Source organism: Adiantum capillus-veneris, chromosome 7 (genome assembly GCF_014529385.1).
Source record: "Adiantum capillus-veneris isolate H3 chromosome 7, ASM1452938v2, whole genome shotgun sequence".
Lineage (NCBI taxonomy): Eukaryota > Viridiplantae > Streptophyta > Polypodiopsida > Polypodiales > Pteridaceae > Adiantum > Adiantum capillus-veneris.
The window spans coordinates 76764298-77052655 of NC_140937.1; the positions used below are offsets into that span (position 1 = coordinate 76764298).

At 43.8% G+C, this 288358-nt stretch overlaps 2 protein-coding genes and 3 pseudogenes across 9 annotated transcripts; all 5 read right to left on the reverse strand.

Annotated features, from left to right (window-relative positions):
* Positions 1-14937: 14937 nt before the first annotated feature.
* Positions 14938-15836, reverse strand: LOC147454088 (uncharacterized; annotated as a pseudogene).
* Positions 15837-24268: 8432 nt separating this feature from the next.
* Positions 24269-171479, reverse strand: LOC147454089 (uncharacterized). The gene is made up of 9 exons (XM_086517264.1): positions 171272-171479; positions 166092-166164; positions 91113-91210; positions 56707-56799; positions 56448-56546; positions 25731-25790; positions 25520-25601; positions 25120-25222; positions 24269-24682 (listed from the first exon to the last, which is right to left on the reverse strand). The coding sequence occupies exons 1-9, from the start codon at positions 171338-171340 to the stop codon at positions 24439-24441; spliced, it is 921 nt and encodes a 306-aa protein (XP_086373390.1). The 5' UTR covers positions 171341-171479; the 3' UTR covers positions 24269-24438.
* On the reverse strand, positions 50872-51979 carry LOC147454090 (uncharacterized; annotated as a pseudogene).
* Positions 81132-84956, reverse strand: LOC147454091 (uncharacterized; annotated as a pseudogene).
* Positions 171480-248942: 77463 nt separating the features above from the next.
* Positions 248943-251121, reverse strand: LOC147454092 (enoyl-CoA delta isomerase 1, peroxisomal-like). 8 transcript variants are annotated; one of them, XM_086516095.1, is made up of 2 exons: positions 251005-251121; positions 248943-249870 (listed from the first exon to the last, which is right to left on the reverse strand). In XM_086516095.1, exon 2 carries the CDS (start codon positions 249866-249868, stop codon positions 249173-249175), a length of 696 nt encoding a protein of 231 aa, XP_086372221.1. In that variant the 5' UTR covers positions 249869-249870; positions 251005-251121; the 3' UTR covers positions 248943-249172. The 8 variants fall into 8 exon arrangements, with proteins under 8 accessions (XP_086372221.1, XP_086372223.1, XP_086372224.1 ...); XM_086516097.1 differs by having other exon boundaries at positions 250999-251076; XM_086516098.1 differs by having other exon boundaries at positions 248943-249873; positions 251005-251021.
* Between the last annotated feature and the right edge of the window lie 37237 nt (positions 251122-288358).

The window sequence follows — 288358 nt, forward strand, 5'->3', positions numbered from 1 at the left end:
TTTTTTGAGTTATTTAAATACCAAGAGGTTATTTTTAGAAGTACTTCTTTAGAGAAATTATCTTTATTATAGACATTTCATAGCATTTTCTCCATAGAAGGAGCTCCATAATGCTTTGTAAAGGTAATGTTGCTGGAAAAATTACCGAGGACTACAGCTCCAAAGTATCATAACTTTCATGTTTGATGTCAAAAATTAGTCATGCAGCCACTCAAATCGAAGAGAAAATGGAATTGGAACATTATTATAGGGTTAAAATTTACATAAAACATGCTATATTATATCAAATCTTCAAATCAGAAGCTTTTGGTTTTATTTAATTTATATCTGAAAGCTAATTTTCTTGAGTGAGAAGGGGAAGAAAATACTTATACATATTATTTATTATAGATCTAGTACTTCTAAAATATACGTTTTTTAAAAATATTTTACCAAATTAGAAATATTGTTTTGACATCTTAGATCAGTAGGTTGTGGGTTGCAGATTGGACAATGGAAACACTTAGACAAAGTATTAGTTTTATTCCTATTCATAATGAAAAAGAATTATTTTGCAAAGCAAAAACCGCCTATTCAAACATGCCTAATACAGATTTCCCAAGCATAAGTTAGAGAAACAAGCAGTACCATAGCAAAAAATATATAAGAAACCAAAAAATCAATCCAAAATATAGCAAGTTCAAAGTCCCATTCTCATAGCACAACATAGCCACTAAGTCCAATTCTCTTAGTGCAACATAGCACATCATAACCACTAAGTAACAAAATCTATGATGCCACAATGCTTATTCTTGCCCGTAGGAGGCAATAAGGATACTGCAGGGAGACATGTACCTGTAGCCAAGAGAACCTAGAATTTTTAGGGAGAATGACTTTTTAAGAGTGAGAGAGATAGATTTGGTTAGGGAGAGAGATGAAATTACAGATACATGTTGGAATAGAGATGAAAAAGAAAACAATAAGAAACCACCAAAATATCAAGGTAAAACGCATCTTACTTGACAAATTCTTTGGGAGTTATTGACCATTATGATGGAGAGAGAAGAGTAACAAAGACTTCAGCTTTGATTGATGCACCAAGTTCAAGATCTTATTTGATTAGAGTCGATCTTCCAAGGATTGCTTACAAGAGTGACTAGTCTTCCTCTAGGAGCAAGTGTAGGCTTAGGCTTATGTTAATGGCTACGTACAATTAGGAATCAATCCTCTCACTCCCTCATGAATTCATCTCATGAATGGTTTACAAGGAAGAAGAGGTCTCCTTTTATAGATGAAAGGAACCCCCAAGGGTTACACAAGAAAGAGAAGAGCCAGTGTGAACAGGAATTGGAAAAGTTTGAAATGAGATGTCCTTGCATGATGTGGTAGAATGGGGTCCACCATTTTGATCATAGCTCCTCAACCGTGACTCCAAATAAAAAAGTAAAACTAGGGACAAAAAATTCAGCTCTTAAGCTATGACTCCCATTTTATATACTTTTTCCAATTTAGATTGGAACCTTGTGTAAAAAAATCATCAAAATAGGATACATTTCTGGTAGCAAAAGTCTTCTTGTGGTCCCCTTAGCCTACATATTCACTTGATTCCAATGGACACCTCATGCAATATGAAAGCATGACATTGCTACTTGACAAAGTTTTGTAGTCATACTCAAAATGATGCATTAAAATAGGTGTATCTTTGACAATCATGCAAGTTAGTGTCCCACTAGGATTTGATTCCTTCCTAGTAGCTATTAAATAATAAATATAAGAAAAATACATAGAATATATAGATATTGAAAGTTACCCTAGATATAGGATCTAGCTAGGGTGTGAAATGATAATAAGATAGTAAAAATAAATAACCAATGCTTTTTGTCCCAAGTTAAAGAGGCGGAGCTATAGCCACTTTTTCCATAGTATTTTCTGACGATAAAGTAAGAATATATACCCTTGAGATAAATAATAGGATGAGATAAAAAGCTTATTATTATACTTAGATATGTATATGTACATTATAAGAAATATACTTAAGTATCTAAAAAGTTTCAAGATAGATCTTGTAGCATTCGTTCCCATTATGTACGTGTCACAACATGATATCCACCCCCTCTAAACCTACACATCCTCTGGTATGTGCCACATATAATTTTCTGCAATTTCAATTGTCTTGTAGATCTTCCATGATTTCATCTTCATTGATAGCTTCTAACGCTTCATCTTCACTTTGATCTTCACTTGTGTTTTGCTCTTCCTCCTCCTCAATATCTTCTGGACCTCTTCTCTTAAACACTTGGATCCTTTTTCCCGCAATGGGAATCTTTACTTCTGTACCATCTAGTTCAGACAAGCTATAAGTAGCATTTTCATGCACATGTTTTACAACATATAGTCCAAACCATCTTTTTGAGAACTTATGCATGGCTGTGTGCTGGTTATCGAGGCTACTATCATACACTAAAGCCCAGCCACCTTTTTTAATTGCTTTACTCATGAGCCGATGTCGCTTATCAACGTAGTCCTTGTTTTTCAACCTTGCATTTTTGAGTTGTTCTTTTGCAGCCTCAATGTCTCTAGGTCTTCTCTCTAATTGCCTTATGTGCAATGCAAAGAGATCTTCCCTGCTAAGCCCCTCTTGCCAAGGTAGTACATTCCATGTGGGAATTGTATCTTCAATCGGCATCACTGGTTTTTGACCATACATCAACTCCGTAAGTATGTAGCAAGTTACTGAGCTATGTGTCGTACAATCATCCCACAAAGTATATGGCAACAATTTTGGTCACTCACCAACTCTTCCTTTGCAAGCCTTGGCCAAAGTTTTGATGATAGAAGGATGCCCTCTTTCACTCTTTCCATTGCCTCAGGGTTGTAAGTTGTAGTAAGAGAAAGTTTGATTCCTAATCTAGAAAAGAACCCCCTTGCTTCCTCGGCATCCAACTCACCTCTATCTGCAGTGATCTTTCCCACACAACCATAACGGCAAATCACCTCATCAAGAAAGAATTTGCATACAGCTTCTGTGGTTTTAGCTCACTACAACATAACATGAATATATCGACGCATCATATATCGACGGCCATGCCTTTCCATGCGTATATCGACGTAATTAGAGCATGTCAATATAGGCGTCGATATACGCGTCGCAATGCGCGTCGATATACACGTGGAAAGGCATTCTTTGCCACGCGTATATCGATGCAAATTCCCACGAGTATATCGACGCTGTTTGCGACGCAAAAAAAATTGGGAGAAAAAAGAGAAACCCGTGCGCGCAGGGGCCATTTTCGCCTGGTCAAATCTTGGCCGAAACCTGCTGCGGAGGTATTATGTCACTCTCCCCCCCCCCCCCCCCCCAACCCCTGTGTGTGTGTAGGAAAGAGAGAGAGAGAGAGAGAGAGAGAGAGAGAGAGAGAGAGAGAGAGAGAGAGAGAGAGAGCAATGTGTGTGTGTGTGTAGGAAAGAGAGAGAGAGAGAGAGCGGTGTGTGTGTAGGAGAGAGAGAGAGAGAGAGAGAGAGAGAGAAGTGTGTGTGTGTGTAGGAAAGAGAGAGAGAGAGAGAAATGTGTGTGTAGGTAATCAAAGAGAGAGAGAGAGAGAGAGAGAGAGAGAGAGAGAGAGAGAGAGAGAATTAATGTATGCGTAGGAAATTAAAATTAAAGAGAGAAATGAAATGAAATGTTATATTAACGTCTTCGAAAGGCCAAAGTGACCTATGAGACAAGAAAGTTAAATGTGGTGGATTTGATACAAAGTCAGAGTAAAAAGATGACAAAATGACAAAATAAAATATTATGGAATCCTAAACTGCTGGGTGTGGACTAAACGGCTAAAACAGATAGTTGGGATAGGTAGATCATAGGAGATCTAGTATCTATCGTTGGCGGATCTCATCAATCTCCTCCATGTGTGGTAGTCTGACCGGGCGTTGTGCATGTCGAGCCAAAGTGACGTGGATCGTCTGATGCAGCCTATGACTTCATTTGACCAGCTCAAAATACATTCGAAGCTCAACTCTCACCTTTACACATGAAAGTCCTCTAGGGAGCAACAACAGCGCCATCGTTGCTCTTAGAGACAAGCTTCCTCCTCAAAAAAGGTTGGGCGGGGGCATATAACAAGCCGTAGGTGAAACACATAGAAGAAACGCCCAAAATACAAGCCGTTTTTGAAGTCCGATTGGGTTTTTCTACGGAAAAACGCAAACGGACTTCATAAACGTCTTCTACGCCGTAGGTCAAATCCGGTTACGTTTTTCTATGGAAAAACGCAAACGGACTTCGGAAATGGCTTCTATGCCTACCGAAACCATCCGTAGTTCATTAAGTACTCTTAAAGCAATGTCAAGAGCGTATATGGCAAGCCGTAGGTCAATGGGTTTGAATTAACGTCACATACATAAGCCGTAGGTCAAATTCGGTTGCGGTTTTTTACGGAAAAACGCAAACGAATTTCGGAAATGACTTCTATGCCTACTAAAACCATCTGTAGTCCATTAGGTAGTCTTAAAGCAATGTCAAGAGCACGTATGGCAAGCCGTAGGTCAAACGGATAGAAGAAATGCCAAATACACAAGCCATAGGTCAAATCCGGTTGCGTTTTTTTATGGAAAAACGCAAACGGACTTCGAAAATGGCTTCTATGCCTACCGAAACCATCCGTAATCCATTAGGTAGTCTTAAGGCAATGTCAAAAGCGTGTATGGCAAGCCGTAGGTCAAACGGACAGAAGAAACGTCAAATACACAAGCCGTAGGTCAAATCCGGTTGCGTTTTTTTACGGAAAAACACAGAGGGTCTTTGGAAACTGATTCTATGCATACCGAAACTATCCGTAGTCCATTAGGTAGTCTTTAGGTAATGTCAAGAGCGCGCATGGCAAGCTGTAGATCAAACGGATAGAAGAAACGCCAAATACACAAGCCGTAGGTCAAATCCGATTGCGTTTTTCTACGGAAAAACGCAGACGGACTTCGGAAATTGATTTCATGCCTATCGAAACCATTCGTAGTCCATTAAGTAGTCTTAAGGCAATGTCAAGACCGTGTATGGCAAGCCGTAGGTTAAACGGACAGAAGAAACGTCAAATACACAAGCCGTAGGTCAAATCCGGTTGCGTTTTTCTAAGAAAAAACGCAAACGGACTTCGGAAATGGCTTCTATGCCTACTGAAACCATCCGTAAACGATTAGGTAGTCTTTAGGCAATGTCAAGAGCGCGTATGGCAAGCCGTAGATCAAACGGATAGAAGAAACGCCAAATACACAAGCCGTAGGTCAAATCCGGTTACGTTTTTCTACGGAAAAACGCAAACGAATTTCGGAAATGGCTTCTATGCCTACCGAAACCATCCGTAGTTCATTAAGTAATCTTAAAGCAATGTCAAGAGCGTGTATGGCAAGCCGTAGGTCAATGGGTTTGAATTAACGCCAAATACACAAGCTGTAGGTCAAATCCGGTTGCGTTTTTCTACGAAAAAACGCAAACGGATTTCGGAAATGACTTCTATGCCTACTGAAACCATCCGTAGTCCATTAGGTAGTCTTAAAGCAATGTCAAGAGCGCGTATGGCAAGCCGTAGGTCAATGGGTTTGAATTAACGCTAAATACACAAGCCGTAGGTCAAATCGGGTTGCGTTTTTCTACGGAAAAACGCAAATGGATTTTGAAAATGACTTCTATGCCTACTGAAACCATCCGTAGTCCATTAGGTAGTCTTAAAGCAATGTCAAGAGCGCGTATGGCAAGCCATAGGTCAAACGGATAGAAGAAACGTCAAATACACAAGCCGTAGGTCAAATAGGGAAATAAAAAGAGAGAGAGATAGATAAGTGGAGAGCGAGACAGAGAGAGAGATAGGGAAATAGGAAAATAGAGAGAGAAAGAGAGATAGCGAGAGCGAGATCGAGAGGGAGAGAGAAAGAGAGATAGCAGTTGGATGTTGAAGAAACTATGGAACTAAAAGAGGCAAAGGGTTTTGTCCGCTACATGCATTGCCATGTACACCTGGGAGTGCACATATGTGTCTACCCATATAGGATTTGACCAATAAAGCCGAGATTTTGACCCGGTGGTCCTGATCTCCGTACACCTCTGGACCGAGGTGTACGAAGATTGGGCAAGACTAGAGAATGCAAGGTAGTTTACATTGTGAGGAGTATATATATTAAAACAACATTCATAATCATTGTAGATGGCAACGTCATCAACTAACATGAAGGAAAAGATTGCATGCTCGTGCATGCTCTGCAAGTATTAAATCCTGCGCAAGCGTAGGATATGTAATGAGCATGTTCACAAGTACGGAGAGTTTGCTAAAGAAACTGTACAGAATCTACGATACGACTCCTACGGAACGGGCATTGATTTTCGCGACATAGCACCTACATCTGAGGGAGAGAGAAAAAGGATTATGCGTGAAGGTCCGACCAATATAGAGCCAAGAATGGAAGTAGAAAAGGACTTACAGACAGAAGACGACGGCATGGAAGAGATGCTTGATGCCTTCTTCCAAACAAGCGAGGAGAACGCTAACGAAGCAGCACTAGAAGCCATGCGCCTATCTCCTGAAGACATGTTGAGGAAGTTGGCACGTCAACCAATTTATGAAGGCTCCAAAATATCGACGCTTCGTACTTGTCTGGCGTTTTTGAATCTTCAGTCAGTGTACGGGTGGCCAGACACAAGCGTCACTGCTTTGTTTAGGTACGTAATTTACAAAAGAGATTTTCCGATTGCAACGGTGACGTGCTTGGAGAGCTTTTTAATTTAATGTGGCTTAAACAGGTTGTTGCGGGAGCAACTTCTCCCGGCTGGCAATGAAATGTCCCCCTCGAGGCCAGACGCAAGGCAACTATTGACCTCAGTTGGCTTGGACTACAACAAGATTCATGCATGTCCAAATGATTGCATTCTTTTTCGCAATGAATTAGTAGATTGTCTGTCGTGTCCTAAGTGCGGAGCAATGCGCTTCAAACAAGATAGGTTCTGGTAATGGTTCTTGATTTACAAAATTCTTGCTATTCGCAAGCACTTTGCCTTGGCCTGATTCATGCTTTAATATATGCAGGGCTAACAACTTCGGGATACAATGCATGTCCAATTGTACAGTCCACAGCCGTTGGATGTTCTTTTTAGAGCGGTTCATGAAAACACTTAAGGGTTTTGTTCGCCAAAAAGCGCGTCTAGAGGGGAGCATGGCAGAAGGATGGCTGGTACAAGAGTCTCTTGTATTGACGACCGAATTTCTATCCGTTTCTGACCCAGAAATGCCTCGACTGTGAAGCGATGAGGAGGATGCAAGACTGGTGGGAGAGGAGCCGCAAGGGCAAGGGGTGCCGAAGAAAATGAACGACGCCATGCGAGAAAAGATCATGAAGTTTTGTATACTAAATTCAGCGCCGATGCAAAAATGGCTTGAAAAGTACGAAGAAGAGAAAGCGAGACGCAATAGGGAGCGACAGGATTTCAGGCGAAGCCGAACGACTAGAGGTTTACCCTTGCCAGACTATCTCGCTCCTCTACCTAAATTCCCTACAATGGCATGGTTGGACAAGACAGTGAGAGCAGCTTGACAGATCGAAGAACCCATATCTCTAGAAGAGGAAGAGCTGGCTATTGGATGTGACTGGAAGTATCATACATACATGGCACTGTGGTCGCATGGAAAGAATTTCAGAACACAACAAATTGACAGCAGAAGAAACACGTTTGATAGTGGGGTAATGGTTAGTTTCATGCAAAAGAGCAGGGCTAGTGCCAGAGACACAAATGAGAGCACTAGCAACCTAGATTACTGTGGTCTGGTGTCAGATATCTTGAAAGTAAGCTTCAGGCGGTTTGAGATGTTTTTGTTGGATGTGAAGTGGTTCAAGGTGATTACTTCTGGTCGCAATGCAACGGTACGCAGAGATGGAAACAAACTTGTGCAAATAGATTCTACAAAGGTTTGGACAGATGCGAGAGACACATTTGCTCTCCTTGAACATTGCGAGCAAGTGGTCTTTGTACCGGACCCTCGAGAGCGACAGTGGTGGTTTGTGGTTCAGGTTGCTCCAAGAAATAAACAAGTATTTGAAGGGCAAGATCTCCTGGAGGAAAGTCAATCAGACGACGTCCATACTACTGTGACATTAGATGAGATGGACGAAGGTATGGCAGAGAAAGCTGACAGATATACGAGGGATGACGCAGACGAGCCAGAATTGACACTTGTAGATGAAGATGCAATGGATGAAGACAATCTGCCAGAACGAGTTGGGGCAGAGTTATGTTTGCAATTAGAGATAAACGATGAAACGGTGCAAAATCTTATCGATGATGCCTCACTCGTCGAGGCCTAGGCCTGTAAGTGTTTGTGTGAAGACGTTGATTTAAAATTAAGCTTAAAGTTAATTTAAACAACTGTGTTCTGACGCTTTATTTTACTTTCTTTGTGCAGGACTTCAGTATGGCAGACTAGTTTCCAGATCCCGCTTCTATGAGTGCAGATGCATCTATGGGCTTCGTTACACGGATGATGCCTGCTCAGATGGCAGAGGCTTCTCAATACTGGGTAGCCAGAGGCACGAGTACTATGTCTCCGGGCTTCACACCCGAGGGTCCGACGCCTAGGAGGGGGGACACCTATGGGTACAACGCCTGCTTCTCCTATCACGGCCGCTTCGACACCTAGGGGTGAGGCACAGACGGGTACGTCCTCGTCTCCGCAGCACAGGCGCACTCGCCGATCTCGGCCATCGTCAGGTGGAGGTGGTGGTTGCTATGGCGGAGGGTCCACAGATGCTTCGACCCCTCCTCGCTCACGATCCCCGTCCTACCCAGGCACACCTCTCGACACACCTCTTGGCACACCTCGGACACCTTGGGGGGCACACGATCTTATTGCCTCCAAGCTTTATACTGTACGGCCAGATGGTTCTGTTGACATGGATAGAGTCGGGACTGAGATGAGACAACAGATTCACCAGCTCGCGGAGTTACAGTTTTCGACCAGCATTCTGACGTCTTGGGATCAACAGGAAAAGGACAAAGTCACTTACATAGTGGAGACCATCCTGAGAGAGTACTAGCCTGCTCCGGGTTTTGATGTTGTTCCGAAGAGGTTGATCAAGGGTGTTACACGGGACACCGTGAAACATCGACGAGATGCAGCTCGGAAGGCTTTCAGGACCGGCACGCCGAAGCCTTCGGGCATCCCATACGAGACGTGACTGCACATCAGGGAGGATGAGCGGACAGCGGCCACGCGGTTCAGACAGCAGCGTGAGGCCGCGCAGATACGACAGATGACCAGGGGGACATCTCATCTTGGCAGCGGAGGCTTCGACACCGTTTGCTATGAGTTTGTGAGTTTCTAATCCAATCTTAACTATGGCGTTTTTTAAAACGCGATGAATCATGTATTCTTATTAATCTGATTTTTGTATAAACGCAGAATCTTGCGATGCATCGAGCCCCGACACGTTAGGAGGAGTCAGATGGATATCGCAAAGGTATCTATGAAGTATTGAATGATCTTGATGCTTCAGGAGAGTCTGTAGACTGGGCGGCTTTACAGTCTCGCTGATCGCTTGAGGTGAGACGTTAATATGTGTGAGTTTATTTAATTAAGTAAGTATATGTAAAGTAATATCAATACTAATTTTGTGAGTTGTCCTATATGCAGGTTGTGACGCTTAGTCATCAGTGGACCAGATTTCATATATATGCTTTGTGAGACACAGACACGCTTCTATGTCTCCTTTTGTATAGACATATATATATGGTTATGATTATTGTTCAAACAGTTATTGTTTTCCTTATGGTTATGGTTATTGTCATTGTATAGACATGGTTATTTTTCCTATTCTTGTATAGACATAGACATAGTTATGGTTTAGGTTTTGTTTATGGTTATGTTTAACTTTCTGGTTATGATTATGGTTATTGTTAATTTTGTTTCTGATTATGATCAAAGTGGTTATATTGGTCGGTTATGGTTATGCTTTTAAGTTATGGTTATGGTTCGTTATGGTCATTGGCCTTTAATCTCATGTGAGATCCTACATGGATAGCATGTAGGAGGCGTATACATGATTTTTTTTTTTGAAAAGTTTATGTAAAAACGATGGGAACTCTGCCGAAATTTCTACGGGAGCACGGTTGATTTTGGTGCTGCTCGCTTTCTTGGGCAGAGGGCAGGAAGTCTGGCTGTGGTGGTTGTGTCCATCTTTTCACTGGGCACAGGCCAGGCTACCTGCCCTCTGCCTAAGAATTTTTTTTTCTGTTATGGTCGTCGATATATGCATCTATATATCCGTCCATATCTGCGTCGCTATCTGCGTCTATAACTGCGTCCATATCTGCGTCGCAAATAAAGCCTTTCCACACAGATATCGACGCAAATAGCGACAGTTTCACAGGGACATAGATATCGACGCAGATATCGACGCGGGGCGTCGATGACACCTTTTTTTGTTGTAGTGGCTCTTAATGCTCGCCCTTCAACCTGGTTAGTTAGGTCCTCTCATGCAAGAACTAAGTATCTCATCTGCCAGAGTCCTAAAGGTATTGTGACTAGATTCACAACCCATTTATAGTGCATGGCCAGTGGATATGTAGGGTACAATCCATCACAATGTTGGACATTTGAATACATTTGACAAGTTACACATGACTTTACAAATTAAGATATATCTTTATACATACCCTTCCACCAGTATTTTTCTTTCAACTTGGAGAAGGTTGCCCACACACCCCTGTGTCCAACCCATAGACTCTCATGAAACTCTTGCATGAGCTTTACTTGAGTCTCTTTTTTACATATAACCCATTGAGGTGTAACACCCTTTTGTTTAGGATGCTTCCACAAGTAACCATCCCTCAAAAAGTAGCCATATGCTTTCCTACGTATCCTCATGTATTCTTGTTCAGACCAATCATCATGTTTTGCTAGAGTACTCAAGTAGCTTCCAATAAGAAGCCAATCACCTTCATAAAGCTCTTTCAAGAACAATTCAAGTGAATTAGTCATGCAGACATTGTTACCTTTGACATGAGAGATAGAATAGAACTTTGTGCCCACACCATCTCCCTCGTCAATCATCTATGACTCATCTTCATACCTTGCCCTTGATAGCATATCTGCCAGTGTATTGTCTTTACCTGCAATGCGCTTAAACTCAGGATTTAAGGACTTAATGTAGGCAATCTACCGCAACGCAGCAATGTATGGTGTTGAGCAACTTGTAATCATCCCAAGAAGTGATAGACAATCTGTTTCTACAACCACACATGCACCAATTAGGTACTCTTTGCTATTTTTCAAGGTTGTAACCATATCCCATAACTCTCTCTTTATCTGTGGACAGTTTCTTTGTAGAAGAGTGCGAATAGGTGCACCTCCTAAAGCGGAGTGCTACATCGGCATCGTAAGAGAGAAGAGAGGAGAGGAGAGAACAAAGACACAAACACTAGGTGCAATCTCCCCCCGTGCAAGAGTGGCCATTTCCCTCTTGCACGTATTTACTTTATAAATTTTTTGAATGGTCAAAGTGATTATAAACTTGCCGGCCTGTCATAAATGGCCAAAGCTCATAAAGAGCACTTGAATAATAAAATGTATATCTTTTCACATAGGCTTTTGATCGGTTAAGCCTTTTCCACATGTCAGCTGCACTAGATAATAAAATATCAATTCCATTACATCACCACCAATAAGCTTTACTTGATAACACATTTCTAGCACTTTACCACCACTTAGCACCACTTGACATCAGTTATCAATACTAAAAATAGACACATTCTAGCACTTATCGGCATGTTATGTTTGATAATCGCTTGAAAGAATTAACCATGCACTTTGTACTGCTTGAAACATTACTTGACTAGCACTTTACATCACACTCAAGATAGGAATAAAGTAGAAACCAATACAAAAGCATTCCTGTATAAGTCTAGATTCATTATATTTGTATAAGTCTAGATTCATTATATTTGTATAAACCGATGTTAACATATAAAGACTATGTTAGCATTCCTGTATAAGTCTAGATTCATTATATTTGTATAAACCGATGTTAACATATAAAGACTATGGAAATTTTCTAATCTTTGGGCTTTTGTACGGGGCTTTTGGAGTATGGTCGAGGGGCAACTTTGGGCGGTTTAGAGCGGTAACCTGGGGATTCATTATGAAAAACTTACCACACTACGTAAGTGCAAGGGAAGTTTTTTTTTACAAGTTACATAAGTGTATAAGTTAGGAGCAGACCCCTAATAAATTATCTCCCAAGCTTAAATATAAGGGAGGGGGATATCATATTTATTGGGGGGAGGGGGGACGGGGGAGACTTGACCCAGGTTAATTACTTATAACGGTTGGTCATCGATGTGCACTAGAAATCGGATGAATTTAAGGGAATTTTTTTATCAGGTCATGCTACATCAAATTTTGCATCAAGTCGGTCATAGATAAGGGCTGATTTGGAGCACGATGACAAAAAAAAGGTAGAGCAAGATATTGCCTCTCAATAGCTCATCCACATCGTCAAGCATACAAATAGATAGTAGAGCTCAAGCCTTTCTATCATTCTAAGGCCCTTGTTGGCATCACCCGGCTGTAGGTGAGGGCACTTGAGTCTGGAGATAGTATGAGAATGCGTGACCCCACGAGTATATATATATATATATAACGAGAGCTCAAGGAAGACAAGGAGAAGTGCACTGCATACACTAGCTATGTGTCAACAATGATAGCGCGTGGAGGATGAGAGGGGAACATGGGCAAGTAGGTAAACTTTGCAATGTACAAACTGCCATGGTAGTTTACTCTTGGGAGCAGCTCCTACCCTTTGTTGGGTGATCCATCCACGCACAGCTAACAGCCTTGTGACCCTCACCCTTCGATATGGTGATCATGAACTTACTTCGGTATAAGGCCTTGACAGTCCTGCTTTAAACCACGTTCTTAAATGTGTCCTCCGTGCTCTTGAATGGCCTCCAAGTCCCTCCTGGACGTATGCAGCCCAGTCGGCATATCCTACAGGCCGCCCTTGACCTGCAGCACCTCCTCTTTTCTTTATGTGAAGGTGACGGCCCTCCACATAGCTGGTAGCCTTTCAAGCTCCTGCAGCCTCTTTTTTTGGATGACGTGGCCCCCCAAATTTTCTTCTCGGCTCTGCAACTCTCGCCTCTTGTGAGCTCAGGCTCAGTCGGGACTGATGATTGATCCCTCTCTTGCAGCGCTCTCTCCTGCATTTTTCTTCACACTCCCCAAGGCTAGCGCCCAGCCTTATCTGCAGCCTTGAAGGCCTCTCCAACTCTTGCTCTCAGCTTTGTCTCCCTGCAGGTTTTTGACCTCGAGCACCCTCGTCACTAAATGACACCTCCCCATGGAGGTGGGATCAATGGCCCACAGTAGGCCGTTCGATCGACATTAAACTAGGTGTGAACTAAGCGTGAACTCGGAGATATGTGCACCACACCAAAATTGGTGTGAACTCGACGTGAACACGATGTGAACTGGGGAGGGTCTACACACCACACCAAATTTGGTGTGAACTCAGTGCGAACTCGGTGTGAACTAGGTGTAAACTTGTCCGCGACGCCGTGATCTATAAACTTATCCCATACACGCCTTTCAACGAGCGTCCGTTAGCCTAGTGGTTAGAGTCAATCCCGTGGGGGAGAGGGTAGTGGGTTCAAGTCCCGGATCTGAGAAAGAGGGAATCTTTTGCATTCCGTAGGCAATCCAACGGTCACGATCAACCGGTGATCGTGAGCCATTGATCCCACCTCCAAATGGAGGTGTCAATTAGTAACGAGGCTCGAGCACCCTCTTGATAGCGCAGCCAACCATCCTTTCTATTCGGGCAACTCGTATATGGCAACCCCAACCTGTAGATCATGTCTTTCTGTAGCTCTCTCAGAGCTTGATAAGCCCGAGCAAGGCCCCAACATGGCCGCTCCCTGTACTGTCCTCTTGCTCCTCTTGCTGCTACTCGATGATGCTCACAATTGGCCACTCTTTAAAACTCCCTCCACCCCTCGTGAGCTCAGACTCAACCTCTTCTCTGCAGCCCTCTCTCTGGCGCACCTCCCTTGTTTAGCTCTATCCAAGCACCCTCCAGATGGCGGTACCCTCTTGCAATGCTATATCAAAAGCATCAAGCAGCTACTGTCCCCGCTCGATGACCTCCTTCCTTAGGCTCTCGGCCTTGATTCTCCCTAGCCTTGACAGCTCCCCTTTCAGCTTCTGCAGCCTGTCCACACCCTTCAATCCATTGCTCTCCCTTCACATACAAGCTTGATGGCCTCTCTGCTGTAGCCTGTGAGCTCGATTTGGAGCTCTCCCTTCAAGCTTTTGGTTTTCTCTTGCAGGTCGTCGCCCCTTTTCCGAACTCTTTGGCGGCTCATTGCAGACGGCCCTTTTCTTTTTGATCTAGATTCCATAATCACCTTAAAAATTCCAGTCAAGGGTTGGTTCTCACTACCCTCCCCCTTTTGAGGTCTCGAGCTTCAAGACCTTTCCCTCCTCACCACTATAGAGCATCTGACCTTAGCCATAGAAACTGCAATCTCATGGCATCACAATAGCAGTTTGCAAGCTCACCATCATGGGTGGAACTCGCCAATGCGACATGCCGAAACCAAAGATGTCCAAAATCATACGGTGTACTAGAAGAGACGCCATTATAATTGGCTATCCTTGCAAGTTGTGCACACAGGAAGAAACTTACATGAAGCCAACTCGTTTGATCACAAATACTCACAAGATGCTAGGATTGAACCATTAGACAAGAGCACATATTAAAAATTGGCATTGCCCAGCACTGTACAAACAATTGTAACACACTCAAAAGTGGAAAAAGCGAGCATACCATATATACATGAGCCGGCAAACTTCAAACAAAAAAAATCCTATCATAGTTTGTGAGCCCCCTAGCCTGCTGGAGCATTCATGCTCAGTAGCAACACTAGTAGATGCTCAGTCCACCTGGATCCCACACATAAAAACTTGGCCTTCCATGCATTACATTAGTAACCAAACCTCCACCTGGCTCTCAAGAAAATTTCAAAAGCTTGCCATGCATTAATATCACACCAAAAAACATATCATAAACTTTGTCATCCTCATGGATATGAATCATAAGACTTCCCTCCTCGTAATCTCTTGCACAGAAACCTGTAGTTGGGCCAACATAAGCCACATTGCATTCCAAGGCCTGGGAAGCACTTATAACAATATCATGAGAAAATGTTGTGGCCTTCAAGAGGCATTGAAAAGCATACATGCCTGCAAAGAGGCATACAAATCCCTCAAATACATTCACAACATATGCACAAGTATTACCATTCTTCAGAGCATCTATGACCGTCTCAAGAGGCACTTTCTCATCAAGCAAACGATCAAAAAACTTATAAGTAACATCTTCCAGCATACCAGTACCAAATGTAAAAGAGAAGGATACATCAACACTTGCTTCTGATAAGAGGCTGTCAAAAAAACCAATATCATCACTTACATCATTACACAAACTCTCCACTTGCACCATTTCTTCACACATACTCTCATCATCACAAAAGCTCATAACGGCCTCTTCAACTGGAGCATCCTCACTCTTCTCTGCTAAACTGGTTGCACACACACCTCACAAGAGACAAGTCCCTGCTCTCCCTTTCCTATGCTTTTATCTTCACTCCCCCTAAGGGATTCCAAAGTTTGCTTCTCTCTCTCTCTCTCTCTCTCTCTCTCTCTCTCTCTCTCTCTCTCTCTCTCTCTCTCTCTCTCTCTCTCTCTCTCTCTCTCTCTCTCTCTCTCGGCATTTTCAAATCCCACCAACCATCTTTCTTTCAGAGATCTAATGTCCCTCATGAATGGAGCCAAGTCAAATACCATCGATTCATTGCAGGAAGACTCTTCATCAACAAATGCATCATCAAGTGAGTCACTATCACATAAATCATCTTCACTCAAAAAACTAGATGCATCAGACTCAAAATCGCTACAATATCCATCTTCTAAAACCTCCTCATCGTAATGCATAGGCTCTGTAACAAATGAATCTTCCACCATGTCAACCATCGACCTCTCCATAAGGGACAAGATATACAGATCCGACTCCCAAGTGTCTCCCTCAAACAAACTCCACAACATATGCCAAAAATCACCTTGTAGTAATTCAAAAGTAGTGACAAGGGAGTCCTGTATTGAATTTTTGAGGCTTTGCCAAGCTCCAATAGTGAATTAGAAATGAGACCTTCAAGGCTGACCAGCTGTAACGCCACTCGTCCAGGAGCACATGCAAGAACACAAAAGCATCATGAGACAAGCCCTGTGAAGCGAATACAACTTTTGCTACATCACTGTCAATTGCAAGTCGCATCATCTCATGCTCAACTTGTGTAATTCAAGACTGTATGCATTCACTTGAAGTGCCACAAAAGTATACATGACATCTTGCTGGCATCTTTGAACATGCATAATATTTTAACAAAGCATAATTCACGAGTTTCCAACTATATTGCACCTGCTCACGAAGACATTCATAAAAATGCCAAGCATCCTCGTACAACCTCTCATACATGAAATCAGCCCTCTCTACATCATCAAAGATATAAAGCTCTAAAAGCAACATATTTGCTTCAACAACCCATGCGTGTACATCCTCATCCCTCCTTCCAGAGAACCATACATTCATTGCTGGCATTTTTTCAGAAGTTTGTAATGCCTGTGTCGGATGCTCAAAACCAAGCCATCTGCTCTTCTTACTGAAGGTACTCAACAACATGCTCCTCCGTGGGGGCACCAAAACGATGACAGGAAAAAAGGTAGAGCAGGATACTATCTCTCAATAGCTCGCCCACATTGTCAAGCATACAAATAGATAGTAGAGATCAAGCCTTTCTATCACTCTGAGGCCCTTGTTGGCATCACCTAGCCGTAGGTGAGGGCACTTGAGTTTGGAGATAGTATGAGAATGAGTGACCCGACGAGTATATATATATATAATTAGAGCTCAAGGAAGACAAGGAGAAGGGTATGGTTAGGCCTAGCTCATCTCCATTTTGTTCTCTTGTGCTACTAGTGCAAAAGAAAGACGGCACATATCGTATGTGTAATGACTATAGAGCACTAAATAGGGTCACTATCAAAAATAGGTTTCCCGTTCCACGGGTAGAAGACCTATTTGATAAGCTACAAGGGTCCACTTACTTCCATAGGATTGACCTAAAAAGTGGCTATCATCAAATAAGGATAGTTGATCAAGACATTGTAAAGACCGCGTTTCACACTATGTTTGGTCTTTACGAATACATTGTCATGCCTTTTGGCTTGACCAATGCACTAGCCACATTCAACCGCTTGATGGAGAAGCTATTCAGGCCTCACCGAACCTTTACTGGAGTGTTCTTTGATGATATTATCATCTACTCTAATTCATTAGACGAACACAAGCAACACCTCTAGGTAATATTTCAAGTTTTAAGAGAGAATAAACTTTATATTAATCAAAAGAAAAGTGAATTTTTCTTACAAGAGATTCAGTATTTAGGTCACATTATCTCTCAAGATGGCATCCAAATGGATCCATCAAAGTTAGAGGTAATAAAAGCATGGCCTAAACCAAGGAATCTTCATGAACTAAGAAGCTTTATAGGTATGTGTGCATACTATAGATGCTTCATAGAAAAGTTCTCACTAATAGCAGGACCATTACATGACCTAACAAAGAAAAATGTTAGGTACACATGGTCTGCCAAGGAGAACAATGCTTTCGAAAAGCTTATCTCTCAACGTGTGCTTACACTACCGGATCTCTCAAAGCCATTTGAGGTCCAATGCAATGCTTGTGGTGATTGCCTTGGAGCTGTTTTGCTCCAAGAAGGGCAGACCATAGGCTATGAAAGTCGAAGGCTCGACCTTGCTGAGCAAGCTCTAGGCATATATGAAAAGGAACTCCTTGCAGTTCTACATGCCTTAGACTCATGGAAGCACTATTTCTTGGGGACTCCTTTCATTCTGTAAACGGATCACCAAAGTATTAAGTACTTCATGACGCAGACCAAGCTCTTCGGCAAACAAATGAGGTGGGCAAATTTTCTTTCGCAATTTCATTTTCATATTGCTAACATTGTTGGCAAGCATAATCAAGTAGCCGATGCACTCTCAAGACGGCCATGAGTGAATGCGGTTTCCATAGCAACTCACAATGATCTATCTTCTATGATAGATGAGTATGCTATTGGTCCCGATTTTAGAGATGTGATTTCAGCCCTTGCATTAGGGAAGAAAGAGGAACCATTTACCTTACAAGATGGTTATCTTCTCTATGGCAATAGACTATGCCTTACTAACTCACTACGTGAGAAAGTAATGTATGAATCTCATGCTCCTCCTTATGCGGGGCATATAGGGATTCAGTCTACCCTAAAGGGGATTGAAACATATTTCTATTGGCCTACCATGAAAGCAAACATACAAGAGTATGTTTCTAAATCTGTGGTATGCCAAAAGACGAAGTTTGATAGAGAGAAGCAGCCTCGATTGCTTCAACCTTTGCCAATCCCTAATTAACCATGGGAGAGCATATCCATGGATTTTATCTTTGAATTGCCTAAGTCTATCCATGGGAATACAGGAATATGGACGATAGTAGACAGGTTCAATAAACAAGCTCATTTTATATCTGTCAAAAAGACTATCAAAGCCCATCAAATGGCAACCCTCTTCATTTCACAAATCTTCAAGTACCATGGCTTGCCAATGTCCATAGTGTCGGATAGAGATCCTAGAATGACAAGTAACTTTTGGAAGGGTCTCTTTGAGAATTTAGGGACAAGGCTAAACTTCTCTTTGGCCTATCATCCACAAACGGATGGCCAAAGTGAGATAGCTAACCTACAATTCTTGATCTACTAAAAGCCTATGTAACGGAAGTAGATCAAAGATCCTAATGGGAGAAGTACTTACCCTTAGTAAGATCCCAATGGGAGAAGTACTTACCCTTAGTGGAGTATGCTTACAATAACACTGTACATACTTCCACGGGAAAAGCACCTTTCAAGGTAATTGAGGGAAGATAAAAAAGTCCCTTGCTACTTAAGGTACATGGAAAGATCTTTGCTGCAGATGAGTATAGCCGAGATCCACAAGAATCTTTCCAAAAGATTAAGGATGGTATCTCTATCTCACATCAAAGGCAAAAGGCTGTTGCTGACAAGCATAGAAGAGCCAAGCCTTTAAAGAAAATTATTGGGTCTTATTAAAATTTTCCAAGGCTCGATTAAGGCACACGACGGGCAAGAATTCTACGGGATACCAAAAGTACTATGCTAAGTTAGCAAAAAGGTACTATGGTCCCTTTTAGATTCTTAGGCCAATCAATGAAATGTCCTATCAATTCACGTTACCCAGCCATTGGCTCATACACAATGCTTTCCATGTGAGCCTACTAAAGCCTTACAAAGGAGAGCCACCTCAAGAACCAACTATTGAAGACCCACTGGAGATCGAGGACCAAGAAGAGATGCTGCAGCCCGAGTCCATTCTTCGACATGAAGACAAGGTACTAAGAGGTGGTAAGACTATCCGATGATATCTTATTAAGTTTAAGAATTATCGTTTTGAAGATGCTAGATGGATGCAAGGCATACAATTAAAGGATAACCTAAACCTTGTCAATGCTTATAATGCTTCCCAAGAGTACGCAAATGTACAAATGTTAAAAATGAACAAAGTTTTTGTCTTATAAGACTCTCTTTTATTTATTGTGCACAAAAATAAAATCGTATGCATGCTTAGATCAAGTTTGCGGAGACGACATCTCTTGAACACCAAGTAGAGCTTGTCACTCTACTATGGAAGATTGATAGGACTCATGTGCAGACATGCTTGCGGCAGTTTAGGCTCTCAAGCGCCAAATGGACTAGTGTTCCATTTTGAACGATGTCGTAGGGTAACATAGGGATCCTCTACCCGCTAAGAAAAGGACTAATGAATATGCTTTATCTTCTCTACCCCATAGTTGAGGACGACTATGATTTCAAGAGAGAGGTAATGTCATAATAACTAATATCTAATTCTTCTAAATGATTTTCTCATGTTAAACCGATCATTTAATACGGGGAAGTGCCAGGGGAGAAAAAGCTAGAGTATTGGTTAAGTAGGCAGACCGGCCACAGTAGGGATCCAAAGGAGGAAAAATAGGGATCCAAAGGGGGGGCCATCTGCAAAAGAGCAATGTGCAACAATGGGCTTAAAAGACCCTAAGGTTCAGCCCATTAAGAATTCCAAAATGCTAAGGTTCCAACATTCAAAGGTTGTGTCCAATCGTACACACACAAAGTCTTCACAAGTCCCTACATAGGATGGGGCGAGCCCAAGAAGTAGGGGATGAGAGAGAAAATCACACACACAACACACAAGCTCCCTTTACACAAAGGGAATGAGGGACATATGTCAGCTCCCTAGGCCAGATGCCCACAAGGTGTACTCAAATCCTATTGGATGGCCATGGAGGTGGACCAATGAGAATTAGGCTAGAGTAAATCTGGTTTAATTGATTTAAAAACACTTAATAAAAGAACCAATAGGAATTAAGCTCTCTAGAAGACTATTGGACAGTCTCCCAAGGGATCCAATGAGCATTTAGCAACCCAATGGCTTGCCTGATTTCTATTGGCCAGGAGGCAAAGGGTTCCAATGAGAGATTAGTTGCATTAATAAATTACCTAAAGCTCTCCCAAAAGGGGAAAGGGGGACACATGTCAGAAGACTATCACTTATGTTGCTTAAATTTCATTGGCTAAGCCTGGGGAGGTCCAATAGGGTGTGAGCATGAGCAAATAGCAAGAAGGGTCGACCAAGAGAGAGAGAGGGGGCTGATTTCTCAAAGGCATTATTGCATTACACATCACAGAAGCTCATGTGTAGAGTAAGAAGACTCTCTCTCTCTTCTCAAGCTTTAATAAAAAGCTTATCACCTACTCCAAGCTTGTGAGAAGGGAGGCCTACACCAACAACTCTTGGCTTTGTGATGCAAATCCAACCAAGAGCCAAGCTTCAATGCATGCTCATCTCCTCTACCATGCTAATTACTAAGCTAAGCTATGCTAATATGAGTGATTATGTGAGGAGATGTACATCTTTCTCGTAAGACTACTCCTTCTTCCTCTCAATCTACTCTCGTACACTGCTAGCTCTCACCATCTTGGAAGGTGTGTGAGGTCTTGGGTCTGAGGCCGTGAGGGAATTGATGTTGTGTTTGATAAGTGTTTTGCTTAGTGCTTGAAGTCTCCATCTTCATTGCACTAGCTAGTATTGAAGGAACACAAAGGATTGTATTGTAAAATGTCTCTCTTGATGGGAGAAACCATAATACAAAGCCTTTTGGAGGGGGGACGTGCTCCATGCAAATCTGGTCCTCAACTGTTGTCAATTGTTTAATTTCTCTCTCTTTTGCAGTATTGTTCATGCTATCTAACTAGGTGTTATACTTTTTGTTGCTCTCTCCACCCAAGCACTCTTGTTATTCTCATTAGGAATCTATTCTAATGAAATGCTCACTATGTTCATGCTATTTTCCGGTACACACAAGTTACTAGACCATTAAAGGTTACATTTATCATTCATAACTTTTGCTCAACCATTTCAATATACATTAGTGACCATTTATAATCCATACAAAGAAATAATTTCTCTCCACTTTGACTAAGATTATTATGCTTAGTTGTTTCTCCACATACAAAGTCAATACATAAGGTCCGATAGTCTACTTCCACGGTCCATTGGCCAAGCATAAAACTCTTTACGTGATACATGATGGATTTGAGAGAGAGAGAGAGAGAGAGAGAGAGAGAGAGAGAGGGAGAGAGGTAGGCATATATGAAGAGGGAGAGGATAGAGGAAGAGAGAAAGATAAAGGTAGAGAGTGAGAGAGGTTGAGAGAGAGAGAGAGAGAGAGAGAGAGAGAGAGAGAGATTGAAGGAGTGGGAGATATAGAGAGGTAGAGGGACACAGAAGGGGAGAGAGACAGAGAGAGAGAGGGAGGGAGAGAAAAAAAAACTGGCTTCAAATACTCTGGAGCGAGCTTTTTTAATAGATTTGTTTAGTAGAGAAATATCCAAAATAAGCTCATTCCAAAGCTCGCTCCAAATTTTAACTCAATTCAATGCACCTATGTTTAGCCATGCTCGTTCAGGTTCTCATCATGCATCATATGCGTCAGATTGTTATACTTTGTCTATTTCTAGTTTATGTGATGAAGAGGAACATCTTTCTTTTAATGAAGCACATACTCCAAAAAATTGAATGGCTGCAATGCAATTAGAATATGATATACTTATAGAGAATGAAACATGGACTTTATGTAATTTGTCTCCTGAGAAAGGTCATTGGTACAAAATGGGGTTACAAGTTGAAACATAAGCCGGATGGTGAGATTGATCGCTACAAGGCTAAACTTGTTGCAAAATGTGAGGCACAATAGAAAGACACTGTGAAGAGACTTTTTCTGCTACTTGTGGTATGACTATTTTTTGTTTTCTATGTGCATTGGCGGCTCATTTTGGATAGAATGTACATCATTTAGACATTGTTATTGCTTTCTTGAATGACGATATATTTGAGGAAGTATATGTAACGTAGCCTCGCGGTTTTGTTAAGAAAGGACAAGAAAGAAAAATGTGCAAATGTAAGAAAGCTTTATCTGGGTTGAAGCAATCTCCTCGTGCTTGGTATGAGAAAGGTGACACTCGTTTGGTTAAACAAGGATTTCGTAAAACAATCCAAATTGAAAGCACTCTGTATGTTAAACGTGAGGGTGATGTATTTCTCATCGTCATTTTGTTAATAGATGAATTGCTAATTACTAGCCCGAATGAGACACACATTGCTAAATTCAAGGCTGAATTGATGCCACTTTCAAGATTAAAGATTTGAGGCTTTTGCATCATTACTTTGGCATACAGTTTAAGTAGTGTGATGGAGATATTCCTTTGTGTCAAGCAAAATACATAGAGACATTACTATGTAAGTTTGGACTTGAGGATTACAAACTCATTGCTACTCCAATAAAAACACGTTTGAAATTGAGTCTTCATCATGCTAAAGATCTTGTTGATGTCACTCTCTGTTGGATGCCTTATTTATGTATGCAATACGAGGCCGGATATTCAGATTGCGATCTCACACATCAGTAGATATATGCATAGCCCAAGGTCTAAGCATTGACGGCTATCAAAAAGATCTTTTGCTACTTAGTGGCACTTTACATCTTGGGTTGTTTTATCCCAAGGGGAGATCATTGCTTCTATGTTTGCATGTTTTTTCGTACTCAAATTGGGATGGTTGTTATGATACACAAGTGTCCACAAGTGGTTTTTGTTTCATGCTCGAAAATTCATACATATTGTGGTTGAGCAAAAAGAAACCTAGTATAGCCACTTCTAGTTGTGAAGCCGAGTACAAGGCAATCTTCACAGCTATGGTTGAGTGTGTATGGCTCAGACGCCTTATGGATGATTTTGGTGTTAAACAAGACACTACCAGCATTATATACACAGACAATCACTAACACTCAAAGCATTCATAGTTGATAGGAACCTAGTTTTCCAATATCACACATTTTTTCCTCACCAAGAGCTTTTTTTCCATGCATTGTATATACACCTATAACTCTAGGACGCACTAAGAAACATACTCTATGTTGTGTGTCTTAAGCTTCTTCATCATCTCCAAGTTGTGTGTGCCTCCTTGCAGCCCTAATTCCAACAAGATTACAAGCTATAACAAAATTCTTGATGTGAAGTTATTACTCAAGAGCCAAATGAGATAAGTCTCTAAGGTTTGGTGTAGAGGACAAGTCTCTTATCCCTAGTTAGGCATTATAATGATTTAACAAGGATGTAGTGATTATTAGTCATTGGCATTCTATTTTTTGAAGTTTCCATGAGTGATTAATGATCTATGGCTTTGTGACGTAAATTTTTGTTCACCCACCCACCCACCCATTTGGAACTCCCTATCTAAACATCAACATTGAGGCAATTATATGCGAGACCTCTGAGAAAAAAAACCCACACAACCATATCTAATCAAATCCTATTCAACAAGGAACACATACCAAAGACGAGATTAATACTTGGTTTGGTCATTATGAGTTAACCATTATGCCTTTTGGACTCACAAATACTCTAGCAACTTCAAATATGCTTATGACTAATGTTTGTAGAGCATCTCAATGGCTTTGTTCTTGTCTTTGATGATATTTTAAGATGAAGAAGAGCATGAACACATGTGTAAAGTACTTGAACTTCTACTACATTTGTCTTGCTCCACACTAACAAAAACAATCAAAATGTTTCTACCAATCTTCAATCTCAACACAACTGAGACCTTGAGATCACACACATCTACACCCGTTTGACAATACAGTCTGTTGATAAGATTGAAAAGGAGAGCAAGGACACCAGAATCACAATAGTAGTATGTGGAGTTGCAATTGAAAAGTGTCTTTCAATGGGTTTTCTTCCACATTATATAGTGTATGGCTGACACAAGCTCCATCATTCAGCACAATTACATGCTCCTCTGTAGCTACAGCTGACTTCTTTGTAGGCTCCATATAATGTTTATTCTTGCTGTATGCAGCTTGGACAATAAGAGAAGATGCACCATCTTTCAATTCCATTTGAATGGTTCTTTGGGCATTGGCCACACTAGATGTACGCAAGATGTCAAGGAATCAAAGTGGCTAATAACACCATAAACAAAACACAAGATTGTGCTGAATGTAACCATGTTGTATGCATGTGTGTGTTTGTGTGTGATATACAAGAAATGCCCAAGTTCATAGTGAACAAAAGCCTAGTCAAAACACATTTGAGAAAAGAGCATACAATGATGGGTCAATCTCCTTTCGAGATAGACACTAGAGACAGACAATCATAAAGGGACTAATGCAAAGATTGTCTGAAAAAGGAAAAGATCTGAATCAGCGACTCACCAAAAACAGACCGGTGTGTGTGTGCGTGTGCGTACAAATACGAGTGAATGTCTTCACACACATGTGCGTGTGCATGTGTGTGCACACAATGATATCCTTGTGTATGAGTGAATGTCTTCACACACATGTGCATGTGCATGTACGTTCAACCATCCGTACAAAAGGATATCATTGTCAAATATAATGTCTTTAGGAGGAAGATCATATATGTCCAGAAATTCGTCGAGCTTGGGAGTTTCATCTGCCAAGATGACTGCACAAATAAACAGTTAAAGACAGTCAAACATGTTCACCTAGAGTGTCAGCATAAGACTAAATACATGAACTCAAAAGAGAAAGGTATGGGGTCCAAACTTTTTAAGGGCTAGCCTACAAATGCCTGGCACATTAATATTTGCCATAAATGGGAAACAATAATCATTTCTTCGGCGGAGATCAACCTTATGTCGAAGAGTTTGTATTTGAAAAGCAAATGGACTATTGATATGGACCATGGATGGCGTATACTTCAGTATGAAACAAGCTGACATGAAGGTAATTGGAAACTCACATGCAAAAATAGCTGCTGGATCATCAGGCAAAAACTCTTCAGTAGAGGAGCGTACAGAGTCCAAAGCTTGAGCTTGTTGAACCTGGATAAGGTAGTATGCACACAATCAGCATTGTTCATTGCAAAAACTCCATACAATCAAAAGGCATTAGCATCTATAAAATATGATTAGAAAAAGCGAGACATGAAGGACAAAATAAGCTCAATCTACCTTGTCCATTTCAGATAACTTCTTGCCCCATTTAAGCACATTTATATTCAAACTTGAGATCTACAAAACACCAAAAACACACCATTTCCTTCTCTCTCTCTCTCTCTCTCTCTCTCTCTCTCTCGTCGGCCGCCCACAAAGCCTCTTCATGCGGACAGGGAAGAGGATGTCGGCAGTAGAGAAGGAAATGAGAGAATGGAGAAACGAAGTGGAAGAGTGGAGGAAGGAGAGGAGCACTATTCTTCAAAGATGGACGGAAGAAAGAGATGGAATGTGTAGGAGGATCGCTTCACTTGAGAAGAAAATGGTCATCCAAGATTCCATCATCCGAAATCTACAAGCAAAAAGTGAGCGGCTCGAAGAAGGCGAAATTCAGCCATCCATGATGGAAGAATTGAATACCATGAGAGAAGAAATACGGGTTATCGAGGAAGGTTAGGAGAAGACGTCATCGGCCGCGGTCATCTCTGCAAGACAAAAGAAACTAGAGGAGGCCGAAAAATGGATTGAGGTTGCCAAGAAAGGGAAAGGTAAGGAAGCTCCTTGTACACCACTCTTATTAACATGACCCTCAAAGAGGAACAAAGAAGGAAGATGCGGGCTCTACATGTGAGGGTAACCGGCCTCAAGGACATAAACAATGTTGAAAAAGAGGTCACAAGCCTCACATCCATGATGGGGGTGGACAAGCCTTCACACACAAAGACAAGGAGAGTGGGCAAGAAGAGTGATGGCCCGAGAGAATCTTCAAAAGGGAGAGCTCTCATACTATCCTTCCTCTCCTTGGAAGAGAAGGAATTCTTGAGAAAGGCCTACTCTCAAGGAGACAGGTATTTTCCTTGGTGATGATCTCACAATGCGGACCAGCAAGGCAATGATCATGATGGTCTAGTAGCAAAGCACTTTACACATGCTAGAGATATGCTGGTAGAGGTTCTTGCAGTGTTGTTCAATCGTGCCATGTGTGAGGGGTTACCTGAGACTTGGAGGTTGTCTACTATTGTGCTTATCTTCAAAGCACGTGATCCTACAGAGCCTGGGAATTACTGCACTATTATGGTTGGGCACACATTGGCACAGTTGTATGCATCCATTCTTGAGCAGTAGTTGAGTAATTGGGCAGAGGGTGAGGGTGTACAAGCAAAGGGCCAGGCCGGCTTCAGGAGGGGTTTCTCCACTCTTGATCATATTCTGACACTCAGAGCCATCATTGAGGAGGGCAGGTCACATGGGAGACGGATTTATTGTAGCTTTGTGGATTTCTGCAAAGCATTTGACATGGTACCGAGAGCTCGATTGATGCGCAGACTGTTGGAAAGGGGGGTGTCCATAGTGTTAATTTAGGGGATTATGGCTCTATACGGATCAGTGATGGGAGATGTACGCACTCCGGAGGGGATATCTGATTTAGTTCACTCCACCATTGGGGTGAAACAAGGTTGCCCATTATCTCCTACTCTATTTGGTATGTATGTTGATGAGGTGTCTGATTACATTGACAGAGAGGTTGATAGAGGTGCCCAGCTGGCAGGGACGTGGATCCCATTGTTGTTATATGCCTATGATATTGTGTTGATCTCTGACTGACTGAGATGGTAAAGAGATCCATTGACAGTATGAGGACCAGCAAGGCATATGATCATGATGGTCTAGTAGCAGAGCACTTTACACATGCTAGAGATATGCTGGTAGATGTTCTTGCAGAGTTGTTCAATCGTGCCATGTGTGATATTTTAATCCTTTATATCACTTGGGGCCCCATCGGACGGGGTCCCCATAAGGGGTTTGGATATTTATCGGCTTGCTTGCCATCGTGGCGAAGGCAGCCGAGCCGGTTGCCAGTCAGTGCCAACCGGCTTCCAGTCGTTGACCAAAAATGTCAACGCGGGTGCACACGCAGGCTCGAACTTAGGACATCGCCACTCTGGGAGCAATGCTTTACCGCTACGATGCATGCAGGCGCACGAGCAGACCATGCAGCTGGTGCATCATAGAGCACTGAATTCTGCTGCCCCATCAAAAAGTGCCGTGACCGGCTGCACCGGTTTCGCCCACCTACATGTAGGCTACCAGGCCGATATTTATCTAGAGCCCCCCATAAGTTGGTAGGACTTCTTCTTCTGTTACTTGTTCTTCTTAGGGTTTAGGCCCCTCGGCCCGGATCTGTAAGTTGGCTCCATTCTTTAGGCTTTGACATGTAAAATCACCAATCATTGAAACCAATATCAAACCAGAGTCAAACAATTCAAATCGGCACCAAAACAGGTTCAAAACAGATACCGTCCATTTCAAACAAATTCCAAACAGGATTACCAAACAAAATCAAACAGAACTCAAACTTAAAAAGCAATCTCGACATCACTCGAGCTCGAAAAGTCGACTGACTTTCCATCTTGAAACCTGCTCCAAAAATTAGGGTTAGGTTCCTTCCATGAGGTCGTAGCCGAGCACAGCATGGTCCATCAGCTCTTGGACACACAGTGTTTCTTTGGCGGCGATGGTAATCCCAAGAAATAGCAATCATACCGAACCTCCAAGGTCATCTGCTCGTGAAGAGACAATCTACTGAGAGATGTCGATAAATTTCAAGTTATAATTTGCTAGGGTTTCCATGGCAAGCATTTCAGGATACCCCACTCTGGAGTGTGCGGCTTGGTAGCTATAGACATCAACATCTGCATGGCACTACTTTTGAGAAAAACAGTGACTCGAAACAAATATCGGATCCTTCTTTGCAAGTGATCTTAATGGCTTATGCCGTGTAAGACATGAGCAGTGAAGACGGGAGCATGCCCGATGCGCGATGAAGTAAAGGTAGGAGTGGCTACTAAGTCCGGGTTAGAGGGCGAAGATATCTCAAATAAAATTCCAATAGCTCTGTCTGCTCTTTTGTAGGACCGGTATGCTTATAGAAAAGCACACGCCTGATGCTCTGATACCACGGTCACAAGACGGGCACCACGTGCCAATAGAAAAGAACAGACTGAACAGACTTTTAGCACTTCAATAACAATTGAACTGAAAGAGAGAGACGACACGCGACACGGAGTGCCGGAATTCCACCCCAGAGAGTATTGGCCCCAAACATTGGCGCCCCTTTCGGTATTTCTTTATATTGCATCAACACAGGGTACTCCAGACTCTGCACCTTCTCCAGGAAGCATCCCAAAGAATGAGCCCTAGCCTCATATTATAAGGCCCTTGGCATCTTGCCACGTCATCAGCCAGCGCAAAACGCGGAAATTTGTATAGCCTGCCACGTCATCATGCCAGCGCAATTTTCGAAAATCTACCACGTCATCAATTTTTGCGTGTGTCCGGATCCGACTATATTTTAATCCTTTATATCACCTGGGGCCCCATCGGAGGCATTACACAGTTTTGCAGAGGATAGTGGACTGTCTGTAAACCTATGTAAAACCAAGGTTATGGTGTTTAACACCACACCACAGATGCAACGACTTTCACATATCGTCAGGACATTGTAGAGTATACAGATGCATACACTTACCTTGGGGTTGTCTTCACTAGGCCGAGGTTTTCTTTGGGGAGAGCAGCAGAGACTAGATTGACTAGAGATTTTGCGGCCTTGGGAAGCTTGGAGAGGAAGTGTTCACAGGTTCAGTTCCAGGAACCTCGGAAAAAGTTATGGCTCTTTGATACTTTAGTAGCCTCAGCTATGTTGTATGGGGTGCAGATAGGGGGACCTTCTATAGGCCAGGATGGTTGGAGACGTATGGAGAGGCCCTTGGTATCTATTATCTCTTGATTGATCAGAGCCAAGGCCTCCGTACCCCGCGCTATCATTCGAGCAGAGCTAGCTGACCCTCCTATTGAGATTGAGGCGCTTACCAGATCAGTCTCCTTTGTGCACAGCTTGTGGGATACTACTAGAGACAGACATGCTAGACTGGCCCTTGAGTCTTTCAAACAATTAGCTCTTCAAGGGGACACTTCATGCTGGTATGCACATATGACATCATGGTTTTAGACGCATGGCTTCACCATGGACAGGCTGCCCCCTTTCCAATACTCTCTTCAATCACCCTCGATGTCTCTTACACAGGTGGAGATTACTAGATTCATTCGTCAGGACCTAATCCAGCTGGATATCAGGAGGACATGGATAGAGCCTCCACAATAGTTGGGCACGAAGATGGCTTTCTATAGAGAGCATTTTCTCCACCTCACAGGAGTTGCGTGGTTTGTGATTCGACCCAGCTACATGGACACACATATGTCTCATGGTTTGTGGTGTGCCATTGATCAGATACGCACATCCTCACATCACCTGGAGATTGAGATTGGTAGATTCAAAGGGATACCAATAGACAGCAGGATATGCCGCTATGCCAGCTAGAGCCGGAGACAGAGCTACATTACATATGTCATTGCACAATGTACTATGAGATACGGGGCCGTTTCCACTGCTTATTCAAAGAGGGTTTTGGTGCTTTCTCTAGGGTCATGAGTTATGAGGATCAGAGATGTCTTGGGCTATATCTACTTGAGTTACACAGATATAGAGACCCTTTACTGGGGAGAGATAGAGAGACAGATTACAGATTTCTTTTCACTAGATAGGGGAAGCCAAAGGAGCAGCCATCTTTGTAGAGCTCGGCCCACACTCATTCGACCACTACCGGCATTCTCATTGACCGAGCACTGGAGCTATAGAGATCCAGATGGCCGCGATTGAGGACAGGGGCTACACAACATCGACGGAGACTACAGCAGAGGATTCGAGTTATACTCTCTCGACATCCAAAGTGCAGATGAGGATGGATTCTAGTAGTAGTATCTTTGTTCTAGTTCTTTTGTACCCAGACATGGTATTAGATTCACCATTTTGTGATAGATTGGTCTCTTAGGTCGTTTTGGCCTTTTGAAGACTTTAATATAACATTTCATTTCATTTCTCTCTCTCTCTCTCTCTCTCTCTCTCTCTCTCAACGCGTGGATTCTCTCAGTCTCTCTCTCGCGTGGCTTAACACTGCACCCCCCCCCGTGCGTGGCTGAGCATTGCACCCCCCTGCGCGTGGCTGAGCTGCTGCTGCGCGCGCTACTCCTGCCTGGGGATTGCTGCCCGCCCCACCTCCCTCCCCCACCCCCCAGTAGGTGCAGGTCCCCCTCCCCCCCCAATCCCCCGCAAGTGCAGAAAAGCAAAACAAATTAGTTTCTCTGATTTTCTGAATTCCTGCAGGGAAGCAAATTATTTTTCAGAATTTTAGAATTGCTTCAGAATTTCAGATTTTTTGAGTTTCTGCAGAAAACAAAAAAAGACTCAGAGTTACATCAGAAAACTTTTCAGAAATTGCAGGATTCAAATCAGTTTTTCAGAGTTTCGGAAATTATTTAAAAATCGCATACTGCATAATGTAGCAAGATGTATGGACATGTATGCCTGATGCGGGAGGAAATGTATGCATAGCGCGGAAAAACTTGTGTGCAGACTGGATTTGATTTGATGGAGGTCATGAACACTTCGCCAGTGTGCAAGCCCCATACGAAGGCAACCTTTGTGCTTACAAACAAGCGGATAACACAAATGGAAAGGGAGATGAAAGAATGGAAAGCAGAAACGGAAGGATGATGGAAAGAGAAGGCCAACCTTTTTCAAATGTTTCTCAACGAAGGCGCACAATGGAAGAAGGAGAAAGAGGACTTGCACGCAGAGCTACAAGGACTTAAGGCGGATTCACAAGCACTCAAAGAAGAGGTCTCAGCCCTCAAGCGAGAGCTTGCTGATAGAGCAAGCAGTGGAATAGAGGAAGGGGAATTCCAACCCTCAGTGATAGAGGAAATCAAGGTCATCAGGGAGCATGTGCGGATGATCAAAGAGGAGGAGAAACAGAATGTGGTAACAACGTCTTCGTGGTTGGATGTGATCACGAAGACACAGAAGAAGACGGATGAGGCCGAGAAATGGATAGAAGTTGCTAAGAAAGGGAAAGAGAAAGAAACCACATCTGTCCCCACTCCTACAATCATCAACATGACTCTAGAAGAAGAGCAGTGAAGAAAAACCAGAGCTTTGCATATACGAGTAACCGGTCTAAAAGACCGAGATGATGTGGCGAGAGAAGTCGAAGAACTTCTCCGCATGATGGGGAGTGAGGCTACTCATACAAGGCATGGAGGGTAGGGAAGAAGACGCAAGGAAATGGGGAGACTTCCAAGGAGAGAGCTTTAATCATGTGTTTCCCATCCATGGAGGCAAAGAAGGACTTCTTGAAGAGGCATCCTACACTTAAGAAAACGGGCATATTCCTTGGAGATGACCTCACTCTCACACAACTTGCGCATATGAGAGAGGTAATGCCAGAGATTCAAGCGGCGAGAGAGAAGGGAAAGACGGCCTTCTACAGAGATGGTCGGGTGGTGATTGTAGAGCGGCGCTCCACATGATGGTGCGAGACCTATGGGACCACACTCAAAGTTGCCACTTGGAATTGTAATGGATCTATGCGCCTTGATGTGGGTGCTTTTGAAGATAATTTTATGGGAAGAGACATTGTCTTCTACTCAAAGACACATCAGGCCCTTGGGCAGTCTATGCCTCACATTAATGGATATAGATGGGAGATAGCCTGTAGACAGGAGACACGATCAGAGCACAGAGGGCGGGGCTCAGGAGGAGTGGTAGTGTTATTCAAGGAGGAGTTGCAACCATTGATACATATAGCTCGCAAGGATGAGCAAGCTAGGTACATGTGGGTGAGATTGAGAGCAAAGACAAGCAGATATCTTTACATTGCTATTTGCTACTTTCCCCAGAGCACGTCAGTTTATGCAACACCCAGAGGACAGTGCCCCTTCTCTATTTTGGATGATGACATTTGGGAGTTCTCTAGAGATGGTGACATCATCATTCTCGGGGACTTCAATGCTAGGACTGCCGATCATCAGACAATATTTTATGATACTTCAGAGAAGATGCTGAGAGAGCTGGATGTGGCAGAGACAGGACTATCCAGACTATCACAGGTTGGGGAACACATTGAGTATGGACGACACTTGATAGACATGGGGACTGCACACGGATTGGCCATCTTGAATGGCCTACAGAGATTTCCCGCTGCAGGGGGTTTTACATGTTTTCCACACAGACATGGAGCCAGAACAGTGGATTATATCATGGCACAGCCGAGCCTCATCTCTCATATCCAGGATCTCACGGTTGGACCCAGACCTGTGGGTGTGGCAGTAGATCACGCTCTTGTGTTGTTTACCATCTCTTTTCAGTTTAGTGTAGCACACAGGCCACGGGCAGTAGCCCCTACTCGCTACACCTTCACGCGGGAGACGGACTCTGTATACATAGATGGGATCTACAGACGCCTGTGCACAGAGGAGCCAGGGCGACCTCTGGAGGATCTTACTACTATACTGACACAGACACTACATGGTGCAGCAGTAGAGGCATACCCACATACCCAGCCTAAGCAGAGCCGTCGTTCGGGGAGCATGCCCCAGAACAGCTGGTATGATGAGGAATGCCGGGACACTAGAGTTAACTTCAGAGGGAGGTACTTTTGGGGGACATCACTCACAAACTGTCATAATAATCAATATCTAATTCTCCTAAATGATTTTCTTATATTAAACTGATCATTTAATGTGGGGAAGTGCCAGGGGAGAAAAAGCTAGAATATTGGTTAAGCTAGCAGACCGGCCACAGTAGGGATCCAAAGGGGGGGGCCATCTGCAAAAGAGCCATGTGCAACAATGGGATAAAAAGACCCTAAGGTTCAGCCCATTAAGACTTCCAAAATGCTAAGGTTCCAAAATTCAAAGGTTGTGTCCAAAGGTCAACCCTAGGGGAAATTGGATGCTTTGTGTGTGACTAAAAAGTCTTTGCATATCCCTACATGGGAGGGGGCGAGCCCTTCTTCTAGGGGATGAGAGAGAAAGTCACACACACACACACACACACATACAGACTCCCTTTACACAAAGGGAATTAGGGACACATGTCAGCTCCTTAGCCCAGATGCCCACAAGGTGTGCCCAATTCCTATTGGATGGCCTTGGAGGTGGACCAATGAGAATTAGGCTAGAGTAAATCTAGTTTAATTAATTTAAAAACACTTAATAAAAGAACCAATGAGAATTAAGTCTCCTAGAAGACTATTGGACAGTCTCCCAAGGGGTCCGATGAGCATTCAAGAGCCCAATGGTTTGCCTGATTCCTATTGGCCAGGAGGCAAAGGGGTCCAATGAGAGTTTAGTTTAATTATTAAATTACCTAAAGCTCTCACAAAAGGGGAAAGGGGGACACATGTTAGAAGGCTATCACTTATGCTGCTTAATTGTGATAGGCTTGACTTGGGGAGGTCCAATGAGGGCTGAGCAAGAGCAAATAGCAAGAGGGCTCGCCCAAGAGAGAGAGGGGGCTGATTTTTGCAAGGCATTATCACACACACACTCACACAATCTCATGTGTGAAGAAAGAGAAGGCTATCTCTTCCCAAGCTTTAATGGAGAGCTCATCACCTACTCCAAGCTTGTGAGATAGAAGCCTACATCGACATACTCTTGGCATGTGGATGCAAATCCAACAAAGAGCCAAGCTTCAATGCATGCTCATCTCCTCTACCATGCTAATTACTAAGCTAAGCTATGCTAATATGAGTGATTATGTGAGGAGATGTACATCTTTCTCCTAAGATACTCCTTCTTCCTCTCAATCTACTCTCATACCTTGCTAGCTCTTTCGAAGGTGTGTGAGGTCTTGGGTCTGAGAACCGGGATAATTAAAGTTGTGTTTACTAAGTATTTTGCTTAGTGCATGAAGCTTTCATCTTCATTGCACTAGCTAGTCTTGAAGGAACACAAAGAATTGTATTGTACAATGTCTCTCTTGATGGGAGAAGCCATAATACAAAGCCTTTTGGAGGGGGGACCGGCTCCATGCAAATCCAGTCCTCAACTGTTGTCAATAGCTTAATTTCTCTCTCTTTTGAAAGTATTGTTGATGCTATCTAACTAGGTGTTATGCTTTTTGCTGCTCTCTCCACCCAAGCACTCTTGTAATTCTCATTAGGAATCTATTCTAATGAAATGCCCACTATGTTCATGCTAATTTCCGCTACACATAAGTTTTTAGACCATTAAATGTTACATTGGTATCAGAGCACAAGGTTTCTCTTTTCTTGCTCAAGAAGGGAGGTCCTCAAGCTAGCTTTAAATGGTTGGTATTATTAATTGCCTGTGAGTAAGTAGAATAGGGATTTTTCAGCCTTGCAGTGCGCCTGCCTTCGTGCAGTTAACGGGGCATCACCGTCGAGAGCTATGGTCTTAATAGTGGAGTCCTACGGGGCTTGCCTACGGCTTAACCACTATTGAGCTATTAGAAGCTTGACAGGAGCCGATGCTGTTTTGGTGTCGAAAGACCCTTTCTTCTATTCCTTGCCATTAATGGTATTCGAGCCGCGGGTACAGTAGCTTGAGTGCTTTTTCTAAAGGGGTAAAGAGGAGTAGCAACTAGGGCTTGAAGTGCCAAAGTACACCTAAAAAGTTTACACCTAAAAGTTGTTAGAATGGCTGACAATAGTAAAGAGAGTGAAATTAATGTTGATAACTTTGATTTTGCTCATGAGCAAGCTACTAATGATGCTTCAATGCTTGTTAACTATCTTGTTTCTAGGCTTCAACAAGCCATGGGCAATCCATCTCTCCAAAGCGAAGTGCAACGGCAGCTCCGTGCTCACGGGATTCTCCAAGCTCATCACCATGACGAGAGAACACCTAGGAAGCCTCCTTGTGAGACTACCAAAAGAGGTCTCTCTCCGATTCGGGAAGAAGAAGAGAATCCCTACGAAGGGCTCAAGAATTTACTTCTTGATGATGCATCTCCTTCCCAAAGGAGAACTCAAGAGCCTCCATCGAAGGAACGAGAAAGAAGTGAGTCTCCTACCACCTCGGCGGAGATGGCTCTACGAAGACGGCGGGCTAAACGCTCTCCATCACCACCAAAGCGGAGAAGACCATCACACTCTTCTTCACGCCATAATTCAAAGAGGGATGATAAAAAGCAAGAGAAGAAAAAGGCGAGAAAGAGGACACCCTCTTCTCCATCTTCTTCATCCTCTTCCTCTTATGAAAGCCATGGTGAAGACGACGAAGATCAAGATAAGAAAAAGGCGAGAAAGAGGTCACCCTCTTCTCCACCTTCTTCAAATTCTTCACCTTTTGAAGAAAGTGATGGTGCAACCTTTGAACCATCAAAAAGAAGAGGTCATAGGAAATCCTATGCCGCATGGAAGAGGTCGTCCAAATTGAAGAAATTCAAAGAGGGAGGGAAGAGCATCTCTTTCCTTACCTATGATGGTACCTTTGGTGCTACGAACAAAGTCTTGGCCTTTATCTAGCAATTCAATGCGGCGTTTGGAGATGAGGGCTTCACGGAGTCCTCTAAGCTACGCCATGTAGCTATGCACTTTCAAAAGTCCGCCAGACAATGGTGGTCTAGCCTACGAGCCAACGGTGAAGCTCCACGAACATGGAAAGCTTTAAGAGCTTCCATTATAAAGCAGTTTTTGGCCACCGATGCCAAAGACAAAGTACTCACCGAATGGCGAAGCTTAAAGCTCTCTCCCAATGAATCCATCCACAAATATGTAGACAAGTTTTGGGACCTACAACTCAAAGCCACTGTCTTCAAAAAGTTGGATTTTGGAGAGCAAAAGCAACAATTTTGTGCGGGCTTAACCGAAGAAATGGCGGAGTATGTCAACTCCCAAAGGCCACGTACCATATCGGCGGTAATACACCATACTATGGTGGCCTCTCGAATCAATTTCCAAACAGAGGCTAAAAGAAATAATAAGCCTCCGAAAAACAAGGGTTCCAATGAGCCTAAGGGGAAGGACAATGCCCAAAAGTCTCCTAAGGGCAACTCCAACAAAGCTAAAGAGAAGGGAGTTTAAAAAGGTAAGAACAAACTCTCTCCTGAAGAGCTTGAGCGTTATTGCAAAGATAACCGGTGTTTCAAGTGCGGCGAACAAGGGCATGCGTACCGCGCTTGTCCCCAAAAGAACAACTGCCAAGATCCTCCTAGAGCTTCCTTGGTTGAAATCCAAGAGGAGGAGACTCACCAAACTCACCACAAAGGATCTCCTCTATGCCATGCTGGGAAAAGACATGTATATAGATGCTAAGGAAATGGGTAACACTATCCCCATTGTACATACACCAGCTTTCAACAAGTCAATAAAGAGCTCTATTTCCGTATACATGATTTTTGTTAAAGATTCTCAAAATGAACCTAATGCTTTAGCAAAAGAAAATAAAAGCAACCAAAAGGAATTCGAGTTATCCAATTTTCTCAAGGGGTTTCAAGATGTTTTTATTGACGACATCCCTTGTGAGCTACCTCCTAAACGAGGTAATGATGACCATGCAATTGAACTTCTTCCAGGAAGTTCACCGCCTAACAAACCTCCTTATAGAGTTTCTCAAGCTCAACAAGAGGAGATTATGCGGCAAGTGCATGAGTTAGTTGAGAAGGGCATGGTTAGGCCTAGCTCATCTCCATTTTGCTCACCTATGCTATTAGTGCAAAAGAAAGACGGCACATATCGTATGTGTGTCGACAATAGAGCACTAAATAGAATCACTATCAAGAATAAGTTTCCCGTTCCACGGGTAGAAGACGTATTTGATAAGCTACAAGGATCGACCTACTTCAGTAGGATTGACCTAAAAAGTGGCTATCATCAAATAAGGATAGTTGATCAAGACATTGTAAAGACCGCATTTCGCACCACATTTGGTCTTTACGAATACATTGTTATGCCTTTTGGCTTGACCAATGCACCAGCCACATTCAACCGCTCGATGGAGAAGTTATTCAGGCCTCATCGAACCTTCACTGGAGTGTTCTTTGATGATATTATCATCTACTCTAATTCATTAGACGAACACAAGCAACACCTCCAGGTAATATTTCAAGTTTTGAGAGAGAATAAACTTTATGTTAATCGAAAGAAAAGTGAATTTTTCTTGCAAGAGATTCAGTATTTAGGTCACATTATCTCTCAAGATGACATCCAAATGGATCCATCAAAGTTAGAGGTAATAAAAGGATGGCCTAAACCAAGGAATCTTCATGAACTAAGAAGCTTTATAGGTATGTGTGCATACTATAGACGCTTCATAGAAAAGTTCTCACAAATTGCGGGACCATTACATGACCTAACAAAGAAAAGCGTTAGATACACATGGTCTGCTAAGGAGAACAATGCTTTCAAAAAGCTTATCTCCCAACCTGTGCTTACACTACCGGATCTCTCAAAACCATTTGAGGTCCAATGTGATGCTTGTGGTGATTGCCTTGGAGCTGTTTTGCTCCAAGAAGGGTACGCCATAGGCTACGAGAGTCGAAGGCTCGACCCTGTTGAGCAAGCTTTAGGCATATATGAAAAGAAACTCCTTGCAGTTCTACATGCCTTAGACTCATGGAAGCACTATTTATTGGGGACTCCTTTCATTCTGCGAACGGATAACCAAAGCCTTAAGTACTTCATGACGCAGACCAAGCTCTCCGACAAACAAATGAGCTGGGCAAATTTTCTTTCGCAATTTCATTTTCATATTGCTCACATTGCTGGCAAGCATAATCAAGTAGCTGATGCACTCTCAAGACGGCCGAGAGTGAATGCGGTTTCCATAGTAACTCACAATGATCTATCTTCAATGATAGATGAGTACGCTATTGATCCCGATTTTAGAGATGTGATTTAAGCCCTTGCATTAGGGAAGAAAGAAGAACCATTTATTTTACAAGATGGTTATCTTCTCTATGGCAATAGACTATGCGTTACTAACTCACTACGTGAGAAAGTAATGTATGAATCCCATGCTCCACCTTATGCGGGGCATAGAGGGATTCAGTCTACCTTAAAAATTGAAACATATTTCTATTGCCCTACCATGAAGTGAACATACAAGAGTATGTTTCTAAATGTATGGTATGCCAAAAGACGAAGTTTGATAGAGAGAAGCAGCCTCGATTGCTTCAACCTTTGCCAATCCCTAATTAACCATGGGAGAGCATATCCATGGATTTTATCTTTGAATTGCCTAAGTCTATCCATGGGAATACGGGAATATGGACGATAGTAGACAGGTTCAGTAAACAAGCTCATTTTATACCTGTCAAAAAGACTATCAAAGCCCATCAAATGGCAACCCTCTTCATTTCACAAATTTTCAAGTACCATGGCTTGCCAATGTCCATAGTGTCGGATAGAGATCCTAGAATGACCAGTAATTTCTGAAAGGGTCTCTTTGAGAATTTAGGGACAAGACTAAACTTCTCTTCGGCCTATCATCCACAAACGGATGGCCAAAGTGAAATAGCTAACCTAACCATTCTCGATCTACTAAAAGCCTATGTAACGGAAGTAGATCAAAGATCCCAATGGGAGAAGTACTTACCCTTAGTGGAGTATGCTTACAACAACACTGTACATACTTCCACGGGAAAAGCACCTTTCAAGGTAATTGAGGGAAGATAAAAAAGTCTCTTGCTACTTAAAGTACATGGAAAGATCTTCGCTGCAGATGAGTATAGTCGAGACCTACAAGAATCTTTTCAAACGATTAAGGATGCTATCTCTATCTCACAGCAAAGGCAAAAGGCTGCTGTTGACAAGCACAGAAGAGCCCAAGCCTTTAAAGAAAATGATTGGGTCTTACTCAAATTTCCCAAGGCTCGATTAAGGCACACGACGGGCAAGAATCCTACGGGACACCAAAAGTACTATGCTAAGCTAGCAAAAAGGTACTATGGTCTCTTCCAAATTCTTAGGCCAATCAATGAGATGGCCTATCAACTCAAGTTGCCCAATCATTGGCTCATACACAATGCTTTCCATGTGAGCCTATTAAAGCCTTACAAAGGAGAGTCACCTCAAGAACCAACTATTGAAGATCCACCGGAGATCGAGGACCAAGAGGAGGTGCTGCAGCCCGAGTCCATTCTCCGACATGAAGACAAGGTATTAAGAGGCGGTAAGACTATCTGACGATATCTTATTAAGTTTAAGAATTATCCTTTTGAAGATGCTAGATGGATGCAAGGCATACAATTAAAGGATAACCTAAACCTTGTCAATGCTTACAATGCTTCCCAAGAGTAAGCAAATGTACAAAATGTTAAAAATGAACAAAGTTTTTTTTGTCTTATAAGACTCTTTTTCTTTATTGTGCACAAAAATGAAGTAGTATGCATGCTTAGATCAAGTTTGCGGCGACGACGTCTCCCAAACACCAAGTAGAGCTTGTCACTCTACTATGGAAGACTGATAGGACTAATGTGCAGACATGCTTGCGGCAGCCTGAGGCTCTCAAGCGCCAAATGGACTAGTCATCCATTGTAGAATGATGTCGTAGGGTAACATAGGGATCCTCTACCCGCTAAGAAAAAGACTCATGAATATGCTTTATCTTCTCTACACCATAGTCGAGGACGACTATGATTTCAAGAGAGAGGTAATGTCATAATAATCAATATCTAATTCTCCTAAATGATTTTCTCATATTAAACTGATTATTTAATGTGGGGAAGTGCCGGGGGAGAAAAAGCTAGAATATTGGTTAAGCTAGCAGACCGGCCACAGTAGGGATCCAAAGGAGGGAAAATAGGGATCCAGAGGGGGGGCCATCTGCAAAAGAGCCATGTGCAACAATGGGATAAAAAGACCCTAAGGTTCAGCCCATTAAGACTTCCAAAATGCTAAGGTTCCAAAATTCAAAGGTTGTGTCCAAAGGTCAACCCTAGGGGAAATTGGATGCTTTGTGTGTGACTAAAAAGTCTTTGCATATCCCTACATGGGAGGGGGCGAGCCCTTCTTCTAGGGGATGAGAGAGAAAGTCACACACACACACACACACACACACACAGGCTCCCTTTACACAAAGGGAATTAGGGACACATGTCAGCTCCCTAGCCCAGATGCCCACAAGGTGTGCCCAATTCCTATTGGATGGCCTTGGAGGTGGACCAATGAGAATTAGGCTAGAGTAAATCTAGTTTAATTAATTTAAAAACACTTAATAAAAGAACCAATGAGAATTAAGTCTCCTAGAAGACTATTGGACAGTCTCCCAAGGGGTCCGATGAGCATTCAGGAGCCCAATGGTTTGCTTGATTCCTATTGGCCAGGAGGCAAAGGGGTCCAATGAGAGTTTAGTTTAATTATTAAATTACCTAAAGCTCTCACAAAAGGGGAAAGGGGGACACATGTTAGAAGGCTATCACTTATGCTGCTTAATTGTGATAGGCTTGACTTGGGGAGGTCCAATGAGGGCTGAGCAAGAGCAAATAGCAAGAGGGCTCGCCCAAGAGAGAGAGGGGGCTGATTTTTGCAAGGCATTATCACACACACTCACACAATCTCATGTGTGAAGAAAGAGAAGACTATCTCTTCCCAAGCTTTAATGGAGAGCTCATCACCTACTCCAAGCTTGTGAGATAGAAGCCTACATCGACATACTCTTGGCATGTGGATGCAAATCCAACAAAGAGCCAAGCTTCAATGCATGCTCATCTCCTCTACCATGCTAATTACTAAGCTAAGCTATGCTAATATGAGTGATTATGTGAGGAGATGTACATCTTTCTCCTAAGATACTCCTTCTTCCTCTCAATCTACTCTCATACCTTGCTAGCTCTTTCGAGGTGTGTGAGGTCTTGGGTCTGAGAACGGGGATAATTAAAGTTGTGTTTACTAAGTATTTTGCATAGTGCATGAAGCTTTCATCTTCATTGCACTAGCTAGTCTTGAAGGAACACAAAGAATTGTATTGTACAATGTCTCTCTTGATGGGAGAAGCCATAATACAAAGCCCTTTGGAGGGGGGACCGGCTCCATGCAAATCCAATCCTCAACTGTTGTCAATAGCTTAATTTCTCTCTCTTTTGAAAGTATTGTTGATGCTCTCTAACTAGGTGTTATGCTTTTTGCTGCTCTCTCCACCCAAGCACTCTTGTAATTCTCATTAGGAATCTATTCTAATGAAATTCCCACTATGTTCATGCTAATTTCCGCTACACATAAGTTTTTAGACCATTAAATGTTACACAGACAGTTACAGATTGACTTCCGACGCCTAGTGCGGCGGAAGAAGAGGGCATTTCTGGCTCGCCTAGAGCAAGATCTATACCAGCTATTCTTGAGTCAAGACTCGCGTGAGGCATGGCGGCCTTTTCATGAGCACTCCCCCCCCCCCCCCCCCCCCCCGCCATTACTTCCACAGAGGCTTGGGGCCAATACGCATCATCTCTATACACAGTTCCTGAGCAGTCCTCCCTTCCCGATCCCCCCAATCCATGCCCACACACATGTGCTTTTTTCACCGCGCTGAGATGGTGAGGAAGGCCATTGACAGGATGAGGACTGGGAGAGCTTATGATCATGATGGCTTAGTGGCTGAGCATTTCACGCATGCTAGAGATCTACTAGCACAGCTTGTAGCAGTTATGTTTAACCGTGCCATGTGTGAGGGCTTGCCTGATACTTGGAGCCTATCTACTATTGTACCTATCTTCAAGTCGGGAGACCCTATGGAGCCTGGGAATTATCGCACTATCATGATTGGACACACATTGACACAGTTGTACGCATCTATTCTTGAGCAGCAGTTGAGTAGATGGGCAGAGAGGGAGGGGATACGCGCAGCTGGGCAGGCAGGGTTCAAGAGGGGTTTTTCTACTCTTGACCATATCTTGACACTCAGAGCCATCATTGAGGAGGGCAGATCACATGGGAGACGGATCTATTGTAGCTTTGTGGATTTCCGCAAAGCATTTGACACAGTACCCAGAGCTAGATTGATGCGCAGATTACAGCATATGGAAGTACCCACAGAGCTCATTTGGGGGGTCATGGCATTATACAGGTCAGTAGTGGGGCATGTACGCACCTCAGAGGGTCTATCCACACCGGTTCACTCCACTATTGGGGTGAAGCAGGGTTGCCCGCTCTCTCCTACTCTATTTGGTATGTATGTGGATGAGGTTTCTGACTACATTGAGAGAGATGGTGATAGAGGTGCACAACTGGGAGGGACATTGTAGCGCAGATAGTGTGTCGTGCTCTCTACAGTGTGTGCTCCTCAGTGCAATGTGCGTGACAATCTCACTCCAAACAGACTGGAAACAGGAAACGATAGACAACAACGCTCACAGACACAACAGCAACAGCAACAGTAGACCACACAAATGACTCGACTATCTCAAAGCACTGATAGAGACTCTGGCGTGGCAGCACACTCAGCTCCAGCCCAGGACTCTCAGGTACAATGGGGGTGTCGAGGCTCAGATGTGCAGGGAGAGTGAAGAAGTGCTGTGTGTCTATACTCACTCTAAGCGACTACATAAAGATAAACCCAAAATGACCCAAACGACTACTCATATGCACAACCGTAGAGAGCCACCAACGGCTCATAAATTTCAGCCATCTAGGTCTATCCCGAAAATGAGTGGTGGTGACCTAGCCACGATGTCCACTAGGCCACCGTCCGTATCCTGCCACGTGTCGTTTGTCCAGCCGAGAGAGTTTGTCCAGTGTGAACCAGACCCGACCAACTGTACCAACTGTATGTCCTGTGAAAGTGAAAGTGACATTGTAGCCCTGCTACAGGTTGCCCGCCACAAAACCACTCACCGTCCCGGTGAGAGAACCGCTGAAACTGCTAAAAGACTGAACTGTAATAATAACTGACTATTGTACTGACATGGTGAAAAGACCGTCACTCATCATCCCAGAGAAAGAGTAGTCGCTATAGCTGCACTCGAAGGATTGGTCTCCGGAGGTGGAGCCATCAAATCAATGATGGAACTTCGTTGTAGGGACTGCAGAGCTGGTAGAGGCTGCTGGGCTCTATCAATAACCTGGCCCCCTGTGAAAGGAGCCGCCAGCTGCTGCACGGCAGAGGGTAACACCTGTCCGGAAGTGAACTGAGGACGGCGAGTGACACAGCCATGGCGGTGAGCCCCAGCAACACCGTCGCAGCAAGGAGCGCTATGCATGTGGGACGATGAGGACTGAAATCCGTGAGGGTACTGTGGACTGTAGTACGGAACTGGAGGCTGAGGCTGTGTGTATAGTCCCGGGAAGTGTTGAGAAGGACCTGCTGTCTACAATGGTGGTCCGGATCCAGTCCATCCAAACCCTCCCTGAGCCTGAGCCTGAAGGTCTCCAAGCGTTTCCCTAAACATTTGTACTTGTGCCCGAAGGTCTTCAATGATGTCCGACTTTATCTTCAAAGCTTGCTGTAGCGCGAATATCGTAGCATCCCGATCCGAGATGGCACTTTCGGCCACCTTCAGAGATCCTGCCATAGCTGCATATATGGCAGAGTGGCGCTGGTGCGTAGCGGCTAATTGTTCCGCTCCAAGCTCTATGGTAGCGATAGCATTCCTGGAGTCTTGTAATACTTTTTCCGAAAGATGTACAAGAGAAGTAGAGTCAGCCGGAGGTGATGATGTCCCAAGTGGCACCAATGGGTCACTATGAGGAGGCACTACTGGTCGAGTAGGAGCTGAGACAGGATCTGAGATGGTAGTTGCGGGTGGAGTCAGATGCGTATGGATGAAGACAGGGGAAGAAGGTAGAGGAATCTCCGAGGGAGAAGCCGCCGATTTGTTGTGAAATTCGGGAGTCGACACTGGTGGCATGAGAGGGGTGGTAGACAGACACCGCCGCGGAAGATGTGTGACTTTATTCTGTTGGCTCTCTGATATATTAGAGATTCTGCTGCATCTTTGGCCACCTTTGCTTTTATCTTCTTTTTCTTGTGAATTACAGGATCTGCATGAATGTTTAGTGATTTCCTTTTCCCTTTCACACATTGCGTATCATCATCTACTTCGTCTGGTGTAACAGGAATACTGACAACCCATGCCAAGAGAGGGGTTGCAAAGCATTTGAAGCTGAGCTGTACAGATCTCACCTGGTCCGAAATCTTTTTGCCCGAGACTGTAAAGATGAGAACACGATCTGGTGAAATCCACACGGTTGAGCATGTAGCAAACAGTAAAGACTGTCCTAGTGAGATACTGTAGTGGGCAATTCACATTTCCCTTTATTTTCTTTGGCATCTCTAGCAAGAAAGTAGTACCTAAAGATTGCCAAGATCTGTTTATTTCTTTCATAGTTCGGATGATTTGTACTGAACAGTTCCTCGCATGACTGAATTGTGGCCTCCTTAGAAATCTGAGAGAAGGTTCTAGTGGCAGGCTTCACAGCTAGGAAGGTTTTCATACCCATAGCATGGCCCAGCCTTGTAGCGGTGAGTTTATGACCTCTGACCTTGGGAAAGTTCTTCAAAAGATCATGAATCATCTCTATAGGAACAGTGGTTGGGAGATCTTCTGCCAGTGCTGTGAGACCCATAGTTTGTAGTTGGTCCTTGGAGAGTATTTGGCTGAGAGACGGTCGAGGTGGCTGTAGATAAACGGCCCAGGAGAATGGTGTGCGACTTTTCGATGCAGCTGGCCAAGCAATTTCCTGGTGGATGACTTCCTGATTGCGTGTCTTTTTACCTACTGTTTTTAAGTTTGTTTCTTTTGATGCATCCGACTCAGAGACAGCTTCTGACTCTGACTCCGAAGTTGGGGATGCCTTATAACTTTCATCGCTTGCATCACTTGAGGTGAAGCCATCCACATCATCCACATCTTGGCTGTTAGTTCCCGAATCCTGCTCCTCTTTAGCAGAACTCTCCTGCGGAGGTGGTGGCTTCTTAATTGCTTTTCTTGAGTGTTTGCTAGTACCTGCCATGATAACTGTAGTTTCTTCTTGAACTACTCATATGCACACCTCGTGCAGAAAGACCCAATAGAGAGCAGAAGAACTTCAAACACTGTCAGTCGAGTTGGTGAATACCAGAAAACTGGACTAGAGATGGCCCGGCGACCTGGTTTGAATTTCGAGCAGTTGGACGAATTTGGAAGTTTTCGAATTGGGAACGGTGGGTGATAGGGAGAGAAATTGTAAAGCAGGCCGAATTGGGGGAATATGAGAGGATTGTCAAAGGGTGAAATATGAGACGAGTTTGAAAAAACTAGGGTACGAATTGCGTGAAAGTTTGACTGATTGGAAAAGGGTGTAATTTGGGCAGGGCTAAAGTCCGACTGCATTGGCGAATTTGGCAGGGGGCGAAAAAGGCAGTAGGGACGAATTTGGCCAAAGGAAAGGGGACGAATTTTGATAAGGCAGAGAAGGAAGAATTGGAGAAAGGGGAGGGGAGGGCCGAATATGGAAGGGGGGACGAATATGGAGGAGGGACGAATAAGGAGGGGAGGGGGGATTAATTGAGACGAAAGGGATGGAGACGAACTAGAAGGCAGAGGGCGAATTTGGGAAGGGAGGGGGTCGAATTGGGCAGGAGAAGCAGGAGAGGGGCGAATTCTGGAAGGGAGGGGGTCGAATTGGGCAGTGAGCGAATTTGGGAAGGGAGGGGGTCGACTTGGGTAGGAGAAGGGGTGAATTGGGTTGGGCAAGAGGGACGAATTGGCAGGGCATAGGGGGCGAAATGGTGAAGGGGCGAATTGGGATGGGAGAGAGGGTCGGATTGGGAACTAGGGGAGGGGTTCGAATTGGTAGGAGAAGGCAGGTAGGGGCGAATTTCTGGAAGGGACTAATTCAGCATGGGCGAATTTGGGAGGGAAGGGTGGCGAATTTGGAGAGAGCAGATTTGGGAGGGAAGGGTGGCGAATTTGGAGAGAGCAGAGGAGGGGGAATTTAAGAGATAGGGGTGGGAGACTAATTTGACAAATGGGACGATTGGCCGCCAATGCTGAAGACGACATTTTGAGGCTGTGCCCCTCCGGTGAGGATACCATACATCACTTGCACACTTTGCAGAGAGGCATACAGCAATGATTTTACCGCTGCTTGATTGCCCAAGCATGTCCTTGAATTTTGCCCCTTGTGACCACAGTGGGAACAATGCCCAGCCATGTTCGAGGAAGGCAAAGCAAGGCTAAGAACTTACTTACCAAATCTTTACTGACAAGCTACTTATATGTGGAGACCTTGAGAGAAGCTAGTAACCTTAAAGAAAAGATCACAAAAGAGACTGTAGCCTGCTACAGTGTCACTTTCACTTTCATATGACAGTAGTTTATAGTTGGGCTTTGGTCAGTTGGCCTTTGGTCTGGTCGGTTCACACTTGGGTAGACACGTGGCAGGGTGGTCTAGTGGACATCGTGGCCAGGTCACCACCGCCACCCAATGGGGATAGACTTAGATGATGTTCTTTATGGGCCGTTGGTGGCTCTTATGGTTGTACATATGAGTAGTCATTTTTGGGGGCAGTTCTATCTTATCTTGCACGTAGTCGTCTAGAGTGGGTCTTTACACAGAGCACGTCTGCACCATCCAGGCACATCTGAGCCTCGACAACCCCATTGTACCTGAGAGTCCTGGGCTGGAGCTGAGTGTGCTGCCATGCCAGAGTCTGTATCAGTCTTTGAGATAGTCGAGTCATATGTTCTGGTCTGCTGTTGTGTCTTTGAGAGCTTTGTTGACGTCTATTGTTTCCTTTCTGTTCATCTGTTTGAGGGAGATTCAGTCTGTTTGAGTGAGATTGTCACGCACATTGCACTGAGGACCACCCACTGTAGAGAGCACGACAAGTTATCCGCGCTACAGAGACTAGGAGCTTAACTGGAAATACCTTAGTGCTAATGTCAAATAACACTGATGATATAACAATTAGAGAAAGAGTGATTCGATTGTAAGAAGTTGAAGACAATACCCAATTATCGAGACTGAGTGGGAAATGATACTTCAGACTGAAAGATGGAAACTTCTACAACCCTAGCAGAGATTGAGACATAACAGAACTCCCGTTTTGGTGGAAAGGTAGTTGGGAGGAGATAGATGGGCTATTTGAACCTACATATGGCGAAATCGTTGCAGATTGCTTACTCAGAGTAATAGCACTTGATCCTGGAGCCGTTTACCAGAGGCAATGGAACACCATCCAAAGTTATTAACTGGATTGCTCCTTGTGGCAAAATTTCCTGCACCCTGAATGGCCCTTGCCAGGCTGGAACCAGTTTTTTAGCCTTTTTCAGATACTTAGCTTGATAAAAGTAGCACCAGTGCTCCTTGCGTTATTTGCGGCTTTCGGAGATGGCGATCATGCCATGCTTTGCGACGAAGCTGCTCTGCTTCCAGAGCCCGGGAAGCCAAACTTCAGCTTTCCTCCAGAAGGTAAAGACGAGAGACAGATGCCGACCCCAAATCTCCATTGGCACGCAGACTACCCACTCGCGGAGATCCTGAATTGAACTCAAAGGGTGCTATTGCTTCCAAACCGAAGGCTAATTGAAATGGGGTGTGATTGGTTGTGGCTTTGAAAGAAGTGCGGTATGCCCAAAGGGTGCCGTGGATAGCTTGACCCCAAGTCGCAGGATGCAGATGACATGCTTTCCGCGCAGAAGTGCTATCAGAACCTTATTAGTGCTCTCCGCCTGCCCATTTGCTCTAGGGTAATAGGAACAAGATTTTCGGTGAAGAATCTTGTAGTTGGCCAGCAAGGTTGAAATTGTTTCATTCACAAAGTGACTACCCCTATCACTGGTGATTTCCAAGGGACACCCAAACCTGCACAAAATATTTTCGTAGAGAAACTTGGCTACAGTAGTGCCAGTGCAATCCGTTGTTGCCAGTACCTTTGCCTACTTTGTTGCATAATCTGTAGCCACTAGTAGATACTTCCGATGTCCTAGTTGGGCGGAGGGAGTAATTGGACCCACAAAATCAATGCCCCATCTCTCAAAGGGCTGCCATGCCATAGAGACCTTCATGGGACGGTTTGATTGCTTGCTTGGTTTGGGGCCAGAGCGCTGAAATACATCACATACTTTGACATAGGCAATTGCATCTCGAAAAATATAGGGCCACCATAAGCCACACTGGAGAATCTTCTGAGCAATAATATGACCAGGGTAATGGCCATCAGTGGGACCACTGTGGGCATCCTCCAAAATAAACTCCACTTCATGAGGAGAGACACAACGCCTCAGAACACCATCCTGTCCTGACTTGTATAGCTGGCATCCAATTAGTGTGAATGGCCTTGCCTTCAACAATAGTCGTCGTTTCTGGAGTGGAGAAGCATTCTCTGGGTACATGCCAGTAGAAAGTAGATGCAAAACATCGCCGTACCATTCCGGAGTGGTATCCACCTTAAAGAGGTTGCTATCTAGAAAGTCGTCTGCAATCCCTGTTGCTTCTTCACCCGTGTGAATGCGAGAGAGGTGGTCAGCAAGGACATGATGTTTGCCGGGCCTGAGTACCACTTCAAAATCAAATTCTTGAAATAGGAGTAGCCATCACCATACTTGACCTGCAACTTGCGGCTTGTTGAGCAAATAGCGCACGGCATGGTGCTCAGTAATAACTGTGAAGTGGACCCCTAATAAATAATGCCGAAATTTTTGCAGAGCATACACGATAGCTTAGCCTTTCCTTTCTGTGGTGCTATAGTTATGTTTTGCCTTGGTGAGTAGGCGACTTGCATAGTGAACAGGGCGATCCAGGTTGTACTCCTTACTAGGCTGAGTCAGAGCACAGCACCCACCGCCAATTGACTGGCATCAGTATGTACATGAAAAGGGAGAGACCAATCGGGAGTACTAGGATAGGTGCTTCAGTGAGGCGTTTTTTGAGATATGCAAAAGCTTTAGTCTCTACATTCGACCATTGGAAGGGAACAACACTAGTTAGGCGTGTTAGTGGCTGAGCCACCTGCGCATACATGCGTATAAACCTGCGATGATAGCTTGTGTGACCAACAAAGCTCTGTACCCCTTTTGGATTGATGGGGGGTGGTAACTTCAAGATTGCCACAATCTTCTCTGGGTCAGGTGCTAAACCTTTAGCAGACACCACATGGCCTAGCAGTGTGCCCTTAGTGACCAAAATGACATTTGTTAGGATTCAGCTTTAAGCGCACCTCTCTGCATCGGAGGAAGACAGCAGAGAGTTGAGCGAGGTGTTCCTCTAGATTTTCCACTGGGGTTGAACATTGAGCACCCGAGAAGGTCGAAAAATCGTCCATGAAGATGCGAAGATGATCTGTAAGCAGAGGACAAAAGATGAGATATACCGCCCTATTGAAAGAAGGTGGAGCGTTTTTCAACCCAAAAGACATTCTAGTGTAGATAAAAATACCCCAGGGAGTCACAAAGGCCATTTTCAACTGATCACCTGGATGGATGCCCAACTGATTGTATCAACTAAACCCATCCATGAAACTATACAAAACATGCCCTGCTACGTCCTCGAGCACACGCTCGGTGAAAGGTGTGGGGAAACCATCTGGAATAGTTACCTTATTTAGCGCACGGTAATCTACGCACATGAGAATTTTATTTGACTGCTTCTTAGGCGCTATCACCATGGGTGATAACCACTCAGAGTGCTCCACAGGTACAATGATCCCTGCCTCTTGCATTTTTTCGAGCTCCAACTTGACAGCCTCTGCATACTTTGGGTTGAGCTTATAAGCTCGGCCTCTGAGACAGGCTTCGCCCCTTCAACCAGAGGGATAGTGTGGAGACCTAATTCTGGTGGGATCCCTTCCAAATCCTTGTAGGACCAAGCAAAAACATCCTTAAACGAGTGAATAAAAGAAACTACCTAATCAAGTAATGCGGGATGCTCCCATAACCAAGCTGCTAAGAGGACGTACTGAGGGTCATCAAGGTCGCCCAGGTTGACTTTTTTGACAGGGTCAGGGGGTGTAACAGTGGAGGGTACTTGAGAAGTTGAGAACTGAGCTGCCTCTTTGAGCCTCGAACTTCATGTGCTGGTGTTTGATCGATTGGAAACTCCGCATACTCTTCTTGTAACCATCCTGGTGGAAGCTCCTCGAAGGGTAAATCTTCAGACACAGGCATAACCGAGTGCTTTTGAGGGGGCGTGGCGTCCGACCTGGAAGATGTTAGAGGGAGGGGGAAATCATTGGCGAGTTCATGCAGAGGAGATTTTTTCCTCCTTCGGTGATGTGTTATAGGTTCCCCGAGGCCAAGGGCTTCAGTAGGCGGATCATCTGAATCATGAGAATTTGGGGCTGACGCACTTGTTGGACTGAACCACTGTCTGCTGTAGGACTACTGTTTGCTGTAGGGCTTGGGACATTTATGTCCGCCAGAGGAGTTGGGAGAGAGTGTTACCGGCACAGGTGAGTTTTGAATAGAAACAACATAGCATGGCATCGAGGCGGTAGCTTCCAACCACTGCAGTAGGTCTTCGTTAGACCCGTCAAGTGGGGTGGGCTGCTCAGGGTCGGGGTTGGACTGTACTGACAATGAGCTGTGATGAACCACTGGATCCATACCTCCTTCGAGCCGAATTGGTTGCATGGGGAAACCAGGAGAATGTATCCACATGGCGTCGTTTCCCCAATCATGCAGTGCTTTAGTATGCCGCAACCATGGTCTACCAATCAGCAACGGAAATCCTCCCTCCACCTGAGGAAGACTGACCACCACAAAATCTAAGCTAAATGTGAAGCCTTGTACCATCAATGGCACATTCTCTAGTATGCCCACCGGGTAGACTGTCCTCTGGTCTGCCAATGTAACAGTGAATGGAGCAGGGCGGTTAGGTTGCAAGCCTAAGGCCAACATAGTAAATTCTGGCATCAGATTGATCCCAGATCCACCATCCACTATGACGCCTGAGAATTGATGCCCAAGAATAGACACACTGAGATGAGGACTTTTGTAGTCGGTGAGGGGAGCAGCTGGATATGAAATTATATAGGACTCCTAAGGGTTGCACAGGTAGGTGCCCGCCATTAGGCCCTGCACCCGGGTACAGAGACTGGATGATGGAAAGGGTGTCACTTCTAAAATTTGCATCAAGTTGAAGCATGTCGTACAGTGACACTTGCTGAAAAGTGTTTTTTAAGATAGACTCTGCTGCGGGCTTGTTTCCTTTGACGAGATCTTGCTCTGGTATCTTGACCTTCTGCAAGTCCTCTATCGCTTCCATGAAAGCACCATCAATATCTGATAGAAGCGAGGTAGGTTGGCTCTTGACACTACCTGCTGGTTTGGCAGCTACTACTGGAGTTTGACTCATTTGTGTGACAGAAGATGGAAAGATTGGACCGCCAGGGAGGCTGAGACCAAGAGCATCTCTCTGTGCCCGTGTGAGCACACCAGCTGGCTCTTCCACTTGCTTCAACCCATCTCGAGAGGCAACTACAAGCATGGAAGGCGGGGCCTGTGGAATTGAGTTCACTGTGATGAGGTTAAGCTTTGGGAATGTAAACTCCTGTTGGTTTTGGCTTGTGCTTGCAGATGTGGACGCTCTTTGTTTTGGGCAATCCTTACTATAGTGATCCTTAGCTTCAGGGCAATGTCGGCAAGGAGGGGACCCTTCTGGTAAGGGAAATTTGCTCTGATAGTGTCCATACTCCCCGCACCTGTAGCACAAAATTGCCTATTTGAGGGACGAGGTGGTCTCGGCCCTTGCTGCATGGGACCGGATGCTGACGTGTAGAAGCTTTGGGCAATTGAAGGAGTACTAGCATGATAAAAGCTGGGGGATGTAAAGTTGTTGTGCATACCTTGCATAGGAGGTGTTGTCAGCAGAGGTGGCATCGGGTTTTGATGGCTATATGGTGACACCATGTTTGATGCAGGTGCTAGCCCTTGTTGGAGAGACGGACCTAGACTTTGTTGTATCTGCCGTAATCCCTTGACATAAAAGCAATCCTTGTCTTCATGCCCAGACTTCTCGCAGAAGTGGCAATAAGCTCGAAGGGGACAGTCTTGTGGAGGATGTCCTGAAGAGTGACACGAGCTGCACCATACCATAGCTTTAGTCTCCTGTTGAGACCGAAGCTCTTCTAGCTATCTCTTGATTTGATCCAAAGCCTCTAGATGTGGGGGTTTCTCCTGGCGAAGAGAGATATTTTTCTCCTCTTGAAGAGCGCGTTGTAGTTTTAGGGCTTCAAGTTCTCTACGCAAAGAAGTCAATGGATCAGTAGTACTTTCTGAAAACACAGAGGGGGTCTCTATGTGAGAGGAGTTGTTGAACAACTTCCTAGCCCCCTCTATCCTAGTAGCAGCTGCGATAAACTCCTCCATAGTGGCGTCGGGTCGGAGACTCTCTCGAAGTTTTTGCTGCGATGTTTTGGGAAGCGCCTTCTCCACCCACTTCTTAACCATGAATTCACCGGGTTGCTGGGGAAGCTTGGAAACCACAGACTTGGTCTTGGTCATAAGCTCTGCAAAAGTCTCCTCTGGCTAGAGCACCATGTTGTCCAACTCATCCAACACCTTCTCCTGGTAGTCACCTGGCCTGAAAGCTGCACAAAACTGTTTTCTTAAGGCTGCCCAAGTTGCAAAATGATTTTCTCCAAACTGGCTGTACCATTTGTCTGCTAAGCCATCCAAGGTGGATGGAAAGAGTACCAAATAAGCATCTTCCCTGTTAAGACCACGACCCGTACAGAGAGATACAAACCTCCTTGCATGGTCATCAGCATCTTCTGAAGAGAGTCCTTTGAATGTAGGGAATTTGATGTTTACCTTGGCCAAAACGCTAGCCAACGGCTCCATGGCCCCTTGCTGAGCTTGTTGCTCAATAGCCTGCTGTAGCAGAATAGGAGAGATCTTTGCTGGAGAAGGTGATCTGGAAGATGTGGAACCGGATGGAGGAATGGGTGATGTCGTATGTGGAGGTATGGGTGAAGAGGTTGATGGACTTCTACTAGGCAATAAGGGTCGTCTTCTATTGTAGTACTTCAAAGGGATCAGTAGTGCGCTTTGACGCTCGACTGACCGCCTTGTATGTGTCATGCAGTGACCACCAATCCAACCGAACCTTGGACAAGAAAACCTGTACTGGTTGAAGACAGGTCTAGACTCAGGTTGAACCAAGGACGAGGAGAGACTAGACCAGGGACGAGGACAGATTGGACCAGGCTAGAGAGACCAGAGAAGGACGAGAACAGATTGGACCAAGCTAGAGAGACCAGACCAATTGGACCAGGGGGAGATAGGACCAGACCAATTGGACTAGGGCAAGAGAGGACCAGCCCAACAGGCTACACAGTGCCGGGCAAAGTAGGCAAAGCTAGATAAACCCAACTAACTTCACAGAGAGTGAGACTTTAGTTGAGGTCCCACCGTGATCGCCAAAATGAGAGCACCTGTAGCGCAGATAGTGTGTCATGCTCTCTACACTCGGTGCTCCTCAGTGCAATGTGCGTGACAATCTCACTCAAAACAGACTGGAAACAGGAAACAATAGACAACAACGCTCATAGACACAACAACAACAACAACAGTAGACCACACAAATGACTCGACTATCTCAAAGCATTGATAGAGACTCTCGCATGGCAGCACACTCAGCTCCAGCCCAGGACTCTCAGGTACAATGGGGGTGTCGAGGCTCAAATGTGCAGGGAGAGTGAAGAAGTGCTGTGTGTCTACACTCACTCTAAGCGACTACATAAAGATAAACCCAAAATGACCCAAACGACTACTCATATGCACAACCGTAGGGAGCCACCAACGGCTCATAAATTTCAGCCATCTAAGTCTATCCCGAAACTGAGTGGTGGTGACCTGGCCACGATGTCCACTAGGCCACCGTCCGTATCCTGCCACGTGTCATTTGTCCAGCCGAGAGAGTCAGTCCAGTGTGAACCAGACCCGACCAACTGTACCAACTGTATGTCCTGGGAAAGTGAAAGTGACATTGTAGCCCTGCTACAGACATGGATTCCCACTATTGTTATATGCTGATGATATTGTGTTGATCTCCGACTCTCCGGAGGGGATGCAACGTCACTTGGATGCTTTGCATAGGTTTGCCCACGAAAGTGGTTTGTCCGTCAACCTTGGTAAAACCAAGGTCATGGTATTTAATACCACCCCATAGTGGATCAGGAGGTCAGCGCCTGCATTCACATATGGCCAGGAGAAAGTGGAGTCTACAGATGCTTATACTAACCTTGGAGTGGTGTTTAGTGGGCCAGCATTTTCACTGAGGAGGGCAGAAGAGACTAGATTGACCAGAGCCCAGGCAGCATCGGGTAGATTGGAAAGGATGTGTTCACAGGTTCAGTTTCAGGAGCCTCGCTCTTTGACACTTTGGTGGCTTCTGCATTGCTTTATGGAGCGGAGATTTGGGGACCTTCATTGGATCATCACGGGAGGACAACCCGCACTGATGGATGGGGGGACATGGAGAAGCCTCTGGTCTCTATGATCTCGCGGCTCATTAGAGCCAAGGCTTTAGTACCACGTGCCATTGTCCGAGCAGAGCTAGCTGCCCCCCCACTAGTGGTTGAGGCGCTCACCAGATCTGTCTCCTTCATACACCGCATGTGGGAACTTCCCAGAGAAAGATATGCCCGCCTTGCACTTGAGTCCTCTCGACAGTTAGCCATGCAAGGAGATACAGCATGCTGGTATAGGGAGATGATGTCATGGTTTCAGGCACATGGGTTTAGCATAGACAGATTGCCTCCTTTCCAGTACTCACTACATGCACCCTCTTTGACTCTTACACAGTCCGAGATCAGCAGGCTCATCCGCCAGGACCTAACTCAGCTAGACACCAGGAGGACATGGATACAGCCAGCACAAGAGCTGGGCACGAAGATGGCTTTCTACAGAGAGCATCTTCTCTAGTTTACGGAGGACGGTTTTGTGACGAGGCCCAGGTACATGGACACCCACTTGTCTCATGGGGTACGATGTGCTATTGGCCAGATACAAACATCTTCACACCAGCTGCGGATCGAGACTGGGAGATACAGTGGAGTACCATCAGAGGCCAGGACATGCCCCCTATGTGACATAGAGCCTGAGACAGAGTTGCACTACACATGCCACTGCCCCGTCTACTACGAGATACAAGGCCGCTTCCACTGCTTGTTCAGAGAGGGCTTTGGACCACTCTCTAGAGTCATGCGGTACGAGGATCACAGATGCTTGGGTTTGTTTTTGCTCGAGCTGCGTAGACACAGAGAGAGCCTGATGAGAGGAGAGGCTAGCTAGTCTCAGAGGTAGATCATAGACTTCTTTAGAGCAGACACTGGACACCCGGAGGAGTTACTACCACAGCAGAGCTCGTCGCCTCACGCCAGAGGCACACTGATCGACCGGGTGACCGAGCTGGGGAGATCCAGACGCCCGCGACTACGGAGGACTACACAGCACTGACGGAGGCTGCATCAGAGGATTTGGGTCACTTTGGCCCGACATACACAACGCCCGGTCAGACTACTGACCATGGAGGAGATTGATGAGACCTGCCAGCGACCGATGCTGGATCTCTTGTGATTTTAGCTATCCCAGCTTAGTTCACACCTTGGAGTTTAGGATTCCATAGTAGTCATTTAGTCATTTTGTCATATTGTCATTTTCATTTCATTTTGTTACTTTTGTTACTCGGACTTTGTATCAGATCCACCACATTGTAACTTTTAGGTCTCATAGGTCACTTTGGCCTTTTGAAGACGTTAATATAACATTTCATTTCATTTCATTTCTCTCTCTCTCTCTCTACTCTCGTCGGATAGATCTTTGAGGTCTCTTGGGATAGATTCCTATGACGTTAAAATTCTCTTCTCCTTCTTCTTCTTCTTCTCTCTCTCTCTCTCTCTCTCTCTCTCTCTCTCTCACACACACACACACACACACACACACACACACACCTCGGACAACAAATTTTTGGAATTTTTAGGTTCATATGGACCGAGGTTTGACGCATTGATGAAGCCAGCCATCCAACTCGGGAAGAACCTATATGTCACCTGACCATAAAAAATAACGTAGTTAAGTAGGGAAAATTACTGAAGAGAAGGGTTGAATATGTTTTCTTGTGAGAAAAATAAGCACTTGACACGCAGTTATGATCTTTTCTTTAGACAAAAAGAAAAGCAATTTGAAAAACGAGAGAGGCAAATGACTTACATCTTCAGTAAATGAAAGGACACATATTGACTCTAACAGGGATGCATCAGCTTGAAGACTTCTCAATATAGCCATCAAAGATGTTGTGTCCCCCTGCAATCAGTTATTAAGCATAATAAGATTCTAAAGAAACTGCAAGAGATTGAAAGCAATTCAAGATAGTATACCTCAACAAAGAGAACATTAGGTACAAGTGTATGTCTTCATATTTGAGACTATGCCAAGCTAACATTTTGTATGTGAGTACGTATGAAAGGGGTGTGAGCTGGTTGCCACTCAGGATCAAAGAGTGTGCTAGGCCCCTCTTTTGGGAGCTTGAAATACAGGTATTGTGGCCTGAATGAAAACAGGCGTTTCTACCAAAGCTGAGAAACTTCTGGAGAAAGTTTTTGAGAGGCAGATAAAGGTCAACCTCCTTATGCAAGAGCCATAAAACTGGCAGGAAAAATACAAGCCAATACAAAGGTGGCCTCTACCCACCATGAGCACAATTATGGATGATCTTCATAGAGCTCTGGTCTTGGAAGGATACATTTTATGTCAAATAATGTCATGAGCAAACCCTCTGGATAATGAGTTCCAGAGGTGCTCTTATGAGGTCCCCAGCAGCAAGGTCAAATTGGTTGAGTGCCATTTGCAACAACCGGATTTTTCCAAGTGCTGGTAGGGTCATTATCTCAGAGGAGTCTTCTGCTGGTCTCATCAAAGGGAACATTTTACATGCTATTCCCTGTTTTCCAGCTTTAAGCCTGAGGTCTTGCAGTGTGGATGTCCTGTGTGGGTTGACTTCCCTGAAATCCCATATTTCTAGTGGGGGCGAATTCAATAAGTGGTTGGAGCACTGAATAAGGTTTTGTATGCAGCCTTGGGGGGCAGCAATGGGCAGTCTCCCAACTATTAGATATTTTTGCATTATATTGAACAGGTGCAACCCACTCCTGAGTTTTAAGGTAATGGCTGAGCTGGGCATGACATATCCTTGGAAGTAAAATGTCATGTGTTTACTGACGTCTGCTTTAAATGAAGGAAACTGGCATTTTGATAAGGACTACCCACAGTAGCGCTAACCACACTAACCAAAGATTCCAAATAACCTCGTCATTGCACATTTTGTGGAAAGAATGGCCATCTTGAAGAAAAATGTTTTGCTAATAAGTTATCTGTTGAAAATAAAGCATTAGATAAGTCCACAGAAGAAGAACTTACATTGCTTGTGCCTCTCCCTCTTCTATCTCACTCTCTCCTAGTGTATCCTCTCTTGGTGATTGCACCACCCACTCTGCAAAAACTTAAGGCCGTGGCCAAGAGTGAGTGGATTGGCGATAATGGGGCTTCCCCTCATACGTCTCACTCCTCACAACAACATGGAGAGCTATTGGACTACTCTCTTGAAATGCTATTTTGCATGATGTGCTCTACCTGCCTAAGCTCTCAATTAACCTCTTCTCCATGTCTAAAGCAACTTCTAAAGGTCTTGGAGTCTACTTTGATGATGAAGTAATTAAAGTGATCGATAGAAGGAATCTTTGTTGTGGCTCATGGTTATCAAGCAAGTGGCTTATATCGTACACAGTCTTTCTCTTCTAGTTTGCAACCCTCCCTCGCCATTGCTACCATAACCACCTCTACATTCCCATTTGTTGCTCACTATGACACACACTGACTGTGGTATTGCTGCTCATGCGCTACTGTGTAACCTGCATGTAAGGCAGGGCACCCCCCAAATAGACCTCCTGAGGAGAGGTTAGGATCGAGAGGAGGTCCCAGAGCAGTTGGACAAAGCAATAGAGGATGAGGACCAGCAATTGGTGGCAATTTAGGATCAGATCGAGTTGCTCTAGGATAGGCCAATTTAGCAAGCTTTGGATCCCTTGAAGATTTGGTCATAGTCACCTCTTACAATAGGCATTATCGGGCGTCAACAAGAGAGTTAATCTCTTCAGTTTGACTGTTCAACAAGTTTTCCATCTGAGATCTTGCCTGCATAGTTTTTTGCGTGTCAACATGTTTTTTGTGCAATTGTTAGGAGCACGTCGGATCTTCCTTGGTGTAGAGACAGCTCCCATGATCACATTCAAAGTGCAAGTTTTACATGAGGGTTCCTTTTGGGCGAGGGAGGCTATTTATGATACCATACAAGAGCAGACAATAGTTGAGGCCAACAACTCTATGGATATCAGACAGTTTGCAGAGTTGTTTGAGAGTCAGTTTAGTGAGATCTTGGGGAAGTTGGTTTGGTCAAAGAGATGTGCATCTTTGTACCTTCCCTTGGCTTTTGTGGTGGACGATGATTGGGTCCCTCCTTCCTTTCTTACAGTATGGTTGTGTCGTAGATTTGCATCCTTTTTTGGGTACAGCATCAAGAAATGTTAAGAGTGGATGCAAATGATTTTGGAGGCACAGCCTAGGGATTGCACAATCCCCTTGGCTTTTGTGAGCTAACATAGGAGGTTTTAGAGAGGACGGTTTAAATCAATCTGATACATAGCATTGGACATTGTGGTTTTCGTTACATTGCTTGAGGTGGATAGAGCTTTCGGCAAATATATGTTGGCTTATCACAAGCAAGATAGGTATATTTCACTATCATTATCTCTAAATGTATGCTGTGGGCTTTTTTATGATTTTTCCCCATGATGTCATTGTATATCTTTCAAGTTTTTTCCCATATCTCTTGTTTATGGACCTATGGTCGATTTTATGTGATTACAAGCCCCATTTTTTGCTCAAAACCATGAGTATTCTTTGGCGATGTCCTCATTGCTACCTTGTAGCATCTTGTTTCCATAGATACGGTGATTTCCAAAGAAGGCCACTTTTCGAGCCTCTCCCATTTTGAGAGTTAGTTCATGCTAATCTTGCAGGTTCTATGGAGGTTGATTCACTTGGTGGGTCAAAGTATTATTTGATACTTGTAGGTGATTTCTCCAAACAGACATGGATATTGCTATGAAGACTGTTGCTCTCTTTAACTTCGAAATTTTATTGTTTCCTTCTTCTAAGGGCATTTAAAGGAAAACCTCTCTCCCTTACACCCCTTAGTAGAATGGTGTTGTAAAGAGAAAGAACAGGACAATGAAGGAGATGGCATGCCCTCTCTTGCATCATGCCTCTCTCCCTCCCTCATTTTGGGGTGAAGCTATGGTTACATCCATTTATCTTCTCAAGCGCTCTCTCTAAAAACGGTGGATGGCATCACTCTAGAGGAGGTATTTACAAGTCGTAAAACTTCTATCTTACATATTCATGTCTTTGGTTTTGTTGCTCATGTTCATGTTCCATCAAAGAAAGAGGACTTTGAATGCTAAATCCAAAGAGGCGATTTTTTGTGAGTAACGTCTCTCGCTCCAAAAAAAACTGGTTTTGGGATCCTTCTCTGGAGGATATTGTTCTCTCCCATGATGCTTGGTTTGATGACATTAGATTTGGTTGTTACTTTATTAGAGCTTCTTCATCCCATGTTGGTATTGACCCGTTTCCAGTTGGATGCTTCAACCTCTTCTAGCACCTCCATCCCTATCACCACCATGACCCCTCCTACACCTATTGTTGGTTCCTCTTCACTCTCTCCATCATCGACATTATCTCCCTCTATATCAACTATTCCTACACCCTTTGTGTAAGTTGATCTTGGTGTACTTCTACTCCAGAGTCTTCTAACACACATGTGAAGCCCGAGGTTCTTCCTCGATGGACTTGCTCTCTCCTTTAAGATTCTGGTCTCTCAAATTCTACCATTCATAAGCAGGTTTCTACTCATAGCGTGACTCGTAGTTCACAACAAGTGAATTATGTTTTGATGTCATAGGTGGATGGACCAAATTTTGTAGAGGAGGCCATGTCTCAATCTTATTCGAGAGAGGCTATGATACCTGAAATGTCTTCTATTGAGGACAATAATACTTGGAGGCTTGCTCCTCGTCCGTCCCACAAGAAGGTAAGTGATTCAAAGTGAAGTTGCATTCCGATAGCTCTTTAGACAAGTACAAGGCTCGTCTTGTTGCTAAAGGTATGCTGAAAAGGAAGGTATCGACTTTGACAAGACTTTTGCTTTCACTGAACGATTCACTAATATACATACTGTGATTGCACTTGTTGCACATTATGAATTGCATGTTTATCAAATGGATGCCAAGTCTACTTTCTTGAATGGTGGTTCAGAGGAGGAAGTATATGTGGAACAACCCCTAATTTGGTCATTGATGATCGTGAGGATCATTTCTACTTGTCAACGAAGGCATTATATGTCTCAAATAGGTACCCAAGACTTGGTATCAAAAGATGGACAGCTTTTCTTTTATTTGAATTTTAAGCAATCTCATGCCAATGCTAACCTTTATGTGCTTCTCAAGTATCATGTGGATGAGATCATTGTGCCAGGTTCAGGGGAGAATCTAGTTGTTAGGATGAATGCTAAACTCATGTCCACCTTTGCTATGACAAACTTTGGTTTGTTGCATCATATTCTTGGTTTGGAAGTAGTGCAATTGATGGCATTTTGTCTAACTTTTTTAACAATGAAAGAAGTATGGTATGGAAAGTTGTTCTCCCAAGTCTTGTCCTATGGATCTAAATTCTTAGTTATCCAAGACCCGATGATATTCCTTTGGTGGATGCTACCGAGTACAGAAGTTTCTTGGTTCTTTCTTGTCCTTGGTTAACACTCAGCCTGATATTTGCTATGACATGAGTAGTCAGTTTGCACTTTATCTCCTAGCACTAGTTTTTAAAATTCCGATGGCCCTATTGCTTTAGCACATAACCCAGTTGTCCCTTGGTGGACTAAACACAGTGATGTTCATTACTACTTTGTTTGGGATTACATTGAGGATGGTCATATCAGTTTGGAGTATTGCCCCACCATTGACAATCTTGCAAAGATTAAACACATTGATGTTCATTACTACTTTGTTTGAGATTACATTGAGGATGGTCATATCAGTTTGGAGTATTGCCCCACTATTGAAAATCTTGCAAATCTGCTCACCAAGCCTCTACCTTGATCTCAACAGGATTATCTTCTTCATCAATGATGTGGAGTTGGACCTACCCATCTAGCGCTAAACATGAGGTGTTGGAGATATGTCATGAGCAAATGGTGGCATCCTAGTTTGTAAGGCGTAGTGTATGGCCAGATTGGCCCTGAATAGGCATTTTAGTCCACTTGGTCCAGTTTAAATGTTCGGGACCTTTTATTATTCAACAATTGTCCCATTTTTGGTCCAGTTGTCTTAGTTTTGGTCTAGTTCTTCTGGATCTTTTATTAGTCAGCAATCTTTTGGTCCAATTGTCTCATTTTCAATGTGGTGGCTCAAGAAACAATTATTAGCAGGGCGTCCTCTTTTTACTCCGAGATTTGGCCCTGAATTTGGGGGGGACATTTTGCACCTTACTAGGCCACCTTCGTCATTATAAACGCATCCCCTCTTCATTCTCATTATCTTGTTGTATAAGCCTTCTCTAGAGTTATTGAGTTATTGCTCTTGGGTCATTCTTTCTCTATACTAGAAATTTGGATCATATGATGATGATGATGATGTGGGCTCATGTCGTTTCATTTCATCATGATGATGAAGTTTACTCTTAAGAAAGCAGCGGATGCTAGATTGTCCAGAGCCTCTGCGGCCTTGGGAGGGTTGGAGAGGATGTGTTCACAAGTGCAGTTTCAAGAACCACGGACAAAACTTTGGCTCTTTGATACTGTCGGGGCTTCGGCTATGCTTTATGAGGTCCAGATTTGGGGACCATCTATGGATCAGGATAATTGGAAGTCAATGGAGAGACCTTTGGTATCTATGATTTCCCGAATGATTAGAGCCAAGGCCTCCGTACCACACGCGATTACCCGAGCGGAACTAGCTGCCCCTCCGATAGAAATTGAAGCTCTTACCAGATCAGTGTCCTTTATACATGGTTTCTGGGATACAAATAATTGCCGATATACTAGACTGGCCCTCGAATCCTCTCGACAATTAGCAATGAAAGGGGATACATCATGCTGGTATGCGCAACTGTCCTCGTGGTTTCAGAGACACAGGTTCAGTATGGAAAGATTACCCCCCTTCTAATACTCTCTTGAGGCTCCATCACTGGCAATTACACGAACGGAGATTAATAAAATCATCCATCAGGATCTTATACAGTTGGATACTAAGAGGACATGGGTAGATCCTACACAAGAATTGGGCACGAACATGGCCGACTACAAAGAAAACTTCCTACAACTATCTGAAGATGGATTTGTGATTCGCCCGAGCTACATGGATACCCACCTGTCTCATGGTTTGAGATGTGCTATTGGTCAGATTCGTACATCCTCACACGAGCTGGAAATTGAATTTGGCAGATTTAGGGGAATCCCACCTGAGAGCAGAATTTGCAAGTTATGTGGAATGGAGCCAGAGACAGAATAACACTACATATGCCATTGCACCGTATACTATGAGATACGTGGGCGTTTCCATTGCCTATTTAAAGAAGTCTTTGGACCTCTAGATAGAGTCATGCAATACCAAGATCAAACATGCTTAGGCTTGTACCTACTGCAACTACATCGGCACAGGGATAATCTAATGGGAAGACAAAGAGCACTACAGCCTCAGAGGCAGATCACAGATTTCTTCGGATCGAGAGATGCAGGAGTGGAAGGAGAAGCAAGAGGCCAGCAGCCAGCACAAAGGAGTACCCACATTCATACCAAAGGCACCCTCATTGACAGGGCGATTGAGCTTAGGAAATCGAGATGACCACGACCGAGATGCAGAAGCACACTTCACCGGAGAAGACTACAACAAAGGATTAGAAGCATTCTAGCCAGACACCCAGAATGCTCCTAAGAAGTTTAGTGAATACTTTGTATTTAGTTTTTCACATTTATTTTCACACTTTCACACCTTTCACACTTAGTACTTTAGTACTAAGGTACCCAGACATTGTAACAGATTCACCACTTTTGTATCAGTTTGGTCTCATAGGTCATTCTGGCCTTTTGAAGACGTTAATATAACATTTCCTTTCATTTCTCTCTCTCTCTCTCTCTCTCTCTCTCTCTCTCTCTCTCTCTCTCTCTCTCTCTCTAAGTGTTTGTCTCCTCTATCATCTCTCCTTTTTTTTTTTAATACATGGAGCAATATACTATATCCAATAGACCTCTCGGGATGCTCAATGGGAAATACAAACTGGAGGAGTGCATTATGAGCATAGGAGGACTGCGGTATGAACCACCGAGGAATACCAAAACCTCCTCTGGAGGCATAATAACAGTGCGCCAATAGCTCTAGGTCGCATGTCTCTGGAGCGATTTGAGCCATGCCACAGGAAATTGTGCCATAACTCTAGGAGGTAGAGTCAAGCAAGAGGTAGTAACACTAGGTTGTCGCAAGAAGAACCTAATTTACAATGAAAGCTCTACCAACCAAGGATAATGCAAAGAGGAACAATGGCAAATCTTCCTCCTGATAGACTGCAAGACGGGCTCAAACTGTTGCTCAGACGACACATCGATGCCAGCATGAAAACCCAAATATCTGCAAGTCTTACCTCTCATCAGCCAAGCGAATTGATCCTCCACTCCCCTTGGCAGTCCACTCTCAAAAGAACGAATGACTTGCACCACTTGATAAGAGCACCACTGCCCAAGCAGCTGCCTGCAGACTATTCAAGATATGTGGATCGTGGATCATACTAAGTGAATAACCAAAGTATCAATTGCATAATCCTAGTCCAACAAGTCAGGGGGCCCGGCCAAGGGCAGAGCAAGACCACAGAGCTACGAAGTCTGGTGCCCTAAGGAAAATGACATGGCCTAAGTGGGCATCTCTAATGTACAAAGGGATATACATGAAATCATCGCCCAATGTGACCTCTAATAGTAACAACACTAGAAGTAGAACGATAGAGAGTCGCAACTTTTGTAATCCAATGCAAAGAAGAGTCCATTTTCTATAAAATGCATAGTCACTTGGAACAGGAAATGGGAGCGTGGAACGGGCATGAATTGCCATTCCTTGTGACTATATAGTCCCATGGAATGAGAACTGAACGGGAAATGATTCCCTGGGACTATGGTAAAATGCCCTCCAAAAAACCCCAATCCACCCAATTTTATGCCTTCTCAAAATCAAGAAGCATAATAGCCACTGGCTGTCCTTGCTGTCACACCCACTCAATTGCCTCATACAAGATGAAAATATTGTCCAGGATGCATCTATCCTGAACAAAGCAAGTCTGAGAAGCATGAAGGAGGTCAAGCAAGAAAGGCCTCAAGCATGTACTAATCATCTGAGACAAAATCTTATACACATAAGAAATGACAGTAATTGGCCTACACTGATGTAAGTAGGGGTCTCCCCCTTTCCATATAAAAGAAATCAACCCAGGAGACATAGTGTGAGGCATCACTCCCTTATCAAAAATGTATTGCAAACCCTGGAGCAAAATATGGCAAAGCATATCCTAATTCTGTAAGAAAAACTGGCGCGTCAAACCATCCTCACCAAGACAAGAGGCACCATCAAGATATAATACCAACTTCTGCATCATGCATCTCCTGCATAAAGAATGGAATCATCACCATATGACACGTGTCCTCAATAACCACAGGCCGAGCATGAGACCAAACCTCTTCTCGAGCCTGTGAAATAGCATTAGTCATCAGCTCACTAGTAAATAAAGCATCAAGGTTCAGAAGCAATATCATAAACCTCATCTGGATCCGTGTGCAAAATGTCTCTTGAGTCACACAAAGCTTGCAAGCTGCCAACGGGCTGCTCTTATAATCTTTATTCATCCTATTAGTCTTGGATATCCATATCCATTTTGAAGCATGATAAGAGAAATCACATTCTCCAATTGAATATGACTGAGTGTCTTCCTAGTGTCAGCCTCCCTCTCACCCAAAAAAGCATCACCCAAAAACCCTCAAGATGTCTGCGGATACATCCCAATCTGTCAGCCTCCCTCTCTCTGCGAAAGGGATCATGTAGTCTCATCCGGTAGCACCTTTACTTAAACCCCAATGTTTCAGCCCTTCCTGAACAGATTTAGTCTCCCCCCCAACTCTCCTACCGTCCACACAAGGTTTACAGCATACTAGGAGCTTTGATCCCTCTTCTCTCTGGCGTAATATGGCACCGTTATGACCTTATGATCTTAAGACCTGCAGAAAATTGGTGATTGTATTGAGATTCTCTCTCACAAAGGCGTCATGGGATGACTAGTAGGATGTTCCTACACAGGTTAAAACTTGAGAGTTGCTAACAGGATCACCAGCCGCTTCTGATGAAGGCGGAGTGGAGGACATCACTTTGTTGGGCAAAGGTACTTTCATTCCAGCTTGCCTCTACAGTAGCTGCTCGCTCTCCTCTCACCATTAAGGACAAATTGATTTTTTTGCTTCCGTGGTATGAAAATTTTACATTAGCTGCTTTTGCAGACAAATGTGGTGTCACGTGCGCATGGCTCTGTGTGCCACGTGGACATACTGCATCGACTTCCAGAGCCAGTTTTCCCCTTTTTCCTAGATAGGGATGTCTAGAATCCTAGGAGGATTAGTACCGGCAATTTTGTGAGCTTGTTCGCAGGACCTGCATGTCCGGACAAATCCATTAGATTACGTTTTCCAGTTTTGAACCCTCTTGCATAAATGGTTTACATACGCGTTTTGACAGATGTTATTACATTACGGCGGGCATCTGGCATGACGAGCATGTAGTTCTAGATTAGAGAAATCCGACGTGCCAGACCGCGTGTCAATCGGATCCCCAAGTGCGCAGATGTGCGACAATCTCACCAGATTTGGACCAATTTTTAATAAATCATTTTATGATTTATTGTTGGGAAAACTGGTGGACGTTTGCCCTACCTAAGGCTTAATAATTACTTAAGTCTATAAACTCACCTATAAAGGGAAACCTTCAGCCAGCGTTTTATACCAGATTGTGCTAGCATTAGCAGAAAGCCAACTTCAACCAGCGTTTTCAGCAGAGAGCAGCCAGTGTTTTGGGCAGATTTCAGCCTTGGCATTTTCAACAGAGATCAGCCAGCAGCGCTCTGCAAATTCCAGCCCTTGGCGCCGTGCGATTGCAGAATTCAGCCCTAGCGCTATCCAAGCAGAAAAACAGGCCAGCATTCTCTGTCTTCAGCACTTCCTTCGCCGGAGAGTGGCTCGGATCAGCCCTCGCTTGTCCTCGGTTGCGGCCCGGTACTTCGGCAGCCCATCGAGCCTCCCCTCGGCAATTCCCTCGCCGAAATCGAGCGCTCCGTCGCTGTCCATCATCAGCCTCGTCGAGATCTGCGTTTTTCAGCCCATCATCCTTCTCACATCGAAAGTGAAAATCAGCCCGTGGTGGTTATCCGCAATTCCCACATCGAGAAGGATCCCAAGGTGCATTGAATCAGCCCCGGAGGTGCCTCATCTTGAGGAGTTACTGCGGTGACATTCCCTAATCAAGTCGGTAGAGTCTGCATTGAGGTATTGCATTGTGTATACATTCCATTTACGCAATCTAAAGCAAATACCACATCAGTAACGGTGTGGGGGGCCCTTGAGAGGGTTGGTTGAGACCCCATCGGGTGTCGCTCTCTTCTTCTCTCTCTTTCTCTCTCCCTCTACACATGTCTATTGCATTCTCTCAACCCCTCTCTCTAGGGGAACATAAAAGGAACATTCATTGAAGCACAAAGTATTCACTAACGCAAGGAAAGAAGGAAAGGATTTTGTGGAAGTGTAAAACTAGATCTTCAACATTTTAATTCCGCTGCACCTGACATTGGTATCAGAGCTTTAAAGATTTTGCACTAATCCACTAATCCCCAACAGGTTTTTTTTCTCTCGTGTTTTTTGGTTGTGTTGGCAGCCCTTCGGTGTATACTCTCCCCACTCTTGGAACAACAGGCCTGCCATTGCGCGTATGGCCAGGCGCCTTGAGCGTCGAAAAATAACAACCAATTGTATACCGGGTGTTGCATGCGGGGTGCACCTACGAGGGGGTAGATAGTCTCTCGAAGATTAGTCTGCGACCCTCCTTGAACCAAGAGGAGAAATCCTTGCATGGTTAGGACTCGTAGCGATATGAATACCTCCACAAATCAAGAAGGTGGGCAAGTGCCACCTATGGATCCTCCAAGCGCTCCCCCAACTCCTCCACCTTCGCCATCAAATCCCATGGATGCTATGGTGCGTATGATGATGGAGATGATGATGCGGCAAGACGAAGCTCGTCGGCGACAAGAGCGTGTGGAAGCAACGGAGCGTGAGGAGCATTGATTGGCGGCCGAAGCCGAGGCTCATAGGCTGGGAAGGGATTCCATGCGTGATCTCATCACCACCTTGGCGGTGCGACCGGATCCCCCATCTTCGGAGCCCGATTATGAAAAGCTTGCCAAGACCATCGGGAGGCAACCATTGCTACACGGACAACCAATGATCCCATTCCCAAAAAGATCATGTTCAGTAAGTATGACGGTAAGATGGATGCTATTGTCATTTACTCGTGGTTACATCAATTTACATCCTATTTTGCGGTTGTTAGAAAGTCTGAAAATAACAAGGTTCTCTTGGCTTCCATGCATCTCATGGGTGATACCATCACTTGGAAGGATGAATGGATGGAGAAGCAAGAGGTGGCCCATATGGCTGCCCACGCCGAGTCCTACCTCGTTCCCCCTCTCGAGCTTAGATGGGAGGAGTTCATGGAGGATCTCAAGACTCGGTTCCTCCCTCCACAGTACTTGAAGCGTTTAAAGGAGGATTTTCGGGCTTTGTCTCAACAAGGTAAACCGGTGATGTCGTATGATAACCGTGTGTCACAACTAGGTGGACAATTGCGAAAATCAGATGAGGAGAGGTTAGAGGCTTTTCTCTTTGGATTGGACCACTCGATCAAGTTTGATATGGAGGCCCGTGATCCAAAGACATTGCAAGAAGCAATCTGCTTGGCTCAACTCCAAGAGATGAAGCACAACAAGGGTAAGCTTAAGATGGCCTCAGGTAATGGTACTCCTTCCTCTCCTGACTCGTCAAAGAAAAAGGACAAGAATTCTAATGGGAATGTCAACAATAAAAAGAACTCTCCAAATTCTTCTCAATCTACTTCTACCTCTCAATCTCAATCTAAGGGCGATAAATCTAAGGATTAGGGTAAAGGAAAATCGGATAAGCCTCAACTCACACCTGATGAAAAGATTGCCCAAGGGGTTTTAGGTGGTGCATTAAGTAGAGAAGAACAAGCATTGTATGCAAAAGAACGTAGGTGTTTCCATTGTTCAATTGCAGGTCACATGAAACAAGAGTGTCCTAAGAAAGAATCTAAAAAGGAAATCTCTACTGCGTCCACTTCTGACGCTACCCCTCAGGTGAATGCCATGAGTGTGGTAGAGAAAGAAGCTAAGCAGGAGGGGACTTTTGAAGAGGATGAACTCATAAAATGTTATGGACATGTTAATGGTCAAAGGGTCATTGTGTTGTTTAATTCTGGAAGTTCTCAGGATGTCATAAGTGAACCTCTTGTGAAACGTGCACGTTTTCAGACAAATCCAATCCCCACCATCCCGATGCAAGAATTTTCTGAAGACATGGACGCTTCTCTCTCTCACGAAGTTAATGATGTCAATTTAATTGTTCAACAAACTCAATTTACTCATCGTTTTGTAGTCTCTAAACTTGCAGGATGTGATGCCATTTTGGGCATTAAGTGGTTTCGCATGTTTAAGCCCATTGTTGATTGGGAGAAGTACATGCTTCTCATCAATCACAATGTGTGCAGCCAATCCTCATTCGAGGCGAGAGCGGCATTCCCTCTCTCCCTCTCATTTCTCATGTCCACGCTAAAAGAGAGCTACGTCGAGGAGCCCAAGCGGCGGTCATCTATGTCAACCCCACATCTAGGAACTTGGGTATTCCCGATAGGTATGGTGAGTTATTTTAAAAGTTTGAGCATTTATTTCTCTAGGATGATCTCCCCCCTACACTCCCTCCCGACGACCCGAAGATCATGTCATCGACCTAATGGTCGGAGCACAACCTGTAAGTAAGTTTCCATATCGTATGAACAAGGCTAATGAAGAGGAGCTAGAGCAACAACTAGGTGAGTTGTTGGATAGGGGTTTTATACGTCCCAGTGTAAGTCCTTTTGCTGCTCCTATTCTTTTTGTTCGTAAGAAAGATTGCTCATCGCGGTTATGTGTGGATTACAGGGCCCTCAACAAGATGACGGTCAAGAATAAATTTCTTATGCCTCGCATCGAGTACATTTTGGAGCGTCTCAATGGGGCAGTGGTGTTTTCAAAAATCGATTTGAAGAGTGGCTACCACCAGGTAAGAATCGCAAAGCGAGACATCTACAAGACCGCCTTTCGGACCGAACGCAGGCACTATGAGTTCATTGTTATGCCGTTTGGTCTAACGGACGCACCAGGTACGTTTAATCGCATGATGATGCGTATCTTCATCGATTTGGTCGATAAGTGTGTGCTTATCTTTTTAGATGACATTCTCATTTTCTCCTCTTCTTGGGAGCAACATGCTATTGTGTGGAGAAATTTTTAGCCCGCTTGGATGCAAACCGTCTTTATATTGCAGCAAAGAAGTCGGAATTTTGGGCACTATGAGTTCATTGTTATGCCGTTTGATCTAACGGACGCACCAGGTACGTTTAATCGCATGATGATGCGTATCTTCGTTGATTTGGTCGATAAGTGTGTGTTTGTCTTTTTAGATGACATTCTCATTTTTTCCTCTTCTTGGGAGCAACATGCTATTGATGCGGAGAAAGTTTTAGCCCGCTTGGATGCAAACCGTCTTTATATTGCAACAAAGAAGTCGGAATTTTTTCTGACCATTGTATGCTATTTGGGCTACATTATCTCTCCCGAGGGCATTCGACTTGATCTCGCAAAGGTAAGTGAGGTAAGAGAGTGGCCTATGCTTGAGACAGCATATGATGTTCGCTCCTTTTTGGGTTTGTGTCAAGCATATAGTTCTCACATTAGGCATTTTGTACATATTGCCGCACCATTACCTGACGTGTTTAAAAGGTGTCAAGACATGCCGTCAGCGCGTTGTCATGACCGATGACGCTAAGAGTGCTTTTGAAGCGCTCAAAGTAGCAGTAACCGAGGCGCCATGCCTCGCCCTCGCCTCTTGGGATGAGCCTTTTGAGGCGTGGACTGACGCTAGTAACATTGCCCTTGGCACAATGTTACAACAAAACAACCATCCAGTGGCATTTCTCTCTCCTAAACTCAATAGTGCTGAGAAGAATTATTATGTTTATGATAAGGAACTTCTCTCTATCATTCATGCATTAAAGCATTGGGAGCATTTCATTTATGGGCGTGAGTTTGTTGTTCGCACAGATCACCAAGCACTTAAATGGCTTCAATCTATGCCTGGTGCACATTGGAGTGATAGGCAAGCATGATGGTCTCAGTTTTTTGAGCAGTTTGGTGGTATGATTGAGTATGTCCCTAGAAAAGCTAACCCTGTTGCAGATGCACTTAGTAGGAAAGAACAAGTTCTCACTCTCGAGTCTCATTCTTTTCTTTCTATCCAAGGTGTTAGTTTTGATGATCTTAAAGACAATTACATGGGTTCTGAGTTTGAAAAGCATTGGTTACAAGCATTGAATCCGTGCAATTATCTCATTCGTGATGGGTGGCTTTTCTTCAGGAACCGCTTGTGTGTGCTGTCTTCTCACCGAGCACCCATTTTGCATGACACACATGATGCTTTGATAGGTGGGCATAGGGGTATTAATGCTACATTAGAAAAGGTTGAACGTTTTTTTTATTGGCCAAAGATGCGTAAGGATGTGTATGCTTATGTTACTAAGTGTGTTGTGTGTCAAAAGATTAAAGTCCCTCATGGTAAGCAACAAGGGCTACTCATGCCGTTGCCTATCCCTGACGGACCATTTGAGGACATTAGCATGGACTTTGTAACTAGTTTACCTCCTTCCACGTCTGCACGGAACACGCGTGTTGATCGGTTTAGCAAATTTTCCATGTTAATCCCTTGCAAGGCTAATGTTACTGCACAAGATGTTGCACGATTGTTCATCAAGCATTGGTATCCATTGTGTGGTCTACCCAAGTCTATTGTGTCAGATCGTGATCCTAAGTTCACATTCCATTTTTGGCGTGCTTTGCTTGAAAATTTTGGCACTCAATTAAATTTTTCGTCTCCATTTCATCCACAATCTGATGGACAAACTGAAATTTACAATCAATTGGCATTTGATGTTCTCAAATCGTATGTGCATGATAAGCAATCTAAGTGGGAGCAATATTTGCCATTAGTTCAAGCTGTCTTCTATGATTCTTTTTCTAGTTCTATTGGTCGCACTCCATATGAGGCTGCATTTGGCCGACCTTTTCAATCATTGTTGACTAGGTCAATTTCCAAGGTTAATGATGCTAATTGTGTTAGTCAAATCTATGCGGAGTTACTCAAGAGTTACCCAACCGAAGATTGTTGATGAAGCCGAGGTGATGGAGCCCGAGCAGATCCTTTTGCATCGATTCAAGCACGGCACGAAGAAGCAAGCACGACAATATTTCCTCAAATTCAAGGATCGAGGGACACATGAAGCGGCATGGGTGGACAAGGAATTCTTCATCGATTACCCGAATTTGCTAGCCTCATATAAGGATGCCATGCAGATCCGTACCCGTACCTCACCTTAAGCAGGCGGGGATGTCACGTGCACATGGCTCTGTGTGCCACGTGGACAGACTTGATTGACTTTCAGAGCTAGTTTTTCCCTTCTTAATGTCTAGAATCCTAGGGAGGGTTTAGTATTGGCAATTTTGTGAGCCTGTTCGCAGGACCTGCATGTCCGGAAAAATCCATTAGATTAGGTTTTCCAGTTTGGAACCCTCTTGCATAAATGGTTTGTCTACGCGTTTTGACAGATGTTATTACACTACGGTGGACATCTGGCACGACGAGCATGTAGTTTTAGGTTAGAGGAATCCGACCTGCCAGACTGCGCGTCAATCGGATTCCAAGGTGGGCAGATGTGTGACAATCTCACCAGATTTGGACCAATTTTTAATAAATCATTTTATGATTTATTGTTGGAAAAACTGGTGGACATTTGCGCTATCTAAGGCTTAATAAGTACTTAAGCCTACAAACTCACCTATAAAGGGAAACCTCCAGCCAGCGTTTTATACCAGATTGTGCTAGCGCTAGGAGAAAGCCAACTTCAACCAGCGTTTTGGGCAGATTTCAGCCTTGGCGTTTTCAGCAGAGATCAGCAAGCAGCGCTCTGCAGATTCCAGCCCTTGGCACCGTGCGATTGCAGAATTCAGCCCTAGCGCTACCAAGCAGCAAAACAGGCCAGCGTTCTCTGTTTTCAGCACTTCCCTTCGTCGGAAAGTGGCTCGGATCAGCCCTCGCTTGTCCTCGGTTGCGGCCCGGTACTTCGGCAGCCCATCGAGCCTCTCCTCAGCAATTCCCTCGCAGAAATCGAGCGCTCCGTCGCTGTCCATCATCGGCCTCGTCGAGGTCTGCGTTTTTCAGCCCATCATCCTTCTGACATCGGAAGTGCAAATCAGCCCATGGTGGTCATCCGCAATTCCCACATCGAGGAGGATCCCAAGGTGCATTGAATCAGCCCCGGAGGTGCCTCATCTTGAGGAGTTACCGCGGCGACATTCCCTAATCGAGTGGTAGAGTCTGCATTGAGGTATTGCATTGTGTATACATTCCATTTACGCAATCTAAAGCAAATACCACATCAATAACGGTGTGGGGGGCCCTTGAGAGGGTTGGTTGGGACCCCATCGGGTGTCACTCTCTTCTTCTCTCTCTTTCTCTCTCCCTCTACACATGTCTATTGCATTCTCTCAACCCCTCTCTTCAGGGGAACATAAAAGAAACATTCATTGAAGTACGAAGTATTCACTAACACAAGGAAAGGATTTCGTGGAAGTGTAAAACTAGATCTTCACCATTTTAATTCCGCTGCACCTGACATGTGGCATCCCGAAGTATCCTCAAAAAATTTCTTTTCCAAAGCTACCTGCATAGTTTGGTTCTCCGATATGTTGAGGAAAATGGGATCTATCTTTGGCAAACCTTTTATGTGTTCAGTATGGACTGAGACATCTGTGTAGTCTATTAAGGTGGCTACCACCCCCTTCACACATTTTTTGAGTACTTTCACTTTTCAGTGGGGAGGGGTGCTACACTCGCAAAGAATTGTTGTTTCAAGAGTATGTCACAACTTTGTGACGTGACATGCCCAACTTAAAAAGGTTGGCCGACAGGACCTGAGGGTTAGGGTTTTAAAACCCTAACCCTACCCAACTTCCAGAGCCCGGCCAAGTGGCCTAAACCCTTCAAATAAAAGCAAGATGGCAGCCTGGAATTGTAATGAATCTTATAGGTTGGATGTGGGCGCCTTTGAGGATAGCTTTCGGGACAGGGACATTATATTCTTCTCAAAGACTCATCAGGCCCCTGGACAGATGATGCCACATGTAACAAGATATAGATGGGAGACATCTTGCCGGACTGACATGAGATCTAAGCATGGGAGCAGAGGATCGAGGGGAGTAGCAATATTATTCGGAGAGGAGCTACAACCACTTCTACATTGTACGAAGAGATGATCATGCTAGATACATGTGGGTGAGGCTGAGGGCCACAGGCCGATTTTTATACATTGCCATATGCTACTTCCCCCCCCTAGTACATCAGTCTACACTGGGCCTAGAGGTCAGTCATCTTTCTCAATCCTAGACAATGAAATATGGGAGTTTTCCAAGGATGGTGACATCATCCTCCTCTAGGACTTCAATGCTCGGACGGGAAATGCACAAATAGTCTTCTATGACATTTCAGAGGAGATCTTTAGAGAACTAAATGTAGGAGATTTGGGGCTTGATAGACATTCACAAGATAGAGAGCAAAGAGAGTATGGGAGACATCTCACGAAGATGGCGACTACACATGGTCTAGCGATACTTAATGGCCTACAACGTAACATGCTTTCCACACAAGCATGGGGCCAGCACACTGGACTATGTCATGGTACATCCGAGCTTCATTCCCTGCATTCACGATTTCGCAGTAGGACCAAGACCAGTGGGTGTAGCAGTGGATCATGCTCTCTTGACACTTTCTGTCTCCTTTGAGTACAGTACAACCCAGGTGTCAGGAGGGAGGACACATACCCACTATACATTTACACTAGAGACTGACTATGTTTATACATAGGAGATCTATAGTCGTCTATGTACACCAGCCAGGCCAAAACTCTTAATGGAGGAGATCACCACTTTACTGACTGAGACATTGCATGATGCAACAGTAGAGACATACCCACACACTCAGCCTACTCAGAGATGCCGTTCTAGGAACATGCCTCAGAACAGTTGGTATGACGAGGAGTGTAGAGAGACGAGAGCACAACTTCAGAGATATCTTCTCCTAGGGGTCATTAATTACAACAATCTCAGATAGCCTTCAGGCGCCTTGCGCAACGAGAGAAGCGAGCATTCGTAGCTCAAATGGAACGAGACTTATAATAGTTGTTCTTGAGTAGAGACTCAAGAGAGGCATGGCGTTTCTTTCATGAGCACTCCCCTACCCCTGTGATTACTTCTCCTGATGTGTGGGGTCAGTATGCAACATCCTTATATATGATCCCTGGACAGACACCCCTTCCAGATCCATGCCCATCTACGAGTACCTTCTTTACCATTGACATGGTAAAGATGGCCATTGACAGGATGAGGACCAGGAGGGCATATGATCATCATGGTCTAGTAGCAGAGCACTTTATACATGCTAGAGATATGCTGACAAAGGTTCTTGCAGTTCTCTTTAATTGTGTCATGTGTGAGGGTCTACCTGAGACTTGGAGACTGTTTATTATTGTGCCTATCTTCAAGGCAGGTGATCTTAGGGCTCGGGGGGTTCACTATGTGTAAAACTACCATATCACGTGCGTTCAAGAAATGTTTGTAAAACCCCTTATCTGTGAATTTTGTTAAGAATATAATGTACCCTTTTTTTTAAAAATCTGTAAGTTTTTTTCAAATTTGAAAAAATAATGGCTTTCTGTATATATATATTTCTGTAAGTTTCAAGAACTTTAAATACCCTTCTGTTGAACTCACGTGATAGGTTACATTTTTATTAGGTGATCTATCCAGGTCCTAGGGAGCCTGAAAACTACCGTACTATTATGATAAGACACACATTGGCACGGTTGTATGCATCTATTATTGAGCAGCAATTGAGCAGATGGGCAGAGAGTGAGGGCCAGCATAAGATCAGCGGGACAAGCCGGTTTTAGGAAAGGCTTCTCCACTCTTGACCATATTCTGACACTTAGAGCCATCATTGAGGAGGGTAGGGCACATGGGAGACGGATTTATTGTAGCTTTGTGGATTTTTGCAAAGCATTTGACAAGGTGCCAGAGCCAGATTGTTGCGCAGACTACAGGAGATGGGAGTGCCCATTAAGTTGATTTGGGGAATCATGGCTCTATATAGATTAGTGGTGGCCCCGATGGGGCATGTACGCACTTCAGAGGGGTATCTAATTTAGTTCACTCCACTATTGGAGTGAAACAAGGCTGTCCATTGTCTCCTACTCTATTTGGTACGTATATAGATGAGGTTTTTGATTACATTGACAGAGAGGGTGACAGAGGTGTCCAGTTGGAAGGGACATGGATTCCATTGTTGTTATCTGCTGATGATCTTGTGTTGATCTCTGACTCACCGGAGGGTATGCGGCGACACTTGGATGCATTACATAGCTTTGCGGAGGATAGTGGATTCATTGAGAGCTATCACCGATGTGGCAAGGTCTTGCCTGGTGCCTCTCATATGCTTTGGGAGACTGCAATTGGTGATCATCAATCCACCAGTTGTGTATGTATATCTGCGGGATCACTTTGGCAACATTGTGTGCGTGATCATGGCACTTCGGTTTTGGGCAGAGCTATCTGGTTTTCTTTACAGGTTGAGGATGCTTTTAGTAGGAATTTTGTGTGTGTATGCTCCTGCTAGGGCTTGGTTTTGTCAGCAGATTGTGGATGTAGTGCCTACTGTGGACTCCTGTATTGTTGGGGGTGATTTCAACAATGTAGAGACTGCAGAGGATTGACATGCAGTTGTGTCTCCCGCTCTACCTGATGTTGCTCGCTCAAAGAAAGATGCTTGGGAGAGATTCTCTTTGCGTGGCATGTACCTTCCTTGGTTTGTACTCCGAAGTTACTAACGTTTTCATGGGGTTTTCGGAGACGGTGAGGATGGTTATTAGAGAGTTTGGACAAATTTTATGTTGGTTCTTGGACAATATCTCACTGGACGGATAGGCACAATCTGGCCTGCGATAGTGTTGTCTGACCATGCACCGGTTTCTTTACACTCAAGGTTCCAACTTTCATGTATCCTTTGGGCCTAAACGAGGATCACGCATTCCTCCTCATTGTGACACACTCTGTAGGAGATTTGCTCACCTATTAGTCCCTCTTCTGTGGATCCGGTCCTTCGCCTTGCCACCTGTATAACAGCGGCCTTTCACGGGTAAAGATAAGGCTAGAGGCTTACCGTTGGACTTGGGCTGCAGGGTGCAAGTGGTGGGAGGAAAGCTGTGTGTCTAAGGGCGCCGGTATAGGATATGCGTAGCAGGGAGATGGGGCTGAGGGTGAGAGCTGCGTGCCAAAAGGGAAAGCGGGGCTGCGGGCCGGGGGCTGCGGGCCGGTATACAGGCGTGCGCTGCTGGACTCCACTTGACACAGGGCTTGGTTGCGAGGCTGGGGGTATAGGCTGATGCGCACTCGAGAGGATTGTTCCTCTCTCTCTCTCTCTCTCTCTCTCTCTCTCTCTCTCTCAGCTTTAGGGACAGAGACATAGTTTTCTACTCAGAGACACACCAGATACCGGGACAGCTTATGCCACATGTGAAGGGTTATTTATGGGAAACAGCTGGTCGACCAGACAAGAGATCTCTACGGGGTAGCCGGGGTTCAGGAGGAGTAGCAGTCTTATTTAAAGAGGAGCTGAAACCACTACTACAGATTATCAGGAAAGATGAGCAAGCAAGGTATATGTGGGTGAGAATGAGAGCCGAGACAGGTAGATTTCTATATATCGCTATATGCTACTTCCCTCCAAGTACATCAGTCTACTCCTCACCTTAAGGACAGTCCCCTTTCTCCATATTGAATAATGACATATGGGAGTTCTCTAGAGATGGAGACATCGTTCTCTTAGGAGACTTTAATGCCAGAATGGCCAACTCTCAAGCAGTATTCTATGATACTTATGAGGAAATGCTCAGAGAAGTGGATAAATCACAGAGGGGGCTTACTAGAAACTCATAGGATAAAGAACACACTGAATATGGGAGACATCTCATGGACATGGCAACTATACATGGTTTGGCCATACTTAATGGTCTAGAGAATTTCCCTTTATCTGGGGGATTCACATGCTTCCCGCACAGGCATGGGGCCAGTACAGTGGATTATGTCATGACTTCACCAAGCTTTATTTCTAGTATCGAGGACTTTAAGGTGGGACCCAGACCCGTTGGGATTGCAGTGGATCATGCTCACTTGACCTTATCAATCTCCTTCCAATACAATGCCTCTCAAGTACAAAGGAAGAAGACACACACAAGATATCTTTCATGCCAGAGATTGATTCAGTCTATGTGGAAAAGATCTATAATAGGATGTGGACAGCCGAGCCAGTATATACTGTAGAGGAGATTACTTCTCAGTTAACAAAGATACTACATGGAGCAGCACAAGAGGCATACCCACATACTCAACCTGATCAGAAGAGAGGATCTGGGAGCATGCCTCAAAACAGTTGGTATGACGAGGAATGCAGAGAGACGAGAACCCAGGTCCAGAAAGAGCTTACACTTGGGATCATCACATATAAGCAGTCTTGGATTTCTCTTCGGCGTATAGTACGTTGCAAGAAAAGGGCATTTTTAGCCATACTGGAGAAGGATTTATATCAGCTCTTCTTGAGTCAGGACTCACATGAGGCCCGGCGTTTATTTCACGAGCACTCACCGCCTCCGACGATTACTTCTCCTGAGATTTGGGGTCAATATGTAACATCATTATATATGGTATCTGGATAGCCTCCATTACCAGATCCGCTAGAGCCATGCCCTGCTACTAGTACTTTCTTTACTACGGAAATGGTGAAAAAAGCCATTGATAAGATGAAGACAAGAAGAGCATATGATCATGATGGTTTAGTAGCAGAACATCTGATCCATGCCAGGGATCTACTTTCAGAAGTCCTTGCTCGTCTGTTTAATCGGGTCATGTGTGAAGGATTACCTGAATCTTGGAAATTATCTACTATCGTACCTATTTTCAAGTCAGGGGATCCTATGATACCCGGGAACTACCGTACCATTATGGTAGGTCACACATTGACCCGACTGTACGCATCCATTCTTGAACAAAAATTGAGTAGATGGGCAGAGAATGAGGGCATAAGGGCAACAGGACAAGCTGGATTCAGGAGGGGTTATTCCACTTTAGATCATATTCTTACGCTCAGAGCCATTATTGAGGAAGGAAGAGCAAGCGGGAGAAGGATGTATTGTTGCTTTGTGGATTTTCAGAAAGATTTTGATACAGTACCAAGGGCCAGATTGATGTGCAGGATGCAAGAGTTAGGGGTCCCCAAAGAGATTATTTGGGGGATCATGGCCTTATACGGGTCAGTAACTAGTTATGTACGTACTCCAGAAGGGGATTCCGACATTGTTCATTCCACCGTGCAGGGATGCCCACTGTCCCCTACTTTAGTTGGTATGTACATAGATGAGGTATCAGATTACATTGATAGAGAGGGTGACAGAGGTACTCAACTTGCAGGGTCATGGATCCCTTTGTTGTTGTATGCAGATGATATTGTATTGATAACAGAATCACCAGATGGAATGCAGAGGCAGCTAGATGCATTACATAAATTCGCGGAGGACAGTGGACTGTCAGTAAACTTGGGTAAAACCAAAGTTATGGTGTTTAACACCACACCGCAGTGGGTTAGGAGATCGGCACCTACATTGCATATGGCCAGGATACAGTAGAGTACACAGATGCATACACATACCTTGGTGTGGTATTTGCAAGACCGAAGTTTACTCTTAAGAAAGCAGCGTATGCTAGATTGTCCAGAGCCTCTGCGGCCTTGGGAGGGTTGGAGAGGATGTGTTCACAAGTGCAGTTTTAGGAACCACGAACAAAACTTTGGCTCTTTGATACTGTGGTGGCTTCGGCTATGCTTTATGGGGTCCAAATTTGGGGACCATCTGTGGATCAGGATAATTGGAAGTCAATGGAGAGACCTTTGGTATCTATGATTTGCCGAATGATTAGAGCCAAGGCCTCCGTACCACACGCGATTACCCGAGCGGAACTAGCTGCCCCTCCGATAGAAATTGAAGCTCTTACCAGATCAGTGTCCTTTATACATGGTTTGTGGGATACAAATAATTGCCGATATACTAGACTGACCCTCAAATCCTCTCGACAATTAGCAATGAAAGGAGATACATCCTGCTGGTATGCGCAACTGTCCTCGTGGTTTCAGAGACACGGGTTCAGTATGGAAAGATTACCCCCCTTCCAATACTCTCTTGAGGCTCCATCACTGGCAATTACACGAACGGAGATTAATAAAATCATCCATCAGGATCTTATACAGTTGGACACTAAGAGTGTTAGGAAACGACGCTATGGCGGATGGTAGCGAGGTGTAGCCATGGTTGTAAGGGGGACGTGCAAAGCAAGAAGAGGGAACGAGAGAGAGAAAGAGTCGACACAGAAGCCACGAAAAATAACGCTATATTCTTTGATAGCTTACACTATATATAAAGCTAAAAAAGTGTCATGCAAACTGGTTTTACTTGTGACTGCATGGCTATAAAAGCCGTTTCCTATGGGTGTCAACAATCTGGGCTTGAAACCCAACAATCCCCCCCTCAAGCCCGAACTGGACAGACCACTCTCATGATACCTCGAGTTTTTGGTGTACTCGTCAACCGTGAGTTTTAGGTTTTCTCACAACCAAGGATTTCTGGTGTATTCATAACCTGGTGCTATGATAAACCCCCCCTTGAACAGATAGGGTGTGGGTCAAAAAATTAGCTACCAATAGATGATTGCAGTTTTTGGTTCACTTCCAAACCTTGGGTTTCAAGTGTACCCAGTAACCTCATGAGAAGCGGGACAAAAATGGGGCTTGAGAACAAAAGCTGATAATTTGGGAGGTCTTACCACTCATGTGTGGCAGTGTCTAGAGCCCGTAGAATTTTGACATGATGACAACTGACAAGCATGACAATAACTGACAACAAATAATGTAAAAGAGACTGTGACTGAAAATATGTCATTGTGTAGACAACATAACAATAACAAATCTAGGACATTAAACAAGGATGAATCCGTATACCACGTTCTTGATTCAAGTATTCGTGCATGATAACTGGTACTTCATGGTCCCAAAATATCCTCTTCTTCATGTCTCTCGAGGACAACTCATATGTAAACCATTGAATTGCTAGAGGAACCTTCAACACATATATGGTATGTTGTTTGTGCCAATTTTTGAATTCCTGTCAAACATTTAGAATCCCCCAATCCTCCTTTGCATCCATGCTATAACAAAGTTTTGAGATGCCATAGGGAACTGGCACCACTTGTGAGGTGATACACATATGCATCTTGAGATGCTGTGAAAATTGCCCAAAAAATGTTCCTTCACTACTTGCCTTTTGAGAAGCAAGGATCTCACCGCCTTGTAGAACTGTCTGCAAGAAGCACAGCGTTTTGAGATGCATGCAAAACTGCCCTCTGTGAATGGGGAGTCACCTCTTCTGCAGTGCCTAGGAAGCAGCGTTTTGAGATGCTATGTCCTTCAATGCTAGCGCCTTCTTCAACTGCCAGGGAATTCCAGCGTTTTGATATGCTATGAAGATTTTGTAACTTCAACCTTTGACTAGCAGCGTTTTGATAGGCGATATGCCTGCATGCGTCTACCCATCTAGGAACAACTGCCTCCCTTGGGCTCTACGAGGACGTGAGCGTCTTGAGAAGCACCGCCAGTAAGCGTTTTGAGAAGCCAGCGCCAAGAGCAAGGCTCTGATACCAGCTGTTAGGAAACGAGGCTATGGCAGATGGTAGCGAGGTGTAGCCATGGTTGTAAGGGGGGCGTGCAGAGCAAGAAGAGGGAACGAGAGAGAGAAAGAGTCGACACAGAAGCCACGAAAAATAACGCTATATTCTTTGATAGCTTACAATGTATATAAAGCTAAAAAAGTGTCATGCAAACTGGACTTACAACTTTTACTTGTGACTGCATGGCTATAAAAGCCGTTTCCTATGGGTGTCAACAATCTAGGCTTGAAACCCAACAAAGAGGACATGGGTAGATCCTACACAAGAATTGGGGCACGAAGATGGCCGACTACAAAGAAAACTTCCTACAACTATCTGAAGATGGATTTGTGATTCGCCCGAGCTACATGGATACCCACCTGTCTCATGGTTTGCGATGTGCTATTGGTCAGATTCGTACATCCTCACACCAGCTGGGAATTGAATTTGGCAGATTTAGGGGAATCCCACCTGAGAGCAGAATTTGCAAGTTATGCAGAATAGAGCCGGAGACAGAATTACACTACATATGCCATTGCACCGTATACTATGGGATACGTGGGCGTTTCCATTGCCTATTTAAAGAAGGCTTTGGACCTCTAGATAGAGTCATGCAATACCAAGATCAAAGATGCTTAGGCTTTAACCTACTGGAACTACATCGGCATAGGGATAATCTAATGAGAAGACAAAGAGCACTACAGCCTCAGAGGCAGATCACAGATTTCTTCGGATCGAGAGATGCAGGAGTGGAAGGAGAAGCAAGAGGTCAGCAGCCAGCACAAAGGAGTACCCACATTCATACCAAAGGCACCCTCATTGACAGGGCGATTGAGCTTAGGAAATCGAGACGACCACAACCGAGATGCAGAAGCACACTTCACTGGAGGAGACTACAACAAAGGATTAGAAGCATTCTAGCCAGACACCCAGAATGCTCCTAAGAAGTTTATTTAATACTTTGTATTTAGTTTTTCACATTTATTTTCACACTTTCAGACCTTTCACACTTAGTACTTTAGTACTAAGGTACCCAGACATTGTAACAGATTCACCACTTTTGTATCAGTTTGGTCTCATAGGTCATTCTGGCCTTTTGAAGACGTTAATATACATTTCATTTCATTTCTCTCTCTCTCTCTCTCTCTCTCTCTCTCTCTCTCTCTCTCTCTCTCTCTCTCTCTCTCTCTCTCTGTCTCTCTCTAAGTGTTTGTCTCCTCTATCATCTTTTCGATAGCCAAAAAATATACAATGATTGAATAAAGCACTGAGCGAGCGAAATCCGAACTTGCCAAGGTAAGAAAAAGTGAGAGGGAGGGGAGTAAATTTAGAGCGGAATGGAGAGGGGAAAGGGGAAAATTATGCACAAGTGGTAAACGCCAAACGCAAGCTACCATCTTAGAGGAGGCGGAGTCTCTACCCAAAGAAGAAACGGTAGGAGAATTGGTGCATCATAAGGTCACCTTTCAAATGAAGAACCTTCTCTCACCACCCCCAAAGAGGTCTCCTAAACTTAAAGCCTCCCATCATCGTGTAGTCCACAATAAAAAACCCCTCCCTTTGACTAAAAAACCCCTCCCTTTGGCAAGAGCATCTCATGAGGAGGGCTTGCTTCAACCCTTCAAAAAACCTAAACCCTCCTCCCCGGGAATCCTCTCCTACTCCTCCACCCCTTGTAAACCACCCTTTGCTTCCTCCTCCAAAAACCTTTTTGTTTCCACTCCCCCCTCTTCCAACCACTCTCATGTGCCTCCCCTTTTGAAAACACCAAACTACCCGTTGGGCCCTTATTTTCCCACCCCTTTCCCTCACCCTCCACCTCCCCACCCCAAGCATAGCCTCCCTAAAAAACCTAAAATGTCAAAAAACTTGCAATGGAGGAGGAAGAATTAGGTTTGGAGCACCCTTCCTCTTGGGTCCACTTGCTCTTCTCCCAACCCCCTCTCTTTCCTAACCTTTGGACCCCTCCTCCATGTAACTCCTTTTTTCTTCCCCTCTCTTCCCGCAATAAAAGAAAAAGGTCTAAGTATTGGCTCCCCCTCACCAATCCACATCTCTACAAAATCTTAACCTTAGGTAAGCAAACACTTTTCTCTCTTGAAAATAAAATTGCTAACCTCTCCTTTCACAACTTAGCCAATTGTTCTCTCTCCTCATCGGAGCGGAGAATTTTAGGCCTTGGTCTCAACTACATTCCCCCCTCCCCTCCTCCACCTTCTTTTTCTATCTTCGGAGCTTACTCCAACCTTGAGAGAAGCTTACAACTCAAACTCTTTTTTAATAAAACACTCCCTCCTTCTCCTTCCTTTTCTCTCCCCAATCCTTCTTGGAACCCTCCTTCTCACTCCATCACCCTTGAGCATGCCTTTGAGGATACTTTCTCTCGTTTAAAACCCCTCCTTTATCAATCTTCTCCTTTCCTTCCTAAAACCTTCTTGATGGACGCCATTTCTTCCCTTAAAAATGACCATCAAATTATAATTAAACCAGCCGATAAAAACCTCGGCCCCGTCATCCTCTCCCAATCTTGGTACACTAAGGAAGCACTACGCCATCTCTTAGACCCTCTCACCTACTCTCCCATCTCTTCACCGCCTTTACAGTTTGTTCTTTCCACTCTTTTTTCCATTGTTTCAAATTACCATCTCCTTCCTTCCAAGGAGAGAGCATTCATCCTCTCCTCCTCTCATGCTTTTCCCAAACCTTGCCCTTTTTTCCTCTTACCCAAGATTCATAAACCTGTCCTTGTAGGCCGCCCCATTTGTTCTTACAAGGGCTATATCTTAGAGAATGCCTCTAAATGGTTGCATGTGCAACTCTTCCCCATACTCCTAGCCAAAAAAACACACCTCAAAGACTCTCACTCTCTTGTCGTGGACTTAGCCTCCATCCCTTTCTCCCCTCACATCACTCTCTTTACCTTCGACGTGGAGTCCTTTTACCCCAGCATTCCCATCCAAGAAGGGCTTCGCGCTCTGAGAAACTCTATCCATAGCCACTTTCCCTATCCTAAAGTCAACTTCATTCTTTCTCTTACCTCTCTCATTCTTAACCAAAATTACATCTCTTTCACAGGTAAGTTCCGGCATCAGGTTAAAGGCACCGCTATGGGGTCGAATTTTGCAGTGGTGTATGCATGTTTGTTTCTTTGCTCCTTAGAAGAAGACGGGAACCTCCTCTCTTCCCCTTCTCTCCTATACTTTAAGAGGTTCATAGACGATGCTTTTGGAGTTTGGGATGGTCCCCCCGCCTACTTAGAAAAGCTCCTCCTTGAGTATGGGCATCCTCTCCAAGAGTATATCAAGATCACTCCCGTCATCTCCTCACAGGAAGCCTTTATTTTGGACATTCACTTTTTCAAAGGAACCTCCTTCTGCTCTTGGACACACATTGCCACCAAAAACCTCTTTAACTCCTACAACTATATCCCTTGGCAATCTTGGCACCCCACCCACCAGAAAACTGCCTTTATTATATCGGAGCTCAGGAGATATATCATCACGGAAAACTCGCTTGAGGGTTTCATTTCTATTCGCAACCTTTTTTTCCACCGACTGAGGGCTAAAGGGTACCCAGCACCTTTTTGGAAAGCGTGCTTTCTTTATGTAACCTATGCATCCAGGCCCTCTTATCTCTTAGGAGATAACCACAAGATTGCCCCTCCTTCCATTGTCAAAATCCCCTTTTCACCCTTTACCCGAAAACTCAATTTAGCTCACTCCATTAACCAACCTCTTTCCAACATTCTTGAAAACAACTCTGAACTCCCCCCTTTTTCCAAAACAGTCATTTGTTGGCTTAATGCACCCAATCTAGGCAACCTTCTCTCAAAAAAGAACCATACTCCCCCATCTCCTTGCTTCCCCCCCTTCTCCTAACTGCCTCCCCCCCTCCACGAGCTTTACCTTCTCCTCCTTTATCTTTTCCTTTGCATCCTCTTCGATCCCTTAAAGAGTTTCACCAAATTCACACCCCCCTCCCCCCCCCTCTTTATTTTTTGGTCAAAGTCACCTTTTTGTACCCCCTTATTACACTTTTTAAAACCTCTCTCTTTCCCTCATTTTCCCACCCCCCATTCATTTGGGTCCTAATCCCTTGCCCTTTGTACCACCTATAAACACTCTTTAAACCTCTCTCTTTCCATCCTTTTCCCACCCCACTTTTGAGTTGATTCCCCTCTATTGAAGAGGCTTCCTCCTCTATTAAACTCTGTACCTACTACCTTGGGAATCCCTCCTCCCTTAGGTGAAAACCTATTTAAACCCTCCTACTCCTTGTGTAAGGGTAACACCACTGAAGAGCTTAAATTGTGAAACACGTTTGGTGTTTACCACTTGTGCAAAATTTTCCCTTTCCCCTCTCCATTCCGCTCTAAATTTACTCCCCTCCCTCTCACTTTTTCTTACCTTGGCAAGTTCCGATATCGCTTGCTCAGTGCTTTATTTAGTCATTGTATATATTTTTTGGCTATCGAAATCTTGAGATGCTGTAAAAATTGCCCAGAAAAAGTTCCTTTACTACTTGCCTTTTAAGATGCAAGGATCTCACCGCCTTGTAGAACTGCCTGCAAGAAGCACAGCATTTTGAGATGCTTGCGAAACTGCCCTCTGTGAATGGGGAGTCATCTCTTCTGCAATGCCTACGAAGCAGCGTTTGAGATGCTATGTCCTTCAATGCTAGCGCCTTCTTCAACTGCCAGGGAATTCCAGCGTTTTGATATGCTATGAAGATTTTGTACCTTCAACCTTTGACTAGCAGCGTTTTGATAGGCGATATGCTTGCCTGCATCTACCCATCTAGGAACAACTGCCTCCCTTGGGCTCTACGAGGATGTGAGCATCTTGAGAAGCACCGCCAATAAGCGTCTTGAGAAGCTAGCGCCAAGAGCAAGGCTCTAATACCAGCTGTTAGGAAACGAGGCTATGGCGGATGGTAGCGAGGTGTAGCCATGGTTGTAAGGGGGACGTGCAGAGCAAGAAGAGGGAACGAGAGAGAGAAAGAGTTGACACAGAAGCCACGAAAAATAACGCTATATTCTTTGATAGCTTACAATGTATATAAAGCTAAAAAAGTGTCATGCAAACTGGACTTACAACTTTTACTTGTGACTGCATGGCTATAAAAGCCGTTTCCTATGGGTGTCAACAATCTAGGCTTGAAACCCAACAAAGAGGACATGGGTAGATCCTACACAAGAATTGGGGCACGAAGATGGCCCGACTACGAAGAAAACTTCCTACAGCTATCTGAAGATGGATTTGTGATTCGCCCGAGCTACATGGATACCCACCTGTCTCATGGTTTGCGATGTGCTATTGGTCAGATTCGTACATCCTCACACCAGCTGGGAATTGAATTTGGCAGATTTAGGGGAATCCCACCTGAGAGCAGAATTTGCAAGTTATGCGGAATGGAGCCGGAGACAGAATTACACTACATATGCCATTGCACCGTATACTATGGGATACGTGGGCATTTCCATTGCCTATTTAAAGAAGGCTTTGGACCTCTAGATAGAGTCATGCAATACCAAGATCAAAGATGCTTAGGCTTTAACCTACTGGAACTACATCGGCATAGGGATAATCTAATGAGAAGACAAAGAGCACTACAGCCTCAGAGGCAGATCACAGATTTCTTCGGATCGAGAGATGCAGGAGTGGAAGGAGAAGCAAGAGGTCAGCAGCCAGCACAAAGGAGTACCCACATTCATACCAAAGGCACCCTCATTGACAGGGCGATTGAGCTTAGGAAATCGAGACGACCACGACTGAGATGCAGAAGCAAACTTCACTGGAGGAGACTACAACAAAGGATTAGAAGCATTTTAGCCAGACACCCAAAATGCTCCAAAGAAGTTTATTTAATACTTTGTATTTAGTTTTTCACATTTATTTTCACACTTTCACACCTTTCACACTTAGTACTTTAGATCTAAGGTACCCAGACATTGTAACAGATTCACCACTTTTGTATCAGTTTGGTCTCATAGGTCATTCTAGCCTTTTGAAGATGTTAATATACATTTCATTTCATCTCTCTCTCTCTCTCTCTCTCTCTCTCTCTCTCTCTCTCTCTCTCTCTCTCTCTCTCTCTCTCTAAGTGTTTGTCTTCTCTATCATCTCTCCCTTTTTTTTTTGATACATGGAGCAATATACTATATCCAATAGACCTCTCGGGATGCTCAATGGGAAATACAAACTGGAGGAGTGCATTATGAGCATAGGAGGACTGCGGTATGAACCACCGAGGAATACCAAAACCTTCTCTCAAGGCATAATAACAGTGCGCCAATAGCTCTAGGTCGCATGTCTCTGGAGCGACCTATTGAGCCATGCCACACAAAATCGTGCCATAACTCTAGGAGGTAGAGTCAAGCAAGAGGTAGTAACACTAGGTTGTCGCAAGAAGAACCTAATTTACAATGAAAGCTCTACCAACCAAAGATAATGCAAAGAGGACCAATGGAAAATCTTCCTCCTGATAGAGTGCAAGACGGGCTCAAACTGTTGCTCAGACGACACATCGATGCCAGCATGAAAACCCAAATATCTGCAAGTCTTACCTCTCATCAGCCAAGCAAATTGATCCTCCACTCCCCTTGGCATTCCACTCTCACCAAAAGAACGAATGACTTGCACCACCCTATAAGTGCACCACTGCTCAAGCAGCTGCCTGTAGACTATTCAAGATATGTGGATCGTGGATCGGTGGATCATACTAAGTGAATAACCAAAGTATCAATTGCATAATCCTTGTCCAACAAGTCAGGGGCCCGGCCAAGGGCAGAGCAAGACCATAGAGCTACGGAGTCTGGTGCCCTAAGGAAAATGACATGGCCTAAGTGGGCATCTCTAATGTACAAAGGGATATACATGAAATCATCGCCCAATGTGACCTCTAATAGTAACAACACTAGAAGTAGAACGATAGAGAGTCGCAACTTTTGTAATCCAATGCAAAGAAGAGTTCATTTTCTATAAAATGCATAGTCACATGGAACAGGAAATGGGAGCGTGGAACGGGCATGAATTGCCCTTCCCTGTGACTATATAGTCCCATGGAATGAGAACTGAACGGGAAATGATTCCCTGGGACTATGGTAAAATGCCCTCCAAAAAACCCCAATCCACCCAATTTTATGCCTTCTCAAAATCAAGAAGCATAATAGCCACTGGCTGTCGTTGCTGTCACGCCCACTCAATTGCCTCATACAAGATGAAAATATTGTCCAAGATGCATCTATCCTGAACAAAGCAAGTCTGAGAAGCATGAAGGAGATCAAGCAAGAAAGGCCTGAAGCATGTACTAATCATCTGAGACAAAATCTTATACACATAAGAAATGACAGTAATTGGATCTTATACAGTTGGATACGAAGAGGACATGGTTAGATCCTACACAAGAATTGGGCACGAAGATGGCCGACTACAAAGAAAACTTCCTACAGCTATCTGAAGATGGATTTGTGATTCGCCCGAGCTACATGGATACCCACCTGTCTCATGGTTTGAGATGTACTATTGGTCAGATTCATACATCCTCATACCAGCTGGGAACTGAATTTGGCAGATTTAGGGGAATCCCACCTGAGAGCAAAATTTGCAAGTTATGCGGAATGGAGCCGGAGACAGAATTACACTACATATGCCATTGCACCGTATACTATGAGATACGTGGGCGTTTCCATTGCCTATTTCAAGAAGGCTTTGGACCTCTAGATAGAGTCATGCAATACCAAGATCAAACATGCTTAGGCTTGTACCTACTGGAACTACATCGGCACAGGGATAATCTAATGAGAAGACAAAGAGCACTACAGCCTCAGAGGCAGATCACAGATTTCTTCGGATCGAGAGAAGCAGGAGTGGAAGGAGAAGCAAGAGGCCAGCAGCCAGCGCAAAGGAGTACCCACATTCATACCAAAGGCACCCTCATTGACAGGGCGATTGACCTTAGGAAATCGAGACGACCACGACCGAGATGCAGAAGCACACTTCACTGGAGGAGACTACAACAAAGGATTAGAAGCATTCTAGCCAGACACCCAGAATGCTCCTAAGAAGTTTATTTAATACTTTGTATTTAGTTTTTTCACATTTATTTTCACACTTTCACACTTTTCACACTTAGTACTTTAGTACTAAGGTACCCAGACATTGCAACAAATTCACCACTTTTGTATCAGTTTGGTCTCATAGGTCACTCTGGCCTTTTGAAGACGTTAATATAACATTTCATTTCATATCTCTCTCTCTCTCTCTCTCTCTCTCTCTCTCTCTCTCTCTCTCTCTCTCTCTCTCTCTCTCTGTGCATTACAAAATCCATGCCACAGGTATCACAGGAAATGGGAATGGTGGTAATGAAAAATGTCCTTTCTGCCTTACTACATGTTTTATGTCCTCTGGGATTACAAAGCTGTCTTACCAGGAAAGTGTAATCTAACTCAAGTCAACTCTGGATTTACTACCCACTTCAGAATGCAAGGAAAGAATGAATTCCATGTTCCTAGATCCTGAGATTCTGACATGTAATAAATTCCTTGATAATACAGAGTGTATGGAAGGTAAACAAATTATCCTTGACACTGGTTTTGAGAATGCCACACAGAACTTAAAGAAAGCAGGGATGTCAGTAGCCAGGATGGGTGAAAAGGAACAAAAAAGAGTGCCATGAGTGACATTGAAGAATATAGGAAAGCTTATCAGGATGTAATTCCTTTTTTGGACAAATGAAAACTGTTCCCTTTGCATTAACATAAAAATAATTGCAACATGATTAGGCTATACTACAACTAGCTGGCCTCACTTTCTTGCATCAAAGTTTGCACCATTTTCTGAAAATACGTACCCCTTTGTAAGTTCACATCTTAGCCAAACAGTCTTCCATAGCGTGAAGTTGACTTTAGTCCATCATAGCACAAAGGTAACATGCATCAGGATTCATGCTGTACTGAAGCCTATTTCGTTTAACAAAACGAAATCAACGTATTCTCAATATTTGCCTCTCAGAACAGCAGAGGAGACTTTTGACATCACAAAAAGACTTCTTTTCAGCAATCATGAAAGGAACCATGGAATGACTTGTCAATTCATGGACACCCTTCTAACATCAGCAATATGGTTTCTTCTTTTGGGGTTGATTTTAGTATTTCATATCATGCTGCAATCTTTTTGTATATACATAATATACCAATTACCAAACAACGTACATAGATATTTAATGCATGCTCCTTTTGATTGTACCTCAAGAACATGTAGACAGCATGTCGGATAGATCAAAAGAAAGCCAGTAATTTTGTCAGCTTTTCCGACAACCTTTTGCAAATTCTCACTGTGATAGCCTGTGCCACAAACAAAGCACTTACAACATGTAAATTAATCGTGGTTTTTATGTCAATTCTTATCACCACAAGCCGAACGTGTGACCAGAACATATGAACAAACCTCCGCTCTAGCTTCTAGAACAACATCTGTCCCACCAGGTCGGTAGTAAATAGCGGAACAAAATAGTCAGAGGCAATAATGAGAACCTCGTCTAGGTCAGTGCGCAAAACATTTGTAGTATCACACAAACCCCAAACCGAGCTCCCAAAGGGTCTTTCCCGAAATGTGCAAAGAAATTTTTATTCATTCATTCAGCTTTGAATATCCATGTAGATATTGAAGCGTGGTGAACTGAGATTTCTCTAGCTGTATATGAGTGAGTTCTCTCTAGCTATATCCATGTTCAATTATCACCACAGACCGAGCATATGACCAGAACATATGAACAAACCTCCGCTCTAGTTTGAAGAACACCATCTGTCCCACCAGGTCGTTCGTAAATAGCAGAACAAATAATCAGAGGTAATAACAAGAACCTTGTCTAGGTCAGTGCGCCAAACATCTGCCGTATCACACAAACCCCAAGCCAAGCTCTCTCCCAAAATAGAAATCTTTATTCATCCATTCAACTTTGAATATCCATGTAGATATTGAAGCGTGGTAGGTGAACTGAGATCTCTCTAGCTATATATGAGTGAGAGTCTCCCTAGTGTTAGCCTCACGTTTCATCTTTTTCTGTGTGTGTTTGGGAAGCTGACGCGCGAACTCTCTCAGGCCTGTTTGTCGCGTGGTTTATCGCCGTGCGCGAGATCTGCTCGTCTGCCAACCTTTGCGACCAGCTGCCGTGCTTGCTCGACTGCCTCTGAGTGTCATCCTTTTGCAGCGACAAACAGCCAAAGGTTATTTGACAGTCTGTGTGTGGGGGTGTGTGAAGCCAGTGGTGTGTGTGTGTGTGTGTGTGTGTGTGTGTGTGTGTGATGACTGTGACCTGCGTGAACTCAGATTCTGGGCGCCCATAAGACCTGCGTGGACTGCTCGTTCAGAGCTCTCGGAGACCTGCTACAACAATTTGCGCTCAGCACTGTAATCTGCTCCTGCGCAGTCAAACCCTGCACCCTGAGCTTGTTCGCCCCTTGTCAGTCTCTGTGCGACTTGCCGAATCATCAACGCCAAAAAATTACAGCTCTGTGCAGTTAGTGACAGTTAATAATTTTACAGGCTATATAGTTTGCAATTTTACAGGCTTTTCTTGCAAGATGTATGTCTTCTGTGGCAGATGTAAATATTTCTGCAGTCTCTGTGAATAGATAAAATAACAAAAATAAAAAAAAGTCTTCTGCTTTGGTTTTGGACGTGGTCCGGTTGCTGTATGACAGAGTTGCAGTGTGTTTTCAAGCGTCGTAAGTCCATGGATAATGTTTCGGAGAGTGTTTCTGAAATCAAAAGCTGTCTGTATGAAGACTTCGAAGAAGCCCGAAAAGCTTGGAATGGTCAGGCACCTGTCCTTGAGGTGCGCATTCCAGTATAGGACCTTACGGATCGAGTAGCGCAATACGCCATGAATGTGGTCATCTTGTTTTTCTCAGGAAAAATGCCAATTGCGCGAGATGTCGGACAAAGGGTTGATTTCCTTCTCAAACGCCAAGCTGTCCGAGGCGTTTATTTTGGTGCTCGGGGTTTCTATGAGGTTTGACTCACAGATACTAAAGCTAAAAACCTTTTGCTAGAGATGTCTCCGCTTTTTTTTGGCACGTAGATGACTCATGTTCTACCGTGGGCACTTACGAAAGACTATCAAATTGTTGATTTCCCTCGCACATGGAGGCATTTTCTTCCGTTGTTGGCTGCTCAGCTTGGCAAGGTAATTTGCCCTCCAAAATTGGATGTGAATACCAATAGGTTTTGCATTCTCTGGGATACGGACAAGCAAACCCCGGATGGAATTATGGTGGATTCAGGGGATCCATGGGTTAGCAAGTGTCCTTTTAAACTCAAATGGGGCAAATTTGCAAACTCCTGTTTCCGATGTGCTAGATTTGGTCACATGCAGTCTGAATGTCCTCAACCAATTCTACAGCCCCCTCTTTCCGATGTTCTTGCTTTTGGCCCTGTCCCTATAGGAAAATCTGTTGGTGAAGCTAAATTGAATGGAGTTTCTACTATGAAGTCGATTCCCAATGTAGACAAAGGGAAAAACAAAAATCCGCAGTCTGCTGATGTTGGGAATGTAAATGCAGGGAAAGGCAAACATGCTGGGTCAGGTGATGTTGGCTCATGGGCGGTGCTTAAAAAGACAGTGAAAATTTGCGCTCCAACCTCCTCCCGCAATTATGTTCCTCTGGTTAACGCCAACAAGAATGCAGCGTTTAAGCAGCTTCCTTGCAATGACAATCGCACGTTGATTGATGCTTGGGAAAAAGCGATGCATTCTCATAAGGATGTGCTTCTGGGTGAGGCTTCCACCTCTCAAGCAGATCCTATGGACAAGTCTCCTGCTTTCACTCAATGGATGGGGTCTGGTGTGGATGTGGTGGATGGAGATGTCCATATGGGCATCTCGACTTGATTCATGTGTTTCTTGCCGTTGTACATATGATTTCTATGCATAGTTGCATTAAATGCATTAAATACAATGTGCGGGGGTTATGTAACCTTGACAAATGGCAATTGACCTGGCACTATGTACATACATGTAGGGCAGATATAGTTGTTTTGCAAGAACACAACCAGCATGACTTTGCTGGTCAGTGTTCTTATTTTGCTGGTTATTGGATTCCATATGCTGGTTTGCAAGACTATTCAGGTTTACTGATTGTTGTTCGGCATGAGTTGCAGCCAGCTCTCTTGTACAATGATTCGCAGGGCCGTTGGATGGTGGTTCAATGCCTGTTGAATGGTCAGGTTTATGAATTTGGAGGTGTTTATGCTCATACAGCATCTGGGCAAAGGGCTGCTCTATGGCGAGACATCTCTTCTCATTTATGGACTTCAAATGCATTTCTTTGTGGTGATTTTAATAATACCCCCCCGCGATGAATGATAGTACCACACGTAATTCACATATATTGTCTACGGAAAGGTTAAAATGGGATAATCAGTTTGCTACTACTCCGATGATTGATCTATAGCGGCATTTGCACCCAGATGCCTCTGGATTTACTTTTTAGCATGTTGCTCACTCTTCTTATCGAGCGTGGTTGGATCGATGGTGTTTGCTTAATGTGCAACAATATAAGGATTTTTTATGTGAGGTCAACATCGATTATACCTTACAGTTATCTGATCATTACCCTGTTTCGTTGAATGTGAGTTTTGGGCAATCTCTTTGTGATTGACCTCTTTCTAGAAAATGTCTGCTACATATTAACAATGCTTATCTTGCTCATGCGGCTTTTTGTGACATGATTTTTGATATTATTCCCCCGCTTCTTCCTCATATGCATTTTGATCTTAATGTTGCCTGGTATCGCTTTGTTATGAGGGTGTAAAGTGTCATTTATGACTACGGCACGCATTACATGCAGTGCACTCGGGGGGATGTTAAGGATGCGAAGCAAGCCTGTCAATAGTTGCAAGTGTTGGCTGATTTGTGGCCCTTGTCTGACTATGAGATGTCGGAGTTGTGCGAAGCTTGTGTGTGTATTCAGCATAATGACAAGCGAAAACTTGCTAAATAGCAGACGTGTGCCCGTCAACAAGCTTTCATGGATAAAGGCTGTGCTTCGAGGCAATTTTTTAAGCATTTGCATCATACGAGGGTCTCGCAAGCAATTAAGTGGGTTATGCTTTCCCTAGGTGTTTGGACTTCTTCAAAGCAAGAACTTGTTGATGCCATGGTTTTGCATTATCGACAGGTGTTTGTTGCTCCTTCTCAGGCATCCTTGGTTGCTTGCCATGCGCGTCAATTGATGCTTTCCTTTGTTCATGCGATTATATCCCCATAGGATGCATGTTGCCTTGAGGACCCGTTTATTGCCTCGGAATTGCATAGTGCGTTGCTTGCTTTGGGCCGTTGGCGGTCCCGGTTGGGATGGGCTTACTGTGGAATTCTTCCTCTCCTTTTGGGAACCTCTTGAACTTCCATTGCTTTTCATGATGAATGCATCATGGCAGAAACAGGATTTTGCCACTATCTTGGAAAGAAGGTTTACTTAAATTGCTGCCTAAGCAAGCGCTTTGCGCGCGATTCTCTCACTGGCGCCAAATTACTTTAATGCCGGTGATTTACAAGTTATTGGCTAAGATGCTGGTGCACCGCATTAAGGATCATCGTTTTGCAGGACTCCATCAGGCTCAATATGGTTTCATTCCACGTCGCCAGATTATGGACAATTTGGCTAATGTTATGATTAGAATGGAGTATGCTAAGTACACTCATCAGGACGTGCTGGTTATGCAACTTGATATTGAAAAGGCCTTTGACACTGTACAGTGGGATTTCATGGCTTCCACGATGAGGTGCTTAGGGTTTGGTCCTAAATTCGCCAATGTGGTTTATTTCTTGTATGCATGTAGCACGTCTTCGGGGATCTTGGAAGGCGAACTAGCAGACTCTTGGCCTCTTGGTTGTTCGGTTAGGCAGGGTTGCCCCCTTAGTGCTTTGTTGTATGCTATAGCCACTCACCCGTTATTGATGTATCTTGATCACTTGACTTCTGTTGAGCGTCTTCATGGTTTGCGGTTACCTTCGGGTCGTACCTTTGTTGGCCAAGCTTACGCAGATGATTCCTTGTTTATGCCTCGTAATCAGAAGGATGATGTCGAAGTGGTTATGGAAGCCTTGGAACTTTTTGGCTTTGCGGCTGGGCTTAAAGTCCACTTTTGCAAATTGAAGCTTCTGCCTCTTCGTTCTTGTGATTGGCACAGTCTATTGTGGCCAAGTGAGATTGTTCCTCCAAACGTGATTACTAGGCATTTGGGTTATCCAATTGGATGGAATGTCACTCATTCTCAGAAAGTGGATTGGGTTATGCAACGTTTGAATGTCGAATTGCATTACTGGACGTTATCCACTTGGCCATTACATGTTCGTATGCGAATTGTTCAAAGTATCCTATTGGCATATGTTCAGTTCTTTTTGCCACTGAAGCATTGGCCTCGTCGTTGTCTTGATTCTCTTATGTTGGACATTGTGTCCCATTTGTGGCGATCCCATGCTCAGAAAAAAGGCTTGCGCTTGATGTCTATGGAGAAGCTTTGCACTCCTAAACGCCTGGATGGAATATGCTTCTGCCGTCACCGGTGTTTTGCCGGTGTCGAGATGCTACGGGATGAAGAGATTTAGGCCGTATGGCTCCTCCCAGATCTTCTCGCTTTTCCGTCTTGATTCTTGTGTTCTTCTTGCCAGAGAAGTGGTTTATACTAGGTGTAGTCGTAGTCTAGTATGTGTTTTCTGCTTAATTAGCATGATGCGGTGGTGTATATGAGTGTCCGTGTGTGTAAGTATGTACGTGTATATGTATATGGTATGGGTGTATAGCGGAATTTCATGGTGTGCATGTACGTATTTGTATGCATGTGTGTGCTTGACGTAGTGCGTATGTGTGTGTGTGGGTGTATGTAACTGTTTGTGTGTGCTTGTGAGTGTGCGAGTGTGTATGGTAAGTGTGGGTGTGATAGTCTAAGAGAGAGAGATTTCTTACACAGAACGAGAGTGAGTGTTTATGGTGTGTGTATGTGTGTAGGTATGTCGGAAAGTGTGTGTGTGTGTGGGAACGAGAGGGAGGGATTTTTTACATGCTGAACCGCCAGAGAACGAAGAGAGAGAGAGAGGGAGTGAGCTAGAGATGGGGAGAGAGGCTGAAGGAGTGTGTGTGTTTGGGTGTGTGGGTGAGTGTGTGTGTGTGTGTGTGGAGGGTGTGTGTGTGTGTGTGCGCGAATGAATTCTTCCTGGTGTGTGTTGCTCCTTTGTCGCACAATTCTGCCCTGCGCAACCTCTACACAGTGAGCCAGTGGCTGCAGTTTGCCCTCGCCTGCACGTGGCCCATCAAAGATGACAAGAGCCTCAGCAGCGGGCAGGCTTCAGCAAGGGTTTCCTGTCAGTTTGCGTGGGAGTGTGTGAGTGTGTCTGTGTGTGTGTTTTGTCGTAACTGTTACTCCTTGGCGCAGCCAACCCTCGCTGGCTCTGTACAGGTTTCGCCATTGTGTGTGTTTTAGGGTGTGAGTGAGTGTGGGTCAGGTTTGCAGTGTGTGTGGTGTGTGGCATCACAGCCGCCTTGTGTGTGTATGTGTGTCTATGTCGAGTGCGTGTGTGTGTACGCTTGGGGGGGATTTGGGTGTGTGGTGAATCCTTCGGCCTCATCTGTCGCGCGACACTGTTCTGCACAACATCTACCCTATGCAGGCCCTTCACAGCGCGTCGGGGGTGGAAGTTTGATTTCGCCTGCACGCGGTCCTTCCGTCGTCTTGTGTGCGAGAGAGGGGTGTGTTTTTGTACAGCTAGCTGGTGTATGTGTCTGCGTGTGTATATAGCAGTCATATATCAAAAACTCCCAAAAAAAGAAGAGAGTGTGTGTGTGAGAGCTTCGCATGGATTCCACTGGTCAGTGTATATATAAGCGTCGGAAAGCCATGGAAACTTCGGAGATGGATGCTTTGAGTCTTATCAAAGAATGTTTGCATGAGGATTTCGAGGATGCACGTCAAGCTTGGGAAGGATCCGCTCCTGTTATGGAAGTGCGCATCCCTATACAGGAGCTCATGGATCCTGTTGCTCAATATGCACTTAACGCTGTGATTCTTTTTTTCCCGGGTCGAATGCCTACTGCTCAGGATGTAGGCCAATGGGTTGATTTCCTACTCAAATGGCAAGCAGTCCGAGGGGTTTACTTTGGTGCACGAGGATTCTACGAAGTCTTGCTGGCTGACATGGATGCTCGGGATGCTCTGCTTGAAATGTCTCCTCTTTTCTTCAATACGCAGATGACTCATGTGCTGCCCTGGGCTCTTACCAAGGACTATTAGAGTCTCATTCGCCACAAGTGTCCCGTCTGGGTTGAGGTGGTCGACTTTCCTCGCACTTGGCGTCATTTGCTTCCTTTGTTGGCTGCTCAGTTAGACAAAGTCATTTGCCCTCCTAAGCTGAAGGCAAACACAAACCGTTTTTGTATTTTGTGGGACACGGATATTCCCACACCAGCAGGTATTTCGATCGATTCTGGGGATACAGTGGTTGGAAAGCGCCCTTTTAAGCTTAAATGGGGCAAGTTTGCGAATTCTTGCTTCCAATGTGGCAAATTTAGTCATATGCGTCCGAATGTCCGGAACCAAATCTGCAACCACCTCCTTTAGCCGTCCCTGCTCCTCAACCTCGCTCGCCTTCGAAACCTTCTACTGAGGTTCAAACTAAAGGAGTTTCAACCTCCTCCCCCTTAGCTGGGGCCATTAAAGGAAAGGGGAAACAAGTATAATTGTCTGTACTTACGGCTTCTCCAACTATTAAAGACAAGGGAAAAGAACAAGTTTCGACCTCTCAAACTTGGATAGTGCCCAAGAAACCAGTCAAAGCTGCTACACCTCGTGTTCCGGCATCTTCTCGTAATTATGTGCCTCCCTTGAAGAACGTTGCTCAGAAAAAACTCCCTTGTAATGACAACACTTCTTTGGCTGAAGCTTGGGACAAGGTTGTTCGTTCTTACAAGGAGGTTGTTACTAGAGAAGCTTCTTCATCACAAGGTGCATTTCCTTTCAATTATCCAGGTCCAGGTATTGACCCACCTTCTCAGGCACCTTCAGCTGGGGAGGATGTGTCGACGGGCACCGGTACTTGAGTTTTATTCCCCCCTTTCTTTCACTGTTTTGTCGTCCACTATATATACCATATAGAATGCATAGTTCTTTGAATTGCATCTCCTATAATGTGCGTGGGTTATGCAATCATGACAAGTGGCGGCTTACCTGGCACTATGTACATACATGTAAAGCAGACATCATGGTTCTTCAAGAGCATAATCAGCATCGATTTGCAGGACAGACTTCTTACTTTGCGGGCTACTGGATAGCTTATGCAGGATCAGCTGGCCATTCTGGAGTGCTTATGCTTGTTCGACATGAACTCTTCCCAACCTTGGTCTTTAATGACCCGGCTGGCAGATGGATGGTCATCCAATGTATTATTAATGGAGAAGTTTTTGAATTTGGAGGATTATATGTATACACAGCTTCTGCAGATAGAGCACGGTTGTGGAGTGCTATCTCTTCTTATTGTTGGCGTTCCAATGCCTTTCTCTGCGGGGATTTTAATAATGCACCAAACCTTGCGGATAATACTACAGGCCATTCTCACATGCTTCATATGGAGCGGCAATCTTGGGACCAATTTATGTCGACCTGTAATGGGCTTGATTTGTGGCCCTTTTTGCATGCGACTGATCCAGGCTTTACTTTTCATCACAATGCTCAATCCATGTATCGCGCTCGGCTGGATCGCTAGTATCTTTTTCACATGCAACAATATAATGACTTTGTATGCGAGATGACGATTGATTATGCTATGTGTCTCTCAGATCATTTTCCCGTATGCTTGAAACTTCGTTTTGTCTCTTTTGATGTCAATGATCGCCTACCCAAGAAAAGACTTTTGCATGTCAATAATGCTTATCTCAAGCATGAGCCTTTTCGCACTATGATTGTGAATATCATCCCGCCTTTGCTATCCCAGATGTATGTTGACTTGGACATAGCATGGTTTCGTTTTGTTATGCGTGTTCAATCAGTTATAGAGGATTATGGCAGGGATTATTTGTCACAATTAAGGGAACAGGTTACCCAGGCAAAGGATGCTTGTAGCCGATTAATGCACTTGGCTAATCATTCTTCTCTTGTTGATGCTCAAATGACTGAGTTGTTCTCTGCTCGTGCAATCTTAAGGCACAATGATGAGAGGAAATTGGCCAAATGGCAGATTTGAGCTCGTCAACAAGCTTTTGTAGATAAAGGATGTGCTTCTAAACAATTCTTTAAGCATTTGCATCACTCGAGGCAGTCTCAAGCTATACGGAGAGTTAAATTACTGTCAAGGGAGTGAACCTCCACTCTTCGAGAGCTAGCACTAGCCCTACGCTCTCATTATGGCAAGATTTTTGAGGCCCCTTCTTCTCCCACAAGAGAACCTCGCCAAGCGCGTCATGTGTTTCTATCGCATGTTACTTCCATTCTCGTTGCGGGCAGGCTCAAGACTTGGAAGCTGTTTTCACTGAGTCGGAATTGTATGCCAGCTTGCTTGATTTAGGTCGATGGAGAGCTCCTGGTTTGGATGGTCTCTCTGTGGAATTCTTCTTGTCTTTCTAGGATTATTTGAAGTTGCCTCTATTATTCATGATGAATACAGCTTGGGAACAACAGGAATTACCCTCCTCTTGGAAAGAAGGTTTGCTCAAGTTGATCCCTAAGCATGCATTGTGGGAAGAATTTTCACATTGGCGGCCTATTACACTTATGCATATGGTATATAAATTAATGGCAAAAATGCTTGCTAACCGACTCAAATGCTTTCTACATGAAGGCTTGCATCAATCTCAATACGGCTTCATTCCGAGACGTCAAATTACTGACAACCTTGCAAATGTCATTGTTGGTATGGAATATGCAAAATATACTGGACAGGATGTATTAGTCATGCAGGTTGACATTGAAAAGGCATTCGATACTGTTCTTTGGGATTACATTGCGGATACCATGCGACATTTGGGCTTTGGGCCTAGGCTATCCCGTGTCGTGCTTTTCTTGTATACAAACAGTACTTCTGCAGGCTTGCTGGATGGTTCTCTCACAGAATCTTGGCCTTTGGGACAGTCGGTACGGCAGGGCTGCCCTCTGAGTGCTTTGCTTTATGCGATCGCTACTCATCCCTTGTTTATGTACTTGGATTCCTTGACCTCTAGTGGTAGGCTACATGGCCTTACTTTACCTTCTGGTCGACAGTTTGCTGGTCAGGCTTATGCGGATGACTCTTTGTTCATGCCTCGTAATAACTATGATGATGTACAACAAATTATGCATACTCTTCACTTGTTTGGATTGGCAGCAGGTCTCAAAGTTAACTTTTGCAAATCCAAGCTATTGCCTTTGAAAGAGTGTGACTGGCATAGGATATTGTGGCCTGGGGAGATTGTTCCTCCCCATGTTCTGGTTCGCCATTTGGGTTATCCGCTAGGTTGGAATGTATCGGCTATGAAGAAAACGGATTGGGTGCTCCAACGTCTACATTCCAAGTTGAATTATTGGAAATTGTCCACGTGGCCACTTCATGTGCGTCTCAGGATTGTCCAATGCATCCTTGTGGCTTATGTGCAGTTTTACTTGCCTTTGTTGTTCTGGCCTGGGTTGCGCTTGCAGTCTCTCATGTCCAATATTTTAGAACATTTTTGGCGGACCTCGTCTACCAAGAGGGGCATTCGGCTTTTATCTATGGACAAGCTGTGTTCTCCCAAGCGGCTTGGAGGGTTGAATATTTTGGACTTGAGATGTCATCTTCTGGCTCGGAAAGCTATGTTGGTTGCCAGTTTTGGTGGAGCAGCAGCAACCCTAGGCTCTCATGGTCACACATTTATGTGCGCACATTGTCACCCCTTCTTTTGGTCATTGGCAACTGACTTATTGGGATGTTGTTTTTGGGAAGCTTGAAGGACACTTTCCTGGATGTCCCTTTACTTCTTCTCTAATTGTTGATTGGAAGGTTGTCACTTCACATTTGGCTTGGGATGGTCGACAATCCTCTGGGGGTAACTCTCTTCGCTTGGAGAGTCTGCATTGGAGCAGGGTTTTTGCTTCGACTTTGGTTCAACGGTCTCCTTGCCAAGTGTATTTTCTTTCCCAAAAAGGAATCTGTCAGGTGCATCAGGTGGTTGATGATTCGGGTTATGTTCTTTCTTTTGCTGATTCCGTCTCCCGCTTTCGGTTGGGTCTTCACTATTCTCCTCTCTGACGGGAGATTCAAAACATGCTTGCTGCTCATTCGCCCATTCCTCCGTTGGATGAAGACTCTCGCTTCTCTGATTGGAATCTGGCTACTACCAGATTGGACTGCATCTCAGCTGCCAGTGTCTATGCCATTCTTCAATCTGATGTATGGATTGTGCATCGGGGTAATCAGCTGTGGTCGCTTTCCGAGTCATCCTTGTGGTGGAAACACGCATTGTCTCGCATTTGGCAAAGTCATCTGCCTTTGAAGGAACGTGTTTTCTTGTGGCGGTGCTTGGTGGGAGCTCTACCTGTTGGCAGTGTGTTGCATGCTCGGCATATTGCGCCTTCCCTCTGCCCCAAATGCCTTGAAGCTGAGGAGACCGTGCCACACTTGCTGTGGTGTTGTCGTCACTCCAGAGCCTTCATTCGGCAAGTGTCAGTTGCTCTTCGACTACGTTTTCCTTCCGGCTCTTTTCATAGACGATTTTGGCTTTTTGGGGTGCTTCGGTCACCACAATCTCAGTTTGCGGTCTTCTTCACCTGGGTCAGATTTTGGACTATGTGGGCCATCTGGCATCATAGGAACTCCTTAATGTTCCAGGGCACTTTTGTTGACCCCTTTCCCTATTTCAAATTATCTCTTGGTCAAGCACTGCATTTTGCCGAAGCTGGAGACATCACTCTTGATGCCTACAGGATTTACTTTGACTGTTTCTAGCCTTCGGAGCCTTATAGTGCTCCGTCTTTTGTATCCCTTTCTTTTCGTGGGTTTTCCTCGCTTTGAGGTTTCCCACTTGTAAATTAATCAAAGCAATTTACAAAAAAAGTGTGTGTGTGTGTGTGTAGGTAACATGAGAGAGAGAGAGAGAGAGAGAGAGAGAGAGAGAGAGTTTCTGCGTCCTGATGGCTGCTGACATAGAGATAGGGAGAGTCAACGGGGGGGGGGGAGAGAGAGAGAGAGAGAGCAGGTGTCTCATGGCGGAATCGAGAGAGAGAGAGAGAGCTCATGGGGGGCTGAACGAGGGAGAAAGAGAGAGTGCTTGCTGGCTGCCAATAATGGATGAGAGGGAGAGAGAGAGAGAGAGAGAGAGAGGGTGGCTGAGGGAACGAGGGGGGTGGGGTGGTGATAATGGAGGGGAGAGAGGAAGTGGTGCCAAGGGGGGGCGGGCGGCCCACTGTGGGCACAAGGTCAAGGGGAAGGTGGGGTGGCGGCAGCAACAGGCAAGAAAAGAAAAAACATTTTTTGTTGTTTATTTTATGCTCCCCGATGGGGTCCGTTCCTGCGGTCAGGCTCCGAAAGCTGGGCATCATTAGCCCTGGGTGAGCTAGAGTGTGGTACGGCTAACCCAGTGTCACTGCATTTTGCCTATGACGCTGGAGACATCACCCTTGATACCTACAGGATTTACTTTGACTGTTTCTAGCCTTCGGAGCCTCATAGTGCTCCGCTTTTTGTATCCCTTTCTTTGCGTGGGTTTTCCTCGCTTTAAGGTTTCCCAGTAGTAAATCGATCAAAGAAGATTTACAAAAAAAGAAAGTTGACCTCACGTTCACCCACAAAGTCATGCCCTGGAAAATCCTCTAGAAATCTACATATACATCCCAATCTGTCCCATAACTCCCTCTATCTGCGAAATGACTCACAACGTTTCAGCCCAGATACATGTCTCCGTGCTTCAAATGCCGAAGAGATACAAACAAGTAGGGAGGCATACGGCCAGATGCTCTCTAGAGGGGCTGTCAGGTGACTGAAACCTCAACTATATAGAAACAAGTGCATAGTTAGACAACACTATCCCACACCATATCGTGGCCATCCCACAGTGGGAGGCTTCCCATCAGCCAACATAACATCTATCTAATCTCTTCAACAACCGTCCAGACTATCTATGAAAGCCCCGTGAAAACTGCAACGACTGAGTACAGTCAAGGAGGGTACATGCCAGGCATCAACATTAGACATCGCAACAAGGAGCCTATCACAAGCATCTCTCTTAGAGAAAGCAATACCCTCCTTGACTGAGTACAGTCAAGGAGGGTACATGCCAGGCATCAACATTAGACATCGCAACAAGGAACCTATCACAAGCATCTCTCATAGAGCAAGCAATAGATGGTAAGGCAAAAGACACACCTACCCAAGGGCTACCAATCCTCCACAGTCTCCACATTGTGAAGGTCTCCTTGACAATCACACCAAGGAAGCTCTACTTGGAATCAAAGTGCCATGATCACGCAAAAAATGTCACCAACACGATCCCACAAAATACATACACCTCCACTAGATTGATGGGCACCAACAGAAATCTACCAAAACGTGTGAGAAGCACTAGGTATGAACTTCCCATAGGGTCTACAGCTGTCAATGTAAAGCTTGTGCTCTTGAACAAGAAGGATATCCATCACAAACTACATGAGTGTGCCAATCCCGTCTAAGTAGATTCTATCTCATACCACTAACATTCATGTGATGGAAACCATTGACATTCCATGTGACAATGTGAGAATCCATAGCAACTAACAATGACAGTCCACTGATGAACCACAAAGTCATAGAGGAGAAAGTCAATTGAAACCACATAAGCATACATCTGGCTAGCACCGAGGCCGCTGGCCGTAGGGTCAAGGCAACAAGCAGGAGTTCATCAACATCTGGTGGCAAAGGCTTGAAGAGGTGGTCTGCCCCAAAAGCATGTGCAGCAAAGTACCAAGAGAAAAAATAATCCTGTGGACAACGCAAAGCACAAATAGTTGTCGACTCCGACTATACCCACACGGTGCAGGCGAACTGTGAGGTATGGTTCATTGATAAAATATTGGGCAAACAATAGCATCCCTCCATCTCTCCTCGTTGCACTATCCACATACACTATGTGAACTAGTGGGCAAGAAAAAAAGGAGACATGCAACCTGCCCATGATTGAAGGGCTTTTATTCCGTGAAAGGTAACATGAAAAAGAGAGCATGGGGCTCTGATGATTGCAAACCAAGGACCGGCTCTTCTCCACACAATACTAGATATAGGGGCGTACTAGCATAGATAAAAAAGAACCTAATTGTGCTCAGTGTGTGAAAAGTGTCATCATTTGGGGGGGGGGGGGGGGGGGGGGGGGGCTCTCCATGAAAGAGTGGGGAACTGGAGGAGGTGGCGAGGCACAAAGTAGAGGTAAGAATGGTGTGACGGGTGTTAGGGTTAGGGTTTTTGCTCGAGGTCATAGACACATTTGATCCATGCGTTCGTTTGGCCAGTCACAGATTCACTCTCCCTATGAAGGTGGTCCATGCCAATCTCCCAGTCAAAGCCAAAATTCTCCGTGTTGTGAACAATTCTCTCTATGTGGTATCTGCATCCGTGATCATTTGTGGCACTAGGACATCCAAGTGACCTTCGGATCGTGGGCTAACTTGACTGTGTTTTGCAAATTCCGGCCGAGGGGCCTAAACCCTAGAGGAAAGATAAGGAACCTACTTATGGGGCACCCGCCGAGGAGCCCAAGTTAATAAAGAAGCCGGCACTTTCAACCTATAAGTCTTTCCGAGGGGCCTATTTTGTTTTGATATATGAAGGAATGAATGATGAATGAATATGAGGAATGTTGAATGATGAAATGAGATTCTAGTGCATCAAGATTCCCATATGAATGAGATGACTGGATACTTAGGTGAGCGCATCAAAAGTTTCGGAGGGGTGAGATGGCTACATAGGGATCTAGGTGCATCAAGACTTCTAGACAGATGAGATGACTAGCCGAAATTCGCGCTGGCTGATTTGGTAATTTTTAACGCTAGCATTTTGGAGCAGTTGCTTTTGGGATAAGATTCTTTTAGGCCTTACACTTTTAAGGCTCTGCTTTTAGCAACCCTTGTACTCTTTATAATTGCCTAGAGGGCCATTCTTTCAAGCATCTTGACGAAGAGCTGGAAGATTGGTTCTTGCAGATAAATGAATAAAGAAATATCGAAAGGCGCGCCAGTCTTTGCCACTCTTTGGGGCCAATACATATGGGGGTGGAACTCTGCGTGTTCCCCCGTGGATTCTCTATTTCTGTCATTTCAATTGTTTTGAAGTACTAAAAGTGTGCCAAGTGTGTAAATAGCGGTTATCTTTGTGTTTCCGTCAGATCACTCGTCCAAAGTGATTACAAATGGGGAGGTAGTAGCAGGCAAGAAAGGGGAACTAGGCAGAGGCGCATGCTCCACCGAAGGGGAAGGTGGGGGAAGAAGCGAAGCAAAAGCGGCATGTGTAGAATCGGATGGCAAAGAGGGAAAATATGTGTCCATAGCAAAAGCCAGTCTGGTAGGAGGAGGGGTATTTTGGTGAAATTGAGCTGCAGCTTGCGAAAAGGTTGGCCAAGAGGTGGGAGGCCAATTTGTTTCTAACCATCGAGCCATTGGTGAGGTGATAAAATCACTGCAACAATCACATAACTGAATTGAAACAGCAAATACTTGCACTTGAAAGGAGAGAACATCACACAGTAGACACATGGAGTGGTGAAGTTCCACTCCACAAGCATTGGCCCCTCAACTAGAAATCTCCTATGGTATTTCTTTATTCCATTAGACCGAAGTCGAAGTTTATAAACTCGAAGAGCTACACTTGCTCTCTTGTCATCACAAATTCGTCGTCCACTAAAAAACGAGCTCGCTGCCGCTGCCTTCACCCCTTCCCCTGCGCACGCTCCCTCAGCCCCTCTCCCTTGCCATCGCCCGCCCACCCCCACTCCCTGCTGCCTTCGCGCTGCCTTGCCCTTCACTCCACGCTGCCTTCTTTACTTTTTGGGAGGCCTCTGCCCTCATGCGGCTCCGTGGTGAGGATTTGGTGATTGTTCTTCTTGATTTTGAGAAGGCCTACGACAGAGTTGACTGGGATCTTTTGGAGGGCACTCTACGCAGGATGGGCTTCTCAGATGCTTGGATCAGACGGGTGTCAGCTTTGTACAGACAGGCACACAGTCAGGTGCTTTTAGCAAGAGGTAGAGGTGATCGTTTCATGCTCACATGTTCGGTCAGACAGGGCTGCCCTCTTGCCCCATTTCTCTTTCTGTTCTATGCTGAGGCGATGAGCAGGTTTTTGGTTTCACAGCAGGTTGGATTACGTGGCTTAGCGCTCCCTATTCGGGGAGATGAGCTACTGGACGTTGACTTTGCAGACGACTCAGCCTTGTACTTGGATGGCCAGGAGGCCAACCTACATAGGTGTGAGCAGGCTCTTGAGACTTTTTGTTGTGCATCTGGCGCACTCATCAACTGGAGAAATACAGTAGCTTTCTCGGTTGGTAGTGCTCCTACGCCCGATTGGATGCCAAGTGAGGGTTTCAGGTGGATTCCCCCAGGGACTACAGTTCGTTACTTGGGCTATCAGGTTGGTTTGGACTTGTCTCACGAGCACTAGATTGCTCCCCTCCTCCTGTCTATCCAGAGGAAGTTGTTACATTGGAGCTCCGCACGACTTTCTTTGGCAGACAGAGTTGTAGTGGCCAACCAGGTGTTGTTGGCTACTATGTGGTACATCACTTCTTGTTGGATCTTCTCGAGTTCTTGTATTAGCCAAGTAGAGAGGCTGATTAGGAACTTCCTTTGGTCAGGGCGTGACACTCAAATAGCTCGGGCCAAAGTGGCATGGCAAGTCATCACTTTGCCTTGTTCTCAGCCAGGGTTGGGGATCATAGACCCAGCACAACAGAGCAGAGCCCTTCTTGGAAAGTTCATCGTCAAAGGACTTCTTCCAGGTGAGGAGCCCTGGAAGGAGTTCTTGCTTCAGCAGCTTAGTGCTAGGGTGCCTCAGGCTGGAGGCCCATGGCGACCCTCGACTCGATGGATTTTCACAGAGATGCGCAGAGTTGGCATGAGCATGAGACCCGAGGACCGCTTCGCTGTGAGTCTGCTCCGATCCTGGGAGCAACTGCAGCGAGGCCTAGAGCAACATCAGCCTACTTGCACGGAGGAGCGCCTGAGACAGCCCCTTGTTTAGAACCCCATGGTTAGCACTCAGAGAGGCCACTTGGTTGGTAGTCGGCCTCATGTTTCCTGGGGTCCCATGGCAGAGGGTCCAGCACACTCTCTAGGTGACTAGTTACAGTTTTCAGGCTTGTCAGAGGAGCTTCACGACATTCAGCTACAGGGCATGAGAGGGGTGCAGAGCATGTGTCAGGACATCTCAGAGGCAGTACCAGTTTCACACCTCTCGAGTCAGCAGCGCCCAGATGGATGGGAGCCTTCACGCGACTGGAGGTTCTCATCTCAGTTCGGGCTTGCTCAGAGACTATACCCTCCCTGTTTTTCGAGCTACAAGGTGAGGGACGCTTACACCGAGTTGCAGTAGAGGCCCCGCAAGTGGCAAGAGTGCTGTTTTTAGAGGATTTGCGTGGTGGGCATCTGTGGGAGGACTTGTGTCATAGATCCAGACCCAGATGTTCTTGAGACTGGCCCCTAGAGACTGTGGGCTTGGGAGAGCTATCCACTAGCACGAGTACAGTGGGATCCCGGAGAGTGGCTGTGGAGGGACCCTCTCTCCTCTACAGATTATCCAGGTGTCCCTTTCTTTCACTACACTGTTCAACTGGGACGTCACATACTCGCAGCGCAGAGAGAGGCTCGTCCTGCTGCTGCAGCACCTCATTGGCAAGAGGAGGGTCTCATAGCTGAGTTCTTAGGAGTTTTTTGGGAAAGGTTATGGGACTCCAGACAGCCGAGACGAGTCACTTTGTTCCAGTGGCTGGTTGCACATAGAGCTACTGTAGCAGGGCTACAGAGTCACTTTCACAGGACATACAGTTAGTACAGTTGGTACAATTGGTCGGATCTGGTTCACACTGGACGGACTCTCTGGGCTGGACAGTGACACGTGGCAGAATACGGACGGTGGCCTAGTGGACATCGTGGCCAGGTCACCACCACTCAGTTTCGGGATAGGCTTAGATAGCTGACATTTTCGAGCCGTTGGTGGCTCTCTATGGTTGTACATATGAGTAGTCGTTTGGGGTCATTTGGATCATTATCTTTATGTAGTCGTTTAGAGTGAGTCTATATACAGAGCACGTCTTCACCATCCCCGCACATCTGAGCCTCGACACCCCCATTGTACCTGAGAGTCCTGGGCTGGAGCTGAGTGTGCTGCCACGCCAGAGTCTGTATCAGTTCTTTGAGATAGTCGAGTCATTTGTTGTGGTCTACTGTTGCTGTTGCTGTTGTGTCTGTGAGCGTTGTTGTCTATTGTTTCCTATTTTCAGCCTGTTTTGAGGTGAGACTGTCACGCACATTGCACTAAGGAGCACCCACTGTAGAGAGCACGACACACTATCTGCGCTACAGGTGCTCTCATTTTGGCGATCACGGTGGGACCTCAACTGAAGTCTCACTCTCTGTGAAGTGCAAATCTTGAAGCTAGTTGGGTTTATCTAGCTTCGCCTACTTTGCCTGGCACTGTATAGCCTGGTGGTCTGTTCCTCTCTCGCCCTGGTCCATTTGGGCTGGCCCTCTCTCGCCCTGATCCATCTGGTCTGGTCCTATCTCGCACTCGTCCAATTGGTCTGGTCTCTCTAGCCTGGTCCAATCAGTCCTCGTCCCTGGTCTAGTCCCTCCTCGTCCCTGGTCTAGCCTGAGTCTAGACCTGTCTTCAATCAGTATAGGTTGTCCCTGGTCCAGCCTGAGTCTAGACCTGTCTTCAACCAGTAGAGGTTTTCTTGCCCAAAGTTCGGTTGGATTGGTGGTCACTGCATGACACATACAAGGCGGTCAGTCGAGCGTCAAAGCGCACTACTAAGCCCTCTGAAGTACTACAACAGAAGACGACCCTTGGTACCTAGTAGAAGTCCATCAACCTCATCAGCCATACCTCCACATACGACATCACCCATTCCTCCATCCAGTTCCACATCTTCCAGATCACCTTCTCTAGTAAAGCTCTCTCCTATTCTGCTACAGCAGGCTATTGAGTAACAGGCTCAGCAAGGGGCCATGGAGCCGTTGGTGGCTAGCTTTTGGCCAAGGTAAACATCAAGTTCCCTACATTCAAAGGACTCTCTTCAGAAGATGCTGACGACCATGCAAGGAGGTTTGTATCTCTCTGTAGGGGTCATGGTCTTAACAGGGAAGATGCTTATTTGGTACTCTTTACATCCACCTTGGATGGCTTAGCAGACAAATGGTACAGCCAGTTTGCAGAGAATCATTTTGCAACTTGGACAGCCTTAAGACAACAATTCTGTGCAGCTTTCAGGCCAGGTGACTACCGGGAGAAGGTGTTGGATGAGTTGGCCAACATGGTGCTCCAGCCAGAGGAGACTTTTGCAGAGCTTATGACCAGGACCAAGTCTCTAGTTGCCAAGCTTCCCCAGCAACCCGGTCAATTCATGGTTAAGAAGTGGGTGGAGAAGGCGCTTCCGAAAACATCGCAGCAAAAACTCCGAGAGAGTCTCCGACCCAACGCCACTTTGGAGGAGTTCATCGCAGCTACTACTAGGATAGAGGGGGCTAGGAAGCTGTTCAACAACTCCCCTCACATAGAGACCCCCTCTGTGTTTTCGGAAAGTCCTGATGATCCATTGACTTCTTTACGTAGAGAACTTGAAGCTCTAGAACTACAACACGCTCTTCAAGAGAAGAAATCAACCTCTCATCGACAGGAAAAACCACCACATCTTGAGGCTTTGGATCAAATCAAGAGAGAGCTAGAAGAGCTTCGGTCTCAGCAAGATACTAAGGCTATGGTATGGTGGAGCTCGTGTCGCTCTCTAGAACTCCTCCACGGGACCGTCCCCTCCGGGCTTATTGCCACTTCTGCGAAAAGTCGGGGCATGAAGACAAGGATTGCTACTATATCAAGGGATTGCGGCAAATACAACAAATTCTAGGTCCTTCTCTCCAACAAGGGATAGCACCTGCATTCAACATGGTTTCACCCTATGGCCATCAAAACCCGATGCCACCTCTGCTGACAACACCTCCTATGCAAAATATGCAAGGTATGCACAACAACTTTGCATCCCCCAGCTTTTATCATGCTAGTACTCCTTCAGTCCCCCAAGCTTCTACACTTCAGCATCCGGCCCCATGCAGCAAGGCCCGAGACCACCTCGCCTCTCAAATAGGCCAATTTTGTGCTACGGGTGCGGGGAGTATGGACACTATCAGAGAAAATGTCCCTTACTAGAAGGGTCCCCTCCTTGTCGACATTGCCCTGAAGCTAAGGATCCCTATAGTAAGGATTGCCTAAAACAACGAGCGTCCACATCTGCAAGCCCAAGCCAGAACCAGCAGGAGTTTACATTCCCAAAGCTTAACCTAATCACAGTAAACTCCATTCCACAGGCCCCGCCTTCCACGCTTGTAGTTGTCTCTCGAGATGGGTTGGAGCAAGTGGAAGAGCCGGCTGGTGTGCTCCCACAGGCACAGAGAGCTGCTCTTGGCCTCAGCCTCCCTGGGGGTCCATTCTTTTCATCTCCTGTCACACAAATGAGTCAAACTCCAATAGTAGCTGACAAACCAGCAGGTAGTGTCAAGAGCCAACCTACCTCGCTTCTATCAGATATTAATGGCGCTTTCATGGAAGCAGTAGAGGACTTGCAGAAGCTGAAGATACCAGAGCAAGATCTAATCCAAGGAAACAAGCCCACAGCAGAGTCTATCTTGAAAAACACTTTTCAGCAAGTGTCACTGTACGAGATGCTTCGAGTTGATGCAAAGTTTAGAAGTGACACCCTTTCCATCATCCAGACTCTGTACCTGGGTGCGGGGCCTAGTGGCGGGCACCTACCTGTGCAGCCTTTGGAGTCCTATATGATTTCATATCCAGCTGCTCCCCTCACCAACTACAAAAGTCCTCGTCTCACTGTGTCTATTCTTGGGCATCAATGCTCAGGCGTCATAGTGCATGGTGGATCTGGGATCAATCTGATGCCAGAATTTACTATGTTGGCCTTAGGCCTGCAGCCTACCCGCCCTGCTCCATTCACTGTTACATTGGCAGACCAGAGGACAGTCTACCCTGTGGGCATAGTAGAGAAGGTGCCGCTGATGGTACAAGGCTTCACATTTAGCTTAGATTTTGTGGTGGTCATTCTTCCTCAGGTGGAGGGAGGATTTTCGTTGCTGATTGGTAGACCATGGTTGCGGCATACTAAGGCACTGCATGATTGGGGAAACGACGCCATGTGGATACATACTCCTGGCTCCCCCATGCAACCAATTCGGCTCGAAGGAGGTATGGATCCAGTGGTTCATCATAGTTCATTGTCAGTACAGTCCAACCCCAGCCCTGAGCAGCCCATCCCACCTGACGGGTCTTCACTTTCACAAGACATACAAATAGTACAGTTGGTACAGTTGGTCGGATCTGGTTCACACTGGACGGACTCTCTGGGCTGGACAGTGACACGTGGCAGAATACGGACGGTGGCCTAGTGGACATCGTGGCTAGGTCACCACCACTCAGTTTCGGGATAGGCTTAGATGGCTGACATTTATGAGCCGTTGGTGGCTCTCTATGGTTGTACATATGAGTAGTCGTTTGGGGTCATTTGGATCAATATCTTTATGTAGTCGTTTAGAGTGAGTCTATATACAGAGCACGTCTTCACCATCCCCGCACATCTGAGCCTCGACACCCCCATTGTACCTGAGAGTCCTGGGCTGGAGCTCAGTGTGATACCACGCCAGAGTCTGTATCAGTTCTTTGAGATAGTCGAGTCATTTGTTGTGGTCTGCTGTTGCTGTTGTTGTTGTGTCTGTGAGCGTTGTTGTCTATTGTTTCCTGTTTTCAGCCTGTTTTGAGTGAGACTGTCACGCACATTGCACTGAGGAGTACCCACTGTAGAGAGCACGACCCACTATCTGCGCTACAGCTACAACAGTTGGGAGTTGGCTTGTACATAGTGGTCTCTCGGCCGCATGTGCAACTTGTGACCATCTTGTGGAGAGTCAGCGTCACTGTCTTTGGGACTGTCCTTTGACGCAGCAGGTGTGGCTTCGTGTCCTTCGGCTGATGCCAGCCCTTTCCACAGCTCGACAGTACACTTGGGGGGCAATTGCTTGGTCCACTCTCACGGGCCCGGCACTTCAATTTGAGCTATCTTCCACCAGCAGGATGATAGTGATGCAGGCGGGTCGACCTACACTCCAGCCTGCTTCAGAGCTTACTCCACAGCAGTGGTGCAGTGAGAGAGGAGTGTTGGGAGCTCATTAGTGACCTGACACTCTGGTTTATCTGGCGGGCCCGTTGCTTCCGCATCTTCGAGGCTCGCACTGTACCACCAGCAGAGGCTATTCGGGAATCTTTGGCTAGAGCTGATCCATACTCTCAAAGGACAGTTCGAGAGACTCCAAGGCAGTTCCGACCGCATGTGGGAGCGCAGAGAGGCTTTCCTTCGACTCTGGCGTCCTCGGCCTTTTTTCAACATGGTCCAGGGTGTGCTCAGATGGCACTATCATCCACCTGTGTGGCTTTTCCCTCCTCCCATCTCTTGATTTAGCCTCATTGTACATATGTTGTATTTCATTGGGAGAGTCTCCCCATCATGATTGTTGCAGCCCTCTCTTGTAGAGGAGGTTGTACCCCTATGGGCAGTTTCATTAACTAATAAAAGGATCTTTTTCTCGGAAAAAAAAAGTCGTTGTCCACTAGGCTGATTTTCTCTAACGACAACCTGGCCTCTCTTTTTTTATGCATAGGTCCAAAAGCAATCCCCACATAAGTGACTTTTACAAGTGCTAAAAGCACCAAGGTAATGATCATTCAAAAGTGATGCAGAAAAGCTCAAACAATCGACGCTTTCATACTGATGCTAAAAATGACGTTCTGGACTACCACAACATCAAGTACTCTGCACGTTACTCCACTGTCAATATAGGCCTTGTGAATTTCTTCTTCTACTTCTTGCCCTTACTCTCCTTGGAAGACTCCTTCCCCTTTGACTAGGACATTGGCTCGTCCGTTGCGTACGTGAAGGAGCCTAAATGCATAGAGAAACTATCATTGGCCTGTTCCATGATCTACTGAATGCTCTTGGACTTTTGCTTCAAACAATATCAACAGATCTCTTTAGGTAATCTGCAACAAAACAGTTCCATCTAGTCCAGAAAAGGGATCTTCTTTGCATGCTCCTCTGCCAGTTGAAAGTCTCTTGCTTGTCTTGAGCTTTCTCCTTCGAATCTTTCTTAGGACACTTTACCAAAATGTGCCCCTATTCACCACAGCCATAACACATGCCTTCTTTGAAGTACTCTGTATGTTACTCCACTATCAATTTGGGTCTTGTGGGTTTCTTCTTCTGCTTCTTGCCCTTCTTCTTCTCCTTGGAAGACTCCTTCCCCGTTGACTTGGACATTGGCTCGTCCGTTGCATAAGGCAAGGAGCCTGAATGCATGGAGAAACTGTCATTGGAGTGTTCCATGAATTGCTAAGTGCTCTTGGACTTTTGCTTCAAACAGTATCACCAAATCTCTTTAGGTAATTGTGATGGGGTTTTAGGATTAGGGTTTCTATGTCGAGGTCATAGACCCATCAGATCAATGCGTTCGTTTGGCCCGTCCCAAACTCGCTTCCCCTAGAAAGGTGATCCATGCCAATCTCTTGGTCAAAAGCGAAAACCCTTATGCCATGATCAGCTCTCTCTATGTGGCATTTGCATCTGAAGTCATCTGCATGATGCTAGGATAACTGTGTGACCTTCGGGTCTTTGGCTAACTTGACTATGTTTTGCCCTCATCCTCTTTGATTCAGGCTCCATGCAGAATTTTATCTCCCCAAAATTAGCTGCAAGATTAGGTATTGAGGAATATGCCAAGGGGCCGTAGGTTGAAGCATAAATGGCCAATGGAACTTACACGTCATCGACACCAATGATTGGGTCACTTCGACTTCAAGTTCAAATGTTTGCAAATCTGGTTGACTTCTACATTGTGGATTTGGGAGGGTCTGGTGTTCTATTGGGCATGTCTTGGTTCTACAAGTATCATGCTCGATTTGATGCAAGAGAACAAACGATCAATTAAAGCACAAGAACAAAGAGTTGGGTTTGGACTTCAGTATTCCCGCTACTCAAGGAAGAAGGGCAAGCTAAGAATCATGAATAAAAGGAAAGAAATATGAATTTGGAAATTTTGTACGAACTTATGATGAATAAAGATTAACATTATGACTAAGATTAAGATTATGATCTTGGGTGTGTGCACGACACCACAAGCAAGATCCAATGACCTTTTATAGGCATTGGCTAAGATTATAATCTTGGTTGTGTGATCGACACCACAAGCAGGATTCAATGACCTATTATAGGAATTGGCTAAAAAACTGGCCATAAGATCGATTTTTACAACTAGCTTTTATGTGTGTGCACCGCCATCATGGCATAAGAATGCATCACTGAATGATCAATTGTGATATTTTCAATTGCATGAATGTTAGACGTGTAAACATTTTTGTATCCTACAATCGAGGACGATTGCTTTGATTTTAGAAGGCGGTATGTGACGGGTTTTAGGGTTAGGTTTTTTGCATCGAGATCATAGACGCATCGGATCAATGCGTTTGTTTGGCCCGTCCCAGAATCAAACCCCTAGAAAGGTGGTCCATGCCAATCTCTTGGTCAAAGCCATAAGATCGTTTTTTAGACATACCCGAGGTGTCTACAACTAGCTTTTATGTATGTGCACTGCCATCATGACACAAGAATGCACAACTGAATGATCAATTGTGAGATTTTCAGTTGCATGAATGTTAGAAGTGTGACCATTTTTGTATCCTGCAATCGAGGACGATTGCTTTGATTTTAGAAGGCGGTATGTGACCAGTTTTAGGGTTAGGGTTTTTGCGTCGAGGTCATAGAGACATTGGATCAATGCGTTCGTTTGGCCCCCGTCCAAGACTCACCTCCCCTAGAAAGGTGGTCCATGCCCATCTCTTGGTCAAAGCCAGAAATCCTCTGTGCCATAATCAGTTCTCTCTATGTGGTATTTGGATTTGAAGTCATTTGCATGATGCTAGGACAATTGTCTGACCTTCGGGTCTTGGGCTAACTTGACTTTGTTTTGTAGAATCCAGCCGAGAGGCCTAAAGCCTAGAAAAAGAAGAAGGAACAGAAGAATTACCAACTTGTGAAGTCTTGCCGAGTAGCATAAATTTAATAAGAGGTTAGGATTAAAAATCCTAACCTCCAACCCAACTTACAAGAACTTGCCAAGGGGACCAAATAACTCTTGCACAGAGGATAACACGTGGCAACACTACGAAACCCCGAGATTTGCGCTGGTATGCTGACGTGGCAATTGCACGGAAATTCCACAATCTGCGGTGGCTGTGACGTGTTGTACGGATCTCCGCGATTTGCGTTGGCTGCTGTAGGTAGATTTTGGTGACAACTTTCGAGAAAAGATGCTTTTAGGATCGAGTGCTTTTAGACCAAGTGCTTTTGGGGCTTCACTTCTGGGCATCCCTTGTAAGTTTATAAATGCCTAGTTGGACCCTTGGGAGTTGTACTTTGCAAACAATAATAATAAAGAAATACCGAAAGGAGCACCAATCTTTGCGGCCAATGCATCTTGGCTTGGAACTCCGCCGAGTTGTGTCGTTTACTCTCTCTTTCTTTCACAGTATTCAAGTGTTTTGAAGTATTCAAGAGTAGATGGACGGTTTTGTTGCGGATTACTGTAATCACTTCCAGCGAGGGATCGGACGGAAACACAGAGAAGGGATCTTGATTCTTCTTTGCATGCTCCTCTGCCGGTTTGAAACTCTCTGGCTTGTCTTGAACTTTCTCATTTGATTCATTCTTAGGACACTTGGCCAAAATGTGCCCCTATTCACCACAGCCATAACACTGGCCTTCTTTGAAGTACTCTGCATGGTACTCCACTATCAATTTAGGCCCTATAGGTTGTTCTTTTGCTCCTTGCTATTCTTCTTCTCCTTAGAAGACTCCTTTCCCATTGACTTGGGCATTGGCTCATCCGTTGCGTAAGTCAAGGAGCTTGAATCCATGGAGAAACTGTCATTGGCGTGTTCCATGAGTTGATGAATGCTCTTGGAGTTTTGCTTCAAACAATCTCGCTAGATCTCTTTATGTAATCCGCAACAAAACCGTTCCATCTACTCCAAAAAAGAGATCTTCCGAAAAAAAGCAATCAGCAAGAAGGTGTTCTAAAAACATTGACAATACATAGCTAAGGTATCATCTTCTCACATCTTCATATGATTCCAAGCCATAATTACATCCTGTTCGTATTGCTCAGTCAACCATACCGAAGAAAACAATTTCTTGAACTTCAACCACGTTTTCAGAGCATTACTGTAAAGAAGCAGCGTCGACCACCACGTTTGAACATTACCCTTTAGAAAAGATGCCTCCTTTTATACTTTGTAGGCTTCAGAGGAGTTGGCCCCAGAGAAAGCGGGTGTCAAACTGTTGAATGTGAGTGTAGCAGGCTACAGTGTCACTTTCACAGGACACAGTTACAGTTAGTACAGTTGGTCTGGTCTGTTCACACTGGACGGACACTCTGGGCAGTGACACGTGACAGGGATACGGATGGTGGCCTAGTGGACATGTGGCAAGGTCACACTTAGCTGGCTGACATTTATGAGCCGTTGGTGGCTCTTTATGATTGTATCTATGAGTAGTAGCCGTTGGGTCATTATCATTATCTTATATAGATGGTCGGTTCATCGTCTAGGTAGCGAGTCTTACACAGAGCACTGCTTCACCATCCCTGCACATCTGAGCCTCGACACCCCACTTGTATCTGTGAGTCCTGGGCTGGAGCTGAGTGTGCTACCACGCCAAAGTCTGTACATGGTTCTTTGAGCTATTCGAGTCCACATGTTTTGGTCCACTGTTGTGTCTCTGTTGTTATCCATTGTTTCTGTGTTTCATTCTGTTTGAGAGAGTTTCCATTTGTTTGAGTGAGACTGTCACGCACATTGCACTGAGGGGCACCCACACTGTAGAGAGCACGTCACATTATCCGCGCTACAGGTGCTCTCATTTTGGCGATCACGGTGGGACCTCAACTGAAATCTCACTCTGTTGAGTAGCTGGTTTCTTTGCTTCGCCTGTGCAGCCTGTTGGTCTGGTCCAGTTTCACCCTTGACAGCTTAATCTAGCTGGTCTAGTCTCTCGCCTTGTTGGTCTGGTCCTCTCTCACCCTGGTCCACCCAGTCCTCGTCCTGGTCTAGTTCTTCTCGTCCCTTGTCTAGACTCTAGTCCCTCCTCGTCCTGGTCCAGGCCAGGTGGTCTAGTCACTCGCCCTGGTCTAGTAGAGTCTAGACCAATGTTCAGCCAAGTGAAGGTCGTCTTGCCCAAGTGAAGGTCTTCTTGCCCAAAGCTTGGTGGGGTTGGCGGTTTCTGCATCACACATACAAGGAGGTCATTGGAACGTCAAAGTGCACTACTGAGTCCTCTGAAGTACTACCACAGACGGCGTCAACCCTTGGTGCCCAGTAGAAGCATATTAACCCCATCACCCATACCTACTCATACAGCTACCTCCATTCCTTCGATCGGTTCTACATCCTCCAGGTCACCTTCTCCGGTAAGGCTCTCCCCCATTTTGTTACAGCAAGCTAGTGAGCAACAGACTCAAGAGCAAGAGGCCATGGAGGAGCTCACAAGTGTTCTAGCAAAGGTGAACATCAAGTTCCCTACCTTTAAGGGTCTCTCCACAGAGGATGCAGACGACCATGCTTGGAGGTTTGTCTCTCTTTGCAGAGGTCGTGGCCTCAATAGAGAAGACGCATACCTGGTGCTCTTCCCGTCCACCTTGGATGGTCTTGCAGATAAATGGTACAGTCAGTTTGTTGAAAACCACTTTACTACTTGGACCATGTTAAGACAACAATTCTGTGAAGCTTTCCGACCAGGGGATTATCAAGAGAAGATTCTAGATGAGTTGGCCAACCTGTTGCTCCAGCCCAAGGAGACATTTGTAGAGCTCATGACCAGAACAAAGTCCCTGGTCGCCAAGCTGCGTCAGCAACCAGGGGAATTCATGGTGAAGAAGTGGGTAGAGAAGGCTCTGCCTAAGACTTCTCAACAAAAGCTCAGAGAAAGTCTCCGTCCTGAAGCCAGTCTGGAGGACTTTGTTGCTGCTGCTACTAGAATAGAGGGAGCAAGAATGCAGTTCACTAACTCTCCTCAGTTAGATACTGCCCCTGTACTCGTGGACAGTCCATCAGACCCCTTGACTTCTTTACGAAGGGAACTGGAAGCCCTAAAGTTACAGCGGGCCCTTCAAGAAGAGAGATCCTTCTCTCTCAGACAGGAGAAGCCTCCACATCAAGAGGCTTATGATCAACTTAAAAGAGAGTTAGAAGAGCTCAGGTCTCAGCAGGAGACTAAAGCTATGGTATGGTGTAATGCCGCTCTCCAGGACACCCTCCACAGGACTGTCCCCTTCGCTCTTATTGCCACTTCTGCGAAAAATCGGGTCATGAAGATAAGGATTGCTACTATATAAAGGGATTGCACAAAATACAGCAAAGTCTTGGTCCTACTCTCCAACAGGGGTTAGCACCAGCATCCAACATGGTTTCCCACTACGGCCATCCCAACTACATGCCACCTTTGCTCAATACCCCTACTGTCCAAGGTATGTCAAGTACTTTCCCGACTCAAAGTTTTTATAATGCTAATGCCACCTCAACCCCTTAGAGCTTCTACACTTCAGCCTCCAACTCCATGCAGCAACCACCTCGTTCCCCGTTTCGTCCTTCCAATCGGCCCATACTCTGCTACAGATGCGGAGAATATGGGCATTATCGGAGCAAGTGTCCTTTACCTGAGGGGTCCCCTCCTTGTCGTCATTGCCCTGATTCGAAGGATCACTACAGTAAGGATTGTCCCACGCAAAGGGCATCCACGTCTTCAGGCTCAACTCAGAACCAGCAAGAATTCACCTTCCCGAAGATAAACTTGATTACTGTGAACACCGTGTCTCAACCATCACCTGCTACTCATGTGGTTAAGCCACTGCAAGTGGAGGAGCCTGCTGGTGTCCTTACTCGCGCACAAAGAGCAGCTCTTGGTCTCAGTACTACCCACAGGTCCACCTCGCCAGTCCCCACTTCCTCAATCTGGTCTAGCTGACCCAAAAGACGAGTCCTTCAAAATTGCTCAGAGCAAACCAACTTCTCTGTTATCTGACATTGATGGAGCCTTCTTGGAAGCACTAGATAGCTGACTTGGAACAGATTAAGGTTCCAAAGGGAGCCCAGTTCGAAGGCGCCAAGCCCACAGCAGAAGCCATCTTGAAAAATACTTTTCAGCAGGTGTCCCTATACGACATGCTAAAGCTCGACGCAACACTTAGAAGTGACACCCTGTCAGTCATTCAGTCTCTGTACCCGGGGGCTGGGCCTAGTGGCGGGCACCTCCCTGTACAGCCCTCAGAGTCTTATTTGATTTCCTATCCATCTGCTCCCCTCACCGATTATAAAAGTCCTCGTCTCACTGTATCTATTCTTGGGCACCTGCTATCCGCGTCATCGTTGATGGTGGATCTGGAACCAATTTGATGCCCGAATTCACTATGATGGCCTTAGGTCTAAAGCCTACCCGACCTGCTCCTTTCACTGTTACATTGGCCGATCAGAGAACAGTCTACCCAGTGGGCATAGTCGACAAGGTGCCTCTGAAGGTACAAGATTTCACTTTTAACTTGGAGTTTGTGGTAGTTAATCTTCCCCAGGTAGAGGGAGGTTATCCCTTGCTGATTGGTAGGCCATGGTTGCGACATACGAAAGCACTTCACGACTGGGGAAACGACGCCATGTGGATACATATTCCTGGCTGTCCAATGCAACAAATTCGTCTCGAAGAAGGTATGGATCCGGTCGTTCAGCATAGCTCTGTGTCAGTAGAGTCCAACCCTGATTTGGAGCAGCTGGTCCCTCCTGATGGGTCCGAGGAAGACTTACTGCAGTGGTTAGAAGCTACCTCTTCGATGCCATGCTATGTAGTCTCTCTTCAACCTTTGCCAACAGATTCACCCTCTCCCCCTGATCCTACACCTGAAGCTAAACTTGAAGCTACAGCTGAAGCCAATAATCCCAGTCAGCCAAGTGAGCCAGAACCAAGTGGACCGGTCTCTGGTGCCCATCCTTCAGAGGGTCCCTTGATGGAAATCGTCGGCCTGGGTGAGCCTATAACCCACCATAGAAGGGGAAAAAAGTCTCCCTTGCAAGAGTTGGCCAACACCCCAGCTCCGTCTTTAGCCTCTACTCCATCTGACTCTCCACTCATGCCGGAGCACTTCGAGGTATCTGAGGACTTACCATTTGCAGAGCTTCCATCAGGATGGTTGCAGGAAGAGTATGCTGATTTCAACATTGATCAGACGCCAGCTCATAATGTCCAGAAGCTAACAGAGTCGGCACGGTCTTCTCTCCCTGACGCAGCCTCGCCCACTGCACCGCCTGACCCAGTCAAAGAGGTCAACCTAGGCGGCCCTGACAACCATCAGCCCATCTTGTTATCCACTTGGTTATGGGATCACCCTGCTCTACTCGACCTGGTAATCTCTTTCGTGCGTTCTTTCAAGGATGTGTTTGCCTGGTCTTACCATGATTTGGAAGGAATCCCAGCAGAGCTAGGAGTCCACACAATTTCTCTGGTTGAGGGGCCTAAGCCGGTCAAAGGACGGGCTTACAAACTGAATCGCAAGTATGCAGAAGCAGTCAAAATCGAGTTTGACAAAATGCAAGAAGCAGGTATTATTGTACCAGTAGAGCACTCAGAATGGTTGTCCCCTATGGTTATTGCCCCAAACAAGCAGTCCAACAAAATTCGAGTTTGCGTCGACTACCGGGCTCTGAATAAGGTCACAATCCCGGATGGATTTCCGACACCTTTCACTGAGAGAGTCCTTGAAGATGTCGCTGGCCATGTACTGTATAGTTTTATGGACGGGTTCAGCGGCTACAATCAGTTAGGAATACATCCTGACGACCAAATCAAAACAGCTTTTGTGACTCCCTGGGGTATTTTCATCTACACTAGAATGTCTTTTGGGCTTAAAAATGCACCGCCTTCTCATCTTTTGTCCTCTGCTTACTGATCACCTTCGCATATTCATGGACGACTTTTCCACCTTCTCGGGTGCTCAATGTTCGACTCCATTAGAAAATCTAAAGGAGCATCTTGCTCAGCTCTCTGCAGTCTTCCTTAGGTGCAGAGAGGCACGTTTGAAGCTCAATCCGAACAAGTGTCATTTTTTGGTCACAAAGGGCACACTGTTGGGCCATGTGGTGTCTGCTCAAGGTTTGGCACCTGACCTAGAGAAGATAGTGGCCATCTTGAAGTTACCTCCTCCCATAAATCCCAAAGGGCCAGCTCTACAAATAGGGACCAGATGGTGTTCTGAAGCGTTGTGTCTCGCCTCATGAGGTGGAGCATATTCTGGAGGATGCCCACAATGGTCCCACTGGTGGCCATTACCCTGGTCACATCACTGCCCAGAAGATTCTGCAGAGTGGTCTATGGTGGCCCTACGTTTCTAAGGATGCAATAGCATATTCTAAGGTTTGTGATGTGTGCCAGCGATGTGGGCTGAAGCCAAGTAAGCAATCCAACCGTCCTATGCAGGTCTCGATGGCGTGGCTACCTTTTGAGAGATGGGGCTTGGACTTTGTGGGTCCAATATATCCCCCGGCTCAACCAGGTAATCGCAAATATCTGCTAGTGGCTACAGACTATGCAACAAAGTAGGCGGAGGTACTAGCGACAGTAGATTGCACTGGCAATACAGTAGCCAAATTCGTATATGAAAATATTTTATGCAGATTTGGGTGTCCCTTAGAGATCACCAGTGATAGGGGCAATCATTTTGTCAATGACATGATCTCAACTTTACTGGCCAATTATAAGATTTTTTATCACAAGTCGTGCTCTTATTACCCTACAGCCAATGGGCAGGCTGAGAGCACCAACAAGGTTCTGATCGGACTCTTGAGGAAAGCATGTCATCTCCATCCAGCATCGTGGGCTCAAGCTGTGCACGGCACTCTTTGGGCATACCGCACATCTTTCAAAGCAACAACGAATCACACGCCCTTTCAACTCGCTTTCGGTTTGGAAGCCATAGCTCCATTTGAGTTCAACTCCGGATCCCCTAGGGTGGCCAATCTGCGTGCAAAATGGGGCATGGAAGCTGCTTCTATATCCAGTCTTACCTTATTGGATGAAAGACGCCTTTTAGCTTCTCATGCTCTGCAAGCGGAGCAACTTCGTCGCAAAGCGTGGCATGATCGCCACCTCAGAAAGCCGAAAATAACGCAAGGCACATTGGTGCTACTCTATCAGGCAAAATATTTGAAAAAAGCAAAGAAGCTGGTTCCAGCTTGGCAAGGGCCATTCGTGGTGGAAGAGATTTTACCACAGGGGGCAGTCCGTGTAGTCACTCTAGAAGGTGTCCCACTGCCTCTGGTAAATGGCTCCAGAATCAAGTGCTATTACTCTGAGTAAGCAATCTGCAGCATTTCGCCATATGTTGGTTTAAATATCCCATCTCTCTCATCCCAACTACCTTTCCACCACCAGAACGGAAGGTTCTGTTATGTCTCAATCTCTGCTAGGTTTGTAGAAGTTTCCATCTTTCAGTCTGAAGTATCATTTCCCACTCAGTCTCGGTAATTGGGTATTGTCTTCAACTTCTTACAATTCAATCACTCTTTCTCTAATTGTTCTATCATCAGTGTTATCCAGTGAAGCTCCTAGCCTCTTTGGTGATCTTTTCTTTAAGGGTACTAACTCCTCTCAAGGTCTGCCACATATAAGTAGCTTGTCAGTAAAGATTTGGTAAGTAAGTTCTTAGTCTTGGCCTTGCTTGGCCTTCTTCGAAAATGGCTGAGCATTGTTCCCACTGTGGTCACAATGGGCAAATTTCAAGGACATGCTTGTATGCCTCTCTGCAAGGTGTGCAAAGTGATGTATGGTATCCTCACCGGAGGGGCACAGCTCAAATTTTCGTCTTCAGCATTGGGTGCCAATCATCCCATTTGTCCAATAAGTCTCCCTCCCCTATCTCTTAAATTCGCCCTCCTCGGCTCTCTCCAACTTCGGCTCCCTTCCCTCCCAATTCGTCCCTTTTTCATAACTGCCGGCTACAAGAATTTGGGCCTATGAAATTCGCACTCCTCTGCCTGGATTCGCCCCTGCCTATATTGGATTCTCCTCAGCCCCTTGTAAAATTCGCCTATCCTTCATAATTCGCCCCTATTCAATTTTCCCTTCCCAGTTCACTACTCTCGCCCCTACCCTCTAAACCCCTCACCCCTACCCTCTCAGCACCCCCTCTCGCCCCTACCCTCTACCCTCTCGCCCCTACCTCTCAGCACCCCTCTCGCTCCTACCCTATATCCCTCGCCCCTACCCTCTCCCAGCACCCCCTCTCGCCCCTACCCTATACCCCTCGTCCCTACCCTCTCTCAACCATAGTTACCCGGAACGTGGAACGGGAACGGCGACGGGATCCCCGCGGAACGGGGGAACGGCTAGGGGTTCGGAACGGGAACGGCGCGGAACGAGAGGTATAAAAAACACCCAAATAGTGCATTTTTTAGCTTCTTGTGTTTAAATACAAGGAGTATTAGAGTGCTTTGACTCTAATACTCACAAAAAACTCGTTTTGAAGACCATTCAATCTTGCTATGACTAGATGATGTGAGAGAGAGAGAGAGAGAGAGAGAGAGAGAGAGAAGGAGAGACTCGAGAGAGTGAGAGGGAGAGGGAGAGATTTGAGAGAGTGGGAGGGAGAGGAAGAGAGCTTGAAGGCTTAAAGCCTTGAGCCTTGAGAGAGTGAGTCTTGAGAGGGAGAGATCTTGAGAGAGTGAGAGGGAGAGAGCTTGAGCCTTGAGGATTAGCTTGTGGAGAGAAAGGGGGAGGGGGGTGCATTTTATGAGTCCTTGAGGCCTTGCACACTTCAAAAAGAAGCCCAAACATTTACTTCAATTTTTTCAATTTTTGATTTGTTTGTAGCCGTTGGCTGTTCTAGGGGCATTCCGGAACGTTTTGGGGGCGTTCGGAACGTTCCGGAACGGCCGTTCCGGTTTGCACTTGCCACCCGGAACGTCAAACGTTTCGGGACGTTTCGGAACGTTCGGGAAGGGAACTGCCCCCTCGGAACGCCGGAACGGGGGCTAGGGGGCGTTCCCCGGTAACTATGCTCTCAGCACCCCCTCTCGCCCCTACCCTCTACCCACCCACTTTCGCCCCTGGCCTATTTTTGTTTGAATTCGCCCCTACCCATTTTCTCTCAGCAATTCGCCCCTACCCTAACTGGCCCAAATTAGCCCAAGCCTTATTAATTCGCCCCAGATAACTTTCTCGCGCCTGCACTCTTCATTCACCCCTACCCTAACTTACTCGCCCTAGCCTAACTCCCTTCGCCTATTAGCTCTTGATTCGCCCCTATACCCAATCCTCAATCGAATCCTCTCCCCCAGCCCCACAAAATCGCCCCAGCTCCCCTTCTGTCCAGCCTCTGCCTAGCCCAATCCCAAATCGTTTTGCAGAAACTCCACCTTGGTCTGCATCTGACTCAGTGCTTTTCCATCCCTTGTCTACTCAACTGCTCACTGTTTGTCATCCACCCGACCTCACCATGGCAGGAGGTAGCAAGCAACAGGAGAAACAGCCAGAAGGAAGTAGCAAGAAAAAGGTAGAGTTGAAGAGGAGGAAAGCTCTGGTTGCAGAATCAGAGAGTGAAGCAGAGGAAGTATCTGCAAGCAGCAATAGCCATGAAATAGAGGACTTTACCTCCAGTGACCCAAGTGATGAGAGCTACAAAGCAGACTCAGCAGCATCTGATGATTCAGATCTAGAGTCAAGTGCTTCCAGTGATCAGGAGGAACATTCAAAAGTTGCCCAGAAAAAAGAAAAGCAGCCAATCATCACTCATGAAATCAAGAGGCCTGCTTCTTCGAAAAATCGCACAGCATTCTCATTAAATTTTCATATACAGCAACCTCGACCATCTCTCAGTGAGGTGCTTTCGACTGCTCAGCTACAGACTCTGGGACTCACAGCATTGGCTGATGCAAATGTACCTGATACAGTTACAGCAGAGCTGATACATCAACTGTTGAAAGACTTTCCAAAGGTCCGGGGCCACAAGCTAGCAGCTACAAGGCTTGGCCATGCCATGGGTATGACCAACTTTCCAGCTGTGAAGTCTACTACTCGCACTTTCTCTTTGCTGTCCAAGCATGCAACAATTAAAGCATGTCAAGAGCTATTAAGTTCGGATCACCCAAATTATGAGCGAAACAGACGGCTTCTCGCAATCTTCAGGTATTACTTTCTGGCTCGAGATGCCAAAGAAGACAAGGAAAAAACAGATCTTCTCACTACATTCTCCCACTGCGACGGGATATACTGTTTAATCCACACTATCCCATGTGAATTCCACCAAATTCTCTTCAGCTCTTTGCAGTCTAGGGCTAAAAGATTTCGGGCTGCAGTCTGTGCAGTTAAGTTTTAAATGTTTTGTGGCACCTCTCTTGGCATGGGTCATAAACATACCTATTAACATAAATGAAGTGGATGAGGAACAGGAAACCTGGAAAGGGAAAAGGAAAACCGTGAGCATGCAGGTTGACCCCACAGTCACCAAGAAAAAGAAGATCAAGGCGAAAGCGGTGAAGGATATAGTGCAGTCTCTACTCTCCTTGCCAGTTTCTGAGAGCCAGCAGACTAGGGTACATCTTCAGCGTCACACGTCTACTTCTACCCCAGGTTCTGTTGTGCCGGCACTAGTGTCTACTGCCGCTCCTCAGGACAAGATGGTCACTTCACCCATACAGGATCCTCTTCCTTCTTCTCCCATCTTCACTCATACACCGGTCAACATATCTCTCGCTCCACCTACAACAACAATCTCCGAGGCACCCACTATACCAACTGTACCTACTTCTAGCTCGCTGGCTGTGCCACATGTGCGCCCTCCAGCATCACATGCATCTGAGGGATCTTCAGGTAGGACCGACTCCACTTCTCTGTTTCAGCTTTCAGAGAAGTTACTTCAGGACTCCAAAGCTGCTATTGCCACCATCGAGCTAGGCGCGGAGCAGCTAGCTGCAACCCACCAGCATCACTCCGCCACATACGTAGCTATGGAGGGATCTCTGCAAGTTGCCGAGAGTGCCATCGCAGACCGAGATGCAACGATTTTTGCACTACAGCAGGCATTGAAGATAAAGTCGAGGATTATTGATGACCTAAAAGCACAGGTGCAGGGATTTCAAGAAATGCTTATGTATGGTAACAGGCCTACCCAGGCTCGTGTGGGATATGGATGGACTGGGCCAGGGATACAGGTCCAGAATCCAGCAGGCTTTGCAGCGCCAGCAGGTCCCTCTCAGCCCTCTCAGCAGTTCATGGGACACTACCCACAGCCCCAGTTCCAGTACTTTACTCAGCAGGGGTCTCAGGTCCAGATGACACACATGCAGAGCCAGAGTGTTCCTTGCTGTGACGGTGTTGCTGGTGCACACCGCCATGGTTGTGTTACTAGGCGTCCGGAGTTCACTTCAGGGCAGGTGCTTCCATCTGCTGTGCAGCAGATGGTTGCTACAACCACAGAAAGCCAGGTTATGCAGAGCACAGTACAACAACCGCATAGTTACACAATCGATCTGATGGCTCCTCCCGATCCGGATACTTATGGAGCAGCAGTGGCGACGACACTTTCCCTTGGGTGACAGGACTGTGCTCTTGCCCCACCTTTCATTGTACATATAGTTACTTTTGCAGTTTCATTCAGTTTTGGCTCACCGAGATGGTGACCAGTCTTGTGGCGGACAACCTGTAGCAGACTACAGTGTCACTTTCACAAGACACAGTTACAGTTAGTACAGTTGGTCTGGTCTGTTCACACTGGACGGACACTCTGGGCAGTGACACGTGGCAGGGATACGGATGGTGGCCTAGTGGACATGTGGCCAGGTCACACTTAGCTGGCCGACATTTATGAGCCGTTGGTGGCTCTTTATGATTGTATCTATGAGTAGTAGCCGTTGGGTCATTATCATTATCTTATATAGATGGTCGGTTCATAGTCTAGGTAGCGAGTCTTACACAGAGCACTGCTTCACCATCCCTGCACATCTGAGCCTCGACACCCCACTTATACCTGTGAGTCCTGGACTGGAGCTGAGTGTGCTACCATGCCAGAGTCTGTACATGGTTCTTTGAGCTAGTCGAGTCCACATGTTCTGGTCCACTGTTGTGTCTCTGTTGTTATCCATTGTTTCTGTGTTTCATTCTGTTTGAGAGAGTTTCCATTTGTTTGAGTGAGATTGTCACGCACATTGCACTGAGGGGCACCCACACTGTAGAGAGCACGACACATTATCTGCACTACAGTGAGAAAGAGCTCGATGGGAATCCAGCCTGAAAAAGTGTCAGACCGAAGTGCTTGACCCCCATTCTTGAACTCTTTGGTTTTCTTTTTCTTCTTTTCAAGGATGTCGTACTGAGTAGCTCTTAACAAGTGATTCTACTTCTTACCATGGATAGTACCAAAAGTGTGGGTATCACTGTCAGAACTATCGAAAAAGGAAAAGGTCTTCTCCTCTGAGCTGCTAGATTGCTTTCTAGACCTCTTCTTGAATTTTCTTTTCTTGTCTTTCTTCGCTTCTTCCGCCTCTGCCCATCCTAACTAGACCCAGAGGGAGAGGAACTGTCACAGCTGTCTGAAGACGAAAAAGAACACGGATTATCCTAGAAGTGAACACGCTTCTTAGATCCACTAGCCGCCTCGAAAGCAAATTTCTGAACCAAAATCTTTTGACTTGCTTTTCTTCCGAGAGTGCTTGTTGGCTTTCATCTCATCTGACACACCTTCTATTGAAGAGCTTCATCAAACTCTTCTTGCGAGTAAAGTTTCTGCTTTTCTACACCCGGCTTTGCTTTGGTCTTCATAGTCAACTTGATAGGAGAGTGGATGGCCTTCTGCCATCGGGTGTGAACCTCATCAAGCGCATGATTCTTCAAATATTTCACATAGTTCAAGTCATTGGAGTACTTGATCATTGCTTTGCATAGGTATCAACCTGAAGTTGATGCTTGTACTCCGCTTTGTCGAGATCCCCTGACGAAAACTTGCCGCTGTCTTGTCTCAATTCCTCAAGGACGTTTTTACCATTTCTTCGTTGGGTCTTTCCATTTCTCCATTGGGGGTGGAGTGCTCTGCATCCTCTTGCAAACGTGTACTCGGTGGGATGTTGTTCTCTCTGTCGTATTCACTGCTAGAACCTTTCTTACCATACATATGTGGTAGTGATGTGTATGAACACACTTAGGACCGCCGGGGTATCTTTTCCCTGACTAAGAGGCTTTTTCCCCCGTGCATTGTATATGCGCCCATTATTAAAGGGCTAACTTATCTTTCATTTGTGCACTAAGCAATATACTCTCTATTGTGTGCCTTGAGCTTCTTCATCTTCTCCAAGCTGTGTGTGTTTCTCTGCAACCCTACTTCCAACAATTAGTATCAGAGCAGGTTGCGTCCTCCCGAGCATAGTCGTCAGCGTCGCCAGCTGTTTGTGTCAAGCCACTGAAGAACGGAGCCGACTTGCAGATCCCGGCCGAGGGGCCTAAACCCTAGAAGAAGAAGCAGGAGAAGAAGTTTCATCAACAAGCAAAGTCTTAACAAGTGGCCTATTTCTAAAGAAGAGTTCCCACCAACTTATGGGACCCTGTCTAATGGGGCCCAAGTGACTAGAGATAAATAAAGCAGGACCAACACACACACAGAGAAGATGCACATCCAACTGATGAAGCAGCAGCAGACGAAGTTTCACCAACAAGCAAAGTCTTGACGAGTGGCCTATTTTGAAAGAAGAGTTCCCACCAACTTATGGGACCCCGTTCGATGGGGCCCAATTGACTAGAGATAAATAAAGCAGGACCGACACACACACAGAAGATGCGCAGCCAACTGATGACGTGGCAGGCCAATACTGATACTCTTGATTTTAAGCTCACGTGCTGATGTGGCACTGTATGGACGTCCGTGAAATGCATTGATTGCTGACGTGACAGATTGTATGGGTTTCCACAGTTTACGCTGGCAGCTTCTAAGCTAGATGCTTTTGAGTTTGAAGCTTTTCATGTACCTGCTTTTCATAGGCCAAGGGCCTTTAAATGTGAGCCAAGGGCTCATTCTCTAGCATGCTTCAAGGTGAAGGTGCAAAGGATGGAGTACCGGTGTTGTACTGAGTTCAAGCAATATAAAGAAATATTGAAAGGGGCACAAGCGTTTGGAGTCAGTGCTCTCTTGGGGTGGAACTCCGCCACTCCCTGTCTCGTGTGCCGTGCACTCTCTCTCTCTTTCAGCTCAGTTGTTATTTGAAGTGCTTAAAGTTGTTCACTCTGTTCTTTTCCATTGGCACGTGGTGCCCATCCTAGCTTTTGCTTACTCACTTTCTCAAATTTGGGTGAGCTATGGTGAGGGTCAGTAGGTCGACAAATACTTCGCGACAGCTCGTACAGCTGGGTTTGCTCAGAATTTTCATTCGGGCTCATTTCAGCCACCGTTTTCACTACAAGCAGTATTGCACAGGCAATTTCATCTTTTTGTGCAGAATGTTTGTCAATGCACTTTTCTAAAGAACAAGTCTCTTACAGTCTTCTTTGGATTGTGCTATATAGCACATGTTAGTCCCGCTTTGTTTCTCCTCTTTTCAGGCAGTTTTCACATCAGGTGCAAGCAATCGCCATGGCTAACAACAACACAGATGTATTCAACATGTTTTCTTCTCTTTTCAGGCAGTTTTCACATCAAGTGCAGGTACTCACCATGGCTGACAACAACACAAATGTATTCAAGATGTTCGTTGTTGAGGATAAACTGGACGGGGACAATTACCCAATGTGGGCTTACATGATGCAACATGTCCTTGTGTCAAAGGGCGTTTGGAAAGTTGTGCAGGGCATTGATGTACGTCCGGATTCTGTGGATACAGGCACTGTTGAGGATGTTGAAGGTTTTGGTGGTAGGATTGTTGCTGTTAGAGATGTTTTGCCTACGGCTGAGCAATCTCGTTGAGATGTTAAGAGATGCGCAGGCTCATGCATTAATTGCATTATCTGTGAAGTGCACTATTACTGCTCACATTTGCTCAGTTAAATCAGCTAAACAGACTTGGGATATTCTGGCTGGTCTTTTTGCAAGTCGCAATGAGGCTAAAATTGCATTGCTGCGTAAAAAGCAAGAGTCGAAGATTATGAATGAGGAAGATGACATGGACGCTTTCCTTGTTGGTATTAACGATATCAATGAGCAACTCATGTTTGCAGGCGAAGTCATTTCTGACAATTTCCTTATGCAGAGTGTTCTTTATTCTTTGTCAAATTCTTACCAGACTTTTGCTAATACTTGGAGACTTATGACCCAAGGAAATCTTGATGTTGTCAAGTTTGATGCATTATGCACATTGTTGTTACAAGAGTCGCTTTCAAGAAAAAACAGGGCTAAACAGTGTGCAATTGAACAGGCTTTTATTGTTGCTCAAAGAAAAGGTGGTAAACCGTAACAGCAATGTAGCCACTTCTCAGGTTTCTTCAGCGAGTGGCAAATCACCTCATCCTAATTCTTCTGATGGCAACACTTCGTCTAGGAATTCTTGTGAAACGGACAAAAAAAAGATGCGTTGCCATTATTGCAAAGCTAATGATCACTTGATCAAGCAGTGTCCTAAATTGAAGGGAAAACAGGCCCAGAAGAAAGGGGTTGGTTCCACTACAAGTGCAGCTATTGTAGAATCTTTTGTGAAAAGAGATTGTGATGTTGATCTAGATGCAAAGTGGGCAGTTGGTGTAGAGTGCACTTATTGTTCATAATGCATGTATGTCAGTTGCTACAAATTCACATGTGTGTTACTTTGATAATGGTGCTACAAAGCACATTACCTCACATTGTGACTTGTTTACCTCTCTCAAGTCTGTCCCTCGTGGGAATACAATCACTTGTGCCAACAATGTCTCTTATCTGGTCCAGGGACTTGGAAAGATTGTGCTGACAACTACGAATGGTAGTTTTTTCACACTTGTTGATGCACTTTATGTACCTAGGATCAAAAAAAAACCTTCTATCTGTATGTGCGCCTGCTATACTTAGTCTTGTTGTGAAATTTTGTGGATGATAGATGTTGTAGCGCAGATAGTGTGTCGTGCTCTCTACAGTGGGTGCTCCTCAATGCAATGTGCGTGAAAATCTCACTCAAAACAGATTGAAAACAAAGGAACAATAGACAACAACTGAGCTTACAGAGACACAACAGCAACAGACCACAACATATGACTCGACTATCTCAAAGAACTGATACAGACTCTGGCGTGGCAACACACTCAGCTCCAGCCTAGGACTCACAGGTACAATGGGATGTCGAGCTCAAATGTGCAGGGATGGTGAAGACGTTGACGGGAGCAAAGCGAACCCCGAGCCCCGACGGCCTCTAAAACGCCGGGGACCGAATGGCGCGCCTCGAGCCTACCACGGTAAAGCGAACAGGGGGCACCACCTAGCTTTGAGCGGCTAGGACGCAAACCACGATGATATGAACACCGCAAACTTACACACACACACACACACAGAGATTTGCAAATGATGAAACCCTCGGGGGTGTGAGGGAGAATTATTTCTGCAGTATTTACAAATGGCATGCCGTGGTGGTAGAGAGGTAGGAAGAGGAGGTGGTGCAAACTACTTGGTGCGTTCTCTAAGACGACTCAATGATTGTGAAGCTTGCTACAAAGAGCGTGTATACGTGTGTGCATCGACCATTGGAGTCGAGAGATGGACGTGGTTCCCTTCGCATGGTGCAATTCCCAAGGCAAACCCAACACACAAGCCCCCTCCCCGTGATGGTGATAGTGTCAACTCTTCCCACTACACTCTACCAAGTGCTGACTTCTCATGGACTGCCCGTCCCCCCCCCCCCGATAGTGACCTCTCAATGCCAATTTATAGGTGTTGGCTGCTTGGATTATGGTAATCCCGGTGTGATTAGGGTAAGCTTAATCGGGGAGACAAAGCAAGTGGTGGGCCCGGTGTGGTTGACCCTTGCTTTGTTTTGGGAGGTTATTAAAAGATAAGAATCTCTAGGTGGGCCTTTGTGACCATCACCTAGAGAGAGGATATTTACAAAAAAATGGGAATTTTTCAATGTCTCGGGTGAAAACTGAAGAAATGATGAAAATAACCTATAAATTACTGAAATTGGCGTGGTGGTTGCGTGTTGCCGACGAATGGTGTGTTGCCGGTGCGTCGTTGTCGAGCGTACTTCTTTTCGGGATCGGCCGGGGCATGCCTTTGGCGCATTTCTCTTTATTGTTGTTGGCTGCGTGTGCTTTCGGTCCTCCTCCTTTTTCGTTGTCATCGTAGTCGTGGAATCCTTCGTTTTTTCTTGTATTTATGTGCGTATATGGGTGTGTGTGTGTACGTATGTGCATGTGGGCGGATGTGTATATATATATGTATATGGGTGCGCATGCGTGAGTGCGTGTGTATTTATATGTGTGCGCAAGCGTGCGGTGGGAACGGGGGATTATCTATATATATTATATATATGTTTTTTTTTTTTTTTCTGTTGGCGGCCAGCGGCAGCTACGCGAAGATGGGGGTGGGGGGGGATGGTATGTGTGTGTGTGTGTGTGTGTGTGTGTGTGTGTGTGTGTGTGTGTGTGTGTGTGTGTGTAGAGAGAGAGAGAGAGAGAGAGAGAGAGAGAGAGAGAGAGAAGAGAGAGAGAGAGGGAAAGCTCTGCGCTGCGCCTTCTACAGGCTGAGAGGGGGGGAGAGAGGGATTGCGAGCAGGGTGGAGCCGAAACAGAGCGCGAGAGAGGAACAGGGGATTGGGGTGGTGAGTGAGGGAGAGGATGAGGGTGTGAGAGGGTGAGGGTGAGTGAGTGTGGTGTGGAGGGAGAGTGGGCTCCATGGCGGGTGCAGAAGAATGAGAGAGAGAGAGAGAGAAGGGAATGAGGTGGCATGGATAGGAGAGAGGGGGGGGGCTCTATGGCGGGTGCCCACCATGGGGGGGAAGAGTGTGTGAGGGGGGGGGGGGGGGGGGGGGGGGGGGGGGGGTGGGGGGGGGGGGGGGGGGGTGGGGTTTGTCCTATTCTGATGCATGGTGTCTCAAGGATGAGAGAAGGGGGAGAAGTCCATGGTGTGGGGGGGGGGGAAAGAGGGTGAGGCCGAGGGGATGGTGAGGCGAGCGGGTGGGGAAGAGAGGGGGGGGGGGGGGGGGAGAATATAAGTGGGCCAAGGGAGGGGGAATGAGAGGGTGGCGGGGGTGTGGTTAAGAATATGGGAGCGGGAGTTCACATGCGGCTCGATACGGAGGGAGCGCGAGAGGGAAAGCGAGAGAGGGGGTCGGGGTGAGTGCTCGAGGCTTGCGCCTGGCCGAGGGTGGCCAGTAAGGGGAGGGGGGGGGGGGGGGGGGGGGAAATGAAGGTGAGGCGAGAGAGAAGATATTAGAGAGGTATGTAGGGAAAATGAGAGAGAAGGGGGGGGGGGGGGGAATATTTCATTCAATGCCCGCCGGGGAATAACTACAGGGAGAGAGAGAAGGGGTATCTGAAAACGAAGGCGGCCAGCTAGGCTAGGGTGTAGACAAGCGGTGGCCTGAGGGTGATAAGGTCGGCCAATTGAAGGGGGGGGGGGGGGGGGGGGGGGGGGGGGGGTGTGGGGGTGTGCCATGCCCGTAGAGGTGTCGTGAGGATTGACCAAGCATTGCCGAGCCTTCCAACAGTGTCGCCAAGGCCCCAGCAGAGGAAAAATAAGTTTTTCTTTTCTTTTTTTTCTTTGATTTTCAAAAATCGGCCATCATTAGCCCTCTCCCTTTGGCTAGAGGCATTTATGCTTCTAGCCCTTCCTCTGCTTCTTCAGCTGTGGAGTTAGAGGGTTCTCCCGCTTCTGGAATGTCTAGCATGAATTCTAGATCAAACCTAAGAAAATACCTTTTCAGTCTCCATCCATTGACCCTAGTCTTGTGAATTCTCCCATCTGCTTCCATCAGCTTATAGCTGCCGTTGTCATAGCGTTTCTTGATGATGAATGGCCCTTCCCATCTGGGTTGAAATTTCTTGTCCTTCCTGGTGTCAAATATGTTGTCGTATCTCAGCACTAACATACCTTTCTCCAGTCTCTTTTCATTAAGCCCTTGATTGAAAGTGAGCCGGCGTCGTTCTGCCTGCGCTGCATAGTGATTGATTGCTTCTTCCCTATCCAGTTGGAGTCTCTCCAGATCCAAGATGTGGTTTCGGAGATTTACAAATGGACGATGTATACTGGCTAGCCAAAACTCGTAAGCTGGCTATCTGTACCTCAATGGGTAGAATTGCCTCCCTCCCATAAACTAGATGGAAAGGGATGAAACCTAGTGATGTTCAGAACGTTGTTCTGTAGGCCCAAAGAGATGCCATGAAATGTTTATCCCAGTCCCCTGTGTGATTGTTCACCTGCTTTGTGATGACTTTGCAAATCATTCCATTTACCTTCTCTACCAGACCATTGCATTGTGGATAGTATGGTGTGGAATGTCGGCGTGTGATGCCTAACTTCTTCATCAGTTCTCCCACCAAATCACCTCTGAATCCTGATCTTCTATCTGATATTATCTCAAGAGAAGTGCCAAAACGGCAACAGATATGCTCAAAAATGAACTTTGCTACCTCTTGGGCTGTAATGCGGGTGGTGGCTGTTCCTTCTGCCCATCGAGTCATGTAGTCTACACCCACTATGATGTATAGTTTACCTGATTGGGCCCTTGGTAAAGGATTGCGATTCCATCTATTCCCATATTTCTCAAATGGAAACATATGGATATGAGATGATAAGAGTTTGTGGCTCGTAGGTTAAGGTTCGATCACTGGCCACTTGACAAGCCTTACATGTTTTACACCAATGGTGTACATCTCTGTTCAAACTAAGCCAAAAGTATCCCGCTTGTAGAATCTTCCTACTGGTGATGTCTAGAGCAAAATGACCGCCACAAACGTCATCATGGCAACTTGAAATTACCTCTGTGATCTCACTGGAGGTTGGCACCCGCCTGAGAATTTGATCCTTGCCCTTACAATACAAGTGGTCGTTTACAAGGCGGTACCTAGTAGCCTTCCTTATCAGCCACTGCTTCTAGCCTTTGGTGTATCCTTGCGGACATTCTTCTGTATCTAAAAAACTGACGATATCAAGCACAGCATCACTACCTTGAAAGAGGGGTAGCTTCAGTTTGATTGCTCCTACGGGGACGTCTTGTATTCTCTCTTTAGCTAGAGTATCTGTCTCCTGATTTTTTGCTCTGGAAACATGAAATAGTTTCACTGCTTCAAACTTCTTTAGAAGGTCCTTAACTTGGCGTAGTTGACCCAATAAAACCTGATTCTTACAATCCCAGGTGCCATTTATCTGCCTTATCAAAAGCAAAGCATCGCCAAACACATTTAGGCGTTGAATTCCTTGTGAAATACATTGTTCCAACCCAAGAATTAGGGCTGCATATTCTGCTTCATTGTTGGAGTGGGAGTGTAATAATTGCCCGATGGAGAATACTCTCTCTTGTTGCTCATTGAAAATGACTGACTGCTGCAGACTGATCCATTGTTCTCTTGTATGCTCTGTCAAAGAAAAGAGAGTGAGCTCTTTCTAGCTTAGGACTCTCTACCATTGGTGTTTCTTCCTTTGCTTCCATGTTGACCTTCAGCTTCTTCTCATAATGGCGATGAGTGAGAATTCCCGCTAAACTAGCCCTGGTGGAGTTTTCTACTTGCATGGTGTAGTCAAACTCTTGTAATCTAATCAACCACTTTGAGATCCTAGATGAGACATCCATGTGTCGCATTACATATGGGAAAACCTCTTCCATTGTCAAGATTACGAAGGGTCTAGAGAGGAGATAGGAGCGAAACTTTGTGGTAGCAAACATTAGTGTCAAAACCATGTGTTCTACTTCGGTAAATCCCTTTTCTGACGGGGTCATGACACGACTCGAGAAGTAAATGGGACGCATGAAAGAAGTTTTGGGGTCCTTTTGCATTAGCACCGCTCCGAGTGTATCACTTCCCACACTAGGGTTCACATAAAATGGCTCGTCCCACTTAAGAGGTGAAATAGTGGGAAGCTTAGCTAGGATTTGCTTTACCTCAGTAAACTCATTCTCTTCACTCCATGAGAAGACATCCCTCTGGGTGAGTTGTTGTAGGGGAAGGACCACTTGAGATAGCAAGTGAATGAATCTGCTTAAGTATCTTACCTTCTGAAGGAAAGAAACCAGTTGCTTAGCGGTGGTGAGTGACGACAAAGGTACAAGGGCTTGAATCTTGCTAGGGTCAGCCTCCATCCCTTTTGCTGAAATTACATGACCAAGGAGAGTGACTTTGCTTTCACCAATTTGACACTTATCCTCGTTGAGCTGGCCACCCAAGGTCTCACTTCTTTAAGCAGTGCCTCTTGTTAGATTACTCCAAGTCTTCTGAGCTTTTGTACCACGGGTTTACTGCCTTCCTTGAGTTTTTATGTGGTGTTGTACTACTGTAATTCCTGTGCTCTTATCATAGCCATCAATGAACAAAGTAGTGAAGTTACCTAGCATGGAGACATACTCCTTCCTTTCTTCATTGGTTAACTCATTTGAGAGCATTTTTTGTAACTTACCTGCATCCTCCAAGGACTGCATACCTGATGATTCCTCTTGGTTTATCGAGGGTGTTTCAGATTGTGTCAATCTGTTTGGGTCTTTAAGAATGACACCCATCACTTCGATGCTACTGTCACTTCCGTCGGTGGTGGTCGTCTCTTCTCCTGAGGTAGACGAATAGTCGTTGGTGGACTCATCTTCTGAAGCCTCCAAGATCATGTTGCGTTGCTTTCGAGTCCTCATGTCGTAGAATATGGACTTCCCTTTAGCGTCCTTCATTTGAATCATCCCGGTGCCCCAGTCTTGTTTAGCTTCCATAGCCATAATCCAAGGCCTCCCAAGAATGATAGGGTAGCCCTCCCCTTTGTGTGGCATGACGAAGATGTCTACTTCCACTTCTGTATTGAATGCTTTTACTTTGACCGCATTTACAATGCCCACGCATTTCACTCTTACATTGTTTGCCATCTTGGCTCAGCAAGGTGCCGGCCTACTTACCTCTAGACCTAGATGGTGCATCATCTTTTCACTCATGACGCATATTTGCGCGCCACCATCTATGTATACATTTGACATTCGTTGCCCCTTGATGTGATCGTACATGGTTGGTAGGATGTCGTCGAGATCCCTTCCAGAGATAGCCCCAGCTATCCTGGGCCTAGATTTCCTGGTACTTATCATTTTTGTCCATTGCCTCCTCATTCTGGGTGCAAGGTGGAGTAATTGGGGCCAAGTTATCTTCGAGCCCTGCATTAACACATCCTGAACTAAGTCATAGAGTTTTGCATACTCACCTAATGAGAAGTCCACGATGTCTATCTTCCATCGCGGTTTAGCTGCTTGCTTGCTAGACTCGGCCTTCCCTTTCATCTTCTCTTCTCTTTGAGATGCTTCCTCATGCCTGGCACACTTCACTCCCGTAGCATCCACTTCTTCTACCTTCGCTTTCCCTTTGTGCTTCTCTCGAACTGATTCTTCTACCTTTGCCTTCCCTTTAGCCTCCAAGCTAATAACACTCACCGCTTGGTTCATAGCAGGTGGTGGGGGTAGTGGCAGAATGAGAGGTTGGGGTGGTGGTTGTTGTTGTACAGGTGGTCGAAGGATTTGGACCGGTGGGATCGGTCTTGGTTGCCTAGGTGGTGGTGGTCTTGCTCTTGGCGGAGAGATCTGATCCTGTCTCCCCTCTCTATTGAAATTTGGCCTCGTCGGGTGTGGGCAGTAGTACATTCCATGGCCATCTTCCCCGCAGTTGTAACAGTGGTAATCTTGGTTCTGCCTTCGTTGTCCTCTTCCTTGTTCTGGATTCCTGCCAGGTGCATGCCCTTGCTGCACCAGATGCACCGATAAACTCTCTAGTTGGGTGGTGATGCGACTCAGCAGGTCTTGCTGCTCTTCTGATGCCTCCTGCGGTTGGACTCTATGATTGGCTGTTGTAGTCACTGGGGTTGGTCGGGCCGAGCTTGTTTCCTTTGAATCCTTTACTCTTGCTTGTATGCGCAGCTTCTTGTCTTTAAGGCGGGCTACTTCGACTGCCAACTCATATGTTGCAAGAAACCTTCCCTTCACCTTCTCTCTAAGCGACGACCATAGACCAGCAATGAAACGGTCCTTCTTTAGAAAATTAGGCGCTCCTTCGCCTTCCTCCAGTGAGGCAACCCATCTCTCCCATAAGTCCACAAATTTGGACTCGTAGGTGGCATACTCCAACAGACCTCCCTGCTTTAATTCTGTCAGTAGCTACCATAGCTTCTCCGAGGTTGTGCCTCCACCAAACCTCTTCACAAAAGCAGCCCTTAACATATCCCATGCATTCTTGGTAGCCTGGGGCAATCCATTATACTAGGACTTGGCCTCTACTTTCATCAGTAGAAGAAAAATTCTCGTGAAGCGTCGTCATCTTTGTTGGAGACGACACAAGCATTGTCGAAATCATCCAAAAAGTCGGTGGTGAGATCCTCTCCCTTCTTTCCACTGAACGTGGGGAAAGAAACACTTGCCATGGTAGTGACTCAAGAAATTAAAAACCTTTTTTTTTTTTTACATTAACACATTAACAACAGTAGCGGCTCATAGCGGCTTTTTACAGGGTTGGGTGGATAGGTTAAAACAGGATAAAGATAGAGACATTAAAGGAATGATGGTAATCCAATATGGGGAGAATGATAGGGTTCGGGGAATTGAGGATTTCTCCTAGTACCGCCGCACCGAATAGATATACGATCTTCTGTTGGTAGAAGACTTTCCTATCTACATAGATATTCACATGCATATGTTGTAGGAATCTGAACTGGAATGTCGTCGGCCCGTTTTCCATCATGCACAGAGGGTGGATTACTTACTTATACTCTTACCGTGCCAGTGTTGATGAGTCGGCACATCCACAAGAGGTCGTCGCCTTTCATGGGCTCTACCTTCCCTTCGTTGCTCAGCACGTACGGGGTGATGGCGACAAGTCTGACCACTCCCAGTCTCTTGGCTAGTAGCAATTGCAGGTAATTTCTGTAGTCGGCGTGTTGCATGAATTCTACTCCATTCAGTTGCAACTCGTCCCCGGCCCACTGGGTTTCACCCGTGGTAGAAAGCTTCTTCAGGATAAGTTGTACAGGGAGACGAGGAAGATCCTCCACTCGCTTCCCAAAACAGCGAGAGCAGTAGCCGAACCACTCTTCCCTAGGACATGGGAATCTTCTTACCACTTCTTCCGGATTATCGAAGTGGATTGGTAGCACTCGCATGCGTCATGCAAATCGGTAGGCGACCTTCCGCCGCTTAGCTTCGGATGACTTCCTCTTTGGCAAGCTGGGTACAACCCGGCTTTCTGAGCTTGAAGCACTTGCTTGGCCAGATGCTTCTCCCTTCGGGGTCATGTGTTTCCATACTGGCTTATCTTCTCCTTACCTTTGGCTCGAGCAGCCCCTTTAGGCCACTTTGAAGTTATAACTTTGACTGCAGTTTCTTTAGGGAAAAGAGGCCTCACTGTTTTCTTCCCTTCCTTGATGTGAATGACTTCTTCGCGATGAATGTCGATGTAGACGACTTCAACCCTTTCGCTGCCTTCGTTGTTGACACTCATTGATCGTGTGTCTTGGTTGACAACAGTGATGGCACTTCACTGACCTCCCACCTGATGATCTCAATTTATGGTTAGAACGAGCAACACGAGATGGAGAATTTACCTCTTAAATACTGACGACATTGCAGCCTGGCAGTAGCACTTCAATGAAGACGGCCAGCGCCTCCTTCGTCTCCGCTTCTTCCGTCCTCTAGTTAGAAAATTCCTTCAACCATTCGTCCATGATTGATAGTGGGCGTCACTTTCAACATTGTATATCGAAAGGTCTTAGAAAGCCCTCCTCCGTGGGGGCACCAAATGACGGGAGCAAAGCGAACCCCGAGCCGCGACGGCCTCTAAAACGCTGGGGACCGAATGGCGCATCTCGAGCTTGCCACAGTAAAGCGAACAGGGGGCACCACCTAGCTTTGAGCGGCTAGGACGCAAACCACGATGATATGAACACCGCAAACTTACACACCGAGAGAGAGAGAGAGAGAGAGAGAGAGAGAGAGAGAGAGAGAGATTTGCAAATGATGAAACCCTCGGGGGTGTGAGGGAGAATTATTTCTGCAGTATTTACAAATGGCACACCGTGGTGGTAGAGAGGTAGGGAGAGGAGGTGGTGCAAACTACTTGGTGCGTTCTCTAAGACAACTCAATAATTGTGAAGCTTGCTACAAAGAGCGTGTATACGTGTATGCATCGACCATTGGAGTCGAGAGATGGACGTGGTTCCCTTCGCATAGTGCAATTCCCAAGGCAAACCCAACACACAAGCCCCCTCCCGTGATGGTGATAGTGTCAACTCTTCCCACTACACTCTACCAAGTGCTGACTTCTCATGGACTGCCCCCCCCCCCCCCCCCCCCCCCCCCCCCCCCGATAGTGACCTCTCAATGCCAATTTATAGGTGTTGGCTGCTTGGATTATGGTAATCCCGGTGTGATTAGGGTAAGCTTAATCGGGGAGACAAAGCAAGTGGTGGGCCCGGTGTGGTTGACCCTTGCTTTGTTTTGGGAGGTTATTAAAAGATAAGAATCTCTAGGTGGGCCTTTGTGACCATCACCTAAAGAGAGGATATTTACAAAAAAATGGGAATTTTTCAATGGCTCGGGTGAAAACTGAAGAAATGATGAAAATAACCTATAAATTATTGAAATTGGCATCGTGGTTGCGTGTTTCCGACGAATGGTGTGTTGCCGGTGCGTCAGTGTCGAGCGTACTACTTTTCGAGGCATGCCTTCGGCGCATTTCTCTTTTTTGTTGTTGGCGGCGCGTGCTTTGGGTCCTCCTTTTTCGTTGTCGTCCTAGTCGTGGAATCCTTCGTTTTTTCTTGTATTTATGTGCGTATATGCGTGTGTCTGTGTACGTATGTGCATGTGGGAGGATGTGTATATATATATATATATATATGTATATGGGTGCGCATGCGTGAGTGCGTGTGTGTGTATTTGTATATGTGCGCAAGCGTGCGGTGGGAACGGGGGCTTATCTATATATATTATTTTTTTATTTTTTTTATTTTTATTTTTCTCTGTGTTGGCGGCCAGCGGCAGCTACGCGAAGATGGGGTGGGGGGGATGGTGTGTGTGTGTGTGTGTATAGAGAGAGAGGAAAGCTCTGCGCTGCGCCTTCTACAGGCCGAGAGGGGGAGAGAGGGATTGCGGGTAGGGTGGAGCCGAAACAGAGCGCGAGAGAGGGAGAGGGGAATGGGGTGGTGAGTGAGGGAGAGGATGAGGGTGTGAGAGGGTGAGGGTGAGTGAGTGTGTGGTGTGGAGGGAGAGTGGGCTCCATGGCGGGTGCTACGCCTTCGGGCTGAGAAGAACGAGAGAGAGAGAAGGGAATAAGGTGGCGTGGATAGGAGAGAGGGGGGGGGCTCTATGGCGGGTGCCCACCATGGGGGGAAGAGAGTGTGTGAGGGGGGGGTTGTCCTATTCTCTGTCTTGAATGGTGTCTCAAGGATGAGAGGAGGGGGAGAGGTCAATGGTGTGGGGGGGGAGAAAGAGGGTGGGGATAGCGGGCCAAGGGGGGGGGGGGGGGGGGGGGGAAGGGGGGGGGGGTAATGAGGCCGAGGGGATGGTGAGGTGAGCGGGTGGGGAAGAGGGGGGGGGGGGGGGCGGGGGGGGGGGGGGGGGGGGGGGGGGTGGGTGGAGAATATAAGCGGGCCAAGGGAGGGGGAATGAGAGGGTGGCGGAGGTGTGGTTAAGAATACGGGAGAGCGGGAGTTCACATGCGGCTCGACACGGAGGAGCGAGAGAGGGGGTCGGGGTGAGTGCTCGAGGCTTGCGCCAGGAGAGGGTGGCCAGTAAGGGGGGGGGGGGGGGGGGGGGAAATGAAGGTGAGGTGAGAGAGAGGATATTAGAGAGAGGTATGTAGGGAAAATGAGAGAGAGGGGGGGGGGAAATATTTCATTCAATGCCCGTCGGGGGAATAACTACAGGGAGAGAGAGAGAAGGGGTATCTGAAAACGAAGGCGGCCGGCTAGGTTGGGGTGTAGACAAGCGGAGGCCTGAGGGTGATAAGGCCGGCCAATCGAAGGGGGGGGGGGGGTGTACCATGCCCGTAGAGGTGTCGTGAGGATTGACCAGGCGTTGCCGAGCCTTCCAACAGTGTCGCCAAGGCCCCAGCAGAGGAAAAATAAGTTTTTCTTTGATTTTCAAAAATCGGCCATCAACGTGCTGTGTGTATAGACTCACTACTCCTAACGACGACGCTGGACCATAGAGCTAGAAAAATAATCCGATGACCCAACAGCTACTACTCATATGTACAACCATAAAGAGCCACCAACGGCTCATAAATGTCAGCCATCTAAATCTATCCCCAAACTGAGTGGTGGTGACCTGGCCACGATGTCCACTAGACCACCATCCGTATCCCTGTTGCCACGTCATTGTCCAGTCAAGAGAGTCCGTCTAGTGTGAACCAGCCTAGACCAATTGTACTAACTGTGTGTCCTGTGAAAGTGACACTGTAGCCTGCTACATGTTGCCCGCCACAAGACCGCTTACCGTCTCGGTGAGAAAAACAACTGAAACTGCTAATCGACCGCAAAGAAACCATTACTGCACATCACTGTCATTATAAAAAACTGCCCAGTCACCCAAGAGAAAGATTAGTAGCCACACCACCCGAAGCATCAGTCTTTGAAGGTGGAGTGATCAAATCAATGGTGGGGCCCTGCTGTATGTGAGCTCTCTTGTCCGTAATTGGGCCCCCTGGGAAGGGACCAGCAACCTGCTGTCTGCTGGGCAGATGGTAGCACCTGTCCTGTAGTGTACTGAGGACGTCGAGTAACACAGCCACGACGATGTGCTCCAACAATTCTGTCGCAGCAAGTCACATTCTGCATCTCAGGCAATGGTGACGAATGAAACCCCTAAGGATACTGTTGTTGATTGTAGTAATGAACAGGAGTCTATGGGTAAAGTCCCATAAATTGTTGAGAAGGACCCGTTGCTACATTCTGGACTAGTGTACCTGCTCCAGTCCACCCATACCCCATACCCAGCATCGTAGGTTGGGTTGCCCTATTTTCATGTAAGAGCAGTCCTCTAAATCCGTGTACCTAATTTTGAAGGTCACTAATCACTTGAGACTTTAACTTCAAGGTCTGTTGGAGTGCGAAAATAGTAGCATCCCGATCGGCGATGGCGCTCTCAGCAACTCGCAGAGATCCCTCCGTAGCTGCGTAAGTAGCTGCGTGACGCTGGTGTGTAGCTGCTAACCGCTCTGCTCCAAGCTCAATGGTGGCAATGGCTTGCCTGGACTCCTACAGTATATCCTAAGATAGCCGAAAAAGTGATGTAGAGTCCGACACTGTGGAAGGTCCTGTAACAGTGTCAGGGTGAAGAGAGTTGACAAGTGGTACAGCTGGTGGCATTGGGGTGGCAAGTGGCACTGCTCGTGGTGGTGGACTCGGAGCATGCCTCTCTGGCGGAGTAGAGACGGTGGGAGTGGTTGCAGCAGGACTAGGCATAGGAGAAGAAGAAACTCCCACTGGGGCTTGGGAGCTAGTCACTGTGATAGGAGTAAAAATAGCAACAGTAGAGAGAGGAACACAGACTGTAGAAGCCACAGCTGTGACATGCATAGTGTGATCTGTAGCGCTTGAACTTACCATCGAACCAGTAGCGGAAGTATGCGAGGAACGTCAAACAGGTTGCTTCACTCGAAGCTGCTGGCTTTCCGAAACTGGCAGTGATATTAAAGATTCTACTGTGTCCTTCACTACCTTCGCCCTCTTTTTCTTAGGCTTCCCAGGTAGATCCATTGTCTGTTCAATATCTTTCCCTTTTGTCTTAGAGCTTTTACGCCGCATATCCGCATCCACATCCATAGGACTAACAGGTATGTTAATGACCCAGGCCAACATGGGAGCTACAAAGCATTGAAAGCTAGATTGCACCTGAGCTCTGAATCTTTTTGCCCGCAACTGTAAACAGGTAACTAAAATTTGATGAAAGCCACACGGGATGGTCTGGATGAGGCAGTATAGGCCTTCGCAGTGCGATAATTTAGTAGGCACGTCACTTCTGCCCTTGCTTACTTTAGCAGCTCTGACCACAAAGTAGTACTTGAAAATGGCCCAGAGCTTTTTATTTCTTGCATAGTCAGCATGACTAGTACTAAGTAGCTCTTTGCATGCCTCAATGGTCGCATCTTTCGAAAGTTGTGAATAGGTTCTTGTAGCCGGTTTTACTGCAGGAAAGGTTGTTGTCCCCAAAGCGTGACCAATGCGTGTAGCAATCAGTGGGTGCCCTCTTACTTTGGGAAAAAACTTGAGAACCTCATGCACCATATCCATGGGAATATCAGAAGGCAGATCGGCCTCTGCTAATGCTGACAGACCTAGCGTATGTAGTTGATCTTTTGATAAAACTTCTCGAAGAGACGGATGAGGTTGCTGCAAATGGAAGTTCAAAGTGAATTTGGTTTGAGTTTTGGAAGGAGGAGGCCGAGGAAGGCTCAGTACCTGCGTGATGGCCTTCTTCTTCTTTTTGTTTTTCACAGCATCTTCCTATTCATCATCTTCCTCTTCCTGTTGGCTAGAAGACTCTGAGTCGGAGTCAGAGGCAAAACCCGAGTCAGACGCTTTGTAATTCTCATTACTATGATCAGTGGAGGACAGATCGGTGAGGCCATGGCTGGAGGTAGCCGCGTCTTCTTCCTCTGCAGAACTTTGGGATGTTTCAGTTGGCCTCTGTCGAGATAAGGCTTTCTTCCTAGCTTGTTTGCTTGTACCATCCATCGTGAAGTGTTCTTGAAAATTTCAAACCTGAAAAGCGTGAGTCTGAGATTGCTGAATAGTTTCTATCCAAAAAGCTACTTGCTTGAATCAGATCAGTATAGAAGAGCAAGCTGCAAGAGTGCTCCTCACAGATGTAGCGCTCTCTGGCCAGCGTGCAGGGTGAACCCTACTCCCAGATTCCCAGATGTAGCGCTGCACTTGATTTAACAGGGAAGAAGCTTGATTACGCAGGGAAGAAGAGGGTGGCGGCAGATGGCAGGAGGGCGATATCAGGGAGGGATGAGGCTATTAGCGAGAGGTATTAGAGAGGGGACAATATAAGGGCAAGGGAGGGTTGGTGAGGGACGAGGTGAAAAATAGGGTGGGTAGGGGAGAGGGGAATATGCTGGGTAGGGGCGAGGGGGGTATGTTGGGTAGGGGTGAGGGGTATGTTGGGTAGGGGCGAGGGGGATTGGTGAGGGGCGAGGGGGGGGTATGTTGGGTAGGGGCGAGGGGGGATTGGTGAGGGGCGAGGGGGGTATGTTGGGTAGGGGCGAGGGGGAATTGGTGAGGGGCGAGGGGGGGTTGGTGGGTAGGGGCGAGGGGGTTATGTTGGGTAGGGGCGAGGGGGAGGGGAATTGGGGGTGAGCGCTAGATTAGGGGGCAAGGGGTGGGTAGGGTCGAGGGGTAAAAAGGGGAGCAGACAGGGAGGTTAGGGTCAGGGGAGAGAGGTTGCTTTTATAAGAGACGATGGGACACCTTAGGACAAGGGGCGCAGTGAGCGAGAGAAAGAAAGAAAAGGGTAGAGATAGAGAGATAAAAGCTGCCAGAGTAAAAATTTTATCTGCTCCTCCTCTATTAGGATTTGAGCTGCTCATTAACCAGGATGTGGGCTATCAGATTGGTTAGAGGAAATTCGCACACTCAAGCAAACTTGAGGAAATTCCCACACTCGAGCAAACTTGCCGTGTATGTGTGAGAGAGAGGGAACAGAGAATCAAATGAAAGGAGGAGAGCATCAGGATTGAAGCATATTGAGGAGTGTTTCAAAAGAGATCGCACCAGAAAGGCAAAGAGAGAGATGTAAGTGTGTGAGAGCGCACCATAAGATAGAGACGGAAAGGGAGATGCAGCAAAGCAGGTTTGAACGTCGAACAATATCAAAAAATCAAAGATCTATCTGACAAGACTTGAACCTCGTATAGTTAAGAAAATTACCAGGACAGAGAGGCAATAGAGACAGAGCAGTAAAGTTGGATTATAGTAGGACTCCAAAAACCCACTTGTCTCAATGAGATGAGAGAAAAATGGATGCACGCAGTGAAACAAGGGGAATTTTTTATGATAATATTGACTACAACTGAGATGAGAACTGTCATGAGGAAGATTTGACAAGAGGGGAAAATGGTAAGCCAGAGAGAGAGAGAGAGAGAGAGAGCTGAGGAGGGGACGATCGGGACGAGTGATAGCAATTGATTCTTGATCCATTTAGCAGTGGCAAGGTAACACCCTCCGCAATGGCTAACTAGACAGCCCCCTGTGGCAAATCTCTTGTACCATGAAAGGCCCTTGTCTTAGCTTTTTTCAGATACTTCACTTGATAGAGTAGCACCAATGTTCTCTGCGTTATTTTCGGCTTTCTGAGATGGCGATCATGCCACGCTTTGCGACGAAGTTGCTCGGCTTGGAGAGCATGTGAAGCTAACATCCTGCTTTCTTCTAACATTGAGAGGCAAGAGAGGTTTGCGGAAGCAATCCCTGCTGTGACACGAACACTTCCCACTCTTGTTGAACCTGAGTTGAACTCATATCGTGCAATTGCTTCTAGACCGAAAGCTAGCTGGAATGGGGTATAGTTGGTGGTTGCCTTGAAGGAGGTGCAATAAGCCCAAATTGTGCCGAGGATAGTGTAGCAAGCTACAGTGTCACTTTCACAGGACACAGTTACAGTTAGTACAGTTGGTCTGGTCTGTTCACATTGGACGGACACTCTAGGCAGTGACACGTGGCAGGGATACGGATGGTGGCCTAGTGGACATCTGGCCAGGTCACACTTAGCTGGCTGACATTTATGAGCCGTTGGTGGCTCTTTATGATTGTATCTATGAGTAGTAGCCGTTGGGTCATTATCAAGATCTTTCATGGATAGGATCTTTCATGGATGGTCTGGTCGTCGTCTTGGTAGAGAGTCTTACACAGAGCATCTCGACACTCATCCTGCACATCTGAGCCTCGACACCCCCGTTTGTACCTGTGAGTCCTGGGCTGGAGCTAAGTGTGCTGCCACACCAGAGTCTGTACATGGTTCTTTGAGATAGTCGAGTCCACATGTTCTGGTCCACTGTTGTGTCTCTGTTGTTCTCTTGTTATCCATTGTTTCTGTGTTTCATTCTGTTTGAGTGAGTTTCCATTTGTTTGAGTGAGATTGCCACGCACATTGCACTGAGGGGCACCCACACTGTAGAGACCACGACATATTATCCACGCTATAGCTGCTCTCATCTTGGCGATCACGGTGGGACCTCAAATGAAGTCTCACTCTGTTGAGTAGCTGGTTTTCTTCGCTTCGCCTGTGCAGCCTGTTGGTCTGGTCCAGTTTCACCCTTGACAGCTTAATCTAGCTGGTCTAGTCTCTCGCCTTGCTGGTCTGGTCCTCTCTCGCCCTGGTCCACCCAGTCCTCGTCCTGGTCTAGTCCTCCTCGTCCCTAGTCTAGTCCTTCCTCGTCCTGGTCCAGGCCAGGTGGTCTAGTCACTAGCCTTGGTCTAGTAGAGTCTAGACCAATGTTCAACCAAGTGAAGGTCGTCTTGCACAAGTGAAGGTCTTCTTGCCCAAAGCTTGGTGGGGTTGGCAGTTACTGCATCACACATACAAGGAGGTCATTGGAACGTCAAAGTGCACTACTGAGTCCTCTGAAGTACTACCACAGACGGCGTCAACCCTTGGTGCCCAGTAGAAGCATATTAACCCCATCACCCATACCTACTCATACGGCTACCTCCATTCCTTCGATCGGTTCTACATCCTCCAAGTCACCTTCTCCGGTAAGGCTCTCCCCCATTTTGTTACAGCAAGCTAGTGAGCAACAGACTCAAGAGCAAGAGGCCATGGAGGAGCTCACAAGTGTTCTGGCAAAGGTGAACATCAAGTTCCCTACCTTTAACGGTCTCTCCACAGAGGATGCAGACGACCATGCTTGGAGGTTTGTCTCTCTTTGCAGAGGTCGTGGCCTCAACAGAGAAGACGCATACCTGGTGCTCTTCCCGTCCACCTTGGATGGTCTTGCAGATAAATGGTACAATCAGTTTGTTGAAAACCACTTTACTACATGGACCATGTTAAGACAGCAATTCTGTGAAGCTTTCCGACCAGGGGATTATCAAGAGAAGATTCTAGATGAATTGGCCAACCTGTTGCTCCAGCCCAAGGAGACATTTGTAGAGCTCATGACCAGAACAAAGTCCCTGGTCGCCAAGCTGCCTCAGCAACCAGGGGAATTCATGGTGAAGAAGTGGGTAGAGAAGGCTCTTCCTAAGACTTCTCAACAAAAGCTCAGAGAAAGTCTCCGTCCTGAAGCCAGTCTGGAGGACTTTGTTGCTGCTGCTACTAGAATAGAGGGAGCAAGAATGCAGTTCACTGACTCTCCTCAGTTAGATACTGCCCCTGTACTCGTGGACAGTCCATCAGACCCCTTGACTTCTTTACGAAGGGAACTGGAAGCCCTAAAGTTACAGCGGGCCCTTCAAGAAGAGAGATCCTTCTCTCTCAGACAGGAGAAGCCTCCACATCAAGAGGCTTATGATCAACTTAAAAGAGAGTTAGAAGAGCTCAGGTCTCAGCAGGAGACTAAAGCTATGGTATGGTGTAATGCCGCTCTCCAGGACACCCTCCACAGGACTGTCCCCTTCGCTCTTATTGCCACTTCTGCGAAAAATCGGGTCATGAAGATAAGGATTGCTACTATATAAAGGGATTGCACAAAATACAGCAAAGTCTTGGTCCTACTCTCCAACAGGGGTTAGCACCAGCATCCAACATGGTTTCCCACTACGGCCATCCCAACTACATGCCACCTTTGCTCAATACCCCTGCTGTCCAAGGTATGTCAAGTACTTTCCCGACTCAAAGTTTTTATAATGCTAATGCCACCTCAACCCCTTAGAGCTTCTACACTTCAGCCTCCAACTCCATGCAGCAACCACCTCGTTCCCCGTTTCGTCCTTCCAATCGGCCCATACTCTGCTACAGATGCAGAGAATATGGGCATTATCAGAGCAAGTGTCCTTTACCTGAGGGGTCCCCTCCTTGTCGTCATTGCCCTGATTCGAAGGATCACTACAGTAAGGATTGTCCCACGCAAAGGGCATCCACGTCTTCAGGCTCAACTCAGAATCAGCAAGAATTCACCTTCCCGAAGATAAACTTGATTACTGTGAACACCGTGTCTCAACCATCACCTGCTACTCATGTGGTTAAGCCACTGCAAGTGGAGGAGCCTGCTGGTGTCCTTACTCGCGCACAAAGAGCAGCTCTTGGTCTCAGTACTACCCACAGGTCCACCTCGCCAGTCCCCACTTCCTCAATCTGGTCTAGCTGACCCAAAAGACGAGTGCTTCAAAATTGCTCAGAGCAAACCAACTTCTCTGTTATCTGACATTGATGGAGCCTTCTTGGAAGCAGTAGATAGCTGACTTGGAACAGATTAAGGTCCCAAAGGGAGCCCAGTTCGAAGGCGCCAAGCCCACAGCAAAAGCCATCTTGAAAAATACTTTTCAGCAGGTGTCACTATACGACATGCTAAGGCTCGACGCAACACTCAGAAGTGACACTCTGTCAGTCATTCAGTGTCTGTACCCGGGGGCTGGGCCTAGTGGCGGGCACCTCCCTGTACAGCGCTCAGAGTCTTATTTGATTTCCTATACAACTGCTCCCCTCACTGATTATAAAAGCCCTCGTCTCACTGTATCTATTCTTGGGCAGCAGCTATCCGGCGTCATCGTTGATGGTGGATCTGGAATCAATTTGATGCCCGAATTCACTATGATAGCCTTAGGTCTACAGCCTACCCGACCTCCTCCTTTCACTGTTACATTGGCCGATCAGAGAACAATCTACCCAGTGGGCATAGTCGATAAGGTGCCTCTGAAGGTACAAGATTTCACTTTTAACTTGGATTTTGTGGTAGTTAATCTTCCCCAGGTAGAGGGAGGTTATCCCTTGCTGATTGGTAGGCCATGGTTGCGACATACGAAAGCACTTCACGATTGGGGAAACGATGCCATGTGGATACATACTCCTGGCTCTCCAATGCAACAAATTCGTCTCGAAGGAGGCATGGATCTGGTCGTTCAGCATAGCTCTTTGTCAATAGAGTCTAACCCTGACTTGGAGCAGCCGGTCCCTCCTGATGGGTCCGATGAAGACTTACTGCAGTGGTTAGAAGCTACCTCTTCGATGCCATGCTATGTAGTCTCTCTTCAACCCTTGCCAACAGATTCACCCTCTCCCCCTGATCCTACACCTGAAGCTACACCTGAAGCCAGTAATCCCAGTCAGCCAAGTGCGCCAGAACCAAGTGGACCGGTCTCTGATGACCATCCTTCAGAGGGTCCCTTGATGGAAACTGTCGGCCTGGGTGAGCCTATAACCCACCATAGAAGGGGGAAATAGTCGGTTCTGATCGCCCTCCTGCGGAAAGCATGTCATCTCCATCCAGCATCATGGGCTCAGGCTGTGCACGGCACTCTTTGGGCATACCGCACATCTTTCAAAGCAACAACAGATCACATGCCTTTTCAACTCGCTTTCGATTTGGAAGCCATAGCTCCATTTGAGTTCAACTCCGGATCCCCTAGGGTGGGCAGTCTGCGTGCAAGTTGGGGCATGGAATCTGCTTCTATATCCCGTCTCACCTTATTGGATGAAAGCCGCCGTTTAGCTTCACATGCTCTGCAAGCGGAGCAACTTCGTCACAAAGCCTGGCATGATCGCCACCTCAGAAAGCCGAAAATAACGCAAGGCACACTGGTGCTACTCTATCAGGCAAAATATTTGAAAAAAGCAAAGAAGCTGGTTCCAGCTTGGCAAGGGCCTTTCGTGGTGGAAGAGATTTTACGACAGGGGGCAGTCCAGTTAGTCACTCTAGAAGGTGTCTCCCTACCACTGGTAAATGGATCCAAACTCAAGATTTACCATCACTAGAGCTAACTTGCCATCATCACTGGCCCTGGTGATAGTATACTTCATTGAATATGATGGTATTATCCCTTCATCAGTAGCCTTATTATTGTTGCTCTTCATGATTCCCGTTTTTCTACTATTTTCCAACTGTCACCGAGTCTTCTCCATCCCATCTAAGTTGTAAGCAAAAATCAATCCTCTCTCTGATCTTCTAATTCCCTTTTTCTCATCTCGACTGTACTCCCAGTAAGGATCTCGGATCTGCTCTCATTTCATTCAACAAGTCACTTGATTTTGCCCCAGGATTCAGCGTGTCTTTTGATTTATTTTAACTCGGAACACTCTTTCCAATCCACGGTTATCCAAATGTCTCATCTCCACTCTCAGCATCTTTGCTTCTCTGTATCAGTCTCTCTCTTCCCTGTGGAGTTCTTCAAAAGAGGCAATCCCATCTCCACTCTTTTCTTTGATAAGGCTGTTCTTTTGGAATATTATCAGCTCTGTTCTGAGTAGGAACATTCACTTTCCCTAAGTTCAACAATCGGTCAGACCAATCTTTGAGTTCTATTGGGCTGAATTTTAAGTAAAACTCCTTAAATCTATGGAAGCATATGATTTTTGAGTTCTCTTGGCTAACTCTCTAACTCTCTGAGAGAGTTCTATACGTAAGAGTGCATCTGATAAACTTAACGTCCCTCGCCTCCACCCACTTTTGCCTGAGTTTCTGCCCTAGCCCCTAACTTTTGCCTGAGTTTCTGCCATCGCCTCTACCTTGTAAAACTCGCCTCAACCCACCCTGCCTAGGCATACCCATCTAACTCGCCCCTACCCACTTCAATTCGCCCATTTCAATTCGCCCCTACCCAGTTCCCTCTCAATTCGCCCCAGCCCTATTGGAATCGCCCCACCCAGTTCCCTCTAAATTCACCCCAGCCCTATTGGATTCGCCCCAACCCAAGAAAATTCGCCCCAGCCTCATACTCACTTACTCGCCCCTACCCTATTGCATTCGCTCCAGCCCTAACTTCATTCGCCTCTCACCTCTTGATTCGCCCCTACCTACCCAATCGCCCCTATACCCTAAACTCGCCCCTACCCCATTGATCCGCCCTTACCCAATGCACCTAGACCCTAACCAATCTGCCTAGCCTCAATCGAATCCTCTCACCCAGCCCCACCCTAATTCGCCCCAGCTCACCTTCTGTCCAGCCCCTCTGCCTAGCCCAATCCAAAAATCGTGCCCAATCCCAAATCGTCCCTACCACTGGCTTTTCTAGTATCCTCGCCCCCTACCTGAGCAGCTCCCTACCATCACCACTACTAGCGTTTTTCGTCCCAGAGTTTCTATACTCCGCCTTGGTCTGCATCTGACTGATCCGTGGTGCTTTTTCATCACCTGGTCTACTAATCTGCTCACTGTTTTTTCATCCACCTGGACCTCACCATGGCAGGAGGTAGCAAGAAACAGGAGAAACAGCCGGAAGGAAGTAGCAAGAGAAAGGTAGAGTTGAAGAAGAGGAAAGCTCTGGTTGCAGAATCAGAGAGCGAAGCAGAGGAAGTATCTGCAAGCAGCAGCCATGGCATAGATGACTTTACCTCCAGTGACCCAAGTGCTGAGAGCTACAAAGCAGACTCAGCAGCATCTGATGATTCAAATGTAAATTCCGAGTCATGTGCTTCCAGTGATTAGGAGGAACATTCAAAAGTGGCTCAGAAGAAAGGAAAGCAGCCGATCATCACTCATGAAATCAAGAGGCCTGCTTCTTCGAAAAATCGCACAGCATTCTCATTAAATTTTTATATGCAGCAACCTCGACCATCTCTCAGTGAGGTGCTTTCGATTGCTCAGCTACGGACTCTGGGTCTCACAGCATTGGCTGATGCAGATTTACCTAATACGGTTCCAGCAGAGACGATACATCAACTGTTGAAAGAATTTCCAAAGGTCCGGGGCCACAAGCTAACAGCTACAAGGCTTGGCCATGCCATGGGTATGACCAACTTTCCAGCTGTGAAGCCTACTACTCGCACTTTCTCTTTGCTGTCCAAGGATGCGACAATTCAAGCATGTCAAGAGCTACTGAGTTCGGATCACCCGGATTATGAGCGAAACAGACGGCTTCTCGCAATCTTCAGGTATTACTTTTTGGCTCGAGATGCCAAAGAAGACAAGGAAAAAACTGATCTTCTCACTACCTTCTCCCACTGCGATGGGCTCTACTGTTTAATCCACACTATCCCTTGTGGATTCCACCAGATTCTCTTCAGCTCTTAGCAGACTAGGGCTAAAAGATTTCGGGCCCAAGTGCAGTCTGTGCAGTTAAGTTTTAAATGTTTTGCGGCACCTCTCTTGGCATGGGTCATAAACATACCTATTAACCCAGATGAAGTGGATGAGGAGCAAGGAACCTCGAAAGGGAAAAGGAAATCCGTGAGCATGCAGGTTGACCCCACAGTCACAAAGAAAAAGAAGATCAAGGCGAAAGTGGTGAAGGATACAGTGAAGTCTCTACTCTCCTTGCCAGTTTCTGAGAGCCAGCAGACTAGGGTACATCTTCAGCATCACACGTCTACTTCTACCCCTGGTCCTGTTGTGCCGGCGCCAGTGTCTACTACCGCTCCTCAGGACAGGATGGTCACTTCACCCATACAAGATCCTTTTCCTTCTTCTCCCATCTTCACTCATACACTGGTCAACATATCTCTCTCCCCACATACAACAACAATCTCAGAGGCACCTACTACACCAGCTGTACCTACTTCTAGCTCGCCGGCTGTGCCACAGGTGCGCCCTCCAGCATCACATGCATCTGAGGGATCTTCAGGTAGGACCGACTCCACTTCTCCGTTTCAGCTTTCAGAGAAGTTACTTCAGGACTCCAGAGCTGCTATTGCCACCATCGAGCTAGGCGCAGAGCAGCTAGCTGCAATGCACCAGCGTCACTCCGCCACATACGCAGCTATGGAGGGATCTCTGCGAATTGCCGAGAGGGCCATCGCAGATCGAGATGCAACGATTTTTGCACTACAGCAAGCATTGAAGATAAAGTCAAGGATTATTGATGACCTAAAAGCACAGGTGCAGGGATTTCAAGAAATGCTTATGTATGGTAACAAGCCTACCCAGGCTCCTGTGGGATATGGATGAACTCGGCCAGGGATACAGGTCCAGAATCCAGCAGGCTTTGCAGCACCAGCAGGTCCCTCTCAACCCTCTCAGCAGTTCATGGGACACTACCCAAAGCCCCAGTTCCAGTACTTTACTCAGCAGGGGTCTCAGGTCCAGATGCCACACATGCAGAGCCAGAGTGTTCCTTGTTGTGACGGTGTTGCTGGTGCACACCGCCATGGTTGTGTTACTAGGCGTCCGGAGTTCACTTCAGGGAAAATGCTTCCATCCGCTGTGCAGCAGATGGCTGCTCCAACCACAGCAAGCCAGGTTATGCAGAGCACAGTCCAGCAACCGCATCGTTACACAATCAATCTGACGGCTCCTCCCGATCCGGATACTTTTGGAGCAGCAGTGGCGACGATACTTTCCCTTGGGTGAGAGGACTGTGCTCTTGCCCCACCTTTCATTGTACATATAGTTACTTTTGCAGTTTCATTCAGTGTTTGGCTCACCGAGACGGTGACCAGTCTTGTGGCGAGCAACCTGTAAGCAGGCTACAGTGTCACTTTCACATGACACAGTTACAGTTAGTACAGTTGGTCTGGTCTGTTCACACTGGACGGACACTCTGGGCAGTGACACGTGGCAAGGATACGGATGGTGGCCTAGTGGACATGTGGCCACGTCACACTTAGCTGGCTGACATTTATGAGCCGTTGGTGACTCTTTATGATTGTATCTATGAGTAGTAGCCGTTGGGTCATTATCAGGATCTTTCATGGATGGTCTGGTCGTCGTCTTGGAGCGAGTCTTACACAGAGCACCTCGGCACTCACCCTGCACATCTGAGCCTCGACACCCCCATTTGTACTTGTGAGTCCAGGGCTGGAGCTGAGTGTGCTGCCACGCCATAGTCTGTACATGGTTCTTTGAGATAGTCGAGTCCACATGTTCTGGTCCACTATTGTGTTTCTATTGTTCTCTTGTTATCCATTGTTTCTGTGTTTCATTCTGTTTGAGTGAGTTTCCATTTGTTTGAGTGAGATTGCCACGCACATTGCGCTGAGGGGCACCCACAATGTAGAGAGGACGACATATTATCCACGCTACAGATAGCCTGAGCCCAAGATGTTGGATGCAGGTGACAAGCTTTCCTGAGAAGCGCGATTAGCACTTTGTTAGTGCTCTCAGCTTGCCCATTTGCTCTAGGATAGTAAGAGCAAGATTTGCGATGAAAAATCTTGTAGTTCGTGAGGAGTGTGAAGATCAGGTCGTTGACGAAATGACTACCTCGATCACTGGTGATTTCCAGAGGACACCCAAACCTGCAAAAAAATATTTTCATACAAAAATTTTGCGACAGTGGCGACTGTACAGTCGATGGTAGCCACCACTTTGGCCCACTTTGTTGCATAATCCGTTGCTACCAGGAGATATTTACGATTGTCGGGTTGAGCAGATGGAGTAATTGGACCAACAAAGTCCAAGCCCCATCGCTCAAAGGGCAACCATGCCATAGATATTTGCAGAGGGCGATTAGATTGCTTGCTAGGCTTGGGCGCACATCATTGACAGACATCAAAAATCTTGACATGAGCAATAGTATCTCTAAATATATAGGGCCACCATAAGCCGGTCTGTAAGATTTTTTGCGCCGTGATGTGACCAGGGTAGTGGCCACCTGTAGGACCACTGTGTGCATCCTCCAGAATGTGGTCTACTTCATGAGGGGAGATGCACCTGCGCAGCACACCATCTGGCCCAGATTTGTAGAGCTGTCCGCCAATCAAAGAGAAGGGTCTAGACTTCAACAAGAGTCTTCTTTTTTGCAAGGGAGAAGCATTCTCAGGATATAGGCCAGTAGAGAGCAGATGTAACACATCTCCATACCATTCTGGGGTCGTGTCGACCTTAAAGAGATTACTATCCGGAAAGTCATCATCAACCCCAGTATTGGGCTCACTTGTATGTATGCGAAAGAGATGGTCGGCCATGACATGCCGCTTGCCTGGACTAAGAACTACTTCGAAATCGAATTCCTGGAATATCAGTAGCCACCTCTAGACTCTTCCTGCAACTTGGGGTTTATTCAAAAGATAGCGTAGCGCATGATGATCCGTGATGATAGTGAAGTGAACCCCTAACAAGTAATGACGAAACTTCTATAAAGAATACACCATAGCCAAACCTTCCCTTTCTGCAGTGCTGTAGTTGCGCTCTGCTTTGGTGAGCAGGCGACTGGCATAGTGAACAGGACGATCCAGGTTGTACTCCTTACTAGGCTGAGTCAGCACAGCCCCCACAGCCAGTTGACTGGCATCAGTAAGCACATGAAAAGGCAAAGACCAATCTGGAGCCACTAGAATAGGTGCTTCAGTGAGGCGTTTTTTGAGGTATGCAAATGCTTCAGCCTCAGGTTTTGACCATTGGAATGGTACAGTAGCACTAGTGAATCGGGTCAATGGTTGAGCCACCTGTGCATACATTCGTATAAACCCGCGATGATAGCCTGTGTGGCCCACAAAGCTCTGAACACCTTTCGGGTTGTTGGAAGGTGGTAATTTCAAGATGGCCACGATCTTCTCTAGGTCATGCGCTAAACCTTTGGCAGACACCACATGGCCTAGAAGTGTGCCCTCAGTGACCAAAAAATGACATTTGTTAGGATTGAGCTTTAGGCGTGCCTCTCTGCACCTGAGGAAGACATCAGAGAGCTGAGCAAGGTGCTCCTCTAGATTTTCCACTGGGTTTGAACATTGGGCACCTGAGAAGGTCGAAAAATCGTCCATGAAGATGCGAAAATGATCCGTAAGTAAAGGACAGAATATAAGATATATTGCTCGATTGAAGGAAGGTGGAGCGTTTTTCAACCCAAACGACATCCTAGTGTAGATAAAAATACCCCAGGGAGTCACAAAGGCCGTTTTAAGCTGATCACCTGGATGGATACCCAACTGATTGTATCCACTGAACCCATCCATGAAACTGTACAATACATGCCCTCCTACATCTTCGAGCACACGCTTAGTGAAAGGTGGGAAAACCATCTGGGATAGTTATCTTGTTCAAAGCGCGGTAATCTACGCACACATGGATTTTATTGGACTGCTTCTTAGGTGCTATCACCATGGGTGATAACCACTCAGAGTGCTCTACAGGTACAATGATCCGTGCCTCTTGCATTTTTTCGAGCTCTGACTTAACAGCCTCTACATACTTTGGGTTGAGCTTGTAAGCTCGGCCTCTGACAAGCTTAGCCTCTTCAACCAGAGGGATAGTGTGGACACCCAATTCTGGTGGGATCCCTTCCAAATCCTTCTAGGACTAAGCAAAAACATCTTTAAAAGAGTGTATAAAAGAAACTACCTGATCAAGTAATGCGGGATGCTCCCATAACCAAGCTGCTAAGAGGACATGTTGAGGGTTGTCAGGGTCGTCCAGGTTGACTTTTTTGACCGGGTCAGGAGGTGTAACTGTGGAGGGTACTTCGGAAGTTGAGAAGTGAGCTGCCTCTTGGAGCTTCGAGATATCATGGACTGGTGTTTGATCGATTGGAAACTCTGCATACTCTTCTTGTAACCATCCTGGTGGAAGCTCATCGAAGGGTAAATCTTCAGACACAGATATAGCAGAGTGCTTTTGAGGAGACGGAACGTCCAACCTAGGAGAAGCTAGAGGAAAGGGGGAATCATTGGCGAGTTCATGCATAGGAGATTTCTTCCCCCTTCGGTGATGTGTTATAGGTTCACCAAGGCCGACGGCTTCCATTAGAGGAACACTTGAATCATGGGAATCAGGGACTAACACGCTTACTTCTTCGACTGGCACACTTTCTGATGTAGGGTTTGGGACACTGGTGTCTGTCTGAGGAGCTGTGAGAGAGAGTGTTACCGGCACAGGTGGGGTTTGAATAGAGACCACGTAGCATGGCATCGAGGTGCGGTTTGACTATACTGACAATGAGCTATGATGAACCACTGGATCCATACCTCCTTCGAGCCGAATTGGTTGCATGGGGGAGCCAGGAGTATGTATCCACATGGCGTTGTTTCCCCAATCATGAAGTGCCTTAGTATGCCGCAACTATGATCTACTAATAAGCAAAGGAAATCCTCCATCCACCTGAGGATGGACTGACCACCACAAAATCCAAGCTAAATGTGAAGTCTTGTACCATCAGCGGCACCTTCTCCACTATGCCCACGGGGTAGACTGTCCTCTGGTCTGCCAGTGTAACAGTGAATGGAGCAGGACGGGTAGGCTGCAGACCTAAGGCCAACATAGTAAATTCTGGCATCAGATTGATCCCAGATCCACCATCCACTATGACGCCTGAGAATTGATGCCCAAGAATAGACACAGTGAGACGAGAACTTTTGTAGTCGGTGAGGGGAGCAGCTGGATATTAAATCATGTAGGACTCCAAGGGCTGCACAGGCAAGTGCCCGCCACTAGGTCCTGCACCAGGATACAGAGACTGGATGATGCAAAGGGTGTCACTTCAGAAATTTGCATCAAGTCGAAACATGTCGTACAGTGACACTTGCTGAAAGGTGTTTTTCAAGATAGACTCTGCTGTAGGCTTCTCTCTTTTGATCAGATCTTCCTCTGGTATCTTAAGCTTCTGCAAGTCCTCTACTGCTTCCATGAAAGCACCATCAATATCTGATAGAAGAGAGGTAGGTTGGCTCTTGGCACTATCTACTGGTTTGTCAGCTACTAAGTGAGTTTGACTCATTTGTGTGACTGGGGAGGGAAAAATTGGACCACCAGGGAGGCTAAGACCAAGATCAGCTCCCTGTGCCCGTGTGAGCACCCCAACCTGCTCTTCCACCTGCTTCAACCCGTCGCGAGAGGCAACTACAAGAGTGGAAGGTGGGGCCTGTCAGATGGTGCTTACTGTGATGAGGTTAACCTTTGGGAATGTAAACTCCTGCCGGTTTTGGCTTGTGGTTGCAGATGTGGAAGCACGTTGTTTTGGGCAGTCCTTACTATAGTGATCCTTAGCTTCAGGGCGGTGTCGGCAAGGAGGGGAACCTTCGGGCAACGGACATTTGCTCTGATAATGTCAATACTCCCCGCACCTGTAGCACAAAATTGGCCTATTGGAGGGGCGAGGTGGTCTCGGCCCTTGCTGCATGGGGCCGGATGCTGAAGTGTAGAAGCTTTGGGGGACTGAAGGAGTACTAGCATGATAACAGTTGGGGGATGCAAAGTTGTTGTGCATACCTTGCATATTTTGCATAGGAGGTGTTGTCAGTAGAGGTGGCATCGGGTTTTGATGGCCATAGGGTGAAACCATGTTGAATGCAGGTGCTATCCCATGTTGGAGAGAAGGACCTAGACTTTGTTGTATTTGCCGCAATCCCTTGATATAGTAGCAATCCTTGTCTTCATGCCCCGACTTTTTGCAGAAGTGGCAATAAGCCCGAAGGGGACAGTCCTATGGAAGATGTCCTGGAGAGCGACACGAGCTGCACCATACCATAGCCTTAGTCTCCTGCTGAGACCGAAGCTCTTCTAGCTCTCTCTTGATTTGATCCAAAGCCTCAAGATGCAGTGGTTTCTCTTGTCAAAGAGAGGTTGATTTCTCCTCTTGAAGAGCGTGTTGTAGTTCTAGAGCTTCAAGTTCTCTATGTAAAGAAGTCAATGGATCATCAAGACTCTCCGAAAACACAGAGGGGGTCTCTATGTGAGGGGAGTTGTTGAACAGCTTCCTAGCCCCCTCTATCCTAGTAGCAGCTGCGATGAACTCCTCCAGAGTGGCGTCGGGTCGGAGACTCTCGGAGTTTTTGCTGAGAAGTTTTGGGAAGCGCCTTCTCCACCCACTTCTTAACCATAAATTCACCGGGTTGCTGGGGAAGCTTGGCAACCAGAGACTTGGTTTTAGTCATAAGTTCTGCAAAAGTCTCCTCTGGCTAGAGCACCATGTTGGCCAACTCATCCAAAACCTTTTCCTGGTATTCACCTGGCCTGAAAGCTGCACAGAACTGTTGTCTTAAGGCTTCCCAAGTTGCAAAATGGTTCTCTGCAAACTGGTTGTACCATTTGTCTGCTAAGCCATCCAAGGTAGATGGAAAGAGTACCAAATAAGCATCTTCTCTATTAAGACCACGACCCCTACAGAGAGATACAAACCTCCTTGCATGGTTGTCAGCATCTTCTGAAGAGAGTCCTTTGAAGGTAGGGAACTTGATGTTTACCTTGGCCAAAACACTAGCCAACGCCTCCATGGCCGCTTGCTCAGGAGCCCGTTGCTCAATAGCCTGCTGTAACAGAATAGGAGAGAGCTTTACTGGGGAAGGTGGTCTGGAAGATGTGGAACCGGATGGAGGAATGGGTGATGTCGTATGTGGAGGTATGGGTGATGAGGTTGATGGACTTCTACTAGGTACCAAGGGTCATCTTCTGTTGTAGTACTTCAGAGGACTCAGTAGTGCTCTTTGACGCTCGACTGACCGCCTTGTATGTGTCATACAGCGACCACCAATCCAACCAAGCTTTGGGCAAGAAAAGCTTTAACTGGCTGAAGACAGGTCTAAACTCTACTAGACCAGGCAAGTGACTAGACCCAGGCTGGACCAGGGACGAAGAGGACTAGACCAAGGTCGAGGAAGGACTAGTTCAAGGACGAGGGCTGGTTGGACCAGGGCGAGAGAGGATTAGGGCGAGAGAGGACCAGTTGGACCAGGGCAAGAGGAGACCAGACCAGGAGACCACACAATGCAAGGCAAGGTAGGCGAAGCTAGGTAAAAACCACTAGCTTCACTGTCTGTATTCTCAAAAGAGAGTGAGACTTCAGTTGAGATCCCATCGTGATCGCCAAAATGAGAGCACCTCTAGCGCGGATAGTGTGTCGTGCTCTCTACAATGGGTACTCCTCAGAGCAATGTGCGTGACAATCTCACTCAAAACAGACTGAAAACAAAGGAACAATAGACAACAATTGAGCTCACAGAGACACAACAACAGCAGACCACAACATATGACTCGACTATCTCAAAGAACTGATACAGACTCAAGCGTGGCAACGCACTCAGCTCCAGCCCAGGACTCACAGGTACAATGGGGGGTCGAGGCTCAGATGTGCAGGGATGGTGAAGACGTGCTGTGTATAGACTCACTACTCCTAACGACGACGCTGGACCATAGAGCTAGAAAAATAATCCGATGACCCAACATCTACTACTCATATGTACAACCATAAAGAGCCACCAATGGCTCATAAATGTCAACCATCTAAATCTATCCCCAAACTAAGTGGTGGTGACCTGGCCACGATGTCCACTAGACCACCGTCCGTATCCCTGTTGCCACGTCACTGCCCAGCCAAGAGAGTCCATCTAGTGTGAACCAGCCTAGACCAACTGTACTAACTGTGTGTCCTGTGAAGGTGACACTATAGCCTGCTACAGATGTACAGTTCATGATCTCAGTTTTGGTGATGAAATAGTTGCATCTGGCATTTTGTGTCGTGCGTTGTATAAGCTCACTTTGTATGACAAGTGTGGGCAGAATTTTGCAAATGCAATTGTGGATTCAAAGGCTGTTTCAGAGGCAAAACTTTTTGTCAGTTTGTTGCGTTTGTAAAAATCTGATATGGTTGCTTCTTTGCCACCTCTTGAAGCACCTGTGGAGCATGTTTGAGAAGGTTGTATTTTGGGTAAGATGCAGCGTTCGAAGTTTCCAAAGGATGGGTTAGTTAGGGCTACATGCAGATTGCAACTTATGCATAATGATGTTTGTGGGCCTATGCAAACTCCGTCCTTAGGCAATTACCTATACTTCGTGCTCCAGGCATGCATGGGTGTATCCGCTTAAAGCTAAGTCCAAAGTGTTTATGTGCTTCAATTTCTGGCTATGGATGAAAATGTCTCTAAATGTACTATGGAAGTCCTCCGTTCAGATCGAAGAGGGAAGTATATGTCTCATGAGTTTAATGCATGTCTGACCAGTCGTGGGATAAAACACCAATGTACATGAAGAGGCTAGAGGTATGCCAAAATGGTTGGTGCATACTTTACGCGATAGTAAATTGGATGCACCTTTGTCTAGTCGTACTCGTTCAGATTCTCACCATGCATCTTATGCGTTAGATTGTTATGCTTTGGCTGTTTCTAGTTTATGTGATGGGGAGGAACCTCTGCCTTTTAATGAAGTACACAATTCAGGAGATTGGATGGCTACCATGCAATCAGAATACGATGCACTTATAGAAAATGACACATGGACTTTATGTGATTTGCCTCTTGGAAAAAAGGCCATTGGTGCGAAGTGGGTTTACAAGTTAAAACGTAAACCGTATGGTGAGATTGATCGCTATAAGGCTCGACTTGTACAACAGAAAGGCATAGATTATGAAGAGACTTTTGCTCCCACTTGTCGTATGACTACTGCTCGTTTTCTATGTCCATTGGCTGCTCATTTTGGATGGGATGTATATCAATAAGACATTGTTACTGCTTTCTTGAATGGTGATATATTTGAGGAAGTTTATGTAATGCAGCCTCACGGTTTTGTCAAGAAAGGACAGGAAGATAAAAGTGTGCAAATGTAAGAAAGCTTTGTATGGGTTGTAGCAGTCTCCTCGTGCTTGGTATGAGAAAGCTGACACTCATTTGGTTAAACAAGGCTTTCGTAACAGTGCAACAGAAAGCACTTTGTATGTAAAACGTGAGGGTGATGTATTTCTCATCGTCATTCTTTATGTTGATGGTTTGTTGATGATCACTGGACTAAATGAGACACATATTGCTGAATTTAAGGCTAATTTGAATGCTACTTTCAAGATGAAAGACTTGGGGTTGTTACTTCATTACTTGGGCATACAGTTTAAGCAGTGTGATGGTGGCATTGCCTTGTGTCAAACAAGCTACATAGAGGCATTGTTATGTAAGTTTGGACTTGAGGACTGCAAACCTATTGCTACTCCAATGGAAACAGGTTTGAAATTAGTCTGCATGATGCTAGTGATCCTGCCAATGTCACTCTTTATTGTTTTTGGATGCCTTATTTATGTACGCAATACGAGGCCAAATATTCAATTTGTAGTCTCACAGGTTAGCAAATTTATGCATAGCCCAAGGTTTAAGCATTGGCAAGTTGTCAAGAGGATCTTTCGCTACTTGAGTGGCACTTTACATCTTGGGTTGTTTTATCCCAAGGGGGGATCATTGCCGCCAGATTTACATGCTTTTTCAGGCTCAGATTGGGCTGGTTGTTATGACACGCAAGTGTCCACGAGTTGTTTTTGTTTCATGCTCGGCAGTTCAGCATATCATGGTTGAGCAAGAAGCAACCTATTGTGGCCACTTCCAGTTGCGAGGCTGAGTACATGGAAGTTGCGAGGCTGAGTACAGGGCACTCTTCACAGCTACGGTTGAGTGTGTATGGCTGAGACGCCTTATGGTTGATTTGGGTGTTGGACATGACACTGCCAACATCATCTACACTGACAGTTAGAGCGCATTAGCAGTTGTAAGGAACCCAGTTTTTCATGCTCACATTGTGCATTACCACGATGTCAGAGAGAGACTCTCAGCATGAGAGGTCAGCTTGGCTTATGTGCCGACATAGGACAACCTTGCAGATCTTTTCACAAAGGAATTGCCTCGTGAGAAGTTTGAAGCTTTCTGCAAAGCTTTGGGCTTAGTCTCCTTTGTGTATTGATCATGTCCTTTGAGCATGGCACTTCCCTTTACGCTAGGTGCCAGCCCTCGTTCTCCGGGGGGGGGGGGGATTTGTTACCATACATATGTGGTAGTGATGTGTGAGAACACACTGAGGACTGCCGGGGCATTTTTTCCTTCACTAGGAGGTTTTTTTCCCCGTGCATTGTATATACGCTCATCATTGTAGGGCTAACTTATCTTTCGTTTGTGCACTAAGCAATATACTCTTTGTTGTGTGCCTTGAGCTTCTTCATCTTCTCCAAGCTGTGTGTGTTTCCTTGCAACCCTATTTCCAACAGAACCCATGTGTGCTGCAAAAAAAGGATCAAATCCTTCCTAGGGAAGAATCGTCTGAGCTCGGATACCACTATAACAAGCTTGGACACTCAAGCAAGATCAATAGAAACATACGAACAGAACTGTAACATCTGAACTTGAAAAAAGAGAGAGAAGCGTTGACACGAAAAGTTGGAATTCCGCTTCTACATGCACTGGCCCCAAAGACTCGCGCCTCTTTCGGCATTTCTTTCTTGATTGATGACCACAAAAGTACAATGGCCAAGGGTTCTCCTCTGCGATTGCTCCCAAGCTAATCTGTTGAGAGAGACCCCCAAGGCTCTTATTTATAGCTTATATGGGGCCCCTTAACTAGGTGACCCATTTTGCTTTTCACTTGCCCAAAAAGCCCATGCAAAAAGCTTCTAAATTGGCCGTACGAACTACTGTACAGATTGCCGCATTTTGCGGTGCAAAATCCAAAAGTGCCACGTCAGCAATCTTTGCATCAAGAATTAGTCCCCAGCGCTTTAATAAAGTGTTCGGTCACTTTGGGGCTTCATTTACTAAGTCCAAGGTTGCCACATCGTCACATTTGTGACAAGTTGTACTGTGGACAAAACATGACAGAAGCAGAAAACAAAATGAAGAGATTCACAGGAAAACGGTTAGACATACAAAAATGAAGGTGTAAATGACAAATAAAAACCTTAGCATCATTCGAGTTTGGACAATTGAGAAAAAAGTTCTATGATTGATGCAAAAGAAGACAGCTGCAAGAGTAGCCACCTACCTTATTTGTGAACCAAACAGAGATTTCACATTGCAAAAAGGAAAAAAGGACGTACTCAAAAGATGCTGTTTGCTTGTTTCTTTATTTACAGTCTTGGCAGCATACATTACACGGCTCACAATACGCTTCTGTATATATATAATATGAGCAATTTTAGATATTTCTGCAATTTTTGCTCACTGAAATACTATTCAGTTTTTACATTAGACACTTTGTAACACAGTCATCATACATAAAAGTGTCCATCATTGATGATGCTGAAAAAAGTTGTTATGTTTGCACACCATTCAATTTCTCTACTAGTCAATATTGGACTAAACAAGTAGTTTTAGATGCGGTCATAATATGTGTGGGTATGTGTTTGTGCATTTGTATGTGCCTTTACGTGTGTAAGGATACACCCACGCACATTGGCAGTTGCAACATAGACACAAGAATTTATAAACATGCATAGACAACAATAAGCTTGTGTATGTGTGTGTGTCTGTGTGTGTCTGGGACAGCCTCAAAACGTGAGCTTGTTGATGCCACGGCTTCACACCTTGGGAATGTATTTGTTGCTCCTCCTCCAGCTTCTGCTGAAACTCATCATGCACGCCAACTTTTTTTATTTAGATGCACAAGCAATGCAGGTTGATTTTACTGAAAATGAATTGCACTCATCGTTACTTGCTCTCGGCGGATGGCGTTCCCCTGGTTTGGATGGGCTCACTGTGGAATTTTTATCTCCTTTTGGGAGCCCTTAAAGAGCCTTTACTCTACATGATGAATGTTGTGTGGACTAAGCAGAACTTGCCATTATCTTGGGAAGAAGGCTTGCTATAATTATTACCCAAACAGACGCTTTGTGAGCATTTCTCTCATAGGTGGTCAATCGCTCTTATGCCAGTTATATTAGCTAAGATGATTGTACATTGCATCAAGGAGCCTCTTCTTGTCGGTATCCATCCGGTTCAGTATGGCTTAATCCCTCGTCGCCAAATCAATGATAATTTGGCTAATGTCTTGATTAGAATGGAATATGCCAAATATATCCACCCAAGATGTACTTGTGATGCAGGTAGACATTGAAAAGGCCTTTGATACGATACAGTGGGATTTCATTGCCAACACAATGCGGGCCCTTGGATTTAGTCCTAAGTTAGCCAATGTTGTATATTTCTTGTATGCTCATAGTACGTCTTTTGGCCTTCTTGATGGTGAGTTGACTGACCCTTGGCCACTTGAATGCTCTGTCAGGCAAGGTTGCCACCTCAATGCTTTATTGTATGCCATTGCCACTCACCTCTTGTTGTTGCATTTGGATCATTTGACTTTGCTTGGTCGTCTTCACGGGTTGCAATTTTGGAAATGACTTTCTTGGGCACGCTAATGCCGATGACTCATTGTGCATGCCTCGCAATAACCGGTATGACATGCGAGAGATTATGCAAGCATTGGAATTTGGATACGTTTGGGTTTGCGGCAGGCCTTTAGGTCAATTTTCGAGAATCCAAACTCCTACCTCTTAATGCACGTGACTAGCACCATCTTTTGTGGCCTGGGGATATTCTTGATCCGCATGTGATTGTCAGACACTTGGGGTATCCTATTGGCTGAAGGTAACCAATCCTTAGCAAGTGGATTGGGTTGTGCAATGCCTGAACCTCAAATTGCAATATTGGAAACTGTCCGCATGGCAATTACATATTTGGCTTCGTATTGTACAGAGCATCATGATGGCCTATGTTCAGTTCTACTTCCCGTTGTTTCATTGGCCTCGTCCTTGTCTCATATCGCTTATGTCTGATATTATCACATTTAAGGCGCACTAATTCCCACAAGAAAGGGCTCTCTTTGTTATCAGTGGAGAAACTTTGCACTACGAAGCGTTTTGGGGGGCTGAATACTTTGGACCTTCGCCGCGCCACGCTCTTGCGAGGAAGGCCATGTTGCCTCACTACGTCAGCATGTTACCACTTCCGCCTTTGGTCAATGGAAGACCTCCCTCTCTGGTAGATTGTGTTTGGCAAGATGGTCAGTCACTCCTACTTGCTCGATTACCACTAGTTTACTCTTTGCTTGGAAAGACATTACGGCTCATCTTTCATGGCATGGCAGACAACAACCAAATGGAAATTCGCTACGCTTGGAAAGCATTCACTAGAGTATGGCATTCTCTCTTACTCTTGTTGACCGGTCGCCACACCAGGTGTACTTCCTTTCTTGTCGTGGCATACGCACAGTGGATAATGTGGCTGACACATCTCGGAATATGCTTCGTTTTCCTAAGGCAGCTACATGCTTTGGTTTGGGTGTGCATTATCGTCACATTTGACACACCTTTTGTTTCCATTTCTGTCTGCAACATTTATGCTTCTCTTGCATGAGTCTTGGCTGGCTGACCATTGTAATGCGCTATGGTCTTTGCATAAATCTGAACAATGGTGGAGAAAGGATCTTATTGCAAATCGGAAGAGCCATTTGCCTCTAAAGGAACGTCTGTTTCTATGGCGCTGTTTGCTAGGAGTTCTCCCTGTTGGAACTCTCCTTAGTGTGTGTCACATCAACTCTTCTTGTTGTGTTATATGTTTAGCCTGTAACGAGACGAGACTGTCAAACGCCTGCTTTGGGATTGTCGCTTCACTAGGGCCTTCCTTGACCGCATATCAGCCTGTATGCGCCTCCACTTTCCCTCGGTAGTTTTCCACAAATGGTTCCGGGCTTTTCGCATTCTCCCAACTTCCCTTCAATGATTTGCAATCTTCTTCACATGGGTCCTCTATGGTCTTTGTGGCGCCAATGCAATTTTCGCATGTTTCATCAGCATGATGCAGATCCCTTTCCTTCGTTCAAGATTTCACTTAGGCAATCCATGCATTTTGCCCTTGATGTTGGGGACATATCCCAGATATCCTACAGTTCTCCTATGTATGCTTTTAGAGCCTTCACACTATGGAACCCTTCTAAGTTCTTCCTTTTGTATCTGATCTTTCTGATGGGTTTTCCTACTTTGAGGTTTCCCACTTGTACATTAATCAAAAAAGACAACAAAAGTGTGTATGTCTATGGGTGTGGGTGTGTGTATGAGATAGTAACATGAAACGTGTCCCAAAGAGCTGGGACATGGTGCTACGACACGGGGAACGGGAGGACAGTGGGGATAGGAAACCCAACAATGAGCATCCCCTGTTACTATGGTGTGTGCGCGCGCACAAGGATTTTTTTTGGTGAAACATGAGCATGCAGTGATTGTTATTATGTATAGGACATAGCCACCAACAATGGTTGAAGGGTTTCATGAGAAGGTCAAAGCTACTACTTCTGTCTCGCAGAGAGTTTTCTCAAAAAACGTGGCCCTAAGTCCCCGGTTATCTCCAGGAACTCTTTCCCTTCGTAGAATGCTACTTGTCTCTATCTATAAAGTGCTCTAGAGCAAATTGTCTATCTAAACACCTTCCTATGCATAAATCTCTCACCCCTAAAAACCACATATCACTTCAAGTTACAACCATCTAGCCAACTACTTTATAGATGCCTACATAAGGCATTCTCTACTAGCCATGACCACGGGCTACCTTGAAACCACCCATGCATTTTATCGTACACCTGTCAATCTCTCTCTTTCTTTTTTTTGGCTAGGCATGGACATCTACAGAGCATGCTTCTTGTATACCCATAGGAAAGCCCATCCTTTGCAAAGTGCCCTCTAAGAAGTCCCAAACGCCCCAATCATATGCCTTCAAAAAGTCGAGAAGCATAACAGGCAGTGGCTGTCCTGACTGTCATGCCCATTCAACTGCCGTATAAAAGGTTAAGTTAGCAAGAAGTGTCCCAACTATGCACTAATCGTCCCAACCAAAATCTTATACGCGAAGGACGTGAGAGTAATCGGCCTCAAGTGAAGTTTATGCATCTCAAGTGAAGGCCCCGAGTGATCCTATTTACTATTTTGTCCTTCAAGTATTTATTTCACTTGACATGATTGTGGGTTGGGCAATTCTTGAGGGGGGAGTACTTAAGTTCCCCAGGTAGTATAAAGGCAGCACTCTGCCCCCACTGTATAATCATCTATTCATTGCTAGTTGGTTGGTTCAGAACAAACTCTCTCTCTTTCTCTCTCTTGTGCATTCTCTCTCTACATTACGCTTCCGCATCGTCAACTTTGACATGGTATTAGAGATTCAAGCTCTTTGATCCTAAAGAAAGATCTTGAAGGGAGAACTGCTCACATAGAAGGGGAAAAGAAGTCCCGGAGCTTGCGTTTTGAGACGCAGCAGAAAGACGAGGCCAACTCAGCTAAGCATTTTGAAACGCATGCATGAGAATTTGTCCAGCTTTTGAGCCCTCAACGACAACATTTTGATACACTGTTGAAAGTAGAGGTCTGCATGACCAGTTGGACTACATTTTATAGAGCATGTTGAAACGCTATCTCTTGCCGGCCTGTGTTTCATTGTGGCATTGTGGAATGCTCGACTCTGCTAGGGTGTCCATGTTAGCATCTTGATCAACTTGGCCTTCATACATATGTACTCTATGAATTGCAGAGATGGTGTTAAAGTTTAGGTATCTCAAGTGAAGGCCCAAATTGATCCTATTTGTTATTTTGTATATTAGGTACGTATTTTACTTATTTGACATAAACTCTCTCTCTCTCTCTCTCTCTCTCTCTCTCTCTCTCTCTCTCAAGTGTGGTAGATTGGTTATGCCATTTCCCATAACAGGTCTTGAGTTCAATTCCTCGTCGGCTAGGTCTTTAAGGTCTCTTGGGATAGTTTCCTACGACGTTAAAACTCTCTTCTTCTTCTTCTTCTTCTTCTTCTTCTTTTCTTTCTCTCTCTCTCTCTCTCTCTCTCTCTCTCTCTCTCTCTCTCTCTCTCTCTCTCTCTCTCTACGCTTCCACATTGTGGACTTTGACAATAAGTAGAAGGGTCTCCGCCCTTTGGTATAAAAGAAATCAACCGAGAAGACATGGTAGGAAGCATCATTCTATATCAAGACAAACTAAGATGCATTGGGCGTGGGCCTAGACAAGAACTAGGCTACTAGCTGTATCGCATTGAGTATGGACCTAGACAATGATGACATTACTAGCCATCGTTCGTCCACGGCAAATTGCATTTTCTTCCTTTCCCGTTGATTAGTGTAGATTTTGATTTCTTTCTTCCCCCCCTCTCCCGCGTAGAAGAAAGAACGTGCGCAGAGAGAGAGAGAGAGAGAGAGAGAGAGAGAGAGAGAGAGAGAGAGGCGTACGGTAGTGCGCCGATTAACAGACAAGGTGTTGATTGTCGATGAGAAACCGGTGCCTGGAATGGAGTCCATTTGAGCCTCTAGCAGCAGACTTGTGTGCCGTTGTTGCTATGCTGGTTTCAAAATTTGAAGGAGGCTATGATCAACTTGTTACCACCTTTTTTTGGGATTTTTGTTGTGAGTGCGACCCGGCTATTACTTCAACCCAAAAGGCCCATGCAACAGGGAAGAGGTATCACTAACTCATTTTCATTTAAGTATTCACTGCTACAAAGTAGAGGGTACCAGCTGGGGTAAATTCAGAAAACAACAAGAATCTCACTGAGATGCCCATCTCGAAAGCAGAAGCATGTGTGGGCATCGTAGGTTGATGAGCTCCCCCTTAGGCTCTCTGAATATGCTTTTGAGGGGCCCATACACCCTATCTTTTCCAAAAATGTAGGGCATTTTCTAAGAGTGCATTCAGACTGTACAATGGACCTCCCTCTACGCAAGCTACCTTTTCCACCCGGTAGAGAGACACTCTAGCACATGGTCCAACCAGCAATTCGCACAGCGCAGACGATCACACAGAAAAAGGACACGATCACTACTCGTTGATTGGTTGTGTCTCCTTGTTCCACCTCTTGGGCGGGGTGTGCAGGCCGAAAAGAGATTTGTAGTCATGTTCCATGAGCTGGAGTCCACGTGGGAGAGAGAGGAGGAAGTCCAGTTGCAGTGCGAACCCCAGAGTTATAGGCGCAAAATGTGATTGGCACACATTATCTAGACTCAAAAAAAAGTGTGCAATCTGAACCCAACCTAAACGCCTTTAGCTAGGGGTTTTTTAACCACCCTCTAGACACAGAGGGGACTTGGTATTGCAAGTGACTCCACCTTTTGACCTCCTACACTAGGTTTCCCCCATTGTCCTTGTCCCAAATTTAGCCCTTCAAATGACTTGCTTACTATGGGGATGTGTTATTTTAAAAGACTACTATTAAAATTTTGAGGGCCTTCCAATATAGGAGGTAGGTCTTTGAGCGAGCTCAACAGACCGAGCTTTGGAGCGAGTTTTTTTTTTTTTTTTGAGGGCTGCCCTCCCTACCTCTCCTTCCTTGTCTCGCCGCCCATGTGCTTCCTCCTCTTCTCTTACTCCTTCTCCTCAGCCTCCTCTTTCAACATCCTCCCTCTCCTCCACTTCCTCCTTCCATCTCCTCCTCTAGCCACCCTACTTTCCTCCATTTTTTCCTCCAATCGCTCTCTCTCCATCTCCTCCTACCTTCCTCAAGGTTTTCTTCTCCCACTCCGTTCTTCCCCTACCACCCTCTCTCTCTCTCTCTCTCTCTCTCTCTCTCTCTCACACATGCTTCATGAGCAAAACATAATCTTTGTAAAATCATTAACCATCCCCGGCCTCAATCCCAAGGCCTCAAACACCTTCAAAGGTGGAGAGAGGAAGAAGAAACATTCATAGGAGAAAGAAATAGTTTCTCACTTATCATCACTCTTCTTGCTTAGCATAGCATGATAGCATAGTAATGAAGATGAAGAAGATGGCAAGCTTAAGCATTGAAGCATGTCTCTTGGTTGGCTTTGCATTCCCTAACCAAGGGTGTTGGTGTAGGCTCTCAACGTCTCAACAAGCTTGGAGAAGGAGATGGAGCTCTTGCACTTTGCACTTCACACAACGAGTGTGTGTGTGTGTGTGTGTGTGTGCACGCACGCGCACGCATGCATGTGTGTGTGTGTGTGTGTGTGTGTGTGTGTGTGTGAGAGAGAGAGAGAGAGAGAGAGAGAGAGAGTATACCACGAAAGCAAGCCCCCTAGTTGCTTGGGTGGACCCCTCATTCTAGCTCATACTTTTTGCTCATTGGCTCTCTCAAGCCTAGCCAATCACAAGACTAGGTCAAGTCAAGCAGTAGAGGTAGTCTTTGGACAAGTGTCCTCCTTTACTCTTTGAGAGAGAGAGCTTGATAAATGCCTAAATAATTCATTGAATTAGCTAAATCCTCATTGGACCTCTATAAGATCAACCAATAGGCTTTGGACACTCCTTGAAGGCAACCTAGCTAGGGGCTTGACATGTGTCCTTCTTGCCTCTTGAGCAAGGGGTGTCCTTTGGGAGGGAGAGAAGTCATCCAACCACCCCCCCTACTTGCATGGCTCGCCCCCTCATTTGTAGGCTTGTATATTGACTTTCAAGCCCAAGCAACTTGGCCCCCTACTTTCTTAAGCACCTAGTCATCAAGCATAGGGTTAGTAAGAGTATGGCCTCTCTCTCTACCATCCCCCTAGCCTCAACGGCTCGCCCCCTCCTTGTAGGGATTGACTTGAACCTTCAAGCACATGCCTAGCTTAAGTTGCACCTTAGCTATCAAGAATCTCATGCACTTTTTATTATCAAGAACCTCAAGCATAGGCCTAGCTTTACCCTAAGGTCTAAGGACTTTTACACAAACCTTTTGGTCCCGTGTTGAGATAGATCCATAAGAACATGTTTATATTCTAACCCTTGTTCCCGTTTATTCTTCCACATTAAATGGTCAATTTAATATGAGAAAGTCATCCGGGTTGGTTAGATATTAGAATTTATGACATTGTCTCTCTCTTGAAATCATAGTCGTCCTCGACTATGAGGTAGAAGAGATAAAGCCTTAGTCATTAGTCGATGTTTCTTAGTGGGTAGAGGATCCCTTTTTACCCTACAACATCATTCCAAGATGGATGATTAATCCATTTGGGGCTTGGGAGACTTAGTTGCCGCAAGCATGTCTGCTCTTGAGTCCATTTTATTCTCCCAAAGTAGAGTGACAAATTATACTTGGTGTTTGAGAGACGTCATCATCACAAACATGATTCTAAGTATGCATACTACTCAAATTTGTGCACAATAAAAAGAGAATTAGTCTTATAAGACAAAAACATTGGTCATTTAAAAGAAACATGTACATTTGCTTACTACTATGTAGCATTGTAAGCATTGACAAGGTTCATACTATCCTTGAGATGTATTCATTGCATCCATCTAGCATCTTCAAAAGGATAACTTTTTAACTTAATAAGATACCATCGGATAATCTTACCATGTCATAGTACCTTGTTTTCTTGCCAAAGGATAGCTTCGGGTTATAGCACCTCTTCTTGGTCTTCGATTTCAAGAGGGTCTTCAATAATTGGTTCACTTGGTGGCTCTCCTTTGTAGGGCTTAAGTAGGCTCACATGAAAATCTTTGTGTATGAGCCAATGGTTGGGCAACTTGAGTTGATAAGCCATCTCATTGATTGGCTTCAAGATTTGAAAAGGACCATAGTATCTTTTTGCTAGTTTAGCATAATAATTTTGATGGCCCGTAGGATTTTTGCCCGTTATTTGCCTCAATCGAGCCTTGGAAAACTTAAGTAATATCCAGTCATTTTCTTTGAATGTTAAGGCCCTTTTATGCTTATCAGCAGTAGCCTTTTGCCTTTGTTGAGATATGGATATAGACTTCTTAATCTTTTGGAAAGAATTTTGTAGGCCACGGCTATGCTCATCAGCAGCGAAGATCTTGCCATGTACTTTAAGTAGCAAGGGACTTTTAGGTCTTCCCTCTATGATCTGAAAAAGGTGTCTTTCCCGTAGTAGTATGGACATTATTATTGTACGCATACTCTACAAGGGATAAGTACTTCTCTCATTGTGAGCATTGATCTAATTTAATAGCATAAGTCTTTAGTAGATCAAAATCGTAAGATTGTCTATCTCACTTTGGCCATCCGTTTGTGGGTGATAGGCCGAAGAGAAATTCAATCTTGTACCTAAACTTTCAAAGAGACCTTTCCAAAAATTATTGGTCATTCTAAGATCTCTATCTGACACAATGGATGTTGGCAATCCATAGTGTTTGAAAATCTAAGATATGAAGAGGGTTGCCATTTGGTGTGCCTAATAGTCTTTTTGACAGGAATAAAATGTGCTTGCTTGCTAAACCTGTCGACTATTGTCCATATTTCCGTATTCCCAAGTATAGACTTGGGTAATCCAAAGATAAAATCCATGGATATAATCTCTCATGGTGAATTAGGGATTGGCAATGGCTGGAGTAATCCAAGTTGCTTCCCTCTATCATACTTGGTCTTTTGGCATACCACACATTTTGAAACATATTCTTGTATGTTTACTTTCATGGTAGGCCAATAGAAGTACGTCTCTATTCCTCAAAGAGTAGGTTGAATGCCTCTATGCCCCGCTGCATAGGAAGAGCATGGGATTCATACATAACTCTCTCACAAAGGGAGAGGGTAACACATAGCCTATTGCCATGGGGAAGATAACCATCCTGCAAGGTAAATGGTTCTTCTTTCTTCCCCAATGCAAGGACTGACATTATGCCTCTAAATTCGGGGTCAGTAGCATCCTCATCTATCATAGAAGATAGATCATTGTGAGTTGCTATAGACATCGCATTAACTCGTGATCGTCGTGAAAGTGCATCGGCCACTTGATTATGCTTACCAGCAATGTGAGCAATATGAAAATAAAATTGCGAAAGAAAATTTGTCCCCCTCATTTGTTTGTTGGAAAGCTTGGTTTGCGTCATGATGTACTTGAGATAGAGTCCCCAATAGCTTCCATGTGTCTAGGGCATGTAGAACAACTAAAAGTTCTTTTTCATATATACCCAAGACCCGTTCATCCATATTGAGCCTTCGTCTCTCATATGCTATGGCATGCCCTTCTTGAAGAAAGACTGCTCCAAGGTAATCATCACAAGCATCACATTGGACCTCAAATGGATTTGAGAGATCCGGAAGTATAAGGACTGGTTGGGAGGTAAGCTTCTCTTTGAGCTTGTCAAAAGTATTTTTCTCTTTAGCAGTCCATAAATACTTAACGTTCTTCTTTGTTAAGTCATGGAATGGTCTTGCTATTCGAGAGAATTAGGCTTTGAAGCGTCTATAGTATTCACACATACCAATAAAGCTTCTTAGCTCATGTAGATTCCTTGGATTAGGCCATGCTTTTATTACCTCCAACTTTGATGGATCCATACGGATACCAGCTAAGAGATAATATGACCTAAGTTATTGAATCTCTTGAAGGAAAAATTTTCTCTTCTTTTGATTGATAAAAAGCTTGTCTCCCTCAAAGCTTGAAAATTTACCTGGAGATGTTGCTTGTGCTCCTCCAAGGACTTGGAGTAGATGATGATACCTTCAAAGAACACTCCAGTGAACTTGCGGTAGGGTCTAAATATTTTCTCCATCAAACGATTGAATGTGGCCAATGCATTAGTCAAGCTAAAAGGCATGACTATATATTCATAAAGACCAAACGTTGTACAAAACACGGTCTTTAGGATATCTTCATTCACTATCCTTATTTGATGATAGACACTTTTAAGGTCAATCCTATTGAAGTAGGTCAAACCTTGTAGATTATCAAACATATCTTCTACCCGCGGTACGGAAAATCTATTTTTGATAGTGATATGGTTTAGCGCTCGATATTCCACACACATGCGGTATGTACCATCTTTCTTTTTCACTAAAAGGATTGGAGAACAAAAGGAAGAGGATCCAAGCATCACCATCCCTTTGTCTACCAATTCTTGTACTTGCCTCATGATCTCCTCTTGTTGAGCTTGGGAAACTTAATAAGGAGGCTTGTTAGGCAGTGAGCTTCCTAGTAGGAGCTCAATTCGATGGTCATCATCCTCTCGTTTTGGAGGTAAGTCCGTAGGGATATCTTTGATGAACACATCTTGGAACCCATTTAGAAAATTAGACAAGTCTAATTCTTCTTGATTCCTAACACTTTGCTTTGTTAAAACATTAGCATCATTTAGAAACTCTTTGACAAAAATCATGTACGCAGAAACTGATCTTTTCATTAAGCAGGTGAATTTACAAGTGGTATAGTATAACCGGCTTCACTAGCATTTATATACATGTTCTTTTCCCTGTAGGTAAAGTAGATTCTTTCAGGGAACTTCATGTTGGCAGCCATGCGATTGAACCATGGTGCCCCTAGGATAACATCCACATGTTTGGAGAGGAGAGATGAAAAAGTCTTCTTTGTCGACGTAGCTTTGGACATGAAGCCTCAACTTCGAAATGAAGGTTGTAACGGAGGCTTGATGTCCCTTGAAATCTCCATCTGACAGTTACAATATCTCCCATCTCGAAAGCTTGAATGCCGAACTTAGTGGCCAACTCCGTTGATATAAAGTTGTGAGTAGAGCCACGGTCAAACATGATAAAGGTATCATGCTCCCTTACCTTTCCCCAAGCATAGGAGAGAGGTGATCCTTTGCAATGAGCATCCTCTTTTGGAGCTTCGATCGTGGAAGCTCTAGGAGTCTCATTGCGGGCATTTCTTTTGGGGCAAGAACGGTAGCCATGTCCTTGCTCATCACACTTAAAACATCTGTGGTCCTTACGAAAAGCTTCTAGCTCTTCAGGAGAGAGTTTATTTTTACCTTTGTAAACTCCCTTCTCCTTGGAGCGATTGTTGTTGTTGTTGTTGTTGGAATTGCATTGAGAAGAATTTTGGGCAATTTTTCTCCCCTTTGCATCACTTTTGTCTTTGCTTTCCATGGGCTTGACATTCCTTCTAGCCCCTTGTTGGAAATTGATGCACAAAGCAACCATAGTATGGTGGATTACTTCGGTCATAGAACCAGGCCGTTGGCAGTTGGCTTACTCGGCCATCTCTTCAGGTAATCCCACACATAATTGTTACTTTTGCTTGGCAAAGTCTATCTTTTGAAAGACAATAGCCTTGAGATGTAAATCCCAAAACTTTTCACTCATTGCAGAGCAGCTTCAAAATCCACCATTCAGTAAGCACTTTGTCCTTTGCATCGCTTCAATGAATTGCTTCATGATGGAAACTCGTAGAGTTTTCCATGTCTTTGGGGCTTCGCCATTGCCATGAAGACTAGCCCACAATTGAGGAGCATATTTTTGGAAGTGCATAGCCACATGGTGTAGCTTGGAGGACTCCATGAAGCCCTCGTCTCCAAAGGCCACATCAAATTGCTGGATGAAGGCCAATACTTTTTTAGCACCAAAGGTGTCATCATAGGTGAGAAAAGAGATACTCTTTCCTCCCTCTCTTTGAAATTCTTGAGCTTTTGGGACCTTCGCCTTTCAAGGTAAGATTTGTGATGTCCTCTCCTCTTATATTCTCTAGGAGAATAGCTGTTGCTTTTGTCCAAAGAGGAGGAAGGTGAAGAAGAAGGAGAAGAGGGAAACCTCTTTCTTTCCTTTTTCTTCCTTTGTTTCCTCTCTTCCCTTTCGGAGTGACAAGGAGAAGGAATATAGGCTGACCGTTTCCTCTTGGGAGGAGTTGGCGATCGTCTAGACCACTGTCTTTATGGAGCCACATCTTCAGAGGAACTTAGGGATTCGCTTCTTTCTTGTTCTTTGGATTCCTCCTCTCTTATGGGAGAGAGTCTTCTTTTGGGAGTCTCATTAAGAGGCCTCCTACGCTCTCTCTCCTCTTGGAGAGGAAGGGAAATTTCATAAGCACGAAGTTGTTGGGGTAACTTTGGCTTGCAAAGCAGGGTTGCCCATAGCTTGATGCAACCTAGTAACCAGATAATTAACAAGCATGGAGACATCATCATTATCACCTTCATGTGCAAATTCAAAGTTATCAATGTTCATCCTACTCTCTTGGTTATTGTCAGCCATGCTAATTAAACTTATGTATAGATTACTTTGTGCTTTGGTACCCTCAAAAACCTTAGTCGCTACTCTTCTTTACCTTTGAAAACTAGTTCTCAAGCAGCCACACCTGTGGTTTAGACATTGTTGATTGCAAAGACTAGTGGAGAGGGTCTAGCATTGCTCCGTTGATTATGGTTCCTGTTGAGCTTTCTCGTAGCTCAATAATGGTTAAGCCAAAGGCAAGCCTCGAGAGGCTCCCTTACTAAGACTATAGTTCCCAACGGTGTACCTCGAACTAAGTCCTTCTCAACCAAGATAATAGATTTCTGCCCCACTTACCCTATTGCAATGAACATGTCTAACTTTTCATGGACAACTTAAGGACCTCTCTTCTTAAGCAAGAAAAGAGAAACCAATAGCTCTGATACCAATGTAATGGAAATGGCCTATGAGCTTTGAGAATAGCAGAATTAAGAGAATTAGAGTGAGCATTTTCATGAGACTACCCTGAGAACATAGAGGGTGAACTTAATTAGCGGTAGCAACATAACCATAATACTTAGTTAACTTGGCATGAAGAATAAGTTTGCAAGAGAGAGAGTTAGAGAACTTGATAACAGTTGATGATCAGATTTATGTGGAGCCGTTCCCCCCTCCAATAGGCTTTTGTATTATAGATTCTCCCATCAAGAGAGACTTGGTACAATACAATCTTTGTGCTCCTTGTGACCTAGGTGATGCAATAAAGATGGATAAATTCATGCATCACGAGCATAACATAATCTTTGTAAAAACATTAACCATCCTGGCCTCAGTCCCAAGGCCTCAAACACCTTCAAAAGTGGAGAGAGCTAGCGGGGAATGAGGGTAGAAAAGAGGAAGAAGAAACTTTATAGGAGAAAGAAGTAGCTCCTCGCTTATCGTCACTCTTCTTGCTTAGCATAGGATAATATCATAGTAGTGAAGATGAAGAAGATGGCAAGTTTAAGCATTGAAGCATGTCTCTTGGTTGGATTTGCATTCCTAGCCAAGAGTGTTGGTGTAGGCTCTCAACTTCTCAACAAGCTTGGAGAAGGAGATGGAGCTCTTGCACTTTGCACTTCACACAATGAGAGAGAGAGAGAGAGAGAGAGAGAGAGAGAGAGAGAGAGAGAGAGAGAGAGAGAGTATACCCTACAAGCAAGCCCCCTAGTTGCTTGGGTCGACCCCTCATTCTAGCTCATAATTTTTGCTCATTGGTTGTCTCAAGCCTAGCCAATCACAAGCCTGGGTCAAGTCAAGCAGTAGAGGTAGTCTTTGGTCAAGTGTCCTCCTTTCCTCTTTGAGAGAGAGGGCTTGATAAATGCCTAAACAATTAATTTAATTAGTTAAATCCTCATCGGACCTCTCTAAGGATCAACCAATAGGCTTTGGACACTCCTTGAGGGCAACCTAGCTAGGGGCTTGACATGTGTCCTTCTTGCCTCTTGAGCAAGAGGTGCCCTTTTGGAAGGAGAGAAGTCATCCATGCCTAGCTTAAGTTGCACCTTAGCTATCAAGCATCTCATGCACTTTTTATCATCAAGCACCTCAAGCATAGACCTAGCTTTAACCTAAGGTCTAAGGACTTTTACACAAACCTTTGGAGGTCTTTTTAATGAAGCTAACCCTAAGGTCTTTTAAGCCCCATTAAATGGCATTGCTCTTTGATAGACCATCTCTCATTTGGACCCCTTACCTTTGGTCCCATGTTGAGATAGATCCATAAGCACATGTCTATATTCTAACCCTTGTTCCCATTTATTCACCCACATTAATTGGTTTAATATGAGAAAATCATTTGGGTTGGTTAGATATTAGATTTTATGACACTCTCTCTACTCTCCGCCTCTCAATCTTTCTCTCCCTCTCCCTCTCTCTATCTTCTAACTCCCCTATCCCCCTCCCTCTCACTCTCTATTTCTCTCTGACTCTTTCCCTTTCAGAGCTCTCTACCTCTTACTTCTCTCATTGTCTCCCTCTTCGTCCATCTCTCTCTACCTTTCACTCCCATTTCCTACTCCCCTCTCTCTCTCTCTCTCTCTCTCTCTCTCTCTCTCTCTCTCTCTCTCTCTCTCTCTCCCCCCCCCTCTCTCTCTCTCTCTCTCTCTCTCATCCTTCCCCTCTCTCTCAATCCCCCTTACCCTCTCCCTATCCCTCTCTCTCTATTGCTAACTTCTCTCTCCTCCTCTCACTTGTTGGGTGTCAAGCCCAAATGGGAACACACTCTTAACGCATGCAAAGGCTACTGGACATTGCATGTATAAAGGATGGTCGAAATCAATCTAGACTCTATATATGTAAGGCTTCACAAAAGAAGAATACAACGTTATTTTTTTGGCTGCAGTGTCGAATCTCTGCTCTCTCTCTCCCTCTTTCTCGCATCTGCTGCTCAACACCACACCATGGCTATCCTCCGGCTCCACCCGCCCTAGCTCAAGTCCCAACAACTGGTATCAGAGCCTTGGCGGCCTCGGATCGACCTAGCTTGAGAGAACCGTCGCCTCTAGAAGCGAGGAAAAGCTTAACGCTAGCAAGGGAAGGTTTCGACACAACCGGAAGCTGTAGATAGGCAGGCAAGGACTGCAGCCCAAGGTGCTCCAGGAGGCACACAGAGCTACAAGCTCTCAGGCAGGGTCCGTTTTCTGCTGCATCCCAAAGAGCATCACAAGTCTGGCGGCTGTAGAGGCGGGCGTTGTAGGCATAATAGGTTGAACGATCTGCATCTCTCAAAGATTAGGTGATGAAGCCAAGTTTTGCATGCAAATAGCTCTCAGGCAGTGAGTGGAGAAGCTCGCCTAATCTACTGCATTCTAAACTGATGTCGATTGTAGCGCTTGGCCAAATTGCAAAGCTTGTAGATGGTGCGCAGTTGCATAGTTTGGTGATCACAAAGACACAGGCCGAAGCTTCATAACCCAGACTAAGCGAACCAACTTCAACGTCATCCTAATACCTGATCGCCATCGCGCTCTTGATGTGTTGCAGAGAGTTAGCAAAATCATTTTTTCTTTGGTTTTCACACTAAGTTATCTAATTGTCCACTTATTTAATCCCTTTAAGAGATCATTCACACCTCGCAAGAGCAGCCAGAAGCCTTGCCTTAGCTTTGCGAGTGGAAGTTAACCGAGTTTTGGCCGTTGCACATGATATAGCACTTGGAAAGGATTTCAAGCAATTTGTGAAGGTCATGGGAGTGTTGTGGGGACTCTTGCGGCTATGTGGGTATTATGCCTACACGTCTTGGTGTGTATGCAAATATTTATCTTGTCCAAGGATTACGACATATCGAAGGTCCCAACAACGAAGATGGATTTGCTTCGAGCACTCAGTACATTAGCAAATGCTACACGATAAAGATCTCCTTCGAGGTTGCAGTACAAGATTTCACAAAGTATTTTACCTTCAGTATCATAAGATCTGTTATGTTTTGTCAACAAAAATATGTTTTCTAGTCAAAGCCTCTTTTACATTACTTGTTGTCAGTCATTGTCATGCTTGTCAGTTATCATCATTGTACGGGTTATAGACACTGCCACCACATATGAGTGGTAAGACCTCCCCATTTTTCTCAGTTCTCAGCCTTTTTTTTCTATCACTTCTCATGAGGTTACTGGGTACACCTTAAACCCAAGGTTTGGCAGTGAACCAAAAACTCCATTTTTGGTAGCTTCATATTTGACCTACACCCTATCTGTTCAAGGGGGGGTTACTGACCTAGCACCAGGTTATGGATAAACCAAAAATCCTTGGTTGTGAGAAAACCTAAAACTCATGGTTTACGAGTATACCAAAAACTCGAGGCATCATGAGTTGCTTGTCCAATTCGGGCTTGAGGGGGGGATTGTTGGGTGTCAAGCCCAAATGGGAACATACTCTTAACGCTTGCAAAGGCTACTAGACATTGCATGTATAAAGGATGGTCGAAATCAATCTAGACTCTATATATGTAAGGCTTCACAAAAGAAGAACACAGCGTTATTTTTTTGGCTGCAGTGTCGAATCTCTGCTCTCTCTATCTCTCTTTCTCGCATCTGCTGCTCAGCACCACACCATGGCTATCCTCCGGCTCCACCCGCCCTAGCTCAAGTCCCAACATCAATATCTCTAACCTCCCTCTCCCCATATCCTCTTTTTCTCTCTTTGACTCTATCTGGTGTCTCTTTCACTCTTCGGGAGAGAGCCAACTACATCAAAGAGGGGAGGTGTTTTGGATGTGGGGAACATACATTAGCAATCATCTAACGTTGAAAAAGTTATGACTCAATCGCTTCAAGAAAAAATTGGAGTTTCTAGGTAGAAATCGTGTTCTAGTTGTTGTTTTCGTAAACAATTGCAAACAATTATTATCTTTATTTGATAGTAAGTAACTATAATTTTATTTTGGCTTACCTCTGCTCCAATTTCCTTTGTAGGAGGTCTTGAGACGTCTATTTTTTGAGAACTTCCTGAGGCTACGCCAGTGGCTCATGGAGCAACAAATGCGGAACCTTTTTCTCCGAATGGTTTTATTCCTTGTTCTTTTGCCTAAACACAAAACAATGTCTATTAATTGGGAGAGAATGCATTAAAAATCTTCAGTAGAACTCATACTTATCAAATCTTTTATCGTCCATGCCACAACAGTGCCCACGGAAACACCTAACGTGCACACCTCATCATTGATCAGTGGTACATGTGGCAACGACAATTCCAAGATTGAAGACAATTCGAGAGAGAGAGAGAGAGAGAGAGAGAGAGAGAGAGAGAGAGAGAGAGAGGGGGGGGGGGGGGGGGGGGGGGGGTATGGCTAGCAAGAGAGAGATAGAGAGGCGTTCCTGTGAGACAGCTCGAGAGGACTTGCGAGGAGTGAGGTTTTGACATTCGAAGAAACCCGAGGGGACGAGATGATCTTTAGAAAAAAACAAGGGAAAATCACCAAAATACCCCTCTAATTCGTGGAAATCCCCAAAAATCCCTTATATCTATTTTGATTAGATTGTTTAAGATTTTCTAATCTTTATTCTTTTTTTCACATTAATATCCATTTTTTGAGTGCTTAGCATGTAATTTGTCACAAATTACTTCACAAAAAAGGCAATTATGTCTAAAAATAATGATGCGATTCATCTTCAAAGCCATCATAACCAACTCAAATTCTAGTTTTAGCATCGTGTATGATAGAAAATCAATCTTCTTATGAAAAGCTACAAAAAAAATTATTTTTGGAAAATTTACTCTCACAACCCAATGTATTTTGGAAAACCTGGAAAATTTGAAGGGCATTTTGGGACTTTATGACAAAAATTGGGGGCATTTTGGGAATTTTTAAAATTTGAGGGATATTTTGGGAGTTTTTATAAATTAAAGGGGTAATTTTCTCAAAAAAGAAAAGAACCAAGCACTAGCGATGGTTCTTCTTCTTTTTGGCCTGCCCAAAGAGCTAAGGTCCCTTTTTGCTAGTAAAAAATGTCACATGTAATTCAAGAAATAAAAGCAAAAAAAGGATGGGTTGGGTGTCTTTTGAGTGGTTCTCGAGATGATGGGTTAGGTGTCTAGTCAAGACTAGTTGTTGCAAGCTGGAAGGCTTAAATGGGGTTGGCGAGACATCATATAATGAGTGGAGCGCTTTCTTTCTTCTTCCTTTTGGAGTGGAGACTCCTTGAGCTCCGTGGAGGATGCTCTCATTACCTATAGGAATAATGAAACCCTATCAAGCCTTTGTGTTGGAGGGTAGGTAGCATGTAGGTTGCGTGGTTCAAGCGGCCGGTCTATGGCATTTCTTGGACCTGTTTTGGTGTTGTGTGTGGCCTGCCTTTGTGCGGTCTTGGGGTGCTCTATTTTGCCGTCCTGCTCACCGATCTGAGGCGGTTTTGATTCGCGCTTGTGCTCTGCTATCCTGCTTCCTCCAAGTGTTTGTTGAAGGATGGGTAGCGTGTAGGTTGCGTGGTTCCACTTGCCGGTCTATGGCGTTGCTGGACCTGTTTTGGTATTGTGTGTGGCCTACCTCTGTGCGGTCTTGTAGTGCTCTGTTTTGTTGTCCAGCTCGTCGATCTGTGGCGGATCTGGGTGGGGCTTGTGATCTGCTATTCTGCTATGCGGGCACAATGCTGGGGTTTGTGTTGTGCTGTCTCCTGGTCGTCGTTCACTGGTCCATGGAAGATTTGGGTCGTGCCTTGGTGTTGTGCTGCTCTGTACTTCGGGGTTGTGATGCTTTGTTTAGTCGTCCCCTTTGCCGATCTATAGCGCATTTTCGACGCTGATCAGTTGCACTGCTCCTATCCTCGGTGTTGTCCTACTGTGCAGATCTGGGTCGTGCCTTGGTGCCATGCTGCTCTATGCATTGGGGTTGTGATGCTCTGTTTAGTCATCTCCTTCACCGATATGAAGCGGATCCTGGAGGCTCATTTTTTGTGTTGCTCCTGTCCTCGATGTTGTCCTGCTACGCTAATCTAGGTCGTGCCTTGGTGTTGTGCTGCTCTGTACATTGGGGTTGTACTGCTCTGTTTAGTCATCCCCTTCGCTCATCTATAGCGGATCTTGGACGCTCATCTCTTGTGATGCTCCTATCCTCGGTGTTGTCCTGCTGCATTGTCGTCCTCTCCGTCGATCTGTGGTGGATCGGGCTGTCTTCATTGTTGTGCAGCTCTCCTGCGGTGATGTACTTCTCTGTTTTGTCATCCCATCTACCGGTCTATGGCGGATTTTCGACTGCTCTGCAGACCTGGTCTTCTTTGCTGCTGTCCTTTCTAATCCTTGATGTCTTTTGCAGGGTACACAACTATGGATGGATGTGGGATGCAGTTTTATTGGCCTAGAGTTGTAGGCGGAGTTCATGTTAAATTATTATCTCAAGCTGAATAGTTTGAAGCTACTAGGCATGTTAGTCTTTGGATTTGTTATGCTGTGGATGGGGTTGATTAACATGTAATGATTGCGGAGTTTAAGTATGGTTCCAAGCCTTACTATTGTTCGTGTTTTAAGTTTTGTGCTTTAATCTCTCTTCAAGAAGTTTATTTTGCTTATTGAGTCAAAAGGGGTGCTTAAATTTTAGGCGGAGAGTTCCACATTCTACGATGCAACTTCGGTCCATGATATAATCATAATTAAGAATTATTGGATTGGTTGAGCATGTGGATCAAGTGTGAATAAGCCATATTGGAAATTTATGACTCTGTGGCTTCTTTCTTAAATGTAAGAAACAAAAAAAAATGATTTTACTTGTGTTGTAATTATATGGAATGCTCGCAATGATTCAAGATTTCTATTGTATATTTAAGAACGGGAAAAAACACGTTTTAATGTGTGGATCTAGATAGAATCTACTCATTCTTCACAAAGGTATCAAGTGATTAGTTTCTCTTTCTTATTTGCTCCGAATTTACCTTTTGCTTGTTGCTCTCTTTGCTTTTGCAGCCCTGCACCTCTCTCTTCTTCTCCTCTCTCCTCTCTCTAATTATAGTTGAGTTTTTCCTTATTCTCTCTGTTTGTAGTTCTTTATTCTTCTCTCAAAAGTTGAGGTAGTATAAATAAAATAAGAAACCTTCTCTCTTTCTCTCTATATGTAGCATAGAAGTCGTCACTCAATACCATACAGTGAAAGATGATAGTAAATGAAAATATTTGCATTGATGATAAAAACTTTGAGTGAAATTTTGAAAGTATCTATCTTGAAGTTTTCAAGATTATGCATCAAGTTTCACTCTTTGAGTTGTAAGTATATAAAACGCTTAGAGATATGTGAAGAAGCATCACTCTATTGAAGCTTCTCATATTTGAGCTCTACTCTTACTGAGCTAGTACTCCCTCTTTAGTTTCTCTAATACAATCTCCTACACTTTATAGACTGCCACTTTTATCAAAGTGGACGCAGTACTCTCTATCTACGAGTTCTTATGGATTTGAACATGAATGGTGAAGTTACTCTTCATTTTGTTTCCTCTTTCGTTGTCCAGAAGTCTTCCTTATCTTGGAATTTGTCTTGAATCTTCTCTTGAACATAGATGCTTTTACAAAAAATCCAGAAGTCTTCCTTATCTTGGAATTTGTCTTGAATCTTCTCTTGAACATAGATGCTTTTACAACAAATGCAAGCAATGACTACTCGAAACTTTAAGTGCAGCTCCTAGCAATGAAAACTTGCATGAAGTTGTGTCAGAAAGTGGGGGGCTTGGATCGTCAAGTCGTTTATTATATTCTCCAAACTCGCCATGTAAAAAGATTAGTTCTAAAGCCAAATTAAAGAAAACTACTCCAAAATCTGTTTAGAAGGCCCTTAGTATTGCAAGAGGGATGGCTACAGCTAGAGGTTAACTTTGTTTCCTATTTCTGTGGCTTTATAAACGTGTTTTTGTTTTAAAATGTTAACATTTGCAATGTGTCATAGGGCGTACAACTCTTGGCTCTTCTGGTATTGCCACTCCTTTTGGTGTTGTGAAATGTTCATTGGGTTAAGCACCTATTAAAGAAGAGCCAAGACCGATAGTTGACTCCTTTGGTTCTCAATTGGCATTGAGTCAATCTATGCCTGAGCTTCTTATATCTGAACTTGCAGATGTTAAAAATTATTGTTTTGTCTTTGTTGGAAAGGTGCTTGCAAAGTATGGCACATATAAAATCCAAAAAGCGAACCATATTTTTGAAGGCCGATCTTGTGGACAAGGTTGCAAATCATACTATCACTTTTGTTGTGGCGGAAAATTACATAGATCAATTTGTTAACACCTTTGTGGTGGATGATTTTTTATTTATTGAGGGCCTTGTTGTAAGGAAGAAGAACCCTAATGATGGAGACACTTGTCAGCTTGCTCTCTATGTTGATGCAACTACATTTATTGTGAAGTCTTTTTCCTTCGACTTTGTTCTTACTCTATTTCTTGAGCATAAGATAAGAGATCTTGTTGCAACATGGACTTCTACACTTGAAGATGGCGTGCCTATTGTAGCGTTCATTGTTATCAAGGTGGAGAACATGGCCAAAAGTGATGGCAGTAGTGGCACTAGACTTATTGTTGCTAATAATTCTGCCGATGTTGATAGAGCAATGGTAAGATTCTTTATGCATCTTTGAGCCAACTCATTAGTGGTTTTACTATTTGTTGTTGCTACAACTTTTGTTTGTGCCCTCGCGAAAGGCTGACTTTTACCATATTTCCAATGAAGTCAAAGAGAATGGATTTTATGATTGTGAGCCGCACAATATAAATGTCTTCAAACAATTTTCCAGCACCTAAATTGTCATGGATTATACTATTTTGTTGCCTTTGCCTCGCCAACTGAAGTTGCTCTTCAAAGATAACTGTGTAAAGCAAATTGCCAACATGGTATTTGGAAAGACGGTGAGTTCTTATTAGTAAGTGGTTGAGGTTGCTTGTGCATTGTGTGATCCTTTTAAGCTCTTTTCAGTTTTTTGGCTCTCTCGAGGTTGTCAACGTCAATAGCATTGGACTGGAGTATTTATGTGGAGTATGAAAATCTACCCAAGTCAGTCGCCAAAGCTCAAACCCTTATTGTTTTGCATGTAACAAAGTTGTTGAAATCTTGAAAGTTCCTACTCTTCAAGCAAAGTTGGTTCCCCGTGATGGTAAAGGTATTGCCGTCACTTTGCATGGAAAGATTGTTGACCAAGTACTTCGACTGTCCTCTTCTTTCTTGCACATGTATGAAACTGAACTAGTGAGTTTGAAAGCTTCCTTGGTGGGAATGAAGAGAGATGGACACTTCTCAATAGATGCACAAGGTTATGTAACAAGGTTTAAAGCTGAATAAGAAGAGACTAGCTTAGTTTCTCTCTTTTCCAAGTACCTTTGGCTAATGCCTTGCACTTTTCTAGCAAGGTCATATTTTGTTGCAATATCCTTTTGTATCTATGCATTATGGTGGGATTATTCTTAGTGAGAAAACTACTTTTTGTATAAATGGCATGGACTCTACAATTGACTCAAGTTTTTGGAAGAAATCTTCTTGCAACCAAGATGTTTTAAGGGCATTGTTGTTTGTGTGTGATGTAGATATCTCTATTAGTACACTAGAGGATATATTGGCCAAGCATATTGTTGCAAAAATTTATTCCCAAGACTTTGAGATCTTAAGTGTGTGGTTGAAATTGTGGAATGATGAGCGTAGTGTTTGTAATGTTGAGGACGAAACTCTTGAATCTTTAGTGTGCCAACACATGAGTACAAGAACTAATTTTGTGTTGCTATCAATCAATTTGATCACTCTAGCTTGCCATGTGTTGGAGTTATAATGTATTGTTCATGTGTTTCAAGAACAAAATCATCAATATTCCTTCAATGCTAATCCTTGTGTTACTTCTTCTTCCTCCTCTCGTGGCTTGTTGGTCTTTATTTGCCAACGTGGTTTGTTTGTTTTTCCACAATCAACTTTGCTCAGGAAGCGTAAGCGTTATTTTTGGCCTAAAGATCTTGCTGCTAGCTTGCTTGATGTTGTGAGGACTTTTCCAAATGAGACTGCATTGCATATAGCTTCTCAATTTCAATCACAAGTCTCTTCTTCTTACACTTTGAAATAAATTCAAAACAAAGTTTACTCTATATGGAAAATGTTGCATGAAGACAATGTTGTGCATCCATCATATAAGAGATTAAAGAAACAAAAATATGTGGAAGAAATACTGGACACTCCTTCATATCCATGTTTAAGTTGTGGAAGCCTTATGTTCCAATACAAGATGCGAGGAGTGTCATCAATGTTATGGATAACTTAACAAGAATTCAAGCAATCTTGCCACATTTTAGTAGTGAGCATGCTACAGTCCTTGTGGAGATTAAGCATAAGCTTGAGTATGCCCATGCATATCTTAGCGGTGGTGTTCGTCCCTTTTATGTGCTCCAAGCATTGAAAGACTTGATCTGCATCCCTTTGTACATAGAGCACAAAGCCTCCATTAATGAAGCTTGGGTTTCTAGTTTTCATATGAGTCCAGATGTAGTATTGCATGAAGAAGATGAGGTTGATGAGTTGGTAAATGAGCCTTCAGACACCCTTGTCCATAGCATCTATTCCTCACAACAAGTCATCGATCATAATGCACATGTATATAGTGTTGCACCTTGTGAAGGATTTACTCCTTCGAGCTTGTTTGATGATGCCAATTGTGAGTAATTATCATTCCCAGCTTTGTTCTTTGGGAAAAAAAGAGACTACGCGGACCTTGCGAAGAAAAAATACTTGAAAGTGGTGCAATGGGAACTTAAAAACAAAGGTAGGTGCTTCACCTTGGATATTGAAAATTTGTTCTTCAAAATGATGAATATTATCATCGTCAAGGTGCTTGGCTCTATATGGGTGCGTCTATGCAAGGGAAAATTACAAGGCAGACAATTATGCGCAAAAGATGTTCAAAACAGCACTAACATCGAGCAATTACTATCATCCCAATTAGGATATCATGACTTTGAATCGTTGCGAATGTCATCAGATTACAAAGCCAAGATCAAGTGCAATGTGTTTGATTCGACAAGTATACCAACCTAATTTTTTTGTCACTCTATCATGTGTGGAGCAAAGATGGAAGCCATTGCACGAATGTCTTGCTATGCTCAATCTGCAAATCAACGAGTCTAATTTCCAAACTACTGCACACTTTATTCGTGCGTTAGTGCGGGTGGATCCTATCACTACAACTTGATACTATGTCCATAGATTCAAAGCACTCAAGAAGGAGTTGAAATGAAATTTAGAAATACTTGGCCAAATCATGGATTTTTTCTTCATTACTGAATTTCAGCATAGGGGAAGCCAGCATGACCATGGATTAATTTGGATTGACAATTCTCTAAAGCTTGGGGTTTCTGATGATGATGAAGTGATTGGTTTTCTTGATAAATACATCTCAAGTGACAAAGATGAATTGGGTGTTGACCTACAAAAAGTACAAATCCATTCCCATCGAAGGACATGCAAGAAAAGAAAGAAGCATTTTCGTTTTGGATTTCCAAGACCCCCTGCAAGGAAACGACTATCTTGCGTCCGATCCAATTTTTCACATAACATTCATCAAGAGCGAACAATGCATTTGGACTCAAATCAATACTGAAGATCAACATGTCTGACGGATGTGGCACGTTGACCATGACTATATCTACAATCTTTTTGCTTGTGATAACCACCACTAGCCATATACGCATCTCTATGCCCACTACATCAAGAGATTGACATTGTTTTTCTTTGGTGAGCAAAGCGCTAGTAATATCACTGAATGCAAGTTTCCTGTTAGGTATGGAGTTACTTATGGTTGTGTTAAACATATCCCATGACAATGGCAAAGAGCATATCAAGAATATGGATTTCATCTCATCATCAAAATTGAGTCCCTTTGAAGTAAGTTATGTAAACAAGCTATTGAACTCATTCAAATGTGAACTGAGACTACTACCCTCTTTCATGTTTGAATGCATAAGTTTTCATAAGAACACCTTGTTTCAAGCACTTTTACCATCCCATGTTGAGCATAAAGACTTCCATAAATCCTTTACATCGGTCTTGTCCATAATAGTGAAGAATATGGATTCACCAAAGGTGAAAGAGAATAGTTTCCCTAGCATGAGCATCAAGCTCCTCCCACTAATCATTAGTGTATGTATTGTCTTTGCACTCTGTCAATGGCACTGCAAGACCCTTATTGATCAAAATGTCTACAAATATACGTTGTTTCCAAATTGTGAACCTTGTGCCATTAAACTTATGATGTAATAATCATCTTTCTTAGGTAGTTAACAAGAGAAAATACAAGAGAAGAGAACTTTGGATTTACAACAAAATTTTTGTTGCAATTTTGGCAGAGTCTCCTTTGCACAGAATACACAATCTCAACAAAATATCGGCAATATATCAAGCAAAAGTGTATAAAGTAGGTATAAACTATCAATCTCACTAAGAAGTGATTGGCAACATGGCGTCAAAGCATATATAACCCTTTATACGTAGCCTATGATGAGGATACCAAAATAGGGAACTCAAGCAACTTATATTAGTGATGGTATCTCAGCATTTGAGAATACCCCAGCTCAATAAAACCTCACAAAGGACCATCAAAGGCTAAGTGGACACAAGATACTAGCCATAGTCTCAAAAAAGAATCTTTTGATCCAAGTCTCAGAAACGACTAGGGAACCACCAAAAAATTACTCCACATGATATGTAGTAGGTAGTGTTTGCAACTCAATGTACATGAGAAAAAAATTGTGCACAAAGAAGCACCAAAAATTAATGCAATCAGTAGCCCAAATCCTTGCAGGGATATCTACTCTCAAAAGAGCTCAATGGCACTCTAAGTGCTAAAAAAAACCACATCTATCAATACATAATATCCCGTAGTGAAATTGTTGTTAAAAGCGCTACCAAAAGTGCTTTGTGAAAATGTTGTACCTACATCTAGCAAATCTGTAATCCCTATGTCTAAAGTAGTTGATAAACTGGAGGAAATGAAGATCTATTACCTCTCAATGAGAATCCACAAGTGTATGCATGTATCCTCTCTAAAAAACATAAAGAGTTCGTCTGTGCAAAGGTAGCTATCTTTGGCAAATAAACTCCACCTCTAAAGTTGTCACTAAAATCTACACCTCGAATGGAATGGATTCCTCTGTCAAAACTCCAACACCTACACCACCTGTGATGTTGATGCAAAACACTTTGCCTCTGAGCAGTGTGCTCAAAACAAAAATCTCTTGGGAGACTAAATGAGAGCAAAAACTACAAGATTACACCATGATAGGTCTCAAACACACCCTGATACCCTCTCGTTGACAGTGGAGAGCGTGTCTATATGCCGAAACAGAACATAGGGATTCTGATAGAAAAAATACCTACAAGTGTGATGTGGATGTCGTAGGAATATGATTATCGATAGAGGTAGATAGTCAATGGCAAGGGCACAACGGATGCCAAATATTGACGGTATGCAAGGAGGTCAACTATCAATAATCAAATCAATTTTATAAGTTGAGAAATATCAAGAGTCGAATCCGATACCAAAAATGCCGACTGAAAACTACCTTCTGCTATGCTGCTTAGATGGAGATTTTGAGTGCAAAATTTTATCATACATATGTGGTAGTGATGTGTGTGAACACACTTAGGACCATCGAGGCACTTTTTCCCTCACAAGGAGTTATGCACCGGACATAGAGGTTTTGCTGCTACTTTTCAGAACATCTGTCATGATTTTTATTGGACTTCTATGAAAAGTGATTTCAAACAATATGTTTCATCTTGTTTGATTTGCCAAAATATTAATGCAACAACATGTAAGAAATTAGGTTTGTTACACCCTCTCCCTATTCTTGAAAGACCTTGGGAACACATTTCTATGGACTTTGTTATTGGTTTCCCACTCACTCCTCACAAACATGACATGATTTGGATTGTATTGATTGTTTTTCTAAGCAAGCATATTTTATTCCATGCAAGAAAACTCTCACTACACATCAAGCTGTACTTCTCTTTTTAATCATTTTTCCTCATCATGGATTGCCAAAAGTAATCATATCTGATAGAGATTTCAAATTTTGTAGTGCTTTTTGGACTATAGTTTTTGAAAATCTTGGCACTACAGCTGACTTCACTTCTACATTCCATCTTAGAGTCTAATGGTCAAACAAAAGTCACTAATCGCACTACTAAACCTTATGTGTCTTCTTAACCCAAGAAGTGGGATGATTACCTGCATATTTTATAGTTTTCTTATAACAATACCACTCACTCTACTACAGATTAGCCTCCATTTGAGATTGTGTATGGTCATTCTCTTCCTACTCCTGCTTAAAGAGTTTCTAACATTGTGCCCGTTGTTGATACTTTCACTACTGATTTTCATGATATTTCTGAAAGTGTGCACTCTGCTATTAAGAATTCACAAGAATAGTACACTAAGCATGCCAATAAGCACCACAAAGCATATGAATTTAAAGGAGGAGATTATGTTATGCTTTGAATTAAAAGAGAAGAATTAAAAGTGTTGATACAAATGTTTTTGTTAAGCTTGCTTCTCATTTTATGGCCCATTCAAAATTTTTGCTGTGATAAATGACGTTTCATTTTTCTTAGAATTACCTTCATACTAGCACCTTCACAATGCATTTTACCATTTTTTATTACGACCCTTTCGAAGACCCCTATCTACACATCATATATATGAGGAACCACCTACACTTGTAGATAAAAAAGAGCAACTTATCCCTTACCAAATAGTTGATCATGAGGCCACCACTACATAGACTGGAATGTTTTATAATAATTATCTTCTGACTTTTAAAGGCCACCCTAGAGAAAATGCTAAATGGACGCTTCAAACTTTTCCACACTTTCCATCACTCACGATCGAGTTGATTCCCTATTGAGCAACTAAGGACAATTGCTATCCCTAGAGGGAACGATGTTACAAGATTGGGCACCCTCATGTTGTATGTGAATAACTACAATTGGGATAGCTGGCATGTAATGATTATCTACTGTGTTGTCTTTAAATCTCCATTATTGGTGAGTTGATGCTGTGTAGATTTGAACTTTGGGAGTTAAGGAGAAGTCGTCGGTAATAAATTATTCTCGGCAATTTTTATTTGCATAGTGCTATAGATTATCTTTCCAATAAGCCACTATGACTCACTTGTACATTAGGGAAAATTTGAACTCCCAAAGGGCCCTATAACTAGGTTTGACTTTGCCTCTCTTGTCCGGTCTTGTCAAAAGTGGGCAACATGATGAAGTACATAAACATTGTCGTGCTATAACACGTACATAGTGGGAACGCATGCTACAAGAGTTATCTTGTAACTTTTTAGATACATAATTATATTTCTTATAATGTACATATGCATATTTAAGTATAATAATAAGCTTTCTATGTCATCCTATTATTTATCTCAAGGGTAACATATACTTACTTTACCATCAAAAAGTACTATGGAAAAAGCATCAATAGCTCCGCCTCTTTAACTTGGGGCAAAAAGCATTGGTTCTTTATTTCTACTATGTCATTATCATCTTACACCCTAGTTGGATCCGATATCTAGTGTAAATTTCAATATATATATATATTCTATGTATTTTTCATATGTTTCTTATATTTCTTTTCAATAGCTACTAGGAAGGAATCAAATGCTAGTGGGACACTAGCTTCCATGATTCTCAAAGATATCCCTATTTTAATGTATTATTGTAAGCATGATTAAAAAACTTTGTCAAAGAGCAATGTCATGCTTTCATATGGCATGAGGTGTCCATTGGAATCAAATAAAAATCTAGGCTAAGGGGACCACAAGAAGACTTTTGCTGCCAAAATTGTACCGTATTTTGATGATTTTTTTACACAAAGTTCTAATCCGAATTGGAAAAAGTATAAAAAATGAGAGTCATAGCTAATGAGCTGAATTTTCTGCCCATATTTTTACTTTTTTATTTGGAGCCATGGTTGAGGAGATATGATCAAAATACTGGACCCCAGTCTGCCCACATCATGCAGGGACAGCTCATTTCCAACTTTTCCAGTTTCTGTTCACACTGTCTCTTCTCTTCTTGTGTAAACCCTTGAGGGTTCTCTTCACCTATAAAAGGGGACCTATTCTTCCTTGAAAACCATTGAAGCATTCAAGCCATTGATGAGAGGAATTCTTGAGGGAGTGAGTAGTAATGCTTAATTATACTTAGCCATTAACATAAGACTAAGCCTACACTTTCTCCTAGAGGAAGACTAGCCATTCTTGTAAGCTATCCTTGGAATATCAACTTTAATTGAAGGTCTTGGATTTGGTGTATCAATCAAAGTTTAATTCTTCCCTCTTCTTCTCTCTCCATAAAAAATGGTGCCGAAGGGTTTGACAAGTAAAATGTGTTTGATAAGTAAAATGTGTTCTACATTGATATTTTGTTGATTTCTTGTTGTTTTCTTTTCCATCTCTAATCCAACATATATATACCTAATCTCATCTCCTTAACCAAATCAATATCTCTTACTCTAGAAATTCATTCTCTCTATAAATTATAGGTTCTCCTTGCTACAGGTACATTTCTCCCCGCAGTATCCTTATTGCCTATGAGCAAGAATGGGGCTTGGGAGGGAAACTTCTCATCTCTTCACTTCTCTTATATCTACATTTCTCACATACTATCCTAAATGAATAATCCACATGATGAGAATTTCTATCGATTCCACTCTATGCGATCTATTAGAATTAACGCATGGATTAGCCGTAAAATATACTTTCAACAACGTATAGTGTTTCTCTTTGGCCAGAAAGGCTCAATGAAATACTTCTTTCACCAGATCCCATCATACTACCTCTTATAAACTATAACTTTTCTTTTGACGTAAGTATAGTTATCTTGTTATGAAGCAAGAGGATTTGTACACACAATTAATCCCAATCACTATACAAAAAATATATATTATGGTAAGCACAAAACTACAATTCCAAAGAACAATTCGTAGCCTGTTTGGTCGGCAAAGATTGAACGCCATTAACTCATCTATTAACCCTTTCATATTACTCATGATACGATATGACGGGTTTTGGCCAAGTACCATTGTAAAGCGGGATTGTAGTGGTACAAAAAGAAAAAGGGTCTCGCCTGATCCAAAAATAGGTGAAGCATTTTCAATGAGCTCCTTGGTAACAAAGAATGGATCAGTATGTTTTACAAAACTTGAAGATTTGAAGAGATTGAGAGGCAATATGTGCATAATGTACAAATAGGCATGAAAAAGAGTGGGTTGCTAGAGCCTACTGAAAATGTTTTGGGTTTGTGTGAACAAGTTTCTTTTGTAGATACTATGGGTGAGCTTGATGCTATAATGGGGTCTAATTTGCATCTTGAAAATGAAGTTGTGGAAGTTTGGTCTATGGAAATGTATCAAGTAATAGAAGCCTTTAAAGAAAGCGAAACAGTTGGCCCAGAAGTCCATGTTGAAACTAAATACAAGAGTGTAGCAAAGAAGGTGAAACCAGTAGCTTCACCCTTACCACCCAACAACAGGGAAAAGATTGAGCAGGTTTATTTACAACCAAGTTTGAGGAATCCTAAAAAGATTGGGCATACCTTCACAAAGGAGTCTTTCCAAGACTTGCAGATTGGCCGCGAGGAATTTCTAACAGAGGAGGAGACAAAGTGCTTCAAAGAAATGCTTTCAAAGCATGGTAAGGCTTTTGCATTTGAGCCACATGAGATAGGATGTGTTGATCCTTCTATTGTAGCTCCTATGGTAATTTTCACAATACCTCATGTGCCTTGGAATCTGCGGCCTATTCCGGTTCCAAAGGCTCATTTGCCAAAGTTAGTAGAGCTACTGAATGAGAAAATCAAAATGGGAATATTGGAGCCTTCTTGTGCTCTATACTCAAACAGATGGTTCACAGTTCCGAAGAGGAATGGTTCTCTACGCTTCATCCAAGATATGCAACCAGTGAACAAGGTGACAATTAGAAATGTAGGTACAGGTCCAATTGTGGATGAGTTTGCAGAGGCATTTGCAGGGAGGGCAATCTACTCAATGGGGGATCTCTACTGAGAGTATGATCAATTTCAGCTTGCAATTGAAAGCAGAGACTTGACAACCATGAGGACACCTTTGGGTTTGGTAAGGATGTGTACCTTGCCACAAGGAGCAACCAAGTCGGTTGCACATATGATGAATGGGATGAATAAGGTCTTACGTGACTTTATTCCTCAAATCACAATGCCTTTCATTGATGATTTGCTTATCAAAGGATGTGAAGAAAGTGATAAAGATGAAGCTTTGGATCTCAAGGGATGTCGCAGGTTTGTGGTAAATCACATAAATGATTGTGATAAAATTTTGTCTAGGTTGGAAGAAGTGAATCTTACATTGTCAGGGAAAAAGTCTATGTTTGGTGTCAGTGAAGTGCTTATTGTGGGGCACATGTGCGGGCCATATGGTAGGAAACCTTGTCCAAAAAAGGTAGATGGCATCCAAAGAATGAAAGAAACGTGCACTAGCATCACTGAGGTTAGAAGGTTTCTGGGAGCATGTGTCTTCTATGTTATTTGGATTCCACATTATGCGCATGTAGCTGATCCTCTTTATCAGCTGCTTAGAAAGAATCAAAAGTTTAAATGGACAGAAGCACATGTAAAATCCATGAAAAAGCTAAAGGAGTTGCTCCAGTTAGCAACAACTTTGAGAAAGGTAGACTATGAGTGTCAAAGGCCAGTAATTGTGACAGTAGACACCAGTCCTACAGGGATTGGATGGGCAATAGGGCAAGATGACAAAGAAGGACACAGGTATGTGGTAAGATTTGGAGCAAAGGTGCTAAGTGCTCGCCAAAGAAACTATCCACAGATAAAGAGAGAGTTATGGGGTATGGTTACAGCCTTGAAAAGTGGGAAAGAGTACCTAATTGGTGCATGTGTGGTTGTAGAAACAAATTGTCTACCACTTCTTGGGATGATTACAAGCTGCTCAACTCCAGACATTGCTATGTTGCGGTGGATTGCCTACATTAAGTCCTTAAATCCTGAGTTTAAGCACATTGCAGGTAAAGACAATACAATGGCAGATATGCTATCAAGGGCAAGGTATGAAGATGAGTCACAAATGATTGACGAGGGAGATGATGTAAGCACAAAGTTCTATTCTATCTCTCATGTCAAAGGTAACAATGTCTGCATGACTAATCTACTTGAATCATTCTTGAAAGAGCTTTATGAAGGTGATTGGCTTCTTATTGGAAGGTAATTGAGTACTCTAACAAAACAGGATGATTGGTCTGAACAAGAATTCAAGAGGATACGCAGGAAAGCATATGGGTACTTTTTGAGGGATGGTTACTTGTGGAAGCATCCTAAACAAAAGGGTGCTACACCACAAAGGGTTATATGTAAAAAAGAGACTCAAGTAAAGCTCATGCAAGAGTTTCATGAGAGTCTATGGGTTGGACACAGGGGTGTATGGGCACCCTTCTCCAAGTTGAAAGAAAAATACTGGTGGAAGGGTATGTATAAAGATGTATCTCAGTTTGTAGAGACATGTGTAACTTGTCAAGTGTATTCAAATGTTCGACATCGTGATGGATTGCACCCTACATATCCACTAGCCATGCACTATAAATGGGTTGTGGATCTAGTCACAATGCATCTAGGACTCTGGAAGATGAGATACTTGGTTCTTGCACGAGAGGACCTAACTAAATAGGTTGAAGGAAGAGCATTAAGAGCTAAAACCACAGAAGCTGTGTGCAAATTCCTTCTTGATGAGGTGATTTGCCGTTATGGTTGTGTGGGAAAAATCACTGCAGATAGAGGTGAACTGGATGCCGAAGAAGCAAGGGAGTTATTTTCTAGATTAGGAATCAAGCTTTCTCTTACTACAACTTACAACCCTGAAGGCAATGGAAAGAGTGAAAGAGGGCATCCTCCTATCATCAAAGCAAACCATAGGTAAAGATCAAAGTGAAGATGAAGCTTTGGAATCATCCAGTGAAGAAGAAAGCAAGGAAGATGTACAAGAGGGCTGATCTTACAAAGAAATAATGTGGAACATACCGGAGGATGTGCAGATTTAGAGGGGGTGGATGTCGTGCTGTGACACGCACATAGTGGGAACACATGCTACAAGATCTATCTTGTAACTTTTTAGATACATAATTATCTTTCCTATAATGTACATATGCATATTTAAGTATAATAATAAGCCTTCTATCTCATTCTATTATTTTTCTCAAAGGTAACCTATCCTTACTTTACCATCAGAAAATACTATGGAAAAAGCTCAATAGCTCCGCCTCTTTAACTTGGGGCAAAAAGCATTGATTCTTTATTTCTACCATCTCATTATCATCTCACACCCTAGCTAGATCCTATATCTATGGTAAACTCCAATATATATATATTCTATGTCTTTTTTATACTTTTCTTATATTTCTTTTTAAATAGCTACTAGGAGGGAATCAAATCCTAGTGGGACACTAGGTGGCATGATTTCAAAGATACACTTATTTTCATGCATTATTGCAAGCATGATTACAAAACTTTGTCAAAAAGCAATGTCATGCTTTCATATGGCATGAGGTGTCCTTTGGAATTAAATGAAAGTCTAGGCTAAGGGGACCACGGGAAGACTTTTGCTGCCAAAAATGGACCCTATTTTGATGAATTTTTTACACAAGGTTCCAATCCAAATTGGAAAATGATTTTAAAATAAAAATCGTAGCTAATGAGCTGACGTTTCTGCCCATATTTTTACTTTTTTATTTGGAGCCACGGTTGAGGAGATATGATCAAAATACTGGACCCCAGTCTGCCCACATCATGCAGGGACAGCTCATTTCCAACTTTTCCAATTCCTATTCACACTGGCTCCTCTCTTCTTGTGTAAACCTTTGGGGGTTCCCTTCACCTATAAAAGGGGACCTCTTCTTCCTTGAAAAGGAACTCAAGCATTCAAGCCATTGATGAGAGGAATTCTTGAGGGAGTGAGTAGTAATGCCTAATTGTACTTAGCCCCATTAACATAAGCCCAAGCTTACACTTTCTCCTAGAGGAAGACTAGCCATTCTTGTACGCTATCCTTGGAAGATCAACTCTAATCAAAGAAGGTGTTGTACTTGGCGTATCAATCAAAGTGGAGTGCTCCCCTCTTCTTCTCTCTCCATCAATAATGGTGCCGAAGGGTTTGTCAAGTAAGATGTGTTCTACATTGATGTTTTCTTGATTTCTTGTTGTTTTCTTTTTCATCTCTAATACGATATATATATATATGTATCTAATCTCATCTCCTTAACCAAACCTATCTCTCTCATTCTTAGTAATTCATCCTCTCTGCAAATTCTAGGTTCTCTTTTCTACAGGTACATCTCTCCCCGCAGTATCCTTATTGCCTACGGGCAAGAATAGGGCTTGGGAGGGAAACTTCTCATCTCTTCACTTCTCTCATATCTACATTTCTCACATACTATCCTAGATGAATAACCCACATGATGATCATTTCTATCGCTTTCACTCTGTACGATCTATTAGAATTAACGTATGGATTAGCCGAAAAATACACTTTCAACAACGTATAGTGTTTCTCTTTGGCCCAGAAAGGCTTAATGAAATACTTCTATCACCGGATCCCATCATACTACCTCTCATAGACTATAACTTTTCTTTTGACGTAAGCGTAGTTATCTTGCTATGAACCAAGAGGATTTGTACACACAATTAATCCCAATCACTAGACAAAAAATATATATTATGGTAAGCACAAAACTACAATTCCAAAGAACAATTCGTAGCCTATTTGGTCAGTCAAGATTAAATGCCATTAACTCATCTATTAACCCTTTCATATTACCCATGATACGATATGACCATAGCCTTGATGTTTTCATTTTCGTATTGTTTTGACATTCTCTTTTGTGTTGTTTCTTTGTGTGTGTGTGAGTGCAAGAGAGAAAGAGTGAGTCTTCTTTGATTGCACTTCTTTCCAAACCCTAGTCTTCATGGCATCTATGGTTTAACTCCTTCATATAGTTTTTGTTGAGTTCTCTCACAAACTCTCACAGCCATAAGCCCGGTGCTTTCCTGGCAAGACCGCAAATTTCTCGACAGCGTGTCAGAAGGTGAAATGATTCAAAGCTTTGAGCTAGTTGTTGCTCCATAAATTAGGGAACATGTTAGGGGAATTAAAGATGGGCATGGGAGAAACTGGGAAGAACTCAAAGTAGCTTTGAAAACCAAAAGGACTCTGAGAGAGTAACCAAAAGGACATTCCTAGATCGTGTAGTCAAGCCAAAGCAAGGAATATCAATAACAAAGCTACTTAGGGAATTTGAGCGGCGCTATGCACAACTCAGCAGGACAGAAAGGGGCACACTAGATGTAGAGAAGAAAGATCTTTTTTCTTACAAGCTACATGTAAAGAGTTTCAAAAAAATTTGGAGTTTCTTCTTGAAGATAAAGATGTTGAGCAAGGACTAAAGACTGATTGGAATGAGGTTGAAGGTGCTGTCTCACAGCTTGCCAAACAACAAAGAAGAAGGGACAAGATGGTAGTAAACACTACAAGTCCTTCCACCTTAACTTCTGACAAAATGGTAAAGCCTACTTTTATCGCTCCTAAGTTTGATGAGTCCATGCTAGATGAGCTTGTGAAGGGAATACGTGACTTGAAGGTGAAGATTGCAAAGCTTGAAGAAAAAGGCCAATCATCAAGGCCACTTCCTAGGCAAAGACAACAGCCCAAAGAAGGGTTTGTTAATAGATGCATTTGGTGTGATAGTACAGACCATGTAAGAAGGGATTGTGATGAATTTAGTGATGCTTTGTCAAAAGATGTTGTCTTTTTTAAGGATGGTAAAATCCACTTAAGAGAGACAGGTCTACCCTTGAGAACTAACTTTGGGAAGGGGGGAATGCAAACCTTAGTTGAAGACATGGCAACTAACCATGCCACCTCTTCAGTTGAGGCAGTTACTTATGGAGTAAAAATTGAGTATCTTAGTGATGAAGAGGTCAGTGACCATCATGGTCAAATTTGGCCAAATGTCATGCAATTAGCTAAAAAGGGAAAGCTTACAAAAGAGATTCTACATGAAGCAAGTGATTGCATACGTCTAGAAACAGGATGGAATGATCCAGTGGACTCATCGTCAGTGCATGTCTACATTACAAAATGCCAACAAAATGAGGCTATTGTAGAAGAGAAGCGCAGACGTGAGAATGCTGATGAAGGACCATCAAAAAGAGCTTCTAGAAGTGGGGGAAGAAGTGACTTGATGCCTTCTCAAACACCCTCGACACAAGGAGCATCTCCACCTAAAGTACTCATGGAGGAGTCTACAGTAGGAAAGAAGAAAGAGCCAACAAAAGGTAAGACAAAAGGCCCAACTTATAAACTACAATCTGATATTGAGGTTGCTACAGATTTAAAGAAAGTCTTGGAGGAAAGGATCTTGAATAGCGAGGTAAACTCTCTGGGAGAAGTTCTTGGCATTGCAAAGCGTGAATTCCATGAGGAGATCATTGACATCATCAAGAGGAAGAGGCAAACTCTTGCTGAAGTTTCTCGTCCACAGGTTGAAGGGGAAGCCTTGAAGACACAAGGGATGCAATTGCAAAATAAGGAGGATGATGGAGCTGTGGTAGGATGCTACCAATCTAGTGGGAGAGTGAAGCAAGTGCATTTCTCAAATGATGATGAAGAAGTTGAAGCATTCCTAGGAGCTACTATTCATGAAGTCATTGGGCAAGGGCTACTACAGAAACTTTGGTCAAGCTAGGTGATCTTGAAGAGCCATTTGTTGCCTTGATTGACCATGGTTCAGAAATAAACATAATATCAAAGATTCTCTACAACAAGTGCAAATGGACGATGGACACAGATCATGGTTGGATGGTAAAAGTGGCAAACAATTCATCCGAAGAATTGTATGCAGCATGTCTAGGTGTGAAGGTGACAATAGGTGATGTAAAGATTGACCAAAACTTCTTTGTACAGGATACATCTTCATATCATCTCATCCTTGGACAACCTACATTGTGGGAGTTTGAATGGAAACAAAGGTAATGGATGATGGTTCATTATATGCTAGGATACGTAGCAAAGATGGTAAACGAGCCGTCCAATTTCTCACAGTTTGTGTAAACCATGAAAGAAATCATGACTGTTCCAATACTAGAATCAAACATAACACGGTAGCTTAAATCTATAGCTTCAAACAGAAACAAGGTGAAAATGTTAGGGATTGTGCATGTTAAGGATTGTGCAACTAGGATGAAGCAATACATTGCAAGATGCTCAGAATTAGAAATACCAGCAGAAGAAAGATTAGTGTGATTGTTCCTAGAAGAATTGGTAAACAAAGAACTTCATGCTATATTGTATAGCAAGAATCATACGATCCTAGAAGAGTGTGTATCAAATCCTATTGACTTGGGAAACAATTGTGATATTTTCAATGAATAAGATGTCCCTAAGGATACTCAAAGTGAGATAACAGCATCCACAAAACCAACAGAAGTGGGAACAATTGTTGCAGCACCACTTACAACCATAGAAGACATTCTCAAAAGGATGAACAAAATGATGAATAATATGCAAAATGTTCCTATGAGAGGACCTGGGCAAGGGATACCTCAACATGGATAACCAATTAGGCCACAAAAATGGTGTGCTACTGAGGGTAAATGGACAAACCATGAGACCAATGAGTGTTATTACCAAACAAAGTATGATGGAAATGTTCAATATGTGCCTATGAGACCACAAGGACAACCCATGTATAGATATCAACCTGATATGGCCCCAGAACAAAGACCACCGATGGGTATGGAAAGACCAAAACCAGTGTTGAGTCAATAACTTCCATTTCTTGGACATAATGTAGTGCCTATAAAGTACATGCATTCAAAAGGAGTCATAGATGAACAAGCACTAGTGCGTGTTACACCTTATGTTGAGCCTAGTTCATCTACAATAATGGTAGAAGGAGAGTGGTATAATTCACATCCACCTTCAATGGAAGAACCTGTGACTTATGATACTCCAGAGCTTACATTGATATACTTTGTATCTAATCAAGGTTTTATACCTCCAATGGTAAGACCCATGATTAAGCCAAAGACTAGAAACTTCTATAATTGTGGTGCAGATGATCATTGGAAAAATGAATGCCCAAAACTTGACAAGAACATTAAGCCAATTGAATATTTTTTTACACAATGTTGCAAAAAGGGTGGACACTTTCCTTGAAGACTATCCAAAAAACCCGTTAAACAAAGGAAAAGCTATGGTGAATGTAGTCAAGGTGATACCTAGTATCTCTTTGGAAAGCGAACCTATTGTTCCAATCAAGGTGATCACTAGAGCCCAAGCTAAGAAAAAGAAACATAACTCCTTTGATGAATCAGAGAATACTAAAAATTCCTCTCAAAAGACCAAGAAAAGAAGATGTCAAAGATATGAGTTGAGAAAACAAAAACAAAAGGAAGAACTTGAGGAAAAATCCAAAAAGCTATTCCAGAAAAAAGTGAAAGAAACTGGGAGTGAAATCAAGGAAACCACAATACAATCTGAAGGATCAATTTTAGTAGACAAAAATGTTGATCCAATCAATGCAGCTTTGGAAGCTTTCCTAACGAGACTTAAAGCAGGCCAAAATATGGAAACAAAATAGAAATACTATCCTTATCTATATTTTGAAGCAACTTATCTTGAAGCTTATTGAAATTTGGGAAGAATACTCAAGAAATGCTAGAAAAACAAAAATCCAAGCTCGAAAGTATAGCAAAACCTGAGGAGCTTGTGGTAGAAACCAATAAAGAGAAATCCAAAGTGGTGGTAGAACCCCACCTTGAAACTAAAGAGCCAAAACTCATAGTGCCTGACAGTGAAGATGCCTTAGATGGAATTCCATTTGTGAAGGAAGACTGGCCAAGACATTTATGGGAAAAAGTGAGAGAGATTAATGAGGGGAGCATAACTTTGAAATCAGCATCTATAGAGGAAGTCTGGTTAGACAACTTACCTGTTGATATGGACATTGATATACAACCCTTGTATGGGGATTGTGGCTCTGAAGCATCAAGAATATCTAAACCATTGACTCTAAAAACACTACCCTCTTACTTAGGAGACAATGAAGATGAGTCCATAGTGTGCAAAACCACTCAGGTAAAAGAGCAAAACAGACCCTAGAGGTAGAGAAAATCCATTCAATAATGTCAACACCCATTCAATGTAATCTTACCTTGGTAGAACTATTAAAAATCGAACCATATTTATGGAATTATTTACAAAAAAACTCTAGAAAAGGTGGGGATAACAGAGCTATTTGCAAAAAAATTTGGGTAAATTAAAACATGAATTCTATAACAAGGAGATTAGATCCGTTCCTATGAACAAAGTTGGAGAACACTATGAGAGGGAAGAAGGAAACACAACCCTTCCGGTGAGATATAATGATGTAGAAACCATGGCAATACTAGACATAGGGCTGGCATAGCCATAGCCACAAAAACAGCATGGGAATCATGAGGAAAACCAGCCATTAGACAAACTCGAATGAAATTACAATTAGATGATGGACACATAGAAAAACCCCTAGGACTGCTTGAAAAAGTGATACTTAGTTCTTGTGGAATTGATTATCAACATACTACACATAGATGATGGCTATGGCTATGGCTGGCATAGCCATAGCCACAAAAACAGCATGGGAATCATGAGGAAAACCAGCCATTAGACAAACTCGAATGAAATTACAATTAGATGATGGACACATAGAAAAACCCCTAGGATTGCTTGAAAAAGTGATACTTAGTTCTTGTGGAATTGATTATCAACATACTTTTGCGATAGTAGACTTTGGAAAGAAACTTAACTATGAAATCATCTTGGGAAGGCCATTCATGCGGCAAGTGTAGCTCATTCAAGATTGGGGAAATAGTTACCTGTACTTGAAGCAAGTGGGGTCAATCACAAGGGTTGATCTGAAAGATCACACTTATAGATATGTAATGAAAATACCCATTCGAGAATTTGACTCGGTCTCTTCAGTTGAATCAAAGCTTCCATCTTGGTTAAACAAAGATACACCTATTTGGATGTGTGGAGCCTCAAAAAGCGGGAGTTTAAAATGTGAAGAATGTTTCTTAGAAAGGGATTTCACAGATGAAGCATATATACATGAACCCTTTCCGGAGCATTTGTTTGAGCCATTTGAATGGACTCAAATTTTGACAATAATAAATGTGTGTGTGAATAAATTTATGCCTACTCAATTTTGCAATGAGGATGGCTATGATATAATTGCCATACAAATGATCTCAACCATTCACATTGAAGATGAATTTCAGGAACCCAAGGACTTACTAAAAGCTCAACAAGTCTTTCAAACCTCTATTATGATGCTACTAAAAACTTTGAAGGACATTCAACTACATCTGATGATTCTTAGGGTAGAAAAAGAACATGTGAGAGCACAACTACTCCTCAAAGGAGGAGAGAAAAAGTTTTTTTACTTTCCAAACCAAAAAACAAGAAGACAGAAATGGTGTATAAGAAAAAAACTTGAAATCTAGACCTATGCCATCAGTTTCTAGCAGAAGCCAGTTTCTAATGCACATAGGTTCACATGATTGTGTCAAAGACAAAATCATGGGTAGATATCCTTTAGACAAAAAACAAGGAACATCAAAAAATATCAAGGAAAATGAGAAAGGAAACTAAATCAAAACCTAAGGACCAGGATGATGAATCATCCATGACACGAGTTGAACGAAAGAAAAAATATCAAGAGTTGAAGAAAACTCTAAAGGAGGTGTATACCACTAAAATAGAAACAACGGAGGAAGAGAGTAAAGATGTAATGAGTATTCCATCCCATTACAATAAATATACCCTCCAAAATCGAAAGATCATAGTAGAACAACCTATAAGAGAACTAAGAATATACGGTGAGTCATATGAAGGACCTAAAATGGCAAAAGAATAGATTTAGTTGAACCAGGAGAAGAGCTAGACCTGCCTACATTGCAAACGACTTGACTGAAGAAGAAGAAGAGCTTTTGCTAAGCTTACTAAAAGAATACCGAGATATCTTTGCTTGGTCTTACAAAGATCTCAAGGGTGTTGATCCAAAAAAATTTCAACATACCATACCTATGAGAGATGATGCAAAACCAAGTAGACAACGTCCATATACTTATAATGAAACATTTACCAAAAGATCAAAGAAGAGATAGAAAAGCTCAAGGAAGCCAAATTCATTTATGAAATTGAATAGACAGATTGGGTGTATCTAATTGTGGCGGTACCCAAGAAAAAAGGAAAATTAAGAGTGTGTGTCAATCCCAAAAAAGTGAATGCAACCACCATTAGAGATGACTACCCTCTTCCAATCACCGAGCATGTTTTAGAACGAGTTGCAGAAAAAGAAGCTTACAGCTTTTTAGCCGGCTTTTCAGGGTACAATCAACTTCTGGTTGATCCCAAAGATCAGCATAAAACTACCTTTGCAAAAACAATTTGAATGGGGTATTTTTGCCTATAGGGTTATGTCCTCTGGGATAACTAATGCTCCTGCCATCTTTCAAAGATGGATGAGCCATGCTTTCATCAATCCATATCTTAGGAATTTCTTAGAGGTACATATGGATGATTTATGTATACATTCATCAATCCGAGCTGATAATTTTGAACATCTCAAAAAGGTATTAAAAAAATGTAGACTTTATAGGATTTGCTTAAATCCTGAAAAATGCGCCTTCATGGGCAGACAAGGAAAAAATCTTGAACATATAGTGTCTAAAATGGCATAGTAACGGATATGGATAAAATTCATGTTACTGTTGAATTGCCTAGACCGACAAAACAGACAAAGGGGTTCAAGCCTTCATGGGACATTGTGGATATTACAGACGATTCATTTATATGTATGCTATAATCGCAAAACCCATGTATGGCTTGATTGTACTCTTTATATGGACGGATGAGTGTGAAGAATCCTTCATGAAGCTTAAGCAAGCTCTCACTTCAGCCCCAATATTGAAAGCACCAAATTGGAATAAGATATTCCATATACATGTTGATGCTTCCAATTTTTCCATTGGGTGTATATTAGCTCAACCAGGAGACGAAAAATTGATTTCTCCATTTCTTATGCTAGTAGACAGTTGAATGTGGCAAAGAAGAATTATACAACCATCAAAAGAGAAGGATTAGGGATGATCTATGCCATAAAAAAGTATAGACATTGCCTATTAGCCAACAAATTTGTGCTCTTTGTGGACCACCAAGATTTATTATACTTGGTCAACAAGCCATGCAGCAGGGGGAGAATAGTGAGATGGTTCATTATTCTTTTAGAGTTTGATTTCATTGTAGTTATAAATAAGGGGACCATACACCAAAGAGCAGATCATTTATCAAGGATTATTTCAGGAGAACCAGCAAAAGGGGTAGATGATGATCTATGAGATGCATATCTATTCTCCGTGGAAATGATACCCCGCTGGTCAAAAAATATGGTTTCATTGATGACTATAGCTCACTTCCTGTTACAAAGGATTAATTGGATAATCGGCTATGTATCAATAACTAGCTAAAAGGCTATACAAAAGACAGCTCAACCCTCTCCATGAGCCGCTAGATCAAAGAACAAAGGGATCTAAAAATCAATTGAAGAGTTAGCAAAGAGCTCACTCGAACTCCATAGCAAATGAAGAGAGTTCGGACAATGAGGAAAAAAGGGCAAGGAGAGAAGAGATGAAGTGGCCGCCCATCAGGAAGAACCTCAACCAAAAAAGTCAAGGTTTGAAAGGGAAAAAGAAGCTTATGAAAGAAGTCGCCAAGCTGCAGGATAGAATCCAAAATCATGGAGTCCAAGGGAAATCAAGGGTCCTAGAACCAAGAGCCCTGAGAAAAAAATCCAAGAGATCCGAAGGACCTGCTTGAAAGGATGTATACGGAAGTGAAAGCCCTAAAGATACATGAGGCTTTCGAAGCACAAAGAAAAGCCAGAGAAGAGTGTCTGCTTGACAAACACAACAAGCAAAAGTTGGAAAACCAACTAAACCACAGCAAGAACAGGGAGAGATGTCTCCAAGGCCATCCTCACCCACTATCGAACAAGAAGATCAACCATTTACTAGTCCAAGCCCTTCACCAACAGACAAATCAAATGAAGGCAAGGAAACAAAAGGAGATGAGAAAAAAGAGGAGGAAGCTAGTCAAGAACAGCCCAAGGAAGCAACCAAAGGTGAGGCTAAATCTTCTACAAAACCTCAAGCAGAATTCAATGGACCATCTAAAGAGCCTCAACCACAATCTGAAGAGTGGGAAACACCACATGAAGTTATCATCCAAGTTAATGAATATCAAAGTAGGTGCAGCTTATGATGGATAAAATGCAAACAGCAGCTCTTAGTCGCACTGCTAAAGCTCAAGAACTAAAACAAGTGATTAATGCTCTCCAAGGCGAGCTTGAAGACAAAATGAATATTATTGAAAATCTTCAAGGCTAGATCAAAGAGCTCAGGAATGAAGCAGAGCAACACCAAAGCATCGAGGAAAAGTAGCAAAAGGAAATGAAAGAATTAGGTGAGCTCCTCACCAAGTTATCAGATTCCTTGAAAAGCAAGGACCACCAGCTAACTCAAGTAACAAATGAACTTATGAGTAGTACTCAGTCAGTACAAAAGCTCCAAGTACAGTTGAATTTTGCAAATACATCTTTGCAATACTCAGAACAGAGAATCAATGACCAAGCGGCATTTCTAAAGAAAATCAGAGAAAACCCACCAGTAGCTTCACTCAAGGGGACAGATGAAGTTTACAAGACTTTGGAAAAGAGGAACAAAGACTTGGAACTTGACTTGAATCTGGAACAAGCACAAAGAAGGACCTCATCCTAATGCGTTCCAAGGAGAAGAGAAGTTGCTTAAAGAGATAGAGGAATTAAAGAGATCCAATCACTTACTAAGAGAAGGGAATGTGGAAGCTCAGCAGGCACCATGAACTTCTTCAAGAGCCTCCCTGACCTCTTGTGTGTGATTCTTTATAAAATCTGCAAAATGCTGCTCACATGCATTCAAGTTTTTCATGAGCCTGAACAAGCAGGAACCCCATGGATGTCCTTTTTAGAAGATAACCAACGCTTATGCTATGATTTGAGTGAACAACCTACAGAAGAAGTCCTTTATGGCTTCTATGCCAGATGTATGTTCTTGCCATCAAGCAATATGTTGGCATTTGAAAAAGCTTTTTACACCGAGTTCTTCACATGGAGTACAAAGATTTTCGGACCATCTAACAACAAGGTTTGTCGGATATTCAGCCATAGAACTCAAAAATAAAGTTACTATTCAGTTTTTGCAAGTCCCTGAAAAAAACGGCACATCAGATATCAAAAACCACTTCAAGCACTTAAAGATCGCCTCGCCAGTCGTCAACCCGAAGATTATTTCAATCCATGAAGCTATGTCAAGGGACAAAATAGTTGAGGAGGGGGGGAATGTTAGCAACAAGCTAATCCATGTAAAAAAATTTGGGAGCAAACACTTATTCTTTTGATAAATCAAGAATATTGTAACTCCTATTTAGTTAGAGCTCCCAGATGATTAGTTTTTGACCAAAGAAACCTTGGCTAAGGTATAAAATCCAATTTTGTAAAGTTAATTTCATGTTTTTGGATAAGAAATACACAGTGTGAGCTTACGGTGTTCACTTCTCTCCTTCTCGTGCTTCTACCTCCCTTGTCGATTGTCACATTGTTGCGTTGCAACCACACGTATAAGCTCTATTTAGCATGAGCTTATGCTGCTCACTTATCTCCTTCTCGTGCTTCTATCTCCCTTGTTGGCGGTTGTCACATTGCAGTGCCATCTGTTGCGTTCAAACCACGGGTAAGAGCTCTACGCATTGATGTAAACATATCGTGGTAGATCATATCTTTTGGCATCATCATCCCATGGCCTAATTTCATCATAAGTATAAATTTAAGCTAGGAAATCACAAAATAAGCATAGGCAGGGTATTGGGGCATCATTGCTAAGCATTTAGATGCATTCGGGGTCAAAAACGACTATGTCAAAATCTCACTGCTATTAATAATTGCATTTTTTGTACTTCATCTCAAAAGTGAGATTTGAGACCTTAAGCATGTGTGCTTAGATCTTATATAATTTTCCTAGAAGTTTCATAACATTTGGATATCATTTGATGTTGTAACGATCATGATGTGCTTGCCGATTAGCGATTAGATTTTGATGACTTAGGTCATTTGAGTGTAGCTTGTGTTAGATGCGAGTTGTCTGTTGTTTTCCAAGAGATTGACACCCTCTTGTAGCCTTCATGACTAGTTGAGTCAGCTTTGTCCCATGGATTGATAATTATGTTTGTGGTTCTCGTTATGTCTGCAATAAGATAAGAGTGAGGTTAGGAAACCCATCCACATTCCCACAAAATGTCTTCCCTCGACACACTACTCTCTAGTAGAAAGAATCTGTAATCTTGTGCCATACCTCCGCATCTTCAACCCCTGTTAAAATCGAGAATCCTGACCAGGCCATTACTAGCAATACCTGCTCTTCAAATATCAAACCTTTGACATAGACAAAATTTTCGCTTCAACTTCAATCAGGAGTATCAATGCACTCCTTTGTGGGGGCACCAAAAGATGGAAAGGGGGAAAAAGAAAACATCTGGCACACAATCAGCACACCTCTCTATAGTCCACATTATACATAGCATCCCAATCCTCTATAGTGAAGGGGATCGGGGAGCACCATAGACGAAGAGTGAGAGAGAGAGAGAAGGAGACACACAACACAATGTGGGTGGGGGGACTCAAAGAGTGAGCAGCCCCCTATACACTTATGCTATGTATAAGGTATACAAGTCAGTGGGCGCCCAGACTCTGGGCGGCCGGGCAAGGCACAGGCGCCTATACCCCAACAACCTCCCACTTAAAGGCGAATGTGCCTTTAAGCAAGGGAACCTAGTCAAAAGACTACAAAAGGCGAGAGAAAATCGCTCTCAACCGATGCCCAGACGTACTGCACACGTACTGCAAGTATGTACGCAATACCTGCATATCTCCCTCGTGCACTATGCCATCATCAGTCAACAAACAACTGACAATCCCAACTGCAAATGCTCCCACTGCAGCTGCGATATCCGGTCTCAAGATCAACATCTCATACATGAGACCACCGAATGCCGATGCAATGCTAGCGGGCCCTGCTAGCTCTACGGAGCATGCATCAACATATATATCCCTGGCAATAGGCATCTCTGACTGACAAGGCGTGTCAGCCACATGCATCTCCTGACTGTCCGCAAAAGACGCATCAACCTATCGTGCAACCTCAGAGCAAACCAGCTGCTCTAGGTGTCTGCTGGAAGACATATCCTGCACAACTATATCCCCATGGTCATTGTCGAGCATAGAAAGGAATGACTGCATAATCGCTGACATTTCAGCCTCCTCTGCAATCATCCACTGCAAACATGACCACTCAATCTGCTGTGACTCACTAGAGCTCTCATGCTCTAACTCCGTATGCATAGAGTCTTGCACAACGTCCTCCTGTCGTGACTCACTAGAGCAAGACCGCTCTACCTGTTTATCCTGCATAGAAGTATCTCGCACAATTGACTCTCTGCTTTGCTCAGTCACTAGCAAAGCATGCATGTCTGACTCTGTCACCTCTCTGTGTGACTGCTCAAGTCGTGCCTCAACTGTGTGCACAACGAGCTCACTACTCTGCACTCCATGCAAAGCATCCTGCAACCCACAAGCAAAAGAGACTCGCTTGCTCTCTCGCTCTCTACCTGGCTGCATGATCACAGAGACAACACTGTCTCTCACGTGATCCACATGCAATGGGTAACCTGTACCACTCCTGGAACCTCTCACAATCACTAGCAAACCCAAATGCATCACAAAATCTCGCTCTCGTAGCGAAATATGACATCCACAATCTCTAAGCTGAGCAATCGAGATCAAATCCCGTCTCAGATCTGGCACATAACGCACATGACGCAGGGTAAATCTCATACCACTGGGCAAGGACAAACATACGTCTCCTGCACCCTCAATGTCATACAAAAAACCATCAGCCATGTGCACACAACCAAGTCTCCCACTAGAAAACGTGCTAAACCACTCACGATGAGATGTGACATGGAAAGTAGCATATGAATCTAGTAACCAATGTGAAGACAATGTGCAATCCGATATGCAATCCGTAGACATAAGGTCGTCTGAAGACAAGCTAGATGTAAATGTGACATCGTCGTCACAAGCATACTCAGTAACCACCGTACTGATCTCACTAGCATCTGTCATGCCTAAATCTGCATCACGCATCTGTCGCCTCCATTGTCTCAAACGCGTGAAACATCGACGCCTAATGTGCTCTCTATGTCCACAATGCCAACATGTCAAGTCTCTATGCCGTCGAGACTTGCGTGTGGGACCAATCTCTCCCATGGACATAGAAGTGGGACTAGACTCCCCTGTAGACATGGATGTCACGTACATAGCATGTAAACTCTGCCATAAAGCATGAGTTGTAGTCTCCCTCGAGACCTGCCAGTCAACAGACTCGACCAGATGCAAACGAATCGTAGACATTGCTAACTCATCAAGATCCTGCCAATCATCATCATGCATAGACTTGGGCTTTGCCGATAAACCATGCAAGGGTTTATCCTACCCCAAATCCGTCAATGCAACAAGCATATGCTTCTTCCAAGCAACAAAATCTGCACCATCAAACTGTGTCAGACCATAACGCTGAAAGTCAAATGAAAAATCAGCCATAATGCTCGCAAAAGAGCAACCAAAAATGAGTAGCAAATGTCAACCAAATCAGCCCTAAACTGGCTCGAATCGCATCAACAAAAGTCTGCAAATATGGCTGTAAATCAGCCCCAAAATTCAGCTCTTAAACAGCTGCATAAACAAGTCACAAACGTGTCCCACATCAGCCTACAACTGAGCCATACATGGACACGTGCAAAGAGGAAACAATGGCTGAAAATTCAGCGCCCAAATAAGCCCTCAAACCTGCCTGTAAACTTGTAAACCTATAGCTGAATCCTGCTGAAAAACCTCAAGCCATTAGTGCTCGAATCCGGCTACCTAGCTCGTAGCCACACAAGCATACATCACAATACTCACTCCTGTGAGTGTGCCAAGATAACTGTACGCCTGTCAAACCGTGAGCGAATCACCAAGCCCACACTGTGCGGTATCGATGCATACACACGCACAAATCTCCCACCTGCAGAGAACACCGCACGCAAATGCTGAGTGCAACCCGCAATCTCTACCTAGATCGCATAAATGATGCGCATAAAACTCCTGGGAAAATTTCGTCAGAGTTTCGTCAGTAAAACAGCCACAAAACCAGTAACCAAACTGACTGCACGCTAAAAACCATGAGCAACCAAAGCACATCAAACCGCACTCCAAATGCATGCACCAATCTCCACACTTTGCATACATCATTGCAAACACCTGCAAATCTAGTACACAAATATCTGCTCTACCTGTGACTGCCAAAAAACATGCTCGAGACATACATTGCCGAGCTCAAAATACAATCACATTAGTATCCCTGAGCATCAAACCACATAAGGCATACATCGTATCCTCCCACCTGTGAGGAAACTTGCAGCAAATATCACTCTCACATTTGAGAGCAAACCATGTGTGGAATCTTTGACACACAATAAACAACTGCTGCTGCAAAAAAATCAGCGTTCAAAATTTTAAAATTCTGATATGACGAGCGCATCCGGAGTGTGCCAAAACCCCAATGTAGACTCTTGGATCACATGTATCCGAGTCCGGGTGTGAAAGCTATGCCAAAAACCTCCGTTTCGACCCAAAAACGCAGCATAAACTGCCAAAAGAGGGCTGAAAATGCAGCTCCTCAACCGTAGCTCGAATGAGGTTTCTGATTGCTTGAATGGCTTCGAAAGGGGGGTAAAACGTCAGTACACCTGCTGGAAACGCTCTCGGAAAGCTGAATTTGTCGATGCCGAAGTCGAAACCCTGTTTGCACTCTTGAAAGTGCGCGCGCGGACGTTATTTCGGGAATGAAACTGGCTCTCCGCTGTCGTCATGACTGTGCACACACGCGCTCCCTCCGCACTTACGCTCTGATACCAATTGAAGGGGATCGGGGAGCACCATAGACGAAGAGAGAGAGAGAGAGAGAGAGAGAGAGAGAGAGAGAGAGAGAGAGAGAGAGAGAGAGAGAGAGAGAGAGAGAGAGAGAGAGAAGGAGACACACAACACGATGTGGGTGGGGAGACTCAAAGAGTGAGCAGCCCCCTATACACTTATGCTATGTATAAGGTATACAAGTCAGTGGGCGCCCAGACTCTGGGCGGCCGGGCAAGGCGCAGGCGCCTATACCCCAACATATAGTTCACCTTCAAAACTCACACGACTCGTAAGCAAACCACCGTTTTCACACAACCATACACTTACGCTCAATGCGACAACAAAAATAGAGCCCAATCACTCCATACAACACGATTCACTGCCTTCACCACACACACAACCTCTCTCAATCCCTCTATGCACAATAGAACTCTAGGGGGGCACACACGTCGACACATGTCTAGAAACACACACACACACAAGCAAAGAAGAGAAGGGGGAAACGACACAAAGTACAACAATGATGGATTTTGACTTACAAAAAAAACCATTCAAGATTTTCTCCGATCTGGCACACCCTCAACGAGCACACACAATATAACTATCAATCCTCTTTGGCTCTGCAAAAGCATCACGACTCCATAGCCGCACCTTGGCAGCACCCAACAGCTCCCGCACCATTGTGAAGCAAAACGGTCAAAAAGCCCTCCAAATGGCATGAGAATCTCCCTTTATGGGTTTCAAAAGCTTCAAAAAAGAAAAATTGGTTTTTTTTTTGGCTCATGTAGACATTTGAGCTCCATTTATAATTTTTTGTGCATTGCCCACCTCTTGGTACCCCTTATTTAGCAAGTTTTTCATGTTCAACACACTTGGTCAACTTTCCACCTTTATCTCCCTCTTTCTTTGCATGAGAACTACCTCCTAGGCCTTTTGATAACCTCCACTTCTCAATTGACACATGAAAGACCCCTACGGGCAACAACAACACCATCTTTTCTCCCCGAGTTTGCCTACAAAATATAAGGGCCCTTGTGGGTGTGGGAAACCACCCCGAACAGGACTTTCCACATCATAGCCACGCATCCAAGAATCTCTCACTCCCTTGTGATACCCTCAATGGCTCCACCCTCCACTCTATATAGCATGACCTCTGGGTGCCGGCCCTCGCATATGGGACTCTATAGTGACACATGGCAACTCCTCGTCAAGTGGACCTGAAGAACCCCAAAAAATATATCTGAAAAATCCTTCTTTTCCCACATTTCCTCTTCATGATATTTTGTGCTCAAAGCTCCTCTCCTTGAGTCAAAAATTACGAGCAAAACTTCATGTTATCGGCCTCCAAACTCCAAACTTTCTACTCATTCTACACACTACACAATATCTGTGTAAATCCCATCAAGCTTCAAAAATGTTATGATGGCACATCGATCAAGGCGACCAATCTCACACAGAAATGGCCCCTAATGAAACTTAAACTAGCAATAACTTGACATTGGAGACTCCAAATGACGATGTGAAAAGACCGACATGCTCCACATAATGAGCTCTACATGCCAATACACTGAAACCCACTCTGACCACTTGTCTCCACCACCTCTTTCCGTCTTGGATGTACGAACATCTCCAGCTTCAAAGAGCCATATCTTGCACACTGTGGATCCCTTTGATGAGCCGTCTGGATCAGGTCCCTCAACACTTCAAGCTTTGCAACTCCAAGCCAAAAACGAGCCATGTGATCTTAGGTACCTGCCTAGGGTCTTTGTATTTGCTCCAGATCTTTGCCGTGCACATGCTAGCATATACATCCTTGCTTGTGCCATCATATATGGGCAACCAAATTTGGTTGCACCATCATTGCCCAACCCGCTTGTTGAACAATTATATTCAACCACACATGCTTTATTCCAATGCCAACTGCAAAGAGTAGCACACACTATGAGAAAACCAAAAACATATATATAGTCTTATTCATGCATACTACCAAACCTCAAGCTGGTTGCCCCACCCCCCACATCACATTGCTTCTGCCTAGATCAAATACCTAGCACTACTTCCTTCCATCCACAGGTAGCAAATTTCCATAGTGTTGCACCCCATCACGTATCTCATCATCATTATAGGCCACTTATGTCCTACCTTCATCACTCCAAGCACTCATTTGCATAACCAAGCATTACCAAGCACACAGTCATTGGACATAATTGACATACATAACCCTCCCTCCCACCATAGAAAGTGGAGGCCTCATCCAAGGACCCTTGTACCTACTGGACCACCCATTGCACATATATCATACCTATCAACCAAAAACTCACAAACCTTCATGGGAAGCAAAGAAATTTCCTTGGAATCTACTTTATGCACCTTTGGACATGCTTGCTGCATTGTAAGCTTCGTCATCCTTGCCTCCATGCTCTCCATCCCATCGGCAATACACTCAATTCTGGAATTATCAAGTCCTTTTCCTTCCACCACCTGCTCCTCAAGGTCAATTAGGTCCACTACCTACTTCTTGTCCTCTTCACTTGGCCGCTCTCCAATCACCTCTTCTATTGTTGCTTCATGTTCTATAAAGTAGAGATAAACTCTACCCACACCGCACGATCTTGGTCTTCATCAAGAATAATGGTTTCCATTGCTTCTTGCTCTTCAAACACTTTTACCGCATCTCCACTCACATGCATAAGATCAAATTCTTCATACCTCAGTTGACTGGCTCAACTTTGTCTCTCAACTTGTATCTGCCTCCATAGTGTTGCAATCACTCGCACATCTTCCCCCTCTACCAATCTCCTCATCAAGCTTTACTACTTTGACTTCATCTAAAAACCGTAGCATTTTTCAACAAAGAGTGAACAGCAATACCTCTATTTGGTAGGACATCTCTTGCCGGATCTTGAACCATTTTTATTTCCTCCATAATTGGAGCCGCTCTTATTGGCATTTGCGGCAGCATGGGAAACATCCCATCTCTTTGCCACCATAATACCCTCGGTTCTTCTTGCACCTGTGCTTCCCTTTGCACCACTTCTTCTCAACTTTCACTGCTTTTTCAAAATCTTTCTTGTCCAACCTTTTGCTAGAGCCACCAACCGCTTCCTCATATGACATCGGGCCATCGACCTGTACCTTGTCTCACACTTCTTCATGCAAGTAGTGCAAAAATTTTCTCAGCTTAAGAAAAATGGTATTTTTAGCAGCAGTTACCTTAATCAATTCCCCCAAAGGGCTTCAAACTCCCATGTGAACGCTTGAAAATCTACTTCCAAGCTCTCCTTCAACCCATCCAGCTTTCTCTTGACCTCATTCAGTTGTGCATCTACAACAAATCTACTCCAAAAAGCCTCCTCCATGGCTTCACAATCTGTCCTCACTTGTTCACATAGTTCATCAAACCACCGCTATGAAGGGGGAAGGGGGAAATGACACAAAGTATAGCAATGATCGCTTCGACTCACCAAAAACGCCATTTACAACATTAGCTCCAAGTCGGCACACCCTTGAAGAGCACGCACAATCAAACCATCAATCCTCTTGATCTGCACAAGCTTCACAACTCCATAGTCATACCTCGATAGCACCCAACCACTCCCGTACCATCACGGGGCAAAACGGCCAAAAGGCCCTTCAAACGATGTGAGAATCTCCCTTTATAGGGGATTTACAAAGCTTCAAAAAATAAAAATAAAAATTTTGTTTGGCTTGTGCAGACAACTGAGCTCCATTTAGAATTTTTTGTGCATTGTCCACCACTTGGCACCCCTTATCTAGTAAGTATTGCATCTTTGGAACACTTGGCCATTTTTCCACCTCTATCTCTCTCTTTCTTTGCATGAGAACCACCTCCTAGGCCTCTTGATAGCATCCACTTCTCAATCAGCACATGAAAGACCCCTAGGGGAAAGGATGACATCATCGTTGCTCCCCAGGTTTGCCTACAGAATATTAGGGTCCTTGTTGGCATGGGAAACCAGCCCAGATAAGACTTGCAACATCATCAAGCGATCCATTCAACAACCGACCACCACTGTGCGTAGCGCACCGCCATGGCCGCAAAAAAAATCCACCAACGTCACCCTACCTGGCCGTGCACTACGCCCAAAGGGCCACCACTATCCATCATCATAGCCATGCATCCAAGGAGATCTCACTCCCTTGTGATACCCTCAATGGCTCTACGCTCCACTCTATATACCATGCCCTCTTGCCCACCCTCGCCTATGGGATTATTCAGTGATATGTGGAAGCTCCTTGTCAACTGGACCTCAAGAGCCCCAAAAAATATCCAAAAGTCTTTTTTCCCCACATTTACTTTGCATGCCATTTTGTGCTCAAAGATCCTCTCCCCGAGTCAAAATTTCCCACCAAAACTTCATTTTACTGGCCTCAAAACTCTAGAACCCCACCACCTTTTGATATTGCCATTCACTACCATTAAAAAATCATGTTACTGACCATGAGGAACCGCATCACTACCACCTTGTACAGAATTTGACAAGCCGTAGCTAACTGACCAGGAATCCTATTCACAAGCAATCACTTCCTATTGATTCCACACAATGCGAACTATTGTTGTAAATCCTATCAACCTTCAAAAAGCTTTTGATGGAACATCAACCGAGGCAACCAATCTTGCACGGAAGTGGCCCCTGTGAAACTTGAAAAGACCAACATGCTCCACATAATGGTCTCTACATGCCCATATGATAAAACCCGCTCTAACTACTTGTCTCCACCTGTCATGACTGTAAACACCTCCAGCTTCAAAGTTCCATATCTTGCACGCTGTGGCTCCCTTTGATAAGATGTCTAGATCAACTCCCTCACCACTTCAATATCTACACCTCCAAGCCAAAAACTAGCCATGCGATCCTTGGTACCTACCCAATATCTTTGTATCTAGTCCAACTCTCTATCATGCACAGGCAAGCATACACATCCTTATCTGTGCCATCTTCTATGGCCAACCCACTTTGGTTGCACCATCATTGCCCAACTCCCTTGTTGATAATTCATGTTCAACCACACACATGCTTTATTCCAATGCTAGTTGCAAACACTTGCACACACTATGAGAAAACCAAAAATATAGTCTTATTCATGGATATTGCCAAACCAAAAGTGGGTTGCCCCATCCCCCACATCACATTGCTTCCATCTAGATCAAATACATAGCACTTCTCCCTTCCATCCACCTATAGCATCTTTCCATAGTGTTGCACCCCATCACATAGCTCTTCATTCTTATAGGCCACCAATGGCCTACCTTTATCACTCCAAGCAGTCATTTGCATACTACCCACCTCAAACCAAGAATTTACCAAGTACACCATCACTCAAAATGGACATAACTGACATACCTAACCCTCCCTCCCATCCAAAGAAAGTAGAGGCCTCATCCAATGTACCTCCTGGACCACCCATTGTACAATTGTGTCTATCATCATACCAAAATTCACATACCTTCATGGGAAGCAAGGCAACTGCCTAGGGACCTTCTTTATCCACCATTGGACATGCCTGCTACACTAAAAGCTCTATCATTATTGGCTCCACACTCTCCTTCCCATCAATAATACACTTGATTTCATCATCATCAAGATATTTTTCTTCCACCACCTGCTCCTCAAGGTCAATAATCTCAACTACCGCTGCTCTCTACTCACGTATTCTACGGCTATTTCATGCTCTATAAAAGTAGAGAGAAACTCTACCCACACCTCACCATCTTGGTCGTCATCAAGAATGATGGCTTGCACTGCTTCATGCTCTTCAAACACTTTTATTGCATCTCCACTCACATGCATAAGATTGAACTCTTCATACCTTGACTCGATTGACTATGTCGCCCAGCTTGTATCTGCCTCCATAGTTCTACAATCACTCTACACATGCTCATCCTCTATCTCAATCTTGGGAATCTCCTCATGTATCATCAAGTTGTACCCTCTTCTCTCTAGCATGTTTAAACAAAAACTGAACATTCACGCCTTAGTTTGTTGGCAGCACATCTCTTGCCTAGTCTCTTGCCCGATCTTGAACCATTATATATTTCTTTCACAACTGGAGCCGCTCTAATTGGAATTCATGGCATGGGAACCACCCTACCTCTTTGCAACCACAATACCCTTGGTTCTTTTTGCATTGGAACTTCCCTTTGCACCACTTTTTGCTCAACTTTCATTGCTTCAATCCACTTTGGCATCATCGCATTTGGTAAACTATGCCTTGCATGTTGCTTCTTCAAATGCTTCTTGGTCCGCCCTTTTACTAGAGACATCACTTCCTCATATGAAATCGGGCCATCAACCTCCACCTTGTCTCGCACCTCTTCATGCAAGCAATCCAAAAATTTGCTCAACTTAAGAAAACCAGTATTTTTAGTAGTAGTTACCTTAACCAATTTTCCTCAAAGGGCTTCAAACTCCCATGTGAACGCTTGAAAATCTGCTTACAAGATTTGCTTCAACCCATCCAGCTTTCTCTTTATTGTGTGTGTGTGTGTGTGTGTGTGTGTGTGTGAGAGAGAGAGAGAGAGAGAGAGAGAGAGAGAGAGAGAGAGAGAGAGAGAGAGAGAGAGAGAGAGAGAGAGAGAGACCCCCGGGTCCTTCATGTTTTGCAGAGAGAGAAAAAAAGAGGTGTTGTGTGCAGTGGAAGGTCAAAAGTAGATTGTATCAGTGTGTATCTCAAGGGGTGATCTTGCAGAGCGTGTGTGTGTGTGTGTGTGTGTGTGTGTGTGTGTGTGTGTGTGTGTGTGTGGGAGGGCGGGGGGGGGGGGGGGAAGTTATGTGCAAACAAGGGTTTGCTAGTGGAAAATGTGTCTCAAGGTGTGATCTTGCAGAGCATGTGTGCATTGGGTTATGTGCACATGAGGTTTGCTAGTGAAAAATGTGTTTTTTTTAAGTCTTTATGAGAGGATAGTGATGTTGTGAATACTTGAGCTATATAGAGGCATTTTTGTGTGTTACGGGTGTTGTGGGGATAAAGGCGCTCCGCCTTTTGCCCGCTTGGACATCCAGTGTCTGGCCGCCCGCCCACGTGTGTATATACCCTTATTCTTCATTACATATGAGAATAAGGAGCTCCTCATCTTAAGTCTTGTGAGGCTGCTCCACCCACACAGGCCTGTGCTCTTCCCCCTTCCCCGCACACACCGCACCACGCACACACGTACGCATTCGCGCACATGCGTACTCATCAATTGGTATCAGAGCTATAGCTAGGCGGAGGCGGGGATCTCTTGGTGGCGACGACAGATCTCGATCAGAGCTCGGTGCTTCACGGCACTGGATCGGGTTGATTCAGCAGTGGATCCGACACAGATTCGACAAGTAGATTTTAGAGATCAATGTAACAAGAGCTTACACTCCACCAGGCAAAAGGGGACAGAGAGGGATCAAGTTTTCTGTGAGCTAGGGATACTAAGAAGCAGGTCGTCCTCAGGTTTGGCAGCTTGACAGTGGTTCAGTATTTTGGCCATAACTTGAACTAGGAAGCTTCGATTGCAAAAAAAAAAATGTAGATCTCTTCAATATCTACAACTTTGTAGAAGAACTTGTTTTCTGATTCAGAGTGCAGGTGGGTCAAGAATCCAAAACACAGAGATTGTGTTTTTCAAGACAATTTGGTGTACAACTGCTTGGAGAGTGAAAGGAGATTGAGAAAAAGCGAACTGTGTGAGAACACTCTGGCTATGTGGAGACGAGTAAGCCCGACGTTATCCGGCATCGGCCCGAGTTCGATCTTCTAGCATTTTCTACAGCCACAAGCATTGACGGCTCGGTTTGGCACGTCGGTTTCATCACCGATTTGCCGTTATTCGACTAGCGCGCTTTCGCCCGGTGGCGCAAGCCGACACTAAGCGTTTTCTCGACTTCGAGCACACGCAGCATTGGCACTTTCGCCCGGTGGCGGAAGACGGCTTCGACGGTCATCCTTGGCTTTTCAACTTCGATGGTCATCTCCAGTTTCAGCTTCGACAGCACATACCGACACGTACGGCTTTGACGGACCATTCCAGAGCAGGTTTTTCCTTGAGCACACACAACTCTTGGACAGCGTTTCTGATCGACGTGTTTCCCAATCGATGAGGTAGTAGTTGCCAGTTCTTCAACGGTTCTGCTTACAAGTTGCAGTGCAACTTGTGTGGAGCACTAGAGAGCAGTTTTTTGTACAGTTTGGTGCAGTTTCATGCTATGTATGCATATGTGAATACAACTAGAGCTGAGATAGCTCGCAAGTAGCAGATTTACAGGTTTACAGGTGTTTTTGGATAGGTACACGTTCATAGATCCACTCGATCAGGAGTGAGCCAGTTTGCCAAGCTTTTAGCAGCATATGTAGAGCATTTGTGGATCTATTTATTGAGACACTGTGTGTCTAGTTTTCATGCGATTTGGTGAGATTTTTTTAGTTTTTTCTCAGTTTCCATGAAAAACTTTGCCAGATTTTTCCCAGATGCACATATTCATTGTTTGCTCTCTAATGGTGTAGTGGTCGAGTTGACTCCCACTCTGACAGTTATCTGCAGGTTTTTGGCTTGCGGTTTGCGTTGAGTTTTGACTCATTTTGCAAAGGAAATTCTGTTCGTTTTTCCCCGTCTTCTCACCATAAAAGTTCGTAGTGTTATGCCATCTTCTATAGTGGTCGATATATTCCCACTTTGACAATGATCGAGTGCTTCCCTCACTTTGACAGATTTTGACAGGTTTTGTCGGTTTGGACACAATTTGGTGTTCTTGTACCCACTCTCGTATGCTTGTGTGGCTACAGATAGACAGTCACAGGTTTCACAGGTTTTTTGTAGATATTTGGCAGGCTGTTTCTCTCGTGGGATGCGTTTTGAGCTAGTTTGCTCTCTACTTGCGTATATGGTTATGCACTTTACGCTCAGTTGAGCAGTTTGTCCCAGTTCATGCTTGCAGAGTTTGTAGATTGTGGAGCTGCTTTTGGATCTATGTGAGCGTCAGTTTTGATGCGATTGATCATGCTTTTGAGCATTGTGTAGTGGTTGAGTTACCTCCCACTTTGTTGCCAGTTTGGCATGGTTTGTGGTTGAGATTGTACTTGAGGTTTTGCTCACTTTATAGGGGAGATTCTGTAAGATTTTTCCCAGATTTCTTGCCATACTTTGGCTCTTAGCCATACATTTATGGTATGCTCATAGTGGTTACAGGTTTCCTTTGATTTTGCCTCATGTTCTCATATCGAGGCATATTCCGAACGTGAGACTATAGCATGCAGGTTACAGGTTTTTCACTATTGAGCTACTAGTTGGTTTATGCTTGATTAGCATAGTGGTCGAGTGATCTCCCACTTTGTTGCCATTTTGGTGTTCACTTATGGCAGCAGACATGTGTGACATTGAGAGACGGCCGTCTCGTTCTTGTTGATACTTGCGTCGTTGGCATTGCGGTCACACAAGGCACATTAGATGCCATATGAGACAGCAGCGGAAATGTATGCAAGATGCAGATACGGCTTTGACAGATGTTAGAGAGATAGTTCGAGTGTTAGTCTATGCCAGTGATGGTGATGTCATGCTTGCCTCGAGTGTACCTCTTGCAGATTTGTCTATGGTTAGCACACTTTCTCCACAGTGGTTACTAGATAGCGATGCACTTTTCCACGTCACACTATGTCGTGAGTGGTTTAGCACATTTTGTAGTGGGAGACTTGGTTGTGTGCACTTGGCCAATGGTTCGGTGTTTGACATAGAGGGTGCAGGAGATGGTTGTTTGTCATTGCCCAGTGGTGCGTCATACACACTACGACATGTGAGTTTATGTTCCTCGGATGAGACAAAGCTTGATCTCAGTGAGACAGTTGGCAGCCTTTGGCTGTCAGATACTTCTTAGAGAGCGGTCTTTTCAGATGCATTGCGATTCACTAGTGATTGCCAGAGGAGCCCGCAACGGCCTGGTATATCCTATGCATGTGTCTAAGGTTCGAGACAGCGTAGTCTTGGTTTTGTTGCTAGCATGCTTTGAGCGAGAGGCGAGACGTATCTTTTTTGCCAGTGATCTCCATTATGCTCAGGAGATAGAGCATTTAGCTGTGCAGGATAGGCTCGTAGACTTTGTAGAGACAGAGATAGAGCAGCAGTGCTCTAGTGAGACACAGCAGGTCAGACTTTGTGTTGCAGGCAAAGGTAGAGCAAGTCTGCTCCCTAGAGACACAGACAAAGCTGACACATATGGAGTTTTTTGACATGCTCATGTTAGAGGTTGATGAGTTGGTGCCAGGATGCACAGTTTTGCCTATGGAGGGACATGGCTTCCCCAGTGTCGGTGTTGACACATCCATACGCGATGGGTAGTCTTGAGGATGCAGTGATTGCAGATAGCGCAGGGGAGGCTAGTAGAGCCAGTCTTGTGCAAATTTCGTCAGTGTTCAAGCATCTCATGTTCGACTTGTTACAAGGCCCAACCTAGTAGTTGCAGTGGAAGCATTTGCAGCTGAGATTATCAGCAGGTACGGTGGCTGACACTAGCATGATGCTTCATGGAGCTTTGTAGACCATACAGAGTTGTCTGTGGAATTTACATGTAGGCTATAGTGTGGGTACGCACACGAGCCTACTACCACCAGAGCCGATACGACTGCGTGTAGATCGACAGATTGAGCCAGTGGGTGTAGGTTGAGAGAGTCTCTCACCTAGTTTCTTGTACATACTAGTAGTTTAGCTAGTAGGACTTACTTATCGGCGCATCGCCTTTAAGTGGGAGATTGTTGGGATAAAGGCGCTCCGTCTTTTGCCCGTCCGGCCGCCCACCCACGTGTGTACATACCCTTATTCTTCATTACATATGAGAATAAGGAGCTCCTCATCTTAAGTCTTGTGAGGCTGCTCCATCCACACCGGCTTGTGATCTTCCCTCTCTTCCCCCTTCACCACACGCACGCACGCTGCCCGTGCACATGCGCACTCATCAAGTGTGTTCCTCATTTCCCCTTTACAACATTAGCAAGAAGCGGTAAGATTGCCTCCCTATTTTGGAGTTTGCTTTTAATAGTGCTAGGACAACATGTTTTAGTCCCTTCATAATTATGTAAGGTTCTCAACATAGAACATCAATTTTAGTGGGGTTGGCTATTGAGTAAATTCAGCAAGTCATGGACTTTACTGCAGATCATATAGATATGCTGAAAATTTGTCAAAATGTTTGACAAGCACAAGATTGACCCAAGAAGTATGTTGATGAGGAACGCAGCAAGTCACCTTATGGAAGGTACATGTTCCATAGCATTTGAAAAGTTTGAAACTAGTCCAACACCTAAGTTATCTCCTCGATATTGTGGTTTGTTTGAAATACTCAAGTGAGTTTGTGATATGACCTACAAACATTCTTTACCTACTTATTCTCATATTCATCCATTTTTTCATGTAATTCATTTATGTACACTCTTTCATAGGGTTGACAATGTAATCAATGGATCATCAGGTTTTGGTCGATTTTATTGAACCTCCAGCCTAGTTAGGTGAACTCAAGCATGTGCATCGCCAAGCATTAGTTAAGAGGAAAGATCGACCTAAAGAATCCTACTTGTCCTTATACTCGTTATCAGAGCTAGCACTATATTCTTAGGAGAAGGGCCATGGTTGCATGGATGCAAGAGGCTCTGGACAAGGAGAATATGCCAAGTAGGGTGGGTGCTTGAAATGCCCCGTACACACACACACACACAGTGTGGATGTTGACCTGCAAGGATCGCCTCTCTATCGGGCTCTTTGGGTGCATCGAATCTTGGGGACCACATCTCATCTCTGTGGCAATGTGCATAAAGCATCCCACTGTGCGCTCTCTCTTTCTCCTTCTTGTGTGCTGCTATAGAATTCCATAGCCAGTGTTGGTGAGCCTTGGGTTCACATCCAAAGACCACCAACACTCCAAATTTTTGCCCTTTTTAAAGGTCAAGGGCATGCTCTCACCAAAAGACAAGTTTGACAAATGAGTATTGGATCTGCTAGTATGACAAGTACTCAAAAAAATTGAGGCCCAATTCATCAAAAGTACAACATATACAAAAACTTCGAGCAAAGAGAGGTTTCTTATATTGACGATCATCTTTGGGCCTTGAAGTTTATGCTCAAACGATCATAGCAAGTTCTTCAAGCTATCAAAGTGGGTTTGACAATACAGCGTGACTTTGGCCAAGCTTCACTTGTATTCAAAAACTTGAAGCTACCATGGTTTTTGAAGCTATCTAAAAGGTAATTTGGCAAACAAGCCCTTTGGAGGATTGGTGACATTCGTTCTAGCATCAGCTTTGATTGTTGATACTCATCTCACTATGGGGATTTGATTTGGCATGGCCAATCAATGTCCCTAGTTGCTATTACTTGCCGGTAGTCTCCAAACAAAGGAAAAAGCTCATCAAAAAGAATTTTTTAAAAAATGTAATTTTTTCCCATTAGCACATTACTCCACCATGGATTCAAACAGATACATCATCAGTTTGACTTCATCAACTACTACCTTTCTGTCAGTTACTCTCAAGAAAGGTGCCCCCACAATACCAAGCATAGATGATAGCATCAAGTTTCTTGATTTTCAAGATTTTAAGGTATTACAATCACGCATGTCTGTCATTGAAACACAAATTTGCACTCTTGTATGAAAATGTCACAAAAATGTCTGATCTTGTAGTGCAATGTCTGCATCAGTTGTCCAAGGGTCTTGCAAATGAGCAGCATGGGAGCATATTAGATACTCTACCTCTAAATTGTGCCCTTGGCATGGTGAAACAAGGCTCTAATCTGGGTTCATTTCCTATTCTAACTGTTGAAAAACATGAAACCACTTACCTTTCATGGGGAAGAGAAAGAATGCAACAAGGATGCAATGAATATCTTCCTAACTAAATGGGATGGTATCCATGATCAACGTTGGACTCTGGTTGTAGTCAAGGCACTGCAAATTAGTTTGACACTAGAAGATAAAGCTTATAAATTGATGTCCCTCAAAGAGAAGGGCAATGTGCAATGCTCATGCATTGCCTTTGAAGATGTGTTTAGATGGGAATTTTTGTCCACTAATGAGAAGGACCAAAATTGGACTACATGGGATAAGTTCTCTATGTATCAGCATAAGACACTGGTTGAGTATATCTCGCACTATAGAGTTGTTATCCTCAAAGTGGAGGGTTTAGATTCTTTTAGCAAGTGAAAGTGTTCATGCGTGGGTTAAACCATGAGCTTAAGAAGTACATTGGAGAGGGGGAATGGGGAACACACCCAAAAAAACACACAAACTACCTTTCTATAACTTAGAGCATTCACAACACCCCTATCCTCTCAAAAACACCTTCAAAAAGTATAAATCACACTAGCAAGTCCTCGTCTACACACTTTCCAATGCGCACACAACCAACAAGACCACCACACCACATGAATGCACCATTGCGGTTCATTTCGTCACTTTTAACTCAAACAACACCTCTTACTCACTCTATATACACACAGATACCGCAGGTTTGGGGGGCACACATCCACAGCCGACACCGTGGAACAAAGACGAGAGCATGAGAAAGAGAGGGGGGAAGGGGAAATCAACATTGCATAGGGCAAAACCAGCTTGATCTTGATCAAAAACCCATTTACAACATGAGTAGCACTAAAACTATGGACGGCTCAAAAAAAAAAAACACCCTCCAGGCTCTACAGGCAAAACTATCCAAAAACACTTCTCCAAAAAGACCAAAAAAAATATTTTTTATAGGAATGCTCATCCACTTTGGCAAGTTCTTCTCCATTGGACTTTTGGATGCTCGACTTAGCAGTTTCTGGAGATGGCGGCACCCTTAGGTGGAAATTTCACCTCTTCTCTCTCTCTTGCTACTTTCACATGAATCTGGGGGGCACTGGTGCTAGCGCTAGCACTCCTCCCTTGCCTTCAGTATATAAAAGGGGGGGGGGGGGGGGGCTCGGGGAACCCCATGTGAACTAAACTTTAAGGGAACCACAAGTTCACCACCAAAAACACCGCCATCAACTATTGCTATCCGCGTGCCACCACCGATCTCATGTTGTGAGTGCACCATCGCGCCAAGGGCCGCCACGCGCAGCGTCCATGAGCGCACGTGGCGCATGCCATAGCTGGCCCAAGGGGGATCTCTCCCTCCCCTCCTCCTTGGATGCCAACAATGGGTACCCACTCCATTATATATACACTTCACCTCTTGATTTTGTTAGTGCATATGGGACTATGGCTTGCGCCACATGGCACTGCTTGGGATGTCCACCCCTTGTGGGTTGAAAAAGTGTCCTATAAACTCCATTTTTCTCCCCAACTTTAAGGCAACCCCATTCCTTGTTCCAATACCAAAAGATCTTTCTATAAAGCCACACCAAAACCCCATCTTGCCAACTCCAAATCCCAAGAAGCTCGCCGCATTTCTCCTCCTCTGTAGCCTCAAATGCCTCTACTTCCCCAACAACTACTCTCGACTTCAATCTGCCATATCTCATCGTCAGAGATCCCGATTGATGAGCCATCAATTTTGGTTGACTCCACATGTTCCATACAACCCTTAAGAACCCTGGTGAGCCCAAAATGATTCTAGATGGCATGCCTACCAAGGTGATCAAAACATACCAAAACAGGCCCCATTGAAAATTTCATCGGCCCATAACTTGCCCATTTGAAATTCGATTAGCGATTTGAAAAGACAAGCATGCACCATAGTTTAGGCACTTTGAGTCTATGCACTTACATCAGCCATGACCATTCATTTTCACCTGCCCAGTCTGGCGGGGATCTGCAAAGCACTCCGTAATCGAACTATAATAACTTTTACACCGTAGCTCCAATTGAGGAGCCGTCTAGACTGGCTTGGAAAGAACCTTGAATACTAAATCTTACCACATATCTCTATCACTTTGAACACCTTGAGCATCCAACCTATTTAGCCCATCATGGAGCCTTTCTGGCCTTAAAAACCACCATAAACATGGATCCCCATGTCCTCCTAGCTGCCCTGGAACCCTGCACATGCTTTAGCACTCTGGCTCTCACTTGGAGATACCCTAATCCATGGCTTGAACTATTCATAGCACTGACCATATTTAGCTACACCATCATTGCCCAACCCCCTTGTTGAACATTCATGTTTAACCAAAAACACGCTTATTGAACTTGAAGTTGTCATAGGGATCAAACAACTAAACAAATGGAACAAACCACAATTGTATGTACAAAATATGAACGACGCTTCATCTCCACTTAATGCTGCCTTTCTTCAGGTGGGGTTGTCCAACCCCCTTGACCAAAATTTGATGCACTTCTGGCACTAAACCCCTGTCAAAGTATGCACACCATTCACCCTGTGCCTAAGAAACTCACCATTTGCCTGCACCAACTGATAGGTATAATTAGGAAAATCTTTATGCACTCTATAAGGACCTATACTTCATCACAAGTTCATCTTCTTGTATCTTCTTTTATGGCAGATTTTGATTGAACTTTGTAACCCACTTCTCCCATTGTTTTACATAGAAATTGTCTACCACTTCTTTGTTCGTTTGCAAGGCCTCAAGACTAGCAATCCGGTCTTGCAAAACATTATGTTGAGTGGCATTGACACTCCACATAACCTTCAAAGCTCCTAAGTGTGCATGCATTGGCAGCATCGCCTCCTTACCATAAACTAGCTCAAATGGGGTAAAGTGACTACCTTGTAGGACGTTCTGTATGCCCACAGACACTTCTCAAGATTAGCTTCTCATTTTGTTTCCTACTTGTACACATACTCTGTAAGCATCTTTACAATTTTCCTATTGGCACTCCCGACTAGACCATTACACTGGGGGTGATAGGGATGCCTAGCTTCTCCATTAATCCACGCATCATCTTGCTTCAAAACCCCTAACATTTATCAGAGATGAGCACCCAAGGCACTCCAAAATGACAAAAAATGTAATCAAAAACAAATTGAGCCACAATATGAGCATTCACCTCCTTAACCGCCTTGGCCTTGACCCACCTGGTAAGGTAGTCAATGGCTACCAAGATGTACTTCTTACCGCTTACCGATTAGGGAGTGGACCAATGGCATCCAAACCCCACTTCTCAAAAGCATCTTGGGCTATGATATCCCCATGTGACTCATCCACTAGTCATCTTTCACCCATGGTCTGGCACTCGTGGCATGTCTTGCACCAATATTTCATATCCCTATCATCATAAAGTTCTATTTACTAAAAAATGAATCACTCTCTTCTTCTTGAGGAGTGTTCACCTGGTCCAGCAAGCACATGCCATGGATGGGCATAGTGATTAGTTTTCCTTTGAGCGATCTTCAGCAATGACCTTGTCATAGCCAATTGTAGGGTTGCTTAGCCATATTCTTAAGCATCTAACATTGGCTCAGCGAAGTATCTTATGTTTTGAAAGAGGTCGTTTGAGTTTGCCTTGCAGTGGGGTGGCGTGTGTGCCGTTAAAGTGTCTGGACATTCCCCACAATAGAAGGCCACCAAAATCTCACTCGAAGAACTCAAAAAAGTACTTGGTATTTACCTCGATAATGGCTCTCTTTATGAAACTGCTTCAAGAACTGTATAAGGATTTCCTCTTTGTACAGCACCCTCCGCAACACTCCATCATGACCATATGTCACCAAGCCGTCACCAATCAACGTGAACTTGCAAGCCTTTTGAACTATCCTCCTCCTCTGTAGCTTGGACAAAATTTTTGGACATTGTCGCGTGCTCAAAAATCCCTCTACCTCCTTCAGATTCTCTCTACCTGCATAAGTGGCGGGTGCCACATACAAACCTGCTACATGCACATGTACCCTACTACTAGCTAGCTGCTCCGCTTCTTAGTTTTTCTCTCTCCTGCCATTGGTCTAGAAGTTGCTTGATAACTAGAAATACATCACCTTTCACTACTAACTTTGAGATGTCGAGCTCTACACACTGCTCGAGGCCCAAATCAAGACTAAGGTACTCTGCTTCATTGTTGATGTGGACATTTGAGGTCATAAGCCTTGGAAAAGATAACCTTGCCATGTGGGTCCTGTATTACCACACCACCTCCAGCCCCAATAGCCAGTCCCTATCATCATGGGAATATAGAAATCATCCTCTCGGTTTGGAGAACACATTGTCTGTGGTTGACACAAAATCTCCTTCACCCTGTCAAAAGCCTCCTGTGCTTCTTCATCCCACCAAAAACCATGAACCTGATAAGCCCTCTTTTGAAGGGGATACACATACTGTGAAAGCATTCAAAAAAACCGTGACAAATACTTTAGCTTATGCACAAACAAGGCCAAACCTTGAGCATTTGATAGAGGGTCCATCAACACTAGAGCATTCACCTTCTTTGGATCACCTTCTATCCCATTTTGCGACACCAGTTGTGCACAAGGTTGTGCCAATTTTCACTTCTTGGGGTTTAATTGACCACCCTCTTCGTGAAGCCTTTGGAAACATAGTTATAGCTTCAATGAATGCTCCAACGTAGAACTGTAGCAACCTATACGATCCATAAACACCTTGATAAACCTACCCAAGTATGGACCAAATACCCTATTCATCCAATCCTGAAAAATAGCATATGCATTCACCAAACCAAAAGGCATCCTACGGTATGAAAAACATCCCCAAGGAGAAATAAATGTAGTTTTCAGTTGATCCTCAAGAGCAATACCTATCTAGAAGTACCCCAAAAGAACCATCCATAATGGAATACCTTTCATGTCGTGCCACTTGGTTCAAGATTTCATCCTAGAATGGTAGAGGCTAGTGATTCCACTTTATGGTAGCATTTAACGGCTTGTAATTGATGCACACCATCCACTTCCTGTTCTTCTTTGGACTAATGAAAATAGATGAGACCCACTCAGACTCTTTCACTAGATAAAGAATACCTGCATCCAAAATCTTGTTAATATCATGCCTTAGGGATTCCTTTTAGATCTCTCCTAATCTCCACAACTTCTATGCCTTCAGCTTATACCCCGCTTTGAGTACAATCTTGTGCTCCATGCCCTTCGCCCCTCATATATCCTTATACTCCGTTGCAAAAAAATTAGGATATGGTGTACACAAGTGAACATAGCTCTCCTTATCTTGCTTGGTCATATCCTTGCTCAACATATCAACCACTTTCTTTGCACCTATGCCATGAACATGAGGCTACACATCTTCTTTTGCATGAGGACTCTCTATGGTAACACCACATGTTTTCATCGCTCTCCTCTTCCTCTGTATCAGTGTAGCCCTCATCATACCCTGACTCAATTTTGTACTCATAGCATGTCATCGTATCATCTTCACCTCTTGTTGCCATAGCATGAAAATGTCTCTCTTTGGTCTTGAGGTCCAATACTATTTGTCTCCCCTTCTCTTTGTTTGAAAAGGTAAACCCTAGGCTCTCCCAATTCTTCTTGGCCCCTATTGGAAGAAGCCACAGACTCCCCAAGATGATAGGAAAAGCGTTGCCACCAGCTTTCATCACGAAAAAGTCGATAATGCACTCTATTCCCACTACCTTGACCTTCATGTGAGGTCCCCACCCCGCCGTCTCAAACGACGGATCTGATGGTAAACCTGGTGGCCACTATATCTACAGCGGAAGCAAACAAAGTGGTTTATGGTTCATCTAGCGGACAATCTCTCATCACAAAGTGAATCGAGCTCGAGCCTACTAGCATCAAGATCTAGTTCCACCCCGTAGGGGAAGCGTGATTAACTTATCTAGCAATCCTAAGACCCACCTTCCAAGAGCAGAGAAGTCCCGAGTGCCTTTTTCCCCATGGCTTTCAGAGGCACGTACACTTGAGACTTCGCCTCTCTAGGGGCAATGAGTAATACTAGTGTAGATTTATAACACTATGGGGATGGAGAGTTCCCGACCAATCGGGACCACCCTTCTCATAGGCATTGGCAACCTGAGCCAAGCCCCCACTTTCCACCCCCACACTCACACTTCTTTGTGTGTCCTAATTACTATCACAATGGTTGTTCAACATATAAGTTCCTTGATTAGATTCTGATTCACGGGGTTCATTAAGACAGCCCTTCAACCAGTATTGCAAAGCGGCACCAAGACAGTAACTCTAGTAAAAATTTCACTCGAAACTTATTCATTAAAATTCCAATGTTCTGGAGGTACAACATCCCCCCTCCAGCGAGAGTTTACTCCTCTCGTTGTTGCCTAGCTGCCCATACAACTAGGTATGTCCACCGCATAGAACGCACGACATGGACATTCCCACATAAAACGCAAGACGTGGGTATCCACCGCAAAGAACGCAAGTCGTGGATAGAGGCCCTAAGCTAGTAACTCTAGCTACTGCGAAATCATCGCGAGCCGCCCCTGTGATCAGTAGGGGGATCAAGACTAGTTTCAACATTGGAAATAGAAATGAACATGCCGAGCTAAATTTTCCCTAGCAGACATTCTTTCCTATTTCAAACAGTATATCCAACAATCCATTCTTTCCTACTTAGAATTTAATATACACTTCAATTCAAATGCCGAGGTTTCTGTCGGATTTCTCCAACATGTTTAGGGATATGTTCTTTCCTAACTTATCGTATGCAATGTTAAATTAAACAAACTTGAATAAAAATGTGACCTACCTCCTCCATTTCCTCGTCATTGGCCCGTGAGATGGCCGGTACTTGGTCGTCCATGGGAGCTTTTCCTTTCCCATTCACGTTGCTTGTTCCCATCTCGCGGTCGTGGGCACCACCAAAGCGAGTTCTCTTTACCGGGTCCATTTTATACTCACTACTTAATTGACAAACTTGGAGAAAAAGAACTAATGTCCGAGAGTACCATAACGACCAAGATGACAGATTAGAATCACTGAACAATTCCTTTAATACGAGAGGGTTATATTTCCTTCAAGACATAGTAATTTATGGATAGTACCTTACTTGTTCCTGCGGAAATTGTGGGTCTAAAGTTAAATACTTGGTCTAGGTAATTAGGAATTTCAGATTTTACTTAATCAAATTACTAGAGGGGTGAATTAGACATGCTCAATCACCTTCCTAATGTAAGTAAAGAGATGCAGAATTACCATATGCATAGGTGAGAGAATTCCCCCTTAATTACATCCTAATATATGAACAGATTGAATCTAACTTAGTTACTCAACATTGTGTGGTAATAGGGTGAAATTGACCAATTCCACATCATTGTCGGCTTGACAATTATTTACTATGATGATTGGTGGGAGATTTCTTCCTACTAATCATGCATTAATCTATGATTAGGAGAGGTTAATTACTTGCATAATTAACAATTAGATGAAGATTATGTAATAGACTAATGATATGGAGAATTAGAGAGCAACTAATGAGTAATTTAGCTATGATTAAGCATAATAGTTGTAAGATTAAGAGAATGATAGAGAGGTTTGCAGTAAAGCATAAAATAAATTTGATTTTATCGTGATTAGGGCTGAAGTCTACTCGAAATTCTGATCCAATGGAGTTCTCGAGATGAGAATCGGGCAGCACTTCCCTCCTTTACTTCTTCTCCAAAGACTATGTGTGCTAGCAGCACTTCCCAAGGTGTGTGTGTAAGTGTGTGTGTGTGTGTGTGTGTGTATTGAGTGTGTGTGTGTGAGAATGTATGTGTGTGTGTGTGTGTGTGTGTGTGTGTGTGTGTGTGTGTGTGTGTGAGCACACTCTTATATAGGCTCTCCCATGCTGAAAATCGAACCAAGCTGCTATATGCATCTAGAGAGCACTCACTTCATGCATGATAAGTCTAGTTACATGCCTACCAAGTGTCCAGTTAGCTAGTCTAACTGACTCTCACACTCTCTCTCAAGCATGGCAACTCTCCCACAACTCCCTAGAGATGAGAGGGAGTCCCCTAGCTACTAAAGCAAGCTCTGAGTGGCGTGGGACCCGTTCCCACACAGCCTCGAGCCCTCGGTGCCTCCCCGCACAACCTTAGAAATTTTGATTTTAGGCTAAAACGGCTGATACGAATCGGAATTTAATGCCGTAAATTGCTATACTAAGCTCTAACTAAGGTGTACCTGTCCGAGTACCTACCATATTTAGCAGCCCTCGGGGTCCGAAATTGCTTTTTTTTTAAATTCGGGATACAGGTGCAGTTTTTCGAGGCGGTTAAAACTAGACGGGTCAGCGACCAAAAACTTACTATTTTTGGAATTTTTTTCATGAAAATTATTTTAATTCATTTTTTGAAGCTTTATAACATTCTAAAGATCATGGCACCAACAGAATTTGGAAAACTGCTAAAAATAGTAACTGTTTCATTATGCTCATTCCATGGTACAATGGTGCTCTTTTTGGTCGGGGTCAGAGACCTTACACTTCACGTCATGAGCCATGCCCAAACACCTAGCTTTAGCATGGTTGTACATTCTCATGTGCACATTCCACTTGGCCACCGCCTTGACACCTGCGTCCCTCATGGCTGCTTTAGTCATGACACAGACCTGGGCTCCTCTATCCATGTATGCTTGCACCTGCATCTTCTTCTCGATGATAACATCCAGAAGAGGAAGAAAATTTGGTGGATTCCGTCCTTAAGGCCGTATTTTGCACCGCACGCACATCCCCCTTAACCCTTGAAAGTCCGGTGCTAACACTTGTACACCACTTCCTTCTTAGCTTGGGATTCATTGCCAATAGCTTCCCAAAGGTAACATTAGCTTTTTTACTTTAAACACCGCTTGTCAGGTCATATTCGCAATGACCACAACCTAACTGAAAATCCACCTGCTTGATCTTGGGACGCCTTTTCCTCTTGCTAGTCTCTGACTGCTCTCTACCTTCATACACCTTTTTCTTTCCTTTGCAAGCTCTAATCTCTTGCTGAGTCTTCGTTTCCCTTTCACCTCTTGCTCTCTTGTTAGCCAAAATTTCCACATCCTGCTTGTCTACACCAATAATATTGACTCTAGGGACTTCACCATTATCTGGCATAGCCAATAGCACAGGGTTCTCAATTGCATGTTCCCTTTGACCATTAAACTGCCCTTGTCCTCTGACTCTAACAAACAGCGGGTATATGTGTTGGGTTCAAGCCCTATATCGTCTACCCGTGGGAACATATCCCTATAGCATGCAATTGCAACTACACTACGTTTAGAAGTGTGCATGGCACTTTTTCTTTATATATTGTAAGGTTCTTTACAAAGGAAAATAATCAAGTATTGCATGTTTTTATTGTTACTCTGTCGACTATCTCCTCTCTCTCTCTCTCTCTCTCTCTCTCTCTCTCTCTCTCTCTCTCTCTCTCTCTCTCTCTCCTTGCTCTACACGCTCACCATGGATTTTCCTACTCAATGGCACCCACCATAGCCTCATCTTCTAACATCCGGTATCAGAGCTTGCCTTCTTGGTTTTGCTTGGCATCGACCACGGCTCGGTTCAGCAACGTGGGAGCAACCGCCACTAGCTCCTCTCTCACATTTTTGTCCCGCTTTTCATGAGGTTACTGGGTACACCTTAAACCCAAGGTTTGGCAATGAACCAAAAAATCCACTCATTGGTAGCTAATGTTTTGACCTACACCCTATCTATTCAAGGGGGGGGGGGGGGGCTACTACCATAGCACCAGGTTATGGATACACTAGAAATCCTTGGTTGTGAGAGAACCTAAAACTCACGGTTGTTGAGTACACCAAAAACTCGAGGTATCATGCGAGTGATTTTTCTAGTTCGGGCTTGAGGGGGAGATTGTTGGGTTCAAGCCCTGTATCGTCTACCTATGGGAACATATCCCTATAGCATGCAAATATAGCTACACTACGTTTACAAGTGTGCATGGCACTTTTGCTTTATATATTGTAAGGTTCTTTACAAAGAAAAATAATCAAGTATGGCGTGTTTTTATTGTTACTCTGTCGACTATCTCCTCTCTCTCTCCTTGCTTTGCACGCTCACCATGGCTTTTCCTGCTCAGTGGCACCCACCATATCCTCATCTCCTAACAATACGCCTCCTCTTTTCCTAGGAGGATGTGGAAAATCCAGAGCATAATGACCTTCATTGCCATAGTTATAACAACGGCCACGCAGTTTCCTGTCTCTACCTCTTTCTCCTCTTTCTTGTCCTGTATCCATTACCCTTAGTTGCAACTTCTACATTTGTTGAGATGGATCTTGGACTATACGTACCCAATGTTGTGGAATAACTGCCATGAATTGATTCCCATGATTCTCCTCCTTGAACAGCATCACAAGGGCTCTATGGTTGAGTAGGAATCATTGCCTCATATCCCATCACACCTTGCTCGATCTTATTTTTAATCTTTTTGCTCTTGGACCGTGTATTTTTCACTGCATCATTACAATTCTTTGGTCTTTCAAAGTCCACCTTTTCTTGCACCTTAGGATACAAGCATGCCATGATTTTATCCGTCTTAAAGTGATTCTCATTAGCCAATTGCATGGCTGCCGCCAACTCTACCCAACATGCTTCAAAACAATCAAGAAACATATTGAAATCTTCACTTACATCTTGTTTAAGGGCTTTAAGCTTCACATCCATCTCAACTGGAGATGCCTCCTTGCCAAAATCATGTAGAAACCGTGCACGTAGAGCCGGCCATACATGCCTCAGCTCTCCTTCTAAGCTTCGAACCACACCTTAGCTTTGCCTTGCATAACCAAAGAAAAAATATGCATCTTGCTATCTTTGTTAGGCATACGTAGTGATAGCATGCAGAGCTCAAAATCCACCATCCACTCATTTGGACTCTCTTCGCCTGTTAAAAGTGGTCCATAGCTCAATATTGCCATGCTTTCCGATGCAAAAAATTTGTGCCTTCTTGTTAATCTAGGAGCAATCAATGTGTTCCTCAGTGGGGGCACCAAAAGATGGAGAGGGGGAATAGGGAACACACCCAAAACACGTACAAACTGCCTTTGTATAGCTTAAGACATTCACAGCACCCATGTCCTCTCAAAAATACCTTCAAAAAGTATAAATGACACTAGCAGGCCTTGCCTACATACTTCCTAATGCGCACACAACCGACAAGATCATCACACCACATGCATGCACCATTGTGGTTCATTTTGGCACTTCCAACTCACACAACACCTCTTACTCACTCTCTCTACACACAGATACCATAGATTCAGGGGGCACACACATCCATAATTAACATCGCGGAACAAAGACGAGAGCACGAGAAATGGGGGGGCGGGGGGGGGGGGGGGGGGGGGAATCGACACCACACAGGGCAAAAACAACTTGATCTTGATCAAAAAAACATTTATAACATCATGAGCGCCAAAACTATGGCCGTTTGAAAAAAACACACCCTTGAGGCTCCACAGGCAAAACTATCAAAAAAACTCCTCCAAGAAGACTCCCAAAATGACCAAAAAAATATTTTTTATAGGGATGCTCGCCAATTTTTGGCAAGCTTTTCTTCATTGGCCCTTTCCAATGCTCGACTTGGCAATTTCTAGAGAGGGCTGCTCCCTTGGGTCAAAATTCCACCTCCTCTCTCTCTCTCTCCTGCTACTTTCACATGAATCCGAGGGGCACTAGCGCTAGCATTAGCACTCCTTTGCCTTCAGTATATGAGGGAGGGGGGGGGGGGGGGGGGGGGGGGCTTGCAGGACCCTGTGTGAAGTATCCTTTAAGGGCACCACAAGTCCAATGCTAGATCCACCGCCAATAGCCACTACCACCCACACACCGCCAAATACCACACGTCCCAAGAGCACCACCATGCCAAATTCCACCACACGCAACGCTCGTGAGTGCACTCCATAGCCGGACCAAGGGGGAGCTCTCCCTCCCTCCTTCTTGGTGGATGCCAACAATGGGTGCACCTGCTCGAGTATATGTACACTTTGCCTCTTGCTTGCGACAGCACATATGGGACTATGGCCTGCATCATGTGGCACTACTTGGGATGTCCACCCCCTTGTGGGTTGAAAAAGTTCTCTATAAAACTCCATAAGAAACAATTATTTTCCCCAACTTAAAGGCAGCCCCATTCCCTGCTCCAATACAAAAAGCTCCTTTTGTAAAGCCACACCAAAATCGCATCTTGCCGACTCCAAATCTCGAGAACCCTACCGTATTTCTCCTCCTCTGTGGCCTTGAACACTGCGTGCCAATTTGGCCAAAAACCACATGTGACGGTTCGTACTTCCTCGACGACTGCTCTTGACTTCAGTCTGCCATATCTCGCCGCCCGAGATCTCGATTGATGAGTCTTCAATTTGGGTTGGCTTCATATACTGCATACAACCCTTGAGAACCTTGGAAAGCCCAAAAGGATTCTAGATGGCATGCCTACCAAGGCGGTCAAAACGTACCAAAATTGGCCCCCTTGAAAACTTCATCGGTCCATAGCTTGCCCATCTGAACTTCGATTGGCAATCTGAAAAGACCGACATGCACCATAGTTCAATCAGTTTGATTCTATCCACTTACATCAGCCAAATGACCATTCATCTACACATGCCTAACCCGGCGGGGATCTACAAAGCACTCCACCTTCAAACTATAATGAAATTTACACCATAGCTTTGATTGAGGAGCCATCTGGGCCCGCTTGGAAAGCACCTTGAAGACTACATCTTGCCACATATATCCAACACTTTGGACACCTTGAGAAGCCAATCTATTTAGCCCATCATGGAGCCTTTCTTGCCTAAAAACCCACCATAAACATGCATCCCCACATCTGCCTAGCTGACCTGGACCCCTACACATGCTTTAGCACTTTGTCTTGCATATGCAGACACCCTTAGCCCTGCCTTGCATTGTTCACAAACACTGACCATCTTTAGTTGCACCAACGTTAAAACATAGGATCCCAAAACGCTTGAGGAAGCTACAGTGCAGGCTCATATCCACGACGATCCAAATGAAAACATACTGATAGCACACACATGCATGACACTTTAAATGAACGTGCATCTCACAGTCATTATTAGAGCCAAACAAAAATCTGCCTCATTTGATGCGTCCAAAATCCCAAGAGGCCTCATGGCCATTTGCCAAATGAGGATTTTAAAAAAGAAAAAAAGGATAGGTTTTGTTTTATTTTCTTGAAAAGTGGACATATGAAAAGATTGTACCAAGGGGAAATCTGTTGCCTAGGGTAAGGAGAAGCGGTGCACATGGTGCAATTACTTTCCTTGATATGCTAAAAATTGCTTGTCAAAACGTTCAACAAGCACAAGCTCGATACAAGAGGTATGCTAATGAGAAACGTCAACAAGTCACCTTCATGGACGGCGAAGAGGTATTCTTACTTATTTCAAAGCATTCAAAAAGTTTGAAAAATGGTCCAACACCTAAGTTATCTCCTAGATATTACGGACCATTAAAAATACTCAAGCGAGTTTGTTATATGACCTACAGACTTTCTTTACATGCGTATTCTTGTATTCATCCAATTTTTCGTATGTCATTTACGTAAGCGTTTGCAGAGGGATGACAATGTAACCGATCATCAGGTTCTGCTCAATTTTATTGAACCTCCAACTCGGCTACATAAACCCGAGCATATTCTTGACTACCATGAATTACAAACTCATCATCATGTGTGTTGTCAAGCATTAGCCAAGTGGAAAGACCGGCCTGAAAAAGGCACCACTTGGACAAATATCAGTGTTGTTACAAAGAAATACATATTTTTGGTTTTCAAAGACAAAAACGCTTCTCTAAGGGAGGGCTAATGCAAGGGGTAGGCAAGCCGGGCAAGGTCCTTGTGGGAACACATCATAAAGACACGACTACCCTAAAAAATGAGTCAGGGTAGGTGAGTGGAGTTCCCAAAGACGCTTGGTCTTATGCAGGTCCTTGCACGTGTCAAGTATGCATGTTAGGAGGGGCTCTATAAGAAAACATGGCTTTGATAGTTACTAGCACAAGCCACCTCAACCCCCTTTATAAGGTAGTAGAGCCCCCGTACCCGGTTCTCATCAGGTCTCTATCTGGCTCAGCTACCCTTGGCCTTACATTACTTCCCTCTTGGAGAAGTGTTTTCACCTTCAAAACAAAAGTGGGACAATTCTTCATAAGAGCGCTAATGTTTTCTCAAGTGGCGCCTTCTTGAGGTCACTCTTTCTATATAGCTAATGTTTGACAATACACATAATGACGAGTTCGTAAATCATGGTAGTCGAGGATGCGCTCGAGTTCATGCGGTTTGGTTGGAGATCGACCAAAACCTGATGATCGATTACATCCCTATGCAAGCATTTACGTAAACCCGATGAATACAAGAGTAAGCAGGTAAAGAAACTTTATAGACCATATCACTAACTCGCAAGTATTTTAAACGGCCCACAATATCAAGGAGATAACTTATGTGTTGGCCAGTTTTCAGAATTTTCGAATGCTTTGAAACACGTAAGCATACTTCATTACCTTCATAAAGGTCACTTGCCAACGTTTCTCATAAGCATACTTCTTGTATCGATCTTGAGCTTGTCCAACATTTTGACGAGCAATTTTCAACATGTCCATGCAATCTTGCATTAATTTTCAACATGTCCATATAATCTTACATAAAATCCTTGACTTGCTAAATTCTATCAATAGCCAACTCCCCTGTAGTTGGCGCTCAAAGTTGAAAACCATACATAAACATGAAAGGACTAAAATGTGTTGTAATATGCTTAACACTATTATGAGCAAACTCCAAATCAGAGTGCTTCTTGCTAATGCATGCTCATAGTATATCCTTTAGCACTTGGTTAACTCGTTCAATCTCCCCATCTGTTTCTGGATGATTTACAGTACTAACATTGAGTTATGTTCCCAAGCTTTAAAAAGATAGACCTCCACAAATGAATGTTAAATTTAGGATAACAATCACTCACAATGTTGTTGGGCAATCCATATAACCGATACACAAAGAGCTTGGTCTAGGAAGTTGACTTAATCAAAATAAACTTACAAAGTTTAGTCAACCGGTCTACAATCACCCATATTGAGTCATGTCTCTGTATGGTGGTTGGTAGTCCCAATATGAAATCCATTGAGATACTTTTTCATTTTCCATTGGAAATCTTGAAAGGATACAAGACATCTCTTTCCTTCAAGCGCTCTCCTTTATAAACTTGGACGTGCATCAAAACTTTGTTGTTGATCTTCCCCCCAACAAAATGCTTTGCCTTTAGCTTTCAACTCGTCCGTCATAAGAATGACAATTTGGGTGTAGTTTTTAACACACCTTCAATAAAAACTTGTAAATTCCAAAAATTTGGAGCTCTTTCAAAAATTTTGGTGAAAACCAATTTCGAATCATATCCACTTTGGATTTATCCATATGTAGTTTGACAACAAAGATTACATGTCTTGTTCTTTCAAGAAATCACACTTAGTTTCTTTAGCATACAGTTTGTGATGTCGTAACAGATCATATACTTACCTCAAATGATGTAAGTGCTCTTCTCCAGATGCATTGTACACTAAAATATCATCAAGGAAAACAATGACAAATTTACCCTTGTATGGTTTCAAAACATTGTTGAGTGTCATAAAAGTAGAGTGTCATAAAAGTAACCGACGCATTGATTAAGCCGAAAGGTATAACCAAAAACTCATCATTTCCAAACCTTATTCGGAAAACAATCCTAGACATGTCAACAAGCCGAAATCACACTTCGTGATACCTTGACCACAAATCTATTGTTATAAAAATACGGACATGGTGAACTTGTCAAATACTTATACGCCCATGGTAATGAATATTTATTCTTAATGGTAATCATATTCGAATTTCAATAATCAACACACGTCTGCACACTACCTTCACCAACAAAATGAAAAATTACCATGAAAAGGTAGGTTGAATAAACCCTCTACTGAGGTAGTCAACGAGCTAACGTTCCACCTCAATAGCCTCAAAACAACTCACTTGGTAAGGTCGATTCCTAATGGGCTTACAACTTGTAACCACACCTACGTTGTGCTACACAAAATGCTTCAATGGTAACCTAAGAGGTAAATCTTCTGTCAATATGTAAGTGGTTCATGTCCCAAGTCTCCTCTAAGGAGTCGTAACAAACGACACCATTTAGGAGAATAATATGAGATTCTAGAAGCCAAATGAGATTCAAAAATCCTGAGAAAGATAGCTTGATTTCATGATTCATGGCGCAATTCCTAATCATTCAGAAAATGAAAAAAACTAGTCTTGCTTGGTGGGCCTTGCTATGTAACATCTATAGAATATAGCAGAGCATTTCGAAATTGACATTTAACATCGCTCATTGAATGGAACAGAAGCATGACTAATTTGGCAATGGCAGCACTACGTGGAAGGCATCTATACATTTGGAAGATACTATTGGTTTTTTTTTACAAGAGACAGAGTTTAGTGCTTAAATCAATAGAGACTTTAGGAGTGATTGTAGAACTGTTATTATTATTTTTTTAATGGGAGGATACAAAATTTTTCTTTTCTGCACAGCAAAAGCAAAAAAAAAAAGGAAATAGGATTAGTGCAAGATTGCATGCTAGAACCTGAGAATATTAGACTATATATTTGAGTGAGATATTTGGTGAACTTTTTTGTCACACTGATCGATACAATTATAATGCTAAGCAATTGTGTATGTAGTTGTCGAGCAGAGAGAATATGTTTTATGTAGTCAGGTGCATGGATGACAATATATCTTTGATTGGAATTAGTTGTTTTACAAGAACTACAAGCCGTCCATGAGTATTTAACTTCTACATGTTCCAAAGCGCCCAATAATAATACTGAAGTGAGTTCATCAGGACTGTCTATTTCATTTGGCTCATGACCTTGTTTGTCATTGTACGTGAGATTTGCCACCACGCAAGAGGGACACAATTCTAGATTGTGAGAAAAGATGTCACATTGCATGATCCAATCTTTATATAGTGAAGTAATTTCAAACCATGACCTAGCATACCGGTGAGCTAGTTTCAACTTGGTTGCAGTTCGCTCCCTGGATTTTTGACGCTTGGGGTGTAACCGTGTAAGCCTTGAGAACTTCATACTGATACCTAGTATGCGAGAAGCGAGGACAAATATAGTATGACATCAACTGTTTAGGTCTAATTAGCATATACAAATGTTGATTGACATCGAGTACATAGTTCTGAAATCATCATGCATGTAAAGCAAACTGAAGAAACACTGTACAAAATTCTGAAACAAGCAAATTAATAAAGCATCAATGGATTACAAATTGAAATGAAGTGCTTTACTGACCTGAAATGTTGTACAGATGGTTTTGGACTGTCCAAGCTACACGCTGATCTTTGACTCAAGCTACAAAAAAGGAATGTGAATAGTTAAACATTTTATCTTGCAATGAAGCGCTAAAAATTGAAGATGGTAAGTATACAGTGCACGTCATGCAGAAGTGCCATACAAAAGTATGGTGGAGATTTGGCACTGTGGTCTCTCCAAAAATTATAAGAAACAGAAGCCGTGCCCTGCCCCGTAGCATTTATGTGTTGCGCTAAGCAAACACATAGTCATGGAGAGTTGGATAGAGATAACGAACCTCACAGTGTAGTCGAGTGGGAGTTACGCTTGTGCAATCGAAACGTCCAGTGTTTTGAGTATATGATCTCCCTGCCATACCCAAAATACGCATCAGGATAAATATAGGGCATGCAATATACTGATTAAGCTTAAAGAGAAATAGATCTAATTTTATTGCACGCTCAATAGCTGAGTCTGATAAGAACATTGCCAAAGAGAAACTCAAAAAAAAAAAACACTGATGGAAAACCGCTATCATTGAAGAGCGCTTCCAATGTTTCACTTGTTGTTATCAACCCATCAATCTGTGGGGCTAGCATATTCACCAATCATCCATAGATTTGTATACCTCAAGCTTGCCTTCAAATGGAGCAGGAGGCACTTCAAGTACGGTCGCTGTCAAACAAGCAGCATGGTCACCTCGCCCGCATTCGAAGCGCACATAGCTATGGACCACATTCTCCATCACGTCAACGACGTAAACCAGTGATTTTTGACGCTATCTCTATATAAACGGTACTGTGCATCTAGATTCCAATCAACCTCCTCTGCCTAGCGAGATAACCTCCTTGCAGAACGCACAGTTCTCAAGCTCCTCTCCCTATGAACATTATCTCCTTGCTTTAGTGTGCAACCATCCTTCCTGCACAGCAAATACGAGGCTTCTTTCTGATCTCTCTCTCTCTCTCTCTCCGATGGTCACCTTGCACCGTGCTCGACAACCACTCTCTCTCTCACACGCACTTCTCAAATCTTTGATGGCCACCCTGCACCATGCTCTGACAGCCATTCTACACCATGCATTTCTCGGCAGTTGTTCGTCTTGTAGTGCCATGCTCCTCCACCCTGCAGCATGCCCTCATCGAGCTACTTCAACATCTGCAGCCCCAAATCTCGTTGCACCACCTTGCAGCAAGCCCGTCCTAATTTTCCAAATCTTTGATTCTCCCTTTGTCATTAAGATAGAAGGCCCGTGTTTCTTGATGCATGTCTGCAATCTTGCTTTTAGGGGGGAGAACAATTACATGAGTGTTGGTGAGCAAAACTTTCTACGAAGCACTCAGGAATCTTAGCACCATCCTCGCTCATACTTTGGAAAAGCGTTTCGTGCTTGATGAACGCTGCTAACACCTTGTCAAAATAGATGATATTGGCTTCAAACTATGTGCAGACCAAGGACAAGCACTTTCAATCAACCATATAAAAAGTCTGGCACACGAAAATCTCTCACGCTATTGAGATGGAGATTTCTTGCCCAAGCCCGTGAGCTCTCTGTGCCGTAGCTCTCTCCTCTCCCCTGACATGGTCGCCCGATTGAGCATGGTCTTTGCTTGGCGCGACGAGGTAGTAGGGTCTCTCTCTCTCTCTCTCTCTCTCTCTCTCTCTCTCTCTCTCTCAAGTTCAAAGTAGCCATGGAACCAACCCTGCTCGTGCTACTGTCTGATCTCTTTTAATGCTACAAACAGAGGCACTCAAAAGCTACTAGGTGGCTGACAAGGCTTCAACTCTCTCTCTCTCTCTCTCTCTCTCTCTCTCTCTCTCTCTCTCTCTCTCTCTAGCTATGGAACCAACCCTGCTCGTGCTACTGTCTGGTCTGTTTTAATGCTGCAACGGAGGCACTCAAAAGCTACTAGGTGACTGACAAGGCTCCAACTCTCTCTCTCTCTCTCTCTCTCTCTCTCTCTCTCTCTCTCTCGCAAAGAGTACATAGAGTGAAACCTGCATAGAGTGAAACCTGCTGCATCTAGGGAACCTACGAACTGCCTCTCAACGCAATTCAGCAAAGCAGCAACGGCGAGATTTGATCTGCTTATGGCAAACCAACGATGGCTGTCGATCTGCTTCTGAGCGCAATTGAGAAAAGTAGCGACCTTAAGCTTTATTTAAATTCGATTAAGCTGGTAGAGCTTTTCATGGCAACGCAACGTTTTCTTTTTAAGAGCTTTTCAAGCACGCATAGCCTTTTTTTTTAGTTTCTATTTAATTGAAATCTAATGCCACGTGGTGGCGTGTGCGTTCAGATACTGGAAAGAGGACCTTGGGCTCACCAAGTAACCAGCAATTAAGGAAAAATATTATTGGCATTTACCACATTACCAAAACCTACATGGTGGTTAACGAATAAACAGAAGATGTTGTCAGAGACCAGAAATGAAGATTTTGCAGCAAGAACTTGTCCCCCATCACAGGTAGATCTATGTAACACGCATAGGACAAAACACCGTTAAAAGTCTTTGGGAATTATTTTTTTCCAAATGTAGACTAGCCTCTTTGCAATTCTCAACAGGAACTATTGCAAAATAAGCTACACTATTATCACTGAAAAAAGTGAAATATTTCCTTCCCGGAAAATTCTTTTTTCCAACACACGAATCCCTCAAAGGCAATTCTCCAGAGGAACAACACCTCCTTACATTTTCACTGAAATTTGCAAAATATACTCTTATCACTTTACATATTTTCACTGAAATTATAAGTGGAAATTTTTCTCTCTTGCTCCTCTCAACCGGCTGATTTCAATATGCCTGACCAGCTTAAGGCAAGCTGAGACACACCTATCCCGAACAGTGACAAGAAACCAATATCCACTCATGACATTGAGGCTATGTATTACCATAATCTCCTCGGATTCACAACACACATACTTTGAAGCTCCGCATGTAGAAAGAGCCCTCTGCCTCTGCAGAGTATGGCACTGCCTTCCAATCACAGAAAGAGAGAGGCCTCTTACTATTTCACATGGCACGGTTGGAGAAAAGCATTCCCTTATTACACGGGCTCAAAAATTCTCCGTATTAACACTCCCATTCTATCGAAAGGGAGGCCCAACAACTGGAATGATCGGTTAGAGAAGCCTGCATAAAGAACCCAACAACCTAAATGCAGACCTTGGCATACCTGATCAGGGAGATTGAAGTATCCTCTTCGGCACCTCTCCTCCGGAAAATTTACAAATTCATGTAACAAGATTTAGCATTATAGGGCCATTAGAACCTTATGAAACCAGAAAACAAACAAAATGTTCTTCTATCACTTGGCTCGTGTGTGTGATACCAATATGTAAATGGGTGAGAGGGGGCAGATTTAGGAATTTTATCCCCTACCTGCCAATAATGTATTTGATCATATTGTCACAATGAGAGCTCTAATTCCATCGAAGAATTGGTGCTATACAGTTATAAATCCTCCTGAACTAGATTCTCGCTCTAGTCGCTCAATTAGTTCAGGGTACATAGAGAGCCTAAGGCCTGCATATGCCGCCTTTTCCCAGGGTCTCTCCACAAACTTTGAGGCTTGATCCAGCGCCTCTTTCAACGTAGCCGCAGAATCTTCCTGCAAAGAGTCGACAAGACCCACCTCATTCGCCATAATGCCTGTATATTTGACACCTTGAAGGATCATATCTTTGAAGACTTTGGGAGCCATCTTCGCACGCAATAATGCAGAGGAACCTGGGGGTAGAACAAAATTGATATCGACTGCTGCTGAATATAGAAACCCGCGATCCTTCCGCATGATCCGATGATCGTGGGCCATTGCGAAAAGCAGGCCACCTGCTGCTGCATGGCCACAAATGGCAGCATAGGTGGGCATGTTTAGCTTCAACAGATCCAAAACAAGGCGTTCAAGCTCACGCAATATGTAGGGAACTCGAGTCTGAGGTTCAGGCTTTGTCCACTCAAGATCGAGCCCATTGGAAAAGTACTTGCCATCGTTGGTTGTGACTAAAGCTCGGGCATCAGATGCTGCAGCAGTAGCGATGTGTTGCCGCAATTGAGAGCAAAGAGCTGGCGAAAAGCGATGCTCTGTTTCACCCGTCAAGCGTAGCACCAGAATACTGCCAAATCTCTCAAGTGAACACATCCCTGCTGAAAAGAAGAGACCCAGCATCAGTGCATATACATGCAATGTCACACCTTTGAAGGGCCAAATGCCAAAATCTCATATATCATTTTTGTAGAATTTTTGGATCTCCACCTGTCTTGTGTAGAAACTGTTACGCCCCTGTCTTCCGTTTGTCATTACGCATTATCAAAACTGAAGAGTTTCACCCATACCAGAATACGAAGGGAAAATAACAAAACAAAACCAAGAATACAGCTTCTTCATTGAGCTACGTGCATTCAGCCTTCACCTCGGACTTGGTCTCTTGCTTCATGTGATTGAAGAACTTTCATCTTGATTTTAAGGTCATTGTCTTCCTAAGAGAAGTAAGGTCAAGATTGTACTCTGTGCCTCTGTAGCTTCTTCGTTCTGGATGTCCTATGATCTTGGGTCTTCTGTAGAATTGGACTCCTCAGGCCTTCTATGGTAGAATCTATCATCATCATCCACATATGTTATACCGAACTCACGATGCTGCGGTTGAATCTCTGCTGGGTCATTACATAGTTCCTGGTAGTCAGGTGTATGAATTTGCCTAATGTATATGGGTTTTGGCGTAGCTTCAGTCCAAGATCTACAGATTCTGCATCAAATGCAAGATAAACCATTGCAAAGTGATTGAGCTGTAAAAGGACATGTTTGGGTTACATGCTTATCCCATCACTCTGGGTTTTGTTAAGGCCAATAGTGCGCAATACAACAACTGCACATGCTAGAGATGAATATCAGTTTCCACCATGTCCGTGGAACAACCAATCCCATATGTTCTAGTTATTCCCCTTGAGGAACTGCTGCGACAGAGGCTCTTCCTGTCGATGAGATGCAACCCTAGAAAAACAGAAAAGATCCATACCACAAATAGTGCGGCTAAGTACTCTCTGGAGTCTGAAGAGAGATAAGCATCAGAAGTGGGCTGACCTGGGTCACGTGAATCAACCCAACAACGCGATGAGCCAATCGTTCGCCTACATCTGCTCATGTTTTGTACGCAAGCACTGCACTAAGGATTTTTTAAGAAAAACATGCATAACTCTGTGGAGTGTGTGGTGCGCACACACAGAGAGAGAGAGAGAGAGAGAGAGAGAGAGAGCGAGCGAGAGAGAGAGAACCCCTGCCTCCGTCGCGCGGACTCGCTCCCACGCGATTTCCTGAGATTTCGCAAGTGCCGCTTTTTGGTATGTGCCAAAGGGGTGAAGGGTGAGGCCTTTTAAAAAGAAAAAAAAAACCAGTAAAGCTCTTTGGAGTAGATTAGGCTGGGTTCAGTTGGCGCAGCGGAAGAGAGAGGGCAGGTGCGAGGAGCCAGCTTGTCGTGAGATGATTGGGCACCCAAAAAAAAAAACATTTTCGGACCCACGTAAAATTAGGCGAGCCCCCCCCCCTCGGAAAGCGAAACTTCCACGCACTTTTCAACGTGAAATGCGGACTGCAGGGCTTGACCTCTCAGTGACACCGTCAAATTGCTTTGCTTAAGCACTTGGGCAAGTCCAATTTGTTGAAGAAAGCTTCACGCTTACAGTACAAGTTTTTGTGCCTCCGTCTTGTGTGAACCTTCAAGGCGGAGGAAGCAAAAACATGTGTTTCTACCAGAGAGGGCTCGTATGAACCCGCCCTTAGAAGGAGCAAAAAATTACTACCAGATCTGCACGAAATGCCTCCCATTTTTGCTAGTGAAACTAGTCTTACTTTTGGGCCTTTGTCGTACATCATTCCATAGATTTTGGAGCGCACTTGGTTACTTGGTTGGTTGGTTGTGATTGTTGTCGCCTCGGGTTTTGTTGTGGAGCACAAGCAGTTGAGTAGAACGAATTGACAGGCACTAATAATAACTCAGCTTGGGACGTGATGAGCATTGCAAGTTGTGTCCCATAGCGCTCTATTTACAACAAAGGACTACTAAAGAGGGTAATTCAATCGAGCAAAAGGGTTGCAGATTAACCTACTCCTTAACCTGCTTTGGTAGTTGTTTGCACATTGCCATTTAGCCTAGTGAGAACCCCACAAAGGCTTCATTGTAGGAAACTGCAGCTCTGAGCTCACTCTTAACTTTCTCAAAGTCCAATTTTAATTTGGCCTCGCGGCTATCAGTGCCAAGGAGTTCTTGGCTCTTTTTTGAGATCCCAACAACAAAACAATATTTTCCCTGCTTAAGGTCTCTTCGTCCACAACTGGGGGAACGTAGTAGTGGAGTGTAGGACCCACGGAGTGACCAACAACGAACCTTCATGCTCTAGATGGTAGCAGTGGGGCTGAGCCATCAACAAACTGACCATGTACTTGCGCCCCACACCAAGAGTTGAACTTTGATGGAGGAGGATAGGCTCCTCCTCTGCAATCATCTCCATCACTAGGCTACGCACCTCAAGAGATAGCACCTTTGTGTAGATGTAGGCAAAGGCATCTTCCATGGAAGTTCTTGATTATTGTTGCTTTGATGTGTTGGTGCTTTCAACAATGGGACATAGGCAACGTGCTACTGCTTTTCAATGCTAGAACACAGACAATCAAAAACGTTGGATTAAAGGGTTGGGATCGAGCCAAGTGGCTTAACTCCTTGGCCTCCTTTAGGGAAAAGCACCTTAGGCTCACCCAGTAAAAAGAGAGTTTGTTTTTAACTAGAGTGCTTCGTTAGGTGCGTTCGCATCAAATTGAGATCAAGCAAAGTATTGAAAAACTAAATATGCTATTTCAACAGTTCTCAAATGAAAAAAATTTGACAAGTTCTATTATTTGATGCTATTAATAATGTCTAAGATATTTATTAACTGGGAGAAGAGACGTTAAAATGAAGGAGAGAGACTACCGAGCAAAGTGTTTCAGAGGTGTACCTCATAAAAAACCACAACGAGGGTTATTCTGGGCCTACCATAGGGGAAAATCTTACAATCAATGCATTCCAAGAGTCCACACTCCGAACAGGAAGCTCCTTTTTGAGAAATTGCGTAGAGCCGCATGCCTTCAAGATGTAAGCATAGCTTGCAAGGCAAAAGTATATATGGCTGAATATAGAGAGATACATGTACTTTGCATCCGCTAAAAACATTGTAAAGCTTTCTGGCATTGCTCTTGTTGCACACATCTCGCAATCAGTGCATTCCAAGAGGCAACAAACCGGATAGAGCACTTTTTGTGCTTTCTCAAGTGCTCCAAATTTGGCATACATATCGACCAAGGTAGCGCCAAGCACGACATATTTTTTCAACAACCTCTAACTATTAAAGTATAACTTTTTGCAATAGCCCCTAACGAATAATATTAAAGTGAAATTTTAAGCCCATATCGGCATCTTGCGTACAACCACATCACTTCAAGATACACGCATATGTGATTGCATCTAGAAGAGGCTTTCTCTTTGCATCTATTGAAAACGACCAAGAGATTTTTGGCCCTGCTCCTATTGCATGTATCTCGCAATCAATGTACTCCAAGAGATGACATTTAGGACAAGAAGCTCCTCATGTACGTTTTGTGCTTTTTGAAGTGCACCACATTTAGCATATGTATCGACCAAGGCATGGCCAAGCACGACAATTTTTGCAACAACCCTTGACTAACGATATTAGAGTGAATTGCGTAGCTGATATCAACATCTTGCGTAGAGTCACATGCCTTCAAGATGCACGCATATGTGATTGCATCTAGACAAAGGCCCTCATTTTACATCTGTTGAAAATAGCCTAGAGCTTTTTGTCCCTGCTCATGTTATGTGTATCCCGCAATCAGTTAGTGTCGTTTCGATTAGTAATCTCCTCAAGCACCTACTAAAAATATCCCAGAGCTTCCTGTACCGGTCCTTGTCGGGCATATCCTACAATGAGTATGTTCCAAAAGACGACATCCCGCACCACATTTGGCAGACATATCGACCAAGGCATTGCCAAGCATGGCAATTTTTTGCAACAACCCTTGACTAACAATGTAAGAGTGAATTTTTAAGCCCTTATCGACATCTTGCGTACATCCACATGCCTTCAAGATGCACGCTTATGTGATTACATTTGGAGAGAGTCCCTTACTTTGGATTTGTTGAAAATAGAGTAGAGCTTTCTAGCCCTGCCATAGGAGCAAATCTGCAATTAGTGCATTCCAAGAGTCCACACTCCGGACAGGAAGCTCCTCAAGCAATTGTGTAGTGCCACATGCCTTCAAGATGTAAGCATAGCCTGCAAGACAAAAGTGTATATATGACTGAACTTGGAGAGATACACGTGCTTTGCATCTGTTGGAAACATTGTAAAGCTTTTTGGCACTGCTCTTGTTGCGTATATCCCGCAATCAGTGCATTCCAAGAGGAAACATTCCGGACATAGCACTTTTTGTGCTTTCTCAAGTGCTCCACGTTTGGCATACATATCGACCAAGGTAGTGCCAAGCACGCCATATTTTTTCAACAGCCTCTGACTAACAGTATAATTGTGAAATGTTGTGCTTGTATCAGCATCTTGTGCTAGCTGAAGGAGATGTGTTGCGTGAAGGAGAAAAAAATCGATGAGTTGCACATGCCTTCAAGATGTAAGCATAGCCTTCAAGACAAAAATATTTGTGATTGAATTTGGGGATAGATGTGCCTCTTGCATCCATTGAAACATTGTAGAGATTTTTGGCACTACTCTTGTTGCACAGAGTTGCAATACGGCAGCCCTTCATTGTTGGATACTATTAAAAGAGTCAATGAGGCAAAGCTGCGAATTAAAAAATCCGATGTTTTTGTTAGTCATGTGGAGAAATGAGCAACCAAATTTTTGACTTTGTATGTATGCTAACAAAGTAACTAGAGTGCTTCGCTAGCCGCACTTGTATTGCGGGTAAGAGAAAACAAGAACCTAGAAGAGAAAAGTTGAGAGAGAGAGAGAGAGAGAGAGAGAGAGAGAGAGAGAGAGAGAGAGAGAGAGAGAGAGAGAGAGAGAGCTTGTGCTTTGTTTTCCACAAATCCTATTACCGTAAGTTGACACGGTTGTGTGTTTACAACGCCATGATCTTCATGTCCCAATTTTGATATGTCTAAATATGTCCTTAGTTTTTAGGTTGTATTAATTCTATGATTCAACCTCTCTCTATTGTATGCATTCTTGTCATTTGTGTAAGTGTGGTTGTGTCATTTGAAGATTCAAAAAGAGTATATATCTCTGGAGAAGAAATAGAGAGACAGAGAGAGAGAGAGAGAGAGAGAGAGAGAGAGAGAGAGAGAGAGAGAGTCATAAAAATTAATATCTACCTATTCTAAAAATACTTTTTCATATTGAACGGATCATTTAATATGGGAGAGATGAATGGGAACAAGAGGTAGAATATAGACATGTGCATATAATGTAGCTTAGAAGACTTTAGGGTTAGTTTCATTAAAGACCTCCACAGGTTAGTGTTAAAAGTCCTTAGACCTAGGACCAGCAAGTTGGGGCTGACCTTGAGGTGGGAACCCTACCCAAGCTTGAGGTGCTTGTCGTGCTTGCTGACTAAGGTGCTTAAGGTGTTTGTGGGAACCTTGCCCAAGCTTTAGGTGCTTGTCATGTTTAAATGACTAAGGTACTTAAAGTGTTCACTTCAAACATGATCTCTCAAGAGGCATAAAAGATTGTCATGCTTAAACGACTAAGGTGCTTAAAGTGTTCAATTCAAACATGATCTCTTAAGAAGCATAAAAGACACATGTCAAGATCCTCCCCATTTTCCCCCCATGATGTGCTTGAATCCTATTGAATAGGCTTTAAAGGGGTCCAATGAGAATTTAGAATCTTTTAAATAAATAATTAAGCTCTTTCTCCCAAAGAGGGAAAAGAGAACACTTGTCCAATGATATAATTAAATAATACAAAATAGAAAGAGGGAGAGAGGGGTCGACCAAGCATGAGAGGGGGGACTGATTTGGGCATCCTTATTCTCATTTTCTCTTTCTCTCTTTCTCTCTCTCTCTCTCTCTCACACACACACACACACACACTTTGAGGGTGTGAAACAAAGAACTCCATCTCCTTCTCCAAGCTTGAGAAGTGGAGAGCCTACACCAATAACTCTTGGCTATGGAATGCAAATCCAACCAAGAGCCAAGCTTCAATGGCATGCTCATCTTCTCTACCATCTATATTACTATGATAAGCTAAGCTACAAGAGTAATCTATGGTGAGGAAGGTACTTCTTTCTCAAATGTTATTTCTTCTTCCTCTTCCCTACCCCATTCCCTGCTAGCTATCTCCACCTTTGAAGGTGTTTGAGGTCTTGGGACTGAGCCAAGGACAAGTTAATGCTTTCATTAAGTTGATTAAGGGTATAATTTTGATGCATGAAGCGTTCCATCTTCATTGCATCGATTAGGTCTTAAGGAACACAAAGGTTGTATTGTACCAAGTCTCTCATCATGGGAGAATCTATAGTACAAAAGCCTTTTGGAGGGGGGACTGCTCCAAGTAAATCCGATCCTCAATTGTTGTCAACTTCTCTAATTCTCTCTCTTGCAAAGTATTGTTCATGCCAAGATAATTAGGTATATTGAATATGTTTCTATCTATCATCAAGTCTTCTCTTTATGCTCTTGAAGAATTTCCTTGAAAATGATTACTATAGTTCCGCTACTTTTCATGTTACAAATCCAATTCCATTATATATATATATATTTATATATTTATTTTATTTTATAATTTTTTTCTCCAAAGCAAGTTTTCTTATTTCTTAATTGGTATCGTCTCTGGTACATTACGATCATGATGCATCAATTTTGAGCCACGTATCTCGCAAAAGAAGGGTTAGAATTCATATAAATTGATGATATGGATCGTTTAAAATATGTTCACTTTTAGATGTTGTTCCCTTTTTATGTTTGGAAAAAAAAACATGCAAGTCTCCTTACACGAGTGAGTTTGCACAATCATCCCCAATTTTTATAATACAAGGGAACATGTCATTCCCATGGCAGCATGCAATATTCATTGCGCTCATTTCACTACGCCATTTTAGTAATGAGTATAGAATTCAAAGTATATTACGTACCCTCATGTCTTGACATTCATTTGTTGATTGTCATAACGAACATGATGATGTTGGCTAAAGCTTTGCGAATGAGTTTACCAACATGTTGCTTGTTTGCTCCTATTGGTATATCTTGCAATGTCATTGTGGAATCTCATTTATGTGAATGCGTTGTGTAAGGCCACATACTTTCAAAGAGCTGACTAAATTGGAGAAAGTGTTTGGAGAGAGATGTTACCTTAAACTAGCCCAGAACTTCATCACAACAGCGCAAGATGCTTTGTCTGAAGAGAAATCCTCACCTCGCTTACTGATCTAAAATGTCTCTCATGGGTAGGATGATAAGGAAATCTTCATCTCGGTGGTGATACACCCTACACATAAATCTTGTAGCATCATTTGAAGCAGCTTTGGGTAGAGTCTCCACAACTATTATCCACAAATTAATCAAGAACCATTGCAACGACACAATCCATCCCTAAAAAGGTGGACCTTATAGGAATTTGATATTATAAGTTCTCGCATTTCCACCTTGGAAATGAACTTTGCTATTGTATGGCAATCAGGACATACCCTCAAGTTTTTTCCTACCCAGATGGTTGTATCTTGAGAAATGCTACAACTTTGGAAATAAACTGACGTTGTATGGCACGCTCAGGTTTTTGCCTACCCATATGGTTGTGCCTTGAGAAGTGCTATAATCTCCTTTGTCTTTAGCAACTATGGTATTGGAACGTTGATACTCATCCCCTCTCTTGGCTTCATTTAAGGGTTTAATTTTAGCATAGACATCATCTAATTGTGGATCATTGTCATCTCCAACCAAGAAGGAACTGCCTGATTCTCGACCTCAATGTAAGCCTTGGCTTGCTTTTTCCAAACTCTTCAGAACCTTCTCATGTCTTGTATTCTTGCTACATCCTTTTCCATACCTTCACCACTGGCATAGATGCTAGTCATCAACAATGCATAAGCAACTGCACAACCACCTTATTGAGCACCGCACCCGATCGAAGCAACATTCTCCTCACATCCTTATGTGTATTACAAGAGCCAAGCAAGGAGGTCCATCCGATAATATGGTATACTTTCTATTAGATACTCTGCCTCTTTTAAAAGTCCTACTCTACCTAGGAAATCTACCATAGAATTATAGTGCTCTAGGGTAGGTTCTAAGTTATGGTCCTGCCGTATGGACTTGAAATGTCAGCATGCCTCCTCAACCTTGCCTGCATGGCAACAGAGAACAAACTAGTGGAAGTCACATCATTTGTCTTGAGCACTGAATCTAGCATGCTCTAAAGATAACCAGAAGCTAAGGAGAAATTGCTTTGTAGAGCACATCTTGTTGGGAGGAGAAGGGGAGAACGGCTGCTTCCACAATTCCAATTTTTCGTGAGCCCTAAATCTAGCATGCTCTAAAAATAACCAAAAGCCAAGGATAAGGGGAGAACGATTTCTTCCACAATTCCAATTTGCTCACACACTTATATATCAACCTCTCACCATCTCTCCAAACCCAAGTACACACACCTAGACTATGACACCACACATACACAAAGTATAGACTTGATAGTGAAATATTGTAAGGGGAAGATGATGTAGACAAGATTAAAGAGTACACAACATAGCATGAGAGAGAGAGAGAGGAATCTTGCAAATCAATGGCTTAAAGATTGTAGCCCCAAACTCCACGCCACCTCTTGTGGAGTTTGATATTTAATATTTGATATTTCTTATTGGTGCCAAAATTTGGAGGCCCCTCTTTACACTTAGTTCCTTTTAGTCTTTGTGTGGTGGCTACCACTTATTGTGTGACCCTCTTAGGGTTAGTTCTCACTAATTATTTACAAGTGAGGCATATTGGCTTATTGAAAAGATAAACTATAACACTATGCAAATAAAAAATTTTGACAAATAATTTATTGTCGATGACTTCTCTTCAACTCCCAAAGTTCCAATCTACACAGCATCAACTCACCAATAGTAAAAATAGAAAGACAACATAGTAACTAACCACATTATGGGAAATTTTGGACTCTGAAAGGGGCTCTATAAGAACTTTGACTTTCTCTCTCTTGTCCAAAACGGGCGCACGGTAAAACTTTTACAAATGAAATCAAAACTTGTCAAACCTTTTGGATTTAAAATGTACTCATTGAGATCCATCCATTGATATATAGCATGCCATCAGATTTCTTATATTCTAGAAGATTCCATTTTTTAATGACAACTCCGTCTTATAAATGGAATGTCTCCCCACATTTCAGCTTCATTGGGGAGGCCATAACTTCTACAAATCAACTCCAAATTTGTCAGAGTTTGAAGATTTAAAACCTACTTTTTAAGAGCTTTCCAATAATATGTTGGTTGATAGGGTTTTGACAAACCATTGTTGAGAAATTTGCGGTCTTGCCAGGAAACCACTGGGCTTTTGGTTGTGAGAGTTTGTGAGAGAACTCCAAAAACTATATGAAGGAGTTAAACCATAGATGCCATGAAGTATAGGGTTTGGAAGGAACTACAATCAAAGAAGCTTCATTCTTTCTCTCTTGTACTCACACACACAAAGAAAGAACACAAAAGAGAATATCAAAACAACACAAAAATAAAAATATCAAGGCTATGGTCATAACGTATCATAGGTAATATGAAAGGGTTAATAGATGAGTTAATGGCATTCAATCTTTGCCGACCAAACAGGCTACGAATTGTTCTTTGGAATTGTAGTTTTGTGCTTACCATAATATATATTTTTTGTCTAGTGATTGGGATTAATTGTGTGTACAAATCCTCTTGGTTCATAGCAAGATAACTACACTTATGTCAAAAGAAAAGTTATAGTCTATAAGAGGTAGTATGATGGAATCCGGTGAAAGAAGTATTTCATTGAGCCTTTCTGGGCCAAAGAGAAACACTATACGTTATTGAAAGTGTATTTTATGGCTATCTATACGTTAATTCTAATAGATCGCACAGAGTGGAATTGATAGGAATTCTGATCATGTGGATTATTCATCTAGGATAGTATGTGAGAAATGTAGATATGAGAGAAGTGAAGAGATGAGAAGTTTCCCTCCCAAGCCCTATTCTTGCCCATAGGCAATAAGGATACTGCGGGGAGAGATGTAGCTGTAGCAAGGAGAACCTAGAATTTATAGAGAGAATGAATTTCTAAGAGTGAGAGAAATAGGTTTGGTTAAGGAGATGAGATTAGATATATATATGTTGCATTAGAGATGGAAAAGAAAACAACAAGAAATCATCAAAATATCAATGTAGAACACATCTTACTTGTCAAACCCTTCGGCACCATTTCTTATGGAGAGAGAAGAAGAGGGAAGAATTCAACTTTGATTGATATACCAAATCCAAGACCTTCTTCAATTAAAGTTGATCTTCCAAGGATAGCTTACAAGAATGGCTAGTCTTCCTCTAGGAGAAAGTGTAGGCTTAGGCTTATGTTAATGGCTAAGTACAATTAAGCATTACCACTCACTCCCTCATGAATTTCTCTCATCAATGGCTTGAATGCTTCAATGGTTTTCAAGGAAGAATAGGTTCCCTTTTATAGGTGAAGGGAACCCCCAAGGGTTTACACAAAGAAGAGAAGAGACAGTGTGAACAGAAACTAGAAAAGTTGGAAATGAGTTGTCCCTGCATGATGTGGGTAGACTGGGGTCCAGTATTTTGATCATATCTCCTCAACTGTAGCTCCAAATAAAAAAGTAAAAATATGGGCAGAACATTCAGCTCATTAGCTACGACGCCAATTTTATATACTTTTTTCAATTCAGATTAGAACATTGTGTAAAAAATTCATCAAAATAGGGTACAGTTTTGGCAGAAAAAGTCTTCTTGTGGTCCCCTTAGCCTAAACTTTTATTTGATTCCAATGGACACCTCATGCCATATGAAAGCATGACATTTCTCCTTGACAAAGTTTTGTAATCATGTTTGCAATAATGCATTTGAGAATCATGGAAGCTAGTGTCCCACTAGCATTTGATACCTTCCTAGTAGCTATTTAAAAGAAATATAATAAACATATGAAAAATACATAGAATATATATATATATATATATATATATATATATATATTGAAATTTACCCTAGATATAGGATCTAGCTAGGGTGTAACATGATAATGACATAGTAGAAATAAAGAATCAATGCTTTTTGCCCCAAGTTAAAGAGGCAGAGCTATTGACGCTTTTTCCATAGTACTTTTTGACGGTAAAGTAAGAATATGTTACCCTTGAGATAAATAATAGGATGACATAGAAAGCTTATTATTATACTTAAATATGTATATGTACATTATGAGAAATATAATTATGTATCTAAAAAGTTACAAGATAACTCTTGTATCATGCGTTCCCACTATGTATGTGTCACATCACAACATCCACCCCCTATAAACTTGGACATCCTCCGGTATGTGCCACATTGTCTCTTTGTAAAATTAGACCTCTTGTACATCTTCCTTGCTTTCTTCTTCACTAGATGATTCCAAAGGTTCATCTTCACTTTGATCTTCACCTGTGTTTTGTTCTTCCTCCTCATCAACATCTTTTGGATCATTGTCTCCTCTTCTCTTAAACATTTTGATCCTTTTTCTCGCAATGGGAATCTTTACTTCTGTACCATTTAGTTCAGACGACTGTAAGTAGCATTTTCATACACATGCTTACAACATACGGTCCAAACCATCTTTTTGGGAACTTACGCATGACTGTGTGCTGGTTATCAAGGCTACTATCATACACTAAAACCCAGTCACCTTTGTTAATTTCTTTGCTCCTAAGCCGATGTCGCTTATCAAAGTAGTCCTTATTTTTCAACCTTGCATTTTTGAGTCGTTCTTTTGCAGCCTCAATGTCTCCAGGTCTTCTCTCTAGTTGCCTTATGTGCAATGCAAGGAGATCTTCTTTGCTAAGCCCCTCTTGCCAAGGTAGTACATTCCATGTGGGAATTGTATCTTCAATCGGCATCACTGGTTTTTGACCATACATTAGCTCCGCAGGCATGTAGCCAGTTACTGAGCTATGTGTTGTACGATCAGCCCATAAAGCATATGGTAAAAATTTTGGCCATTCACCAACTCTTCCTTTGCAAGCCTTGGCCAAAGCTTTGATGATAGGAGGATACCCTCTTTCACTCTTTCCATTGCCTTCAGGGTTGTAAGTTGTAGTAAGAGAAAGCTTGATTCCTAATCTGTAAAAGAAATCCCTTGCTTCCTCCCAGTTCACCCCTGTCTGCAGTGATCTTTTCCACACAACCATAACGGCAAATCACCTCATCAAGAAGGAATTTGCACACAGCTTCCGTGGTTTTAGCTCTTAATGCAATCCTTCAACCTGATTAGTTAGGTCCTCTCATGCAAGAACCAAGTATCTCATCTGCCAAAGTCCTAAAGGCATTGTGACTAGATCCACAACCCATTTATAGTGCACGGCTAGTGGATATATAGGGTGCAATCCATCACGATGTCGAACATTTGAATACATTTGACAAGTTACACATGACTCTACAAATTGAGATACATCTTTGTACATACCCTTCCACCAGTATTTTTCTTTCAACTTGGAGAAGGTTGCCCACACACCCCTGTGTCCAACCCACATACTCTCATGAAACTCTTGTATGAGCTTTACTTGAGTCTCTTTTTTACATATAACCCTTTGTGGTGTAGCACCCTTTTGTTTAAGATGCTTCCACAATTAGCCATCCCTCAAAAAGTAACCATATGCTTTCCTGCGTATCCTCTTGAATTCATGTTCAGACCAATCATCCTATTTTGTTAGAGTACTCAAGTAGCTTCCAATAAGAAGCCAATCACCTTCATAAAGATCTTTCAAGAAAAATTCAAGTGGAATTGTCATGCAGTCATTGTTACCTTTGACATGAGAGATGGAATAGAACTTTGTGCCCACATCATCTCCCTCATCAATCATCTGTGACTCATCTTCATACCTTGCCCTTGATAGCATATCTGCCATTGTATTGTCTTTACCTGCAATGTGCTTAAACTCAGGGTTTAAGGACTTAATGTAGGCAATCCACCGCAACATAGCAATGTCTGGCATTGAGAAGCTTGTAATCATCCCAAGAAGTGGTAGACAATCTGTTTCTACAACCACACATGCACCAATTAGGTACTCTTTCCCACTTTTCAAGGCTGTAACCATACCCCATAACTCTCTCTTTATCTTTGGATAGTTTCTTTGGCGAGCACTTAGTACCTTTGCTCCAAATCTCACCACATACCTGTGTCCTTCTTTGTCATCTTGCCCTATTGCCCATCCAGTCCCTGTAGGACTAGTGTCTACTGTCACAATTACTAGCCCTTGACACTCATAGTCTACCTTTCTCAAAGTTGGTGCTAACTGGAGCAACTTCTTTAGCTTTTTCATGGATTTTACATGTGCTTCTGTCCATTTAAACTTTTGATTCTTTCTAAGCAGCTGATAAAGAGGATCAGCTACATGTGCATAATGTGGAATCCAAATAACATAGAAGATACATGCTCCCAAAAACCTTCTAACCTCAGTGATGTTAGTGCATGTTTCTTTCATTCTTTGGATGGCATCTACCTTTGTTGGACAAGGTTTCCTACCATATGGCCCGCACATGTGCCCCACAATGAGCACTTCATTGACACCAAACATAGACTTTTTCCCTGACAATGTAAGATTCACTTCTTCCAACCTAGACAAAATTTTATCACAATCATTTATGTGATTTACCACAAACCTGCGACGTCCCTTGAGATCCAAAGCTTCATCTTTGTCATTTTCTTCACATCCTTTGATAGGCAAATCATCAATGAAAGGCATTGTGATTTGAGGAATAAAGTCACGTAAGACCTTATTCATCCCATTCATCATATGTGCAACCAAGTTGGTTGCTCCCTGTGGCAAGGTACACATCCTTACCAAACCCAAAGGTGTCCTCGTGGTTTTCAAGTCTCTGCTTTCAATTGCAAGCTGAAATTGATCATACCCTGAGTAGAGATCTCCCATTGAGTAGATTGCCCTCCCTGCAAACGCCTCTGCAAACTCATCCACAATTGGACATGTACCTAGATTTCTAATTGTCACCTTGTTCACTGGTTGCATATCTTGGATGAAGCATAGAGAACCATTCTTCTTTGGAACTATGAACCACCTGTTTGAGTATTGAGCACAAGAAGACTCCAAGATTCCTATTTTGGTTTTCTCATTCAGTAGCTTTACTAACTTTGGCAAATGAGCCTTTGGAACCGGAATAGGCTGCAGATTCCAAGGCACATGAGGTATTGTGAAAATTACCATAGGAGCTATAACAGAAGGATCAACACATCCTATCTCATGTGGCTCAAATGAAAAAGCCTTACCATGCTTTGAAAGAATTTCTTTGAAGAACTTTCTCTCCTCTCGTGTTAGAAACTCCTCGCGACCAATCTGCAACTCTTGGAAAGACTCCTTTGTGAAGGTATGCCCAATCTTTTTAGGATTCCTCAAACTTGGTTGTAAAGAAGCTTGCGCAATCTTTTCCCTATTGTTGGGTGGTAAGGGCGAAGCTATTGGTTTCACCTTCTTTGCTACACTATTGTATTTAGTTTCAACACGGACTTCTGGGCCAACTGTTTGGTTTTCTTTAAAGGCTTCTATTACTTGATACATTTCCACATAGCAAATTTCCACAACTTCATTTTCAAGATACAAACTAGACCCCATTATGACATTAAGCTCACCCATAGTATCTACAAAAGAAACTTGTTCACACAAACCCAAAACATTTTCAGTAGGCTCTAGCAACCCACTCTTTTTCATGCCTATTTGTACATTATGCACATATTGCCTCTCAATCTCTTCAAATCTTCAAGTTTTGTAAAACATACTGATCCATTCCTTGTTACCAAGGAGCTCGTTGAGAAAGTTTCACCTATTTTTGGATCAAACGAGACCCTTCTTCTTTCTGTACCATTGCAATCCCGCTTTACAATGGTACTTGGCGAAAACCCATCATTTCTCTATGATCATGAAACTCTTTGCTCACCCTTTGGTAGAGGATGTTCTCTGAGGCATCATAACAAAGTTATTGTTATAACAATCCCTAAATAGGTAAGATGGTAGAACTGATGAACCCTTGTCCTTGATCTTGATGATATAGATGATGTTCATGGGTGTTAATTGCCTTGTCTTGGCATGAGAGGTCCATAAAAGATCCTTGACATTCCTATCCTCCCAACAATAGAATCCAATCCTAGGATTATCAGTGCTAAGCTGTTTCAAAGGTTTCAGTTCAACTTGATCGTATCCCTTAAATTCTTAAGTCGGTGGACCTTCTTTTGCTGCCATATCATGAATTATTGTATTCACTTCTAACCCCCATTTGTCTACATCAAGATTTTCAACTTTTACATATTGAGTCCTATTTTTATCCATATACATTTTTCCTTGTTTGTTTGCCTTGATTTCCTCTTCAAACTCTATGTCGACATGGTCATCAATGCGAATGCGGGTATGTGCTTATATCACATTGTTGTTTCGGCTACTGACTAAGTCGAATAGGAAGGAAGACATTTCAGATATTGAGTTTGAATAAGTGTCTAGGAATTCTTCAAAGATAGTGCCCAATTGTGTGTGTGTGTTGCCCTCCCCCAACCCTAGGAGAGGGTCCACATGGTGGGAGGTATGGGCTAGCATGTGGAGCCCTACCCCCAACCAAATATTATCGAATGAAACATTTGAACATTAACAGTGTTCAAAAAGAGTTTATAAGTAAGTTGCAAAAGGTAACCTTGCGGTCAAGTGGTGCCTATAGGGCTTATTAAATCAAGACTATCAAAACTAGATCTAATTATACATGTAGAGATTCAGTGAGTCGCTTGATGGTTTGATAGTGTTAATGGAAAAAAAAGTATTGAGTAAGAAAGCGGTTACCACCATAATTTTGTCGATACGCATTGGGAAATGCTAATGGACAGAGGTTTCTATAGGTGGTTACCACTCCGCAGACTTGAGTCTTTTATGGGAGGGTTCAGTCTAGAGTTAGCAAGAAAGGTAGTTTAGAATACATAATTCTGTAAATTGGCATAAGCTATACTGATTTCTAATGAATTTGGTAATCAATGTCTTATCCATGTAAAGTTAATACACCACTAAATAAATGTGTGTACTTGACCAAATTTCGTGCCCAAGAGCACCAGTCATTTTGTTTGGAATGGGTGGGTCAAGTATAACATGTATAACGAGTCTAGGTCCTAGTCTATTGTATGATCTTGGGGAGGTCACCTAAGAAAAATGTAACATATCACATGAGTTTAAGAAAAGGGTCTTTAGAGTTCCTAAACCTTACAGAAGTATATATACAAAAGGATATTATTTTTTTCAAATTTGAAAAAACCTTACAGAGTTTAAAAGAAAAGGGTACATTATATTTTAAAAAATTTCACCGATATAAGGGGTTTTACAAACATACCTTAAATGCACGTGATATGGTAGTTTCACACATAATGAACCCCCCAAGTGTATGATGCTAATCAGACAAGGACTAGCTGGAAAAACATTTATGTGTGTTTGTATTGAATATCCAACAATAGATTGAATCATAAAATCTATTGAATCGTACAATGGAACTGGCTAGACCACATATAACCCATTATAAAAAATTTTGACACAATGATTTTTTGAGTAGATACAATGTATTCCAATACAAACAAGTTATACTTGTGTTATCATTATAAAGACAACAATTGTAGATTTTGTCAAGGAAAGAAATAATATGCACCTGGCGTTTGCTAAGTAATCCCAAGAAAGGAACCTTTTGCCTCCCACTATCCAAGAACACGAGCACGTCACTACTAGCATTACTTAGGAAGATAGGTGTCAATTACCCTTTCCCCTTGTTATCGGTGTCCAAAATTACAATGAAACTAATAGCTAAGCAAAGATTAGTCTTATGACAAAAAGAAAATGAACCACAATTTGGATATTTTTAATGTTGTATATGCTTATCAATTTTTGCTGTGAAAATTTTCTTACTTCTATTTTATGAAATATCCTTGTAAGCCAAGGTCCCCACAACAACCTAATGTCAAGATTTTAATGAAAATTTTATGCCATTCCTTCTTCTGGATTACCAATCAAATGTAAAATTTATGAGCAGCATCTCCCTTGTACAACGGAGAGGTTTTCAAAATTCTAGTCAATGCAATGTCATCTCTATTGAGACCCTCGCATGAGGTTTAAGGCTCTAAAAGCCGCTCAAAAGTACAAACATTTGAAAGTACAAAAATGCAAATGTGTTATTTTTGAGTCAAAACTCATCAAACCAAACTTGGCTATCAGATGTTTAATATGTTGTCCACTAGATATTGTTATCACTTATAGCAAGTCAGGGCTTTTTTGTGTCCATCCAAGGTATGTTACAAGGATTGGTAGACCTAGAGGCCGCATGTTTCTCCCTATTTCCGAGCACCATTGTCTTAACTAGGAAATAATCATTGTGGACAATCATATCAATAAAGATAATGCTTAAGAGCTATGATATAACTAATGTGTTAATTAATTCGTGTTTCTTTAATTTCCTTGTTAGTTTCAGCTATACATATAAATATCCTTGAAAACTCAAGTTTATGGTCAAATACACCCCAATATATATCATTAGAAAACACCAAAGAAAACCCAAGCAGTGTTTCCTTTGTTTTGTGAGATTGTTTTTCAAAAGTCCAATACCAAAACATGTACATAGTAGGTTTTCACGCAGAGGTCCATTAAACTATTCCTATTATGATTTTCATTAATGAAGCTCGGAACAATTGCGAGACACTATGTACCTCTAAGACAATAATGAGCAATGGAATCCGAGTTTTGGTTTTTTGTAAGTACGCATCTGTCAAAAAAAATTTTAAAAAGTTTTTATTTTGATACTTTTTGAAAAATCCCATAGTCTACCATCTCTTATGAGGCCCTCATAAGAGGCTAATGGTGTCCAAAAAAGAAGAACAAGCAGCTTCAATCAATCTGCAGTATGTCAAAATGTGTAATGTCCTTGCAGTTTTATTCTTTCAAAGTAAATAACCCCACATTTGTTACGATTACCAGTTCAACACTCATCTGAGTACCTACTGAAATTTTTCTTGCTAAGATCAACCTGCAAAAAAAATATGTCTAGAATTCTATATTGGAGCCTACAAAACCTGTGAAAGCCATCGTGCATATGTATATGCACAAATCTATGGTATGCCAAAAAAACAGACCCAATAAAAAACTAAGCAAACTCCATAGCAAATGAAATATTGAGTAGGTGCAGCTTGCACCTACTTGAAATATGTTTTTCTTCAACGTATCATACATGTGGGATAAAGGTGGAATGAATCCAAGATCCATGTTTTGCGTCGGCGAGATACGCCATGTGTCTGTAACAAGAGTAACTCTATGGTGATAGATGCCTTCCTACGATTATACATTCGCAAAGTGATGCCATCCTTGCACAACAAGAGAATTGAAAGAGCCCAAAATTGATGCCATCCATAGTTGTGGATATATGTCAGCTAAATAACCTTGATCTTCATTACAATGTAAACCAATGTGTGTGTGTGTGTGTGTGTGTGTGTGTGTGTGAGAGAGAGAGAGAGAGAGAGAGAGAGAGAGAGAGAGAGAGAGAGAGAGAGAGAGATGAATTCTTGATAAGTGATTAGGGAACCCATGTACAATGAGCATGATGAGGACTCGGAGGGTGTGTGTGTGTGTCTATGCACATGCACATATGTGTGTATTGACACTCGTTGCAAGATGGCACTGCCATGTTATGTAATCTTGTAATGCGCTTGCGAGTCATAGCGATGCAAAAGAGGTTAGTCGGAATGCAAGCTCATTTTATACCATTCCTTCTTCTAGAATACCAAAAATCAAAAGTAAAATTTATGGGAAGCATCTCCCTTGTACAACAGAGAGGTTTTCAAATGTCTAGTCAGTGCAATGTCATCTTTGTTGAGACCCTCACATGAGGTTTAAGGCTCTAGAAACCTCTCAGAAGTTAAAAAAATTTGAAAGTTAAAAATGAAAATGTGTTATTTTTGAGTCAAAACTCATCAAACCAAACCTGGTTATCAGAAGTTTAATATGTTGTTCACTAAATATAGTCATCACTTATAGCAAGGCAGGGCAGTTTTGTGTCCAACCATGGTATGTAACAAGGATTGGTAGACCTGGAGGCCACATGTTTGTCCCTATTTCCGAGCACCATTGTGTTAACAAAAAATGAGCATTGTGGGCAATCATATCAATAAAGATTATGCTTAAGAGCTATGTTATAACTAATATGCTAATTACTTTGTGTTTCTTCATTTTCCTTGTTATTTTTAGCTATATGTCTAAATATCCTTGAAAACTCAAGTTTATGGTCAAATACACCCCACGATATATTACTAAAAAACACCAAAGAAAACCCAAGCAATATCTCCTTTTTTTTGAGCATGTTTTCCAAAAGTCCAATACCAAAAAGTGTACAAGTATGTGTGCAAGCAGAGGTCCATTAAACTATTCGCAGATGATTGTCATCAATGAAGCTTGGCACAACTGCCAGGAACTATATATCTCCAAGCCAACAATGAGCAATCCAATCCTATATTTGGTTTTTTTGTAAGTGTGCATCTGCACAAATTTCAAAAAAGAATTGTTTTCATTTTGATACTTTTTGAAAAATCCCATAGTCTGCCATCTCTTATGAGACCCTCATAGGAGGCTAATGGTGTCCAAAAAAGAAAAACAAGTAGCTTCAATCAATCTGCAGTATGTCAAAATGAATAATATCCTTGCAGTTTTATTCTTTCAAAGTAAATAACCCTACATTTGTTACCATTACCAGTTCAACACTCATCTGAGTACATATTGAAATTTTCCTTGCCAAGAACAGCCTCCAAAACAAATATGTCTTAAATTCTATATTCGAGTCTACAAAACCTATGAAAGACATCGTGCATATGTATATGTACAAAGCTACACTATGCCAAAAAAAAAGACCTAATAAAAAACTAAGGACAATACATACCAAGCGGAGTATTGAGTAGGTGTAGCTTCATCTATCCTTAATATATTATTCTCCATCATATCGTACATGTGGGATGAAGGTGGGATGAATCCACTTTCCTTGTCTTGCGCCCATGAGATATGGCATGTATCCATAACAAGAGCAACTCTGTGGTGATAGATGCCTTCCTCCAATTATACATTTGCAAAGTGATGCCATCCTTGCACAACAAGAGAATTGAAAGGGCCCAAATTTTTTATCATCCATAGTTGTGGATATCCATGAGCAATTGATGTTGGATCTTCATTGCTATGTAAACCAATGTGTGTGTGTGTGTGTGTGTGTGTGTGTACGAGAGAGAGAGAGAGAGAGAGAGAGAGAGAGAGAGAGAGAGAGAGAGAGAGAGAGAGTCTCAGAGATGCATTTTTTATAAGCGAGCAGGGAGCCAAGGTAAAGTGAGCATGAAGAGGATTTTGAGGGTGTATGTGTGTGTGTGCATAGGTGTGTGTGTATTGACATTCTTTGCAAGAGGGCATTGTCAGGTTATGTAATCTTCTACTACGCTTGCGAGTCATAGCGATGCCAGTGACGTTAGTCCTCATGTGAGCTAACAATAGAACGGGAGTGGATCACAGAGTATGAGTAAAGCATTCATCAAGGTAGGTAGTTTTAGGTGAAAGCTACTCATCTAAGAGGTATCTAAACCATACCGAGCTTGGGAAGATCAGTTGGGTAGTATGGGGAGAGGGGATCATCGTTGCATGCACCAAGGAAATTTTTAGAGAGGAATTGAGAGGAGGAAAGCCACTAAGAAAGGCTTATGGCATTTAGGTGAAAATAACGCGGGTGTGATCAAATTTTACTACCCTGAATTGTGCGTAGTTAGGTAGCATATGTATCCAGGCCTACACAAACGTGCCCAACTTAAAGAATGTCAGCTTTTCATCAAGAGGTATATACAGGAGCTCATTTATGCTATAGCTGAACTAGTCATCAAAACACATACGTCACCCTTATCTTGGATATCGTCTGTTAACATAAATTCAGCTAGGTACGTCTTTGCAAATCTAATGAAACTTTGAATGGAGTCTGACTTCTTGTCAACCTCCATCGTTGGTTTGTATACATATGTCAGTATAATTCCAATCTCTAATTCATGAAAAGGATGTGGGCTTAAGGGCTATAATTTCTGTACTTGGACCACAAGACAAGGGACTATGGAAATACGAAAGGGTCTGCAACTGTCTTATACCCAAGGGATTTCTGAAGCATGTATGCTGATGGAAACAACCATCCACCAAGGTGCATGACGTGGAGAAGGAGCATGAATCCAAATATAATACAAAGCCGCACAAATGGAAATAGCCAAAACATATATGAGGTCTTCTATTTAGTGGATAGGTTGAGCGTCCAGGTTCAGACAATGTTTTTTTTGGTATTCTACAGTTGTCTCACATATTAATTATACAGCATTAGATAAAAAGTCTTTTGAACCATACCATGAGCAAGAAACTCTTCCATATAAATCAGATCCAAATGGAGCTAAGTACTAATTTTTATAATATCTTCCAAGGGATAATGTGTGTGTGTGTGTGTGTGTGTGTGTGTGTGTGAGAGAGAGAGAGAGAGAGAGAGAGAGAGAGAGAGAGAGAGAGAGAGAGAGAGAGAGAGAGAGAGAGAGAGAGAGAGAGAGAGAGAGAGAGAGAGAGAGAGAGAGAGATTGAAGGTTATGTAGTTGATTCATTGAATTGCATTATACATTATACATGCACATAAAGGGAGTGTGGCCTATCGTTAACGAGAAACCCGCTTATTTGATTACGAGCCAGGCAATATATAAGTATTTAGTTGTGGCAAGAGCAGGAGCAGATGTAGATGTTGTAGGAGCAGAAGCGCAAGCATTTGGCACTGCAAAATTGGTTAGATAAGGGGCATGCAAAATTCCTAGAAGCTCTTGTCCTTAAGGGAGCGAGACTAGCTGGAGCTTCCCTTTGCAGGTTGGGAAATTTATATTGGTTAAAAGAAAACATCTTTTGATACTTGCCCCAACTGACTTTGGAAAGAGGACACTCTTACGCATTTGTTCTGGAGCTGTGCTCACATTTATAGTTGGTGGGATGATGATGTTGCACATTGGAGAACTGCATGGGAATCAAGGTTACCAAGTTCAAGCTTACAGTTTCCTATGCCTTTTCTCAAGACAACCACATGCACTTTTGTATTCAGTTCTTTAGGGTTTGGGCTTTATCCTTTACCTAGAATACTAGGAATGTTGCTGCTAACAAAATTTTAGAAAATGTAAGTGGAGTTGTATTGTGTGTGTGTGTGTGTGTGTGTGTGTGTGTGTGTGAGAGAGAGAGAGAGAGAGAGAGAGAGAGAGAGAGAGAGAGAGAGAGAGAGAGAGAGAGAGAAGGCTATACGAATACACTTTTATTGCATTAAAATATTTCTCATGAGGGCCACGAGGGGCAGCCCATTACATAATAAAAGGAGCTAGTTGTGGCAAGAGCAGGAGCAGACGTTGATGTTGCAGGAGCAAAAGTGCCAGCGCGACTAGCACTGCAGAATTGGTTGGAGCAGGGGCACGCAAACTTGCTGGCTGAGAATAGGTCAAAATCTCCGTGAGCCTCCATGTGCGCCTACAGGCTCAGCGACGACGTGGCCACCTGGCTTTGCTCGTCGATGGTTCCCACAAAGTCAGGCCTCATCTGGCTGCTGCTTCTCTTTGCCGCCGTTACATGCTCCGCAGGAGCCCTGTCACTTGCGGCCAAATTAAGAGAAAGTGCGCCCACTTTATCTTAGTACAGCTGAACTGCATAGATTACAGCACGTATAATGCGCTCAAGTTTATGAGCTTGCACGGCTCTTGACCCAACTTTTAACAAAATCTATGTACAAGGTGCCCTCGATGCTCGACGCAAGCCTTGACGGATCACGCGATACATCAAAAAGCTACATAGCCCCACATAGAGGCAAGCTATACCCCAATGATCTCTTACATATCGGTTAGTGTGTTGCAGTCATAACTGTGAGAATTGTCTGATTCCACTCGTTCGAGTTCTTCCTTTTCCCAACGTCTATAATCACGTCCTTGCTCTCTTGGATAATCTTTGTGAAACTAGCTGTTAAGAGGTCATTTTTGAATACCCCTCGCCTTGCAGACTTGGTGAAAGTAGCAAAATCCAACAAGTTGTGTACATATTAGAACCGCTTGGCTTTTCACCACCTTCCCTCCTAAGAATAAATCGTTCTTACAAAACCTTATCTTCCAAGTCTTTTGACATGTTATGCCTACCAGGCCTCTAATCGTTGGGCACATCTTGAATAAGTGATGGGGTCCTCACTTGTAATTTTGCACCCCAAGTTATACCTATCTGATCCAATACCTCTAGCTTCAATTTTGGTGCCCGTCAACAACGCCCCCCATAGCACCTTCCACAAAAAACCTTCAACCAGAGAGGCCACTATGAAATCCAGATGCTATTTGCTATCGCCACCTATTTCAACTCATGATATTTCTTACACCGTTGCTTGTTGAGGGGGGGAGAACCAATCCCTCTTGATCATTAGAGTGAGGTATATATCCTCGCTTTGCAGGTTATAAAAATGTTTGCTCTTGGGCCACCGCCACGCTTTCCACTCGAAATTAGACTCGCAGATAGGCATCACGCCAGCACTTCTAGAGCTTTGTTAATCAATAGTCTGTCAATACCATTGAGGTAATACCCGATAGCTAGTTGGTCTATTTCTTTTCACCTCTAGTTGTTGTTGTCTCAAAAATGGGCCAATCATCTGAGTCCTTTATTATTGACCTTTCTGGGATTTCTCTCCAAAATGGGTTCAAGAATAGTTTGCTTCCTGCTTTAGAGAGCCAATGGGAACAATGTGTTATGGAGTTTTGAAAATATCTAGTTATCTCTCCCCATTCTTATGTCTCTATTGCTCTGGTAGTATTTAGCCAAGTATACATTCCATACCTACCAAACATGCCACATCAAATTTTTAGGAAGTCAGGCCTATGCACACTTTATGCCAAATCCATGGTTCTTAATGATGGTCTACGTGCTCAATTTATGAAAAAAATTCATTGAAAGGTTATTCCAACCCACACACATGTCTAAAAGGGGTTTGGACATCTCATATTTTTGTAACTGGAAGGTTTTCTTCCATTACCATAAACATGATCCTCATTCTTTGCAAATGCCCTTTGAAATGCCTATTCCAATTTATGCTCTCTTTCGATAATCACATATAGAGGTTCTCTCAAATGGTGGAGCATAGAATGCTATACCCATTCAGGTCATTAATGCTTGTAGGAGTATTAGGGAAACAATGTGACATCAAACTAGAATTCTCTCTCTCATGCATGCACATATACACAAATATCTCTCTCTCTCTCTCTCCCTCCCTCTCTCTCTCTCTCTCTCTCACAAGTAGAGACGAAAGAAATACCTCTACTTGTGGGTGACCTCAAAAGAAAAAACTATTGCAACATGACTCTTAAATCAAATGAGACTTGTCTTTGTCCAATTAGACACATAAATGATGTGTTTCCATGGCTTCCTTTCCTTTTTGTCAACAAAACCGTAATCAACACACATGAAAGTAATACACAAATAATCGACACATGTGAAAGTAGCAATACAAAAATACCATTTCTTTTCTCTTTTGTTGAGTTAATCATGTGTGGAAGCCCTCTTGTAATTGAATCTCCCTTTGATACCAAAAGTGAGAGGCACTTGTCTCACAAACAAAAATCCCCTCGCTCTTAGGGAGATGAGAAAGAGAAGATGAAAACAGTAGAACATTGTGTTCAAGTCTCCACCCAACTTTTGCTTATGGGCGAAAGCATCTATTGGTGGTATAAATTTAGCACTTCTTGGCTGAACCCTTTACAAAAAGTGGATATGCTAGTAAAATTTTTTACAAACTCTCAAAACTTTTTAGATTTCAATTTTAAAAAGCTATCTATTGATATATAGCATGCTCTAGTTTATTTTTCATGTTAAACATGAAAATATAAAGTAATGTTAAAGGACTATCACTTACAAGAAACAACCTATATCATGTGCATTGAAAGGATATAAAACAAACCCTATAATTACATGCTCTAAGGTAACAAAACAATCCCTTTATCTTAACAAACTTAAAACTTTATCCCAAAATTTAAAAAAACCTTCTATAAATGTAATTTTGTTAAGTTATCTTAATTAAAAACCCCATATGTTGAATTCATGTGCTATATTAACATACCTGTGGTTGGCTGCCTCGATCTTCTTATAAGCATCCTGGAGTGTACGTTAGATTACTAGTTACTTACCACAATCTATGGCTAATCTTAGCGCATTTGTCCCTATGTGCTACAGTCACACTTGATATGCCTAGCCATCCACCCTACACACTTGCACTTGGTCTATCTTTAGGACCTATGTCCCTTGTTTAGTACTTTGTTCAAAGACCCTAGCTATGCTTGGATCTTGTAATTCATTGACCTTTTTTAACCACTAGTCACCTTGTAGATACTCAAAGGTGTACTAGATGTCTAATATTCTCACCCCCTAAACCTAGATTATTGTCCTCAAATGATCACTTTGAAGGGTGTAGTAGGAAACCAAAAAAAAAATCAAGAATGTAAAACTTGTGCTAAGTCTTGCCCATCTTTTAAGATAATTGAGCCTAAGGAAATCTAATCAAAACCCATTCTCTCTCTTAAGCTCGAAAGATCTTTCATGCTTATCAACAACTTTTCTTTTCTTTTAAAAAAAATAATATTAACTTCACATACACTTTCATCATCTGCCGCTACATATATTTTTTGATACATTTTTTAGATAGGTGGAGGCTTGAGATAGCCTCAATTATCTCATTTGGAGACTTGCCTATCAAAGTATGCACCATGTTATTGTATGCAAACTCTATCCAAGGTATATATTTCTCCCATTGATTACCTTATTCATTCTCACAAAAAAATTTATGATTTCACTTTGGCCATCCATTGGAGGGTGAAATGTTGAATATAAATTTCAGAGAAATCAAGATGTGTGCCCCAATTTTCAAATAGACTCCTCTAAAGGCCTGACATGTGATAATTGGATCTCTATTAGGGATCATTACACTTGGCATATTGTGGTACTTAAAACTTTCAAAAGTCAACAAATTATCCATGTGATGTGATTTATTAGTCTTTTCAATAATAAAATTTTTAGCTTATTTTCTAAATAAGTCAATTATTGTCAAAATTCTTGTTTTTCCATAAATGGACAGTAGCAAGCCAAAGTTAAAGTCCATCAAAATACTCTCATAGAGCTTCTAAAATCGGGAAAGGTTACAGCAACCTAGGTGCCTCATGTCTATCATAACTGACTTTTTGACATATTATGCATTGCTCTACATTTATTTGAATTTCATGTCGCATAGTGGGTCAATAGAAATATGTTTCTATTGCTTAGATTGTGGCTAATACTATCCAAATCAAACGTGTTTCTAGTGACCTTGTGTTTATCATAATTTACCTTTGAAATACCATGCATCAATCTACATAGTTTTGAATTTCATGTTGCATTGTGGACCACTAGAAATACGTTCTTGTTGCTTGGGTTATGGCTTGAATTCAACAGTGACCTACATAAGGAGGTGCTTGTTATTTATACATAACCTTCTAGCATTTATTCTTTGTGATGCATAGGCATGAATGATGAATTAAAAATCCATCCTTTAGTGAAGAATGTTCATGGGTCCTGTCATTCTCTAGGTCAACTAGAATAGTCACATAGTCTCTATCATTTGCATACTTGTCAATCATGCTTGGCAGGCCATGACTGTATGCAATAAAGATTGCATTGACCCTAAGCCAACATGAGAGTGCATATCTATAACCAAATTTATGGTCTCACTGGCTAAACAGGACCAAGCTTGGGCTATCATGACCAAGAAAATGCTTGATGCAGTAAAACTGGGATCGAAAGAGGGAAAGTGGAAGGGGGTTGTGATGCACGACAAACTTCTCGCCCCGAAGTCGTCTTATCTTAGATCTGGTGGACTCAGGGGAGCTGATGAGGAAGTGCAAAAGTGCAGCTAAGGTTTTGAAATGGGGGGAAGTAACCATATACTTTGAGAACTCAATGTTGCACTTGTCCCCTTGGCTCTCTAAAATATTGGGGCCGCCGCAAAGCCCCTATGGGATTGAAATGTCCAGGAATGTGAATAATAAGGGGCTCGTTCTACAAGAGAAATTCTAGGATGGCAACAGGAAGTGCTAGAAAACTGCTGACTTGTTAGCCATCCATTTTCAACTGAATGGCTTTGAGATCTTACTAGTCTACAGGGTGATGAAAGAGCTTGATAAGGTGGTGATGCCAATTTGTGAATCCAACTTTGAATGGGACGCTTGGAGATGGCCTTGGAGTAGCCTATTTCGGAAACCACACTCTAAAGGCATTTGCCATGCATTAATGCACGAGGCTAATTGGTGTAGCTCCCTCAACAAATTATGAAAGAGGCACTGGACGGAAAAACATTGGGAGGGAGTCATGGAGAACATCTGGAAGCCAAGGTGGCCTCACTATATGAAGATATTTCTGTGGAAAGTGATGTGGGGTGCTCTATCGAAGACAGGCGTAAAGATACAAGAAAGAGGCATCAGATCCGATCATTGCTCGGGGTGCCAAATAGCTAGTGAAGACCTAGCCCACCTTTTCATAAGATGCCAGACAATCAGTGGCATGGGTGGGAAAATATGTAAGTGGATTCAAAGGACATGGCAAATTAAGTTCTTCAAGAATGATCTGTTCTTTGGTAGTAACAGGTTGGGTCCTACTCTTCTTTTCTGCACTCAGATAATCAAGTACTACTTCTTTCACCATATTTGGCAAGCAAGGATCCGTCGAGTGTTTGAGGGGGATCTGGCTGTGGCAAGCTTTTGTGAAATCATACAAGAGATCAGAGTGATGATCCACATGATCGGAGGCAAACAGAGGACTGGTCTAGAACAATACATAACATCTTGTAATAAGTAAAGCGTAGGAGTAGTAGTGGTTTCTCTGTCAAACAGAAAACTTGTAATCCTTTGACCCTCAAGGCTCGGTCTGAGCTCGAGGTTGCTGTATATTTCTGGTATTCTTAATACTATCCACTCACAATTGTGAGTTTTGCAAAAAAAAAAAAAAGCACTTGACACTTTGATGGTCTGTTTGTTCGATGAAAGATGTCCCCCACAAGTACTGCGTCTATGAATCTAATGCATGAATAACTACAAGAATTGTAGATTCCAAGTACTTTTTTTTTTGTTGGGTGTAATTGGTGACTTTCATAAGCAATGGAATGTCCTTTTTCATAAATGACTACCCCAATGTTATCATAACATGCATCACAATGGACCTCAAAAGGCTTAGTAAAATCTAGTAAAACCAAAAGAGGTTTCTTTATAAGATTTTCCTTGAACTCATAAAATGCATGTTTATCTCTTGTATTCCACTAATATTTAACCATTTTCAAATGCATGTTTATCTCTTGTATTTCACTAATATTTAACCATTTTCTTAATTAAATCATGGAGTGGATCAACTATTGTCGATAATTTCTCTATGTAGGTCTATAAACCTTCTTAGCTCATGTAAGTTATTTAGTGGTGCAGGCCACTTCTTTATTACTCTAAGCTTTTGAGGATCCATACACTTTCCTTTTTTTTAGAGATAATATAACCCAAGGATTGTATCTCATTGACAATAAATTCACTTTTCTTTCCATTTACGTAGATTTTGTTGGTACACAATTCTTCAAAAACGACCTTTAAGTTCTCTTTGTGCTCTTCAAAATTTTTAGAGTAGATGATTATATTGTCACAAAATACTCACATGTATTCTCTATTCTTTTGAAGGAGTCTTTCCATCAATCTATTAAAGGTTGTAAGAGCATTGGTACATTACCATGTATTCAAGCAACCCAAATTGTGTACAAAATGGAGCCTTGCCTATATTACTAGGCTCAATCCTTATTTGATGGTAGCCATTTTTAAGGTCAATTCTATTGAACTACACTATTAGGTTGCTTTGTAAGTAGGGATGCCTTTATGTGTTGCATAAGCAACAAAAAAGAAATCACTAATTACATCACTGCAGAGATGTTGCTTAAGCGACATGAACACGACAACGCTAAAATATCGCTTAAGTGATGCTAAAAGCCATCACTTAAGCAACCACCATCCTCATTATATAAGCGATGTTATACATAATCATTTTGATGCATCATTTAAGCGATGCAAATGCTTTCAATATTGCTTAAGTGATGTTTTTTTTTTAAAGACACATAAAGGTCGGGAGCTCGGCCATTATTTGCTTACCAAAGGCCCATTATATTTACACAAGTCTCTCTCTCTCTCCTCTCTTCTCTCTCTCATACTTACACTACATTTGAAGAAAAAAGTGTACACTCCTGACCCTTTTACATACACTACAAAAAACAAATGGTGCATTTATGCGAACACAAAATGGAAAGTGTGAATGGTCAGCGTATGGTCCTTTCTTCCTTGACACTTTGCGAATAAACAAGAACTATTGAAACAAATTGAATATTAATGAAGAAACTTGACAGTACTATACAAGTAGATTAGAACTAAACAAAGAAAACTGAATATATAGATCATCAATGTATGTATATATACAATATCAATGAGTGTACATGATCATCTATCTAAATGCCACTACGGCTATGTATTAGTATTGGACTCGTTTGCGTGATCCTCCTATTCCTCAACATGCAAAGACAATGCAATACATGCCCACTATTTGTCTATCCTCCTACCCTCCTCCTCCTCTCTCGCAACAACAAGCTCTAGATCTCTCTCGCCATGGACCTTTTGCATTCATAAAAGTTAAATTAAATTTATTGACAATTAAAAACTAAATTGAAAATCATTTTCACTTAAAAAGATAACTCAAATTTACAAATATTACTCACAAAAGGACGTGCAGGTGGAAGGGTGCACTACAAGGCTCTGTATCCCTGGTATGTTTCCATCTCAATCTCTACTATAGTTGGAGCTCGACCATAATCTTTGGTCTATAAAAAAGAGATCCAAAATTTAGGGTTCTTATTTGCATCATTGTAAAAACTATGCTTTGAAAATATTTTAATATATACTTACAAAAGTGACTATGAAGTTGGCATGCGATGCAAGCAGCATGTGGCCACTCACCAATCTAGCCTCTATTGCCTCTTTCATTGCATTCATAAAAATAAAATGATATTAAAGTTACATTATAGGTGAATACATATAAGTAATTTAATTATAAATTTAAATTGTAAATTGACAAACATTTTTTTGTGGGAATGCTAATGGTAATCACATCTCCCATCAAAAGTGGGTCCATGACTCCTCATGAAATCCCGCAGGTCTCTTATTTTCAGGGACCATAGCATATTGTTGTTTGTGTTTGCAACAAGAGGAAACAATGTATCATTTGTAAATAAATGTATGTGTGTGTGTGTGTGTATGTGTACATATGTATATGTTTATGTGTGTATGTATACATGTATATATACATCTGAGTATGCATGTATGTATGTACATATGCATGTGCATATGTATGTATGTATATATGTATGTGTGTGTATGTATGTTTGTACATGCATTCCTACATACATACACACTAGTACTTTAGTCAAATTAAGTTTAAATGATTATTTTTTATACAAATTTAGGTTTCTCTTATACACCATCGCCTCCATATTATAGCCATGGAGACCACTCTCATACGATGGGACATTAAGAAGAGCCATTAGCACCTTTAGAGAGATCACCTTCATTTTATCATGAAGAGATGCGGTGAAGGGAGCAAAGCGAACCCCGAACCCCGACAGCCTCTAAAACACCGGGGACCGAATGGCGTGCCTTGAGCCTGTCATGGTAAAGCAAACAGGGGGCACCACCTAGCTTCAGTGGCTACGACACAAACAACATACCACCATAACAAAGTTTTCATCCAAGAAAGATGGATGCTTGGGAGTAGTGATGAAGAGGAAAGGGAATGAGATCAAGTGAGAGAGAGAGAGAGAGAGAGAGAGAGAGGGAGGGAGGGGGTATAGCGGCTTAGTACTTAGGCACCACAAAAGGATGGCGAATCCGCACACCTTTCACACATACACAAGCTCACTCCAAACACAAGACTACGTGGCAATTCCGCACACCTGACACGGGCAAAACATTGCAAGACAACATACTCACAAAACCTCAAGCTTATTTAGAGAATAAGGTGATGAAATTGGGAGCATAGGGTAGGGGAATGAGAAGGGAGAGAGTGGTAGAGCACATGGCGGATAGGTGGGAGTTGATGGCGAAGACTCGCACGAGGGTTATGGCCATAATCCTTCATTTAGTTGCCCTTCATCTTCCATAGCCCAAGGGTGTAGAGGTCATGCTCAACACGAGCATGGTGATTGCGGTGATGGTGATGGTGTGGGTGTGTGTGTGTGTGCACTAGGCACACACAGTGCATAGTGTGTTCTTTGGTGATGTTGTGTGTATCTTTAGTGTGATGGTGACCCCTCTTTATATAGGGGAGGAGGGGGGAGAAATTCTAGAATTTAGAAATGAAGAAATCATTATCTACATAGGCCATGTGACTGTGGGCCCCACTTGTCTGGCTGTGTGTATATATGCCAGAACAACAGTCTCATGAGAGAGAGACTAAGAGAGAGAGATGGGTTGATGAAAAAAAAGTGAGATGTGACATGGAGAATAAAGTAATTACAAGAGGGGAGAGAGGGGAGTGTGTTCAGAGGTGAATGTGTGTGCAGATGTGTGTGAACACAAGAAAAATCAGGTAACCACCGGGTGGGGATGGGTCTGTGGGCACCTTTTTCAATGAAACTGGGTGTGTGTGAGTGTGGGGGAGGTTATTTAGCTACAAGACAAGAGACATGGTGCCCTTTAGAGAGAGGGGGGGGTATTTGGGTCATGGGATATGATAAGAGAGAGAAAGGGGGTGTGGGGTATACTATTTTGGAAGATAGGATAAGTTGCATGTGAGTTAGGGTGCATTATTGGTGAGTTAGAATGCATTATTGGTGAGAGGTGGGGTAGCTTGAGGGGAGAGAGAAAGGAGAAAGGACAAGGGAAAGAGAGAGGGGGTTGACCTTTTGAGTGGAGGAGAGGAAAAGGGACACACGGCGGAGCAACAGTGAAGAAAAAGGAGGCAAGGTGGGGATGGGCTGTCCCGTAGGCATGAGGTGGCCTATTTTACCTTTCTCATATATTTACATAATCATACTTTATTTTTTTTCTTACTTTTCTAATGCCTTTTATCACTCCCTCCCTAAGGGGAGGTTTCCATGGGGTGGGGACAAGAGAAGAGGGGTATGGGAGCTTGGCTTGTGAAAAGCCCCCATCATTAGCCCTCCCCTTTTGGATAGAGGCATTCATGTCTCTAGCTCTGTTTCTTCTTCCGCTTAGCTGTAGGATCCGATATCGAGTTGCCTTCTGAATTAGCCATTTCATTTGGCCATTGGTGAGATTTCTGGGATATTCATGAATCTGTAACAGGTCCGGGTGATAGCTTGTTCCTTGGAATAGTGTCGGTTGATTAAAGGGGAAGCCCATGGCTTCCAGAACTTTGTACCAGTGTCCTCCTGAATCCCAGGTGAAAAATAGGATCATTGTCTGCAGTGTCCGAACAATAAAATTTGCATGCCAAATTGAACCAAATTTGTAACCACCAGTAGCGAGAGGGGAAATGAGCATCTTGGCTCTTACAAAGACAGAACTGAAAATTATGATTCCCAAGAGTGTACCAAGAATCCACCATATATGGCCGCCTTGTTGGTGTGGTGAGCTCAAGTTGTCTTCAGAATCCTGCTTACTGCCATGACTAGAAAAAACTGCAAGCATATCATGCTTCTTTTGGGTGTGCTCAAACATGTCAGCTTCCTTTACTGATGCTAATAGCAAGCCACCTACCTTGCGGCTTAAATACAAGCGTAATCCACTTACCTTTCTCCAAAGAGAGGATGCACTATTTGTAAAACATTGTACCAAATTGCGAATGAGGTCTTCATTCTTGCATTCTATCAGGCTTTTGTCTATCCATGGCTCCTTTGCTCTTATCTCCAGGCTGATCTTCTCTCTATATGTTATAGTGGCTAGCCATAGCCATAGGTCTGATGCATCCCATGCAAACACAATGTTGTGTTGTGGAGGAGTTTGGAACATCCTTAAAAGGTTGGCAACATATTGATCATCAAACTTACTATGAACATCCTCACATAAACTGGAGGCATTACCCATCTCCAAGTTTATAACACTACACAATAAAGTCTTGCTCGGCTGCCAAGCCTCTGGAGAAATATCCAACTCCAAACCTTCAGTCATACTTACCTCTTCGTTATGGTCCTCAAGTGAAACTGCCTTGATGCAAGATTCCTTTAGCTTGCTACACTGTCCTGGGTCCATGCTGGTGCACAGGCTTCCGTTTTCAAAGCCCTCCCCTTTGCTTGATATGTTGTCCACCTTCTGCAAAGCCTTGCTAGCAGGCTGGTCTTCCTCTTCTCTTGTATCTTTCATGCCCTTTGCATTTCTCTTACTCTGACGAGGCCTAATCAACACTTTACACCTTCTTACCCTTACTGCCCAATGCTGTCGATTGATCGCTTTGGTGCCTATTTCATTCAAGGTTAAAGATGTACTCACATTTGTAACATAATTTTCTTGACTTACCTCCCCCACCTGGGTAGCATCTTTTGATTCTTTAACCTCTTGTTCCACTGCTTTAGTTCTTTGAATAAACTTCTCGCTTGATCCTTCTTCGGTTACCTTCATCTTGACCTCTTCTGCAAGACCAATGATACTTGGTGTGCGGGTACCAATTGATGGTGGGCGTAGGATGATTGTAAGTGGTGATTGTGGCGGACGTAGAATTTGTGTTGGTGGGGCTGGTGCTCGGGGTGGGGGTGTTCTTTCTCTAGGGGGTGACAATTGGTTCCTCCTACCTCCTCTATTATAGTTTTGTCGTGGTTTGTGACAGTAGTACATACCGTGACCGTCTTCTCCACAGTTGTAGCAGTGATACTCTCTGTTTTGTCGTCGTGCTCTTCCAGGGTCTTGATCTCTTTCTTGACTCCTCCCTTGCTGTATTAAGTGGATAGACAAACTCTGCAGTTGGTCAGTAATATGGGCCAACATATCTTGTTGGTCATCTCTTACCCCAAGAGCCGGCGGTGGTGGTGGAATGGTGGTTGTCATAGTTGTTGGTCGACGTGATGTTCCTGCTTCTATTGACTCGGTTTCTTTGGCTTTCATTCGCAGCTTCTTGTCCTTAAGGCGAGCAATCTCAACGGCTAACTCGTACATAGCCGGGAATCTACCTTTCACCTTCTCCTTGAGAAGCGGCCATAAGCCATGCATGAACCGATCTTTTTTTAGGAAATCGGGTGCAGCTTCCCCCCTTGCCAGTGACTCAACCCACCGTTCCCACAAATCCACAAATTTGGACTCATAGGTGGCATATTCTAAAAGACCCTCCTGCTTCAAGTCTCTCAACTTGTCCCACAACTTTTCTGAAGTGGTACCTCCCCCAAAGCGCCTCTTAAAAGCGGTTTTTAAGGGTTCCCAGTCATCCTTGGTTGCTTGTGGAAGTGCATTGTACCATGATCTAGCTTCTAGCTTCATGAGATGCTTAAAGATTCTAACCCGGGATTCATCCGTATCTTTGTTGCTCACTACACATGCTACTTCAAAGTCATCTAGGAATTCTGTTACCAAATCCTCCTCCTTCTTTCCTTTAAATGTTGGAAATGCTACACTTGCCATGATTACTGAGAGAGAGCTAGAAAGACACACTGCTTAGCTTGCAAAAGTTTTTTTTCTTCTTTACAAGGAGGTGTGTATACCCTCTTATACTAGGACATAGATTAAAACTTCAAACGGTACATTGCCTTGTACCAAAGGTAAGACAAATGGTTAATCTGATGCCAGAACCTCCAAAAACCACTCCCTACCCGGCATGGTGTCAATGACGTGCTGGTAGTGAGCCTTCAAATCCAATATTACCTTGATTGAGCGTACACGTGTTGGTATGTGTGATCTGTCTTGAGGTAGGTTGTACTGATTCATGTGAAGCTTAGAGGTGCTTAGTCACTGTCCAAGCTTGTGGGAGAGGGTGGTGTTCTTTCCTGAAACAAACTCAGTAGATCCCTAGTTTCTCTAGTGAGAGTGTGAGCCAATGATTCCGTTATCTGTGCTGCAGCATCAGGTGCGACTTGAAAACTGACTGTGATATTTACCTCGATGACTTGAGTTACTCGATTCTCAAAGTAGAATAGTGTTGATTCTCTATTGTGTAGAGCTCCTTCCATTTTGTTGTTGTGGGTTGGTTGTAGGTTGCGGACATGGTTTCGACCTTCTCCTTCTTCTTCTTGGCACTTGGCCTATGTATATCCACTGGGTTTGGCGTGTTGGTTGACTCTCCCACTGCAAATCGATTACCGTTACGCCTGGCACTCGAGCTTCGATGGAGATGTGGAGTTCGTCTAGTTGTGCTTGGAGCTCTTCTTCTTCTGTCATCCAATTAGAAAATCGTGCTAGCCATTCATCCATTCACAATAGTTTAGGGGTTTCAGTCTTGTAAACTGAAGGGTTTCATGAAAAGCTCCTCAGTGGGGGCACCAAATGAAGGGAGCAAAGCGAACCCCGAACCCCGACAGCCTCTAAAACACCGGGGACCGAATGGCGCACCTTGAGCCTGTCATGGTAAAGCAAACAGGGGGCACCACCTAGCTTCAGCGGCTAGGACGCAAACAACACACCACCATAACAAAGTTTTCATCCAAGAGAGATGGATGCTTGGGAGTAGTGATGAAGAGGAAAGGGAATGAGATCAAGTGAGAGAGAGAGAGAGAGAGAGAGAGAGAGAGAGAGAGAGAGAGAGAGAGAGAGAGAGTGAGGGAGGGGGTATAGCGGTTTAGTACTTAGGCACCACAAAAGGATGGCGAATCCGCACACCCTTCACACATACACAAGCTCACTCCAAACACAAGACTAGGTGGCGATTCCGCACACCTGACATGGGCAAAACATTGCAAGACAACATACCCACAAAACCTCAAGCTTATTTAGAGAATAAGGTGATGAAATTGGGAGCATAGGGTAGGGGAATGAGAAGGGAGAGAGTGGTAGAGCACATGGAGGATAGGTGGGAGTTGATGGCGAAGACTCGCACGAGGGTTATGGCCATAATCCTTCATTTAGTTGCCCTTCATCTTCCATAGCCCAAGGGTGTAGAGGTCATGCTCAAGACGAGCATGGTGATTGCGGTGATGGTGATGGTGTGGGTGTGTGTGTGTTAGGGGCACACAGCCCTAACAGGTATTCAATGCAAGTAACATGCAGTTATTTAGGAAATAGGAACAGTACACTGAGTATTCATACACAATACTGCAAAGTAAATAAGTAAAGAACACCATAAGGAAGAGGAAGAGAGACTGCCATCAGATTATCTTCATCATCATCACCCAATTACAGAGAGTAAACAGTAGTACGAGATCAGGAGAGAGAGAACTGCATCGACAGGAATGCCCATAACGGCCCCTCGTCATCAGATACCATAAGGCACATTCACAACTACCCAAAATTATAAGTACTAATGTCCACATATCCCTAAGGTTCAAAAGTTAAAGGTCTTTAGTTATAGTTCAAAAAGTAATAGCCTGACTGCCCTGATAAATCAAGCACTAACACCTGGCACACCTGGTGGGCAAGGTTTCTCCAACCTTGTGAGAACCCACAATATCCCTTGATCAAAAATTCATCCACCAGCTGATCCTTGAATTCAGTTTGTTGTGAAACTGCTGTTGTAGTTGGAGTTTCCTTGTCACATTCTTCAACCTCTGAATCCACTTGAACTGTAACTGCCTCCTTAGTACTTTCAATGTCCTGATAGAGTATCTCATCCACAATCATTTGCACTGGATCATTTAAGTCGTGAATTCCTCCTGCAGCTTCTGTGTCCTCCTCTGCAACATCTTTAGCATGTCCTGTAGCTACACCTTTCCTTGTGTCTTCAGTAATATGCTCCTGCACTTCTACTGCCGCATCAGTTCCTGCAAACACTTCAGAATTTTTATTAACAAACACTTGCTCAGATTGTTGGCCTTCTTGTTGCTGCAGCTGCATCTTCAGATCCTCCAACTGCTCTTTTAGGTCAGTATACTGCTTCTCCATAAACAAGTTTTCCTCCTTCATCTCCTCCTCTGCAAACATCTGATATGGTTTACTCACCACATCATACACCATGACTTTCATTTTCTCCCAAACTCTCTTCATGTACTCCATCACTTCAGTCTTCATTTTCTCCACAACTGTTGAATTGAGATACCTTCTACAAAGTAGAAAAATCTCCTCTTCTTCAAGTGATTTCAAGTCTTTAGGCCCATTTTCATATTCAAGTGAATATCCAAATTCAGTAGCAGGTTTAGGTTTAGGTTCAGGGTCAGGTTCAGGTTTCCCTTCAAGAAGAATGAAGAAAGATTCAAGGTAGGATGTAAACTTTGCAACCATTAGACACTGTCTCTTGAACACATCCAATATCTCTGCATGTAGATGCAACACTCGAAGACTTGATTTAGACTCCGCATGCCAAATCAATTGATTTCCTTGAAAATCTTGATTCAAGAAAAACCAAAATTGATATGCTTCTTCATCAAACTGATCTGATTTAAGGCTTAAAAATAACAGATTGAACTCTCCTTTTCGCATAAAAAACACCACCAAGATGGCTTGCTCACATTTCTCCTTGAAAATAGAAAGAAATCCACTTTGTAGTAGCTGCAAAACTGTCCAATCAGTGATATCTCCCTGAAACTGAAAACTTTTGACTTCTGCTCCTTGAAAAACTTCCCTTATTTTATCAAGCATGAAGATATAAAACCAATGAGATATAAGAATATCAACATCATCTCCTCCATCAACAACATCACATAGAAATGTAGAATTATCTCCAAGAAAATCCACTTCACCATCATCAAGAACTTCCAAAATACTTGCATAATCATCGGTCAAAACCATCTCCTCAGCATCAACAAAACCATTGACATCAGAAACTTGGTATAAATCATCAAGAATATCATCAAGAAAGTGAACTTCCTTGAAAACAAATGAACTTCCAATATCCTTGACTGAATTTGTAAAAGAACCAACATCATACAGATCATTGATAACAACATCATCATTCAAGAAACCTTCTGTAACATCAAGATTTGAAGAAAACTCCACATTCTTGATTTGAGTAAGTTGAAGCTTCAAGTCCTCAATTTGATTATCCTTGTTCAAAACAACTTGCTTAAGAGCATCATGAACTTCATAACAGTAAGAAATATGCAAGTCAAATTCCTCTCGAACCTGAGAAATCTCCACCATCAATGATGCCTTTTCTTCTTGAAGTTGATTGATTTTGGAAAGCGCTTCATTTGTCGCAACCATACTTGAATGCCTCTCATTATCCAACT

What these genes read in the sequence shown, in the direction of transcription:
- LOC147454089 (XM_086517264.1), bottom strand. Translation starts at nt 171,340, where the DNA reads ATGGACTCCATTCCAGGCACCGGTTTCTCATCGACAATCAACACCTTG. An exon ending in AAGCAAACAGCATCTTTTGA is followed by an intron (nt 91,211 to 166,091) that starts GTACGTCCTTTT and finishes TTTGTGGCACAG; the next exon opens with GCTATCACAGTGAGAATTTG. An exon ending in CCAAAAATTTGTTGTCCGAG is followed by an intron (nt 25,791 to 56,447) that starts GTGTGTGTGTGT and finishes GGTGTTTTGTAG; the next exon opens with ATCTCAAGTTTGAATATAAA.
- LOC147454092 (XM_086516090.1), bottom strand. Translation starts at nt 250,868, where the DNA reads ATGAGCAGATGTAGGCGAACGATTGGCTCATCGCGTTGTTGGGTTGAT. An exon ending in GGTTGATTCACGTGACCCAG is followed by an intron (nt 249,874 to 250,807) that starts GTCAGCCCACTT and finishes TCTTCTTTTCAG; the next exon opens with CAGGGATGTGTTCACTTGAG.